The following is a 232231-nucleotide window of genomic DNA, read 5'->3' as shown; positions in this document are numbered from 1 at the left end:
CTTCCTGTAAGACTGGATGTGTTTTGCAGTTGGGAATGCTAGGGTATGGAGAAGCCGAATGATTTGCCCCAGATGAAAGAGCATGTCTTTGACAACTGTAAGCCTAGAATTTGGGTCTCCTAGCAGTTACCACTGGAGTGTTTGCCATTAGTAAGTTTCTATTAGATTGTATTTTTAATCTAGAAGGCAAACATATGAATTCTAAGAGTCCTAAATTTGTCTAACCACATTCAGGCATAGATACAATTTCAGTTATTTTATTCCAAAGGGAGAACAGTATTCACAAGAAAAGATCATGTTCAGTAACTAGTTTGAACATACACACAATATTTGCATTTATTGGATACCCACTAATGATTCCTTCTAATGTTAAGAAGAAACAAAGAACAATGACCATGTTTATTTTGAAATACTAATAAATCTAAGTGACTTCTGAATGTGTGAACAATGCTTATAAATGTTTGATAGCAGCTACTGTGCACAAAAAGATGACAGGAACTGGGTTTTTATTTATGTCAAATACTGTATATCATATGTGCACATGAAAATATTTAGAAGGAAAAGGTACTTTTGAAATAAGTTGTTCAGTGAAGTAGTGTGGCGTGAGACCTCCCAAACAACTCACAGCTGCAGAAGTTCTGCAGTGGACTATCATTATATCATCAATTCAATGGTTTTAAGAGGAAAAGAAACATTACATAAAATACCATCCTGAGTAGAGGTGAAACAGAAACTAATTGTTGTCAATTAACTAATGTTAATTAATCTCTCAGCTGTACTGGCATGAAAAGTATCTTTCCTCCTCCTCCTCCTTTCTCACCCTTAACATTGCCTGGTAATTATCAGGTCAATTTACCATCTGTGCTTAGAATGATACTTGGACTGCCCTTCCTCAAATTTGGATGCCTCGATTGCTTGAAAGTGTATATAATTAGGTACCACATACTTCAGAGCTTTACGCAACTTGGGTACTGAAAAACATTGAAAAGACTGAAAAATATGAATAGTGAAAGGTACTGGTATTGCAGGATCCTGTCATTCTAGTTCTGAAGTGTTAAAGAGGCAGGGAATAAAGTCTAGATTGGGCAAAATATGTCAGAACTGGGAACAGAAGTAAAGCAAGAGGACTGCCTGGCTTACATTTAATGCACACAGCCTGAGACTGAGAGATGATTTTATTAATGTTTATAAATATCTTAAGTGTGGGAGTCAAAGGGACATGGCCAACCTCTTTTCAGCAGTCTGTGGGGATGGGACAAGGGGACACGGCCATAAACTGGAGCATAGGAAGTTCTGCACCAACATGCAAAGGAACTTCTTCACAGTAAGGGTGACAGAGCACTGGAGCAGGCTGCCCAGGGAGGCTGTGGATTCTCCTTCTCTGGAGACATTCAAGACCCACCTGGATGCCTACCTGTACAGCCTACAAAGAAGGAAGCCTTCTTTGCAGGAGGGTTGGACATGATGATCTCTAGAGGTCCCTTCCAGCCCCTACAATTCTGTGATTCTGTATCCCAGGGCTGGGGCTGCTCTCATGTTCCCTAGCTGCCCAGCTCCTGGCTGGGGTGGTGGGGTGGGACAGACTGCTAGGCCCTAGTCTGAGGCCCTGGTGGATCCCATCGCATCCAGCTGGGTTTGCAGGGAGCCCTTGCTGCTCCCCGGTGTGAATTTGATATTTATCTTCTCCATCTTGGTAGGTGAAGCAGTGAACATGCTCATAGTCTCACAGTTGAAAACACCTGAAAAACCACCATTTAAAACACTTCCAGCTGTTATGTTACTGTCCACGGACACAACGAAATGAAAACAGTGAGCAATAATAGTTCAGCAGAGTAGAAGATGCCTTCACCCTCTTTCACTTTTCTGAGTTGTGTCAGTAGTTGGCAGCTTGATGATTCTGTAAGACATGCCTTTCTCTGCTGTTTCACAACAAGCGTTTTTTTCACATACCATCCTTCATTCTCTGTGTAATTGTGCAAGTTGGATAATGTCTTATAATAACAATTCAACACGGCATATATGGAGCTTAGTAAAGAAGTTGAAAAAACTCCATTCAGAATCAATTATGAGTTCAATTACTCAAATATGAGTTCAGCTACCTTGCTAAACTTTAAAAGGCAATTGTGTTTCTCCAGCACAGTGGTGTCTTGCTTTCCTGCGCACAACAGGACCATACAAACCATGAACATTTTTGAAACCAGGCTCCCTGGAGTGAAAGCTCTCCTTACTGTAAAACACCAAGGCTATGGAATCTTTTCCCAAGAATGAGATACTGTTTGCTGCCCTCTCTCAGTGCAAAGCTGTGAAGATCCATGTGGATATGGGTCATTTGTCCAAGTAATGTCTTGGTTGTTATATAAGTGTTCTGGCAGAATTTCATTTTTCTTCCTCTGATACAGTTTATTGCCAGGGACAAAAAAAAAAAAAGCGAATGCAATCAGAATACTGCTGTTTCCGGGAAAATGGAAAATATACCTGCATGTTCTTTGGTTAAATTTTGTCAAATTCGCTGATATATCTGATAGCCAGAATTAGACTTTCTGTGCACCATGGAAACAGTTTCCATAGTGAAAATCTCTCAGCTCAGAGACAGTTCTCCCTGGATTAAACCCAAGGATTCAGACTATCTAGAGCATCCTCTAACAGCTGTGACGGTCAACACTTAAGAGAAAGCTGCCATCCAGCTATCCTAAGTTGTACCATTCTGCTGTTGGAATATTTTCTTATCCTCTAGAGCATGAGAAGTGCCATGATGTTTCCTCCCATTCCATGTGTCTTTGGTATTCAAAATGACATTGGGTGATTTGGAGGCAGTTACACATTCTGTAAGTATTGTCAGTAACCTTCCAGAAATACAGAAATACAGTGACATCTCTGTGTAATAATCCTCCTCTGTAACACCTTAAAAAGGCCAGTTACTCCATAGTAGAGGAACTGCTTTTAATTGATGTATGAAGGACAGAGAGACTGAAAAGCATACAAGGGTAAGGTCTTTCACATTAAATGCAATGTTGCTTGTCTGAAAGTTGATTAAGGTAGAACTGTGAGATCTTGAATGCTTATGGATCGACATCTTAACAAAGCCCAGGAAGAGTGCTAGTTGGGGGTTGCAATAGACTGTGTCAAAAAGACAAGTTAATTCCTAAACACCGCTCTAATAAATGGAAATAAGAACTGTATTAAATTAAATGTTCTTTGAGAAGAGGTTATCTAGTGGACTGAAGGCACGGTGCAACAGTTTCTATTTCCCAGGAGGTAAGATAGCTCTGGCTTAAAGCCCATTCTGGTTCAGCAGTGAGATAGATAGCGGCTATTAAACAACAAAAAGGTAATATATAATAATAAAAAAGCATAAATATATAACATTTTCTACACTTCATAAATTATGAATTATGATGGGACATTGAGGCATCAGAGAGAAATTCATGGCTAGCAGACGTAGGAACAAAAGAGATTTAAATACACTGGGTATGGTGTAAATCCTAGCAGTGGCAAAAAGCCACTGCTTGACAAAGAAATCATTAGTAACAATGCAGGAATAGCAGAAGTGTTCACTAGGAGAATCTGTTATGTGCCTGGAAAGAAGCAACATTATATCCTCATATCACAAGAAAAACTGTGTCTTGGTTCCTTGTAAGTATAAGAAAAGACTGGATTTCTGAGAAGTTTCTGGAATAATCAAATACAGTTCCATATTATGAATTATAAAGTGGAGATGGCTGCTGCAGGTAAGCAAAAAGTTTTTGGCCCGAGGCAAGTTCTAGGGAATCAGAGAAAGTGTTTATTCAAGGTGCAATTAGAAATAAAGTCTGAGGATTGAAGTGGAAGCAGTGCTAGGTGGTGTGGTTTGTACAAAAAGCTACATCAGAAAATCGAAATTGAGTATGCTTGACATTGGTTTACAAAGTATAAGCTATTCCTCTTTGAGCTGGCTTGTTAAAGATAGCCATGCAGGTGAAATGTATTCACATTCTCAGGAAGTGTAGGACGTGATTTCATATACCATGATGTTCTGTTGAGCACAAACCAGAAATAACTCTATACAATATTAATAAAGTGTGAATGCACAACTGAAGAACTATCTGAGAAATAAACATAGAAAGTAGTGATTACTGGGTATAGCAGGAAATGCTACAAGTCATGGCTTGAAGCACTAATTGCGCACCTGGTGGAAGGCAGGGTCAACCCAGGGGAGCTTAGGTGCACACGATGTACCTGAGTGACTGAAAGGGGTGGAGCCAGGATCCACCCCTTCTCAGTGCTCATTTAAGGGTTGGCAGTGGAGACAAATGTATCTTGCTGGGGATCTTTGAATAGCTGAAGCATTCTGAAGGTAAGCAGCTTCTTTTCTTCTTTTCTGTGCCTTTGGCTGCTGTGTGTGAGCAAATCCTCACTTGCTGAAGTCTAGGACTTTGCTGCTGTTTCCATTGCATTACAGACAGCATATGTAGCAATGTTATTATATAGTAATGGAAGTATTAAGTTTTAGTACTTTCATCTGTGATTTAGAAGTAAATATAAAATCACTACTGGAAAACACATACTTACAAAACAAATTCCTCCATTGCAGTAAGTGAAAGAGTAATGATTATTGCAATAAATTACAAAGGGTCCTTTGGCTTAAGTTCAGTATGACCTGATTTTTTTTGTCTGTAGGTAAATATTTTAGAACACCTTAGAAAAGTATCCTGTATCTTACAGGATTAATGCTAAATGTGGAATGGACCATCAGATGAGGTGGTTTAGTGGAAAACATCAAACAGACTAGTTGCCGTTATCACTGGGAAGGTGAACTGATCACCCACTATGTGTCAAATATCAACATGAAAGCAAAAGATGGTAAAGGCAAAAAAAAAAAAACCCCACGAACTTACTATACTGTTGGGAGAGAGTAGAGGTCTTTTTGGCTGGACCTGGTTGCTTGTGCCAGCCAGTTCTAGTGGGTCTGTATTGTCTTAACAACTGCCCCATGTGGTGGATGTAGCTAGTAACTCTTCTAAGAAGTGTTTCTTACAATGAAACAGTTGGACAAATCACTTAGTGAATGGAAAGTAAGGGTATCTTTTGGAGTCCTGAAATACTTCCATAATTCAGTGACAAAATTTTAAAAACCAAGCAACTGGAAGGACAATATATCTAGAACTTACTGTGCTGTTTCTGTAGTGGAGCCCCAAGTAGCTGCAAAGACATATCCTGTTTTTCTAGCTGGTGCAAATTATTTGTGGAATGAAGTAGGTAATTGCAGATCAAACTTCCATGCCTCCTTTTGGCACTTGATCAAGAGCTAATTACTTTGAACACTGAAATGGTGTTCTGAATCAAATGATTCTCAGTTAAAAAAAAAAAAAAAAAAAAAAAAAAAAAAGTTCCCTCTTTATTTTCTCCTTCACACTAAACCAGTGAATAAGCAACTCTCCTGCTTCTCCTAAGACTTGATTGCTAGTGACAGTGACACCATTGGAAGATCTGAAAATAAAGGCAATCCTACCAAGATAAACATGTATTTGTGAATAAAACCATAATTTAAGGTTCTGCATTCTTTATTACCTGATACTTCAGTTTTTCTGCAGGACTTTAGTCTCACGGGCTTGTAGAGCTGGAGGAGACACTGCCTAATTTGCAAGTCCAGTGCTAAAACCAAAAGCCGCTCTACGGGAAAAGCAGACCTGCCTCCAGACCAGAGAACCTGTCAATTCTGTGGGAAGTCTGCTGTAGTAATTCTAGCTCTCTCGCTAAGCATGATATTGTATGAGAAATAATGAAGGTTTTTGCAACAGATGTGTTAAGAAGCCCCTTTGCACTAGTAACATTGAAGGAAAGTGCTTACATGGTTTCAGTCCAAAACTAATGTAGGTTTAAGCCACAGTTTATGACTATAATGATTTAGAACGCAGGGGGAAGGGGGTGATATGAACCTGTTTAAAGTGCTAAGCAGGATCTTGGTCCCTCTGGTCCTTTAGCTGTGCCTAGAAGCACTTCAGCAGAAGAAAGGAGCATCCTTGGTGTAGAGTACTCTTAGATTTCATCTTGACTTCTCATTCTAACAAACACTGAGGTTTGATATTTCACAACTTCCTTCTGAGTAATTAGTTCCTAAATACACTGGGGTCTTCTAATGAAAGCTGGAAAAACTTTTCTGGGGTTTGAAATGCATAAAATCTGTTCCACCAAGTTGATCTCTACATAATTACTAAAAATATACTGATCTATTCAAACACAGCGATTCTCCAAGGAAAATCTTCATTTTAAAAACATTAAAATCTATTCTACTTTATTTCAGAGTCTTTGCTGTATCTTTCACTTTGATTTTACTATCCAGTTTATGAAACTGCTGGCATTTTTTTTTTTTTTAAATTCATTCATTAAGAAGGCTACCATGACATAGAAGAATTTACTTCTGTCTTCTGCCATCTAGTGACAGAAATAAAGTACCTCATCCTATACTTGATGCAGCAATGAATGTGGTCTCTGAGGACAAGGAGAGGGCTGAGGTCCTCAATGCCTTCTTTACATCTGCCTTTAATAGCCAGGCTTTTTATGCCCCGATCTGGAAGTTTGGGACGCTGCACAGAAAATGCCCCTAGCGATTCTGGTGGAGACGGTCAGAGAGCTTCTCCTCCTCCTGGACTACCACAAGTCCATGAGACCGGATGGGCTGCAACCTCAGGTCCTGAGGGAGTTGGCGGAGATGATTGCCAAGCCCCTTTTGGCCATCTATCAGCACTCCTGGTTAACTGGTGAGGTCCCAGAGGATTGGAGGCTTGCTGATGTGACTCCCATCTTCAAGAAAGTCTGTAAGGAGGATCTGGGGAACTATAGGCCTGTCAGCCTGACCTCAGTACCAGGGAAGGTTATGGAGCAAATGATATTGGATGAGACTGCACGGCATGTGCGTGGTGTCCAGGGGATCAGGCCCAGCCAGCACGGGTTCATGAAAGGCAGGTTGTGTTTGACCAACCTCATCTCCTCCTATGCTGGGTGACCAGTCTGATAGATGAGAGAAGGGCTGTTGATGTAATCTTCCTAGACTTCAGCAAAGCCTTTGACACGGTCCCTCACAGGCTATTTCTGGGGAAACTGGCTGTTCGTGGTCTGAACAGATATACACTTCTTTGGGTAAGGAACTGGCTACAGGGCTGTGCCCAGCGGGTCGTGGTGAATGGAGTGAAGTCCAGCTGGTGACCTGTTTCAAGTGGTGTCCCCCAGGGGTCAGTACTGGAGCCCATCTTGTTTAATATCTTTATTGATGACCTAGATGAGGGGATTGAGTGCATCCTCAGTAAGTTTGCAGATGACAGCAAGCTGGGAGGTGGTGTGGATCTGCCTGAGGCCCTTCAGAGGGATTTAGACAGGCTGGACTGCTGGGCTGAGGTGAATGGGATGAGGTTCAACAAGGCCAAGTGCCGGGTCCTGCACTTTGGGCACAACAACCCCATGCAGCGTTACAGGCTTGGGGATGAGCGGCTGGATGAGTATGAAGAAGAGAAGGACCTGGGGGTGTTGGTTGATGCTTGGCTGAATGTGAGCCGACAGTGTGCCCAGGTGGCCAAGAGGGCCAACAGCATCCTGGCATGCATTAGAAACAGTATGGCCAGCAGGAGCAGGGAGGCGATCATCCCCCTCTACTCAAGGTGAGGCCACACCTTGAGTACTGTGTTCAGTTTTGGGTTCCTCACTACAGGAAAGATGATGAGGTCCTGGAGTGTGTCCAGAGAAGGGCAACAAAACTGGTGAGGGGTCTGGAGCACAAGTCTTAGGAGGAGCGGCTGAGGGAGCTGGGATTGTTCAGTCTGGAGAAGAGGAGGCTCAGGGGAGACTTCATTGCACTGTACAATCTCCTGAAGGGAGGTTGTGGTGAAGAGGGGTTTGGCCTCTTCTCCCAGGCAATGAGCAGGACACGGGGCAATGGCCAGAAGTTGTATCAGAGGAGGTTTAGATTAGACATAAGGAAGAACATTTTCTGTCAGAGAGTAGTCAGGCACTGGAATGGCTGCCCAGGGAGGTGGTGGAATCACTGTCCCTGGCGGTGTTCAAGAGGCGTCTGGACAATGTGCTGCGTGATATGGTTTAGTGCTGGTGGTGGCAATGGTGATGAGGAGACGGTTGGACTAGATGATCTTATAGGTCGTTTCCAACCTTGTGAATCTATGATTCTACCTCTGGTAGCTTACTTGCTTGTGCAGCTTTAAACTGTGCATGACAGTGGGATTGTTTCAGTTGGTGTTTAGCGCAATAAAATATAGGTTAAAAATAAGGAAGAAGTACTTCCATCTTACTTTATGACTCCTATATAAGCACTAAAACCTTACTTACAGCCTTTAAAATGTATTTGGCCTTGAAACAAGGTGTAAAGGAACTTAGCATGACTTAGTAAAACCCTATATGATCAGTCAAGTAAGCACGTGTATTTTTACATATAGCTTTGGGGGTAATATGAAATACAGTAACCAGCAGTGAGTATAGTATACTATTATCCTCTTTGTGGTTTGGGAGATGTCATGAGGTGCTGTTTCAGCAACCCAGGTGAAGCTTATGGAAGCTTTCTGCACCAGTTGCCAACAATCCAGCTCTCTCAGTGAGAGCTATAAAGAAGGTGAGACAGGTGGGACTTTCCCAAGGCAAGATGGTATGACCAGCACTTTGTGGAGATGAATTCAAGCTTACTTTGTTGTGAGGTGAATGCTGTTATGTTTTTCCATCCTTTGTCAATCTATTCCTTCACTCTACCTGTCTGTTAGTTTCCAGGTCTCATAGTAAGAGATAACTGCATCTTCCTCTTTTCCTTCTTCCTTCCTCTTTGCAGCAATTCCTCTGCAGGCTCTTTTTAACTTGCTTACTTCTTAGCCTAGCTGCCTTTTTCAGTTTGCTCTAGAACTTTCACTCTCCTGTGATTATTTTTCTCTTCAATACAATCACTACTGCTTTCCTCCCATTGAATCCTCTCCCACTCTTAGTCATGCTTTTTCTCACCTGTTCCTCATCCTTCTAGATCTGGATTGTAGTCCCAAGCAGTCTGGTCTGATCTCATAGCTATGTCTCTTTCAAGAAGAGGGTTGAGTTAGAAACCTCTTGAAATCCCTTTCAGTCTGAATTTTCCTGTGATTCTACACAAAACTCTGAAGAGAAGGCAGATTCATAGAATCATAAGCTTTTTAGTGGGGAGAGACCTCTAAGAGTCATTTCACAGAATCATAGAATCACCAAGGTTGGAAAAGACCTAAAAGATCATCCAGTCCAACCGTTCACCTATTCCCAATAGCTCCCACTAAACCATGTCCCTCAACACAACATCCAGCCTTTCCTTGAACACCCCCAGGCTCGGTGACTCCACCACCTCCCTGGGCAGTCCATTCCAGTGCCTGACCACCCTTTCTGAAAAGTAATACTTCCTAATGTCCAACCTGAATCTCCCCTGCCGTAGCTTGAAAATTTATTTATTCCACTCCCCTGCAATGAACAGGGACACCTACAGCTAGATCAGTATGCTCAGAGCCCTGTCTGGCCTAACCTTGAATGTCTCCAAGGAGGGGTATTCACTTACATCTATGGGCAACCTGTTCTAGTGTTTCACTACCCTTATTGTTTTTTTTTTTTTTTTTTTTTCTTTTTCAAAAAAAAACAACTCTTATATCCAATCTCAATCTCCCCTCTTTTAGTTTGAAACCATATCCTCTTGTCTTATCGCAACAGACTCCACTAAAGAATCTTTCCATTTCTTTCTTGTAGCTTCCTTTTAAATAGTGAGGTCTTCTCAGGGCCTAGTTTATCTAGTTGACTGTTCTCTGCATACACTTATTAACTTGACTTATTAACTTTTTGCTGTTAAATTCAATGTCAATTCAATAACATCAATAACAAAATACTGCTGTTTTGTTATTGAGCAGTACAAACTTATTATCAGGTGCAACTACAGTGATAACACTTGATAATTCAGTGTTGCACAGATACACCATCAATACCATAGATCAACTGATTTGGGTAGCAATCACATTCTGGCTAAAATCTGTAAGATGACAGTAGGAAGGGAGTTTTGAAGGAGTAAAGTGGAAAACAAAACAGTGAGTCTAGCTGCAGTTATACTGGGAATAGTTCTGACTCTGGACAACTTGTTTTTTTCAGCAAGTTTCTTAATGCAACTTTCAAATCCTTGTGGAATTTGTTATTGTTACATCTTACCTTCTTCTCTGTACTTGCAGTATTATTTGAATTGTAGATCCTGAAGAGGATCAATACTCATTGTACTAGCAACTGTATCAACAAATTTTAAAATAAAGGAGTTTTGTGGAAGATAAGAGTAAGGAACATAATTCATGTTTTCTTGATGTTGTTTCCCATTCAGAAGAACACTTTGAATCCCATTTCCTCCCTCCAGCTAATTAATTTCTTGTGCAGACTTTTTTTTTTTTTTAATGGAGCTTTCAAATGAAGAGAAATCCTCTCCAATGATAAAGGAGCAAGGCAGTTGGACTGCTGGTAATAACTGATACAGAGGCAGTTAGGACATTTTAAAAGCAGCAAGCTTAACATTTATTTGTGTTTACAAAACGTAAGCTGAGAAACTGTACTCATTTCTAAGGTGCGCTGACAATTTTTGTTTTGTTAACTTATCTGCTCACCTGTTCCATTTGTAATGGGAAGCAAGGTGTGTGCATACCTACAAAAGCATCTGCATGAACAATGTGTATAAATGTTATTGTATAAGTAAATGTTAACAACATATCACATTATTATATTAAATGCTAATGCAAAATGCAGCCTGCTAATTGTTTAAGAGAAGTGGCCTTTATGTCTGTTATTGAAGGATCCTGCCTCAGATATTGATAAAGATATCTAATACCAGCATCGTGCTCAGCTGTTCTTCAGGAAGATCCAGAAATTCACTGGTGGAACAACTTAGCATAAGAGATGAGTGAGGTAGAAGAATCAGGCTCTATGCTTGATTAGAGGTCCTCTGATATCCTGAGCTAGTGTCTGACTATGATATAAATGTCATTCTAAAGTGAGTGAAATTCACAAGAAAAAATTGATCTTTCCAGACCACTGGACAATGACATCCCTCCCGCACACTTATCACTTCTGTCTGAGTAGTAGCTTAGCCTGTCCTTGTGCGCTGTCTAGGCTTTGGATTGACATTCCTATTACACTTCCACTGTTTTATTTGAACTCAAATGGTCCAGAGTTTATGATATTGACCTGAAGAATATGGTTCAGTTTTGGTTCAAGATGTTTTGTTGTGGTAATGAGGCAAAGTTTTACAGACTCACATAAACAGGGTATTAATACACAGATAGTATCTACTAAACCTGGCTATTTGGCATATACTGTATCATTTACTTCCCTTTTAAATTATCTTCCCTCTAACTTTGCAGATTTATGAGCATAAACTCAGATATATGTAGATTAAGACTATGTGGTAGCACTTACGCCAGTTAGTAAAGCTCTTGTGATTAGTAGGCAGATGTCAGTATACTTTTGTGTCAAGAAAGCTATGTGGGAAGGAAGTGAGAGAATGAATAGAGCTATGAATCTTCCTAGCACTTGTCACAGAAGTGCTCTATAATGGGCAAAGTTCACTCACAAATTATTCCTTCACCTTTAGTGAGAGAAAATTAGAAGTTTTGTGGGTAGACCAAGCCACAATGTGTGTTTCAGGCTGCTATTGGATGATGTAGTATGTGTTAATCTCTTTTCTCAAGACTATATCAATAGTCTAACTATACAGGCAGCCAGGGAGCAGCAGTGCAGGAAAAACAAGATCACAACTGAATATGATATTCCTGATCTGTGACTCCGCTGTGCTTTAAACCCACAGGCAGCTTAGCAAAAACTGTCCACCAGGGGGATCGATTAAACCACTATAAAAGTAAAAGTAATGTGCAGAGATAAAAACAGTTTAAACAGAAAAGGAAGTGAAAACAACAACTATATATAATATACGCAAGGCCTTTGATTTGGTTGCTCACACCATCCTTATCCCTAAATTGGAGGCATATTGGTTTGAAGTGTGGAATACTTAGTAAATAAGCAATTCACAGAATAATAGAATGGTTTGGGTTGGAAGGGACTTTTATGATGATCTAGTTCCAACCCCCTGCTATAGGCAGGGACACCTCCCACTATATCAGGCTGCTCAAAGCCCCAGCCAGCCTTGCCTTGATTGCTTCCAGGGAGGGAACAATCACAACCTTACTGGGCAACCTGTTCCAGTGTCTCACACCCTCAAAGTAAGGAATTTCTTCCTAGTGTATAGTCTAGGTCTATATCTGCATATAAATCAAAGCAAAACTTACTGGCATTCTGTGCTGGGACCCCCAGCATGAGAAAGATAGGGAACTGTTGGGGTGAGTCTGGAGGGCTACAGCACCTCTCTTATGAAGACAGGTTGAGAGAGTGAAGCTTGTTCCTTCTGGAGAAGGATCTAGGGAGACATCACTGCAGCCTTCCAGTACTTAAAGGGAGTTTATAAATAAGAGACTGGCTTTTTACACTGTCTTAATAGTGATAGGATAAGGGAATGGTTTTAAATTAAAAGGGGAGATTTAGACTAGATAATTAGGTGAAATTTTTTTACAGACAGGATAGTGAGGCACTGGCACAGACTGCCTAAAGAAGATGTGATGCTCCATTCCTGGAGGAGTCTAAGACCAGGCTGGATGGAGCCCTGGGCAGCATAATCTGGTGGGTAGCAACCAGACAAAGCAGGGGGATGGGACTGGCTGGGTTTAAAGGTCCCTTCCAATGCAGACCATTCTGTAATTCCATGGTTAATTTTAAGCAGAGATCTAGTTTCTATTCTTTATATTTCTATATGTGATTGCTTTGCCTCATAATTTTAGCATGTGAGAAAAAAATTGGGGAAAAAAAACCAAGTTTTTCTGAGATTGCAATAATCATCTCTAGTGCTGGCAATCATTCATTTCTTAAGCAGTTTTTCATTGTCAGTCTTATGACATAGAAAAGAAAATCTCCAAAACCAAGGGAAAAATGTGTTGGAACAACACTGAGGACTGTTGTAGGAACTTGACATGAAACACTGAGGACAGAACACCAGCATACTGCTCTTATACCACTCAGATATCTGGGAAATTAACATCTTACAGCTTTTTCTGAAGCTTTGTCAAATAATGGTTGCATTGTTTCCTATGCATTTGTTTTATCCTTTTACAGTGAAGATCGTAGGACTGGTCCTGGTTTCAACAGAAATGGTGTTTGGCACTGAGAGCACCCTGCTGTTTGGATGTTGCTGGGTGATGGTGCACACCTGGAGCTGGGCTGCTTGATTGAGACCGGGGGTGACTTTGTACTACATGACATAATGCAGAGGCATTGCAGTGCCTGACAGTAGTAGGATGTTGGTTGGTGGCTGGAGGGTGGTTATGCTGTGAATATGTACATATCAGTGCATTTTTGATCCTATTTCCCTTTTCTGTCTTAGTTTTTATTTTGGCCCATGAGTTCTGTTTTGTTTCCATTTCTCTCCCTTGTCTTCTCACTTGAGGGAGGAGTAAGGGGAACGGTGCCATGGTGCTGAGCTGCTGTGTGGTGTTCAGCACAGGGGCAGGATCACCTCTCCAACCCTGCTGACCGTTCCCCTTTTGATGCAGCCCAGCATATGGTAGGCATTTCAATGTTAATTTAATCATTTAATATAATTATGCAGTCTCTGAACAGGGTTTTTGGGTTTCTTTAGTTGGATTTTTACATGATCTATGGACCTTGACATTGTGAATTAAGGAATATTGGTGATACTGGAGTGGTATCCAGTTCATGCCATGGGTTGAAAACAACTGTTTTTTTGCAGTCTAACACTATAGCATTTCTTAGTACAGGTTTAGACTGTATAATTATTTGCATGTAGGCTTTTAGCAAAATAAATGGTACTATAACTGAAGTTCAAGAATGTGCAGAAATGTTGAGTAGCAGAAAAAGGTAAGGGAAGAAATGTTCAGAGGTCACTGATGTGCTGGTACTTCTGTAATCGTATCATCTTTGATAGAACATGATGAAGTAGGTTTCGGCTTTAAATGTGGTAAAGAATTCATCTGCTAAGCTGTTCCATCAGTTCAGAGCATCTAGAAAAGAGAACAAGCTCCCAGATAGCTAGATATTATCACAGACTGAGTGCTTGTCAGAAGAACTGCATTGCTGTATGTGAGAGTTCTTAGGAAACCCTTTGTTGCCTGCAGTGAATGATAGGAACCCAAATGAGGAAGAGTTGTCCAAGGTGTGCTATTTGCTTTGAGTTTGGGTGAGGCTGTGGAGAACACTGTGGGATGATACTACAAATCTCCATTCCACTGTAGCTAGCCAGGTGTCTAGAAAGCTGAAATGGAAGGCATGGAATGTTACCTGGCGAGACTGTTCTTTTGATTTGGAAAAGGACTTTTAACCAATATTTAGCCACTGTATTTTACATGTTTCCATCCAATTCTGACAGTTATGTATTAGATGTATCTGTGTTTCAAAATCAGTATGTCCATTTGGTTTTCTATAAGCTACTTAATTATCTATAAATGCTTGCACATGGAAATGCAGTTTTATAATATTAACAAATTAGTGTAAGGCTTGGGAATGTATTTCTGGTATTTACCATAGCTATGACATCATTAATGATGTTCATATCTAAATATGCAAAGACTGTCGAGAAGTTTAATTATCACATTCACTTCACTAGCGTAATGCATTTTCTTAATGAACTTTTCATAGATCACACCGTTGCTTTAATGCAAATTTAAACTGGTAATTTCCAAACTTCTCTTCCAAAATTAGTAGGAGTTTGTATATAAGTGATGTTGGCGGAATTTTATTGTTAGAAAATAATACAAACTGGCTGGATGTTGTCTGCAGTAGGGAAACCCAACAATGTCTGCAGCATAGTTATGGAAGAAGTTGTCATGGCAGATGAATGCAGGTAGGCTTAATGCTCTTCCTTTCTCATTTCTTTTGTTGCATACCCAAAACTTCAGCTTACCAAGTTATGTACCTCAAATGCCCATTCCCAGACATCAGATCTCATACATTTATTTTCATAGTAGTTGTGTCAAAATAGGTGTTTTCATCTGTAACCTTTGTTGTTGCTTCTCCCTGTGTATGTGTTGGGCTGTCAAATTGAAATGACAGCTGCTTTCAGGTAGGCCTAGAGAAATGACATAATGACAGAGAAAGTCACAGGGGCATCATACCCTGGCATATATTCAATAGAAATTAAAATATCTCCTTACAGATTTCTCCTATAAGTTGACAGTTAGTCATTGGGAATTAAAATTGCATGGATGTGCAGAATAAGGCACTATTTTTGAGCAGATAGTTTGTTTTTTACTTTGCTTCTAAAAGAAAAACTCAGCGTCCCTAGTTGAAGTACAAAGTTCCTCTTAATCAATCTTTTACATCCTTTTAACTGAAGCCATGTAAAACAAATATCCTTAAGCTTCTACGGGAACTCTTCTAAGGGAAATGCAGGGTGACTAACAGCAGTCCCAAGGAAACTTCTCTGTGACTGGTGAATGAGAAGGGATCTTGGATTCAGTAGTCTTCATAGGATAGTTTTAGTGCTTTAGGCAATCCTGCTGGATTTCTTCCTGTTATTTGCAGTGTTGTAATTGATTTTTGGAATTATTTATCTACTTATATAAATACTTGAACATCTCGTTGGGAATAGCTTCATGAGTTGTTCTAAAAAGCATGCTGTACTAGATGACCAGAACAGTGTTTAGGGTCAGAAAAGTCAGTTAATTCAAGGTTGGATACATAATGACCAGCAGCTTCAATCTATCTACTGATGAGACAACTATATGGTAAGGGTGTCTGATCTTGAACCAGCAAGCCATGTAGCAGAGCTGCTTGCTTTGCAAGCCTTTGCCACTATAGAAACTGTTGCTTAAATTGGGTTTAAAAAGAGCTCTCTGCTGGAGGAGGTCACCGTAGGCCAGAGCTGATGGGTTTGATGAGACAGTGTGGGGAGGTTGGTGCCAGTTCTGCTTAAGCTGAACCTTTTTGTGAATTCACAATGGAATACAGTCACCATAGCTGTCATTCTCACACTGTTCTGTGCTAACTTGACTAAACATTGAGAGAAAGGAAAAAACCCAGCAGATTCCTGACAGTGTCAATGATCTCGTTTCATAACCATCTGGGAACAAGGTGACTTGTCACAAGGGAGATTTTTGACAGTGTAGCTGAATCATTGACCTTATAGACTTAAATGCCTGGAGCATACAATATATAAGCTGTGGTATGTGCTGAATTGCAGTTTTCTTCATGAGGAATAAAAATATTTACGTATTTTGGGCAAACTCCTTGTAATTCACACTATGCTGAATTACTGATACCTTTGGTTGCACAGAATATGTACAAATGTGCATCATGCTCTTTTTTAATTTGAGTTTCTCTCTTACTGGCTTATCGTAGTACTGCTTGTGCATGCTGCTCCAAATAAATTCAAAAAAGCACGCATATCTAATATTACATTTTTTTTCTAATTCTCAAATGAAGCTGAGCTACAAAGCTGTAATTTTACACTGTTTCCTTGCTTGTTGCTTTTTTATTTCCTTGTACTGCTGAGATTTATAGGTGAAACCACTAGTAGGGACAACACATGGTCAGCTGTCTTGCTGTACTCAGCAACCTCAATCACTCTGCTTCTGTGAACCTGTAATATGGTATAAGAGGGTAGCTGTCATTCCCTCAGTCCTGGGATGTGAAGCACTATGACTGAGTCAGGGTTGGGGTAATAATGTAAAATGGGTCTGAGTGGAGTTAAAGGCTGCTCCACTGCAAAATTATTAGCAGCAATCTGAGACATGTAAGGCTCTCCTGCACCAAGAAATAGAGGTATTCACCTAGGGCTGGTGTCAGGTCTCAAAGAAGATACTGCTACCACACCATCTTTTTCTATCCTTGTCCTTGGGGGGGGGGGGGGGGGGGAGGGGAAAGACAGAAAGGCAATGGAGAGAGCAGGGCAGAATCTGCAGGGCAACCTTGAGTCAGATTCATGGCAATGGGCACAAACTGAGCAGAGGAGGTTCTGCCTGAACATTGGGAAACACTGTTTCGCAATGAGGGTGACTGAGCACTGGTACAGGTTGCCCAGAGAGGTTATCTGCAGCAACTGCCTAGATCTAGTCTTGGGCACCCTGCTCTGAGTGTCTGCTTGAGCAGGGGTTGGACCAGATGGACTCATCAACCAACCTCATTTCCAACCTCAACCCTCCTATGATTCTGTGAATCCATCAGCAGTACTTTTAGATTGTTTACATGACTTTCAAAGCCATTGGTATGAACTGTTTGCTGATCTTTGTAAAGATCTTTCTAGTTAGCTATTTGGAGCTGAGCTCTTGGTGTCAACACAGCATGGAATCTCAGTAAATTGGTAGAACTCATTTTTTCTGATGTGCTTGTTTGTTTCATCTTCAGAGAAAATAGCTTAGTCACTGTTTTTCATATTTTGGTTGTTGCTTTCCAAATTGCTTAGAGCTCTTATCTGAGTAAAGTTCTCTCAAGATTTTTGTTTCAGCCCACTTTTCTGGAAAATCCTGGGAACATTACATGTAATTTTTATCACTGTTCCATCATGTGTGTGAAATATCCCCTCTGAATACATTTCACTTTTCAGGTTATCATTTATAGGTGCTGATTTACCGGCACTTGTGTAGTTATTTTTACCATGCTGTATTTTCATCTCAGTGGGACTTTTTACTTCCTTGCAAGGCTGCAAATCTCACTGCTCTGCCTAGTATTGCTAGATGAATGTGTAAGCTTGATCATCTTTACAATAAAAGAGCAGCAGCTCTTTAAAAAGGAGAGATTAATTTTTATATGTTGGTAACATATAATACAACATAAATTTTTAATGGAATTAATGGAATCTTGTGTTAGATGTACACAACTATAATCTTCTCCACTGAAGATGTTCCTAGTTTTCCAAGTCATAAATAATATACTAGGAAATGTCCCCTCTAAAATGGAGACATATTTCCTGTATTTCCTCATATATCCCAGTCATATGTGAGAAGGCATGCATGTGTAATAGGATTCTTCTTGATACGTAAAATGTTAGGTCAGTGAATGTACACTGAATGAACAGCTTCCTTCTGTTCTGAAAGAAGTGCAAATGGCAGGGTTGGCTGCTTTACTGTTGTCCTTTCAGTGCAAGTTAGTAATGCCAAGGAAGAGCAAGGGAAGAACTGGAGGCATTTATACTGATTGTGGCGTTTGAAAAGCTGCTGCCGAGCATTGGAGCTTTCTTAAAATTAGTGTGAGCAGTATTGCTGAGTAACATAAACTCATATATATCAAAGGGACTCAGATTTTTTCAGCTGTCTGACTGATTAAAAAAATTAAGAGCTGATTCCAACCATGGCACATTACCTTGACATCATGTTAGACTTAACAGAAGTTACTTATTTGTCCTATGTAGCTCCCAAATAGAATGGCAGATGCTGTTCTTCATCTTGATCATGCTGTACTTTGATCTTTGCTTATGGACATGCTGGGAACAAGTTCCCTGACCCTCCTTTCCTGTTCACAGTCAGGGAACCTTTCCTGTGAAAGAAAGTGATGATGAAACTAGACTTACCTGCCCTTAAAGACGCTGCTTAACAGGCAGCTATAAACACCAGTGTGTTATCAACATTGTTTTTCTCCTGGAATCAAAACATAGCATCATCCCACACACTTCTATCCCAGCTGAAACTAAAATGGTGAACTTTGAGTTGGCAATCTCATCCTGTTTCTATTAGTCTCTCTTGGCCATATTCTTACCTCACACTTCATGCTGGTCTTTTGTTTCAGGTCTGATTTGATTTCTCAACCAGATGAACATACATACATTTTTTTCCTGGGAGTACAGTATCTTGAATATACAAATTCTAGTTTAACAGTCTACAGTCATGGGCTCATCTCTTCTGACCTCAGTATACTCCTAGTTTATTCTAGCCTCTCCTCACAGTAACAACGAAACAAATAAAAAAAAACATAGTTTTTCTTCTCTATGTCCACCACCTGATACCAGTATGTTAAAGGCTGTTAGGCTGTTGATGTGGTTTATCTAAACCTCAGCAAAGCCCACTGTTTTCCATAGTATCCTACTGGAGAAGCTGGCAACCATGGCTTGGATAGGTACACTCTTTGCTAGATGAAGAACTGTCTAGAGGGACTAGCCCAGAGAGCAATAGTGAATGGAGTTAAAATCCATCTGGTCACCAGTCATAAGTAGTGTTCCCAGGGGTCAGTACTGGGGCTCATCCTGTTTAATCTCTTCATTGATGACCTGTATCAGGGGATTGAACACGCCTTCAGTAAGTTTGCAGCTAACACCAGGCTTGTTGGAAGTGTCAATCTGCCTGGGGGTAGGATGACCCTGCAGGGACCTGGGCGCTCTGTACTGAGGCCAACAGGATGAAGTTTAACAAGACCAAGTGTCAGGTCCTGTGCTTTGGCCACAACTCCAGGCAATGCTATAGGCTTGGGCAGAGTGGTTGGAAGATTGTGTGGAAGAAGTGGACCTGGGGGTGTCAGTCAACATTTGGCTGAACATGTGCCAACAGTGTGCTCAGGTGGTCAAGAAGGCCAATGGTATTCTGGCTTGTATCAGAAATAGTGCTGCCAGCAGGAGCAAGGATGTGATTGTCTCCCTGTACTCAGCTCTGGTGAGGTCACATCTTGAGTACGGTGTTGAGTTTTGGGGCTATTACTACAAGAAAGTTATCAGGCCCTGGGGCATGTTCAGAGAAGGGCAACAAAGCTGGTAAGGGGTCTGGAGTACAAGTCTTATGAAGTGAAGCTGAGAGAATGTTTAGTCTGGAAAAGAAGATGCTCAGTGGAGAACTTGTCACTCTCTAAAACTACCTGGAAGGAGGTTGTGGTGATGTGAGAGTCAGCCTCTTCTGCATAACTAGCAATAGGATGAGAGGGAATGGCCTCAATTCATGCCAGGGGTGATTCAGGTTGGATATTAGGAAAAACTTCTGCAAAAGAGTGGTCAGGTGCTGGAACGGGCTGCCCAGAGAAGTGATGGTTTCACCATCCCTGAAAGTGTTCAATAAATGTTTACATGTTGTACTGTGGGACATGGTTTAGTTGGGAAATATTAGTATAGGTGGCTGGACTGGATGCCCTTGGTGATTCTATGATTTCTCCCTCAGACTACTTACTCAGTCATCAATGCACTTCCAGCCCTGTTTTGTTTCTCCTTAACTAGTTTGTTCAACTAGTCCCTTTCTCCTTGCCTCTGTACCCAGCCTCCAAATATGATCCATTTTTGTTGCCAATGTCTGTTTCTCTCTCTGTCTTTCTGAGTCTTGCTCTTCATCTGTTCTTAGTCCCATGCACTCTCTGGATGCATTTTGGCTATTTGCTCTATCTCAGTTTTCTCTGTCTGTTGGTTCCTGTTGTCCCTTCTGCCACCTGGTGTTGGTCTCTTTCTCAGTTGTGGTCTCTTTCTCAGTCGTGGTCTCTATCTACATTTTTGCCTTTTCCCTCACAAACTCAAGGCTGTATTCAAAAAAAGACTTGGTCAGTTTAACGTGGTGTGGAAACAGCCCCTTTCCTGGCTGGCTGCCATGTGATTAAGTTCTCTGTTTTGCATTATGTACTGAAGCTTCTTATTCACTGCACAGGAAAGTCAAGTACCTCAAAATGGGGTCCATAAGAAAATGCTTGCTGGGTGCAAAGCTTTTGAGTCTTAGCTAGTCAGTAACAGCTTGCAGCTGAAGAAAAGATGTTCTTGTTTGTATATCAAAATAGGGTTTAAAAGCTTTATTTATTCAGTGATATGCCCACGGTAAGCAGCAAACATTTTGACTTTACAATTGTTTTTGTTGCACTAATGCTGAGTGACAGCTGTTTGAATGTCCTGAAATTTGCATATGTACCACTCTATTTAGCACTTACTTGTTTAAATCCAGGCTTCACACCTCTCAGGGTATGTAATTTCAAGTTTTTCACCTTGCCCACAGTAGATCATCCCATAATCTCATATTCCTTTTGCACTTCTGACTCAAGGTATTTCCCAATCCTCAAGCAGCTCCCCTCCTCCCTACCTGATACTGAAGTCCTTGCTTCAGAGAACAAATTGCTAGAACTGTAACGACTACAACAGATTAGTTGGTTGTCATTGTTTTTCTCTTTTTTTTTTTTTTTTTTTAAACCCAGGCAAACTTGCATTTCCCCCTCAATCAATTCTGACTACCCAGCTAAACTGTTATTGAAATCTGTTCCTTGCCCTTCTTTTGTCCCTCCTTCCCAGATTTTGAGCTGGCACGATACTTGGCCTGAAAACAAAATATTAGGGCAAACTCGACAAAGCCATAAACAACTTAACTCAGCGTTTTACCCGGGATGGGTTCTGTATGGTTGATAATAGGTTCTGCTAGTGCCATCTACCGGAGGAATGAAGCAATGCAAACAACATAGAAGGGAATTGAATTTCAAGTCCATCTTGCTCTTCTACTGCCATGGAAATCTTTGGAATCCAGAAGTCTATAAAGCTATTCGTGGACCCTTCCTTCCACTGAATCCTGTTCATTTGTTTTGTTTTGTTTTTCTTCCTCTCTAATTTTACTTTTGTGACATTGAACAAAAAAAAAAAACAGTTTTTCTCAAGCCTGGGTCCTCTTGTATTAGAAAATGGATGTAAGACTAGAATATCGCATCAGTATATGAATTTCAGAGGGAAACAGAAGAACACTTTCTTTTCTAAAGTTGACCTACTTATTCTGATTGGGTTACTGGGGAGGGAAAACTTTCATGCACTCATTCTGTAGTGTTCCTGGTTGGCTCTACAAGGTGCTTGGAGAAAAGAACTGAAAACTCAGATACGCTTCTATTGAATTTGGAGCTCTCTGAAGTGCATTCGTTTTCTATTCTTTCTAAACTCTGTAGTTAGTTACTTCTAGCTGCTTCTGAAAATTAGATTTGAGCATCAATGTCTGATGCTGATAAAAGGTACAAAGCCATTCTTGTAAAATAAAAACACTACAATCTGGCAGCTTGCTCCATAAGGAATTGTATTACACTGATACACAAAACTGTCATCCTATCGAACTGTTCCCTTATGTGTGTTTAAAAATTGGTGGCAATGTCACAAAAGCTAAATCCTGAATAAACAACACTGCATATTCCTGGGAGTCAGAAAAAATGAGCACAGGCTCAGAGGGAAGGGCTCTACTGGAACCTTCTGCAGTACTGAAGTTATCACTTCTTGTGAAGAAGGATATGCTGCTGGCATAAGGTGATTGATACTCTTGATCTGCCCTTAGATATTGGCAGTCTAGAGTCTAGACTGTGGGCTGAATCTTCATTTTCAGTACAGTGCTATTATTCCTCATCACTTCTGGAGATAGCTATGTGATGTAATGGTTCATCTCTAATACAGACTTGATTTTATTCCCATCAAAGTTGCTTGCCAAGATTTCTTAATTTCAGTGGTGTCAGAGTTGACTGCAAATATTAAAATCTTAGATCATGGAGGATTTGATTGTGGGAGATCATGGTAGGTTTTTTTTTTTTTTTTTTTTTTTTTTTTTTTTTTAATGGGGAGAAATGAGAAATAGTTTACCCTATTCTGAAGTCATAATTTAAAAGATGGTGGTGAACAATGTATATACTCTATTAAATGATCAGTGACGGGTCTTGTTTTCTTGTACTGTTGGAAACCACAGTAATTAAGAGCTTGTGACCTTTTTCTTACGACTGTGAGTTAGTTGCAAATTAATTAAACAGTGAAGGAGATGGAAGGGTTCTTTTGGACTGCACTGGATGTGGCTATTGACAGATCTTATTAGTCATACATTTTAGATACTGAAGTAACCTTCCTGGGGCAACCATTTGGGAACATCCTACTTTACCTTGAAGTTTAACCAAGTTCAAATTCACACAAACTACTTATCTATCTCCAGTGATGAAAATAAATATATATAAAAAAAACTAAACAAACAAAAAACCACCAAAAACACAAGAGTGTGATTTTTGGGATTAGTTCAAACTGTGGAGAAACTCATATTTTGAGATGGAGCAAACAATGGTATTGGTCATAGAACTGTTTGAGTTGAAAGGGACCTTCGAAGGTTATCTAAACCAACTCCCCTGTAATTGGAAGAGCCATCTACAGCCACATCAGATTGCTCAGAGCCCCATCCAGCCTGAGGATTTTAACCCCCACCTTGGATTTTTTTTTTCTTCCAAGTATATTTGCGGATCTACCTCATCCCAAGCATCAGTTGTATTGAAAGCGCTATCCTGAATCCCAGTAGTCAAAATTTTTTTGTTTGTTTGTTTATTAAATCTTGGCCTAAAAAATATGTTAATAAATTTATGTGAGTTATAAACTATCTACATTACTCATGAATGCCTCTTAAAATCTCTGTTGATTTTGGTTCCATTTTAAAATACTTTGCTTGTTTCTGAAGTAGCTTTGGGCCTTCATTGTTATTTTTTTTCCAAATATAATGGATATAGAAGAGAAAGTTTTGTAGTTGAAATTGTCAAGTTCCAATCTATGAGATATTTTAATGTAAAAAGTATGACAAAGAATCACTGATATGAAAGGCTATCATCTGAATGTACAGCGTACACAAGAGTGTTGTTAAAATGTGTATCCCTTCTTTGTTAGAGATCAGTTCTGTAAATGCTTATCTGTATGCCGAAGCATGAATTCTGACGGACCCACTGTTGATATTGAATTCAAGCTAGCATTTACGTGGCCTCGAAAAAACATCTATTTGGGTGTATATTATATTTTTCCACACGGACCCCACGAGAGGGCAGTAGACAGCAAGAGTTCGGGCAGTGCCTCACTGTAGGCAGCTCAGGCAGCACCCAGCAAACGGGGGGAACGAGGCCCGTCATTGCTTACAGAGCATTAAAACCATCTCGAGCCGGGGTCTGGAAAAAAATGTGACAGATACTATAATTTTAGATGAACTTCGTCTCTGATATTGGAATCTGCCACTCTTCTTGGCTCCTGTTTTTAGAACTGCAAGGGTCATGTATTTATAGAAAGGAGGATGGAAGCAAGCTGGGTTTAAAAACAATTATCATGATAGTAAAGGTGCTGTGGATATAATGAAAAAGTATAGTGAAATAAGAATTGTGAAAATTAATGATAATGAATTGTAACAACGCACTTGACAGCTATTTCAAGGCTTGAAATAGCACAGATAATTAGACAACTGAGAAGTTGCTACAGCACATATGGTTTTGTTCATAGTCAGATCGTCTTATCTTATTAAAAAACATGAATTCAGAGGCTTGCAATCACTGGAATAACTGAACTATTTAAATGTGATTGGAATTTCTCACTTAGGCCCAATAGTTTGGCATGCTGTTTCGGAATGTAGTATTTCATTAATTAGAAATTAAATCACCCACGCTTGTGACAGTAACACATTGGCTTTGTAATGTAGTGATAATGAAAAGGGTGCATCTGATGTACAAAAAATTCAGCGTGCCTGTGTGGTTGAATTGTTTTAATTCTGAGTGTTAATAGGTAGATTTTTTTCTGTGAGTTAAGAACTAAATATTTAATGTTCTTCTCTCAAAGAAGGTGACTTTCTGAATATTAATTTGTGAGAGCTATTGAAACTAAACAAAGATTTAAACCCAAATGGGAAGGGGTCTTTTAACCATTTCACAGATATAACATGCATTTTTTGTATGCCCCTCTTGCTTAGCAGATGCCAAACCTCACTTGTGATGCATTAGGTTTACCTTCAGTGACAGTGTAGTGGAAACCCTAAGTCATGGCCTGAAACAATGATTGAGCACCTGGTGGGAAGGCAGGGCCAACCCAGGGTGGCTCAGGTGCAAGCAATGCAGCTGAGTGACCAGAAGGGATGGAGCGAGGATCCACTTCCTCCCAGCCCTCATTTAAGGTTTGGCAGTGAAGACAAAGGTATCTTTCTGAAGATCTCTGCAGAGCTGTGGCCTTGTGGAGGTAAGCAGCTTCTTTCCTTTATTTCTGTGTCCATGGTTGCTGAATTTGAGCAAATCCTCCCTTTCTGCAGCCTAGGACCTCGCTGCTGTGCTGTCATTGCTGTGCTTTCCTTTTCATTACAGGCAGCACATACAGAAACACTGCTGTAGATCTCAGAGGTTTGTAATTTAGTCTTTTGGACAACTTCTAGTTATGGTCTGATCAAGACATGTCTGCCTTCTGTGTGCAAGTGCCACAACAGATGCTATGACTGTCTTAAGTGTAGTTGCGGTTGTTTATATGTGCTCTGAACAGAGTCAAGCAGTGTTTATGCTCTGTGGCTGCTTCTGGAGCACTCTGATTTTGCTATTAGTACAAGACGGTGACTTGTATAGAGAGTGCATCAGATAAAAATCTCCCTGGAGCCAGGTATAGGGAGTTTGGATGCAGGCCTTCACCTGTCCTTGCTCCCAGTCTTTGCTTGTGCTGTTAGGTTTAACTTATCCTTGCACTTGACACTTGTATCCTCTACTCAGCTCTCTGTACAGCAGTGATGAAGACTCATAGAATCATAATGTGGTTTAACTTGAAAGGGACCTCAAAGATCATCTAGTCCCAACCCTGCTACCATGGGCAAGGCTGCCACCCCTGGCTCAGTCTGCCATGGGCCCCATCCAACCCAGCCTTTAACACCTCTATGGATGGGGCACCAGTGCTTCTCTGGGCAGCCTATGCCGGGGCCTCACTACACTTTGAGTAAATAATTTCTTCCTATCATCTAACCTAAATCTCCCCTCATTTAGTTTAAAGCCATTCCCTATCACTATCAGTCTATGTGAAAAGTTGGTCCCTCTCCTGCTTATAAGCTCCCTTCAAGAACTGGAAAGCTGAAATGAGGTCTCCTTGTAATTCTCTGTGTCTCAATTTAAGGATGGAGAAGCAGCACTACTTCTTCCACTCCCTGCTGTTTTTGTGTGCTTTTGTACTTGTCTGCACACTCTTCCACTGCAAGATCCAGCCAAAAGTGGTTTTGTGTGTGTGTGCTTGTGGATAAATACACACAAAACCACATGCAGGCAGACACACTCATACAGTGCAGTATGTCCTCTGTGGATGGAGGAAAGATGGGCGGTCAGATGGAGGGGCTGTGAGTCTGAGGTATGCATGCAGGCAGAATCATATTTGTGCATAGCTAGGATGTATAGAGATAATACACCTGGGAGCGACTAGTAGAAATGAAGTGTGTGTCATATTTGAGAAAGGATTAGACAAGCTAAAAATGACTAAAAATCCACAGAAAGTGCTGAATGCAACTGAAAAAGGAGGTAGGGAGAAGAGTAGCTGTGTTCATGCAAATAAATTTACACACTGATAATTTATGCACGTTATATACTATAAAGTTACAGGAAAGGAGAAAGAGTAGTGGAAGCAAAATTTTAGTTATTCATATGTAAACTCCATGAGCAGACCTCAGCTCTTTGCAGTTGTGGGAGAGGCAGACTTGAGGTGAGGTATTTTATTCTTGTGGGCAGAAACATAAATCACTTGGAAGTAAGCTATCCCTCTGTAGAAGTACTCCTCTGAGCATCCTTTCTTTCAGAGAGTAAAAATGATTAATAGAGTTGTAAGAAAATCCTTTAACAGCTCAAATAAGCAAAATGGAACAAGTTCTATGGATGAGGTCTGAGACGTGCTGGGTCTGTCTAATTCTACACCACTCAGAGTTCCCAGCATCTAAAGGGATCGAAGATTATTGTTACTTTTTTTTCTCCTGATAGCAAAAGCTCCAACAAATGGCATTTTGTTATAGCTTACGGAATCTGAGTGCCTTTCTTACTGGGATCACCAGGGACCTGATGCAAAACAATCTGTCAGATAAGAGGTTGGCTGTGTATCATCAGGTTTTGCTGAATGAAATTCTCACCTCTACTGAAATGAGTGTGAGAACTTAGTGCCGAGTTGAAAAAGGCAAGGCTTGACTTTTTGGAGAATACTTTAAACCTCTTATTAGAGAATATTACTCCACAATGCTGGGTTCATTTTTTAAAATTATTATTGTTTTTTCCTTAATTGATGACAGAACTGAATGTAGATGTTACAGATCTTAGAGCTCAGGAGGAAACGTTTAGATTCACATTGCCTTTTTTTTAGCCGTGAAAGACCTGCTGAGCACTTGAGGTCAGCCTGAAACTCTGAAATGATCCTGACAACTATTTTTGCAGTTCTCCCCCAGAAATAGTCTAATTTAATGAGAGCAAGATTTTCTGAAATCCTTTGCAGAATTGAATGGAACTGAAAGAATGGTCATGTAAACAAAAGTTAAAAGTTGCTTTTCTTTGATTTTTAGGCTTGTAGCTGGGAATTTGTCTTTCATAATTCTTAGAAGGATTTTGTATTATAAATTCTTGGTTGTTTTATATTTTCCTGATGTTTGAAGTTTTGCAGTTTTAATTCAGTTTAATCTGTGTATGAATAACTGATCAGCAGCTCTACTGTGGCGTCAATTCATTAGAACTACCCAATGTACTCAAGTTTTTTTACATGAAATATGAGCAGTTCTGCCAACAGAAGAATGATTAATCAAAAGAAATCATAAATTACGTAAGACACTGACTTCTTCCTTTTCCTCAGTAACTATGCAAGTGACATTAAATAATGGACATTTTTATCATTAAATGAGAAATACATTTATATGAGAAGTCCTAATGAAAATTATATACAATTTGAAGTGGGGAAAAAAAAAATTAGTTTTGTTAGGTGTAGTTTAAGCTACAGACTACTCGTAAATATCATTCTTCTAATCAGTGTTGTTACCAGTAGAACAGATGGAAAATGCTCCTGAATAAGTAGTGTTTTTCCAAGTCATTCCTATCTGAACTAAGTAGAGACATTAGTATGTGGGGATGAACACACTGAGATGGCACTGTTGTTTTTGTAATGGTTTCTGTATGTGGAAGAACCATATTGTGCAAGACAGAAGTGTAGAATAATAGAGGAAATAAAGTGCAGAGTAATAGAGTAAACCAAAGCAGATACTGCTTTTGTAGAGATGGAGAAGGCCAGTGTCATGATCCCGCTTTCCCACTTTTAGTTTGGAACCATTTTCCCTTGTCCTATCACGTCAGGCCCTGCTAAAGAGTGTTCCTTTCTTTCTTAAAACCTCCCTTTTGATACCGAAAGGACTTCATTTCAGAATACTAAGAGAAGTGGTTCATAGGAAAAAATAGTTAAAATCTTATGATCAAACAGACAGTAGAATGTCATCCTTGTTGAAGAAATCCTAATTATATTATTATTTTTTTTTTAACAATCGTGAGAGTGAGGAATTTAACTTCGACATACATAAAACTGAACTCTCCTATCATATTCTTTCTCTCCTTGGTTCCTATGAAATAATGTTTAGGTAAATGTTGAAAAGGATTACATTAAAATGTATTAAACTTAGTGAACGCCCACAATTACTGAAAGTGACATTTGATGTGTTTGGCTTTTCCTGCTTTCACTGATTTGTTTTCCCTTCGTGGAATTATGTTTCTTTTCTTGATGAGATATTTTATCAAAAGAATGCCCTCAGAAAGCATGTATTTATAGAACTTACAACGCTATTTTCTCTTATTTGAAATGTTTAGCAAAAGAACAACAACAACAACAACAACAAAAAACCACCAAAAAAACCCAACCCAACAACAAACCAAACTAATCAAATACTTAGAAAATAGAAGGAAATCAGAACCACTGGAGAAAGGCATAATTCTGCCCTTAATTAGTGATGCAGAATCACATTTTTGTCAACGTTTCACTTATAATTTTGTTAGATTTCTCACAAGAGAGAGATTATCTTGATTGCTTTTTTTTTTTTTTTTTTTTTTCCTGGAGATGCTGTATTAGAAAACATATCTAAAAATATTTTTGTATGTTTTTTAGAATTAATGGTGTGGTTTTGCTTTGTCTGAGAGCACAATTTAATGTTTGAGCTTATATAATCAGAGAAATTTACTGAAAATTATTTGTCTTGAACACATTTCCTTTTCAGTTATTTTTTTTATGTACCTACTTAACTTTATAAATGTGAATGGTACTCTTTGTAATTAGTGGTGTTACTGTTGAGGTAGAGTTAAAACTCTGTATAGATGCCTAAAGGTAGAATATCAATCTCTAGTGTTCTCTGAATCCATGACAACGCAGCATACTTTAAAACCATAGAAAAAGAATTTCTTTACTCCAGCTCAGATTGAAAGCACATTTCAAATAAAGTGTTGCATGATACAATAATATCTGAACTGTCAAGAGCTGGAAAGATGGACAAACTTAATGTCTGATGAAATTTCTGGGATTTTAAAATTTAAGAATGCCCTTTTACCAAGTAAGTATAATGTGATATTTTTCCACCGGTCGTTATCTTGGGCAATAAAAAAACAAAATGAGATATTGTATAAACCTGTGGTGGACTGACCTTAGCTGGCAGTTAAACTTCCAATCACTCTCTTGCTTTCCCCAGCAGCAAGATACGGAAGAGAATCAAAATAGAATAGGATAGGAAAAAAAACCTCCTGGCTCGAGATAAAAGCCAGTTTATAAGTGAAGGAGGAAAAAAAAATGTAGAAACGTGATGCAAAAGCAATCATTCAACACTTGCAGATTGCCCAGTCAGACTCAAGCATAGCTTTTTTTTTAATGTCACTCTGAAATTTATTGCTGCACATGACACTGTGATATGGAGAACTGATGGACTGTCCTTGGAGGAGGTCCTGCAGGCCTTTTACAACCTTGGTGATTCTATCACTGAGTTTTAGTCAGCTGTCCTGGCTGTGCCCCCCTCCCTGCCTCTGCCCATTCCCAGCCTGCTCATTGAAGGCCAGAGTGAGAAACTGAGAAAGTCTTGATGCTCTGCAAACGTTGCTCAGCAGTAAATGAACCATCAGTTTTTAGAAGTACAATCTGGTCACGAATCTAAAATACAAAAGTGTCTGGGTTGCTGTGAACTCCATCCCAGCTAGACCAGTTACTTGTGAAAGTTGGCAGATCTAAGCAGTCTGCCTTGTGTATTTTCCAAGCTTAATAAGGACTATATAACTAATCTATTTAAAAAGAAAATAAGCGAATGTGAGTTCATACTTTAATTTTGAATTTATGTTGAAAACATGATTGCTATTTGCAATGGAGAGCATGAACTTAGAGACTCAATTTGAGATTACAAACAACAATTGATGTTCCACAGTGAATACAGCCAATGATATGTGGGCAGCTTTAATTTCTTATCTGCATGGCTATTTTTACTTCTTCAGCTTTAGCTGCTAACAATTTATGTTCTTACACATGTTGGAGAGGATTTTTCTGTGAGAAAGTGGGAAAAGAGAAGCCTATTTTTTGTTTAGGTATTTAAAATGATTTAGTCATAAGTTTGGAAATACAACCAACAAAAATACACTTTTTAAAAGATGGTTCTTTTTACAAACCAGACAGCTGTGAAGGATATATAAATACACTGAATGTGCCTGTTCTTCTACTGGGAAATCAAATAATGCTAAAATACATTTTGATAAGCTTTGATTGATATCTAAAATGTTGTGGGTCAAATTCCTGCATAGTGTAAATCATTCTGGAAGTTATGAGAAGTGTGATTGAACAGCATCTGATACACAGCTGATGCTGATCAGAGAGAGGCACCATTGCCACTTCAATACTTCATATATTCTTAAATGTTATTCTCTCCTAATTGCAGTTGCTACAACAAGATTACAATATTGGCAGTGGATCCTCTACATTTGAGACATATTTTCCAGTGGCTTATCAATGAGCTCTTGTTCTTTCAGTTGTGTTCCACAAAATGACTCAACTTCTGTAATTTACTCAAATTTTCCTCATGAATGTTTTTCATAGCTCTTGCATATTTTTAGTTTTGTGAACTGCGGTGGTGATCATGACAACTGTTTCAGGGCTACTCTTTTCTCACTGTGGTTCCACGTGAGGATCTTGGAGCTCCTGCTTTCTTCTAGACATTTTTCTGCACATAATCTTTCAGTAAGCATTAAAATAATTGTATTATCAGAAGTCCTATTTCTTGGTTAGCTGGTAAATAGAAAAAAAGTTAAGTCATATAATGATTGAATGGTATTCAGAAAAAATAATTCTCATACTATTCACCATATGTGTATTTATTCGCTATGAGGGTGATGGAGCACTAGCACAGGCTGCCCAGAGTGGTTGTGGAGTCTCCATCTCTAGAGATATTTGGAAGCCATCTGGGTATTTTCCTGGGTGAAGTCCTTTCAGTGGCTCTGCTTGAGCAGGGGATTGGACCTTGTGACTCTAGAGGTCTCCTTCGACCCAGCCAATAATTCCGTGATTCTCTGATTTGGTGAAAGAAAAATATTATTGCCCACCACAAAAGCTTCAAGTCCAAACCAAAGTTCAATTGAAAGTGAGTTTATTCAGCATAACTCTTTGATAATACAGACTGCAGTTGTATAATATTACAATATAGACAAATATAAATAGCTTTTAAATACATAACGCTGTCCAGTGTTTGAGTTGTATTTTGCTTTTCTACTAGAAACATTCTCAGGATACACAAGTGCAAATTACACGGGTAGACTACTTAGTGAAATCTCTGGTGCCTTAAGGTGACTGCAAGAAAAATTATCTTGATGAAGTCTTAAAAGAAATCAGTTATTGATCTTAGTACTCTACAGTCATGCTACAATGACAGTGATACTGTAATATCTTCTATCCTTAAGGCTATGACTCTAAACACTGAGAAATGCTTAACATTTTACTCCAGTGATGCGAACTGAATAGTTGAGGATATATTTAATACATAATTTATTTCTGAAAGTACTTGCACCTGGTGATTAGATGAATTATATAAATCTAACATAAGGCACTTTTGTTGAATTTACTGTGTTCGGAGAAAGGGTTGTGTGTCTGGGTCCATGCTGACTTCAAGGAATCTTAGTTGGGTATTTGGTACACAGATTAATTCAGAGGTTTGTTGCTTCTTTAGTATGATTTGAGTTAGTTCTATCTTTTGTGATTTAGTATTTGAAATGAAAATGAAGATAATTAAGTGAAATTCCAATTTTCTCTTATTTTCTGTTGATAAGAACAAGAAAGTACAATGCATAATTGTAGTTATGCAGAGCATGTAGTGTGTAGGAGAAAAACTTAGTTTGACAAGTTACATATTTACCTTTATGTTTATAAATACAAGGTATAATTCCTTTTTTTAGAATGGGAAACTGTTTAATTTTGCCATTGTTAGCAGATGTATGAGTAGCAGGTGAAACAGTGATTATGAAGTAAAAACATCTGTGTTTTGGAAGCTAGTAGATGGTTATCAGCAGAGTTGAGTCTTGAAGTTAAATTAGACTGGGAGAAAGGTGATCAAGAAAAAAACATTCCCACGTGTAAAGCGGAAAAGCTCTGAAGAGACTTTTCAACTTGATCAGTCTTTCCCACTTAAAGCTTCTAAACTGTTTCTATTTTCATTCTGTGATTGGGACTAATGCTGTTAAACAGACAGGTTACTTAGAGGATAAAAAGACAGAAATGATTGCTTTTTCAAAAAATGTGGAACTGCACACATTGTAGTGACAGCATTGGTTATGTTTTAATGGTACAACATCAAGAATACAGTATATGATGGAGAATCAGCCTGTTAGGAGATGGATGTGTATTGAGGCACTGAGACCTATGTGTGAGACACAGCTCTCGCTGCCCAAGTCCAAATTTTCCTTTGGTCTTCCAGCTCATGAGGTGTGGCAGGGAGCAGTGTGGTCGTTCTCCAGGGGTGCCACTGAGGACATGACATGGCTGGTAGAGCAGGAGCATCACCAGCTGAGGACCATCCCATAGTACCTACATGAGGGAGAAGAAGCACTGGAGACTGTGGCTAGATTCAGCCGAGGCTCCAAGTGAGTCATCTGCAGGTCAATATCAAATCTGTTAATGGGCAGGCAGGGTGGTGACAGGGACAAGCTGAAGCTAGAATAGCGTATCATTCTGCTGGTGGTGGTCAGGCATAGCCCAGAATGGCCAGATGAGGCTGTGGGGATGGGTCAAGATTGGACTGGGATGTGGACTTGAGGATGGGCCTGGCTGATGGCTCTTGGGGGCTGAAATGGGATCCTGGACCCCGGAAAGGATGGGGAACCTCAAGGAGGCAGGGTAAGGCTGGTAAAAGTGACCTCATGAGCCTGAGAGAGTGAATTATATATGGTTCTGTATTCAAAATGTATCTGTTTTAAAAATTTTAGCCTGAAAACACTGTCTGTGAAGATGTAAGTGCCGAAGTAGGGCGGTCACTTTTTTTTTTTTTTTTTACAAGGTTGTCACATGCATGATGAAATTGGGGCTTTCAGAGAATGTTTGGTTGAGATTCCACTCAACATGGCCCACTGAGGCTACCTGTCCAAGGGAAGAATCCAGAGAATTCTACACCTCTTTCCTATCTCCACAGAAGAAGGAAAATTGGACTGGGTTTCAGATATTTCACTATTTTAGTCATACAACTAATTATTAGTGTCTCTTAACAGTATACAGATTATCAGTTTCCTGCTATATGCATGTAAATTTGTTGTGATTCTGTGAAATAGAATCACAGTTATATAATCATAGAACGGTTTGAGTTTTAAATGTCATCTGCTCCAAATCCCCTCCAGTGAACAGGGACACCTACAGCTAGATCAGTTTTCTCTGAGCCCTGCCCAGCCTGACCCTGAGCGTCTCCAAGGATGGAGACTTCTACCACATCTCTGGGCATCCTGTGCCAGTGCCTCACCTTATCGTAGAAAAAAAAACAAAACAAAACTTCTTTGTTATATCCAGTTTAAATAAGGAGTAGGTCAAACTCCACTTTTTTTTTTTGTTGTTCTTTAAATCCTCAGTACACCTATTCATCCTATGCATGTCTAATTTTACTGGGGAAGGTGCCAGGCATTGTACTTCATTCTAATGCCTGACGACTGCTTTCACAGTTAAGTTGCGTCAGAGGAAGTTTATTCACTAGTGGTTTTATGTAAGGGAATCGTTCTATTGGGTGGCATACTGATAAATCACCCAGTTTTTGTGTTGACTTTATTTTTTTGAGGCGCTGCAGATTAAGTGCCTTAAGACTGAGGAAGGTGCTGCGAGTGTGTGTGGAGGAGCATCAGGGGAATGTTGAGGGTGCAGTAGGAAATGGCTGTGTGAGAGCTAAGAGTTTGGTGATAGAGATGAAAGGAAGTGAATGGGTGTATGTGATAGCTCATAGGTGAAGGTGTGCTTTTGTGTTTGTGTTGGAGGTGCCCTGGGAGAGCTGTGGTTTCAGGGGCCGAGAAGGAGAAGCATTAGGGTCCCCTAGTGGTGAGGGCAGGAGAAACTTTTGGTGGAAGGGGGACATGCGACCCGTGATGTTAAGGTCAGGGCTTCAGCATCTGAGAGGGTGGTGTTTGGGTTTTGGGAGTGCCCCATGCCTTTGTGATTAGAGTTGGATGGGAGTCGGGGTCTTTTGGCATGGGGTTGTGCTGGCAGAATGCAGCAGCCATGATATGGATAATGAGTTGAGTGGCTGAGGAGTGAGGTGCCCCATCCTTGCTATTCAAACTCATGAAGAGCTTTGCGTCTGTTGGGTAGGGAGCTGTCACAGGCAAGATTCCAGTCAGGTTAATTAGCTATATATTCCCAAAACATTTAATTACTGATTTGGGTATTGAGAAAGAAGACAAACAGTGAAAGACTTGAGGAAAGCACTCATAGGTTCTTCTGATACCGTTGTGTTTTTTTTTTTTTATTTTGAAACTTGCATTTTCCCAGGAATGTTAAAATAATTACATTAGCAGACATAACGTTAACTGTAGTACTGAGGCTGATGAAATTTTGTGTTAGGTCTGTATGTGCTGTTTGATGGGAAGGAACACAGATTTCCTAACTTACTTCCTACCACATGTATATTCATCTAAATTAATCCCTGTGTGGGAGCCCTGCCTTGATGTGCTGCTGTTCCTGCTGTGGAGTAGTGGAGAAGCAGGAGTTCCTGTGCAAATAGCTCTCTTGCTTACAGGTCAATCACAACAAAAACACTATCCCTCACTGTGCATCTGTCTGTCTAATTCTTAAGATGGAAATTACTTTTGATGTCTTACAATTACATCAGATTATACTGGAATTATTAAGCAAATAATCTTGCTACAATGCAAGATGACTTTCTGGGACATGGGCAGCAATCACTCAAGCCCTCCATAATTTTTCTTATGGGCTACCCTGAGATTTTTTCATACTGACAGCTGCGGGAAATCATGCTGAAAACTGTTGAAGAAAGACTGTAACTTACCTGTAGCTGCAGTGAGTACTGATTCCTTATGGGTGTATTAGTTCACTTCCTATATCTTAGAACAGGTACCTTGAAAATAGGGTAGCTGTATGAATCCGTAGTGATAATACAAAGATTTGGATATATTTCCATGTGTTTATCTTCTGTCAACCAGTTATTTTTTGTGAGCTTTGGAGGTACTGTTCTCCATCTGTATTTGGTGTACTATGATACACTGCATAGTACATTCTAAGTGTAGGGTCTACTGCATAGACTACATAAGTTATACAGGGTGGAAAGCCTTTTCTCTTAGTCCCTGCATCCTCAGTCTTGCTTGCATTTGGGCACTTCCAGCTTTAGAGGTAGATTCAGTCATTGGATTCCATTATGAGATGGGATAATAAGCAGTCTTCAAGATGATCACATAGGAATATCTATGGATTTAATTTTTATTGTGATCGATTATTGAAAGCTTTAAAATACATGTACGTAGCAGTGAAAAAGCATGTCATTGCATGCATTAATGCGAACACTGACATTTGAGCTCCAGTGCATTTCATACCTGTGGCCTGTGATATTTTTTTATTAGCTGTTTCTCTGTCAAGAAGTTACCCATAGGAAAGCTGTGAAGAGGTAACTTATGTTCAAATTTGCTTTAGAAAAGGGGATGAGGGACTGGGCTTCTAATAGACTGGAGAAGCAGTTTCTGAACCTCTTTGAACATATGCCTTTCAGTAAAAAGATTTTGACTGTAAAACCAGTATATACATAATTATTTATAAAACACATTAATGTACTGTTGAATTAATATTACATACATTATGAAATGAATACAGAACGCATTTCAGAAGAGTGAGATGAAAATGAAATAAATATTTTAACAATGTATATTTATAATAACATTATAAATGGTGCAGAATTTCATTCCTGCCGTTCAACAGAGTGTCTTGTGCTCTCAGTTTGGACAACAATAGAATTGATGATGAATTTTAGTGAAGGAAAGGTGAACCTACTTTTCTTTCCACCAGCTGTGCTGTAAAAATTGATGATCTTCAATACTACAGAGAGTAAAATCATCAGGGTAAGCTGCTGTTGATATATAAATACTTTACACAGTGTCACAAGAGAGAAACATGCCTTGACCTGAAAGAGTCTTTGACAAGACAGTCTGCTAATTCACTTCAAATCTGGATATGCTCATGGAATAACAGAACTACTGATCTTGCAAAGCAATTCCAGATACCTGCTGGCTCAGTTCCCCTGCTCGGGCACTTAGAGCTGATTGCCCAGAACCTTGTCCAGGTGGCTCTTGAAGACCTCCAGGGATGGAGATTCCACTACCTCTCAGGTCAACCTCTGTCAGTTGCTCTTGGATTTGCACAGCAGAGAAGTGCTTCCTGGTGTTCAGATAGAACCCCCTGTGCACCAATTTGTGCCTACAGCCTCTTGTGCTGTCAGTAGGCATTGGACAGAACTTGCTTCTGTCTTCCTTGCTCCTTCCCTTCAGATATTTATACACATTGATAACATCCCTCCTGAGCTTTCTCTTCTCTAGGCTAAACAGTTCCAGTCTAGGCTAAACAGTCTCATATATTTATCTGTTGTAACGATAACAGATAAAGTTCCTGTATTAACAAATGACACAACAAAAAGTGTTTTCTACCGTTAAGGAGTGCAAGCAGTGCTTTTTGAAGCTGCGTGTTGAAAGTGGGACAGCAGACCTTACAGCTGTGCTACAACTGTGTATAAACCTCTTTAAAAAAAAGTAATATCTTATGTATTACAATATTTTGAAAAATAGAAGAGAGAATAAATATTGACGAAAAATTATTACTCTGCTAGAATAAATTTCTGTTGTCTGAGATGGAGAAAGGCTAACAGATAGAACTTCCACTAATTTCAATGGATGCATTTAGCTTCCTGTGGTGAAATTCCTGTTAGTGAAGTGGTCCTTCAGCAGCAAATGTCTCTTTTTGGTGGCAGATAATTTGTGGAAATACTCCCTAGGTATTTTTGACAGTATGAGAGCAAAGTGTGAGTTATGAAGACCTGTGAAAGCACAATAGCTGCTGAACAAAAACCAATATGAGTTTGAGAGTTAGTGGTAGTTGAAGTCTGTAAATGGAGGTATTACCTTGTAGCAACCTGGGGTGAGTATTGTGGAATGATTTAGTGGTATTTACAACACAAATTAGCGGTAAACTCCAGATTCAGTTCTTAATTTATTGTTTCCTGGTCAGTGATTCAAGCTCCTGCATCGGTGTGCTGAAATATTTCCTTTTTCAGTTGTTATTTCATGTTGTTGATAGAATGTGTTTGTGTGCTGTTTAGACACAAACATTTCTGCAGTTCCTTCCAGCATTCAAGGAGCACCTGTACAGGAAAGTTTCTTGATTCCAAACAATGTTAGGGTGGCTGAGTGAGAATTCTTGTAGGGGAAAATAAAATAGAAAAAAGCTACTTCCCCAGGAAATTCCCAATCCTTCATTCCCAAGGCTGTCTTGCCACACTTATTGCTATGTGCTCCTTGAGCATGCCAATGAACAATTTCTGTTTTTGACATAATTTTTATTCAAATTACAGATCTTTCAGCAGTCATAAGTCAGTGTGCTGTCACTTGTGGTCACTTTTACACTGTGCAGCTAGTGACCTTGGTCTCAAATCGTACACAGCATTATACTGCTGCTGACTTGTAACACTTTGTTAGCCACAGAATGATGTTAGCCTTTACTAATAACCCAGAAGAGATCAATGCTGAGGCACCACTTGGCTCCGTTTCAGGTTGCATTTCTTCTTGGCAGAACTGCAGTGTTTTTAAAACAGCATAGCCTGCAAGTCCTACATTTTTTTGTCTAGAAGGAGGACTAACTCAGTGACAAATAGATTGGATTGAGTAAAAGAATAAGAGTGCAGCCAGCAAGGAAGTGATTCTTTCTCTGTGTCTGGCACTTCAGGGACTGTTGCCTGAGCACTGTTCTCAGTTTTGGGCTTCCTGGTACTAGAGAGACACTGTTGGATTGGAATGATCCCACCAGAGGGCCAGTGGGAAAGCTTATAGGGCTGGAGAACATGATGCCAGAGGAAAGGCTGAAAGAATCAGCTTGGTTTCTTCAGCCTTTAGAGCAGAAGGCAAAGGAGCAGCTGGTGCTCCTTTCTGCAGCTCCCTAAGTGGGAAGGTGTCTGTGGAACCAGAATGTTTTCAGAGATGTGCAGTGCAAGACCTAGATGTTTTGGTTAAACTGAGGTAGAAATTAAGTATTATATACACTAGGAAGTTAAATGATTTAGTATAAAACTTTTTTATTTCCAGCTGAAATATTCATTTTCTCTAAGCAAATAGTCATTTTAAAAGGTGATATACAAAAGCAAAAGAAGTAAAATCCTGGAAGATTTTTTTTTTAAAATTGCTGAATTAAGTTCGCTCTTATTTTTACATTTAAAAAAAAACCAAAAAACAAAAAAAACAAAACAAAACAAAAAAACCCAAATGCAGTTTGCATTTTGCAGTTTGTCCTTGTCTGGTCAATCTTGCCTGAAATAAATTGTTTTATTGCATTTGTATTGGTGAAGTTGAAATGTGGTGGCCTGTCTGAGGACACACATTATATGAACAGATTTTTAAATTCCTATAAGTAGAAGGGGAAGTTAATGAGAAATTCAGAGCAGATTGTTATGTTTTATTTAAGGAATTTTTCAGACTTTTATTGTGTAATCCTTTTGCAGCTGACAAACTAAGTAGATCTATGGAGGGCTGTTGTTGTTTAATGTATAAAACTTATGGTAGTGATTTTTCTTTTTTGTTTTTAATGCTTTTCATCCTTTTCCTATCTTCCCCAAGAAGAAAAGTGTTGTAGGAATGCACTGTAAAATAGCAACTTTTCTGCCAAGTAACTACTGCAAATCCCTGGTAATGATTGTTCTTTTTGTACTTACATAGTTAAAATAAATGGGTAATAGTTCAAGTATGATTAGATTGCTAGTCCATATTTCATTTGAATCTTTAATGGTAAGCAAAATTAATGGAGTTATAATGATTTGTGTTGGCCACTGATCAAACTTTGTGCTGTTTTGTTTCATGATTAAAGCACGTGGCTTTGGCTGCAGAATCTTTGATTATCAACAAATGGAGAGAGAATATCAGAACATACAAACCACAGTCTGTAAGATAATTTGCTTTAAAGAAAGTTGCTGCTTTGGTAAACTTACTATTCAAACTTCATGAAAATCCTGCTTTCATAAATGGAACGGCTTCATTTCTTCACAGAAAAATTTTATATAGAACTTAGTAGTTATCAGCTGTACTCAGTGTGTCCAGTTCTACCATTTTTCTGCTAATTAATTTTGATGAAAAGAAGATTTTTTTTTTTTTAAGGATTAATTTTTCAGACTCTTAATCTAACAGTAACAATCCTACTAAAGGAACAGTATGTTTACTTAGGTTTCTTCGTGGTAGTTATCATTCTTTCAGCTCCTTGATAAAGAAATTGGGCCCATCAAAATAAAACAAGAGTTTTTCAGTGTAATGTAAAGTTCATCTTTTCTTGATTTATTGGTTTTGCTAGAACCTCTAACTTGGAATGCTTTCAAACTACTCCTTGCTCCATGCTTGTACTCTTCAGAGGCTTGGAAATAGAAAATATCTGCTTTGGGTATCATCAGCATTAAATCTCTGGTGTATACTGACAGTTTGTTCTGTACTTTAACTAGTGAACTTAGCATCTCAGCTGTTCTTTATTATCTGTAGAAGTTGTTGCATGACAAAAGAAAGTAGGAGGAAAAAGAAGCTTTGCTGCCACGTACCTTGTAGCACATCATAACTTGAACAGTCTGTATTGACTCTTGGCTTTGGCAGAAGCAAACAGATACAATGCAAGTATCAGTTAGTTAAAGCAAAATGGAAATCATGCAACTTGTCAAATGCTGTTTGTTTGTGCTGATGTTACCAATGTGACCTGCATTTTGCTTACGTGTATGTATAGCTTGTTTCTCAACATCTGCTTTATGTTACCTCTCCTTGTCTTCCCACCCCCACCTGAAACATGCAAGTGCCTGCACAAAATAATTTCTGACAAAGTGGGAATTGAGGGGTTTTTGTCCTGGTCTTTCAATTGTTAATATTTGAGTATTATGACAAAGAATTTAATTTCACCTGGAAACCAAAGCAAGATATACACATTTTATACTGAATTGGCAGCCTTTCTTGTTCTAGTATGAAGATTTTCAGCAAATATTGACAGTGCCTTACACTGTGCTTGCTATGATGAGAAATTAGTAACCTTTTTTACACATTAGGAAAAAGCTGAAAAAATAATCTAAGTCATTGTATGAGAGTAAGTGTTAAAACAATGAGAAAACCCAGTTTTCTAGACAGCAAAACAAAGATTTGTTGAATACACTTAGTGTATTAACTTCGGAACAACAGTAGCAAGTCTTTTGCACTTTGTGGGACAGAAGTTTCTCACTCAGATTAATAAAATTACAGGGAAACTGTCTTGATAATGTTTTGTATCAAGAACATTTTAAGCTGAGTTTATATTTATATGGCTAATGGTTCAACTCCTAGTGCTGGAACTTACTTAATTCTGTCTTCTACTTGACTATAAACAGGATATTGTCTTTGGAGAGCTTGCTAGAACATAATTCTCACTTAAAGATTTCTGGTTGGAAGTTTTTAAAGACTATTTCTATAACCAATAGTTCAAGTTTATATTCCTAGTGTAAGCTGTCCAAGGAGTTTAAAACATCTATTGTGATGCTTTGCTCTTAGGTAGCTTTTTACTACTAGATTTTTTAAAATTATTTATACCTTGAAGTAAATTAAATGGAAACTCACTATGTTTTCTTTATATTCATTTTTGCTTTACTGTCCTTTTTCAAAAAGCTCAAAAAGTGATTGAGCTATTTTTGTCAGGTTCCATGTAACGCCTTGTTCCTCAGCCTCTTTGATTGTTCTGCAGTGCTTCCAAGTCACAGCAGATCAAAAAAGGTGCTTTAATCAATCAGTTGTGGTTTTTTTTCCCATGAAGAGTCCAGAGTGATATAAATCTGACTCGCAACATGAAAGACCTTGCATACTCCTAGGCTTATTTGTTTTACTTCTCACCAAGATGTAAGGTTCTATAAAATTACTTGGATAAACTGTATACGGCTTATTTCAACTGGCATGGTTTGTAACTAATTTTCTTTCAATTTCATATCAGTTTTAAAAGAGGCTGTTAAATATTTAGTGTGAAGAGTCTGTAATCAATCCGATGTCCTCTTGAAATGGAGGTGGAGTTAATTGTCCCCAGCTGTCCGTTCTATCCTTCTGTGCAGATATGAAATAGATTTTTGTTTAAATGACTTTCATCAAGGTACACGAAGCTGGTGTTGAACTTAGTGGACAGCATTTTTACTAGCTTCACGTGAGGTCTTTTTTCCTGAACTAACAATTTCCTGAGATGATCTGGCCATGTTACTTCATGTTTTTTGTTTTTTGTTTTTTTAATACCACTCTAGGTTCAAAGGTGTGTGAGCTAACATCACTACTGTCATGAGGTTCTGGAGGCATGCTGGCTGACATTAGATGTTCTAAAAAAAAAAAAAAAAAAAAAAAAAAATACAACCATCTGTACTGATTGTTTGCCATTTTGACACTTGTATGGCTTCTTGCTGCAGTGTTTCTTAAAGGTACAATTGATTCTAATAGCAAAAACCACTCCTTCAATTACATGAAGTTATAATCTAAATTTTTGAATAAATTGTGCAGCAGTTCTTTACTTGCACAGGAAAGCTGAATGTCAGGTTTGTTTGCTGCATCTCCTGTGCTGGATGGAATAAAACAATTAAAAGCCTTTTATACAGATATGTACCATTACTAGCAGTTTGTGGAAAATGTGTGTGGTGAAGTCCAGCATATTCAAGCTTGGACAGTAATAGCAGTCTAGGATTTTTTCTTTTTTTTTTTTTGTGGGGAGTTGGTTGGCAGTCAGAATACTTGAAGAAATCTTTTGATTACACGAGCTCACTGTAAGCAATCTTATGGAGGTTGGGGCCATTTAAATGTCTTTGTGGTTAGAGTATTTTCTTCTTCCTTAAGAAATGCCATGAAGGAAGATTACAAAAGTGAGTACTTTGCTCCAATATGTACAAATAATGACTTGTTTTTTAAATTTGTGGCCACAAAGATTTGTTCAATGTAAACTTTGTGGTGAATGATACACTGCAGTGTGTCAAGCTTAGCCCATAACAGTTTACAGTTAGTCTCTTACATAGTAACCTTTTCATTGTTTAATACAGTACTAGCCACCTGTAAACAGTAGTTTTATTCAGATGGACTTTGGAATGTTGCTTCTTAATAACATTTCTTGGATGGTTCTCTTAAACATTTGTGTGTGTTTTTAATTCTGGTAGTACACTGGTAAAACACCTAGTTCTGACAGCTTTGATAGCAATTTCTGCATTGCATGGATAGTTTAGGGAGCTTAGACTGGGAGAAACTGCTACATTTTCAAGATTACACAGAGAAAAGGAACCCCCCTATAGAGTCTTCTACAAGGACAGCAGAAATGGCTTGCTTCTGCTAGACTGGTTTTTCTGCCCTTCTGGAAAACTAAGCTTGGAGAGAGAAGGTTTTGGTGTTAGTAAAAAGCTTATGAAGTAAGCAGTCCCATCTATTGATACAGCTTCAGAAATTTATTTTGGCTTTCTCCGAAGGCAATTTAAAGTTACCAGCTAGACTGAAGACTCCTCTACAATGGTGTGACATGACAGGATACCCGGCAGAATGCTTGATTGCTTTTACCTGGGATTCTGGAAATCTCCTGCACTGGCAGCCATTGTTCAGTAGCAGTACATAAAGAAATCCATGTAACTTTCCCATAGAGTACACAGATCTTGTGGCAGATCTCTGACCTTTAAATACAACAGTCTCTTATGCATTAGGAGCTTAATATCTGGAAAGGAAGCTAGTTCCAGGTTATCTGATAGGACCACAAAGATAAGTAAGGGACTGGAGCATCTTACATATGAGGAAAGTGAGAGAGATGATAATAACATTCAGCTTGGAGAATAGCTTATGAGCAGTTTTATCAATGTTTTGAAATATGGGAGAGTACAGGAGCCAGATCATTCTCATAAGTGCTTACTGAAAGAAAAACAGGGAACGAGCACATTAAATTCTCATTGAACATGAGAGGAAATGCAGTGCAACACTTGTCACACGATGACACAAGTTGTCCAGAGGGAGGAGTCCCCATCTGTGGAGATGATCAAAACTAGATTAGGACAATCTGTCCTGCTGTCCTGGGCAGCCTGCTGTAGGTGATGCTGCCTGAGCATATGGGGGTGAACTAGAAGGTCTTGAGAGGTCCTGTCCATACCTAATGATTATGTGATTTCATAAGCAGGCCAAAAGCTGTGTGGTGCTATATTTTTTTCACTGGGACTCTTTAATTCAGACTTGGCCCTCGAGTACCTTTGGACCAGAATAACTCTTGATGCATTCTGAAGAGATGTTGGTATAGCACTGATCAATGGGAAGAATCTGTTTTTTGTGATTTCACCAAACTTATGTCTTTATACAGGTGGTGCTATCTATTATTCAGGTTCCCTGGTAAAATACAGGACAAAACCTGGTTTTCCATTGCTTACGCCTTATTTGAGCTGAATTTTTATCATGTGTGCATGTCCTACCTTTCATTTTATTCTTTCTTTCCAGTTTTATTGGCATGAAAACAACAGTTGGAGCAATTTAGCTTTTCCTTGAGACTAGGGGGGAAAAGAGCAATTTGTCTTTGTTTTTAGTACTTCAGGCAAGTTATCAGGAAAATTGATGAAGCTTGTATGATTGTATGTTTTTTCATAGATTGTGTCTGGTATTTAGAACCTTTCCCTGTCACTGTGTATCTCCTATGGTCTTTGTGTTCAGTGGCTTGAAGCAGTCATAAAACTCTCTTCTGCATTGTCAGTAATGCTTTTGCTGGCCCAAATAGATGGAGCATACTTGAATTAAGGAGCAAGAGTGTGTGAGGATCGCAGAAATGTAGACACAGACAGGATCACTTAAACTTAAGAGATCCTGCAAACAAGACGATAAATATTTGAAGGAAAGGAATTCTTATTGCTCTAGATGATGAGAAAACAACCCTAGGCTGCTGCTCCTGACTCCTCTAGCCTTCATCTAGATCTGTGAGAATGCATGCGGGCTGTGAAAAGTAATGGGACAACTGTCTAAGGCAAGAGTAAAAGGGAATGTCCAAATCCAGAACCTGTACTGCCAGGGGGAAGAGATGGTGCTTTCTGACACGAAATGTAACTATTTTGAGGTATCTGGCTGAGATAAGGCACCTGCATGTTTTTAGGAATGAGGAAAGCAGTGGCTTTGTGTTCTTCTCCAGTGGTTTTGGATCTCTTTGGTAGTTAGGTAGTTATCACTTAAGAAAACTGGTTCCATCATGGACTTTTTTTTTTTTTCTTACTACCACAGCATCAGCCCTCTTGGTGCTAGTGCAAGCAAGTGTGAAGCATTTAATCTCCTCCTCAGGTCCAAGGCATACACCACAGACTTTTGGAACTTTGGGTCTGTGCCACTGCGGTGGATCCCACCTGAGAGGGTGAGGAAAGTCTCCAGTCAACCACCAGTTTATTTCAGGCAGGTTTCCTAAGGAAAAAAGCTTCAATGATTGGACTATATTAGCTTCTGTTCCAGTCTGTTTTGAACCCATCAGTCCACGTGAACAGATTTGGCAGGGGAATAAGCTTCTCAAAAACATGAAGTTCTGATTTTCATGAAAATCAGAACGTCTGTTTTTGGAATGTGAGTCCTAAACTTCACTGAAGGGTAAGCTCAGTAAGCAAGCATGCAAGCTAGTGTGCAAGCTTGCCTAGTGGGAGGGTGCTGTGTTGTGTTTAGAAAAGGGTGTGAATGCCTGTTTCTTTCAGTGTGTACAGATTCCCTGCATTTTCATTTCAGCTTGCAGAGAAATGTCTTGTGAGAACTGTATTTGCTGTTTCCCAATGGAAGTCTGAGGCTGACAGCTACATGATTTTTCATTATCAAAATGCAAATGACTTTCCCTACACTGTCCCGCTAGGGATTCTTCTTGCTGTGTCAGTTTGCACTTTGGCTGTAGAAATTTTACGCTTGTTTCTCTTTTCTTCCTTCCTTTTAGGATGTTGCAGGTTTAGGCACTTGGATATGGAACATGAATATGTGAGTTTTCTTTCCAGTTTCGACTGAAGAGAAACCTTCAGCTTTTCACCAATGAGCTCAAAATTCACACTGTAGCATCCTGACATTTCAAGAAATGAAAGATCACAGGATCATTAAGGTTGGAAATGACCAATTAAGATCAACTAGTCCAACCATCAATCCATCACTGCTGTGTCCACAAAACCACATCCCTCAGTGCCCCATACATTTCCTCTTGTATGGGGTAGTTATATAGTTGTTACTGACTGAAAAAGTTATTGCATCTTTTTTCCTCTTATAATGTATTATGAAAATCTGGACTTCCAGAGTGGACAAGACAACTGTAACCTGGGGATTTTATAGAACTGTGTTTCAACAAAGAACAAGTATGTCAGAACTTTCCTGTAGAATATACTATTTGCACCTACTTAGCACATAGATGTTCTCACCTCTGTATTTGTTCAGTAGCAGAGTGCAACACGCAGTCACACGTGAGTATATTTGTACTATTTGCGTCGTGGGAAGGTGTGAAAGGGGAAGCAGAAATGGCTTTTTTGCTGAGGATTGGAACAAACCACAAACAACTGCCGGTTCCCTGGCCAGCCAGCTCGCTGGGACATTTTTATAATTCTTGTGCTGTGTTGCTGGAGATCTGCAATTAGCCTCAAACCGGAGCTCGCAGCTTGTGTGCGGAACAGGCAGCTGCTGGCACGCAATCTTCCCCGAAGTTGTTTCCTTTCCTTTTTCCTGAGATTTAGCGCAGGGGGGGAAGGGGTTGGAGTCACATGGATACAGAGCTTTTGATTAATGTCCAAGTCTGGGCTGCGGCGGAGGCTTTCCAGCCTCTCAGCGAACGGGGCGAGCTGGGAACCAGTGACCGCTCGTTTCCTCCGGGCTGCGTCCCCTTCCTGACGGGAAAGGAGCGCGCACCGGGCAGGCTACTCGCCTGCGGAGCTCGGGCGGCTCCAGAAGCCGGAGCTGGGGCTGCTCCGTGCCAGGGCACCCGCGGGGGCCGGGCCCGGCCGCGCAGCTCCGCGGGCTCTTTTGTTGTTCTCGCCGGCAGCCCGGCTGCGAGCCCCGCTATTCCGCGCCGCACCATGACGGAGGAAAGCAAAGGGGAAGGCAAGGGAGAGAGCGGGAAGGACTTGGAGAAGCAGCTTCGCCTGCGCGTATGCGTCCTCAGCGAGCTGCTCAAGACGGAGCGGGACTACGTGGGCACGCTGGAGTTCCTGGTGTCGGTGAGCAGCGCGGGGGGCTCGGCTCGCCTCAGCCCGCAGGGAGGTGGCGGGGCCCTTCCCCGCCGGGAAAGGCGTTCGCTGCCGCCGAGCTGCGCTGAGGAGGGAGCGGGGCTGAGGCGCTTCGAGACGGCTGCGGAGCGGGTACTCAACGGCTGCCCCCCTCTGGAGCCCGCCCGGATGACCTCACTTCTCCGGGCACGGGGCTGGGGGGCAGCGTGCTGCGTTCGGGTCTGTCCCGGCTGCGGGGCTCGCGTCCGTTCTGCTCTTTGCAATAGTCCCCGAAAGGCATCGGGGCGGGGTCAGGCGGGGACGGAGGGGTGCTGGTGTGGAGCAGCTGCTTGGCATTAAAGCCACATGTGGCCTCGTTCCTGTCTTGTGATGCGGGGTCAGCTGGAAGGTAGCGCGCTGTGGGCAAGCCTGGCTGCAGCAGCCCTTGCTTCCCCTGCAGCTGTCTGTCGCTGTGGGTGAGTGTTGTGCTAGGTAGCTCCCAGCTGGGAAGCCAGTTTTCACCCTCTGAGGAAAAACAGAGGAATGACGATGACTGAACAGATGCGTGTGGTGTTTCTTTCGTGCAAAGTGCCAGAGCGTCACCTCAGGACCTCCTGAGATGAGTATGTCCAACTCATGGGATCATTAAGATTGGAAAAGACCGCTAAGATCACCAAGTCCAACCATCAACCCCTCACTGCCGTTGTGCCACTAAACTGCATCCTTCAGTACTCATCTTGTTAACTTTGCGGATCTTTCACAGTAGCCCCATGTACTTTTCTCTTCTCCCCTGTCCTATTGAAGAGGGGAAATCCTTCATACTGCAAATTTCCTGCTTTGCTGCTCTGAGATCTGTGAACTTTCAGCTTATTATCATGAAAGAGGAAACTTCTCAACTTGGCTGTGACGGGGAGAATAAAAGCACAGACACAGGAGTGAAATAAGATCTACAGAGTAGCTTATTTTCCCCATATGTTTATCCTCAGCAGAACCATGAAAAATGGTAAATGGTCCAATATGTTTTCTATTTTATTTCTTAACATTTAACATGCGTATTTGAGAAGGTGGCTGTGCAATTGTGTTTTATTTTGTTTCCTTTTAACTATCGGATTTTACCTACTGTAAAAAAGAAATAAAAATCACATGGAGGAAAGGAGGAACATTGGAGGTATGCATAGTTATGTCATTTTATTTTATTTTTTAATATTCATTAATTTTTGTGAACAGAACTCAAGTGATAGTTCAGAGATCTAAATTCTTCACAGGGAGATGTCCTGCTCTTTAATTGTACCTTAGCCTTGGTTTGAGGAAATATTTTCTGAGCTTTCCCTTAGCATGTCAACTGCAACTGCTGTTAAGCATGGTGGTAGATTTCGGGAGGGGAACAACTCTGCAGTAATCTCCAGAATGAAGACCAATCCCATCCAATACATGTCATCACTGTGCTTGTTACTTAGCTGTTTCTTGGTCCAGAGGCTAGATCTTCTCATCATGAAGTTATCTAGGGCATACAGGCTGGGTTCCTTATGGATGAAGATGAAAGATTTTCTCTTCGAGCGTGTTGGGTATTGATGAGTGTGGACTGGAACCAGACTGAAGTGATTCCCCCACATAATAGTGTGGGATCTCAGTGATGACTGTTTTTCTGTCCAAATCCTACCCTATTTTGCAGGCTCCTTACTAAGCTAGAGACAGCTCAAGATGTTGAAGTTCCACTGAAAGTTAATAGCTTGGCTTCCAGGTCTCAACAATGTCAGTGGATCTCATTGTTCTAGAAGCTTGGTTTCCTTGTTGATAGGAACCAGAATAGTCACTTAAAACAAGTGTGGTGTCAGGGCTTATTTCTTCTGCAGAGCTACAGAACTTAGTGTTTTATGATGTGTATGGTTCCTGTGGAGTTGTAGCAGTGGACAGGAGAGCTAACTTTTCTCCCATTTGGACTGAAATTGTCATTTTGTTCGCATACCTAGTTGAGAAAGCAGTTATATTAAGAGACAGAAAAATTCAATTTTCTTCCATCCATTGTTCAGGGACAACACATGTATGGGATTTGTGAGGAAGTACGATGTATGTCATGCCATACCTAGCTCTTGTTCTTGAATACTTTGTGTGTCTTTTGAAGAGAATTGATAACATGCACTGCCCTTTGGCTGAGGGCAAAAATTCGCAGTTGCAATGGGCAGTATGTAATGTAAGCAGATGTGGAAGGAAGAGGGTAAACCTGATTTAACTGCACAGTGGGAAGAGGAAACCCGTGTTGTTGATAATCATGGTGGGGAATGATGTTTATCTGCTACAACTGGTGGCTGGCTGGAGAATGAAGAGATTTTAAGGAGGGATTTTAGCTTTTCTGGTGTATGTTTACATGGGAAATGCTTTGATCATTTTCCTGGGGGATGTCTATTATTTGTTAAAATTATTTAGGTTCTTCAGTTTATACTGAGATTAAAAAGTCTCACCAAAGACAAATTTCTTAATGGTTAATTAAAATGCTCTTGTTATCCTGTTCTGTTGTGATGGTTCATTCTCCAGTTGGTTTGTGTACTCTTGTCAGAAGTCTACGAGTCTATGAAGTGCAAAGCAGATTTAATAGGTTCATTATTTGGCTAGATAGATAGAGCTGAATCGTTCCCATGTGAGGTCATTACCCTCTTCTTGTTTTTATGCTTTGTAAATACAGTATTGTTTTTAATCTGCTTTCATCACAGATCACATCAGTGTGAAAAGATTTGTTTGTTTTCAGCTCGCCTGAATCTTCCTGGAATAAAATATGGTAGCATGTTGATATATCAATAATACTGAGCAGTAACAATTTTAGGTCCACTTGAATGAGGTCTGCAGATGTACATGAGGTGGATAAACTGAAGTCCCCCAATAGTCACAGCAGCATAAGAGGGAGTAGATACACTCAGGAAATCAGGAAAAGGAGCTTAAACTCCTCTTTCAAACATTTCACTAGAATACTTGGACTGTCATTTCATTACCTGAGTTTTTGTTCTTGTTAACATTCAGCATTTCTTGAAATAGCTGTATCTACTGATGGAGAACTTAGCTGAGGCACTAAAGCATTTTTGAAAATTGTATCTACAGGTGGAGTTTATTATGGCCTATAGTATGAGGCTTCAACTGCAAGATATTAATGTTTCGCTGGCTAAAATAACAATTGGGATTTTTCTAATGCTGGGTCATACTTCTCCGGTAGTCATGTCATCTTCCAAGAGAGAAAACTCTGTTTTCCAATGAAGTAGAAGCTGTATCTGAATAGAGAAGAAGAGAGGAGAACTGTTTGTTTATTTATTTATTTATTTCCCCACCAAGTTCTCTCTGGAGGGGATATATACCTCATCTATTTCATTCTTTTCAGAAAATGAAGAAGTACTTATTTAGCTCTCTCTGTGTAACATAGTGAAATTTTCATGTTTTCCTTCAGAAATAGCATGATTAGTTAAGTAGAGTAAAGCCAAATAAGCTTTTCCAAGATTATTGTTGATCCAGTATTTTATGCTGAGGAATATACTTGACGTTTTAATGAATTATTAAAAAGTTTTATAAGTAATTAGCTTTATGCTTTCTTAGGAAGTTTCATTTTCTACGTAAAATTGGGTACTCATCTGAAATCTCAACATACCAGTAGTAAAGAAACCAGTAAAACTAGAGTTAGAAGTTGCTGAGAATTTAAATATTGTTTGATAATAGAGAGGTACTGAATAGTGGCTGGCTTAATTTGTTACTTTGTAACTTGGTTTGAGGCTTAATTATAGCTTTATTTCTTGCTGATATTGAATCAATAAAGGCAAACCGAGGTATGTTGCAGGGATATAGGCAAAATACAATTTGTTAAAATATGCTTAAGGAAGAAGATTCAACTTAAGTATAGAAATTGGATGTGCATTAGATCTAGTACATTTGGTACTTTTGGGGGAAGCTGTGGAAGTAGAGTTTATTTATACATGATAAGGATTGTTTTTCTGATGCAGTTCTGTGTTCTGACAAATTTGACATTGATAGGAATAGCAGCAGCTGTTAGCAGTTGTGTGAATGTTCCAAAACCCCATGGTGTAGGTCTGGGCAACTTGTTAGATCCTGAGGCAGCTGGAAGAAAAAGACAGCCAGTTATATAGAATATAGCATGGTTTACAGAATCTCTTCATGTACTTCTCTGCCAGTTAATTCTCAAATTTGTGGTTAATTCCATTAGATTCTACTGTACTATCTTGTCTCCCTTCTGCTTACACTAAAGTGAAAAAAGGTTTGTTTTCTGTGAATGTGCTCTGCTAAAGGAAGCAGAATCCTTTCTTTTCAGTGGGCATAAGAAGATCTTGTTTATAAGGTTTACTGCCCAGCCTTCACAATGTCTGTGTGATGCCTTGGGATCTGTATTTCCCTGCCATGCTGTGCCTTTCCTTTCTCCTGTCTCAGTAGGTATTTCTCTGATTGTTTAGCAGACTAATTAGCTGGACAGGTATTAATAGTAACTGAGACTCCACATAAGCTTTAGTCAAATTCAGCACTACCACTTCAGATTGGCAGTGGATGTTTTGTCCTGGTTATGTCCTGTCCCCAGTGGTTATGCCAGATGATGCAATTCAGGGTTGGACCTTTGACAGAAGAGCCATTTTAAGATGATCTTTTATGGCTTTGCGTTGTTTTTTGTATGCGTGAGTATCTTTGTTAAGCAGGTTACGTTTTATATATATATATATATATATATATATCAATTACAGTAATGATTAGTAACTTCATAATGGTTTGCATAATTACGTTTAATAAAAGGGACATTTAAATGAATGGAAGGGGAAGGGTTTTAGCTGGCTGCATTTTTTGATAAGCTTATGTGATTTCCTTTCTCTTCAGGAAAAGAAAAGCAACATTCTATGGCTACTTCATCACAAAAAGTCAAAAGGAAGTGCAAGTACAATTACCATAGAAAGTCAATATCTTTTCCATTCACTTCCAATTTCTGCTGTTTTTTAACACGTCTAGGCATTACAAAATACTGAATATAGTATTCTATTCTTGTTTGGCTTGGTTGGCTGTATCAATTACACCACCTGTGGTCTTTGTCAGAGTAGGGGTAACTGCTTAAAAGCTGTTTAATTCTGTGTAACCCCCATCCTCAACATTGAAAGCTTGCTTTGTAGAGTGAATTAGCAAGAAGAGACTACTCAAATCTCTGCTAGCTGAGCACAGAACCTTGTACAGTTTGCAGAAGGTACAACAGTGGCAAAAACTATTTTTTTAAAAGTATTTTCAAGCATGTATCTATCATCTTGTTTGAAAGCACAATTTTACAGAACTACTGATAAATATTTGATACATTTCAATGGATTTTCCTTTACTGCTCTCAGATGTACTTACGCTATTTTGAAAAGCTGCTTTTTAAGAAAAATGTTTTTTTACACGCTCAGGGAAGCATTTAAAATACTGAAAAGAGAAATCTTTTTTTTCATAGCATCTAATAAACTTTTTGTAAGACTTACTATAGGCTGAGATGCAGCATACTGAAGAGGATGCTATGCTTAGGATCTTATACAGTTTAACTTCTTGATTTATCTGTATTCATAAATATCATTGTGCTTGTAGTTTTTCAGTTATTCCTTTGGTCTGCCTTATAGTTCAGTCTGAGCTCTGCTGGCCCATATATTTCACAAGATTTTGATGTAAGCTGCTATTTAAGAAAAGACAATTTGGAAGAACCATCCATTCATAAATCCAAACTCAGTTACCCTGTGCAGTCTAACACAGTTGAATGGTATCCCATTTGAAATGATTTCAAATGTGAAATGTGAAAAAGATTTGTGGAGACATATTTTTCAAATCTTTTCAGGAACAATTTTTGTCACCATTTTAAAACAGCAAGTGGTCTGGAACTATGCGTTCTGAGGTTAGTAGGTTTTTGGTAGGGTTAGTATGAAGAATAAGTTTGTCAAAACAAGGGAATTCCAAGTTAGTGACATTATTACTGTATAGGGGGAATTGAGAAGTTCTTCACATTGGAAACAAAAAGGAAATGTATTTTGGCCAAAATAAACAAATCCTAACTGGCTATAATTGACCTAAGATACAGGTGGGGGCAACTTGCCAGTCAGTAGAGGGCTATTAGCCACATGTCTGTATGATAAGTGTATGTCTCTGTTTGGGAAGGGATTGGTCTGCTCATGAATGAAGTATAGAGCTGAGCAGGGTAATTTAAATTATTAATTCAGGCTTTATCTTATAAAAGTATATTGAACAAGTTTGCATTCATCTGTACTCATGGATATTATTTTTCAGGATTTTTAATTATTTTCCTGTTCTTGCTTTAAATCTAGACTATACACATTTATCCAGTTTTCTGTAAATGACTGTTTATGAAGGTGGATTGTGATAGGACAAGGGGAAATGGGTTTAAACTGAGACGGGAGGTTTAGGTTAGGTGTTAGGAGGAAGTTTTTCACACAGAGAGTGGTGATGCACTGGAACAGGTTGGCCAAGGAGGTTGTGGATGCCCCATCCCTGGAGGCATTCAAGGCCAGGCTGGATGTGGCTGTGGGCAGCCTGGTGTGGTGATTGGTGACCCTGTATGTAGTAATTGTCTAGATCACTACATGATCATTATGGTCCTTTTCAACCCAGGCCGTTCTATGATTCTATTTTCAACTGAACAGAATTGTCCCTTTCTTTGGTGAATAGATTGTGTGCATTGGTGTGGGACCCAAGTGTGTGCTTAGGGACAGGCTACTGAGGAGGAATATAAAGTCTTGTAAAAATAGAGATAGCAAAGTCCAAATTCAGCTGGCACTGAAATGATAGTTGTGAAGGCCAGCGAAAGGGGCTTTCAAAAATACGTTGGTAAGGAAAATGTGTGCCTGATCCTCATCAAAGCAGGCCTTGTGAAGGGGGTAACAGAAAATTCTCAGGTACTCCATACTTTTTCTTCTGGAGTTCTCAGAGAAGAGTTCCCTGTAGTCCTGTTGAAGCCCACTCACTGGTTTTGTGGGAAGGTGTTACTGCCTTCAGCAAAAGGAAGCACAGTTACAAAACACGTAAAGCAAGCGGATTTATAGAAGTCTGAGTCTTAATGGGATATATCTGAGAGAGCTGGCCAGTGTCATTGTGAAGTCTTTCTTTCATCTTTGAATGGTCATGGAGATTGTGGGGAGTTCCAAAAGACGGTGAAAATACAAGTCTCCAGCACAGCTTCAGGAAGGTCAAGGAAGAGGATGTGGAGAAGTGTAAGTTCATCAGCCTCACCTCAGTCCTTAGGGAGATTATACGGTCAGTCATCTTCAAAACAGCCTTCATGCTTTTGAATGAAGAAGTTGTGATTGAAAACCAGCTATTGGAATGTCAACAGGCTGTAGCAATGTACTGAGAGGAGCTTCATGAAGTTCAGTGAAAGCAGTAGAGCTCCTACCCCAGGACTGGAATGACCCTGTGCCACTAGTGTAGTCTGGGAAGGCTAAGAAGCAGCTTGAAAGAAAGGCCTTTCTGAGTGCTTGTGCACAAGAACAGGAATGCAGCTCTGCATTGCTGAAGGCAGTCAGCATTCTGGGCTGTTTTAGCCAGGCTGTTAGCAGACTAGGAAGTGAAGGAAGTGATTCTTCCGCCTGTCTTCTGCATGTTATAAGAATTTAGCGAGCCAAGTTTTGCTCTCCTTTAAAGAAGAAATTTGCTTACTGGAGAATGTCAAGAGGAGGTCCAGGAAGATGATGAGGGACCTAAAGCATGCTATCTGTGAAGAGAGGCTGAAAGAATGAGGCTTCTTCTACCTTAAGAAGCAAAGTTGCAGGAAATTTTTATTGCTGTCTGTAACTGCTCCCTGATGGAGATGCAGAGATGGAGCCACTTTCCTCTCAGGGTATGCGCTGTAGACAAAGGAGATGCAATGGATAAGTAGGAAATTCCAGCTCATAATGAGGAGCAAAATACTCCTTGCTAAGAAGGTGATCTAGCACTGGACCAGACTGATCATAGGCTGTAGAATATCTATGGTTTGTTCAAATCTCAGCTGGGCAAGACTGAGCAGCCTGTCCTAGTTGATGTTGTTTTGATGAAGTGATTGGGCCAGATGAACTCTAAAGGTCCATTTCTGCCTACATGACTCGTCATTTTAGCAGCTTATTGATACGATAAGGAAAAACACTGTCTTCCTTCAAAGTTTGAGCTCTTCGGGGGAACAAAACTTTGCAGAGTTGTACCACTTTTTTGTTTCCTCTGTCCTCTGAAATTGCAGTGCAGTTGGACAGGCTACACCATTCAGCAAATGAATGTTCAAAATAGTAGAAGAAACAGATAATTTTCCTACTGTATTACCTTTGTTCAGGGAACAGATAATCTGGCAGTTCTGAAATATATTTATTTATGTGTTCAGAGATCTTTCCGTGCATTTCTGTCATTAATAAATCAAATCTGAGTAGTTCTACAAATGGTAAACTTAGAGGTGGAACTTGATTTTTTTGTGTCCCAGAGGAAGCATGCAGCTGAGCCAGAAATATAATCTGATGTCTTGATTCCCAGTTCAGTACTCCAACAGTAAAATTGTCATTTCCCTTTATATATAACTGATGCTAGAGGAATGGATATCTGCTTGAAACATCTGAGGAACTTTAAGGATAGCTCCTGAAAGTCAGTTTCATTTTGCACAAGCTTTACTGCTACTGTAGTACTTTCATAGTCTGTTCACAGCTCAAGTTATCACATTCTAGGGCCAGAACTGAGATATTAGGGGCTAACACTTGTTTTTCTCATGAGCTGGACCATAGAAAATTCTCAGTATTTGAAGCCTCTTGAGAGATGCTAAAGATGCTTTTATTTGTGTCAAAAACAAAACAACAAAACAAAAACAAAAAACAAAGGAAAAAAAAAACACCAAAAAACAATCAGGAAGATATAATTGGATAGCAGCTACTCAGAGCTTAAAGGCTGGTCATGAGTTTCTGGCCAAAGGACAATAGCTGGTGACATATACAATGCAGTCTGAGAAACAGCTCAGAAAGGGATGCTTGGAATGTATGTGTGGCTATGACCTCTGAGTCCCCAGATGAAATGGCTGGGGTGTGTTTCAGAAACTGTAACTCAAAAAGGTTAACCTGTTGGAGAGTAGTTTCAGTCGGGCTAGACTTGTGCTCGTAGTTGCTGTACTTATTGTAAATGTCCAGCTCTTTGAAAAGCCTAATTCTTTGACTTACTGTCTTGGAGTTGCTCATAGAAAGCATGCAGCAATTTGTATCTTGGGGCTTGGTTAGAAACAGTTTGCTGGCAAGCACCAAAAGGTGAGTTTGGAAGAAGCCAAGTGTCTGCTTTAGAACACCTTGTCATGGGCGCAAATTCGTGAATTAGATGAGATACCTGTGTTTGTGTCCTCACTGCTCTTTGCTCCCCAAATCACAGCAATTTAAAACAAGCCAATTTTATATTGTTACCCAGCTAAAAATTCCAAATTGGGAATTAAGTGAGATGCTGATTACTAGATAGCAGTATGAAAGTGGAGTATCCCCTGAAACTGACCGTATAGTTTGTGTGTTCTTCAGAAAAGGTGTCACAGGAATTGGTGACCTTCTGTTCTGTATTAATGAAAAAAGATGGAAGGTACTAGGTGCAAAGCCGAAGAATGGAAAGTAAGATCTCTTCCCTATCCTTTCATACGCTTTCAGGATGTTCTCAGGTTCTTCTGTGAATTTAATTGGCTGTGTTTTTACTTCTTAATCCCAAATGTAACATTTTGGAAAAAATTGGGCACTAAAAGCACTAAACTATAAAGTTGAAATGATATACTGTGTAACTGAGTGATTGATCTCTGGGATGCTATAAATTTGTGTAACAAGACTGGAAAATCACTTCATTTTATTGCTTAGCATGTGCTGTTACCTTACCCAAGGAATTTAAGCATATGGTGTATCCAGATGCCTAGCTGAAATGCAGGCTGTATGAGATGTCCTTGGATTTTGTAGTATGAGTGTGGTAAAGGGACTTGACTTTAAAAGTTGAAGGTGTTTGTGGCTGAGAGCTCTATATTGTATAATCAGTGCTTTCATTAAAAACATGTCAAACCTTTACATGATAGGGGGAAGTAGTGGCACATACCTGCAGAGTTGATGTTTTGTGAAATGTTCATTACTGATTAGTGCCCATTTATTCTTTTGTGGTCTGGGCAATGATGCATTTTGCAGAAGCCATATAAAGCAAGAAGATTGTAAATAACATCCTGTTTCATAAAATGTCTTTAAAAACAGGCAACCTAAATTTTTGTTCTTGAAACCTTATAAAAGCCACTTAAAAATGAAGTTGCATTGTAAGTTACAGACCTAAAATGAATTGTTGGAAGGAACCTGTGAATTGCTGTGATACATTTAATGGTAGGTCTGTGTCACTGTAGTTCTTTTTTTTTTAACAGTGTTGATGAGTAGCATTATCTTATGAAATCACATTCTTCCCATCTTCGGACATGAACATTTTCAGGGCTGTTTGTACTGGAATTTGGATGGAAGGCCTGGATGTGAACTAAGTAATCTCTGAGTTTGGCTACTTTTTTGTGTGCAGTCTGTAGTTTTTTGAGGTCAGTACCTTCTGAATGTGATTCCTACAACATAGTCTTCTTGGGGTAAAAATAAAATTGCTCACAAATGTGTGTAGTTAGCACCTTAAGCCTTGCTTTTCTCTTTATTAAAGTATCAAAAGCAGTATTTTTTGAGGTTGGGGAAGATGCTTGAGGTATGAGTTGTAATGACTGTTTACTCCCTTTCGGCATTCTGTTTTGCAGTGTAAAAGTGTGTGTGGGGGGGGAAAGGTGTTGTAAACAGGCTCAGCGATGGACAGAAGCAGTCAATGACAGTAACAAATGAGGGACAAAAAATCTTAAAGAAAAAAACAGCACCTTTGAAACTAGTTGATTATATGTTGAGATTACCTCATAATGCAGTATTTATGTTAGTTAACACTGGCTTTTGCAGTGTTAAATGAAATGCCACTCATGGTTCCGTAAATGGTGTAGTTGGATTGTTCAAGTGAGTATGGCTAGTAATAACGTACAAATGCAGGTTTGCACGTCTTTATGCACAGTCAACTTGAGGTGTGAAAATATCTTTGCTCTTCGTTTTGGTATGCTTATTTGCATTCTTTTTAATGGTGAGGCTTCAATAATTATTAAGGGCACATTGAGGATTTTGTAATTAAAGGAGGCAAAATATGAGCTGTCTTTAGATTATCTCAAGTTTAGAAATGAAGAATGTTTTCAGGATGATGTGACTGATTTAACAGTTTGGTGACAGTTTGTATATTCCTTTATAATGCTGCAATATTTTTGGCAGAGTAGAGGTACTTAGAAGTATCCAGGGAAAGATTATATCTGTTTTCTTAAAGTAGAAAGACTTTTTTTTTTTTCTAACAAGTTGTTGATTTCAATTGCACAATGCAACAGTTAACTACCACCAACAGTAATATTGGAATTAATGAATGGAAATTGTGGAATGAATTGGATGTGATTACTGTATTTAAATATATTGTCATATACTTGTAACATGCCAGCCCCTTTTTGTAGCCCCGGTTAGGAGAGTGAGGTCCTGATAGTAATAACTTGAAGTTTTGTTTACTTTAAGGTTCCTCCTCATCCATTTATCTATTTCTCACTGTGTGAGATCCTGTTTATTAAGAATAATGCCTGGAAGTTGGCAGTTATATTCTGTATGAGTGTGTTAATTTCTTCCCATATGCTGTGAGGTTGTCCTCACAGGAAACAAAGGGACTTTTTCCCATGTTTAGTTATGCTGAACTGTTTCAGTAGTCAGAGTGGACAGAAACAATGGGAAGGAAAGTTTCCTGTTTTGTGGCTGTGCAGATTTTGAAGAGTTCTTCAGTTGCAAAGAACATAAATCTTTCTTTGTTCCAACTACGAGTACAGAAAGAACTGATTTTCGATAACGTATGAAGTTACTGTAGTTTAATGAAAAGCAGTGGTTCATTTTCTTAAATGTTTCACAGGCTATTTACTGTCCATTCTACCTGCCTTATTTATATTTCAGTAGTTGCAATTAGGTATTTTTAATTAAGTTTCAGAATTTGCTGACACCAAGCTGAGTGGTGCAGCTCACATGCCCAGAGGGATGGGATGCCATCCAGCAGGATCTGAACAGGCTTGAGAGGTGGGCCCATGCCAAGCTCATGAAGTGCACATGGCAAAGTGCAAGGTCCTGCACCTGGGTCACGGCTGTCCCAACACAGGTACAGGTTGGGCAGGGAATAGCTTGAGAGCAGACTTGAGAAGGATTTGTGGATGTCAGTTGACAAAAGACTCAGCATGAGCCAGCAATGTGTGCTTGCAACACAGAAGGCCAACCATATCCTAGGTTGCATCAAGATGTGTGACCAGCAGGTTGAGGGAGATGATTCTGCCCCTCTGCTCTGCTCCCATGAGACCCCACCTGGAGTACTGTATCCACTTCCATGGCCCCCAACACGAGAAGGACATGGAACTGTTGGAATGAATCATGAGGAGGACCATGAGGATGATCAGAGAGCTGGAGCTCCTCCCCTGTGAGGACAAACTGAGAGAGTTGGAACTTTTCAGTGTGGAGAAGAAAAGGGACCTTATAGTGGCCTTCCAGTACCCAAAGAGGACCTACAGGAAAGCTGTGGAGGATTTTTTTTATAAGGGCATGCAGCATGAGGATGAGGGGAAATGGCTTTAAACTGAAGAAGGTAGATGTTATGAAGAAAGTCTCCACTGTGAGGGTGGGTGAGACACTGCAACAGGTTGTTCAGTGATGTTGTGGATGCCTCCTTCCCTGGCAGCATTCAAGGCCAAGCTGAGTGGGGCTCTGAGCAGTCTGGTCTAGAGGGGGGTGTTCCTGCCCAAAGCAGGGAGTTGGCACTAGATCATCTTAATGGTCACTTTCAACCCAAATCATTCTCTGATTCTATGAATTTGTAGTTGTAAACTTCAGAAGGGGAAGTTGGAAGTTCCATCTTCATAAATGCTCAAATTTATTGTGCTGTAGTTAGAATGCTTTTGAGTGGTTGATGAAACTATTATATTAAATAATACTCATGTTTTTGTGACTGCTGTGGGTATCACTGACTCCCTCAAAAGGGAAGCAGAGGGATGTAGGCACAAAATCTTTTCAGGGTAAAAGGGTTTGAACCACGCACATTTATTTATTTTTTTGATCTACTGTGCCATGACAAAAGCTAGTGAGTAGGTGACACAGCAGATACAAAGATGAAATTTTTTCGTGAAGCCAAGGACAAAATATGCTGATACTGCTACATTACATGGTGTGTTTCTAAAAGAAAAGCTTTAAAGGAACTGTAGTAACTCTACAATTCATCATTTCCTTCAATAGACCAAGTGAAGAAACCTCATATTAAGTTGAAAAAGTTTTAAAGTGAACTTCTAGTCTATAGTTATAGTAATTTATAATCCGCTGCAATGTAAGTTTTTAAATCAGTAATTTCTCTTGTTTATACACAATCTCTGCAAGTAGTTAACTTAGATCTTGTAGTGCAGTTGTCAGATGAGGATACGTATAGTCCAGGGTAACGTAGGTTGTCCAAATTTCTTTGTAGCACACTTCTTCACTGATAAATGGTTTTGGTAGTAGAATTCTTTCAGACATTTTCTTGGGCCTAAATCAAAGATTTCAGCTGAATCAATAACTACAAATTCTTTGCTATCTTCTGAAGCATCTCCTATTTCTCTGTCAAATCTATTTTATATACAAAAGCAACTTTTTTACTACAGATATCCATGTCAGTGTTAGATAAAATGCTCAATTTTCTTGCTGCTGACATTTAAGCTGGTTTTATGTAGGTTACTGTATGGGATGTGTAAGCTAGTGCTGTTTGTTTCTGCTGGCAACTGCTGTGTCATGAAAAATGAGGTTAATTTAGGCATCTTATGAAAAAATGAGTGAGCTGGAAATATACTGGGTTAATTATTTTTCTGTTCTTTGTGTACTGTATTGCACATTTTTCTTTCTATGCAATAAAGGCCATAATGTCTGTTCCATTCTCTTTCCTGTTCCTTTGCAGCCACCAAATAGCTCTGGGCTAATGCAGTGCATCAGCCTTTGACTAACCCATTGAATTCAAAACCTTTTAATTTTAAGAGTAAACATTTCTCGTGTGCTGGCTACTAGTAATGGAAGGAAGCATTCGCTGTAGTTATCCCCCAGATGTTCAAAAGGAATTTATCAGTGTATTACAGCACTTCCGGTTATTGACTCTTCTTTCCCCCATTTGTCCAAATTGTGATATTTTTCTTTTGAAGGAGATGCTCGTGTTCTTAATAGACAACTGGAATTTAGAGATGGGGGCATTAAGTTTTATTTACTCACCTTTCAGTTGGAGGAGATGATACTATTCTGGGTAGATAAGTGGATTTAAGAGAGGTGCATTGTTCAGTGGCTGTAGGACAGCAGTATGGATGGGGAACAAGTATTTGTGCACTGAATATTCTTGCTTGAACAGAAAGTCTTGCAGAGTGAAAACTTTTGAATTTTTTTTTTTGTGTTTAATTAATAATGTAAGCATGCCACAGGCAACCACATTTTAAACTTAATTCATTCCTAGGATTTTGAGAGAAAAGGTAACAAATGTTGCAGAGAGTATCTAAGAACAATATTTTTGATCTCTACAGAGTCTCTGCTAGTACAATAAGAAGCCAAGATTTCAGGGGATTTTAAATTCATGTCACTGTGAATTTTCACAGGAATGTCTAACATCAGTTGATCCAAACTTAAGGTACTAAATCCTAAGCATGGTGTTTCTCAAGTGCAAATTTTAATTTGAACTAAGGCCTTCACAGGTGTAGAAAACATTCAGATTTTCCCCACCTAGGGGAGGAAACACGAAGCTTTTGACAAATGGGAATCAGTAAGCAAACAAGCATGGAGGTAATGAGACAGTGCCAGAAATACATTTCCTCCTGTGGTGGAATCCTCCAGTTTATCTCAGTGTTTTTTTTTTTTTTTTTTTCCCCCATGCATCTTGTACTGCTTTCCCAAAAATCAGAATATTTCAGTTTCTTACCAAAGTGTGGATCCTGGTTTTCCCTTACAATATTAAGGATTTGTAATTATGTTGACCTCAAATAAGACTATCTTGTTTACAGAGTAGGAGAATAAAAAATATAGAATGTATATAGAAGAAGTCTCAGTAATTTTGGTTTTTAGGTATTACAGAAATGTCTGCATTGTTGCATATATCTATCTTGCACAGGAAAATAAATTTAATTTCAACACTCACAATTTCTAGTCATGTCACATAAAATTGGATTATGCCATTCATTTGGGTTCTCTGTGTTGCAGAAAAATAAATACTATAAGAATGAGACTATATCTGAAGGTAGTATTTGTAGACATCTGCTTGGTTCTCTCTTTCTTCCTGGAATATTTTTTGTTAGTGACGCTCCAGTTGTGAATCGTAGAATCACAGTCATAGGATTGCTTGGGTTGGAAGGGACTCCAAGGATGATCAAGTTCCAGCCCTCTGCTACAGGCAGGTAATGTGATTGCCATGGGTCTATCAGATCTAAGCCTTCTCTGTAAAGACTTTTCATACAATTTAACAAATTGACTTCTATTTCTGTCATATACAAGCCTATGCTACCCAGTGTTCCTAGTATGTCTCTAGTTCTTGTTTGTATGTATACCAAAGTATTACATGGATTGTAAAGCTGTGGTGAATCATGATCAGAACTTGCATATAACTGTTTATCACATTTAATAGTTATCGAAACATACCAGTAACTAACCAAATTTTAAATCTTTAATTGTACCCCTTTAATTTATATGGAGACACCAAGGGCAGATCATGCCTGACCTGTCTGCTGGTCTTCTATGATGGAGTGACAGTATCAGCGGACAAAGGAAGGAAAACTGATGTCTTCTATCCAGATTTGTGCATGGCCTTTTACATGGTTCCTCACCATATCATTATCTCTAAGATGGAGAGAGATGGCTTTGAAGGATTGGACTGCTCTCAAAGGAGAGGTGGCCAGCAGGGTGTGGGAGGTGACTGTCCCCCTGTACTCTATCCTTGTAAGATCTAATCTGCAGTACTGAGTCCAGACCTGGGACCATACAGCACAATAAGGGTGTGTAGCTGTTGGAGCAGGCCCAGAGAACGGCAATGAGGATGATCAGAGGGCTGGAGCACCTTTCCTAAGACAGACTGAGAAATTTGGGTTTGTTCATTCTGGAGAAGAGAAGGCTCTGGGGATACCCTCATTGCAACCTTCTAGTACTTGAAGGGAGCCTCAGGGCCTCAAAGTCTTTCTTGTAGTGAGGAGCCCAAAACTGACCACTGTGCTCAAGATGTGACCTCACCAGAACTGAATACAGGGGGATGATCACTCCCTTTCTGATATAAGCCAGGATGCCATTGGCCTTCTTGGCCACCTGGGCACATTGCTGGCTCATGTTCAGCCAAAAGTCAACTAACATTCCCAGGTCCATTTCTTCCACACAGTCTTCCAGCCACTCTGCCCCAAGTCTGTAGTGTTGCTGAGGTTGTTGTGGCTACAGTGCAGGACCTGGCACTGTCTTGTTGAACTTCATCCCATTGGCCTCAACCCAGCTATCCAGCCTGTCTAGATCTCTGTAGGATTATCCTGCTCCAGCCAGATTGATACTTCCTCCTAGCTTGGTGTCATCTGCAAACTTAATGAGGGTGCATTCAATCCCTGGGTCCAGGTCATCATTAAAGATCTTAAACACGATGCGCCTCTGTACCAACTTCTAGGAACGCCTCTCGTGACTGGTCATCATCTGGATTTAACTCCAGTTACCACCTCTCTATGCCAGTCCCTCTAGCCAGTTCTTTACCCAATAGAGAGTGTACCTGTCCAAGCCATGGGCTGCCAGCTTCTCCAGGAGAACTCTGTGGGAGATGGTGTCAGAGGCTTTGCTGAAGTCTAGGTAGACTATGTCAACAGCCTTACCCTCAGCCACCAAGTGGGACACTTGACCATGGAAGGAGATCAGGTTGGTCAAGCAGGACCTGCCTTTCATGAACCCATATGGCTGGGCCCAATCCCCAAGCTCTCCTGCACATGCTGTATGGTCTCACCTAGGGTCCATAACCTTCCCAGGCACTGAGGTTAGACTGGCAAGCCTGTAGTTCCCTGGATGTTATGAAATTGTGAAATCCTGAACATGTAGCTCCTGGTGAGTGGAAAAGTTCCCAGCTAAGCATCAGCCTGGGGCTGCTGGTTCATGTAGCAATGGCCTGCTGTGACTGAGTGTTGGGACTTGCACAGACTTTTTCTAGGGTACTAAAAAGGGATATTTATCTGCTGTTTCTAGGTAGTGGTGAACATGGTGAGAATCATAGAATGGTTTGAGTTGGAAAAGACTGTTAAAGATCAGCTAATCCAACTCCCCTGCTATGAACAGGAGTGCCTATAGCTAGATCAGATAGATCAGAGCTCTTTCCAGCCTAATTTTGAATGTCTCCAAGGGCAGGGTATCCACCACCTCTCCGGGCAACCTGTTCCAGTGCCTTATCATCCTTATTGTAAAAAAAACCAACCAAACAAAAAACTTATTTCTTATATCCAACTAAATCTACCCACCTTTAGTTTGAAATAATTTTCCCTCTTTCTGTCACCAGAGACCCTGCTAAAGAGCTTGTTCCCTTCTTTTTTTATAGCTTCCCTTTTAGATACTGTAAGGTTGCTATTAAGTCTCCCTGGAGTCTTCTCCAGGCTGAACAGCTCCAGCTCTCTCAGCCTGTCCTTGTAGGATAGATGTTCCATCCCTTGGATCATTTTTGTGACCCTCCTCTGGATGTGCTCCAACAGGTCTGTGTCTTTCCTGTACTGAGGACTCCACAACTGGATGCAGTACTTCAGGGAGCTTTGACCAGCTCCAAGTAGAGGGGCAGAATCCCCTCCCTTGACCTGCTGGCCATGCTTCATTTGATGCAGCTGAGGGTATGGTTGACTTTTTGGGCTGTGAGGGCCCATTGCTGGCTCATGTCCAACTTGCCATCCACCAATATCCTCAGGTCCTTTCCAGCAGGGCTGTGCTTTGTCCTTTCACTCTCAGCTTGTATTGGTAGTGGGGGTTGCCATGACCCAGGTGCAAGACCTTGCTCTTGGGTTTGTTGAACATCATGGGGTTTGCCTGAGCCCACTGTTCAAGCCTGTCAAGGTATCTCTGGATCGCCTCCTGTCCCTCAGGTGTGTCAAGTGCAAATGGGCATTTAACATCAATTATTGCCTAGCCTGAGGCTTTGCCCAGACTGAGACAAAGACCCATCTTGCTCATTAATTCTCAGGTTCTCTTAAGATTCTCTGTGTAACTGGAGGAAAGTAGTTCATTTGCCAGCAGTTGTGCTGCTCCCAGCTACTTGCATGGGGACAGGATTTTTGTAGCACGTTTCTGGAGCTCGGTGTGTAATTACATTTGATAATTAAATTTTTTTTAATGTTCTTTTGATCGCTACTGTTCAGGAGTATGTCATCTGGCCTCGGGGAGATAGATACTGCTGCTTCTGTCTTAAAAGGCTCAGATTTTTCATTAAAAATAAAAAAAAAAAAAATCTATGTCCAGTTTTTCCCTTAATGAGAAGTAATGGCTTCAGCGATTAGTACTTTAATTCTGCAATTATGAAAATAAGTTTAGATTGCTCTTAATTTTCTGTAAACAAACTTTTTGCACATATAAATGTAAATTTATGTTCATACTTATGAATGTCTTGTTAATTTGAATTTACAGGAAAATGGTTACCTTTGGCTTTGGGAGGTTAGAGAAACAGGCTGCTGATCCCAGCCTATGTACTGTTAGTTTTATTTCCTGGACCTGTTAGATAAAGTCTGGCAAGGCAATGTCAAATCAGAATAGTAAAATAATTATGGTTGTATATTTGTTCAGATTAACATCTGTCTAATTGTATATATTCAAATGCATATGCCTGTCCTAACTCAAGACATCTACGAGAGAGCCCTGTTTTAAGAGCTGTTCATCTAGGTAGCTAATAGGTGAAGAGGAAATGCCTCAAATTCCAAGCACCTTGGTCGAGAGACTTCTATCAGTTATCGTTCTAAGTTAAATACTTTTCCTAATGCTGACCAGTAGGTTTTTCCTTTGTGCGATTCATTTTTTTTTTTATTGGTCATTTCAGCACCCAAGATTTCCATTGGATTTGTGGGTAATGTTTCATTTCCCTAGAAAACTTCTTATTCTTAAGACCTCTTTTACTACGTTGTTTTTTCCTTTAAATCTTCTCTTTCAGATCCTACTATGGATTAGAGATGACAGTTTCTATTGCTTCTCTTTGGTAACCAAAAAATGAATTAAGTGACCATGAATAACATATTCAAGATTCCAGAAGAATATTTAATGTCTATTCAAACATTGCTGTACTTCCAGTACAAAAAAGCACTAGAATGTTCATAGTATCTTGTAAGTTTGGTATCATAGTGGAAGTGCTTTGTCTTAGATGAAAGAAATTGAATTAATAAAGTAAATACTTTGAAAGTCCAAATTTACATTAGCAAAAAAGATTGTTAACGTGTATTGTAGATTGTGTATTCTGATAATAGTAATGCATAAGATAGTGGATGTGTTCTAAGAACGCCACTTATTCTGAGATCTGCGTCTTACTCCTGTCACATTCCAGCTCTGATTATTTGGAACAACAGGAGCTCAAACCTTGCCCTTCCTATTCATGGTGCCATTCTTTGCTCTAGGTAGCTATTCTGACGTAGCCGGAACGTGAAGTGGTTGCCATATGAAACACAGGAAGAAACAAAGAGAAACTGCTAAAAACTGGCAACTGCTGGCCCTGCCAGTAACAACTCTCTTGCAACTTTAATGTCCAGAATTTTATTTTCTTCAAGCATTTTAATAATTATAGGTATCTTTTGAAGGTGTACCTCTTGACTCTGGAAATTTTCTCCAATTTCTTGAATTTGGTTAGGGAAAGAGCGTGAATGGTGAATTTAACTGCCTCCTGCTGATATGAGTACAGTACTCCATCTGTGTTACCTCTGTCTGAGATAGATTAATCTACCGTAGTGCAAGAAAACATTGACAGGACAGCAGATCAGCTTTTCCCTTTGAGCAGGATCACTGGCATGAGAGAGCCTAAATGGAGAACAAGCAGTAGGCATTGGAAACCTGGCTGAGATTCTGTCAGCAACAGGAGAAGAAGAGGGTGGGTTAATTTGAAGGCACTGTAGAGAAAACATAGCTATAGGATAATAGAAAACACAGTGGTGTTGATAGTTTAAATACAAACTGGTGCCTTTCAGTGCTGTGTGCTGTGTGCTCCACATTAGCAAAAGGTAGCTGGATAGTGCTTTGTTAATTTGATTAAAAAAAAAACACAACCCTCTCATTTAATCTCATGACATAGTATTTAAAATTATTTAGGTGAAAAATGACATTGAAATATTTGATATTTTAATACATAAGGTACACATATATATTAATACGTATACTGTATGTAATATATATATTTAACATTTTAATGTATTCTGTATGTTTTTAAGCATTCAGCATAAATGAAAAAGGTTGTCTGCATTGTTTTATGGTCAACTTGCTGAAGAACATATATAATCAACAGCTTTGAAGCAAGTATAGATTTTTATGTGTTCATCTGGAAACTGGCACCTTCATATGTCATAGAACTTTATTAAATGTGAGGGAGAGGGTTCCAAGGGAAAGGATTTGTTGGGGCTGTTTTGCTCATGTCACAGAATTTGGCTTCAGTGATTGAGGGCAAACACAGTCAGCTTCACTGAATGAAAAGCTCAGAAGCACTGGGTGGAGGCTCAATGGAAGCCTGTACCATAGGTTCCCATTGACTCAGTTTGTACTCGGTGTTCTTGGCACCCTGCACACCCCTGCACTTATGCCACTGTTCATCTGCCTTCTCTGTACAGTAGCTGAGCCTATACCAGCCCAAAGCCACTGGCCTGAGTGGGGCTTTCCCAGCAGTTACATCTCTGATAGCCTGGATCCTCCTGGTACCAAACTATAAACTAGATTGAGAAAGATCTGTCCTCTTCTTTCAGTGCCTCTTCTCCTTCATGTCAGAATGTGGGATAGAGGAAAAGGAAGCATTGTGCTGGTCCAGAGGGTGATTAACTGCTTGGATGAAGTGATGTCAGGAGGAATAAACAGCATAAAGCAGATGTGTGATTTGCAACAGACTGACTGGAGTGTGTGGTGATAAATGCTGGGTCAGGAAGAAGAAGTGTAAGAGGAGAAATGAACAGAACTGTGAGCCACGGATGCATGGCAGCAGTGGTGAATTGTGGGCAGGAGGAAAAACGTAGGAAAAACCCATAAATTGCAAGCAGAAATCATACATAAGAACACCTGAGTGCACTTTGCTTAAAGAAAACTTGGACTGAAATTCTAGGTTTCCAAGTCTTACTTTACTGCTTGCTCCTTGGCTATGTGGAAATAGTTGTGAAATACCAGGCAAGAGCAACTTCTTGCTCTGTTAAACTCTGAGAACTGCTTCATCTCTGGTAGTTACCTGCCAGTCTATTGACATGGTCTGTGCTGAACGTGAATGCTAATGACTTACGCAGAAGTGCGTGTTATTTTTTGTGTCAGAATATATGTTTCTGAGTTCTAAAAAAGATACTAGTATTAGATTTTAGCACAATTACTGGAGGACAGGATACATCACTGCTCATATAAATTGAGTTGGGCAGAGGAAGCAGGGCATGACAGCTCCTTGTTGCGGTGGCATTGGCTGATTCTTGCTGGAGTTCTGCTAATCTTGTTACTCCTCCTCTTAGTTCTTTTTAGGAGCAAGCTTTTTTTCAGTGTAGGATCTACTTGGTATTGCAGATGGAGACAGAACCTGTGTTGTGATACTGGGACGGTATACGCAGTCCAGTCCCCAGTCTTCCCTTTCAGTTATCTGAGATGCTAATCCTCACTCTGCTCCTTGTGATGGTCATCTCTTTGCTTGACAAATCCCAGTTTTTTCAACAACTGGAGAATATCTGTTTTATGGAGGACCTGCCTTGTGACAAGGAATGGGAGAGATCACAATAAAAGTCCATTGCATTTACAGTGCAACTTCTGATGTGGAATGTTTCTCTAAAGACAGCTTTGAGTCCTGTTTTTCAACTTTTGACAAAGCACCTCACACTGCTCTGCAGTTTTGCTGTCTCATCTTTGTCTATGAGATGAAGAGATAATATGGACTGGATGGAGAGATGCAGCTAGGGGAGCTGCCTCTGAAGTTGTCTTGGTCCTGTGGTTGGAAAAGGTTTCTGGCACTAGAAGTCAGAACTTTTCCAGTATGTTCATTCTGATCTACTGTGGTGTTCTTATATTACTGTTAAGTTGATGTATGTTACTTGAGTTCCACAAGAGTGAAGTTCTGTAGGGAGCTAGGATGTTTTTGAGTAGTTTAGCAAAGTACAAGCATTATTAAGTGAAAAAAGACAAAATCCTGGGTGCTAGCGTTGCTAGATTAAAATATATCTGCATTTAGGTAGATGTAGAGAACCCATTTTCTCTTGGAACAGGAAAACATGGATGTTACACCAAGCAGTTTCTGAAATCGAAGTGAGAAACTTGAATTGCATGCTAGGAAGGTTAGTAAATTCACATTTTAAATGAGACAAATGAGACAAAGTAATATGGTATTTTGTGGAACATGAAGGTATTTCTTGGTTGTCCTAAGTAGATTGTTTAAAATTGTTTTGATGAGTCCAGTATTGGAGTTGTTCTGAGAAGGAGTATTTGAGCATAGCTAAAGACAACAGAAGAGCTAAACCAGTACGTATCCGAAATGGACGTTGGTTGTTCTCTGAGATTTTTAACAGCCTCTTGCTCTAAAGTTAATGAAAAGAATTGCTTGGCAGCAACTGGTTCTTGATAGATCCAGCAGATCTAAAATTTAGCTTTAAAGGACTTATTTGATTAGGTAGGACAGCTATCACTAATTTGGAAACAAATGCAAATTCCATTAGCCTAAATAGATTTAGTATTATCTGGTATCATCTGCAAATGCAGATTAGTGTTTTAGTTAGAAACATGTGGTAGTTGATGCAGGTGAGCAGAAAGATAATGGCTTTGCTGTTAAAGTAATTGTATGGTGGTAAAGTTTTTTTTTTTTTGCTTTGTTTGTTTTTTTCTTCTTGATCAGTACGGCCTCATACAAAACAAAACAGAACCTGTACAAGGCTGGGGGTACAGAGTCTCCGGGGTCAACAGTAACTTAGGAAAAGTATGTGGCAAGGTCAGAGATCAGTTTGGGGCCCATTTATCAAGTGAACGAGCCACAAGGGCTGCCTCGCCGATGGTTCACAAGTTGATTTGGAAAACAGGAGGAAAAGCAGCGGGATGGAAAGCACAGCTGAGATTTCTCAAGCAAGCGCATTGATCGTGCTGAATGCCTTTCTGGGTCACGGTCCTTCCACAAGTGAGCGGCTGATTTCCCCCATCTCTGGTGCAGAGGGAGCACTGAGGGCCCAGTGGGGTGGATGGAGGGGCCTGTTGAGCAGGGCATGCGGCTCATGCCGCTTCATTCACAAGCACAAGGGTGGCACAGGGCCCAGACTCTTCATAGAAGTCCTGCGCAGCAGCTTTCAGTCTAAATTCATGCCACTGATGAGATGCAAAAGTTTCTTTTCATTCATAGCAGCCAATTCGTTCCAGTGAGCAGCGAAACGTAACATAAAGTATAGAAAACACATCGAGCAATTGCCAATTTCTAGGCAGATTAAACTCTTTTTTTTTCTGTAGCTGAAGTATGCTTACCATGTAGATTTCCCTAATCATGACTTGTTTTCAAAGTTAGCACGATGGCAGAGTGAGCTCTAGTAAGCATTTGGTATGTATGCTTTGAAACTTTGCTGCTGGGCTAATTAATGGGATTTCAGCTTGGAGGATGGGCAGCGATGCTTGTGGTGGTGTTTTTGTAAAGAAAAACTCCATGGAGAATTTAGAATAAAGCTGTAATGATTGGTTTGATTGTAATCAGCTCTTGTCGTTTTAACCTTGAAAACTATCCATACCTGTTTTCACATGTAATAGTTTTGTGTACCTCTAATTAGAGTTGTATAATTTTTAGTTTGTGGTGTTCTTCTTTTTTCACGTTATGCTAATGAATGAAAACTGTTAATTGGAACACCAAACTGCTTCCTATAAGGACAAAGAATGCTGTGGGTAGCTAAAAAAATTGCAAAAAGTATTACCTCTTATTAGCTTCTAGGGCTCTGAAGATGAAAGTAGTCTATAGGACTTAGAAAATGAATCTGCTTACCAGATCTTGAAATATGTGGAGCAAATCATCTTCTACGGCACTTTTAATAGTTTGGAAAGTTGAATAGGTCTGCAATGCTATAAATGTAAGCAGAATTTTTCCCTATTGTTTCTCAAATGCCTGAGTAACAGACATTCTTTATAGACATTGTCTTTTTCTAGTTTTGTGGCTTGCTTGGCATGGTCAGTGTGATGAATACAGTCAGGCTTTGGGTCAGTTTAGGTCTTAGTCATTATGTAAAGTGAAAGAAACTAGGTTTTTTATTTTTATTTTTTTGTGTGTGTATGAAATAATTCTGAACCAAATTTTGCAGACAACTTCTGTGCTCTTGGCTGGATCCTGGACATTCTTCCCCAAAACACGGTCAGAAACATTCAAGTAGCGATACGGTTATGGGTTCAGTGTGTGAGGGGAAAAAGAAATAGTTCAAGGAATTAAAGACGATGAATCAGAATAAAAGATCTTAGTGATCTAAATTCATAGGATGAGTTAAGTACTGTGGTGCCCAATCGTTACTAGTCTGGCCAGAATAAAAGGACGTTTGTTTATTATTGCCATCTGAGGACATTCTTCTTCCCCTCTACTGCACTAAGCTGTCTGCATTTTCTTATGATGGTTAAAAATGGAAGTCTTCATAATTGAAATATTTGTGTAACTGTGTTGTTACACAGTACACAGGCAACTGTGCTGAAGCATAATTGAGAAGATGGTATTTAAATTATTTGCTTCCAGTTGGAAAGTTATTTGGGAAAAAAGGACAACAAAATCTGTGTGAAAAAAACCTGTCTGTAACAGTGCCCTGGATGATGATTAGACTGATACTTCTGCTTTATTTTTTCAGTGGCAAGAAGTGTTCTCATTGTTAGTGGAACCCAATTAAAAATAATTATGCTCTGTCATTTTCCATTCTGAGAGACAGTTTGGGCTGCAGTGATTCTCCATTCATTCCCTTGAAGCTTAGGATACAAGTTGGACAGGAATTTTATTTTTTTAAATGTAATGCGTTAAGGTGTTTTCATTAATAAATTTGAAGTGCAACACATTATACCTCATATTCCATGAATCTTGAGCTGAAGGTCAGAGACTTCAGCAATGATATACCTTGTCTTATGAAGCTCAGTATGTTAGTAAAACTGTTTGAATTCTTTATCTGGAGCACTGTGTCCAGATCACAAGCCCCAGCAGAAGAAAGACAAAGTTTTTGGAGTGGGTACAGAGGAGTGCCACAAAGATGACCAGAGGGCTGGAGCACCTCTCCTGTGAAGAACGGTTGAGGGAGTTGGGCTTGTCCATCCTGGAGAGGGCACTGGGGATATCTCACTATTTTCCAGTTCTTGAAGGGAGCTTATATGCAGGAGGGATCTGGACATTTTACAGTCTGATAGTGGTAGGATGAGGGAAATGGTTTTAATCTAAAAGTCAGGAGATTTAGATTAGATGTTCAGAGGAAGTGTTTTTCTCAGAGAGTGGCAGTGGTATCCAGTATTTACAATTGAAATATTTGTGTAACTGGGCACAGGCTCCCCAGAGGTTGTGGGTGCCTTATCCCTGGAAGTATTCAAAGGCTGGGCAACCTGACTTGTGAGTGGCAACTCTGCCTGTGCCAGGGATGTTGGAAATAGTTGTTTTTAAGATCTCTTCTAAACCAAGCTATTCCATGATTTATCTCTCTGAAATTCAGCAGGCAATTGCAGAATGTCATCATTATTTGTACTTTCAAAAATCTGTACTCCATAAAACCAGAGTTATTTGTGGATTATTTTTTCTAGCGATGCTCCATTAAGATAAAAACTCATTCTTACAGTTCTGCACAAAATGCCTAGCCTTTTATGTATATATTAGCAACAAACTAATCTGTTGTTAGTATTTGTAAATATTTTCAACCTCTAAAATATTTATTCGGTAGAGCACCTAAGAATTTGAGGGACAGAATATATTGTTTATTCTTGGTAATGATTCTGTATTTTTATTTTTTGAAATGAATACTGTAGTTCACAAAACATCATTTCAGTGCTTCTGTGTGAAGCCTGAAGTTTTTTCAAAGACAGTCATGAGTCTGAGGACAGTGTCCCATTGAAACTTAATGTGAATTAGAGATGAGATCCAATTAGGTGTCTGACATTCCTAAAAGGAAGTCTTTCAAGCATTTGTCTAAACAAAATTGTTAACAGATGACTGCAGTGCAGACATCCCATACTCTTAAGAGTTGATGCAATTAGGAAGGCAGACTGCTCCTGATCTTCACCTTCTTTACTACCTCCAAACTCAGTGGTTTGAAATACAGGTTTCATTGTAATGTTGCTTCCAGGCAAGCCGAAACGCCGAAAGGCAACCACTGTTTCTATGTAAACCTACTCCACAACACCATAAATACCCATGAATATGGAGGAGCTAAGAATACTATGATAGTTCAACACTGAAAATTTATTTTGCTTCTGTAGTGAGTTTTAAAAAAGCATCACATAAGCATTGTACTTCAAATGTTATGTCTAGGTTATACTAATATGTCATTTACTGCTAGAAATTTGTATTAAGATGTAGTCATGATATCCAGATGAGCTTACATTTAGCCTTTAAGTGGCTCTAAAACAACAACAACAAAAAAGTTTGAAACTTGTAATAATACTGATGGCATAGATTTTTATTAATAGGAGTTAAATTAATAGAAATTAAAATGTCATTTATGATGTTGCATCAGTGTTCTCTGAGTTAAACAAGTGTTCTCTGAGTTAAAGTTCTTTGAGTTCTTTAACTCAGAGAGGTGAAAGGTTTTACCTCTTTAGTCAGCAGTAAAAACTGGGAGAAGTTTTGAGTTTTTAAATTCTCATCATTTAAAGAAATGCACCCAGGAAAAAGTATTTCCAAAATAAAATATTCCAATCAATTCAGTTAACTGAAGAAGACCTCAGAGAAAAGAACTTATACTTTTATTCTACTTAGGAGCTCACAGTATGGTAAGGAAGCCCAAATTTATGGTTAAACTTAATCATCTTTGGAATTTGTTCCGTAGGCAGGATACTAACATTCACAACTATTTATTTCCTGTCTTAATCTTTCTGTAACTTTTCTTACAGCTTTTTTTTTTTTTTCCTTGGCTAAATTACTTTTAAATACATGGCTCAGTGGGTCAATTCCACCACATACCTCCTTCAGAGATTCATTACTGTTCTAGGCTAGTGCAGTGTATTTTCAGCTTTGAAATTTCTTGGTTTATGTGTGCTTACTAACAGTCTGACATTCATAAACAATTAACTGTAGATAGTGCAAATGTTGATGATACTAGGAGTCAGAATGTTTAACTAGTAGATATTTTTGAAGTAACGTTTTTATCAATATGCTCTTGCAAATTCCCTCGGCTCTGAGGTGATAACTATTTATGATGTTCCTTTAGCTTGCAAGGCAGCATGCAAACGATAGGATTCAATAAGAAGCAATGAAAACTTCTTATTGCAGAGAAGGAAGCAACTGTAATCTGTTTTCAGCTTCTGTTTTTATTATAGCAATCTCCCTGCTTGCCCTCGCAGCCCAGAAAGCCACCATATGTGGGGCTGCATCAAAAGAAGTGTGGCCAGCAGGTTGAGGGAGGTGATCCGCCCCCTACTCTGTGCTGGTGAGGCCTCACCTGGAGTACTGCATCCAGATGTGGAATCCTCAGTACAGGAGAGATATGGACCTGCTGGAGCATATCCAGAGGAGGGTCACAAAAATGATCCAAGCGATGGAACACCTCTCCTATGAGGACAGGCTGAGAGAGCTGGGGCTGTTCAGCCTGGAGAAGAGAAGGCTGCGAGGTGAAATGATAGCAGCTTTTCAGTATCTACAGGAAATCTGCAGGAAAGAAGGGGACAGACTCTTTAGCGGAGTATGTTATGACAGTACTAAAGATAAATGGTTTCAAGCTTATTAGAGGGTAGATTTAGGTTAGATATAGGAAAAAAATCTTTCACAGCAAGAGTGGTGAGGCACTGGAACTGGTTGCCCAGAGATGTGGATGCCCTGTCCCTGGACACTTCCAAGGTAAGGATGGATTAGGCCATTGGCAACCTGATCCAGCTGTGGTTATGTTTGTTCATTGCACGGAAGTTGGACTAGGTGGCCATTAAAGGTCCCTTTCAACTCCAAGGGTTCTATGATTCTATTGAAAGATTTGGCAGGCAGAGTTAATGGTCCCTTCACAGTGGAGTTGACAGTTTTGACTCTGCTGTCAGCCAGTAGGATGTATGAGGACTATATAGAGGACTGTATGTGAGATTGCTTCATTTAGCAAAAGGTAGCATTATTTTTCGAAGAAATCTGGGACTGTTTGTACTTGATAATGCTGTCTGTACTGATTTTGGAAAAACCCAGAGCAACTGAAGTTAGCCTTGGAGCATCTCCTGTAAATTGACCACTGCTTTAGCCAGGTCTTTAATCCCTGCTGATTGGTTTACGAGGGCTAGAAATCCTACTTTTGAGAGGCACATAGAGATGAAATTCTCAAATGTTGACCCTTTATAATTCAGATGATCATCATTTGTCATCAGTTTTGGAAGTACAGCTTTGTACAGGTGAAGAAGGCCATTGAAAGCATGTCCTTAACTTTGAAGAAATCCAGTTTCATGCGTAATGATGTTTTGGTAGAGAAACAAGAGATTGCACTTCAGAGTTCCCATGACCATCACATAGAGTGAGGCTGGCTTCCATACTCTGATCACCCGGTGCTGTGAGGGAGCTGTGCCAGATACGCTTGCACCTACCTGCTTGCGCTTACCACTCCATGCAGTGAATTGCTGCAGCGTATGGAGCAAGCATATGGAAACTTCCTGCTGCTAAGGCAACTATTCCCACACATTCGTACCTGTTATTTGTTTGGTTGGGTGTGCTTAATTTTTATTAAAAATTTAACTCACGTTTAAAATGTTTGGCTTCCTTAATAAGGAAGAACGGGCACCTCTTCACACTTAAGTTTTATATGCTATTGAAGTAGATTATGTTTTCCTGGATATTTAGAAAGCAGACGGGTCTCAAATGCTGTTTAGAGTTACTGTTTATAATAGGTGTGTTACACAAACCTAAAGTATTGGGAAAAAAGAGAAAAAATAAGGAAATGTATTTGTTCACAGCAAAGATGTTATGTGTGGGAGAGAAGATGATTATCCTTGTTATTTTCAGTTAGTGGTTATTTCCTTATATCCATATGTTACACATCATTCACAGTGGACTATGACCTGTAGGTACGTGAAGGGCACACCATAGCTCCCACAGTTTGATAACAACAGGTAACTGCTAGAATATTTAAGGTTCATAACTGTGTCATCTTTTTATGATTGTGGTTTTATATTGCAACATCTCAGTATTTATTAGAGTGAAAAAAACCTGTCCAAGTCAATGACATAAGAAATGCCATGACTCAGAAGTTCTCCACTTCTGAAACAAAAATTTTCATGTAAGAATTTATTCCAAAACTTTGCAGGAATATGTCTGAAATCTAGGATATTATTTTTTATCTCTTATGCAGTTCAGCATAAAACATCAGCGATTGATTAGAAGCGGCCTGGCAAATTTTGCATTTCAGATGTGATGTGAATTTTGTAATAGAAAAAGGTACAAACAATTCTGATGGAAGAACTAAGAGGTTTCCAAAACAAGCTTCTTCCAGCTCTTAATGTTTGTACATTTAAACACAAGTTTTTTAAAAAAGCTTCAAAGCTGTATGGACAACAGTAGAAGTTCAGTGTGTGCATTTGTAGTACAATGCATTTTCTAAAAATATCTGTCAAGGATACTAAGAGTGCTCTCAAGTATTTTGTCCTATATAAATTCTTATATTGTTCACACTGTGATGAGTGTTTTTCATTTCTGTGCTGAGTGATATGACTAGCATCTGTCATATGGTCTTTGCTCTTTCATCTTTTCTGCAGGAGAAAAAGCATGTGTGGCATTTTGTTTCAGGAGAATGGTTATGATTTTCTCGTTTCAGTGTTTTAGTTGCTTTGTTTTTAAGGGAAGACAAAATCAGAGGAATGTGTTGCACACTTGAAGCGGAGGGTGACCAAGACAGTGATGTGCCTTATTTCCTGTAGGAACATCAGGAAACGCTTCTTGTACAGCCATTGCCTATGCTGTCAGATTCTTTTTTTTTTTTTTTCATGTAAATTAATTAGACTCTTATTTACAGAGAACAAGATAATACAGAAGGAACATAAGTGGCCATTGTAGCCATTATACCAGAGTTTGTTGATCTGTTATACAGTCAGGTTCTGATCTGTACTTCCTTGAAGCCGTATTAATATTATATGGAGAGCATGGATAGGTGTGATGTTTCTGGTTTATTTTACAGAATTGTGCCTGTGTTCTGCACCAGCTGCAGTTATTAGGCACTGAAGACTTCCTGTCGAGGTCCGTTCACAGTTACGTAGATCTGTTGTGGGAATACCAGCCTTAATAACTATTCCAGTTGAACATAAGTAGATTTAATAAATTACATGGCTTTATTTCCCTCAACTTCAATTATCCTTTATGTAAACTAAAGCTTTTTAATTGTACCTTTTTAGAACTAATTTTTCTTGGCAAAGATTGCAAGCTGATCGTGTATATTCAAGTTGTGCTTTGCTGCAGACGTGTGTTAGCATCCTTTTTCTCTTTTAGTTTCTACAGCTATGATGTACAGAAGAAATGACTTAATGCTGCAAATGTGTTGTAGAAGCTTGGTGTACTGTTTGTGAAGTGCTTTCGTACCCCAAGATGACATTCATGTCTCAGAACAGAAGCAAAATTATTGTTCTCCAAATATCGAGTAGCTGTGTTTTTTTTTTTTTTTTTTTTTTTTTTTTTTTTTTTTTGTCAATAATCTTTAGTTAATTATTTTTAAAAAGGATGTGGAAGGGAGAAGGAAGAAGGGGAAAAAAGCATTCGGTGAACACTAGATAAGTATGACGTGTGAATATGTAAGGGATATTCCAAAAGTAATGCCTCCTGCTTTATTATGTTGGCTCATGACGCTAGAAGCAGATAGTGGTGATACAGCAGTAGGATTGAATCTTCCCACCAGTGTTCTGTTACATATTGTTGCAGCAGAGTGTGTCTGATTAAATAATGTCTGACATGGACGTGTGGATGAAGGAAAGGTGTGTCACTGAATTCCTCCGTGTGAAAAAAATTATACCTGGAGATTAAACAGTGGATCATGAGCACAGTGAGTTTTTCCTTTCTGCAAGGAAAGACTTAGGCTTAGTTTTCTGAGGCTATCAGCGTGTCCCTGAAAGCACTGCTTGCAAGTGCTATGTGATTTAAGGATTGTTTGTTTGTTTGTTTGTTTTTTCACAGTTGCTGTTTTCCTTTTAAGATGTAACACACATTTTGTAATACTTAGTCCATAATTCTACATTCCTGCAAACTGCAATTGACTAATCCATGAAAGTGGATAGGAGCACTAGTGCCCTGAGTGTCCTGATGTTGTATCACTGGCATTGGCTGTGCTCTAGTGTGGCAAGGAGACATTGCCCTTGGTTTACCTTTGAGTTTTCTGACTTCGTGCCTCTTTTTGAGGGTACTCCTCTAAAGTGCAAGGAAAAATTAGAGCTCCTGTTTGCATCAGCACATCCTTACACATTGCCTGACTTCTCTTGCTTTTTAATTGTTTTTTTTTTTTTTTTTTTTTTCCTCTGAAGGAAGAAAGGCTTTTTGGGTCTTTGTTTTTATAAAGTAATGGGCTCTATGGATGGAGCTTTCAAGAAAGTAATAGTTGTAATTTCCTACAACTTATGTTGTGCTTTGAAATAAACTGTCAGGAACTTGTTGGTTATTGAAAGTTAAATATGTGTTTTTTCTTTGTTGCTGTTGTTTCTTTGTTTTGTTTGTTTTAAAGAAATGCCTTTTTCTAAACAGCACTCTTCAAACTTTTGACACTTGAATCTCGTGGATTCAGCCTACAATACCATAAGCAAAAAATGATTTTGCTTTGCATAGGCTATGACTGAAAGTTGATGGTTAAAGAATGTCTATTGTTCTGAAAAATATTATTCCCCAGTTAGCAAAATCGCTCGATCCTGAAATTCGAACCCAGCATGTGCCTCGCCAAGTACTTGGAATCTTGAGAGAAGATTTTCAAATATATTGTAAAATTTCTGTAGCCATCTAAATCACGTTATAAAAATAAACATTGCCATTCTGTACATGCATGATGGAGTACTGCAAGGAACAATATCCTGACAAAGTGCAGTATTGACTTCATTTATTTTGCCTGGAATAACCTAGTTTAGCATCATAAAGACAGCATACTTTATGTGGGTAATGTGACATGTTTATGGAAAACACATGCCTGAATTCTGCTCTTTTCCCCAAGGTTAATCCTGTAGCATGAGAACTATAGAACTACACAGGTAGAATATGTCATTCATTAGTAAGGCCATATAGAGGAAAAAGCTTGTATCTGCAGTATCAAAAACAACAAAAGCAAAAACAAACAAAAACCAGCAATCAAATCTGAAACAGGCTATCATCTCAATTACAAGTTGCTTTAAGTTCTGTTTGGTTGAGTCTGCTCGTGTCAGGCAGTGCATTATAGATCTGCATGATGTTTTAATGTAGCCTCTGTGTAAGGTGGCTTTGCTAGTGAAAAGTTACAGAATCAGAGAATGTCAGGGATTGGAAGGGACCTTTCAAGATCCACTAGACCATTCCCCCTATCGGAGTGGGAACACCTAGATTAAGTCACATAAGAATGTGTCCAGTTGGGTTTTGAATGTCTCCAGAGAAGGAGACCGTGCTACCTCTCTGGGCAGCCTTTTCCAGTGTTTTGTTACCCCTTACTGTGAAGAAGTTTTTTCTCATATTTATGTGGATCCCTCTATGTTCCAGTTTGCACCCACAGCGCTTTCTCCTATCATTGGATGTCACTAACAGGAGCCTGGCTCCATGGTCATGCCACTCACTCTTTACATATTTATAGAAGTTAATGAGGTCACCTCTCAGTCTCCTCCAAACTACAGAGACCCAGCTCCCTCAGCCTCTCCTCATAAGGGAGATATTCCACTCCCTTAATCATCTTTGTGGATCTGTGTTGAACTCTCTCATGTAGTTCCTTGTCCTTCTTGAACTGAGGGGCCCAGAATTGGACACAGTGTTCCAGATACAGTCTCACCAGGGCAGAGTAGAGAGGGAGGAGAACCTACTAAAACCACAAACCTTCTAATACACTTCAGGATACCATTGGCTGCCTTGGCCACAAGGGCACAGTGCTCGCTTGTGGTCATCCTGCTGTTCACCAGGACCCCCAGGTCCCTTTCCCCTGTGCTGCTCTCCAACAGTCCCCAACCTATACTGGTACCTGGGGTTGTTCTTGCCCACATGCAAGACTCTACGCTTACCCTTGTTGTATTTCATTAAATTTCGCCTAGCTCTTCAGCCTGTCTGGGTTTTGCTGGATGGCAGTACAGCCTTCTGGTGTGTTAGCCATTCCACTCAGTTTTGTGTCACCAGCAGACTTGCTGACAGTATGCTCTATTCCCTCATCTAAGTTGTTAAAAATATGTTGAATAGTATTGGCCCCAGTACCAACCCTTGGGAGACTCCACTAGGTACAGGCCTCCAACTATACTCTGTCTTAATGACCACAGCTGTCTGTCTCCTTTCCTTCAGTCCACAGTCCACCTCACTACCTGATTGTCCAGACCACGTTTCCTGAGTTTAGCTGTGAGGAAGGTGTGGGGGATGGTGTCAAATGCTTTACTAAAATCAAGATAGACCACATCCACTGCTTTGCCATCATTTATCCACCTGTTTATGTTACCGTAGAAGGCTATCCAAAGCGTCTCAAAAAGTTCTCTTTCAGCAAAATCTGATCCTAGTTATTCATATAGTGGGCAATCAAAAAAATATATCCAATTATTAACTCAGGAGAAATACTGAAAATGGGTGACAAGATGTTAATCTTTTCAAAGTCTTTTTTTTTTTTTTCTGAAATTAGTGACTTAGGCATATAGTACTTTTTGAAAAGCAAGTCTTGATTCGTGGAAGGGAGGCAAAAACGGATGAAGTTTCTCCTTCCTATCGAAGTTATTTCAGCCTCACACTCGATCCAGTCAGAGACAAGCAGTAAACCTAGAGAATACTTCCCATGGTTGAAAATCAATCAGTTCTGACCATGCTATTATGATAATCTTGCTCATTTGATGAATGGGAGCATGTTGCAAGGACTTTTCACAGCAATGTCCTGCTTTGGAAGAGAAAGTAAAAATGTAGAATATTGGTATTTACAGCATGACTTAACACTGTGTTGTTGCCCATACATGGTCATAGAGGTAGATTTTTTGTGAAGCAGAGCTAGTCACTAATGCCTATGTCCATCCCAGCTATGTGGCAGTTTGCTCTGTGCCTTTCCTTGGCTTCCCACTCAAATCTAGCTGTTGATCTCTTCATTTCCCTAACAGATCCTTAGAAAAGGCTAGTGGTTACAGTTCCTTCCTGTCTAAAATGCACAGTCCAATCTGATGGCTAACATCGTATGACCAGGCAAACTGCACTGACTATTAAATATCTGCCTTTGCCTTGGAAGATCTGTTTATGTAATTTAGTTGCCTGAGCTCAACCAAGAGCAACTCTGCCTTCACTGGGGCTTTGACTTTAGTTTGGCCTACCTTTTTTGCATGTGAAAGCATTTTTTTTTCTCTCTTTCTTTCTTTCTGTCTTTCTTACTGTTTTTCTGTCTTTCTTTCAATTGAATTTGTCAGATAAGCTTGCTTAATGACTGTGATCGGTTGCTCAGCCTGGTAAGACTGTTGCCTACTTCCAAGCACTTACTCCGGTTCTGAAAGATTCTGTGGTGGTGAGGCCTCCACCCTCCTTTGTTCCTTACGTGAACTCTGATTTTCAAAATAGGCAGGAAATTATGCTCTTTTCCTCTGGTCCATTTCTTTGGATGACAAGGAAAAAGAAGTGTGCTTGCTGTCTAAAAGGACAGTTGAGAAAACAATATCTGGATGTCACCCATCCCTTTGGAAAATGAGACAAGCCTTCTGGTGCTTCCAGAAGGAATTCTGTTTCAAATGAACTCCCCACACTCACTGCTGCTGGAAATTTCCATCCTCATGTGTGACAGTTCTGTGCACTAAACCTTGCCGCATTGTCCTTAGTACTAAATGGAGGTATATCTAATAGTGCTGTTTGTTATAACGGATGTTCTATTTCTCTAATTTTTTTTTTAATTATGTATGACCAGTATCTGTCCAGCCAGAAGGAAAGCTTGCAGATGTTTGCTGTGTTTCTGAGTTTCCTTGAAATTTTATTTCTGTTGTTTTAGTCCTAGATGCCAAGTTTCTCTAGAATAAACTGTGATGTGCGCTTCTTGTGCTTTGTAGATAGAGACTAAAGCTATGAGGGGGATACAGAAATGTTCCATAATACAGATTACTTTTTGTTTCATACTAGTTGTGAACAGCTGATTTATCACTTCCATAAGAGAACTCAGGTTTTCTATGACTATTGCATATTAAAAGTTTCCGCTTTTCAGTTATTAATTGAGGGAGAGCTTACAGAGTCACTGATAAGGATTTAAATTTTTCTTTTGCTTGTGTGGTAAAGACCATTATTCCAGAATTAGCACAGAATTTGCAGAAAACCATTTAAAAGATAGGAAAATGCAAGTTATGAAGTTCTATCTCATCAAAGAGTTATTTTGTGGCATAGTAAGTTAAATGATAAATACTATAAATAATATATAATCATAATATATAATAAATAATAAATTAAAGTGATAACACCAATATTAGAGCTGAGTCCACATGGTGGATTTGTGATTTTCATCTGCTGATGATTTGCTGATGGCAGTTGTGGAAACGTGCTGCATTATTGCAAAGGACATTCCAAAGAAGTGTTAAAGTAGGATTTAAATATGACATTCATCTAATAGAACCCTAATTGTAACCTTTAAATCTTTTTATCTCTGAGACCTGCAGTTGTTTGCTCAAAGGAATAGTGGAACATCCTGTTGCCTTGATGTTTGCATTCTACTTTGTCAGAAAATGTGAGGAAATTTAGGGTGCTTATTTTGTTACACCCTCCGTAGCCAAAGTGCCACATGTGTGCTCTTTCAATCAAATCTGGGAGAAAACATGAAGATATTTCTGCCCTAAAGCACTTTGCTTTCTTAGGTGTGAGAAAGTACAGGGGTTTGGGAAGTTTTGGTGTATGGGCAGCAAAACACCAGTGCCAGCCCTGTCTGTAGGACATGAGTAGAAGTAACAGGAACATGGTATCAACATGGTATCAAAACACAAGAGACTGTAGTCAGCAAACAGGATGATAAACTTCCTGGAAGCTCATAGTTTACTTTCAAGTTGATCTAACAATGATAAGACAGTCTGTTCACTTTTGAGCTCTGTTTTTTAACAAGAACAGCAAATTCAACTGTAAATAGTACTGAATTACCATTTATTTGCTGGAATTTCTTTTCTAACAAACGCTGTTTGTTTTAGTGGTATATTTGCCTAGTTAAAGTCTCTAACAAGCTCAAGAGTCTGGACTAGCATGTAGTGCCATTAATTCAGTCAAAAAATATTTTAAGGACGTGGGCTGCCGTTGCTATGTAATTGGCCATACTATTTTAGGATAGAAGGTGAAGGTCAAATCTTTTGGGAGTGATGGTTTTGTTTGTCTGTAGTGATAGCATCCATTCTGTAAGTCATGGCACTGCAGTCTTTGCAGCAAAAAAAGGCCAGAAAAATACCTTAAAATGAATCTTCAGCTCTTCAAAAAAAGCAAAAACAAAAAACCAACCAATTTCCCCAAACTGTGAAAAGCTTCTAATTCTGAGAATTTGGCAACTTTTCCTCGGTACTTCTCCCAGTATTTTTCACATGCCCCTGGAAAATTCACTCTTGCAATTAGTAATTCTTAATGGGCAGCTTTGGGAAAGCAAGATTAAGGCTGAAAGACCAAGCAGTCTACTTTTATTTCTGCTTCCTTCTGACAGGATCTCAGCTTGTTAGTGTAGTGTCCACTTCATTTATGTGTGCAGTATTAATTCTTCCTCTGTGCTTGTGCTTTCTGATTGAGAGTGAACCTGTCTTCTGAGATGTTTTGTTTCTTTTTCCCTTCACTGTTGGTAAGCTGGCAACACTGCACACCCAATGAGTAGAGAACATCCAGCCCTGGCCTCACTGCCTCACTTGCCTGCCAGCCACTGGTCTGTCCTTCCAGCAAGATCTGAGGGAAGATGGAAAACAAATTGTTTTCTAAGAGGGTGATGTGTAGTCCTGGAGGTGGTCAGACTTGATCTTGGGGTCAGGTCTCCTCCTAAAGCTTCTCCCTAGGTAAGCTTCCCTAGCCAAGCTCACAAGGGTATCTTGCCTGTACTTTCAAATCTGCCCCTGCCAGTTCATTCTGAGGCAGCCTTACTGTGATGGGAACAATCAGAAGAGTAGGAGTACTACTTTGCACAAGTCAAGAAATGTGTATACAGAAGGTTGCGGAACCTTTCTTGCTCAGGACAGGCTTCTGTGGCTTACTGGCTGGAGTTTCAAGGCCTTCAGACTGGAGTAAAGCAAACTGTAGTGTTCTATTGTGGATATGAGGAAGACTCCAAGTGGCGTCATTTCCTCCCCTCAGCGGAAGGAATGCAGGATTCAAAACTATTGAAGATGCTGGAAAACAATACTTCATTTACAGTTTTCTGATTTCCTGGTCCAACATTATTGTTCCTTTCTGTTGTTCCTAAAAGTCTTGTGTCTGCGGTTTTGAATGTTTTACATCCTTATTTTTTTTCTTTTGGAGACTGGGTATTAAAAGTATCTTCCTCTATGCAAACTCATGAATGAAATTAAAAAATAATAGTAAAAAATATATATATATATATATATATCCTAAAATAGCATTCCATATCCTTGTGTAACCTTAAGCGGAAAGACTCTGTGAGGCCTCAGCCTGTTTGTGTAATCAATGTGGGTGTTTTGGTAAGCAGCAGTATTTCCTGGTACAAGCAGTATGCAGTGCTGTCAAATGCTGGGTGAGTATTAACAGATGGCAGCTGCCACCAGTGTGCTCAGCCTCCCCTTGTCTGCAGCTACAGTGCAGGTACTTTGGTGATGTGGTGAAGTTGATGTTTTTCTTAAGTAGAAGTCTTGCAAACTGTCCTCGTGCACTGATTGGGTGTGACAGTTTTATTTATACTGCTTTTTATAGACTTAATATCTTAAAAAAAAAAATCTCTAAATCCTCCTTGATTTGAATGGAAGATGCTTGAAAGCATCTTATAGCCTAAAAGAAAGAGCTGTATATCAGGAAAGGGTTATAGTAAGGTCTCTTGTCTTAAGCTCCCAGCATTCAAACAAAAAATTGCATTAAGGTGATGAGTAAAATTATCCTGGAATCAGGCTTCTGTCTTTTTTTCTTTCATTAAAAAACGAAAAGGAAAGAAAAGGAAAGAACCAAAGCAACAAAGCCATGCATTCTTTGTGTTCCTGAAGAGCACATGCTCCACAAAGTGAAATTGTGCAGTCATGCTGGGAACTTGTCAAAACTATTGACTGGCCATAGGCCTACATCAACCTGCAAAAAAGGGTCTATACTTGAATAGGGCAAGAAAGAAAAAAAAGAAAAAAAGGACCAGTGAGAGAAGAAAACCTGGAACTAGTGATGGTTTATTTCTCCACTCTGTTTTGTTTATGTGAAATTATTAATTTATTTGACTGTATGGAAATCTAGCCATTCAAATGGAATGGCTTTATTCCTGCAGCTCTATTCTGGATGTCATTATGCTTCTTTCGTTGTAAGATTGTGGTGATCATTGTAGCCTTCAATAAATGAAATCTTTTTCGGTGGATGTAAATGAGATTACCATGTAAATATCCTCTGATATAATTAATATTTAGCAGGTGATTAGATAGTAGCATAAAGAGAAATGGTCAGGGAGCTAATAATACTCTTTCTGATAGTTATCAAGGCAATAAAAAAATAAAGGATGACATATTGTTTGCATTTGCACAGTTGAAGCAAATCATGAATCAAATAAAAGCCAGGAAAATATTAATGATTGCATTTCCATGGAAATTGGCTCATAACCATGTAAGCAGATGAAAATTCATGAGGCCAATTCATGACAGGCAACAGGGGCATGTAACAGTGTTTTGTTTGTTTGAAGCTGTATGTAAAATAAAAGTAGTTTAAATTTTGGTATGGCTGTAGTTGTGTTGGAATGGACTTAGGACAAGTAACTTGGACATATAACCTTCAGAAGTTTCCTCATTTACTAATTTTATTCCCTAAGTTCTAGTCTGAAGTAAAAAATATGTTTTCTAAGCCAGGTTGGAAGACTTGCATAGCTATAATTGTTGTTTTTTTTTTCCTTGGATGACACAAGAGTTAGTTTCTTTAAACACTTGAAAATATTTGTTCAGAAATGGGAGTTTAAAGTCACAAATCACGTAAGTATATGTGTACCACTGTTGTGTTTATTAAATATAATTGTTTTCAGTAAATGTACTGTAATTAAAATGCTTCTAGTTTTTCAAAAGGTGAATTGGAAGACTATTTCTTGTCATCATGATATATTTGATGGAGAGTCAATACTGGTTTTAATTTAATCTTTTAACAACCTAGTCAGATTCAGTTGAAGAGAGTTGAGTCCTGTCATCGATCCCGGAGGGACCCTGGATCAAAAGTGCTGGGGATCTGGCAGTGCTGCAAATTAGAGCTGGATCTCTGTTGATATACAGAAATAAGAAGAAACTTGGTTTACTGTTGCAAACAGTTTACATTTTTCAGAGTAGTCTAGTTGTTTGGTTTGTTCCATCTGTCCACTCACAATGGAGAAAAAGAACTTGAAAGTGAGGGAAATAGTCAAAGAAGAGCAGCAGAGTTTTTCAGCTTGTTACAGAAAAAATGTACTGTTTCAGCCTTTTCAACTATTTTTTTCAAGCTTTCATGCCTTAAGTAATTACCATAAGGAAATAATTGCTTTGGTCAACCTAGCTGGAAATAATCGTTCTGCCTTGTTTACAAGATAACGCGAATTCACTGCTGTGTGCTGCCATGGAAAGAGTTCATGTACTAATAGACAAGAAGATTCCACCACTGTTGCTGGAAATTGAAAGGGTTTCTCATCTCACAAAGACTGTAAAGGTGCAGGTGCTGTATAAGCTGCTGCTGGAAGCAGGAAATTCAGCTTGGTTTTTGTAGAACGGGCAATTCTTGAGTTGGGATAGAGGGGCGTTCTTATCACAGTATTCTATCTTATTTAAAATTCTGAAGTGTTAAAAGTAGGAGCAACAAAAGGAGGTTTTAATTTAAACAAATATTGAAAATGTGGATTTTGTTATATTGTATACAATAGGACTGTATTGGTCTGATGATGACATTTCCTACTATGTGATTATCAATGGTTTGCAGGCTGACTTGGCCTGCTTCCATGACTAGTGGGTGGAGGGACCGATGGATTCGCACCCTGGAAAAGGGATAAGGGAAGAGGATGGAGAGATGGGCCTAAAACAAAACAGCACCAACGATCTGACAATCAAACTAATTTACTAAACGAGATATCACAACACTAGATAACACACTATAATACAATATAATTAGAATCGGAGCTAATAAATCAAATGAGACAGTGTCCAAAAACTGAAGGCTTTACTCTAATGCTGAGGCGAGATGTTTGGTTGGGAATAGCAGAAGGGAGGAGAACCAGGTCCCATGACTTTGCCAGGGATTTTATCTTGTCTATGAATGCAAAGTTCTCTGGAGTATGTAGTTGTTCTCTTCTGCGACCTGGAACTGGAGCGTTAACTGTTTAACTGCTAGCACACTACATGATGTTATGGTGTGGGATACCAATAACGAAAAATCGTGACAGTGGAGATACCACAAAAATAGATGTAATTCTCTCTATATATGCTTTTCTTTTATGCATCAGTAAGCATACTAATTTCTGTGGGTTTTTTTGTGTGTGTGTTTTGTTTTTTTTTTAAAGATTCCACACTGTCACTACTAGTGTCTTTGAAAGTAGTCTGTCACTAAATTTATTGCAGGATTGAGGAACTCTGCAGCTGAAACTGCTTTCTGACTTATTTGCAAAGAGAGCATGCTGTCTGTTTAAATTCTCTTGTGAAAAATATCCAGTTTTCCACTGAAATTTTAAGAACTTCATCTTACAAAAGGAAGGCGAAAAGAATTTTAAAAGTGAGAACTCTGTAATTTTACCTGAGTGCATGTATAGGATTTCTACATTTTTTTATTTACCTAAATTAAATTATGGCCTATCACAAATTACCTGCTCTATCTGTCTGTATAAAAGAAGGATTGCTGCTTAGGCAGAATCGTTCTTCTCCCAGGAGGTATATAATTGTAAGTAGAGTAGAGTACAAAATCTTGGATTTCAAAACGAGGATCCCATTCACGGAGGTGCTTCAGCAACTTTGCTCATAGGAGCTATCTTGAAGTCCACTGTACTGACTGTTCTGGCTGCTTTGGCTGTTCTGATGTATTTCTTCTTCAAAAGTGAAATTTGAACAGTCTATATAGTTCATGCCATACCTCTTAAGTCAGTGAAGAGTTTGCAAGTTAATGTTTTCTTGGAGTTGTTTATTGTACATGTAACTGTAAGGCTTTTTTCTTTTCCACGATTTTCAGAAGATTATAGCACAAGTGAAGTCAGTAGACTTAAATATCTCTAATGAAATCATTTTGAATAAATCCAGAAATGCAAATATTGGTATTTTTAAATAGCAACATTATTACTTGCATATATTGACATTACTGAGCAGAGTTAGTAGAAGTGTGGATTGACTTGAATTTTCTTTGTATTTCTTGGGAGCTCACTCTCAACGATGCTTTCTTGTTTTCTCTATCTTTCGCTGAAACTAGTGAAGCCTTGCTTTTGGTTTTGAATTATTCGTAATATTTTCAAAGATCTTTTGTGATTTATATTTTCAACTGTTTTATAAATCTGCCTTCCTGTGTATATTGCTGTACTATTGGCTGAAATGAGATCAAAAGGCAAAGCATCTAAATTATCTGTATGATAAGTAGTTTAAATACTTCTTAAAACTTTATTTTGCCTCAAAAATAGAAGTGGTTTCACAATACGTTTAATTAGCAGCCTCATTATAGTTAGTGCAGACCTGGATGTCTTTTGATGATGTGCGTTCTAGGTGTGCTATATTTTAAGGAGAGGCCAGAGTGTATACAGAATCACAGAATCACAGAATTGTAGGGGTTGGAAGGGACCTCCAGAGATCATCGAGTCCAACCCCCCTGCCAAAGCAGGTTCCCTACACCGGATCGCACAGGTCGGCATCCAGGCAGGTCTTGAACATCTCCAGAGAAGGAGACTCCACCACCTCCCTGGGCAGCCTGTTCCAGTGCTCCGTCACCTCACTGTAAAGAAGTTCTTGTGCATGTTTGTGCGGAACTTCCTATGCTGCAGTTTCCAGCCGTTTCCCCTTGTCCTGTCTCCACTCACCACTGAAAACAGTCTGGCCTCGCCATTCTGCCCCCCACACCTTAGATATTTATAGACCTGGATCAGGTCCCCTCTCAGTCTTCTCTTCTCAAGGCTGAACAGACCCAGTTCACTCAGCCTTTCCTCATAGGAGAGATGCTCCAGGCCCTTCACCATCTTCGTGGCCCTCCGCTGGACTCTTTCCAAGAGATCCTTGTCTTTTTTGTACTGGGGAGCCCAGAACTGGACACAGTACTCCAGATGAGGCCTCACCAGGGCAGAATAGAGGGGGAGGATCACCTCCCTCGACCTGCTGGACACGCTCTTTTTAATGCACCCCAGTAAGCCATTGGCCTTTTTGGCTACAAGGGCACACTGCTGGCTCATGGCCAACCTGTCATCCACCAGGACACCCAGGTCCCTTTCCGCAGAGCTCCCCTCCAGCAGGTCATCCCCCAGCCTGTACTGGTGCATGCAATTATTCCTCCCCAGATGCAAGACTCTACACTTGCTTTTGTTAAACCTCATCCGGTTTTTTTCTGCCCAGCTCTCCAGCCTATCCAGGTCTTGCTGAATGGCAGCACAGCCTTCAGGCGTGTCAGCCAATCCTCCCAACTTCGTATCATCAGCAAACTTGCTGAGGGTGGCCACTATCCCCTCATCAAGGTCATTGATGAAGATGTTGAACAAGACCGGACCCAGCACAGACCCCTGAGGAACACCGCTAGTTACAGGCCTCCAACAGGACTCTGCACCACGAACAACGACCCTCTGTGCTCTGCCAGTCAGCCAGTTTTCAACCCACCTCACTGTCCACTCATCTATCCCACACTTCCTCAGCTTTGTTATAAGGATATTGTGGGGGACAGTATCAAAAGCCTTGCTGAAATCAAGGTAGACTACATCCACTGCTCTCCCCCTGTCCACCCAGCCAGAGACTACATCATAGAAGGCCACCAGGTTGGTCAAGCACGACCTCCCCCTTGTGAACCCGTGCTGACTATTCCTGATAACCTCCTCTTCTTCCAGTTGTCTGGAGATGACATCCAGTACAAGCTGTTCCATCAATACCATTGATGTTCCATCATACCATTGTTAGGAGTTTTTCGAAAGTAAGGCTGTAGTCTTCCTAAGGCTTGGAAATGCCACAGTTCCTGCATTGCAATTCATGAAGTGGTGGTTGCATGATATGAGGCACTGTTACATGTGATCCTTTGAACTTTGTACTATTTGATCATGCCAGCATATATCAGAATGACAAACGATAGAAATTAGCCAGATGTAAGACAGGCTTCATTGTGCCTGGAAGTGTTCTGATTTCCACTGGTTAGGTAAAAAAAAAAACAAAAAAAAAAAACAAACTTTATTGGGTCATAGCTGCTTTTTTTTCCCAGTAGCCAGGAATGTACTTTTTCTAAGTGTTATGCTACAGCCTTGCTATAGGATTCATGAAGAATTCAAATTAAGGTAGAAAACTGCTTTCTGTACTCTTCATGCTACATGGTTTTCTTAGCCTAAGTGTGCCAATATAGATTTGCAGCTGGACACTAAACTGAATATTGAGAAGTACACTTTATTTATACAGTGCTGCCAGTCAAAGTTGTAAAATTCTCCCACAGTCTAATTCCTAATTAGAATCTAACTACATTAAGCAGAAGTAATCTCAGAGTTAAGGACTCAGCAATCTTGTATTAGAAAAAGTGTTATGCGCTGAAAGCAAAGCATGTAATAATGTTTTGGTGGGCTTCCATAATGATGCCTGTCAGTAGTTTCAAGTTCTCTCAGTTTATGGATAAAACAGTTGCTTTTTTAATTAGTTGTTTGCCTTATTCATTAAAGATGTAAAGGCTCGTTTTTGTTATTGTCAAGTCAGTTCTTCTTCTTTCTGAAGATTCAGAGTGAAGCTTTAAATTGTGATTCTGAAAGGTAAAATGTTTTTAATCTGATTTCTTTCTCATAATTTGTGATAAAGATTATGTCTGTCAATCCAGATGGTTATGTTTGTGTCAGAATGCTCAAACTTGTTTTCAAAGTTCTTTATGAACTTTGGAAAGATAGAGAAGAGAGAAGATAAGCAGAAAATGGCTTTCCTGTCTTGTAGCACTTTAAAGATTTCTAATGATTGAATCAGAAAATATTGAAAATTGTTTAAAATGGGTCATTTGTGACAAATGCATTTCTCATCTTGACAGTTTTACAAAATATTTTTTGAAATGTTAAATTATTTTGAACAGATGTTCTCCTAAAAAAAAAAAAGGTACTAATTTTGGGATTAAAACTTAAATGAAAATGTTGATTTTTATTGAATAGAACAAGTAGCATAAAAGGAGTAGAAAACAGATGTATGAAGTGTAAAGGTTTCAAATGTATTGCTGCTTTTCTAATTATGATGGCAATGTAATGGGAACATACTGTTACTTTGAGAACAACGATTGCTCTGAAGTTTTCTAGCTTTTTTTGACTTGCTGATAATGAACACCTGAAGTCATGGAGATCTGCCAGTGAAGACTTCATTTTCTGTAAATTCAGGAAACTGTTAACATTTATGAGAGGTAAACTTTGTCGACGTCTTCTCTCTTCCATTCTCACTTGAGTAACACAAGTTCAGCTGTATGATTAGCAGCATATGATTCCTTTTGTAAAATGTACCAGCAGAACTATGTGATGTATTATCAGAGGGAGTTCCCCTCATGGGAACGTTTTTCAATGTAGAGTTTCTTTTTCTTCATCAAGAGATCTTCAAAATACCATAGATTAATCTTGTACTTCAACAATATTCTGGAAACATTTTTTTCTTTTCCTGTTGTCTCATTATTGCTTCATAAAGGTCTGTTTGAATGACAGGGCCAAATTGTGAAGTCTTTATCCATATGGACCCCTCTTGTTTATCTATCTGTTGCAACAGAGCAGCAGTCTGTTGCTTATGCTGAGACTGGAATCTAAGCTGTTTGCTTTTTTTCTGGGATAAAGGCTCAGTTACCAAATGCATGTGTTGTATACAACATTTGCAAAAAAGATTACACTCTTATCTTATGCTCAGCTTGCAGATCAACATTTATCCTGTATGCCAGTGTGGCTTTTCTCTAAAGTTCTAGTTAAGCAGCTTTCTTTATGTGGCTTCCATCTGTAGCAGTATGTATGAACTAGCCTGGCATCCAGCCTCTGATCTGCAGTTCAGGCATGTTCTGAACTTCGAGTGTGCAAGTACTGAGACTGCAACCATAGAACCAGCTTTCAAAAATGGAAATATAGATATGGGAGACAGGATTCTTGACATCTGCAAGGAAAAGGGAGTGAATATCTTCTGATTTGGTCCAGTAAAATGTTGCACTAAATCTTCCTGCTTCAGTACAAGGAAGAAAGTGGAGATGTGTGATGTCTGGGTTGGCTGAGGAGAACTGGGCCTGGACTGTAGATATTGTCCTTTCATCTGCTTTAATGCTGAAGGATCAGAGAATCAAAATTAAAAGAACAGTCATGGCTTAGGGAGGTGATTTTAAAGGTATAAGAGGTCAGTTAAATGGGCATTTCCTTATTGAAAGAGGGAGATGAGTTAGGAGTCTCTGTGTGCAGGAAAGGATGAAAAAGATGTGCAATGAAGAGGACTTGAAAAATGTTGACAGTTACTAGGGAAAGGTGGGGAAGGTGATAAAGGTTCCGGAACAAGGTGGGGAAAGTTTTCTTGCTCTTGGAAAAATTTTCTGATATTAGAGAACTTGAGCAGAAAATTAAAAATTATATGAGAGATAGATTACCCCAATGTGTGGCAGCATGTCCATCTATGAACAGACTATGAAAATCCATCTTTCCTCAACGTGATCGCGTTTGCATTGGTATATATTTATATTTCTAAGAATCATGCTTGGTGAAATAAAAAAGACTTGGCAGCTCTGTCAGGCAGATTGATGCCCATTTGGGGCATCTCCGTATGAATGGAGAAAGGAATAGTTTGGTTGGTTGTGGAAAGGAAATGAGCACTGGGGTGGGAAATATTGCAGATGCGGCCCATTTATTCCCACATCTTTACAGACAGCAGCATCTGAAGTCAGCGTTGAAAGTAGCTGTAGGTGCTGGATGGAGAAACAGTTTCTCCAACCCTGGCTGGTGCTCCCTGTGCTGCTTGCAATTCATCCAGTCTTGCAGGCAAGTTGGGAGAAACAGGTGGTGCCTCAGCTGGTGAATTACTGAGAGAGAAGAGTCTTTTGTTCGGCAGCAGAAGCCAGCCTGATTAGCTGTTACCACTGCTGCTGGCACAGGTTGATGAGAAGAGGAGGGGAAATGCATTTACCACAGCTGCTACTGCTGCTGGAGTCTTCTCTATTGATTTATTTTATTTTATTTTTATTTATTTCTTTCTTTGTTTGTGGTAAAATTGCACGAAAATACTTCAACAAAAACAGTATGGTGAGCTTATGGGACCAGCAATGGGACATAAATTAATTATCATGTGCAAAACCTTGAACTAGTGGGGAAGATACTACCTTAATGTTTGTGAACTAAATTAGCCATGATAACAAAATGCAATTGGCTAGTCAGCTATAATCCTGAGCACTTCTCTTCACAAATGTTGAGCTCCATCCTTTGCCTAGGATCATTCTGAATATTGTGAAAAGAGCAAAATATTGTCTACCGTCATGCATGTCTGCAGCTACATTAAGAATGTGGAAGCCAACTAGCCTTGTCTGTGATAAATTATAACATATGAGCACTTTCCTTTTTGTGGGTTTCTTTTAGAGTTTCTTTGACATTATAGAAAATAAAATTTTATTCATCTTCAGTGTACAAAAGATCTTGCAAGCTTTATTCAGCAGGCTTCAAGATGGTAGATTGGGTGCTTCCATTGTCCTGAAGGCAAAGTATACAGGAAATGACCTTATTAGAAAAATACTTTTTGTAGTCTGTTTTGCTTTTTATGGCAGTGTAAATTTAAGAGTTGTAACAATATTAAAAGCAATTTGAAGGGGAAAAGAATAAGTGACTTGTTCTTTAATTTTTCTTCCAAGTGAAAAAGAATATTTCTTTCCAGTCTGACAAAAAGATGATTGCTCTTAGAAAAATGGGTATATATTATGTGATCCAGGTGCTGTGACATAATTGCAGGACTTAATTTCTTATCTGTCAAAAAAGACAAAAACTCTTCATGCCCTGGGAATCTTCTGCAGGCAGACGCCTTTGTCTTCCCTGATTTCATTCCAGATGTCAGGGAAGTCATCTGTGCTGTTGGCAGATTCTTGCACAAACTGTAGCAGTGGTGTTTTTTGTTTTTTCAACAGCACACAAAGCAACTATGGAAGGGAAGAGAAAACAAAAAATGCCCAACAACCCTACTCTTATTTTGATAGGATGAGAAGTAAGAACCCCATAACAGGAACTCATTGTGCGTTCTGTGTGAGACACGCTGCTTCACAAAGGGGCAGCAGATCAACAGACAAGCGAACCAATTAGTGCTTCTTTGGCATAATTAACAGATTCTTTTTTAATTTTTTGGATTTGAATTTTCAGTCTCTGTAGGAATTTTCAGTCATGGTATTTCCTTTAGTGTCTTACAGCAGTGTTGTGTGAATGGTACAAGTACAGTAACTAATCCAGAAATACATCAAAATAATTTTCAAGATAATAGTTTTCCATAGACAGCTCTAAAATTTGGAATACTTGTGAGATCACAGGGATCTTTTTTTTTTTCCATCTCTAAATTCAGAAAATCAGCAAGAGTCTGGCTGGTGAAGAGAGCATGGGTCAGCAGTCTCAATTTGCAGTGCTGCAAGGGTGAATCCAGATACTATAGCAGATATCAGCAAGCTGTTATGTGGCATGCTGGTAGCAAAAGATGAAACTTTGGAAAATGGTGTTATGTCAACTATACTGCTTTACTGCTCCTTGAGAAAGCTAGAAATTGAAGGTAAATTAAGGGAAACTCTGGAATCCACTTGGAAAGTTTTAGGAAAGGTGAGTTAACAAAGGCCTGGAACCCACGGGGATTTATTTTCTATGCTTGCTGTTGGGCCTAGACCTACACAGATGTGTTGATGTGTTGTGAATTGACCTCAGCAAGATGTATAATATGTTTCAGGAAACCAAGATGAGTCATGACTTACTGACATGTGTGCATGGTAAATGAAATTACATTGTTTGAGCTGATTTTTTGCTGTTTTTATTTTATTATTTGATGAGCATGTTCCAGTTGCTCCAGCTTCAGTCAGTTAAGTTGCAGTCAGTTAAGTCAACTTAACTGTGTCCATGTGACTCATGTTATTTTCTACTCCTTCATGTAATGCGGTGTTCAATACTGAGTCTGGATGTTGAGAAGCAGACTTGGAGTTATGGCAGAATGTTTTGTGCTATTTCATTGGAGTTTCTGACTTTAATTGGTTCTTTAGCAAGTCATAAATTGGGTATTTCCACTTTATACTTTTTTTTTCCTAGGTGTGCTCTTTTCAGTGGTTGTTAATGCATAAAAATCTTCAAAACTTTCTCTAAACTTTTTTTCTGCCAGCTCAGCAGCTGTCAACTCCTTAGTAGTTTATGGGCATCATTGTATATTTTCCTTTTCATGTCTGTTGTTTACTGTTTTTTGAAGAGTTCTTCTTGGCTGTTCTCACTTGATGTTCAAATAATGCCAGTCTTTTGAATAGTCATCCCTCTCTCAGGCCCACTGCATGTTCATATGTGTTCGGAGACATTTATTTTTCCACAGTCACTGTGAGGGCTTAAGGTTATTTAACACTGTAACAAAAGCAGTAACTTCTCCATCCTCCAGCCTGATGACAGCTGTCTGTTCTCCTAGAAAAGGCCCTGGACGGAGATGATGTGTGCATGGAACCAGTGATGTTTCCACATGCAGTAGGGGTGTTGATAAGGGCATTGGGCATCAGGGAAATGTGGTGAAAACCCAGAGATTTCAGCATTGCTTGGCGCTGTGGGTGAAGACCAATGGAGGTCTCCCTACCCACTGTGCCCCGAATTCTTTCTCACCATAGTTCTAGAAGAAGTGCAGTTGTTCAAATTGTTTTGCAACATGTGTGGTTTTGCAGTACTTCGTGGGTGGAAGGATTCAGTGCTTTGTGGGACATAGTATTAAACATTTTTTAGGAAGTAGATCTGCATTGATGGGAACAAGCGCTGGCGAATCTTTAGGAAAAACTAGCCTTGTGGCTGCACTGCTCCTGCTGTATGAGAAAAGCGACGTAACATGAATTTGTGCCATGTTGCTGGAAAAGGCAAAAGTCACCTCAGGCTTCCCTTCCTCAGTGACCTCCGACTGGGCTCCTGAGAGCTGGGATTTTCCTGGATGCCATTTTCTGATAACCTCAGCAGATGAGAGGTCTGGGACAGTTTTGCTTGGATAAGTGGGGAATCTGTTTATTGCAGTTGATATATACTCTTGTTGACCTCATGACTCTTAACTGGTATCTTGAATCACTCAGGAAAAACTAATGCCCCAGCTCCCAGATCAGTTTCTCAGTTTCACCCTTATCCAGCTGAATACTCACCTTCCTTCATAGTCATGGGAAATGAAGATCTTCTGGGATAAAATAAATGCTGATAAGCAGTATGCTTGGTCTATAGGGAAATGTTGTGAACAGAGAAAGATTTCAGTTTTAGAAGTAGTTCTCATGATTATGATTTTTTTTCCTTTCAATTTGAAAGCATACTTAATACTGTTGACTGGTTTTGTGAAAGCTTTTATAAGTGAATTTCAAGTCATACAGCTTAGCGGGCTTTCAGTACGCGTGGGAATGGTTCTGCACTGTACAGTCAATACACACAAATGTGCCGTAACCCCTGCAGATATTCATAGCATGGAAGGATATAAAGGGCTGTTGTCCACCAACAGTGTTGCAAATGAATTAATGGCTTTTCAAAATATCAGTGAAACACTAGGAAGAAAGCGCTAATAGTTAGGAAAAAGATTTTTAAAAGCTGAAAATCTACATTGGTGTAGAAAGTGGTATGAAACATAATATACTGGCAATAGTCCAAACTTAATTTTGTTTATGTTCTGGATAACTAGTTTTGTCTCATCAGTAATAAAAATGTTCAGAGTTGCACAGTCCTCACCAGAGAAAGGATCACTGCACATGAAAATGTTTAAGTTTCAGCAGATAGGGATGCTGTGACTCCTACCCCTCCACACAGGGGTTATTTATTGCTTCTTTTATGGAATTTGCACCACGCCAGAATTTAGATGAGTTCTCATACAGTGTACAATGCACAGTGGCTCGGAGCTAAACGGTTATGAAAGACATGACATTTGTGCTTTTGTGGTGCCAGTTTTTAATGGGCAAAGAATATGCATGTCTCTGAAGGATTATCAGTGTTAAGACCTCATCCACAGTGTGTAGATACTTTCAGAATGTACTGAACTCTTTGCAATAGAATGAGTTTGTAAAAAATGATAGCCTTTGTATCTGAAATACGATTTATTTATTTTGGAATGACTGTACATCTCTTCTTGTTTCCAGTTCCTGAATGTGAAATAGAAAACACTCTTGTTATTTTGTTAGTGATATTATTTACTACTTACTTGATCCCCAAAGATGATATTCTTGGGAAGGAGGAAGTGTATGCTTACAGTCAGCTGCACCTGGTTTTGCTTAATGAATTGTTAAAACCAATCGACTTTACAATAGGTTTGATTATTAATACAGCAGAAATCTTACTTGTGGTTACTATGGTAAATGCTGCACTTCACAATAGTATCTCCAGATTAATTTTAATTTAGAAACTAAAGGCTTATTTTGGCTTTTCCTGTGGTAAATCTGTGAAGTGCTAGAACTAGATTTTGAAAATGACTCATTTTGCTCTTGCTTGATTGTTACATGAATGCAGGGTGGAAATTGTACTTCAGAGAACATGTACTTCATGTTCTGTTTCTCAGCTTCATTAGTATTTCACTGTTTAACTCTTTTTATACTCTACTGAGCTAGTCTTTTACATCATGTTTAGAATAACAGAGTTCCTAAATGTTTTAGAAACAAAATACTTATTTCAGATTCAGAATAATACTCTAATGTAACTCTATATCCAAAATGTAAGAAATTTAGGAAATAATTTGTAAGCATAAAATGCTAACCGATATTTGAATGTTCTTGAAATAACTGCTTCCTTCTTTGTCTTACTTCATGCAGGCATTCCTTCACCGAATGATCCAGTGTGCTGCAGCCAAAGTGGATAAAAATGTCACGGAAGAGACAGTTAAGGTTAGTCTCCTAATTGCATGTGTGTTTTATTTTGTGTCGGTTGTTTTATTTATCTGTGTTTTATTCTTTTGCAGATGTTGTTTTCAAATATTGAAGATATTCTTGCAGTTCACAAGAACTTCCTGTCCCTCGTAGAGGAGTGTTTGCAGCCAGAACCCAGCGCACACCATGAAGTTGGAACTTGCTTTCTTCATTACGTATGCTGTCTTCTATTATAACTTTCTTTCACTTTTTTTCCTTTTCTGACCATCTTTATTAATTAATGTAATGATGAGGAAAAAATATGACCTGGTTGCATAATGTTGAGTACTTTGAGGTCATCTCTTGGTTACTGTCATCCCTCAGAAAAGGAGGGGGGTGGAGAAATGAAAGAGGAAAATAAAATGGGCAGTTTGTTGTTCATTTTTTATATTCAGCAAAGTAGCAGTGATGTCTTTTGCAGCTATGAATTTTTTATTTTTGTAAAATACTTTTTTTTTTTTTTTTAATGAAGAGGAAAAATCAGTTGAGAGAGGTAAATGTTAAACCTGTACCAAGCAAATGTCTACGTTTGTATCTGCTGTCAGAGTTTTCACATGAACTCATCTTCAGGACCCTCATCTTAAGTTTGAAGAGTCCAAAGTGTAGTTGAAAACAGAGCAGGGCTTTAAGTTTTTTGCCTAACAGAAACCTACATCTGCTTTTTAGTAGTAAACGTAACGTCAGAGGTCTAGTACTTGCCTGTGGCCTGCTGGATGAGAGACTACCCAAGAGCAGAGTGGTGGCTGGGGCACTGGCACGTGAGGCTGTGGGAGAAGACAGAGCACTGTGCTGCAGCAGTGGTGCCTTATGGTGGGCTGCCTTATGGTGGGCTGTCCCATGGCACTGTAACTGGTTATAGAGTGAGGAGCCAATGGCACCTGTGGATCCCAAGGGCTGTCTCTTTCACCAGAGCTCTGTTTGGTATAAATTCACATGGGGTGATGGGTTTTTTTGGAAGGGATCTCAGCCCAAACTGACATACCAAGCCCTGTGGTGTGGGGGTAGCTTGCTGCTGCCAGCAAGTGCAATGGAGGTACCAGGAAAAGGGGAATATGAAAAAGGTAAAGTGTGATAGACTTTACTTACTTTGCCCTTAGATTCTAGGGAAAAAAATGTGAATAATTAGTGAAGAATTGCTTCTGCTGGGTAGATATTTCCATAGTTCTTAGCTGTGAAGATATTTTATTTCTTATAACTCTGGTACCTCTACAAGCATGTCTGTAAGTTCTTCAGTAGTAGTTTTCTTTGCATATTATTTTTCTTGTTGGTTTAAAACAAGGATGTCAATGTTGCAAAGCTATGTAAAATTAAAGCAAGTTAGTTTACTTTCAGTCCCAGACCAAATGAGAAGTGTAGATGTCATTGTTATCTTTGCTTAGAGTCCCATTTATTTGCTAAATCTTTGTTTATTCACTGTGAGAGGAGAAAATTATTACTGGGTAGTGGAAATTGAGTAGCATCAGTTTTTGACTCGATGGCAGCATGGCTGACATTTGCAAATAGATGTTTGCAATCAAAATAGGTAACAATGCCAACAATTAAGATACTAATTGTGCATTTTCTTTGGTGCTTCTTCGTTGGTGGTTGTGGTGTGTTGTTTCTTTTTTATCCTGTGTTTTGTAGATTATCCAAATTCTGAAATTTTTCAGGGAATTCCCAAGAGATGCTTCCAAATTGTTCACTATTCTAATTAAAAGCAGAAATTAAAAGGACAAGAAAAGCTGGAGCTCGAATAGTAAATGTAGGAGAAATTGATAACCTTCCAAAACAAAGATTGCGTTAGTTAACCAGCTTTCAAAACTGTGATTTCCATGTTTTATTTATTAATAAAATGATCAAAACGGTAACTGAAGAAAAATTTCTTTGTTTCTGTAGAAAGAGAAATTTCGTATCTATGATGAATACTGCAGTAACCATGAGAAGGCACAGAAAGTTCTGCTTGACCTCAACAAAATAAGAACAGTACGGACATTTCTTCTGGTAAATAAACTTTCAGTTGATGTTCTAACAGGTTTTTGTTGTTTTTTTTTTTTAATTTGGCAGTGAAATTCTAGTTTTATTGTCTCCACCATGTAAAAACTATGTAGTACCTTCAAGTGGTCAGCGGGTAGTTTCAACTGGGGGTGATGTTTTCAGAAAAGGGGACTGTGTACATCAGCTGCTCTTGGATCCATGCATAACACAGCATTAGGCTTTATGCCTTGATTTTGCTGGCCAAGAAAGAACAGGGTGTAAATCCAGCTGTAAAAAGGAAAAAGAATAGATCAAGTTGTGTGAGGAAGGGTAGAGAGGATAAAGAAATGAAATTAGAGAAAGAAGCTGAACCTCTATGCAGAACTTTTGATGTCCACGTTCTGGTACTATAACCAAGGCTATGCTGAACAGCAGAATGTTTTCTTATGGTTCATAGAATAGTCATCCTGATTGTAGACACAGGCTTAATCAAATGTTAAAAGACAAACAAACAAACAAAACCAGAAACCTGCTACACATTTAGTCTTCGACTTTACAAGACAATGAAAGATGAATTTTAAAATATTGAATATGACAGACCTCATTATTTTTCCACAGCAAAAACAGTTTCCATATAAATACTGAATTTCCTAGTTGTTGACATTATTTGTTAAAATAAGATTTCAGTGTGGAATGACTTTGCATTATCCTTTGTTGCATCCTGTGATAACAAGGTCAGCTTTGAAGTGCATGGCCTTCTGTGTTGGAACTTACGCACTTGGAGAGGTGCCTGCGGATAAGATACTGAAATTCAGAGTGATCAAATCCAATTACTGTGTTTTGGGACTATGAGTGAACTTGAGCAAATGTCACTGTCAACAAAGCTTCACAGATGTGGTTTAAAACATCACAATATTTATTTATTAATTTTTAGTACACTGTAGGCTTTCAATGCTGCTGTTTCTTGTCAGAGTTCTTGGTGAAATTGTCCTAGAGCAACTTAGTAAATTTGGGAAAGGTACTGGGTCTGACTCCTCTCCTATCTGCATTAACTTACAGCCAGGGAATTTTGTTATTGTAAGAATGCACAGGGTATCTTGAAGCACCAGCTGCCTTTTTTGCTGTCTCTTATTCTATAGTGTTCCATTCAGAGTAAAAACCAGCAACAACAAACAAACAGCTTCAGAGTTATTATATTTCCTCAGAGAATGACACAGTATACCTCAACTTGAGGAGCTGCACACATATAATTCTTTTTTTTGGCAGCAGCATGACTGAACTTAAGAAGGTATGAATGCTCACTAAAGAGACAAAAACCAAAATGACTTGGAGAAAGATTGCCAAGAGCTTGTTTTGAAATAAAGAAAGCCAAGTGTGCAGTTGTGGCAGTTCATGTGTTAGTGTAATGTATTCCTGGGGGCATGCATAAGGCTTTTACAGGAGTTTATCATTCCTCCTAGATTTGGGATGCACCTGTAGAATAGGCAACAACAATCTAACCCAAAGAACAGGATCTCTGACTGTTCAGTTTGAAAGTAAAATTGAGTCCTTCTAGCCAGACAGAACAGTACAGGTTTTAGAGGTGTGATTATCTACAAATAACTTGGAGTTAAAACCAGGCTTCTGTGCCATTAAATATTAAAGACAGACATTATATAAACCTGTAGTTCACATTATTTTGAACAGGTTGGTCAGTCTTTTTTGATTGGTAGATTAAATCAGGTACCTTAGGATAAAGCAACCTTTAGGATAAGGCAGAAAATGGTTGACCAGGGATACAAAGCAGAGCCTTAGGCATGGATGTACAGATCCCCATAGCAGTACTGGTTGTTGGGCAATCGCATTGTGAGTTAGACACTGAGTGGAGCAGTCACCCAGTTGTGTAACCTCTGTTCCAACAATGGATCTGCATCCAGATTTGTGGCTTGTATCAAAATATCATCTGTGTTTTAAGCGTATTTGTTTAGTGTTTTCATGTTAGACATTTTGCTCTTTGAAGCCATAGTTGATCTCTTGTCAATTCCTTCTGGTATCTTGATAAAATAATTTTCATTTTTACTGTAGATCTTTATGCTTGCAGTTTGATTACAGCAATTTCAAATATTTGTTGTGATGTAGATTTGGTTGTCTCAGATTGCCCTAATTCTTTTTTCTCTCTCTCAGCTGTGTTTTCATGGGTGCTTCCATGCAGTATTTCAAGTATTCTTTGCTCCTGTGTTGGAAGTTGTCAAAAGTCACAGATTTCTTAGCCCATGACTACGGATATTTTATTCAGTGCCCATCATGTTTAAGTAAAAAAAACCATCGAAACAGTAGACCTTTATTGTATCAGGATACCATATTGAAATCCATCAAACCATTTTTCATACTGCTTTCTATCTCAAACAGCATCTATAATGATCACTTTGAATTCTATGTTGTTGTTATTGACATGTGAAAGGATATTAGCATTTTATTTATTGCCTCTTATTGTGTTTACATAAATTGCCACTCTTAATTGGATTAGATGAAGATAATGAGGGTTCCCTGCATAATGATTACTGCATGACACCACTGCAGCTTCCTTGCCATGGAAGTCTATGTACCTGTCTGTACATGTGTTCAATTCTGTTCTTGTGATAGTCTTGCAAATCTCTTTCATCACATACTTGATTTATATGTAGGTTAGCTATTCCTGTGTGCACATGCTCTTATCTTCGTTTTTGTAAATTTTAACAGCAACTGCCTATGTTATAGAAACTTGATGTTTAATGGAGATTAAAACCTATTGCAGATTCATCTCTTGAACTTTAGTGTAACTGATCCTTTGAGAAACTGTAATGTTATCAGGATTTTTTAATTTGTGAAACTGTTTGCACTCTAGAATTGCATGCTCCTTGGAGGACGTAAGAACACAGATGTACCATTGGAGGGATATCTTGTAACTCCAATACAGAGAATATGCAAGTATCCTCTTCTTTTGAAGGTATTTCTGAGTTTTTTTTTATCCTCGATTTCATACTCTCCATTTGAAGCTGGTTGCCAAGCGTATTTCAGTGAAACAGTGGAAACTATCTCCCTTCAGAGTGAATAATCTCCATTAGATATTGTACCCAGACTTGTGTTAATTAAAGCTAATGCCAAGACTTCTGATACCAGTATTAAAAGGATGGAGTTTGGCTCAATGAAGATTATTAGCTTTCCTGTATATGTAGCAGTGAAGTTGGCTCTTCATTGTTGAATGGAAGTGAGGCATTCAAGTGAGTTTAATGAGACTGATTTCAGCTGGGTTTGACCAAATCTTTGCTAGAAATGCTTGGGGTAGTAGAGTTTGTTACCAACATACTTTGCTAAATCTAATTTACCATCATAAAATCGTAAATTAAAAATATATATGAAAATGATATTAAAGAAACACTTCAGAATAACAGTAAGATGTTGTGTGATACATTTTTAATGTGTTTGCATGCTTACCTTACTGTTGTGGCTTAAAACGTAAAGAAAACTGTTAAATGTGCTGATAGGCATTAAATATTCAAGTCTCTGAGCTACTGCAGTTTTCTAATGCTAGGAAATAAGATAGTATGATCTTTAGGAAAGTAAGTATTTAAACACATTTATGCTTAACAAATTTGAGATTAACGTTGTTTATTATTTCAAACTATGAGAGAAACAAGAGTGGATTCTGTGTTAGTTGTGATTATTAGGCTATATTTTTTCAGTCCATATGAGTTTAGATCTCAAACATTGCCACATAGAAGGCATATGCATTTCATTGCTCTAACATAAAAGATGAAAAGTAAATACGGTAAAATAAAGATTTTTTTTTTAAAACAAGTTAATACAATTACAGGGAAGTTTAAGTCATCTCAGATAGTTTGATAGTTAACTCAGATAACTGTAAAACTGTGGTTTTACAGTTCCCTTGGCTTATTTTAAAATTATATATATATTTTTTTCAGTGGACGTTCTACAGACAAAACAGGGAAATTGACTAATGAATCACACTAGAGGCACACTGAAATGAATATATTTATGTAAAATAAATTTAGAGTGTGCTGGTGGCACTGTTAAACTACTTGCTAAAGCTTCTGAAAGAACGTACCCAACCCTCTGTCAGAATGTGCACTGAAGGCAGCCCTTCGCTGAGCTGTAAAAGGGGAGTTGGTAGTTTGAGATAGGAAATCTTCAATGAATACAGGCAACTCCACTTTTGTTTTTCAGAATGGCTGCTATTGCCAGTAGCCATACAAAATTGGTGAGTCACCTAAACTATTGTTCACTGCTCCCTTGTGTTACGGTAGATTAAACAATGGAGTGGAGATAAAGAAGCTGTTTGGTTTTTTTGTCCTGAGTTGCAGGAAAAGCAGGTGTTAATTTCAACTCGGTAAACTAGCATTTTAATGCAGAATTGTTATCTTTGTTGTTGAACAAAGCCATCCCACGCTATTTAAAAACAACAACAAATGTCCACATGCAGAAACTTTGAGGTGAGAAAAGTAGCAGAAATAGAAGCTTTTTCCTAAGTAGTGATTTAGTTTTATTACTAGTAATTTATTTCTCTGTGTTTTAGTTTCCTACCAGGACAAAATGCAGGAGGGCTTATTACTTTTGCAAATAGTGAAAGAAGTCTGTCTATGATTTGATTTTGTATCCTGGTCAGTTTAAGCCTCCTGTAATGTTCACTTAGAGATCAAAGACAAGTTCTTTTTTTCTTCTAATGTAATAATAGGAGTTACTGAAGCGGACTCCAAGGAAGCACAGTGACTATGCAGCATTAATGGAAGCCCTCCAGGCCATGAAAGCTGTCTGTTCCAACATAAATGAAGCCAAGAGACAAATGGAGAAATTAGAGTTTTTGGAAGAATGGCAGTCTCATGTTGAAGGATGGGAGGTAATGTCACAAAATGTGTTGCTTTGCATTGAGGGAGACATATCAGTTTTCAACAGGCATGTATTGCACAAGTTTTATCATCCTGAGGATATGGTGAGTTCCTCACTTCTATTAAATGACAGCTTTTATTTATGCTCTACACTGCAAATCGTGTCCGTGATTGAGCATTGCTGTGTAGAACCTCACTGATTGGCATCTACATTTAGTCCAGTGAGTTAACTTCTCATCTTAATACCTCTGTACCTCTATCCAGGCTGATAATAGACTGTGATTCAGTTAATCACCCACGTTGGCTACCTGCCAAGATTCAACATCTTAACTGCTGGCAAGATTGGTGACCAGTTTGAAAGCTGACAATCCTTAATAGTGAGAGGTTCATGTGCTTCTCACTGTAGAAATGGACATGAGTGCTATCTCAAAAGCTGTACCCTCAAATCTTGTGCTAATCTTGATACATATAGGCAATGATTCTTTGCTCTCTGTAATATTTAGTGTCTGGAAAAGATAGAAAGAAAAATGTATTTTTTGAATGCTAGACTGGTAGACTGAAATCTAATCTTTTAGCTATGAAGTGGGAAATGGCCTTCATACAGTACAGAGAAAAGAAAGGCTTAGAGGCTCACATGGGACCTTGAATCAGAGAAAGCTTTGAGATGGATCTGCTTGAACTTTAACTGACAGAGTTCCACAGGAAGTGTGACAACAAAAATGTTGACAATAGGCAGCTTTCAAGTAAACATTCATACTAATAAGTAAAATGGAAGAGAGGAAAAACAGTCTATACATAGCATTGTTATCTCCCTGCTGTTGGCTGTGGCTAAGACTGGGTCTATGATGCGTTACAGTGTTTTTGCAGTGGCAGCAAAGTTTGTATAGTACCTTCGAGCTCATCTCTGCTTTGAAATTTCCTATTTATCTAAAAATTTCCTATTTATTATTATTTATATATTTATATATGGATTCAGCAACAGATTTTACTTCGGTCAAAATTCTCCCTGTATCTTCAGTACACTGTAGGATATGAAACATATAACTTATTTTTCCTTTTCATGTGTGGCAATGTTTTCAAAGGTAGCTCTTCCATTGCTGTAATTAGGGTAGGTATAATTTGGGGGAGAAAAATCTTCTCATCCCAGACCTTAGAGTATGATAGTCTTACTTGAGACTGGCACTGTAACACATTCCATGAAAATTCACTGTGCTATGAGAAGAGGGATCCTAGCAAGTACAACAGCTCTGTAATTGTTGGTCTCTATTCAGTCAAGCCTTTCTGTGTAACTGCATTTAGTTATAGCACTCAGTCTCAGAACAAAACAATCCATTAAAGATGAACAATAAATGACATGGAATATGCACTCATGCCAGGATATTGTTCACAGGATTTTTAAGACGGATGTAAATAAAATAAAGCTTTAAGTGTTATTATGATTGAGAGAGACATCTTATGTGAAAGTAGTAAATATCTTAACAGCTGCTTGTTTAGACATCGTAAAAATAAGTTTCTCCTTTGCAATTAGCTTGACCATGCTGCCATCAGCTATATCTTAAAAAGATTACATGTAAACATTAAAATGCATGTCACTTTTATGATAACATCATGGAGGAGGCAACAGCAAGCTAACTGGCAGGTTAAGTGCTTATGTTACTAATATTCTAAGATGAGGTAAGCTTGTTAAGTCCGTATTGCCTATCACTGATTTTCTTCTTTCTGTTGTCAGATTTTCAGTTAGGTCTTCTACTGCAACGATTAAGTTCTACTTGCTTTTGGTGCCTTGAGTGTTATGTTTATGTCAAATACATCCTAATAAGCACGCCCATTGTAAAGTTTTATATTATAAATATGATCAATTCAGTGCATTATTAGTTATGTAAATTAAGAACTATTCTCAAACCTCTAACCCTGAAAAGCAAATTCATTTTCCTGCATTAAGCATTTTCTCGCTCGTTAAGAAGACTTACAGTAGTAAATATGTTTTCTGTTGGATATACATTAATGAGCAAAGGTAGCGATATGGACAGAAGCATGCGGAACACAGACTTATTCTTTCTCTTCTCAGAATGTGTTCTGTGAACTGTAACATAGTAATTTCCTTCCAGCATTGATTTTCTTCCCTAGATTTAATTTTAGAATTTCACTTGTGTTTGAACTCTGAAAGAATGCCATTGTCTTAAGATCTGTTTTCAGGACAGTTAGGTGATATTTACTGTAGCTGAGCTGATCAGGTTTGATGTTATCATATGGCAGCCACAGGGTGCCCAATCTGGCAAAACTGCCTTGGTCTTAATAGGCACATCCTTTGCAAGCATGAAATATGTTTAATCCTTGAAATGGTCAGAATTCCAGAGCATACATAAAAACTAGCAATGTTTTGAATGAATCCAAACAACAACTACAAAAAACTCTATGAATGCGATGTATGAGAGTGGATTTAATTAAATAAACATCTGGTTTTCTGCATAGCCTAAAAATAAAGAGGAAACTTGTTGGAGATTTCCTTCCAGAAGGAAATGCTTAGCACATTGCCTGGCCCCAACTAGAAGGGAAAGGGGGGGAGAAAAAGACTATTTTAAGAATCTGATCAAAGCATGGCTTGAATTCCTATACATAAGTGTCACAAAATGAAGCTTGTGTTTGTTATAACAAAAATACAGATTCATGGAAAAATGGAACATCTGCTTCAAGAAAGGAAATTAAATGAGAAAGTCATTATACTCAAAATTTTCTAAGTGGTTAAATTTATTTGCCTGAATCCAGAACTTGTGTAGGTGGCTGTCTCAGCTGGAGAATGGCTCAGCAGCTGAAGGAGCCCGCCAGTAAAATTTGCGTGGATGTTTCAGTGACGGAAGAAGAAATAAAATTGTTGTTTGTTCTAAGCTGGAACCCGAACAACCCAGTGTGACTCACAGGCTGACTTATTAACAATAGCATGGGATATTCTGTCTCAAATAGCATTTTAATAGAGATCTCTGTTTTAAACTCCAGAAGTTTTAGCCCGTTTTCCTGGTTTATTTCTATTTCCTATGCATACGTGCAAGTACTGAAATGTAAAGTAGTAAGTACAGTTTTTCTCCTTTATCAGTGATAGAGTGATGGATACTGATTCAGTACAGCCAGATCTTCATATTTGAATGAAATTTGCTCAGAGTATGTGGATAAGTAACACCTGAAAAAACTGAAACCAACAAATACTGCTTTTGATTTCATAGTAGTAAAGGACGTTTTTTACTATCAAAGATATGTATTTAATGACTTAAGGATAAAAGGGGAATATTTTAAATTTCTTTCATATAGACTTTCTCCTTCCAATGTATTTTAGTGTTTTTATTTTGTATTAAGTACTATTCTAAAGAAAGATATTTGGGTCTTCAATGACTCTGTAAGAAAGATGAAGGACAAACTATGTTGTAAGAATTCTGGTTTCACTAAAAATACTTCATCAGCTTTAATTGCTGGTACTTCATATCAATACATGAGTTGTAGCATAGGAGCAGTGCTACAGTGAGCAACTGTATGATCTTCACTTGCAAGCAGTGAGTATATATGATAAATGTTTTCATGAAAATTTTATTAAAGCAAATTACTTTTTATGTTCTAATTGCTCACATTTAAGATTTCCTTGGTAGTTTGAGTTCAAATATTTAATGAAAGCGTGTTTGTCTCAGAAAAACTTGGTAATATTTGTTCCAAAGGTTTGTTCAGTTTTAGCTGTGGAGTCAGTAGCCTCTCCTGCTTATAGGACAAGGGTGTCCTCTCACTTGTAGCCTTGAACTTGCTCCACAAGAAGGACTGCTCAGAGCTGGATAAATGAGTTATCCTAATGGCCTAGGAATAAACTAGTTTGAGTATTCCTGCTGTAAACCCTTGTTTAAAGTGCAGATGCATCCTTCATGAGAAGGTTTCTATAGTTTTCATTCCTCCTTTGAATTATGTGATATGCTTGTCCTTTGTGCAGCCCATCATGTCCTTCTTTGGGATGTTTTTTGGGATGCTCTGGAGAGGAGTGCTTACGTCAGATGTAGAATTGGCATTACTTTCACATAATATATCCTTCCTTTTCTGTCCCTTTCAGCTCCTTTCCCAACCAAATTCTAGGAGCAGGCTGACCCTCACAGTGTTGAACGCATATGGTGTGGTGGAGGGAGCAGAAGGAGGGATATTTCTGCACTGACAGTGTTATGTAGGACAGCCAGACGTGACTTCTGATCCTGTTATCTTATTCCCTTGGACTTCAGAAAATGCAACAGTAATAACAAAATTCATTGACCTACAGCCACACCAGCATGGGTTATGATCTTGTCAAAAGGTATAGGATAAGTGAAGTTAACATTGTTCAGTATTTGGAAGGGAGGTCTCTAAGGGAAAAAAGTACCATTATAATGTTTTCATCATCTAGTAATTTGTATTAGAAGAAGAGGAAAATGAAGAGGAAAATAATAGCAAAGTATAGTAACGTGGTACAGATAAAATGTCATGCTGCAGCGTTAAACTTGAATCGTAAATGAGGTAAATCTTGGGAATTGAGGTAACCTGAAACATATAGATTTAGCATATGTAAAAAATGTGGTATTTGAAGTCATGATTCTGACGTAGTGACAGAACTTGCTTGGGCTGTTGGGAGAAGGTTAAATTTTCCTGCAGTGAAAATGAGTATTTCAATATAAAGAGATTAAATGATTTCATTAAATGTCTTCTCTGCAAAAAATACACCCTTTTGTAGAAAACTGAAACTGCTGATACAGTTTTAAAACCTTAAAATTAATTTTTTTGGTTCCCAGGTAGAAATGATAATTTTCCAGCAAAGATGGAATTTTCTGTAAAAACAAGGCAACACAAAACCCAGACTTTTAAAATTAAATTGCAACAAAGTTTAAAAGTAGCATAAGGTATTAGTTACTCTTATTAATGTACAAATGAAGTGAAATAGAATGGAAGGTAATAACCTACTTTTCTGTTGTTGTTAGCAAGAATTAAATACAGTCCTAATTTATTCTTAATTTATATTATTGAATGTGCTTTTAAAATGCTTTGATGTTTGGTTTCTAATAAGACTGTAAGATTAATTTGTTAGCTTCTGGTGCTTATTCTCTCTTAGGAAAGGAAGTATGGCCTAGCAGCTACAAACGACATTCATTTTGCCTCATTTTATCCCAGTTAGAATCAAAAGTAGTTAGCATTGATATTGAAGTTTCTTGATCTGTAGAGCTGAATTGTGGTTATAGTTGTGCAATCTCTCTTATCTCTGTAAACAGCCTGTTTGCCCCTTAGAGCAGAGTCTGAGCTATTGCTCAACATTCAGAGCTGTGATGTACAAAGGATAAATGGTAAGATGAGGAGCTGAGAGTGAACCCGTGATTGCTTCTTGGTTCTTAATTGAGTGGGTTTTGTTGTTTTTTTTTTTTTTTTTTTTTTTTGGTGGGCTGCTGTGATTAGATCAAGAGGAAGTAATGCAGTTATTGCAAGTAGAAATCATTCAGAACATGTGCAGACAAAAGGAAAATCCTGGCTATGGCAGATTTTCCAAGTTGAATGTTGACTGCTTAAAATTAGGAAACTCCTTGGGCCAGGGCTGTATGTTTAGGTGCAGTCAGATGTGTAATTGTTGATAGGATGCTACGAATTACTATAGCACAGGGATGGGAGATCTGTCTCTCAGAAGCATGGATTTGTATGGCAGTCAATCAGACAGTATGCTGTGTCCTGCACTTGAGCCGCACCACCACCGTGAAGCAGGATAGATACGAGGAAGAGTGGCTGGAAAATTTCTCAACAGAGAAAAACCTAGGGATGCTTGTTGACAGCCGGCTGAACATCAGGCAGTGGTGTGGAACATGAGCCAGCGGTGTGGCCAAGGAGGCCAATGACATCCTAGTTTGTGTCAGAAACAGTGTGGCCAGCAGAACTAAGGAAGTGGCTGTCCTGCTGAACTTGGCACGGGAAATACCACACTTCAAATACTCTGTTCAGTTTTGGGCCCCTCACTACAAGAAAAATATTGAGTTGCTGGCATATGCTCAGAGAAGAGCAGTGGAGCTGGTGGAGGGAATAGAGAAGAAGACATACTGAAGACTGACTGAAGGAACTGGGCTTATTTAGTCTGAAGGACAGGAGGCTGAGTGGAGACACCTTTGCTCTCTACAGGAACTTGAAAGGAGTTTTGTATCTTTTCTCTGCTGACAAGTGTTAGAACCTGAGAAAATGGCCTCAAGTTTTTATAAACAGGATGAGGGTCAACTCTTTGAAAGGGTAGATAACAGGAAGACAAGAGGAAATGGTTTTAAGTTGAAGGAGGGAAGATTTAGATTGGATGTCAGGGGGATGTTCTTTACAGCGAGAATGGTGAGGTGCTGGAACAGGCTGCCCAGAGAGGCTGTGGATGCCCTGTCCCTGGAGGTGTTCAAGGATGGGTTGGATGGGGCTCTGGGCAGCCTGGTCTAGTACTAAATGGGGAGGTTGGTGGCCCTGCCTGTGGCAGGGGGGCTGGAGCTTCATGATCCTTGAGGTCCCTTCCAACCCTGGCCATTCTGTGATTCTGTGATTTGCCAGGGGGGTTGTTAGAACTTCATGGAAAAGGTGAAAAAACCCTTGGAACAGTGATTGGAACTGACTGCCCAGGGAAGTGGTGGAGTCTCTGTTTCTGGAGATATTTTGAGATGTGTGGATGTGGCACTTTAGAGATGTGGTGAACTCGTTAGTGCCCAGTCGATCTTTGGATTTGGTGACTTTTAATGGTCTTTTCCAACCTAAATGTTTGTGTGAGTCTATGATATTCAGAACAACAGAGAACAACTTGAATTCAAGGCAGGCTTTCTCAGGAGGTTAGTTTGCCTTTGTAAGGCATTGAAATGGTAGGAATTTTTCATAGAAATATTTGTGGAAAAATGTTATTCCTTGTTAAAGTTGCTTCTTTTTCATTAACCTTTTTGAAAATGCCCACCTTCTTTTCAAATAGGAGAATGATCTGCCTGAAGAAAAATGAGGCATGGGAAATTTTATCCCAAGTGTACAAAGATTAGCAAAATTCTGATGTCTTCAGAGTATGTTAAGTAGTATGCTAGGCAGTCTTAATTGTATATGCTGTTGTTAACTTTGCATGAATTTTAAACGTTACTGATTTTTGTTTTGAATCTATCTGTAGCTCAATTTAGTGTGGAATTATATGTATAATTTTAATGATGTTTGAGTTCTATGATACCTTAGATTTCCAGTTCATCTTGGCATACATTATGTGTTTCAAAGCCCCACTTTCACGCATTTCCTAATAAATATTAAAATTACTGAGACGTTTGCCTGATTTCAAATGTAAGCGTTCAAAAAAGGAACAAACCATTACTCCAGTTACTACATGAACACAAAGCTAATGTTAAACATCATTAAGTAAATTTTTAAAAATATTACAAAGTTACAAAGTAATATATTACCATGTGTATTAATCTTGATGTTTTGGAGAATTGTTACCACTGTCTGTGTGAGAGACGCTGTCCTTTCTTGCTGTAGAATTCACACAAAAAAATGATCTCTTTACTATTGTCTGTAGGGGTCTAACATCACTGATACATGCACAGAAATGCTGCGAAGCGGATTACTTCTGAAGATTTCAGCGGGAAATATCCAAGAGCGGATATTCTTTCTCTTTGATAACCTTTTGGTGTACTGCAAAAAAAAGCACAGGTAAAGAATTCACTTACACTTGGAAAAATCATTTGTGTTTTTCTCACGGTAGAGCTGGTTCTTTGTATGCTTTTTCTGAATATTTGAACAACTCCAAAATACTTACTGTGATTAATTGCATTGACATTGAGGCCCTGGAATGTGTCCAGAGAAGGGCAACGAAACTGGTGAGGGGTCTGGAGCACAAGTCTTATGAGGAGGGGCTGAGGGAGCTGGGATTGTTCAGTCTGGAGAAGAGGAGGCTCAGGGGAGACCTCAGTGCACTTTACAACTTCCTAAAGGGAGGTTGTGATGAAAAAGGGTCTGGCCTCTTCTCCCAGGCAAATAGTAGGACCTGAGGAAACGGACAGAAGTTGTACCAGAGGAGGTTTAGGTTGAACATTAGGACTAACTTTTTCTCTCAAGAGGGTGGTCAGGCATTGGGATGGCTGCCCAGGGAGGTGGTGGAGTCGCCGTCCCTGGTAGTGTTCAAGAGGCGCCTGGATGAAGAGCTACGAGATATAGTTTAGTAGCTTGTGGTGCTAGGAATGGGAGGGTGGTTGGACTGGATGATCTTGCAGGTCGTTTCCAACCTTGCGATTCTATGATTCTATGATTCAGTATATACTTCAGCATTTTCGGAGAAGACCTATCATCCAGGGAGAGATGTATTTAATTCAAACACTGAAAATGTTGTGCAGTAGTGCGGAAACCAAATGGTGATGTACAGAGAGAAGGAATCTACTTCATCAGACTTCCACAATGAGTTCTATGTGATAGTCCCACTCTCTTGTAGGAAGGGTAAACAATTTGAATTTATAGTTGAAACACATAGTATTGTAGCTTATGCTATGAAATTTGTCTCTATGGATTCAAGTATTTCAAGCCTTTGTACGTCTAATCAGGGAAGAGAACCAGGACACTATTTCTTGGTATATCACAAGGAACAATTCTGTAATTCAGCAGCAATGTTCTACAGTTAGTGTTCACTAAGTATTCTTACACTTCTGCAAAATAGGAGTTCTGAGTACAGGTATTCCTGTTTGAGTTTGTCTGTTGATGCAAAACAGCTTTGAGTAGCCAGTAAGTACACATACTTCTAAATAGATCCTTTGTGGGTCCTTAGATACAAAATAGACCTTGGAAATTCTCTCTAATACCGCAGCCAAATACAATTCTTTGCCACTGATAATGGAGACCAGAACTCCAGTGTGGGGCACCACAATCTTCATGTATTGTGTAGTACAGCAATGACCTGAGAATGCTTCAAAACACAATATGATGTATATATATACTTTTCTGAAAGAGTGGTCAGACAGTGGAATGGGCTGCCCAGGGAAGTGGTGAAGTCACCGACCCTGGAGGTGTTCAAGGAATGTTTGGATGTTGTGTTGAGGAATCTGGTTTAGTGAGCACTATTGGTGATCAGTAGGTGGTTGGACTGGATGATCTTGTAGGTCTTTTCCTCCCTTGGTGATTCTGTGATTGGCAAGTAGGCAAAGAGGGTGTTCTTCACAGGAAGCTTGTATTTTGACAATTTTTAAGTCCTTTCTTTTTTTTTTTTTAGTAGAGCAAGATATTTTATATAGTTTTTGATCATTCTTTTCAGCACAGTTGTGTAAACATGGATAAATAAGCTTTAGTTTCACAGATACAAATGTCTCTTGGGTTACTGGGTTTAGTTTACTTTGGAGAAAAAATATACTGAACCTTTTATGCTTACTACTTCTGGTTTATCTTACATAAGAGAAGCTGCATGGGACTAGGAGTCTCAAAAAACTTTCAGTAGGTTTGCAGTTATACCAATGCCTACACAAAATTTCAGCAATTCTTAATTATAATTTCTGATTAACTCTTATGTAAGAAAAAATGTCTTTATTGTTCTTCCAGGCATAAACACCACAGATGAGGTTAATGTTTATAGGACACAGTTTATATCTAAAGGTGTTATTTCATTTTCTCAGTCATACTATCCTTGTTTTGAATTTCTTGACAAGTGTAAGGAGGTTAAGCCAGGAGGAAACATTCTCCCATGCTGTATTTTGTCTTTAATGACAGAGTGACATGTAAGTATCAAGGTACTGGAACAGGACATTTAGTATGAGACTTTGTTTACAAAATCTCTTGTCATCTAGCAGTTCGTATCTAAGTCTTGTCAGAGGTAGCATTTTGCTTTAATGTCAGGAGTGTCCTATTCAGGAATGACTTCCACAGTTCAATTGCACAGGTATAAGTGGGCTATGACACTTTTAGTTGTCATTAAATGCTACTTGTACAAGTAGCATTGTAGAAACAAATCACAAGATTGTGCGTGACTGCTTATCTGCTCCTCTTTGATCAGGCGATTGAAGAACAGCAAAGCATCTACAGATGGCCATCGTTACCTCTTTCGGGGCAGAATAAACACAGAAGTGATGGAGGTAGAGAATGTAGATGATGGAACAGGTGAGTATATTTGTGCTGCGGATTTACAGAGTAAATGGTGCTGAAATCAAATGCAGCTTCATAATTTCTTTGAAAATAAAGAGAATAAGAAGCCACTTCAAAAGAGCGATCTGCTCTTATCAAAACTCTACTTCTGTGACACATCATTGCTTTCATACTTTATTAGCTCAACAGTCATAGATGACTTTTACACTAGCCTGAACAGAGTAATAAAGCAGAGTAACATTTATTGCTCAACTGGAGTCATATGTTTAACTTTATAACATTACAGCTCTACTAAATAGTATCCCTAGGCAGGTGATGTATTTGTAGAAGCAAATGCTGAATTTGTAAGGTGTTTGAGGAAAAGAAAAAAGTTTTTCATAATACTTTTAGGACATAATAAAATAGGAGGCATTACTTTATATTTCCAATGAATCTATGACTCATACTGGATTTCTAGTTTTCTACTTTTCTTTGCAGTTTTCTGTACTTTGAAAGTTCTTTTCCAGAGAAAACTAATGAACTCTCCCTCTATTAGTTGACATCACTTTAATTATAACTCTTGACATTGCTGGGACCACAGAAGATTATATCCACCATGAATATTCTAAGAACTTTGTAATACAACATTTCATTGTTTCCAATTCCATGCATTACCGTGCTTTAAGCAAATATTTCTTCTGTTGTCTTTAGTGAAGATTTCTTTCTTTCACCGCATTCATCATCTGTATTTCTCAAGGCTGTCATTACTTTCTTCATTAGCTTGTTCTTGCTATTCTGTACTTGATCTTGTTTACACTGTCCTTTTATTTCCTGTGCATTCATTTTTAGACATAAGGAAAAGCTTTTTCTGTCAGAGAGTGGTCAGGCACTGGAATGGCTGCCCAGGGTGGTGGTGGAGTCGCCGTCCCTGGCAGTGTTCAAGAGGCGTCTGGACGATGTGCTGCGTGATATGGTTTAGTGCTTGTGGTGGCAATGGTGATGAGGAGACGGTTGGACTAGATGGTTTCCAACCTTGTGATTCTATGATTTTCTTAGTGAATTTTCAAGCGCAGGTTATCCCCCTCTCTGCTCCAGACACCAGTAGTCTAATTTCCTCCATCAATAGGAAGTCTTGCTACCTTACCCATTTCCTATAGCCTTGCATACAATAGTGAAGGCCATCTTCCTTCCTTCCCACTTCCTCTCCTGAGCCATTTCAAATCTTGTTGCTTTGTTATATGGAACATTTCTAAAACCTGGAGAGGTTCCTTTCCTCACTTCAGAAACATGAGTTAATGGTTTGATTATTTTATTTTGTGTGTAATTCTCACCTTTTTTCCTCCACATCCCCAAGTTTCCTGCCTTCTCCATTTCTATTAGTCCAGTATCCTAGAACAGTTTTCTTGTAATTATTCTTTTTTGATGTTGTATGGTTCTCTTTGAAATATCAAAATATTTGCCATTTCCCTGGCCTGTGGAAGCTTTCCTTCGTTTTTTTTTTTTATTTCTGTCACTTTTTTTTTTTTTTTTTTTTTTTTTTTTTAAATAAACTTGTTTTCTTCCTTGTGGTCAGAAGTCCCTCTCCTTGTGCATCTGTAAGTCTTACACGATGCTCTTCTTTAACCTTCCACTGTCTTATTTTTTGTACTGTTCTCATTTGTTGCACTCAGATGTCTTGTTTCTCATCCCCTGTAGTCATCAGCCTTTGAACTTTAACCCTGTAATATTTTATTGCATTCTTTTTGCCTTATGTAATTCTCAAGCATAGCAATTTGTTCTTTGAGCCTCGTTCATATAAGCTTTGCAAGTGAATGTTTGTTATATTATTTTCTTCTCCTTAATAATCTATTATCCATCATTCTCCATAATTCTAATTTCAGAGTACAAGCTCTTAGGGGCATTGTGATTTTATTTCCATAGCTGTATCTGACTTTCTCATGTATTCTTCATGGGGCTTTTGTAAGCATTAAAGACTTGAATCTAGGTGATACTTCCACAGATCTTTATTGCAGATTTTGGGATCATCTGTTCTCTTGGTATAAAGAACCATAGTGCTCTAGGGAACTGGATAACTGTGTTTGCTTTCAGCACTGATAAATGTAGGAGTGTAGTCTTTACTGTTGATAAACAGATGAATAGAAATAGGAAAACAGTGTCCTGGTGTGGTTTATTGTCATGCTAATGAACAATATACCTACAGAAATTAACAAAGGTTTTTCTTGACTGAGCAGTACAGTTGAGAAGCTTTCTCTCCTTTCCTTCTTTCTTCCTCTTTTTCCTTCCTTTTCAACATCACGAAGCACTCTGTTTTGTTTATTCAGTTCTTAGAATTTAGAGGAAAGTACATTTTTAAAGGCTTTCACCCGTCATTAAATGAATGCTATTTAGTTTACGAAGACAGGCACTTGATGCTTAGGAAATTCCAGATTTATGGTTTATTATGCTAGTTCTGTCTTGAAATAAAGCATGAAACAGAAAAATCATTGTGTGATAATAGTAACCAGAGATTGCTGGAAAAATGTATAAGGAAGAGGCAGGGAACCAAGGCTCTGCAGCAATTATGTGATTGGTGTTTTTGAGCACTGGTGCTCTTGAGAGTCTGAACACTGTGACACATAGAAGTCCTTCAACATATTTATTTATTTATTTATTTGCTTGGAAAAGAAGTCTATTGCATATGGCACTAACAAATTGCTTGATATGCATCTCTTAAAGGGTTGAGTGTTGAATTTTGTAAAAAATTTGTCGCAATTTTTCAAATTGCAAGCTTTTAATGTATTGCTGTGTATCATTAGACAATGTCATCTTTCATTTCCTTCTCTTGTGAAGATAGAAACTTAATAAATTGTTCAGCGTGCTTCTTTAGACTTTGGGAAGATCACCTTCAAGTCTTATGAAATTCTCTCTGCTCTAACCAGGATGTCAGATTTGCAAATCCTTTGCTTAGCCTGAGTGGCAGATGTGATTACTTTGCTGTGAAGCGTGCATGTTTCCTGTGCAGCTGGCCCATCAGAACATGCACACCTCTTGTCTGTCCATCCAGGCAGCAGGTGTGAAGCTCTCCATCGGATTTCGTTCAACAGGCTGTCCAAAATTGGCAGGAGTTTGTATGGAATAGTAGCAGAATGCTGAAATGCCATTAAGATGACTTTGATAGGTGTACTGGGGAGGCCATACAGCTTGAGGGCTTAAAGTCATGGGTAGCACATGGATCAAAAAAGTAAAGGGGTGTCATAGTTAAAGGTAGAGATCAAAGTCGAGCTGGACATTATAGTAGTGGGTTATTATTGCCGAATTTGGTGACAGCTACATGTGTTCATCCACCTGAACTGACTGCCAGCTAGCATTAGGCAATCTTAGCACCCAAGTAGGTGTTTGGGCTTTTCAGAGAGTTCTGTGATTTTGAAGGGCATGAGATAAATATGTTACCAAATTGCCAGCACTCAGGGTCCTGTAGTTACAGAAATTCAGAGGCAGTGAAAACTGCAAATTTAAAATGCCACTCTGTACGCTGAGATATTCAAGCAGCTGGATGAGCCGAATTTTCTGAATTAAACTCTTAAGTTAACATCAAAATTTGGTTCGCAGTGAAATGTAGGTACCTAAATCTGTGTTTTTGACTGCTTTTTTTACACACAATTTTAATTGCTGTGTTAGAGATCATATTTCCCTGCCAAATGAGGGTGTTGGGATCACAGATGCATGATGAAAAAAGACCACAGGAAAAATATTACCCTGTAGTTTTATACATGTTAACCTGCAACTTAAAAGCAAATAAACAAAAAGGTGCAACTAGTGCTTAATTGCTAGATTTTTAAGCCCATACAAAAATAATACAGGCGGATGTAAAGTTTCCTTCCTCTAGTAGCCCTTCAACCTCTCATCTCCAGAAGACTGCAGCCTCTCAACTGATAGCTTCTGTCTGAGACATTATTTTCTCTGGCTTTAGACTGTAGTTTTCTGGAGTTGCACAAGTGATATGATGGTTAGTTTTAAAGAATCAGTGTTTATAAAGAGGCAAAGGATTTTAAGCATAGGTTGTGTGCATAAAAATGTGGTACATAGGTAAGCAGTATGAAATGTGGTATAGTAAAAATAAATTCAGTTTCTTTTCCATCATACACTTGCTTGCACTTTCTTCCATTCTTTTGATTAATAGAAAATTTTGTTGAGTTAGAAAGCAGCCATCAGTCTCATAATTTTCTAGTAGTTCCTGACATTTCCCAGCCCACTGTAGACAGCTTGGCTGCTTTCCATCTAATTAAAATGCAGAGTTACTGAAAGGATACTAGCATGTCTGCTGAGATTTATGAGAAATTGTAGCAAGCATTTCAGCAGGAGTTTCAGTTTTAGAAAATCCCATCTCATTATATAAAACAGGGCTGAATTATGAAAAAGTATTTACAAAGTAAAGAGGTCTGTATTTGTTAGAATAGTTCAGGGCTGGCCCCAGGGCTTTCTTGTTTATTAATGAAAGTTTATGGTGAGAAAATGCTGACCTTTGATTTTTGTAATAATTTGTACAATAGTTATTTACTTATTCAAGTTTTAATCTATATTTTATTCAAAAAGATGTGTTTGCTCTCAGAGGCTGTTTATGCCTCACAAACTTTGCTTTAAGAGATGTACCTAATCCTATTCAAGGATATTCAGACTGTACAAAGGTGCTAGTTTCAGAGAAGATCTGTGTAGCAAATTTCTGAATAAGATTTATGGACTAGCATGTTAACATGAAATGTCATGTAAATAAAGAAAGGGCAATGAGGTAAATTATCTATTTTTTGTAGCAGAGCATTTTACATGTTAACAGGCAAAACTCAGGATATTTACAAACGTTAGCAGCAGTTGTTACTTCTCTCCCATTATGTGCATGCTGAAAATAGGCTGGTTAGGAACATATTTCAAAAACAGTGCATTTGCTTATAATGGACTTTTGTTATATTTTGTTATATTGTAGTTTGTGTAAACAAATTGTTTTTTACTTATGTATTTTACATCAAATATCAGTAAAAATATATCTGATATGATTTGCTTGTTCTTTAGAACAAAATTGTATTTTCCTCCCCGTGTCCTTAGTCCTTTCATAAACTTAATAGTAAATCATTCAACTGGCAGAACAGCTCTGAGACATTTAATGGCTGAAACCACAATGCTGCTTTTTATGGAACTATTTATGACAGTTTAACACAAACAAAAGTATTCTAAGTACAGCGATCAGTTCTTTTAAGAGGACTCTGCTTGTTTTAGCACCGAGTCTGTCTTCTTCCATATGCCAGGCAATTGTGTCACATGATAAAAAACATGTTGAGTTGACTAAAAGTTAAAAGTACCACTCACTAAGGTGTAGTAGTTCACAAATGGCACAAATAACTTTCATTTTTTTTTTAAATTTGTTCTACTTTACTTTGTTTTGTTTTCCATATTTTATAATTTTTGCGTGTCATGCTAGGAGTTCTTAAGAATTATGAGTATTTATTTTGCAAGAGTTCTTGGTCTTCAAGCCATTTTATCTGTTCTCAGCTGACTACCACAGTAGTGGCCACACTGTCATTAATGGCTGGAAGATCCACAACACAGCTAAGAACAAATGGTTTGTATGCATGGCAAAAACTCCTGAAGAGAAGCAAGAATGGTTGGAAGCTATTTTGAAAGAGCGAGAGAGACGAAAAGGTAGGTTAATAAACTTCTTTGTGTTGATTTGCCAGAAAGCCATACTATATTTATATATTGAGATATAAAACAAAACCAGCTGCTAAGCAAATTTCCGGTGTCAGGTTCCGCTGATGGTTTATGAATACCAGCTTGGAAAAAAATAAAATTGTACTGAGAAGGACGTAATGACTTGTGTCATATATTTTGGTAGTGAATGTTATTTTGGAAATGGGGAGATGACTTTGTGTGATTTTGCAGCTTATCCTTAACCACAGTATGTTGTCATAATTTCACTAAGGCCTGAGAATGGTCTGTGATATAGGAGGGTCTATTCTGAATGCCTTTTGGGATCTGTACGCATTTTGTGAATGGAAATTTGAATCACTGAAACGAGCGGGTTTCCTAAGTTTCTTCATGCAGATGATCCAACATGAGATGGTACAGAATATACCCACTACCCCATATTTCATGCATTCTCCTTAATCAAAGATGGTAAAAAATCACCATTACCAAACAGCTATCTTTTTTGAATTTCTGAACCAAGGTGGAAGAATACTTGGCTTAAAATTGATCCTGTTTTTTTTTAAAGTGACTATAAATAACATTGTGTATTAAAGGTGAAACCGCACAAAATAGAAACAAGGAAAAATGATGCATCATCATCTTCTGAAGCTAATTTCATTTGTAAGCTGAAATTCCTAATTAGTAAGGAAGTATGGAGTCTTGGTACTGAAAGAAAGTATGACCTTGTGGTGAGATCTGTGTTTCTGTTTCTGGTCTGTCTAGATTTCCTGTGGACTGTTGTAGTAGCCAGTGTTTTGTGACTTCACTCTGAAGAGAGTATAACAGTGTTTCTTTGGTCTTTTAAGTCTGACTACTGAATGTTTTTTGTATAACATCTGCCATCGGATTAGAGTTTCCACTAGAGTGTCTGAGAATTGACAAATCAATGGTGCTCATGAGAACTAATATTGAAAAAGCTAAAAAGGTGCTGTAGAGTTCCCAAGCTTCAACATTTTAGAATATTGAATGAAAAGCAGTGTGGAAAAGATGACGTCAAATGCAACAGATAATGGAGGACCTTGTCTGAATTGGCTAAAAAAGATTTCTAACAAATCCCACTTCACTTTTGCTAAGTTTTTTTGGTTTCTCTAGATGATTGGCACCTTTAGGTAAGGAATACAAAGAGTAAGTAGGAGTATTTTGTGTTGTTGTATTCTTGTTATTTCACTTTATACTGCTAGCAGAGGTGAGTCTGACCTAAACCTTCCCAGTCCTGAGGTCGAAAGTAGCTTTCTAAAGTCAGGAAAAGATTTTAGCATCTTCTAATTTGAAGAATTACTCAGCTCTTGGAGGTCATAAAGCTTTTGCCACTGAGGAGGCATCCGGGGAAGAAATAAGAAGAGGCTAGAGTATGAGAGGATTTGGTACATGCTTGGTTTGTAACACAGAATCTTCACAAGTATTTCTTGAATATCTCAATTACTTCATCCTCTTATAAATGTATCCATCCCCTCCAGCACAATTTTTTCAAAACATCTGTATATATACCTATTAAAAAGCAGGATACATCAACTTCATTGCTAAAAGGTTCTCAGATCACTCAGAAACAAAAATGGGCCTGTTTTTAGAATTCAGATATTGTCTGAACACTGCTGTAAACACTTTTTCAGGAATTCATTTTGAACGTAAATGTGCTTTAATTGTGTATTTGCTTAATAATAATAGAAACTGTTCATGCATTATATATTTATGTTTATTTACCCTGAGGTGTAAATGACTAGCACATATGAAGACAGTGTTTTTGTCTCCTTTGTGAGTCAGGCACCAACTAAATTAAATAAACACACTTGGCAAATCTCCTGAGCTGTGAGCAAGGCTCACATGATTAACTGCCCCCTTTACTACGCTGTGTGGTAGAGCTTGCCTATGCATTCCTTCTTAGTGATGCTGTGTCCCCCTCATCTCATGTAGATCCTTAGATTGCAGTGATCTCTAGACTAGGTGAATACAGAATGTGGAACATGGTAATGCAGCTTAGTATGCCATGTCTTGGGGCTTTCTGGACCATTGAGTTTGGGAGACTTGGAGATTCAGTGTACTGAGAGAAGCTCAGCCTACATTATTTGCAGTCTGTATGGTGAGGCTGAACAAAAAGGGAGAGAATGTCCCAAGTGAAATAGTTCAGCAGACTTTTCAGTGGTTATTGAATTCACTCTCAGCTAGGGCTACATTTTTAGATGTATTTTCTTTCTATGAGAAATAAAGCTGAATTGGAAACTTTTGTTAGGAAATCTTTCTGTGAGTACTTAGAATTCTATGTAAACATCTGAGACATTCTGAAAGATAGGAATCTATTTAAATGGTCATCAATTTTAAGGCTGATGGTGCTGTGGTTACCTGTTTCAAATAATCAATACAGAGAAAAACATCAGAATCCCTTAAGCTCCATAAGCAGTATACTGGTTAGATGTTCTTTTTCTGGGAGTATGTCACGTTTTATGGTTGTGTGGCACCACTGCTAACTGGTTTGTGTGTAAGAGACACTTCTGTATCTGTGACCAATACCTTTGTTGGCTTTTTGTTATAATTTTTGTCTGGCTATTTTTCAGAATTAATGAAGAGGCAGAGTACTACTCGAATATACACAGTTTTAATTTCTAAAAACGTGCAAATTCGGAAAGAAAAACTGAAAACAAATAAGACATTCCAGAAATGTGTGTTTTATCCTGAATTAAGAACTGTTGTAGAGAAAATACAAGGTTTATGAAGATCTGTGGTACTCCTTGGGAGAGCAAACTTCTGTCAGTGGCCAATGTGATGCATAATTCAGCAAGAACTGGTTGTTATTGTACTCATCTGTAATTCTGAAAATGTAGTGACTTTCTCAAGAGGTGAAATAGATGAAAATAATAAATGTTGAATTAATCTCCTTGATAGCTTTTGGGAAAATTCTGAAACAAATAAAAATCTAGTTATGAAAGTGCTTTTGTGGAAAAGGGGTAGGTTAATCTTTCATGAAATTAACAGGTTTATAACAAATAATTAGGGACAGTTCCTTGGAAATCTGAAAAAAAAAAAAAAAAGTGTATAAATACTTTTCTTGTAACAAGGTAAGAGTATGAACAAAGTTGTTTTTAAATCTCCCTTGTAAATGTTCATATACTGAAGTCTGTGAAAATTACAGGATTAGTATCACTGCAGTATCAATGGTATTGTTGGTAAAGGTGTTATGTTTGCAATAACGATTAGACTTCACTGTAATTTGTAACTCTCATTTGATTATGCTTTATGAAGATTAGATGTTCATAAATAAGTCTTGATTCGGAGTAAAATAATAAAAACCAATTCCTTTTGCTTGTTGATATGTAAAATATTGATAGCGCTTCTCAATTTTGATGAAGATTTTGAAATGTAATGGCAATGTCATTTCATAAAATTTTATTGTAATTTTAACAGGTTTGAAATTGGGCATGGAACAAGACACTTGGGTGATGATCTCTGAGCAAGGAGAAAGACTGTACAAAATGATGTGCAAGCAAGGGAGTCTCATCAAGGACAGGAAGAGGAAATTAACCACGTTCCCCAAATGCTTTCTTGGAAGGTATTACATGCATTCAAGACCAGGAATTCTAACTCTCTGAAAACACATTTTAAATCTTCTTTGGGATTTTATGAAAACCACACATTGTCTGTTAGAACTATCCGTCTCAGAATTTAGTCGAAGTGCAAAACGGTCTGCCTGAAACTGGATGTGTAGCTTTTAAAGGATCAAGGCTGCAAAGGCTGAAACTATGAAAATGCATCCAATAAAATAATTTCTTTAGAGAAATAATTTTCTATGTGTTCAATGCATTTTTGTTTCTGTAATGCCTAATTTAGAGTGTCAAATTTGCTTTAACCCCCTAGAACAAATCTGTCTCTAAAACTGTTTCCCTTTTCCTCTTGCCTGAATGTCAGGTATGGAATTACTTAATGCAGCATACATACTTAAAAAATTTACCCCTATTGTGTGGAAGATCTTTAGAATGCCATGTTCCTCGTGCATGCAAGAGGAAGAGAAAGTAATAGGTACTGTAATGTTAGATGTTATGTATATTACCAAAAAAAACCCCACTTTTGGAGGCAGATTTTTTTTTGGAGGCTTATTTCATCTGACCATAAGATGAGTATGGAAATGTTTTGATAAAAGTACAGTCAATATTTTACACAACTGTGTGTTTTGGTGAAGATTCTTACCACCGTGTTCAAAAGAGGAAATGAAACAGGAGATTTTCATGTACTATCCAATATCTTGTAGCCAGTGAGAGTTGAAACCAGGATTAAGATTAATTATTAAGCTGTGACTGAATCATTTTCTCAGAGGGACTGTTGGAAGAAGGTGAAGAATACAGTCATCATATGGAATTTTGTAAAACTCTCGAACCTTTAAATGAAAGGTGGTTTTTTGTGTCTTTGAAATGGACCCTTTTGAAGTATGCTGTTCTCTGGGTCACCAGTTAGAAGCTATGAATATTGCACTGCCCTTCTATGCAGTATTTTGATTTGTAACAGATGTACAAATATCTAATGTGCCATAAGATTGATATCTCTGGACTGCATCAGATCTATAGTGACATAAACACAGTATTTCCTCATTGTGCACCACATACTTTATTTCTGTGCTCAGAATGTCTCAGAAATAACAGGCCTACTATTCTATCATACTGCCATACTTTTGGAATGACCTGCGTATTATGTCTAAATAATAAAAAGCAGAAATTTTTTTTTTTAAAGTTGATGTAGCATTCTAATGGTTACTCAATTTAAGAAGCACTTACGAAGTTAATAAGGCATCTTTCTAGACTTGTAACTGTGAAGAAAATGTAGTAGATATGGTGGCATGACATTTCAAGTTTTTTTTTTATTTTTTTAATATGTTTTCCTTCAGTGAATTTGTGTCCTGGTTGTTAGAAATTGGAGAGATACACAGATCTGAAGAAGGTGTTCATCTTGGCCAAGCTTTATTAGAAAATGGCATTATCCACCATGGTAAATATAATTAGTTTGAACTTGCTTGTTTTCAAGGTACTTATTGTAATTGTAGTGGATTTAATTTTGTCTGACAAAAAAATGGTCATATGTTGAATCTTCATTATGTCTTTTTAGGGATCTATGAGGCCATTGCCCATACCTAAAAAATTTACTAGAGATCTGCTAATTTAATCAGATTTAGACTTGTGCAGTCACAGCATTGCAAACAGGACCTATAGAAATATTGCTGTTACGTTCTAAGCAAAAGTAACTCTTGGAATAAGACTGAAGTAGATTCTGCATTTAAGGATTTAAACCTTTTATGTAGGTGAGGTGAGGCCTTTTAGGAACATATGTAGGACTAAGAGTTGTTAGGAAAGAGCAAAAACTCACAGCTGGCTGCTGGTAAATGTACCTTATCCTCTCTTGAGGATTACAAGTTTAATCACTAAATCTGGCCTAGAAACCAAAAGTTTTAACTTTTGTATTTTAAGGCCCTGTTCACTAGGTTGTAGACTCAATAAAATTCATATTTTTATATTGAAGTTTTCAGTCTACTAGTCAACTGTCTGTATTAAGTTCATTCTGGAGGGATGTATCACTGAAATGGTACCATTTTGAGCTGATAAGGTTTGATTTCTTCAGGGTAATTTCCATTGGTAACATTTTATCTATTGGACATTCTTGTCAGAGCTGGTCCTTGTCTCTGTTGCTTCTAGCAGGTATGATCCAGCAGGATCTTATAAACAAACTCGAGAAACTTCTGCTTTTGAAGGCATGTTTGGTTTACAGTAAGTTCAGTCACTTGAAAAAAAATAAAAAGCAGTTAGTGAAAGAGTTGTGAAGTTAGCTACTGTTCTAGCATGGTTTCAAGGCATAAATTTAGATGGAATTATTGATAGTTTTCATTGTAATGCTTGAATACTTTAGCCAGTAATGAATTTAATACTTTGCCACCATGTTTTCACATCCTCGGCTGTAAAGTGGGAGCAACAGAGTGCCACTTAACTGTATGCATGTTAGACATACACAGAGTAGGAGGAAAAACACTGAAGTTATTCATCAGCAATGATGTAGTCTTAAATGCCTTAATGTCAGTCTATGTGATTTTCTTCCGTTGTCATTCAAGTGGCAGATGCTATTGTGTTTCCTACACACGCATGACTGTTTCCAACTGAATGGTTCTTTTGCCAGAGATTCTTCTCTTAGAATCGTGGAATAGTTTGAGTTGGAAGGACAATTAAAATTCATCTAGTCTGACTCCCCTACAATGAACAGGGACACCTACAGCTAGATCAGGTTGCTCAGAGCTCTATTCAGCCTGACCTTGAATGTCACCAGAAATGGGGCATCCATCACCTCTCTGGGCAGCCTATTTCAGTTCCTCACCACATTTATTGTAAGACAAGTTTTTCCTTACATCTAATCTAAATTTCCCCTCTTTTAGTTTGGAACCTTTTCCCCATGTCCAATTACAACAGACTCTGCTAAAGAGTCTATTCCTTTCTTTCTTACAGCTCTCCTTTAGATACTGATACTTGATCTTGTAATTTATATCCCAGATATGCTGATGGACTTTCTCAGTACAGATTTAAATGAATATTGTGTAATTTCATACGATAAATGGGTAATTATATTAGACTACTGAAATTTGAGCCAGACATGTTACTTTGAATAGTTGATCCAGCTGTGGTTCAGTGAAAATAGAACTCTTAAAATAAAGTTGAATGAACCATCTGTTTTCACAGAGGGAGCAAGGCAGAAAGAAAGTTTGGCTGTTATTCACATTGTGAATGTTGTAGGGGGCTTTGTTAGACCTAACATATTCTAGCACATGGCTCATTCCAGCTGTGCCAGACTCGTGTTGTGATGGGCATTGTTTTGCTTCCTTGTCTGTGAACTCTTAGAAGCTAAGCTTTTTTTCCTTGTTTTCTTTTTCCAGTTTTGCAAAAGATAAAATCTGTTTATTCATTGTCATAGTGAGATATTTTGTCCAGTCACTTACTACTGATGAATAGAGGTGGAATCTTCCTCTCAAGACAATAAGGGATTGTTATACTGATCTGAGTCAAAATTACCCTGGGAGAAAAGTAAAAATAACATGTTCATGATGTGTGCCATATAAAAATCTGTCCCAAAAGAGAGTATGGGTATAGGGTTGGTAGTGAAATACAAAACAACTTGGCATTCCTTATTTTAGTGGTAGTGAAGCAGTTTATCATCTTTAAGCATTTGAAACTATGCTCTTGCAAATGTACAACCTGAAACTGGTAGATATCAGTGGTTGATACATCTATTCTTCCACTTGAGTACAACAAACCAAATCACATCTATATAATAGAAAAAAAGAATAAAAAAAAAGCAAACCCACCTTAAAATGAATAGCAATTCAGAGCTTCACTCACAGCGTTTCCTGGATATATTTAGTATTTTGCACAATACATTTGAGTTGGAAACACCTTTGTCTGGTTTCCTTGCCTTCTGGAGTTCAGGAAGTGGCAACTTTGTGGGCCTACTACCATAGTTTTTGGTGTGCTGTGTGTTAGTAGGGGCTGTGAAGACAAAACAGCATTCTTCAGAGCAAGGAGACTTCTCTGTTCATGAGCAAGCAAGAATGGAAAGGTGCTTTGCAGGCATTTTTTTTTTTCCTCTGTGGTACGATCCTGGTGGTGGTGTTTTCTACCTCCTGTAGTTTCCAATTTTAAAAAACTCCTAATGTGTGTTGATGTACTGGAATATGTATTTTCTGCAAGGGTAGGATATTAGTTTTTAAAATATATCTATTCCTCCTTGAAATGATCGTACTACAGTAAAATTCATTTAAACATTTGTGCCAGGCACTACATGTGTGAACTTTGTGTCTGATGTACTTTGAATTTATGGTATGTAAAAGAGGGTTTATTTTGGATAATCACCTCAGCACAAGCCATCAGTTCAAGACAATTGGAATAATGTCTTGGGCTTTACTATCTGTAGATATATCAAATGCAAGTAGAGAAGTTATTTTTCTTTGCATACGACACTGGTGAAACCACTGTATATATCGTGTCCAAATTCTGTATCCACAAATCAGAGGATGTGTGGAGATACCGAGGAGCTTGAAGACTGTGAAAATGTTTTGACAAAACATATGAAGTTGTGAGGTTTTGTTCTCAAAATTTTGTGAAATTCTGTTGAATGGAAATCCACCTGATAAGGTCCTTCTTTATGGATCTTTGGCAAAATGACTGCTTTATATTTACTTCCACAGTGTAAGGAAGGGATGCCATTTAGAGGGATCTCAACAGACTTGAAAGGTGGGCCTGGGTGAATCTCATGAGGTTCAACACAGCAAAGTGCGAGGTTTTGCACTTGGGCCAGAGGAATCCCAGGTGTCCATAAAGACTGGGAGACACAGTCCTTGAGAGCAGCCCTGCAGAGAAGCACCTGGGGGTCCCGATGGATGGAAAACTTAACATGAGCCAGCAGTGTGCTTTTGCAGCTTGGAAAGCAAATGGTATCCTGAGCTCCATCAGGAGAGGGCCAGCAGGGACAGGGAGGTGATTGTCCCCCTCTACTCTACTCTTGTGAAGTCCCGTCTGGAATAATGCGTCCAGGTTTGGAGCCCCCAGTACAAGAAAAACAGAGAGCTGTTGGAGAGGGTCCAGAGGAGAGCAACAAAGACGATCAAAGGGCTGGAGCACCTCCTCTATGTAGGCAGTCTGAGGGAGCTGGGCTTGTTCAGTCTAGAGAAAAGAAGGCTGCGGGGTGACCTCACTGCAGCCTTTCAGTACCTAAAGGGAGCCTACAAACAGGAGGGGAATCAACTCTTTGAAAGGGTTGATAACTGCAGGACAAGGGGAAATGGTTTGAAGTTGAGGGAGGGAAGATTTAGGTTGGATGTCAGAGGGAAGTTCTTTACAGAGAGAGTGGTGAGGTGCTGGAACAGGCTGCACAGAAAGGCTGTAGATGCCCTGTCCCTGGAGGTGTTCAAGGATGGGTTGGATGGGGCTCTGGGCAGCCTGATCTAGTACTAAATGGGGAGGCTAGTGGCCCTGCATGTGGCAGGGGGGTTAGAGCTTCATGATCCTTGAGGTCCCTTTCAACCCAGGCTGTTCAAGAGCCTTGTAAGAATTGCGAGTCTCTTGCACCAAGAACTTCAGCTGGCTCTCTACAGTGGAAGACGTGCCCTCTACCCTCCCCCATGCAGGACTGATCAGGTATCTGGAGGATTCTTTATTGACTCATCTGAGGTTGGTTTCAGCAAGAATTAGAGTAGAGTACTGTGGAAAAATAGATTGATAATTGTAAAAGAAGCTTTCTTCTTGGCTATTTGATTGATAAGCTTTGCAAAAGTGCTGACGACTACAACACATGCAAGTGCCTGGTTTTCTAGACTGTTCCCAGTCTGTTTGTTTATCTTATTCTGTTACTTAAAATTCATTAGTTTCCTATGGACTACCTGAATGTTTGGAAAAATATCACCACTGACATAGAGCAACTTGTGGCAGATGATTTACTCATTTCCCTTTGTCAGAAATCTATTTTGTAATGAACTGTTATTAGAATCATTGACTTTGTCCTTCCTTACTCTCCTGTAGGAAGAATAAGCTGACAATGTACTTTTTTTTTTTTTTAATTTAGTTACTGATAAGCACCAGTTCAAACCTGAACACATGCTGTACAGATTCCGATATGATGACGGAACATACTATCCAAGGAGTGAGATGCAGGAAGTGATTTCTAAGGTAAAAAGTGAAGCAATTGCTATTATAAAGAAAAATGCATTCAAAATGGAGATTCTGGTTGAGAAATGAAATAAATATTATGCAAGAATATACAGCATCCCCTCACACTTGCCTGTCTCTGTATTCATGTGAATTGGATTTTGTTTTCCATTTCTGCTTTTTTTCATTATAGCTTTACTGCTGGTATTTGTTAATGCAAGGTGTATCTAGAGTAATATTCAATACTGAGCTACGAGACACAACAGTGTGGGATGAAATCTACTTCAGAACAATTTTTTTATAATCATATTTTATAATCTACTAAGGATTACTTATGTGATTTTTTTTTTTCCAGTGCTATTTTTTGTTGGTAGTATTTTAGTTCCTCCAAATGTTTTATTTGTTTATTTATTTATTTATTTAAGTTGAGAGCATTTCATATATCTGAGATGATTCATTTTTTTAAGTTTCCTAGTTAATTTGTGATTTCAATATAAAAAGAAATAAATATATGTGTGTATATATATGTATGTATATTTAACTTTGCTTTGTGTGTAGAAGAGTGAACAGTGATAGGGGAAACCTTAGTACACAGAAAAATTGCTTTGTAATTCAGATTTTGTGTATTTTTTTCCAAATACTATGCCTTAAAAAAACGTTATTGCTACCTTAAAGATAATCCTCTTTTGCATGTATGTCAGTGAAGCTTGGTTTGAAATGTTTTATTTCTCATCATTTAATCACCAATATTGTTGTCTGGAATTTTTAACTTTTGGCACAAATAGGCATCTGAATAGTTTTGTTGTGTTAGCTACATGAAGTGCATTGGAACTTTTTATGTCCATTCCCCTTATGCTCTCTGGGGTGTGAATGCATAACTAACCTCATCTTTCATTTTAACAGGGTGTACGACTGTACTGTCGTCTTCACAGTCTCTTTACCCCAGTAATTAGGTGAGTCCAACTGCAAAATCCTTAGAGATGTATTCAAAAGAAGCATGTATATTCTGAAGATGAAAATTTCGTGTTTGAACACAGGAAACCTAACCCATACCTTAAGATTGCTCTTTTGTGAGAAGAAAAAAAGGTGGAAGAACTATGAAGACAAAAAAGTGTAACTGCGTAAAATGACTACAAACAAAGTTCAGGATGACTTTTTTTTCCTCCAGATTTTAAGCGCTTTATAGGTCCTAATGTATATGCTTAGGTACTTACTGTATTGATTAATATACTCTCTTCTTTACTAACTGTCCGTTACTTCATTTGTAGAGTCCCAGCTATAACAAGGCACCTGTCTTTGTACTTCAGTGATGTAATTGGCAATGATATGTATAAGATATGTTCAGGTTCCTTCTTGCTGTCTATAATGAAAGGTTTGACTTGATTTACTTCAGAGGCAACTTTAGAAGCTTTATTTCTGAATTACTACAAAATGCTCAGTTCATGCTTGTATTACCTTATATAGAAAAATAAGGGTTGGGTTTTTTTTTGTTTGCGTTTTTTTGTTTGTCTTTAATTTTAGACTCTTTTGATGTTTTGGTTGATGTATATATTTATTTATTTTATTTTGGACAGGGATAAAGATTATCATCTGCGAACCTACAAATCTGTTGTCATGGCTAACAAACTCATAGACTGGTTGATTGCACAGGCAAGTTTGTACCTTTGGATTTATGTACTTGTCTAAAAATTGTATTTCATTTCTGATTTGAAAGGTTGTGATGGAATAAGTGAAATAACATGCAAATACTGTGAGGGTTATTAGAACAATGTATGTTTAAGTGTAATCCTCTTAAACTAGCAAAGTAACAGAAATCAGCTGCCGGTAGCTCTCCTATTAATTCCTTTTGTACTTATCATCCTTATTTGCAGTTGAACTTTAATGAGACTTAGCTTTGTGATTCAGCATGTAACCTTATTTGAGGCTTAAAATGAAATGGATAGGCTATGGAAACTAACTTACTAACTAGAGGGATGAAAGTGAGCATCAATTTGCTGTCATGATTCCATTTTATCTTATGCAAACCAGCAACAGGATAACCTGTTCGCTCAGTCAACATGTACCAGCTTCATAAATAGACGTTAAAAATGTCAATATTTTCAGATTTCATTATGCCAATTTTAATTGAGAATGCGCTCTAATTAAAATATTTCCATTTTATAACTATATATGTTATAGTATAATATCGATGTTATATAATATTTTATATGCTCACTGTTAAAATCCAAAGGTGATGATGGTAAATGTAATCTACAACTATTGCTGGCGCTGTGAGATTATGCCATTGCAAATAGAAAACATTTTGCTGATATTTTAAAGTATATAAAAATACATCTTATGGTTTAACAGGGAGATTGCCGGACCAGGGAAGAAGCTATGATCTTTGGTGTAGCTCTTTGTGATAATGGTTTTATGCACCATGGTAAGTAAATGCATTCTCTACAAGCTATGTTTGTTCTAATGCTGCCCACACAGTAGAAAGGAAATGTTGGGGCTCTTAAATATTTCAACAAGGAATTGCAAGATGGTTCATTATACCACTGTTATAATCTTAAAGAAGGAAAAACAAGCCTTTTTATACCCTAAAAATTATTTTCGGTCAAAGCGCATACTGAGGGTTTCTTTGAAAGAATATTCTTAAGCAAGTAATACATGTTTACTCAGATGAGATTGAAGATGCTAATGGAGGTAAATTGTAGGAACAAAAGGAAGCATTTTTAGAGGAATGATATTGAGTGCAGGATCATGACTTCAAAAAGTGTGAAATGACAGCTGTAGAAAGAGGACTGCAGGGATAAAAAAAGAAAAAAGAAAATGCTAATGATAGCAGAGAACAAAGAAGAGTGTGCCAAAAATGAAGTGAACAAGGTTGCATTTAATAGCAACGGAAAACTTAAGTAAAACAATTGAAGCAATGGGTAATTTACTGAAATAAAATGAGGAAAAAATGATTTTCTCATCAGCTGGTTTAGATAAGGATGGAAGATTAATGTCCTTTTGGACACTGTTCATTCTTTTGCCCCTTAGTCTTTGAATATGCAGACTGTATCTGTCCACTGTTCCAGTTGCTTCCATAGTCCCAGCAAACCCATTTGTAATACTGAACCTGGCATTCTTCACCATTTGGAGAGTGCCAGGTCTTGGCTGTGAATGTTTCCAGTGGCTGTCCAGCAGAACTTTTGAAAACTGTATATTTAAATCTGTTTTAAGAAGAAATCTTGTGCTTTGTATTTTCAATAAAACCTTTTCAAGCTAATGTTTATTCCTAAGCTTGGTGAAATCCAAATTCTGTAGCTGAAAAGGATTTTAGTGTTACCTATATATAATGGATCCGGAAAAAAATTTGGGTTTTTTTGTTTTAGATTAAAAATTAAGATTTCACTAGGTTCACGCACAAGATAATCAGCTAGTGCTTAGCCTTTGTATTGATGTTCAGTAATACAAGTACTCATGTCTGTGTTTCTGTTTCTTACAGTGTTAGAGAAAAGTGAATTTAAAGATGAGCCACTGCTGTTCCGTTTTTATGCAGATGAAGAAATGGAAGGGTCAAATATGAAACACAGACTGATGAAACATGATTTGAAAGTAGTGGAAAATGTTATAGCTAAGTCAGTGTTGGTGAGTTAAACCAAATGATTATATGCTTGGATGAGAACAAAAAATTGATTGTACTGACAATAAATTAGCACTGTGTGTTCATTTATCAGTTGAACTATACTTTCCTAAAGGACTTTCTGAATAATATTTTGAACAATTCTATTTTTCAGATTAAATCTAATGAAGGCACCTATGGTTTTGGTTTAGAAGATAAAAATAAGGTGCCAATTATTAAGGTGGTGGAGAAAGCATCGAATGCTGAGGTATTAAATATTATAAACTAACTTCCCTGTTTTATTCTAGTTAAGAAAATGCGTATTAGATGATAATATCAGAAGGTTCTGAGAAATCTGTGGTTATCAATCTTTGTTTAGTTTGAAACAAAATAGAACTGTGAGCATTACCAACGCTTGTTTTCTACATAGGAAATTTGTGATACAAATTTTTTTTTATACAAAAATAATGAATTTATTTTTATGCTTATTAAAATATTCCAGTTATGACATTGCTCATGAGTGGAGTAAGCATCTTTCAATAGCATATTAAATGAACATAGAAAAGTATGCTAGCCTGTAGATTGCATTTGATGTATTTCATAACAAAGGATATATTAAGCAAAATCTAGAATTTAGCAATCTGAATGAATAAATTGCAGCCTTTCAATCTGTTAGTATTGCTTTAGTTGCTCTTGGAGTAATTTGATATTATCTGGTGAACAGCATGGGAGTCTTATGTACAAATGTACAGACCAATACTTCACTGGGATGAAACATTTAGACCTGGATTTCAAGCCCTTCTACATCTTATTGTGGGGCTGAATTTTTAATAAAAATAGATGTAGTAGATCACTAATATAATATAGCCATAGAGATATGTCCAGGGCTATGTTTCTCTTTTTTTTTCCCCTCTGTTAGCTTTGTGTGTTTCCTTGTGGCCTTTTACAGCAGTCAGGTGCTGGCATCATCTAAGGCTTAGTGTGTGCCTTAAGCAACTCTGTGTATGCCTACCATGCTGGCTGGAAATGGTTTCTTTCCTTGTAGGCCATAATTTAAAGCTTGTACATAAATTTGTTACTCAAAGGTATGGCCATAGAAGTTTTAAGGATACATTTTGTTTTGAATTTTAGTATATGTATCTTTACAAAGAAGCTTTTAATTCCTTTCTAATTCCTGTTTTGTTAATTTTCCAACATTAACTAATATGGTAATGCTTTCATAGCATCTTGAATGAAACTAGGGCTTGTATTTAGATCTCTTCATAGGTCTCTGTAACCAGTTCCAGAACACTTTTGGTGTCTTTTGATGTCTTGTGTACTTATTGAGGGGGCATAAATAATTTTCTTTAAATGTGTGGTCATTATTCGTATTGGCATTGCATGTATTGGCAAGCATAAGAAAGTACAGTGTTGTTGGTTATAAAAGAGAAATGTATACACGACTGTTATTGTTTTCTAGATGGCAGGCTTGGAAGTTGGGAAAAAAATCTTTGCCGTTAATGGTGACCTGGTTTTTCTGCGACCCTTCAGTGAAGTGGATTGCTTCCTGAAAATGTGTTTAAACAGCAGAAAGCCCCTGCGGGTTCTTGTGAGCACTAAACCACGGGAGTAAGTTGTCATTCCTTTGGGGAAATTTTTAGAAATTGTAAATGAAGCAAATTTTCAAAGTCAAGTGGAACTTCAAAAAGCACCACTCTAAAGTTATTAGTAGTCTTTAACTTCATAAAGCCAAGCAATTTGATCTGCTTTGACTTTGTTTTATTATATTTGTCATCAGCAAAGAAAAGATGAATGAACTTAGGTCATCAGGTCTGGCACTCTACGTGTATGCAGAAACCACAAGTGTATAAAGAAATACTGGAATACATGGGCAGTTTCAATCCCCTATCTCTTACTATATTTATTAAACAAGTTCCTCTGTGTGACGATTAGTTCCTAGTTTACCAGAAGCTGGACTTTGTGATCTGATGGGCCTCTTTGGTATGTGTGCTGGATGTGTAAGTAACCCTGCAAGTAAACAAATTGCAGTCTTTCTGCAACAGATGAGGTTTTATACAAAGTTTTGAACCCTCCTACCTGAGTGGAATTTGTTACATAGAAGAAATTCTAAGTGAGGCCTAATGCCTGGGTTCATTTGGTATGTAAACAAGTGTAGATCTGTTAGTAAGGTTAATGTAGTTGTTAATGGTTTCTACATAATAGTGAAATAGGAGGGTAAGAAACAGCAGCTGGAGGAAGTTCTCATCAGGTTTTGCAGAGTAAGTAGGAAGTTGTGCTCTATTGTCAGAAAACATGTAGAGAGCCTTGGAAATAGCTCCATTTGAGCAGCAGAATGGAGATGTTTCTTCTGTTAATAAGGAAGATGTCTTGAGAAGTACAGTGGTAACCATAATGGGAAAAAGAGCAAAGAAATAAGAGTGGCATGAAGTCAATAACCTGGACTGATAATAAGAAAACAACAGCAATCAAGCAGCAAAAACAACAAAAGCACTGTAGATGAACGTTCTGTAGCAAACATAAAAAGCTTGTATTAGCGTTTCTTTAATGCTGATCTTGGATCAATTTCTCACACAGTGAAAATGTGAGTGAATTTCAGGGTTGACACAGATGATCTTGTGAATGAGGAGTTTGAATGAGTTTAAGAATTTATTTCCTTTACTGTCTGCATTTGTCAGAGGCTGCTTCTTCGTGTTTGACCAACCTCATCTCCTTCTATGACTGGGTGACCAAACTGGTAGATGAGGGAAAGGCAGTTGATGTAGTCTACCTAGACTTCAGCAAAGCCTTTGACGTGGTCTCACACAGTATCCTTCTGCGGAAACTGGCTGCCCATGGCTTGGACAGTTTTACCCTCCGTTGGATAAGGAACTGGCTGGAGGGCCGTGCTCAACGGGTGGTGGTCAATGGAGTGAAGTCCAGCTGGAGACCTGTTACAAGTGGTGTCCCCCAGGGGTCGGTACTGGGGCCCATCCTGTTTAATGTCTTCTTTGACGACATAGATGAAGGGATTGAGTGTACCCTGAGTAAGTTTGCATATGACACCAAGTTGGGAGGTTGTGTCGATCTGCCTGAGGGCAGGCAGGCCCTGCAGAGGGATCTAGATAAGCTGGATTGCTGGGCTGAGATGAATGGGATGAGGTTTAACAAGGCCAAGTGTCGGGTTCTGCACTTCGGCCACAACAACCCCAGGCAGCGTTACAGGCTTGGGGATGAGTGGTTGGATGATTGTGAAGAGGAAAGGGACCTGGGGGTGTTGGTTGATGCTCGGCTGAACATGAGCCGACAGTGTGCTCAGGTGGCCAAGAGGGCCAACGGCATCCTGGCCTGCATTAGAAATAGTGTGGCCAGCAGGAGCAGGGAGGTGATCATCCCCCTGTACTCAGCACTGGTGAGGCCGCACCTCGAGTACTGTGTTCAGTTTTGGGCCCCTCACTACAAGAAAGACATTGAGGCCCTGGAACGTGTCCAGAGAAGGGCAACGAAACTGGTGAGGGGTCTGGAGCACAAGTCTTACGAGGAGCGGCTGAGGGAGCTGGGATTGTTCAGTCTGGAGAAGAGGAGGCTCAGGGGTGACCTCATTGCACTCTACAACTTCCTGAAGGGAGGTTGTGGTGCAAAAGGGTCTGGCCTCTTCTCCCAGGCAAATAGTAGGACCCGAGGAAATGGCAAGAAGTTATACCAGAGGAGGTTTAGGTTGGATATTAGGAGAAACTTTTTCTCTCAAAGGGTGGTCAGGCACTGGAATGGCCTGCCCAGGGAGGTGGTGGAGTCGCCGTCCCTGGTAGTGTTCAAGAGGCGCCTGGATGAGGAGCTACGAGAGATGGTTTAGTAACTTGTGGCACTGATAGGAATGGGAGGGTGGTTGGACTGGATGATCTTGCAGGTTGTTTTCAACCTTGTGATTCTGTGATTCTATCACAACTGTGTTGGCAGGAGAGATGATTCTCTCACAAATTCTTGCTAAAACCTCCAGTGGCATTCTTTCCTAGTTTATTCATTAACAAGTTCTCAAGGTATATTTTTGTACAAATATTTTGTACAAATTTATGGGCTCCAATGGGATTTGGATCTCATGTCTGCTTGTAATTGGCTCAAAATGCTAAATGTTGTATTAACCAGAAAAAAAAAAAACCAACCACACACACACACACAAAAAAAAGCCTGGAAAGAACAAGATATAATGCAATTATATTATTCAAATATATCTGAATGTCAGAATTCTTATAGTTCAAATGCATTTTGCATTCACTTATCAGTTTTCTTTTGCACTGGCAAATGGAGTCCAGGGCAAAGACCCGTTAAATATTAACAGAGCTGGCTCTGGAAGTAAAGACTGTAGAGTTAGATCAGTGCAGTGTTATGTGTGACCTAACGAGCTCAGATAAGGGCTAATGCAGCTGTGTTGCTTTTTCTGGAATCTGAGCTAATACCACATTAGCTTTTTTTGGGTGAACTCGGGGTTTCATTTTAAGGAGTAGATATGAATTTTGATTCTCAGAACAGTGTTTTGTTGGTGATGATTCTAAGGATTTTTTTTATTACCTTTGCGCATAGACTAAGCAGGAGTGTAACGCAACATGTGTACCCATTACATGAACAGTAACAGGCAACTCATTTCAAAAAACTCAGCGCTTTACCTAGTTGCTCAGAAAGGCTCTGGAAAATATTATTTTTAACAATAAAAGTTAACAAATTCTAACACAAACACAGTCTCCACAGCCCTCTGCAGCTCATCTGATGAGACCTGCTGTGATCTGAGGTCCCCAGGCTCTGTGCTGCAAGCTGATAGACTGCCTGCATTCCCAGGGCTTGCTGTTGTATGACAACATACTCAAATCATGGTCCTTTGAGAGGAATTTTAAATCTGCAGGCTGCTTTGGCATACTGAATTTTTTTCTTAATTGGCATACTGAAATTTTGTGTGAAATAATATTGCCTTCCTCTGGTTGATATCAGTATCTCTTAATTCTGATGCTAGTGGTGCATATGATCAAGAAAATGAATGATGGTGAATCTGAAACTGTGAATTGACTAAAAGCGTGGATTTTACACCCTGTGTAAAAAACGTCCTACTTATTGCTGTCCACTTTTATGTTAACAAAACGCTATCTTTTGCTATATTCATGTTGGATTTTTGCATGTATCAGGACAGTGAAGATTCCTGACTCTGCAGATGGACTTGGGTTCCAAATCCGAGGCTTTGGCCCTTCAGTTGTCCATGCTGTTGGGAGAGGTAAGTTGTAAGAGCTGTCAATGCATGATGTAATTATACATTTTCCATGTAACTGTCTTGGCTGAGATGAATCAAAATAAGATCCACTGAGTAATTAAGGTGAGGTATAGTAAGGCTGTGATTTGAGGAATAGCTGACAAATCCAAAAGCTCATTATCCTGTGAATGGAAGTTGGGAACTGTTTCCTGAAAGTTCCTTTGTTATGTGACCATGTGGTTTCCCAATGTTCTGTAAACATTTTACAGAAAATCCACTTTTTATAAATCTTTTCAATAGTGCTAGTTAAAATACTGCTTTTTCTATTTTGTGATATGATGGTCAAATGCTTGCCGGCCCTAACTTGATAAATTTTGGATTGATGCCTTGTTAATAAAAGAAGGAAAGCATTTTTGTTGTTGTTGCTGTTGAATGCTGTTAATGGTAAAGCCAGCTACCTCTGTATTTTCAGCTATTGAGGGTCAGTTATGTCTTTTCATCTCCTCCTACCTTTGTAATTGACGAATTTAAAATGAATTGATCTGCCAAGCAGCCAGATTTGAACAGAGCTCTATGATTTTTTTTTCTTAAGCTGTGGTGCCAGAAATTAGATTTTTGAGAGAAAGTAATAAACTGCAGACTATTAAGCTGATGTGGTAATTATTTCTGCACCTGGTTCTCAATTCAGCTGCCTGTCCTTATTCGTTAAGCACATACATTATTCCAATTAGCCTCAGTGGTACCTAAATCTTGCTTATGTGGTTTGTTAACCTGAAAGACTTTGAGCATATGTTTAAATACTTTGCTGAATTGGAATCGTAGGTTTTTGTTGTTGTTGTTTTCTGCTTTGAAGAACAAAATTTCTGCTTTTTGAGAGATGTTTAATAATTTGTTTAAATCCAGACTCTTATAGATTCCATTAGCTAGTAATAATATTATTTCCAAAGACTTTAATTGATATTAGATTTAAAATGCAACTGTTGTCTATTCCCGTGCCTTTATTTTTCTAAATAGTACCAAGACCTAAAAATAATAGAAATATATATGTATTGTTTCTATTATTTTACGTCAGATATACTAAACTGACAAGTTGTGACGTAGTTTTCTACTTGTCAGCCCTGCAAATTCAGTTCAGCCTTTTATAACAGTTGGCTTCTTCACTTCGATGTTTCATTCTCTAGCCAATAGGTTTTGACTTTACTTGCACTTTTCTCACAATAGCCAGAGAAACGTAAGGAACTGAATGGGTAGGTGGTCATAATCCAGCAGGCTTTCAGGACTAGGTTTGAGTCATACTGAAAAGACCTGGAGACACCTGCTTTTTTTTGTAATACTCTTTCAGTGGATATAGAGAATTTTCCCAGAGATGGCTGTTCCACTGTGGAAATAAATTGCTGAACTATGTATTTTGCATTGCTCAAACAAATAGACTTTGTTGGAAATTACTGAAGTTTCTTAGAACTTCTACTCTGCTTTGTGTATTTTGCTTAAAATTGTTAAGACTTTTGTCTTTATTCACTACAATACGCTATTGTAAGTGAATTGGTAAAAAAAGACAAAAACACGGACAGGATCCTTGGGAATGTCAATGGAACTCTGTTTCCTTTAAGTCCAGCTGACTTCAGAAGCACTCTGAAGTCAGGGGCTTTTGAAATGTAAGCTTTAAAGGAAATGTTTAGGAAGTCTGTCAACTACATGTTTTTGTGTTATTTCTTTTTTAATAGGAACAGTGGCAGCTGCAGCAGGTCTCCACCCAGGCCAGTGCATAATCAAAGTGAATGGAATTAATGTCAGCAAGGAGACTCATGCAAGTGTTATTGCTCACGTCACAGCATGCAGGAAGTATAGGCGTCCGATGCAGGTACACTGCACTTGTTAATCACTGGAACAGGCTGCCCAGGGAGGTTGTGGAGTCTCCTTCTCTGGAGATGTTCAAGACCTGCCTGGATGCCTACTTGTGCAACCTGCTATAGGGAACCTGCTTTGGCAGGGGGGTTGGACTCGATGATCTCTGGAGGTCCCTTCCAACCCCTACAATTCTGTGATTCTCTGATATTGCAAATTTTCTTTTTTTCTTTTTTCCTGAAATAATCCCTGCAACCAAACAGTGTGGGTCTGTTTCTCTGTCCATGCACCTATTGAGTTTGAGTGTGTTCAAGTGGGAAAGGAATGGTGAATAAAAATGGAAGGAAGCCTGATGAATTATGAAGGCTGAAGACTGCTCAGTATATTACAGATATTCAAGATCTGATTAATCTCTGCATTGAAAAATACAAGCTTTATAGCTAACTTTTAATACTGTATTTTTAAAGCTTAATTCAGGTTTTTCTTGAAAGCAGTAAGAGGTATACTTTTGTCATTATGAAGAGAGATTTATGCAGTTAGGTGCCTGTTCATCAGCCTGAGTATGTAATGCAAAAAGCTGATCTTTTAAAATTTTGAAACACTTCAGCAAATAGAGAGCAGTGTGCACAAATTTTGTCTATGAAAGTCCATTTGTGGTCCCACTGCATTCCAATACTGGAAGTTCAGGGCTCAAAATTTCCCTTTTTTAAATATAGACATTAAGTTTTGTTATCTTTTTCACGTAAGTTTAGGAGAAAATCTAATGTTTTCCAAGATACAAATTGTAGAGAAGAAAATCAAACCACTCTGATTGTATAATGTAATCTTTCCAAGTTCCTGCAAATTTTTCATAAATTGTGAGCTGGTATCATTAATTAACTTCACAAACTCTTCCAGAGCATGTTAATTGGGAAGAAAAATCCAATTAAAATCAGTGAAATCCTTCTCTCAAACCTAATGCATAGAAATGAGATAAGAATTCTAAGCAAGAATTGGAACTGTGTCGTGCATATACTGTCTTCATGAAGATGTCTGAATGTTTGTGCTTTTTTAACTGCAGTATAAAATTGAAGTTGTTACATACATAGCAAGGCAGAGCTCACCTATTTTTCAAGGGAATATGGGCTCCGGAAAAGAGCCCATGTGCACAAATAGTAATGCTGGCTAGGGAGAAAGATTTATTTTTTTTTTACCAGATGCATTTTCTCTCTTGTCTAAGTGTGGAGTTCCTCCAGAAGTTAATGACATTGGAATAGAAGTAATTACTGTTGTCTGGAATAAATTTATATGCAACGTTACTGTTGTTTTATTTTTTCATCCACTTGTGTAACATGTTGTGATACATACCTATTTTTCCTATGCAGAGTATTCATTTCAATCTAAAAAGTGTATCTTTAGCAAATCACTGGCAACTGACATCCCCCAGATTCATGAGAATCTATAAGAAAATCATTGTTTAGAATTTAGTGTTATCAAGTGCTATAAGATAACTGTATAGATGGCCATCTTCCTACTGGTACCAAGACAGCTAAACTATAATTTATTAATCAGAAATGTGGATTTTTAATTATTTGGAAGATGACTATGGATTTATCCTATTTTGTAAGTAATTACTCTGTCATTTAATTAACATGAATATTGCAGTCTCTCCTGTGGTTGTCAATTTCATAATTGAAAATTAATCTTATTCTGTGTTCTGAGTATTCCACTTCTCAATGTAAGGAGTCTTCCAAGCTGCCTGAATTATGAAGTTTCATTTCAGACTGTTGCAGTGTGAATAACTGTGTAACTTCTGTTGAACAGTGTTTATACTCTTGGTCTTGCCTTGAAAAAGAATACTGACTTTGCTTTTTGAAATTCCAAACAATTATTTGCAGTGATGCTAATCATGTTGTGACAGATTTATGCCTAATTTATTACCCCTGCTGCATTTAGAGAACATGGTTCCAAATTGAATAGCGTTGTATCTTGTAGCTTTTGAAGGGTTGACATCCAGTTGGAGTAGGTAGTTCTTCAATTTCATGATTAGATCAAATTCTGAAATAAAGGAAATCTTTGGCATAACGTACATCACTTGTTACATATTGGCATGGCAGTCCTATGCCCATGTGTTCGAGTCAAGGAAACCTTTAAGACTCCACAAATAAGCATCAGGCTTTCAGGTGTGCATACAAAGATGAGCGGGTTTCAAAACCATTTTTGTTGTTCAGCTTTTGCAAAGATATCTTCCAGCAACTAACAGAGGGCTCTGAAAGTCAAGGGCCCTTATTAAAATATTTCAGTGCCTTTCAGTGAGAAGTAAGGCATGGATGAATCTACAGAAACTATACAGAAAGGGTACCTTTATTGTGTGGAACTGTAGTTATCTGGGACTAATGGGTTAAAGACAGTGGTGGAATATTGTATATTATTAAAGCATAATCTGATGTATTTGGCATTTTGCCTGAACATTTCAACATTTAACTTAAACTTCTGCAATTCTTGCTTAACGTTGAATTCTCAACTCAGACTTCTTTTTAAATTCTGTGAATTCAGATTAGTCATAATTGTGGCACTTATTCTGCCGTAGCTGTTATAGAGTGAATGATTAACTGACAGTCAAACTTCTTTTTTGAAGTGTAAAGGGAAGAGAAGAGCATTCTGAAGATGCCATGTTTGATATGCCCATCCATATGGATGTGATGAGCATGTGTCTAAACAAGTGAGGGGAAAATACAAGATACAAGGCTTACAGATGGCTTCCATAGGCTATGTGACCAAGCCACTGTTCTTGTATTCACATGCACTTCGAACATGTAAGATGAAGAGCTTGTGGGGCCTGAGATTCTGTCCTTTTACTGTGTTTTGATAAGTGGGTGGTAAAATAAAACATCTAATAGAGTAGCTGTCAAAAAAGAGGAAAAAAAAACCCAAAAACAAAATGAAGGCTGTAGTGTGTAATCTTGTTGCCAGCGATAAATGGGTAATAGATTAGGTGGACATGCTATATGGTTGGTTGGCATTCTATAATCTTTGTCAGTGTTGTGGATGAACTGCAGATTTTGCAAAGCAAAAATTATTTCTCTTTTCAAAATTTCTTATCTCAAGTATTTCTCAGTCTGCAGTTGGATTTGAAATGCCTTAGATTATTTTTGGCAGAGACGTGAAACTGATGGATGTCATACTGTCACAGATTTGCTACTGCTTCGTGACAATATATTTTGAAATAAATTAGTAAATTGAAATGCTTTAGCCAAAGCCAAAATTCTCTGTATTTTCAAAATACTATTTTTGACTGAGTCCAGAAAGTAATAGGGATTATAATAATCAGGGCATTAAATCAACTATTCCATCTTTGAGAGCAGATAGATAATTTGCTACCAATTGCACTTGTAAAAATTTTCTTTTTTTTTTTTTTTTTTTTTTTGTTTGATTTGTTTTTCTTTTTTTCTTTCTTCTTTTTTTAGCAAGACTCTATACAGTGGATTTACAACAGCATTGAAAGTGCACAGGAAGATCTTCAGAAAACAAATGCCAAGCCCCCAGGAGATGATGGAGGAGATGCCTTTGACTGCAAAGTGGAAGGTATATAGTGCAGGTTTGATTTTGTTTTTGCTCAGGAAGTTGGTGTAAGTAGCAAGGAAAGTAGGCAGTGGTGTTTTTTTAGTAGATGAAGCTGCAGTCAGACAGTAGGATGTGCTTTACATAAGGGTTTGCGTTTTTCTGTGTTCTAAAAAGGTAAATATAACATGCTGTTCTTTGAAAATCATTACATCTCGTTTAAAAAAAAAAAAAGTTTCTGTGAACACTTTAGGAAAAAAACTATTCAGTTCTTATTTCTAATGCTGGGAATTATCTGAATTGTCACCACTAGTAATCACTGAAGGTTAAATTAGATGAGTTAGTGACTCCTGCACGAGAAATAACAAATCAGCTATCCTTCAGATTATTTTCAGGCAACTAAGATTTAGATAAGTCTGGATTCATATGCATGTATAAGGATTATAATTAAAGAGGTAGTTAATAAGAATTTTGTATTATCTGAATAAATGCTGACATAGTGGTTTCATTTCTGGGCATTTTCTTCTAGCTTATTTAGAATTATTCAGATTTCCAATTTATTTTTGTTGCATTGTATAGCTCTAAATTTTAAATGAGATTGAATTAGTTCCCTTAAACAATGACTTTTTCTAAAAAGAGTCTGTAGTAAAGTGTCTGTTCATGCAGGAGTAGTATTTTAACATTTATAAACCTCCTGGCATTCTGATTTTTAAATCACTCACCTCCTAGTTGGGATATTAATACATTTTCAAGTATAATAAACAGACTACACCTATTTCTAGAATGTTTGCCTGTGTCCTTTTTATTATTCATTTTTTAATGGCCAATGCTCCTCTACTGATTTGTGTTTCTTTATTCTAGAGGTAATTGACAAGTTTAACACTATGGCAATAATTGATGGGAAGAAAGATCATGTAAGCCTGACTGTTGATAATGTTCATTTGGAGTATGGAGTGGTTTACGAGTATGACAGCACAGCTGGAATCAAGTGCCATGTGTTAGAAAAAATGATTGAACCAAAGGGATTTTTCAGCTTGACTGCAAAGGTATGAAGCAATTTTTTTGTATGTGTTTATTATTGCTAAGCTTAATATCAGTGCAGCAACATCATTTTTTTTTTTTTTTTTTCTGATTAGGGTTGTGTACGTTTCATTTTGTATCTTGTGACCTTTGTTCCTGTTACATTTAGAAGAATGATTTTGTACTCAGGACATAAAATAAGTTATGGTGCCAATATAAATTGAGCCTCTAAACTGAACAAACATTAAAGAGCTTCAGTCTTCCATTCTTCCTGTATCTTTTCCTATCTTCTTAATTATCAAATAAAACTTCAAATAAAGTTGAAGGCTCAGTGAAACATCAAAACTTGGTGAAGATAGGCAGTAGTTTCCAAATGTGGTTTTGATGAAGCAAAATGACATACAACTTAAATTTGTTTCTGCAAGATTAATAGAAGTAGCATAGCATCTTTCTTTTTATGTTGTAGAATGAAATAAAGCTGTGTATATCTTGGTGACTAACAATGGCAAAATCAGAGATGAAGTAAAAAACAAGTGCAACTTAGGAGTTTTTGGTGAATATTTCCGAATATTAAAACATGCAATAGACGTGAAAGGGATTGTGAAGGTTTTTTGTTGATAGTTCATAGAATGGCTGGAGTTGAAAGGGACCTTTAAAGACTATCTAGTTCCAGCCCTCCTACTGTAGTCAGGGTTGTCACCCACTAGCTTAGGTTTGACAATCACAGTGATCAGTTCCTTCAAGATCACGGGATGCTTGTTTAGCCTGGCTAATTATTAAAAGATTGCACTTCCATATTTTTTTTAATAATATGACTGTGTTAGAAAAATGATAGTGATCAAAAAGGTGTCCAGTGGCTTAAAAACAACAACAAAATGAGCAGACCCCTTTGCTCAAAGGCAATAATAAAAACTGTAGTGGCATTTTATCAATCATAGCTGTCTGCAAGTGGTTCTTGGTGCTCTGTATGTAAACTCTGCACTTGCAGTTAGGTAATATGTTTCTCTCTATTTTCTTCTCTCTCATCTTGCCATGTATTGTTGCCCTGCATTTTTAAACATCTCTGTGCTGCATCATATATAGTACAGTGAAGTATTGCTTCTGATATTACTTCAGATAGTGAAGGATTGCTTTCTGATACTGAACAAATCTTTACTGTGTTTTGATGGCAAGTAACCAAAGTTGTATTGCGAAAGTTACTTAATTTTAATGCATTTAACATATTTTTCCATCTGTCCATTAAATTGTTGAAATATTATTATTAATTAAACCGAAAAATTGCAAGTGTAACCAGAATAATTGGAATATTTTAATGCAGTAAGTACTCACTGTTGCAAAAGAGTTAGTCTTTCCTCTGTCCTCCTGAGGACATGAGAAAAATCTCAGGATCTTCTCATGCATAATCTGCAACTTCTTAAAGTTAAGATTTTGTACTCCAAAATCTCTGTCTAGTGTCTTTTTTTTTTCCCTAAAATTTTCTAAACTACTCAGGCTTGTAACTTGTATTTTATAGCCGCAATGATGGATAGAGTGGTAATGAACAGTAGCAGAAGAGAGTTGTAGCCATAGTTCTCATGATGTATTAATGTTGTGTGTGTTGTTTGTTCAGAATTCTTTGCAAGTTGGTGTAATATTAATACTATGGGATTGCCTTATAAAATTGTTATGTAGACTGACTGGCTGATGTGGTCAGTCTGGTATCAACAAGATTTCTTTGTATTAGGCCCCTGAACTTCTTAATTTCGTTTAAATTTAAACTTCTGCAGTGTAGTTGTGAAAAATCTTCCAGTTTTTACGATAAATTGCTTGGAGGTAGTTGATTATCTCTAAAATTCAAGCCACTTGTGTTTACATGTGTTAATGTGGATTTGGGATGCCTTTGTTAGGCCTTTCTAAGGCTTTAAATGTGTACTTTTCAAACACATTTTCAGAGGTTGGACACAACTGCAATAGGGATCTCCCATGCTCCATCATACATGAATTTCAGTACCTGAAATACATCTTTTACTCAAATAAGGGCTATATACTGCCCTGTTTAATGCCCCTTTCTTTTAGTGTTCTACAGTCACTTGCTGGGATTTTCATCACAGCAAGACTTCAGTCTTTTCTGGCTAGCATAGCTTATTCTGTTCACTATTTCATGTTTTCTATGCAAACAATGAAAAAAAGGAAAGCACTCAGATTTATTATATGCTTTTTCTTTTTTTTTTTCAAATATTCATCTGCCCATATAATGAATGTTTGCTACAACTAATGAATTGGTTCAGAGGCTTTTTGTAATATGTGCTGCTAAAGTAATTACAGCAGATATTGAATTTCAGGTGAGCCATGTTGGTTGCATTAGTAGGAAATTAGTAGTAAATCCATTATGAGAGAGTGTCATGAGAAGCCAAGTGAAACTGCTTGCTACAGGTATAATTTATGCCAGTGACAGGGACAAATTTAGAGAAATGTTTTTTGCTTCCCAGATTTCCATTGTTTTTTTTTTTTTTTTTTTTTTTTTTGTGATTTAGTTCCATGAAGTTAGTACCTATAATGTTAAAAGGCAACCGATTATCTGGCTTTTTCAGCCTAAATTATAGGGGATAATAAGTAAAGGGTTCTTTTAGTCATCTTATTTCATAATGTGATGATCTTGTTTTTATTCTCTTAGATTCTGGAAGCACTGGCAAAAAGTGATGAGCAGTTTGTGCAGAACTGCAACAGTCTCAGTTCCTTAAGTGAAGTAATTTCTACTGAGCTTCAAAGTAAATTCAGTGTTATTTGCAGTGAGAAAATTGAACATATCTACCGAAGAATTTCTAGTTACAAAAAGGTATGGCCTGCATGTCTTAAGCTTTGTGATAATTGTCTTTTAAGGGAAAATAAACAAGCAAAATTGTACGATTTGAATAATTCTTCTGAATGTTTGTTACTGTGAAAAAAATATGGCTGAAAGATTAATTATATTGGGCATTGAATGCCTTAAATGAGTTATTACATAAATAGTTTTTGAACAGTGCTCTTTATCATTTCTTTTTTAGACACTGGGTAGTTCATATTCTTTCTTGTTCTCTGTGTTCAGCTGCAGATAGAATCAACTACATATTTCCTACAAGAGGGCTGTCATACTTGATCAATATTGTGAACTTGCAGATTTTAACCAAATATGAAGCGATAACAGCAGAATTGTTTTTCCTTCTAGTACGTCTTAATTTTAAATACTGAATTGTTATTCTTTTATTCATCTCATATGCCCTTCAAATTAGTATGACTTTTACTAGCCTGCCTATTAAGAGCAATAGCTCTTTAAATTGTTAGATTAACTTATGTTAATAAAACTTTATAGCACAAAATGAGTAGAACACTTCTGACTTTCATACATCTGAGATCTAGATTAAATAGATAGAAATGAACAAATAACCCAGATTGTGATCTATAGCTACTGTATTATTTTTCTGTATTTGTTTAGTTAAGCAAGACCTAGCCTAAACAACTATTTGTTAATGATGCATACTTAGTTTTTCATACTGCCTTCTTTTTTTCTTTTTTTTTTTTTTTTTTCCCCCCACATAACATCCTGATTAGTAGGGATTAGGGACTAGTTTTAAGAAATCTGAGTGGTGACACCTAAAAATATGTCTGTCCTGATACTTTATATGCTGAAAGAGAGAGGTTTAGTGCAGAAGCTTTGTACTATTCTATAAGTTGCATGTTTTCTGAAGGGAGAGGTGGGAAATCTGTGAGGATAGTTCTGTACGGGATAAAGACAAAAAAAAAAAAAAAGAAAAGAAAAGGTTTCCAAAGACTCAGATAGGGTAGTCTCCACCAAAAAATGGAGTGAACTCAGGAGCTGAATCCCTGGAGGAGAGATTAAAGTGGTACTGATACTGCATTATTTAACATCCAGGCTCTCAGCTGTTTGCCTGAACTACAGATTCCCACGTTTCTAAAAGCAGTTTAAAATCAACATATTGTTTTGAAAGCAAATTTTAGAGCTTGAGTAGCATGAGGTATTTTATACCTTTCCTCTGGCAAAAAAAAGTTGACAATGATACACTTTCTTTACAGGAGGCCAAGACAATAAGTGAAATTTTATTGTATTATGCTGGCTATGAATAAGCCGTGGGGAGGTTTTCATCATGCTTGTGCTGTCTAGAAAAATATATTTGATACTAACTGCACTTTTAAGCTCATACATTCAAAAATCAATAGTTTCATGGTTAGAGCTTTTAATAACAATTAATAATGCAGTGAATTGCAGGAACAGATAGGTCATTTTCTTGGCAAGGTAAAGGTAACCATAGTTACAGAAGACTTTCAGAATGCCTGAGCTTGGCTTGGCTCCTGGTTTCACTGTGAAAGTTCGAATTCTATAAATAGAAACCCCATAGATTTCTGCAGTTCCTACTATTATTATTTTTATCAGAACATTTTGCTCATTATAAACTTGGAATCTAGTACCCTGAGTCCCAGATGTTTCTCAACACATACATGAAAATAATTTTGGGCCTGACTTATGACCTGATTAAATCTTAGCCAGGCATTTGGTCTCTCTGGAGAATGATGTGTGGGAGATTGAGATGAGAAATATGTACTGCTTGCAGAAACATTTTCATCATTGAATGTCCTTAGTGCCCTTCTTAACTATTCGTACATTCTTCAGCCTTTGAACAATTCCATAATTGGATTTCTTCTAACCTTCTAGATCATGTTCTAATATGAAGGTTTAGATATAATTTATCAATCAGGAGTTTACCAAGCCGAAGTAATGTGACACCAAAATAAACAGAAATTTAAATCCCAGCACAAAAAGCTGTTACTTCTCAGAGGGCATGTATCTTGGTTACCTAGTTGATTGAATTGGTACTGACATATTGTATGAAATAAGCTGTACAAGTTAACTTCAAAATATTCTTTCGTGTGAGTTATGCTCCATAACTGAGTTAGTATCAAAGGTCTTTGCAGTATTTTCTTTCTTTGCACCTTGCTCTTCACTGGATACAATCGAAAAGAGCCTGGATCCACAGTCCTTGCATCTTCCCTTTGAGTATTTGCATATGTTGATAAGATTCCCTCATCCTTCTGTAGGCAGTCTCAACTGACTCAGCCTGTCCTCACAGGTTCTACCTTCATCATCTTTGTGGCCCTTTGCTAGACTCTTTCCAGTATGTTCAGGTCTCATACTGGATACAGTAACTGGGCACAGCAGCCTCACCAGTTCTAAGCAGAAGGGAACAGTCACATTTAGCAGCCTGCTGTCAGTACTACTAGTGCAGCTGTGGTTACCATTAGGGAGAGCCATTTCTCTGTATGGAATTCATAGCATACAGTTGCAAACTTTCTTTTCTATATTCTTTACCAAGCTAAAATTTTTTTTTAAAATTTTTTTTTTTTTTAAATTTTGTCTGTATCAGAAAGTGTTCATATATGTCATGTGAAATACAGCACTGAATTGTGAAGTACTTCTAGGCTTCCTCTTCTGGAACACGTTAGTATTTTATGTATTCCAAGGAAAATAAATTTTACATTCATAAAACGTGTCATTTACTTGAAAAAATAAAATATATTAGAACAAAAAAAAGCCATTAAAATTATCTTTATTTTTTTTTGAGAAAAATGGGATTTAAGAATTGAAGTATAGCCAGTATTATAACTTTTGTTTTCTAGTCATGTAGTTAAGGTTTGTCAGATGAGTGCTGACATACCAAAAGCTACTAATCAAAATTTTGTTTTCTTCCCCACTTCTAGTTTTCAAGAGTATTAAAAAACAGAGCTTGGCCTACCTTCAAGCAAGCTAAATCAAAGATTTCACCACTTCACAGCAGTGATTTCTGTCCAACCAATTGCCATATCAATGTAATGGAAGTTTCTTACCCTAAAACCTCAACTTCTGTTGGAAGTGCTTTTGGTGTACAGTTAGACAGCAGAAAACATTCTTCACATGAAAAAGGAAATAAAAACAATGACCAAGGTAGGCCAGTAGAATGTGAAGGAACTATGTCCAGTAGTTTTGTTACAGAATCATAAAATATTAGCATTAGGACAAACATTTATAAGATCCTCCTTTTTCAATATTTGTTTGCTTTAAAACATAATAAAAGCTAATTGTAATTTCATTGCCAACTTTTTACTTAAGTAGTTAGACTTGCATGTGGAAAATAACATGCAAAATCAAATAATTACATGAAACTTCAAGTGGGTAAGTATTTCAAATTTATTACTTATTTTACTTACTTAAAAATTTATATTAGCACATATAAATCCAACTGCTTTGTATTTTTCCTAGGTAAACTGAATCCTATGATTTATGTTCAACATAGCATTACTACTATGGCTGCCCCTTCAGGGCAGTCTCTCAGCCAGCAAGAAGGTCATGGTCTGAGGTATCTCTTAAAAGAAGAAGATTTAGAAACACAAGATGTCTACCAGAAATTGCTGTTCAAATTACAAACTGCACTGAAAGAGATGGAAACCTGTGTCTGTCAGATAGATGAGTAAGTGAATGTTACTATCTAGACTTTCTTTTAATTTTTCCATTGACGGTATTAATGAATATAGGTGTCCCTTCTATGTGTAATGGAATGAATAGATCAGTATTGACTGCAGAAGAATTGTAAGAATTGCAGAATTTTCCTTTTCTTTTTTCCCATGTACCTATTTTTTTACCCATTTGTTTGTAGCTTTTGTGAGGAATGGAATAATAATTTTGAGGTGAGAGAAATATAAAATGCGTATGTCATCAAGGCTTTCACTAGGAATGGAAGCAAGAGGCAGAGCTACAAAATTATCTTATTTATAACTCATCAGTGATTGCCGAATAGTCCTGAAGAGGAATTTGTTGGCAAGGTATTTTTTACTGATAGGAAGATTATTAGCTTATTAGACATTTTTAAAAAACAAATCAGTCTTAATGAAGGACTCTAGGTCTAGAGCTGCACTTGAGTGATTAGGACACTTGATTTGAATGTGGGAGGTTCAGAGTCGCATCAGTTTGTCCTAGCTGAGGACAGAGATTTAAAATGTACTTTTCCAGTCATGAGATAAGTGAGGTGACTGCTTGGATTGAGGATGAAGAATGATAGATGTTTCTGTTTTGAAAGATTGCATATGTGATATAAATTATTCCTTTTGAAAATACAAATTATATATTTTTTTTAATTTAAAAGTTCTTTTGTTATGTCCTTCAGTTGAGAAAGATGGTCTAACCTGTTATTTTGTAGACCATAAGAGGGTTTATCCTCTCATAGTTGTTTCTGAGTAGGAATCTTTTTGTACAATTGAGATGGTAAAGTAATAGTTACACAGCAAAAAAGTAATTGTAATGTATCGCAATGCATAGGAATGAAAGTAAGTATAGACTGATTTATCATTTTTTAAAGAAAGAATTGTTTTTTTTTGTCCTTAAGTAGTTCTACTAATTATCATTTTGAAGGTAGTTAGTATGATTTCAGTGCTCGGATGTGCTAAAAAATGACTATCTGTGGTGCTTGTATTGTAACTGATGATCAAGAAAGTCAGGAGATCATATGTGGAAGTTCAGTCAGTAAATATTTCAGGAAGCTCCATTTACTAGACTATCACACTTTGCTTTCCACCCTCTTGATGGCTCTATGATTCTGTGACATAAGAGCACAGCAACTTCTCAGCCTTTTGCTCATCCAAGCGCATATTTACAGACACAGGTGTATTTACAGACACACATTGTTTGTATGTGTATATCATATGTCTGCCTATATTGATTTTGAGTCCAGTTGTGGAAGTAAGAGCAAGGGTTCACTCTTTCCTCTTTCATGAAGTTCCTATACACTGACATTGTAATAAACCTTGCATAAGGTGCACAAAGTTACTTAGCAAATATTACCTTTTACTATTTGTAAAACTCAGCTTTTTCCTTCTTTATTCCTAACAGACTTTGAGTGGACTGTCAGTGTATATTAATTATTATAGAGCAAAGGAGTTCCATGCAGGAAATGAAATATGCAAGAGACCTACTTAAAACTGCTGAATAGGAAAAAGGGAAGACAGCTGAGCAAGAACAGTTGAGGAGTACATAGCGTATTGTATCAGAACACAGTTACAGCTACCTCATGAGAGAAGTGTTAGGATTACTAAGAAAGAGAATAACAAGATAGAATAATCAGCTATGTTGTAATTGGAAATATTCATAGTCCAACAACTAAGAGTGTCTACTTAAACATGTTGATCCTTGAGCTTTACAGTGGCTGTACAGCATGCATTTTCATTTTGACTTCAGCAACAATAAGATTCATGTCTTTACTGAATTACCTTTTTCTATATAAGAAGAACCTAACCCTCATTACCATGATTCTATCAGAAAAGAAAATAGAACCACAGTTGCATGATTTTAAATCTGAGTGGTACAGATTGGGCTACTAAACGACTGTCGGTACCCTTGTAATAGTAGCATTTGAGAAACTGTTGCTTGTCATGTTACAGATGTCTCTGCTTTGTGCTAAGGTCTTTGTCCCTACCCTCAAAATACAGGGGCGGTGAATCTGCCCAACCCCTTCTATCTGTTAGTGAATGAAAGAGAACTGAAAAAGATGAGTGTTTCACCTCAAAGAGGTTGTGAATGATGGGTAGGGGATAAGTAAGAGAAGATGGTGTATTCCTAGCATTATCTCTATAATAATTTCCATTGTGGCTCCTAAATAAGAAGTATGAATGGGAAAAGAAAGGTACAAACAAAAAGGCATTTATTCCCTTCTCACAGCCTCTCAAAGCTCCATTGACTCCTTGTTCAAGTAGTTTAGCAGTATCACAGTATTTCTTTAGTACTGTTGCCAGTTGCCCAGCATTAACACGAGAAAATAAGTGCCTCCAGTTCTGTAAGAGCTTCTTACAGGGTGACTTTATATTCTTGTTTCACATGCAGTCAGCATTCTCCCATGATCCCAGGTGTTTTTTGAAAGATACTTGTTGGAAGCTTGAACACTTCCCAGTTTTTTGCATGAGGAAAAGTCAGAGCAACTTACAAGTTGCATTGGTGTGTTTTTTTGGTCTTTTTTTCTTTCTTCTTTCTTGGGTGCTAGGGAAAAGGGGCTGGCTATCCATTCTTAATGCTCAGACTGACCATAACATCTTTCGTTTCTGACATACCTATAGAATTGTGTTTATTTGGTTCCCATATCAGATTAATTCCATCCATGAGGGTTTTTTTGGTCGAGTTTTAAATTTCTGTGTTTATTGGAATTTTATTTTTTTCCTTTTCTGTAGTTACAGGGACTTTCTGGCTATTAGTTACTACTCATACACATATTTTTCCTCTGACAGATGGATGTCTAAGACAATTTTGTTTGTGGTAGACCATCTCCAAAGAAAATACATACATACAGTGTGTATGTACTACATTTAAAAAGAAGAAACACAAGAAAATAAGTCTCTTTAAAGATGGTTGATGTGTTTTTCTGAGACCAGGTCTGGTTTTGTGTGTTTTAGACTCCCTGAATTGGGTTTCTGAAAGCACTTCAGTGACCTCAGGAACTCCAACTCCAGAGCTCTGTTATGCAGAGTTCCAGCTTTCGTTCACAGTAGTTCAGCAAAAAAATTTCCTTAGAAAAAGAGCCTGCATGCTGGGAGAAAGTGAAAAGCTCCCTTAGGAAAAGCTCCAGCTACCTTCATCAGTCTTTTTCCAAGATCTTGGCAGCAGTGACTAAACAGCCGCATAAAAGAACAGGATATAATAGACTGTCTGTTTCTTGACAAATAATTACTTAGGGGAAGATATTTTCAGGAGCTGAAATAGCAATTCATTATGCTTGTTTGTTTCTTACTCTCAATTACTTTCTTGCAACTACAAAATCCACAAGAAGTTACTAGAATGTATCTGTCCAGTGGTCTTTTCTTTTTTTATCCTAAAAGGAGGTCAAAATGGGAACACGAGAAAATAAGAGGAGTATGTATTAGTTATTCTTTACCTCATCTTCCAGTAGACAGTGCTGTTGGGTCTTCTTGAAATTGACCTTTCTGGAAAAGTTAGAATCACCTGCCACGTGTTTGTCTAGTTCCTTTTTTGTATTTTGGTATTCAGACCAATTCTTACTAATTGGTCTTACAGAGATGAAGAACTGATTTAAGATTTATGTTTTCATAACACATAATGAGAAGATAGATCAAACTGAACACCGCTGTAAAGTGCACACTCCATCTTCCTTCCCATCTTTGTGAAATCCTGCTAAGAGATTGTTTAAAGTGATAGGGAAGAACTGAGTGGTGATTTCACACTGAAGCATTAAGGCATCATGTAGCCCAAATATGTCTTTCTAGTGGATGGATGACTTTAAGGCCCAGTAGAATTATTTTTATTTTATACTTAATTTATCTACATATCAGTTACAGTTAGGATCAGTATGTTTCCCTTCATGCAGGATACACGTACCTGACACATATATTTGTCAGTCTGTCTCATTAGTTTTTAGTAGGAAAAAGCTATGCAGAAATGGTGAAAGAAATTGCTAAAAAGCTTTGTTTACCATCCTTGTTTTCTTCAAGTTAATGTCAAGCTCTATGTTAACATCAATCAGGTCCTAATTTCAATCAGCCAGAGCCATTGTTTGAGCTATGTGTTCATTGCTTTACAGTAAACAAACAGCATTATGGGGATAGTTTACCCTATCTCATTTCTGAAGTGTACGTTTCCTTAATTTCTTAAGAACTCAATGTCATCTGATTTAGTGAAAAAATTTAGAAAGAAGTTTTTGCAAGAAAAATGCTGCCTTCCAAATCCAAACACTAGTTTGAAAAGATCTTTGCAGTGGAGTGTTCTGTTAAAACAGAATACTCTGTATTATCTGTTCTGATTTTGAAAGTAAATGAGAACATCTCATTCTCAATATGAATTAATCACTCAGGAACATGAGTCTTTCTGCTTCCAATATCTGCATTTTCCAAATACAGCAGTTTGTACTGTTCTCTGCTCTTGACTGGATGTCATTTTGTGCTCTTCACAGAAGCTTGTAGATTAATCATCAGTTTTACTAGTGATAGTGACTTAGACGCTTGGAATGTGAGGAACACAGACGTATTAATAACAATTCTTAAAATGTTTTAAAAGAGTTTGTGATGCAAGCTGCTGTATCTACTATAGTAATAATTAAGAAAATATATATTTTTCACAGAGAAATAGTTTATTTGTTGTCTTGCTTCGTGCTGAGAAGCACCTGATTCATTCCTAAAAGTAGTTCCATTAATAGAAAATGTCTCCAAGAATAGACTGTATTTCATCCTCAAATGGAACCTTGCTTTCATAGAAGTTCGAATAGTCGGTTAGTTTCATTGATTAAAGCACGATCAAGTCAACTGTAACACTTTTTAATAGGAGAATATACCACCTTTGTCCCTTGTTTCAAATAGTGTTTCAAAAAGATATGGGCTGAACTAATCTCATGTGATAGGATAATATTTGGAAGATGTTGATGAGAAATAGTTTGTTGGTGGTTCACTTTTGAAAAACATTAAAAATCTTGTGGGTTTTTTTTTCTTTGTCTCTCAGCCTTCTTTCTTCAATAACGTACTCTCCAAAATCAGAACGTAAAACACCTGAGCCTTTAGTACCAGCAGACAGTGACAATGAAAAGGGGGAAAGGAATGGAAAGAAAGTCTGCTTCAGTGTGACAGGTGATGAACAAGAAGATTCTGGTCATGATACTATCAGCAATAGAGATTCTTACAGGTACTTTTACTAATAATATTTTTATTTGTCTGTCTAACAAATCAAGCCTGTGTGTTTGTATAAAATCAAGAAGAATATAAAAACAAGAGGTTCTGACATTTCTAGAATGACTGGTGTCAAGATATGTTATAAGACATATAAAATAAACTTGTTTGCTTATAGATTAGCTATTATATCTTAAGTGTCCTTAAACTTAATAGGATATCACAGCCAGAGCTGTTTTCTTTAGATTACTTGTAAGAAATAGAAAGTTTTTGTTATGATGCTTCCCAACAAAATCTGAATGTCTGCCATGGAAAGCAAGAGGCCAGGGCCACCATTCTTGCTGATTTCAAGGAAAAAAAAAATCTGATTCTCAACACATACTCTTTTTCTTCTTCTGGTCAATATTGTAGCAGCATCCCACATCTAGAACTCATAGTGCATCACCCTTACTGTGAATTAAAATGCAAAGAAATTTGAAAAGGAAGAAGTAATTATATCAAACACAGGTCTTTATAAAGACAACCTCCTGATGCTTAGCGAGAATTGGTTAATTACACTTGATGTAAAATCTAAATTAAATTTTAACTGCAAGTAAAATAGGGCTCTATTATACAATGGCTTCCCCAAAAGTAATGCTTTCTAATTTATTATGTTTACCCACGACAAGGTGGATGTTGGTGATATGGCAGACTAAAGGTTGAACCTTTTCACCAATATTCCATTGCATTTTGTTGCCGTGTGACAGATGGCTGCAGGGAGCAAGTCTGACAAAATGGCGCCTGACATGGAAGTGCGTATGGAGCAAAAGTCTGTCACTGAATTCCTCCTTATGGGAAAAAATGGTGTTGACCATTTTCAGTCTTTCAGTCACGTTCAATCAGTGTGAATGTGAACTCAGTGAGGTAGCGGGTGGTGCACTTCTGCAGTGGTAACAGCAACGTTGGGTCACCTCTGCTGGTGCAGATTTTTGAGAGTGCAGTATGCAAGCTTTTCTTCATTTCTGGTGATTATGCATGGCTAATGGTGGTGACTATGTTGCAGAATAGTGTTTTGTAGCTGAGAATTTACTTTATCAACTAGTGTTATTGTATTCTTCGTATCAGTTGTCGTTTCCATGGAAATAAACAGGAGGCATTACTTCCGGAGCAGTGAACCATGATAATGAACACACATAGATTGATCTAAAACTAATGCCTCATGTTTATGTCAATGGCTACGTATGTTCATTATCATGGTTCATTATTATGACTAGAAGGTAGAATCACCTTTTTTTTGCCTTTTTTTTTAGTTTCTTTAAATAATTATATTAGACAAAACTTGAAATTTTCAGATCCCATTGTGACAATATTATAATTAGTATGCTAATTTCAACTATTAGAGTACCCTAATTTTATGTTCTAGGGCCTCACTGTAAACCTTACAACACATACACACACACAAAAGCAGAATGATATGGCATATAGTTGTAATCTAATCTGTTTTTCATTTTCCCGTGTTTCATTTTCTCATACTTAGCACAATCCTGTTTTAAATAACCTTCATCTTCCCTCTGGGGAATTTTGTATGTGAACAGAATTAGTTAGAAAACATTTCTTAATATCCAGCCAGAAATTCTTAATAATCCTTGGACTGTTCATCCACTGTAAGAACATGTTACTGATGTCTTTTCATCTATGTAATGGATTTGATTGTAATTATGCTACAATGGTTCAATGTAACATTTTCCCCACTCACTTGTAGCTAACTAGATAAGTTACTAAGCCAAAAATAGTAGGGGTAGCTTCTATTTTTACAAAAATAAACAAAGCAAATAGGGAGCTTATGAATGAATGAATAATTGTAGCAATATGTAAAAAATATACTTATTTATGTCTTGATTTATGGTACACCCAATTCATGGAACCAGAGCCAATTCCTTGCATTTAAATGTGCTTTAGGTACATTTGTACATGATCTTATATTCACTCGGGTTTTTAAGACTCCCTCTACTGGATAATTACTTGATCATTTCCTGAATCTAGACAGTCTTCTTGAAGTGAATAAATCATTCACTGTTGAAGACTTAGAATTCAATTTTTTCTTCACAGTTTTTCAGTACAAAAGGTTAAGTTTTACTCTGTGCTGCAGAAGTAGATATGTTCTCTGTCTATTTTCAGTATGGAACAATTTCTTATTGAGAGAGAGGACGAGGTGAATGAGTGTAGTATCTACAGCAGAGAAAACATCAGGAAAAAACCTCAAATTTTAATCCCCAAATCTCCTTACTAGACTAATAAGGGTCAATTTTTTTATGCATAAAAATTTGCACTGAAGTTATGTGTGTAAACATCTACATCTCTCACAGAACGAACAATTGGAAAAGCTGGACTAATAAAATATATTTTGGCTGTGTTGTGGTTTAACCCAGCAGCTGGCTCAATACCACGCAGCCCTTAGCTTACTCCCCCGCTTCACAGTGGGGTGAGGAGAAAATAAAAGAAGTGGATCTTGTGGGCTGAGACAAAACTATCTACTAAAAGAAAAAGAAAAGGATAATATATATGTGAATGAATATAAAAAGTGATAAGCAAGCAATTGCTCACCACCCCTGAGCAATGCCGAGCTAGCTCCTTTCTTAGTGAGTGGAATAGATGAGATGAACTTCTATCTCCTTCAAAAACTCCTTCTGCATAATATCCCTTTGAGCAGTTTAAGTCAGCTTTCTTGATTCTGTCCCCTCCCAGCTCGTTGGCCCTTCCCTATAAATGGCCTCAGCTCTGTACAGCACTGCTTAGCAGCAACTATAAACACTGGTGTGTTATCAGCACTGTTCTTTTAGAACCAAAATGTAGCATCATACCAGACACTCTGAAGAAAGCAGTTCTGTTGCAGCTTGAAACTAAGCCTGGTAGAGATAAGTAGTTCATAATTTGAGTTTCTCTGCTAGTGAAATTGATAAAATCTGTTCTAAGCCCAATATGAGTTCTAGTTTTCAAGTCATAAAACCAGAGTACTTGGTAATACTGTATTAGTTATGGACTGAATACAGAATTTAAATGTAGAGTTACAAAACTGTTTGAGGCGATAGATTCAAAAACTGTCACTCGTGTAAGAAAATTTAGTTGTTTCACATTGAAAGTATATATTTTCAGTCTGCAAATACTTGCTTGCAGTGCAAACTTAACAATGAAAAGGGTATCAAGTTAGAGAATCTAGCTGTCTGAGCCTTACCATGACTGTAAATTATGACAGCCTGAGTACAGGGATCTTTAATGTTAATAAAAAAAATTTAAGGACCGTCTCATCACTAAAGTCAAAAGCAGAAAAGGGGAAAAAATATATATAATTTTGATATAATGCATGTGTAAAAGGACATGGCTTTATTTAATTCTGCTTTGTTTTGTTTTCCAAGCGATTGCAACAGCAACAGGAACTCCATTGCGTCGTTCACCAGCATTTGCAGCAGTCAGTGCAGTTCTTACTTTCACAGTGATGAAATGGATTCAGGTATGTTTAGAGAAGTCAGCTATGAATCTGTCATTGGTTCCTTTTACCCAGGTTCATTCTTTTCATTTACCTGGGACTTTTGTTGCTGTTTTCATTATAAAAATTGCTTCCTCCTTGGTAATAGAATTGTGTTGTTTTGCTTCTACCTAGCTAGAGCTGCACTTAGAGCTCTTCTGTGAAAGAGACAGCATTCCAGCACCTCTGTAGATAGACTGAATTAGTTAGAGCTCTTAGCATGACTACTTTTAGCCACTTTCATGCCCTGACCTTGTCAGAGTTATGTTGAGATGTTGTACAGAGTAAGGATCATTTTAGGTGAGCACAGAATGCTTGCCCAGCCTGCGTCAGCATCCAGAATGCAGGATATGGCTGTGTATGTTTGTGAGACCACATAGGAGCACATATTTGTTTATGCCATGACAAATTGAATTTAAATAAATGCAGCTGCTAATAGGAATGAGATGGGATTTAACTGCATGGAGTACAAGGTCATATACTCAGGGACTAATAATAAAAATATTTGCTCTAAGCTGTTAGTTTATCATTTGGGAATGATTTAGAAACAGAAAGAACTGGGCATATTAGTTGAATATGAGCCAATGCTGAGACTTAGTCATAAAGAAAGAAAACTTTAGTGCTGTTCATATCAGGAGGTTTTTTTTTTTAAGAAAGTATTATGACATTATGCAAGGTATCTGAGATACTTTATGAATAATGCAGTTCTGGTCAGCTACTTTCAGGAAATTTGAAGAGTGGGGAGCAGATACAGAGAAAAGGGTGGAAGAAAACACAGGGTCTTTATCTTCAACCTGGTGTATTGACAAACAGATATGACCTAGTGAAGCAACACTCTGAGGTACTGCTTTTAGGTACCTGAAAGTATAGGTGTCAAGTGCAGATATACGATGTTAATGTTGATAGGTATTCCCACTCAGTGAACTCCCACTCTCTGAATGACTTAATTTTCTTCTACTTCCAAAGCTAGCGTGGCTGACATCAGATTGGAGTTCTTTGGCACTATGCTCCATTTGTTACTAGTAAAATCTTGTGAAAGGTTATAACTGCTGCCTGTAAGGGCATCTAAAAGAGCTGAAAGGAAAATCAAGGAGACAAAATTGCTATTTAAGTGTTTCACTGACATAAGAAAAATGAGTCTAGATTGACCATGAATAAATTTTATAACCCAAATTTATTAAGTGTCTTAATAAATTTGCCCAAATTATCAAGTGGCTACTTGTTATCTGTCATTGTAACAGCAAGGGGGAAAACCAGTTGTAAGCTCAATTTTTCAGTTTTTGAGAGTTCAGCTTGCGTCACCTGTTGTCTGAGAGTGCAAGTGACTGACGGTCGTGACGTAGGAGAATCCTCCTTTGCGTTGTGTTAGTGGTACACAGAAAATTGTTTTCTAAAACCTTTGTATCAAATGCAGGGTTTGGTTACTGTATTGTTGTTTAAGTACCAAACTATCAGAACCATTTCAATAGTAAGAGCATTAAGATTGTGAAGAGTCAGTCCCTATAAAAATGTCTTGATTTTTGGTGATTTTGTGGTCTGCACTATTCCTGCTAATTTGCTGTTTAGTCTGGGGCTGTGTTGTCCAGCACAGAAGATTCTTGTGTTCTGATCATAGGATCACTGGGGTTGGAAGGGACCTCTTAAGATCATCCAGTCTAATCCACTGTTCAAGCTAGACCACATTGCCTAAATTCATATCCACTCGGATTTTAAATACGATCCCTTCTCTAAGTGCTATTTCTGCATTATTCTGTGTGCCTAATGCAAATTACGTGGGGCAAACAATTGCATACTGGGGGATTGTGTTGAAGAAACATTTAGATGTTGTACTGAGGAAATGGTTCAGTGGGGAAATGTTAGTGATGGGTGGATGGTTGGACTGGATGATCTTGGAGGTCTTTTCCAACCTTGGTGATTCAATAATCTCATTCTGTGATTCTGAATAATGTACTGTGTTTACCAGAACTATGGCGAGTATAATCCTGAAGGCCTAAGTATCAATATATGTGCAAAGATTACTAGATTACCCAGGCTATAAATATTTTGGAAAATGTGCTGAACCTTCTAAACAATTTTTAATTTTAAAATATTTTTCAGGCGATGAGCTTCCCATAAGTGTTCGAATCTCTCATGATAAACAAGACAAGCTCCATAGCTGTTTGGAACATCTTTTTGGTCAAGTATGAGATTTTATTTTATTTTTTTTTTTTTTTCCTTTAATAGTAACATAGATATTTGAGCTAACATGTCTTTAGCAATTTTTTTTTTATATATATATATTTTTATATTATTTATATATTTTTTTTACTTTTGCTTTCCACTGTTTATTGGGATGGTATGTATTTACTCCTTCTCCTTCTGTTTTTCTGTAAATAGTTCAAAACCACCGATTAAACAGGCCCTTGTATTTAGTAACATTCTCTAGTCCTGAGCTTTAACTACAGCAATTAGGTAAGAAAGCATCCAAAGGTGTTTTCTTCTAGTCTGTGTTTCTCAAAGAAAGAATTTCAGATCTCTGCTATAGAAAACACCTGTCTGACAGAATTTTGATCCGAACAGGTTGACTCAATTGTCAGTCTTCTGAAAGGACCAGCTGTGATGAGGGCCTTTGAACAGACAAAACACTTCACACCGGGCCGAGGCCTACAAGGTAACAATTCTATCTATCTGAATCAAAAGGCAGCTTGAAAAGTATATGGATGAGGCCATGTGCTCCTTGAGCTGAGCGTTAAAAAACTGATTTTTGCTTATTTTTGCCATACTATGTGATAATTGATCTTGGAAAATTTTAAGTAGATTTTAGATTAGTGGAAAAGCTGTTTCTGACACTTCTATTGCACAACGTATTTCATATTTCTTAAAAATCAACTTTAAATTTTAGATTCTTAACTGGCTATAGAATTACTGAGTTTTTTGAAGTAAGAAGCTGATTTTGTGTGTTGCAGGTGTCTTTATTACCTATTTGTCTCAATTTCTGATCTGTTTTAATCTATTTAGTAGTCATTTTGTACATATTTTTTTATGAAGTTGGTTTACAATTTGCAAATGTAAATTTATAGTCACAATAATATTTATACCATTTATGTACTTACATAAATATTACTGATTTAAAAAAAAAAAAGTGTAATTTGAGAATACTTTGCTACTACTTACGTAGTTGCTAATTCTGAACATAGAAATAGGCAAGTGGTGATAGCCATAAGATTATGATGAAAAACACTATGGACTTCTTTTAGCAAAGAGTTAAAAATAATTAGAAAGGTCAGTGGGAGGCAGAATGTTGTATTGTGTATAGCTGTGCAGTAGGTTTGCTTATGGATTATTTGACCCTGTCAAATGTCTTTTTGCAAAGAAAGCTAATTGTAAATGGCAGAGAGCAGATCTGTCTTCTGCAGATCACCAGAATCCCACTGAAGTCAACAGAATGTAATTGTACACCAGTTACCTGGTCTTTTGAAGCCTTAAGTACTCAGTGAGTTTGTTTGGAAGTCAGCATAAACTCTTCCTCTTACTTACTTTCTCTTTTTCCATTTCCAATTCTGGGACCAAGACTATGAGAATGAACCTAGAGCATTTGTGCTCACTTAAGTTTCTCAGCGTTTCAGGCTAAGCATGTGACAGACTAACAAAGCATTGACCTTTCAGAGATATAATAAATGTCCAATTAATCACAAGGTATGGATGAGCTGGATGTTTTATTCTTGCTATTCATGAACTTCTGAAGAAGTACAAGGGGCACTTGAATGATTTAAGAGACTAGGTCAAAGAATAAGTAATTTTGTCTTAATTACAATTTGATTTTCTAATTGGATTAGTTTTGCATACACTTGCCTCTAAAAGTTCCAGGCTCTCTTGCTCCATGAGGTCACCTTCTGTCTTGAATACCTGGTTCAGAAGGAGCTATTTTTTGTATTGCTGCTTTCTTTCTCCTTTGACTAAGTGGAGAGCTTTTGTTAGGCTTGTCACTCTGACTGTAACAAGAGTTAAATAAGATCATCTCTTCATATGGTGTGAAAGCATTTAGAAAGAAATAATGCCTTCCTGTGATTTTTCTCAAGGGATTTATACAGAAGAAATATTGGTTTTATTTTTGCATAGAGTTTCAGCAGGAAATGGAACCGAAGCTTAGCTGTCCAAAGAGGTTACGACTTCACATCAAGCAAGACCCTTGGAACCTTCCCAGCAGTGTCCGGAGTCTTGCCCAGAGTATCAGAAAATTTGTTGAAGGTCAGTAGGAAGAGCATGGCCATAAACAAACACTCAGTTTATGGTGTAGATCCTGGAAAAGGGAAGGGGAAAGATACAGTTGCTTGTTTAAACACCTGAATGTGAGGATTTTTTTTAATGCTTGTAGTAACAAGATTAGTAGAATACGTCTCAGCTGCCTGATGCTTACCCTACTGATATTAGATATTGAAGGGAAGGGAGTTTTCAGATAAGTACAGGAAGTTTGACTGATTTGTCATCTTCATGGGACACATAGGGCTTTCCTTGAAATTAAAATCCTTTTTTTGTACCATCTTAAGTGGAAAGATGAAGACTCTGCAGAATAACCTTTGGCCTGTTTCTTCCTCTTATCCGTCATTGTTCTGGAATCATTATCACTTCCTCAGTCTATCACACCTGGTGCCATTATTGTTCTTTCTTTACCTCCCTCCCACCATTGTCTAATAGTTACTTAGTGCTTTGCTCTTCCTTGCCACTAATTGACAGTGTGATCTGTGGTTTCCTAGTCTCCTGGCTTCATAAGAAACATGGATTTCCTCACCAAAAAATTTTACCTGTAGCTTCTGCTTTATTTCGTGTACTGTTTGACAGTGAAACAGAAATAATGAGCCAAATGATCTTTATAGAACTATTTGCACTAGGAGTCTATGTGGGAACAAAGAATTGTATCAGATCTAACTTTGAATGGTTTGTGTGTATGTTTATCTTTCATTTTCTTGGCTAATTTCCATGGTGCTCCATTAAGAAACAACAAAAAGGTGGATCACTAAAAAAAAACTTTCTGCTAAGTTTTACTAAGATAAACCTCCAGAAATCAATCCATCAAAACAAACTCCTCCTCATCTGAATTTTTATTCTCAGATCAGAAACAATCATATTTTCAGACTGTGATAGAAAATTATAAGAACAACTACAAGAATGGCTCCTGCTTATAGGGTCAATCACAGCGGGCTAATTGTTTAATACTAAGAATACTTATTTTAATTTAATTATGGTTGCCACGGAGTGAAAAAGTATTTTTGGTACTTTTTTTCTGAAGAGCTGTTTCTAGTTTCTATCAAAGAATATTCAAATATTAATTTGTTTCAGAGTTTGGGAGGAATGGAAATATCTTTAACAGTCTTTCACTGCCCCTCTTCTAAAGATTTTTCTGAAGCCTGACAGACAATCTTTTGTATACATTATTTGCCTGTAAATAGCATTAATGACCAGTTTCAATATTGATCTTATACCCTTAATACTGGACTGAGATTATTCAAATGAATTTGTTTTTAAGCCTAGTACAGAATTTCATGGAGGACTTCAGCAAGGTCCAAATGAATCACCGCCTTTCCATTATACAAGATTTCACTTTTTCAAATGCTACTATAATGTAATAGAGATATTTATCAGAAAGAGTCTAGAAATTTACTGAACATTTTCTCTGTGTTTCAGAAACTAGGATGAAAAATAGATTTTCTCTGTTAATAATTTATAGTAGCTAACTTTATTGCAATTGTTGTGCTTGTAAATGCTGCATGGCTCAGAGATCAGAACATGAAAAGGCATTATTCTTGTGTTCAAGGACATCATGCAATCTGCCTCATCTTTACTCATCACTGTGTCTTGGAAGTTATCTGCCAATTTTAAATATTCTTGGCTCTCTTGTTCCATCCGTGTCACCTAAGCATTTGTCAGAGATTTGTAACACTGGTTCTGTGCCATCTTTTTAACCAAATAATTTGTTTTATGGTTAAGTTATCATCTGAAGCTGTTTATTCAACGTTAATAGTCTTTAAAGGTTTCTGCTGTATTGTGTTTTTTTTTCTTAGTTAATTCTTATTCTGCCTTCTGCTTATACCACTCATACTTGGTCCTGAGAATCTAGAGGAATGTTACCCAAATCTTCATCATCATTTTGACCTGTCTGTAGGACCAAGGCCTTCAAGTGATGGGAAGGATACCTGAAAGCAAAAGATTGTTGTGGCTTCCCTGGCACAAATGGTGTGAAGGAGAAATAGGAGAGTGGAAGTGAATAATTGCTTAGTTTACAAGGCATGACTGGACAGGTATATTTAATTCAGTGCTGAAAAGATTCAGAGCAGAAACGTGTCCCTCAGGCAGTTTTGGAGGCTGCTGTCATTCAGTCAGGCTTAGGCTTGTATAAATTAAATGTGAGACAAAACCAGCGGCTGCATCTAACTAAAATCAGATGAGCAGAAAGCAAGGTTAAAAATGCTATAGCAGCTAAATTTTCCCCTCATATCTGCATTTTTCTTCTTTCTACTTTTGCCATTATGTGTTCTGCTCACATATGGTCAGAATACACAGAAGAGTTTTGTTCTGAGCTGTTTCTGGCTGGAAGGTTAACACATAGTACAACAATTAACTTTCTTTTTTCCTCTCTTATTTGCATTTTTTTTTCCCTTTTCCCTCTTTCAGAAGAAACAAAGTGCCATATTTGACTGCTTGATTGGGCTTAAGCCTCTTTTGAGCAAGTTGAACAAAGTCTTGGGATATTCAAAGCTGTCCGAAGTATCTTCATGTTTGTTCCTAAGTAAAGTGATATTTCAGTAATCAGAAAGATGTATTTGTCTCTTATATCAAGTTCTAGAGAAAGTAAGCAGAGGAAATCACAGAAAACCATGGGGAAAAATAGTTGTAAATAACATGCTTAACCACTACTGATGAGTGCTAAAGTAAAGCAGAGATGGATGCTTTCAATAAATACATTGTCTGTACTGGAAACCAACTCATTTTTATTTTCAGAAATATGTCACAGACTATTGTGATATATATATATTTACTTACTCTTCTGTTGCCTTGTGGAACATGTTGTGTTATATTAGACTGATTAGTAAATTAATGCAGAAGGAAACATGAGATCCTCATGAAAATGAATTGTTTAATACCTAGATCTTGTTACTTTTTATTTAATTTGTTTAGTATGTATGAAGAAATGGGGAAAAATAAGAATGCCTTGAGGATGAGACAGTGATTGTTTTGACCAGTTAGTTTTCTTTTTATTAATACTAGATCTACAACAACAACAACAAAAAGTAAATCTTCCTTCAGAATAACTTTAAAACACATGGGGATTGCCTTCTCTCTTGTCAGTTGTAATATCGTGTAATTAGAGAATGAGAGTTTACTATGGTTGCAGTAGAAGTGAGCCTGGGAAGGCTAATCAAGGTGATGGACTTGAAGAGTCCTGTGATTAAATGGCATACATATTCTAGGAGGATTTATCTGGAGGTAAGTAACTTAAGGAAAAATGAAAGTTCTCATTTAGAGTGACTGGGCCTGCTAAATTGTTATACCAAAGAAGGTGAAGACAAATTCTTGGCTGAGGCAGATCTTGGAAGATGGAGTACTTTTTTTTTTTTTTTTTGTGCAGGAGTGAGCAGTAGTCACAGGAATTCAGTGGTTGAAGAACAGAGAGAAAATTATGTAGGTACAAGATTTTGAAAGTATATGAGATATGTGACATGGAAATCAGAATGCAGGAAAAACAATATGAGGGATGACTTGAGTAGGAAGCAGGAAAATCAGCTTGATGGATGGGAAGAAAGGGAACTTTTGGATACGTAACAAAGAAAGGTGTAAGGAGAGCAAAGTTAAGCTTCTGTAAATGCTTCCCTTCACTCTCCCTCTCTCCACCCTGCTAGATAAAAGTAGCATATTTAAAAATGATGTTCCAGAGGACGTCAAAGCTAGTCACACAAACTGATGAGGAAGCGCAAGTTTTTTGCTAACAAATTAATTTTAAGTTTAATCAGGGAACATTGTTCTTTTGAGAAGGGTCACATTTATTTTAGCATGGAGTGTAGGAGCTTTTTAGTCAATGAAGGCATAAAAATATATTTCAAATGAAATAATAAAACATGAAGTACAAATCTTTGTGTTACTACAAAAATATCTTCATATGTGAGAAACAAAACTAAAATCTAGCCTTCAAGATAAAAGTTTTTCTAGCAAAGACCAAAATAGTGTTAGAGGGGGGAAAAATGTTGAAAGGTTCTTGTACTGTGTAACACATGATCTAAAGAGAAATTGCTGGAAAGTTATTCCTTTGCCATGTGCCATGTAGCAAGAAGGGCTGAAAACTTCTGTAGCATTTGGATTTTATTGAAAAACAGGAGATTGAGAGACATCCAAGGTTCTCTTGTAACCCCAGGTTAAACAAATAATCTAAAAATATTCTCTTGTATGAGGGTATATTTTGAGACTTCTAGCAATGATAAAGGCAAGTTGATGCGTCCTGTATTTTTCCCGTAAGCATGAAATCATTATTTGCAGATATCTCAAGTGCTTTTGAATTTGGAGATCCAACAAATCTCGTATAAAACAAGCTGCAAATAATAGTCTCACTGTGTCTAAATTCTTCAGATAGAAAATACTTTTTCCTTTATTATATTTTCAGTTACTAAGCTAAATGTTAAGTGGAGTACACCTCACTGCCTGAGATCAGAAGTTATTAGTCTCTTTATTTCTCAAGTAACAGAAAGCAAATGCAAAGATTTTTCGCCAGGCAATTTTCAAGAGTAATCATTAATGTTGATTCTTGTATTTGAGATTCTGTGGGCAGGCATTTTGGAAGCACAGGCACTGTTAGTTCCTTTCTTAATGTGTGCACAGTATGGCTGAAGATCAGGCTTGAAATGTTTTTTAAGCATAGTCACCAAATATTAAGTACCACCTTTAGGGAAGATTCCAGCTTTGAATAGGTATGGTCAGGCACAGAATCCAGACTGTGCTGTTGATACTGTCAATTTCATCACCTGAGATGAATGCATACCATATAACAACTGTTGGTATTCCTATTCTTGAAACAGAACTGCATAGAAAATTGGGTGTGTGAAAGAAAGACTGGCAAGATGCGAAAGCATGTGAAATAGTGACATGTTCCTCAGGCACTTACTGTAGAAAAACTGATGTGCTGGAAATTTCACAATCTAAGGCTGTAGTAACTATGGTATCAGATAGATGGGAGGAATCACTTCCTTCAACATGAAAACTTTGACAAATCAAAAATAAAATGTGAAAGAAAAGGGTTATTTTGTTTTTTATAGACTGGATTTTTTTCCTTTTATTAAACAGTATAAGTAGATGTATAAAAAGTTTTTGTCAGCATGATATTTGTTAAGTTTGTACCTTTCATTTTATAAATTGTTAAGCAAAACCAAATATTACAAGGAAAACAATATCCTGAAGACTGAAAATTAAGTGAAGATGTGATTTCTAATTTTTACTGGATACTTCGATATAGACGAAAATGTCACATTATCCTCATGTTGAAGTATGTAACTGGAGAGAAAGGGGAAAACTGGAGTAGTCTGGGAATTGATGAAAACAGGTCTTGTCTTTCAACCTATTAAGACAGAAATTCTTCATATTTGCATTTGCATTGACCAGCTGGTACATGTGTACTCTGAGATAGGAGTTTCTTCTTCATGTGTTTTTTTTCTCAACGTTGGTGCTTTTGATGCTTATTGGTTTTATCAAGTCAAATATAAAACTGAGTGAAATTGAAACTTAAAACTGTTTTGTAGGTATAGGATAGGATGGCATACGCAAGAACTTGGAAGCTACTTATATATAGAAGAACTGCCATGTTTATAATATAAGTGCATAATTATCTCGGTGAAAATCCTTTTAACTGTGACTTCAATATAATTTCTTTTTTCTTTAAGAGGTGAAGGCACGGATACTCTTGGCACTTCTGGAGTATACAGGTAATTTTGCTTATTTTGGGAGGTGACATTGACAATTTTTATTTGTTTGTTTTGTCAGAATAGAGAAAGGGGTAGAATACCAAATATAATCTGATAGTAACCAGCGTTACTCCCGTGTTTACAGCGAAGATTCCTGAAGGATACAATTCCAAAGATCATTCTATCAAACACTGCACATTCAGTGTTTAAGCAGAATGCATTCTCTGGCTATACAGTTTGAATATTGGCAGGTGAAATAGCTGCCAAATTACTAAGCTTGTGCAAAGTACTTCTGCTGTCTTTCTTCTTTTGTGCTCTTCCCTTTTGACCATCTTTTTTTTTTTTCCACTTCATTCCCAACTCTTTCCAGACTTGCTTTGCTATTATAACTTGTGCCTTTCCTTTTATTGTTCTCATACTGTGTACCTGAGACAACATAATGGAGTGCAGAATAGTTGTTCAGTTGTGTTTTTTTTAATATCCTTGCTTTCTCGAAGGGATCTCAGAGTTCTGTGATTTACTTTCAGCTCATACAGCTTTAAATGCACACTGTCTTTATTTGTCTGCAAAAATACATGGATAAAAATAATACAAAAATACATGAACACTAATTAGTGTTTAGAAAATAATACTTACGACAGAAGGTTCTGTGTGTGATTTGTAGGTGCATAAGCGAGTAAGAAGCAGTCATAGCTCACTGTAGAAGCTGATTGTTGTAACATCAATATCATGTGAATGTGTTGTTATTGCATGATTTCATGACATTAGATTTTATAAAGGAGAGTATAATATTTCTTTTTCATATTTATTCCACATTTTATAAGAATTTAAAATAATTTTTTAGATCATTTAAAATAAGAAGTGACCTGAAAAATACCCCAGACTTGATTTTTTTTTTTCCCCTATAAGCTGTGTTTTCTATTTACATGATTACTTAAGGTTACAAATTCTGTAATTTATTTTGTATCTTTTTTTTTGTGAAAAAAATCCTGAAGTCCTCTTGTATGCAGAATCTGATATTCAAGTAGTATTAGATAAGATTTCAAAATGAGGTGTCAGAGAAACAAGAGAGCTGCTTCAGAAGCTGATCGTGTGGAGGAAGGCCCTGAAAATCAGCTGCTGTTAGACAAATAGCGATAACACTGAGCAAGGCAAGGTTAGAGAAGGTTTTTTGGCCCCAAATCCCTAAGCACTGCAATGACATTGGAAAGTTTTAGATCATGTAGAAGCCAGTGGGATTTCTGAAGCTGGAGGAGAGTGGTGTTTTTAAAGGTGAAAAGTCTGTTTGCACTGGCTTCTGCACAACTTGAGAGACTGATAATGGAGTTATATTATAATAATCAAAATTGAAAGGTAGGAAAAGGGACAGAATAACTTTCAAAAGTACATGGAGTCCAAGAAAAGTGTACTTACAAGGTCAAAATTAATTTTGTGACATATGCAATTAAATTGCCAGCCCCAGAGAAATGTGGAAGAAGAGATAAATCTCTCAGAGGCAGAGCAACCTAAATTGTGGAGAAAGATTTTAGGCTTTGGAAAGACCTCTGTCATCCAATCTTCCTCTCTATTATGAGAAACAGTAAATCTACCTGTACCTTCTGTGATTGACGTTTGCCTAACAGCTTATAATGGTAAAAATATTTAAAGATTTTAAGGAATTGGAATAAGGAGGAAGTACTGAATATTTAACAACAGGATTTTGTGCTTTATTTGAGAACGTTTCCTCTTCTAGCTGCTTTCAGCCCTAGCTAACCTGATGTCTGTGCCCTCCAGAATAAATTGATAGATTAGCTAGACCCGATTTTAAATCTGCTGCTAAGGATTCCATAGAATGCTACCTGGGGACCTGCCTTGGACTTTCCTCACTGCATAAATCTCTACTGCTTCCTGGATATGTGATGCTGCTCTGTGCTTCCTTTATAGATTTCACATTCATATGATTGTGTCCTGCTAGCAACACTTCTATACCCCTTGTCTGCAAATTATAGCAGTCAGTCTTCATCTGCTCTACACAGCTGAACACTGTAAAGTTGATGAGATGACAGAGTCATGTTAAGAACTTCTATCTGTTTTTACTTTCCTGTATCAAGTAAATGTTTTTGTGTCCTCCTGGTTTTCCCACAGCAGCAAAGAGAGGTGACTCACATCCATCACCTTCTAACACTTAAAGTGCATGAAATTGATGGAAATACATGGAAATTTGAAGTGGAAAATGACAGTTCTGGTCATGAAGTACTACTTACTTGAATAACATTAGGCTGTAAAGTTGTCGTTATCTTGGGCTAAAAACCAAATTATTTTAAATAAAAAGATCAGTTCCAGTTACTTTACTGTTAATCTTCTGCTCCATCTCTGCTTTGCTTTTCCTATTTTGGCTTTTATCCATCACAGACAGCGAGATACAACTGAGGCGAGACATGGTCTTCTGTCAGAGTCTAGTGGCCACGGTCTGTGCTTTTTCCGAGCAACTTATGGTGGCCTTAAATCAGATGTTTGACAACAACAAAGAATATGAAATGGAGACGCTGGAGGCCAGCAGAAGGTGGTTGGAACAGATAGCCAGTGCGGGTGTTCTCCTTCATTTCCAGTCACTGCTGTCACCTAACCTGGTAAGAACTCTCACAGAAAGTACTTGCAAACAGCTGATGTTTGTTCCCCAAGCCAGGAGCATGATTAAACACTCTTTGTTATAAATGTGTTTTCCTTGTCCTTTGTGCTTAGCTTGTCACTTAATTAGGTGCTATTTGGGAAGCTTGTGATTTGGATAATTGCAGATATGGGAAATGTTTGTGATATGGGAAATATGTTATTCATAAAGATAGTATTACGTTGGTTTTAGTTCAGAAGATAATGAATGTACCCACGATTCCCCACCGCTGTCATCATGTTCCTTAGCACTGAATGCAATATTAGGTGATAACCAGAATTCGAGTCTGCAATAAGTAGCAATGCAACAGAAATGAAATACCTGTTTTGGATACCTTTGAATGACTAGGTATGCTAGTCTGTGTTGCCCCTGGCACAGGGCAGATTCTCATAGCCTCTTGGGATAACAGAAAGTCTGCTATTTCTTCACAGGCTTGGCAAAGAGTCATGGCTGACAACACAATTTTAAAAAGGACATAGCTTTACAGTCCTGTAATCCTCAGCTAAACAAAGTGCTTCTTCAGCTGTTTAAGCTACCTCTCACACTAGACTTGTTTCTGCTAACCTGAAGAACTCTAAAGTAGTTTGCAGAATCTGGTCTCTGTCAGTCTTCTCAAACTCTTGTTCAGCTCCATAAAATCAACTGCTTTTTTTATAGTTGTCATGTGGTTTTCTTGTGCTAGTGTTTAGTCTTACTGATAAGCTTTAAGATCTGTTAACAATGTGACTATCAGTATTTCATTTAATTGCCCAACATTGGATGTGGGATCAAACTTCACAAACCAGTGTCAGATTTGTACATCTTACTGCATGGGAAGTCCACAAAAATGACAATGTTCCTAATATCAAAAGTTATTTTTCCTTCTCTGTCTCATCATCAAATTGCTAATGAGATGTCCTTTCAAAACAGAGGAGTTTTACTTAGGTTGCTCCAAAAGTAGAGCCTCCTATCTATTTCAGTGAACATTGTAACAGATACAAAAGCACAATAACACTATTTAATAGAGCAAATTGTCAGCTACAGAGCACTCTTTTTCATCCCAGTCCCCATTAGCTATGCATTTTTACTAGCAATGAAGAAGAGCCTGCATGCCACACTTCCAGAGGCCTCAGCAGAGGTGATCAGCTGTTGCCAGTATGAAACGCACCACCCCCCCTCGCTGTTCTCACGTACCCCATTGCCAGAGTGTAACATAAGTGTTCAGATAAAGTAAAAGGATATCAGTGGGTGCCTTTTTCTCTGTATGGAGGAATTCAGTTCCACCTCTTTGCTTCCTACGCACTTTCATGTCAGATGCCATTTTATCAGACTGCCCCTCACATGGCAACAACATGTAATGGAATATTAGTGGGAAGGTTCAGCCTCTACTGCCATACCACCAATGACGTCCACCTGTGATGCTGTAGGACAAAGTAATAAAATACAGTCAGAACAGCCCTTGTATAAAAATAAAGATATTTCTAAATTACAATCATGAAGTCTATGGTATTGTTGAAGAGCACTGATCTTAGCTAGTGTAAGTGCCAGTCTCACAGGCAGTCAAGCAGCATGCATGTTCTTATATGGGACAGGGTGTTAGGATGAGTTGTTCTGGCTTAAAAACAGCTAGATAACTGCCTATTAGAAACAGAGGGCTGTTCTCTACATGAGAAGTATGTGAAGAAAGCATGATCTGGGGATCTCCTGCTTCTGTATTCTCTTGGGTGCTTTTTAGCACCATTCAGCACCAGACTGTCCTGGTGCTTGTGTCCTCAGTGTAGAAGAGTAAATTCATCTGATACTTATGACTTAATATGTGCTTAGTTGTGTCATCAGTAAATAGCTTTTTCTTTGTATCCCTGAATACTTCTGTTTTTCCTTTCAAGATTGTAGAGACTTATTTTGTAATGAAGTCATGCTACTTAGCTATTTAAATGTAGTCTGATACCAGCAATATCCATTGTTGATTTAAGAACAAAACCCAAACCTACATTTAATCTCTTGTGTATATGTGTTTGCATAGAAATTCTGAATTTCAGTTATGACTCTTCTTAACTAAGGAAAAACGACAGGCAACATTTTCAATACTTTCTCAGGACCGTTTTGCTTACAAATGATCCATGTTGTTTTAAACAATGGTATTTGAAGGAAATTACACTCGTTATGGCCAGAGTTCAGGAAGGCATTAAGTTGTGCAGAGATTTCCCAAGTCACTGAGTGGTTTTTGGACTATTATGCTGATAAAACATTGTTTTCTCCACAGAGACTTTATAAATTGAACCAAGAAACAAAATATTTCAAGCAGTGATGCTTTTTCATAAATACAAGGGGAAATAATTTTTTTTCCTTTCTACAATTCAGCAAGCTATAGTTTGTTGCTTTTTCAGGCAGCTAGTTGAATATTCCTTGTCTTCCTACTGTTTCTGTTCTTTTAGGCATCTAATTTAACTCCTCTGATTTATATTTAGCTCTAGGTAGCTTAATGTGCTAGGAGAGGGTTACTTTAAGTGATTATTGATTTCTGCTATAATTGTTCTGCATATTTAGCTCAAGATAGCCATCCTTGTAGGTGACTATTTCTATTTTTGAAGATGCAATAAGCTGCTGTGAGAACTTAGTAATTTATTTCCTAAAACTTTTTGGTAAATGAGGCTGGATATTTCAGTGTTGTGCAAATCACAACACTGATGTACCTGGTTACTTGATCTTCATCTAGGTTTTTGTAGGCAAATCACTGAGCTGTACTTATTCTCAGCTATTGGTTCAATTACTGGTGGCTAGAGTGGAGACAACGAACTGTTGTCTAGTTTTCATAAATGAAATACTGAAGTAATGGCATTTTTAAAAGCAGATTGCTAAAAAAGTGGAATTTGCTTTTCAGATTTGCTCTACATTGGGTTACAAGATAGGCTTTGTATCAAGGACAAGATGTTGAAGTCTTACATGAAGAATGTTTATTATATTGCTTGATTAAATGCCCTGAGGAATAATGGTAGCTGTAAATTGCCTATTAATTTACAATTGTGAAATGATAATGTTATTTTATTAATTATGGACAAGTAATGGAAGGGAAAGTGCTGATAGAAGCAGCTATGTTTACATTATCTAGGAGTTAATTACTTTATGCACTGCATCAGTAAAATGTTGTGCAACATTCTGTAGCTTTTCTTACATTCTTATCTGTTGCTCTCATGCTATTTCTAGTAGAGAAAGCATCTGTCCAAAATGACCATTTCATTCTTTATTTTGCCTTTTTAGGCTGATGAACAAGCCATGCTGGAGGATACACTGGTTGCACTGTTTGACTTGGAAAAAGTTACATTTTACTTCAGACAATCAGAGGCAGAACCACTAGTTGCAAGTGAGTAATTATAATTAATATCTGGGTATTGCTGTTCAGAAATATTATCTGTATTTCTAGTATTTTTATCTCCTAGAACATTCCCTCCCACAGAAACTGTTGTGTAACTTGGGGTTATAGACAATTAGCTCTCCTAATAGTCCAAGAATTCCTGGAATGCAGCTAACATCAGTCCTGGTGGAGAATCATTAAATGGTGATATCAGTAGTAACCTGGAGGGAGGAAGTATCTGTTTAATTGAAGTTTCCATTGGGAGTATGTGACAACATAAGGAAAGTCCCTGGAAAATAAAAAAAAATGTTTTTCAGGAGTTGTGTTTAAAAGAAGCTTGAAGGCCTTAGTAAACAAATATAACTAAGATAAGATGGAGAAACATTAAAAGCATTTCATTTTAATATTATTCAGCTTCTCTGATAGACAAAGTAGATCTCAAAAGAGTTCCTTAAGAGACAGCAAATGCTGTCAGAGTAGCTTTAAATCTTACAAGAAACTTCCTCTGAGACTTGGTGATGGAGACAGTCAGAGACATGAACTCTTCCTTCCAGTACTCCCCCAACTAGTAAGAAGGAACTGCAGACTGCTTCACAGACTGCTGGTTTTATTATACCCTTCACTCATTTTCAGCCACTCCTTCATTCTTTTCACTAAGCTGAGATTTTTCTGTAGTGAGTTAAAAAAAAAAAAAAAAAAAAAAAAAAACCACAACAAAACAACAAACTCCCCTGGGAAGGGAGGAAAGCATGTCTGCCTAACTTCAAACTTTTCTGAAACAATTCTGTTGCTGGATTGAGACCACACATAAGAGAACTTCTGCAGTAAACAAAACCAGAAGAAAAAAAGTCCTCCACAAAGCTAATGAGAGGTTTCTGTGCTCTGAAAATTTCTGAAACACACCCATTCCCACAAGTTGCAACTCTGGTATCCAGGTAAAAACTGGCTAATATAACACCATTTTTTACTTCTCTAAGTCAAGTAAGGGTCCTGCTCAGAGATTTTTTTGGTGGTGTTTTTTTTTTTTTTTTTTTTTTTTTTAACAAAGCCTTGCCAAGCTGGATGACGAGTTTTAAGAGGGCTTTCTGATGGAGAGTTAACTGTTCACAGAGTCCTACTGAATTGTAGGGGTTGGAAGGTACCACAAAAGATCTAGTCCAACCCTCTGCTGAAGCAGGTTCCCCACAATAGATCACGCAGGAAAGTATCCAGGTGGGTTTTCCATATCTCCAGAGAAGACTCTGCAACCACTGTGGGCATCCTATTGCAGTGTCTCTGTCACCCTGAAAGTAAAGAAGTTCTTCTTCTAGTTCAGATGGAATTTCCTGTGTTCCAGTTTGTGCCCATTGCTCCTTGTTGCTGCATTCCACTGAAGATAACATGACCCCATCCACTTGACACCCACCCATTAGATAGTAATAAGTGTTGATAAGATGCTATCCCAGTTGTCTCTTCTCCAGGCAAAACAGTCCCAGGTCTCTCAGTCTTTCCTCAGAAGGGACATGTTCCAGTCCCCTCATCAATTCTGTGGCCCTCCACTGGTCTCTTGGTAGAAGTTCCCTGTCCTTTGCAAATTGAGGAGCAAAGAACTGGACACAGTACTCCAGATGTGGCCTCACCAGGGCAAAGTAGAGGGGTGGGATCACCTCCCTCAACCTGCTGGCTGTGCTCTTTTTAATGTACCCCAGGATTCCATTGGCCTTCTTGGCCACAAGAGCATGCTGCTGGGTTATAGCCAAGCTGTTGTCCAGCAGGACGCCCAGGTCCTTCTCTACAGAGTTCCTTTCCAGCAGATCAGCCTCTGACATGTACTGATGCATGCAGCTATTCCTTCCTGGGTGTAGGACTCTACACTTGGCACTGCTGAACCTCATAAGCTTCCTTTCCACCCATTGCTTACAGTTTTGTATCATCAGCAAACTTGCTGAGGCGCGCTCTATCCCTTCATCCAGGTCTTTGATGTATGTGTTAAACAGGACAAGACATACAGGCCCCCAGTTAGACTCTAAGCTGCTGATCGCAACCCTCTGAGCTCTTCCAGTCAGCCAATTCTCAATTCACTTCACTGACTGCTCATCTATCCTACACTTCATAAGCTTACCTATGAGGATATTATTGGAGACAGTTTAAAAACCTTGCTGAAGTCAAGGGAGATAACATCCACTGCTCTCCCTTTATCTACCCAGCCAGTCATAACATCATAGAGGGCTTCTAGATTGATCAAGCATGATTTTCCCCTTGGTGAATTGATGCTGAGTACTCCTGATAACCTTCTTTTTCTATGTCTTTTGACTGAAGTGTCTGTGCTAAAATAGAGAGGAACACAAAGTACATGTGCTCTAGGAGTGTAACAAACTCTATTTCCTTTTAGCTTTAGTGTTGCCACTACAATCATCTTTACTGTGGTTTCAGAAAAAAAGGAACTTTCAATGACAATTTTTTTTTTCAACTATGATTCTGTGTGATCAATAGAAGTGCATTTCATTACCAAAAATAGTGAAAAATATTCACTGTATGAAATATGGCTCAAGCTACTCAAACCATCCTCATAGTGGTACACATGAAGAAATGTACACATTTCTTCAGATTTTCAGAGAATTCAACATAGACTCATGCCATCTGTATTTGCTTAGTATTTTTGCTGCCATTGGCAGCAGGGCAAAGATGGATTTATGCTGTTTTTCTACTTTTGAAAATGGATGGGCCAAAAGTGACCGGAGCAGCATTAAATACGATGTAAAATACTGCACGTACTCATTTTGTTTGTAGTGATTTTGATCTAACCATGTGAACTTGGGGTGCAGAAGTTTCTGGAAAAGGATGTGTGATTGTTTAATGAAGCACTAACACTGGCTATATTTTCAGATGTCCCAATCACATACCAAGCGGAAGGAAGCCGGCAAACTCTGAAGGTTTACTTCTACCTTGATACTTACCATTTCGAACAGCTTCCTCAAAGACTGAAGAATGGAGGGGGATTTAAAATCCACCCAGTACTTTTTTCACAAGGTAACTTGTTTTATTTTTTTCTGATTCTTACAAATAATACTTAAGTCTCTTTAAACCCTACTTACTGTTACTTAAATCTGTAATTGTAAGGGCATAGTTCTTTTAATGTTTAAATGTGTTGTTTAATTTGTGCATTTATTGAAAGCTTAGAATTAAAATGTGAATTTAAGAACTGCTGGATTTGTGATGAAAAATAAATGTATGGATATGCATTTCTGATTTTATAACTGTAATATTATTCCAACACCAAAAATGAATGCTCTTTCATCAGTGTTGTTTTGTTCTTTGTGCAACTTGCTCTTAAGTGTTTTGCATTCCAAATATTATAGTAGGCTTTTCATATTACTTCATATATGAAGACTAAATTGTTATCCTCTGAGAATTCTCTCTCTTTAAAATGTTATGAAGACTTAAATAACCTTTTCAGGCTTTTGTATTTATGACACTGCAGACATTACTGAAATGATGAATGGAGGCACTGATGTTCATGCTGTTCATAAATTGCAGGCAGCCTGCATTAGCTGCAGTGTCATTACAGTCATCAGGAGCACGGAATTTGATTCAGTGAAATGGTAAATGCAAGGTGCTGATTGCTTTGAGCTGACAGTGCACTGTACCTTGAGAAAGGCTTCCAGGGTCTGTGTGAACAGGCAGAAGTCAGATACACAAATGAGGATTTCATGGAGGGCTTGGTTTCTGATGAGAAGAATGTAAAAGGAAATAGTGAACAATAAGATACGTAAAGAGATAGCAGAATTTACTGTACATATAAAACATGATTTTTCTTAAATAAGATCCCTGAAGTCTGATTTTTAAATAAACTAAAAAGGATAGACTTCAGTGGATTTCTTTGAATAGATTGAGTTCAGTCATATGGGGAAAGGAGAACAATGAGCTTCAGACACATTTCAGTAGAGCAGACAAAAAACCACATGAAAGAGAATGGAAATTGTCTTCGTTCAGATGAAATCTTGGAAATACCTATTCATTTAGATTCAGCGAAGGGGGGCAAAGATTCAGTGTGCTGCAGAATTTATTTTGCAGAAATTTTTCCCTTTCCGTTTCAGAGGCCCCAAATATTTTTAATCTTAATAATAGTGTCTTTGTAATGAGCTGAAATGAAAGGGCAAAGATTCATTGAAATATTGCATCTCATTATTAATTTTCAGTAAAAGTTTTCTCCTATCTTTATCATACCTAATTTCTTTAATTTCCAAGAGTTCTCCTTCAAAATAGTCTATTAGACTCCAAGAATAAGAAGTCCTGGATAAGAAGTTACATAACAGTTTTTAAGTAACTCTTTTTTTCCTCTCATTAATGAGTGTACTGAGATTCTTTTTTTTACCTTTCTCCTGTGAGATTTGAATGAGCTGCCATCAAACTAACTCAGTAGATCCCTGTCTTTAATTGAAATTTATTAGATAGGAATGTAGGAATCTTCTGTGAGTTCCCTTGTGAAGTTACTTCTTGCTTTCCAACCTTAAAACAGCTAAGCTATTTCCTGTCTGAAAATAGAGTGGTTTATAATGCTGAAAAACTGAACATTCGGAAAATCATGCTTATGCAATAGCTTTTCAAAGGAACAAGTCAGGACATATCAGTATTGTTTTATCTGTGTTGCATAGCTCCATTTCTAAATTTAGACATGTCTCTATATTTGCAGGATTAGGATTGTCAACTTTTTAAAATAGTTTTAGAACATTTATTGAGTCTTGATTATGTATCCTTCCTCTTGTTGTCCTCTTTATTGAGTTGATCAACAGCTTTCTTGTACAACGGGGACAAAAAATGGACACAGCTTCAAGATGCAATCTAATGAATGCTAAAGAAAGTAAGGATAAACATTTCTGTCAGTCTAGCAGTTATGCTTCTGTTAGCACCAAGGATGTAGTTGGCTTTCTTTTTTTTGCCAGGGCTTATGTGGAGTTTGCAAACTAATGTGACACACAGATTCTTTTCAGCAGAGTTGTTCCCCAGGCTCCATCTTCCCAGGTGCAGGACTTGACATTTGACTTTTCAGCTTCACATTGTTCCTGCTGCCCAGTTCCTCCCGCCTGTCTAGGTCCCCCACTTGGTGGCCCTGTACATAAATGTATACGTTGATTTCTGCTGTTTGGTTGCAGCTGCAAAATTGGCAGGAAGCGTCACCTCCTCTGGGTCGGATTTTGAACAATGTAGATCTCTGTAGTAATCTTGTAATGAGCCTCTAGATGTAGACCATGTTCCAATAATACTCTTTAAGCTCCCCCTCATCCTCCCACTCCGTTTATTTCCCATTAAGTTGTCTATACGTCCAGGTCATAATATCCTAATATCAACAGAAGAGTACCATGTAAGATATGTTTCAGTTTGTAAGGAAATCTGGCCTTACAAAAGAGCTTTTCAATATACTAGGTAAAAATATATTAAATTCTGCAAATGAAGGAGAGAGCCAAAGCACACAGTATTGGATTCCCTGCTAGCAACCATGAGAATGACCCACACAGTGCCTGTAGAAACAGAACTGTGTGTGCCCCAGTCAGTCCTCACAGGTGACTGAGTTTCCTGGTGAGTGATATAACCAGGATAAAACCAACTTTATGCCAGTGAAACAAGAAGTACAGATAATCAGCTCTATGTTTGTAGTAACCTCATGTTAGAAATGGAGTTCAGTGGATATTTCCGTATGGTCTTTCTGGTGTGATCTAACACCAAATAAGAGACAAACCTAAATGTTGAAATTTAATATTTTTTGCACAGAAACAGAACTGGAAACTTTGAAAGCACCGAAGGGGAGTGCAATTTGCATGTTCTTTCACACTGAATGAATTATTCATTAACTGGTCATATTAAGCAGTACAGTTACTGCTTAATACAGATTTAATATTCTGTGTACAGCTGAAGCTGTAAAGACTGCAGCATGTTTCCATCAGAACTCTGCTTTGCATGCATTTTCTGATAGGGTGATGAATTCCATTACTGTGTATGGATTACTAAAGTAGCAGTGTTCTTAATTGTGAAATCTTTAATGCTCCTCCCTAAAAAGCCTGTTTTGCCAAGAGCTTATGTTTTATGTTATAAATAGGTTAATCTCTTAATAAGTTTTCATTAAGTAATGATCTTGATTTTTCTGGACCATATTTGCTTGAGATGTTTCAAACACTTGAACATTTAATGTAGCTTAGTCAAAGAAAAGGGTGAGCATTCTTGAGTATTTAAATTTAAGGATTGGTAGGTTGTTTTTTTTTTTTTTTTTCATTCATTTCCTTTTTTTTTTGGGGGGGGGGGGTTGCTTTTGGAAGTTATTGCTTTTAGAAGAATGTGCCAAAATGGGAAGGTTGTACTTCTTTTTTCTTCTGATTTTTTTTTTTTTTTTTTTTTTTTTTTTTTTTTAAATTATCATATGAGGACAGTGTCTTTTACTGGAAGCCTTTATTTAGGTCCTGAATTCTTGTAGCAATGTTTCACCTTGCTTTTGTAAAGTGAATACGGCAGAGATGAGTGAAGCGTTTGAACATTGAGACATACCCAATACCTAAAAAGGAGCTTATATAGCTTATATGACATTTTCAGAGATCCAAAGAAATTTGTTTTACTTGTTGCAGTAGAAGGCTTTCAGATTATCAGTGTAAATATCTACAGGTTCAAGAATTCCACATCTCCCCATATGAGGCTTCACACAAAGTTAGGTCTCCCTCTGTGAAAGTAGCTGGTACTTTTATCCGTTTCTTCTACCCCAGTTCATTTTACTGCTTTTCCAGTATATATCAGAAATTAAAAGTATGGTTTTGCATTCAGGCTTAGTAGTACTTCAATTAGAGCAACAAAAGTGTATTTTCTACAGGGACAGCAATATAATTTTTCTTGTAAATGAAATCTTAAAGAGAATTTGATGACATAAGAAACAGCTCAGCAATCCACAGGAGTCACAACTTCAAGGTTAGAAACTAATTCACTAGTCTGTGAACAAAGCTACAAAGGTGAATATTAAATATTTAATACTGATTTTTCTCTTCTTCATTCTACTTTCTCTTTTTAAAGCATTAGAGAGCATGGAAGGATATTATTACAGAGACAGCGTTTCAGTAGAAGAATTTCAAGCTCAGATTAATGCAGCATCGCTAGAGAAAGTCAAGCAGTATAACCAGAAACTACGGTGGGTAATGATACCATGCAAGTTTTTACTTTTTGACCCAGTTTCTATGACATATCTTTAAATTAAAGTGCATTGTGTGATAGTTGTTTTTGTTGCTTGATTGAAGAAGATCTAAGTCTCATGATTCTGACTTTTCTTACTTCTGCACTGTTAAGATTACATTGAAATAGAAATAGAATAATATTTTTTTCCTAAATTGTTTTTCCATGAAAATTACAGCTGTAGTTGCCTCAGGATTGTTTTACTAATGTATATACAAAAGGAAATGTCTGCTTGATCACAGATGCTGATCTGCTGTATCAGTTGTTGAACTTTGTGGTCTGATTTTGCAGATCATATTTTTGTAGAGTATGACTTAAAAATAATGCTGTTTTCATCAAAGCAGAATGTATTTGTGTTTTTGTCCATTACTAATGGGCCCAAACTAATGGGAATAAAAACGTTTCTGGGTATTTGCATCAGCTTCAGGTATGGATAACAGAGCACATATGCATTGTAATATGATACAGATTATGTATTTTGGTAAATAGGAAGCTGCATGTGAAGACAGAATTTTTGGTGTACTAATCTATTAGTGCTGAATAGAATAATGAAGGTATGTACCAAGACCACTCTTGCAGCACAGTGTATCTGTGGAAAACACCTTTTAAATATACTGTTTACATGAGTTGAAGAGGAGAAAGTGCAAAGGACTGCTGAAAAATCACATCTTTTCACTTTTTAAATCCTTTACTTGGATGGAAACTACCATGTTAGGCAGCTTTCAAACAATAGAAAATAGGAGGTAGAAGAGAGATTAAGGACAGCTGAGAAAAGCAAAGAGGAAGGTTGTTCAATCATCCCATGGGTATCTATATGGGGAGAAGCAGATAAGTGAAGGTCTCAATATTTTTCCAGCTATTTAACCTGTTGACCCACTCCTGTGGTTGGGACATTTTTTTCTTGTATCTTGAAATGAAAATGTATTTCTGAAATATTTTATCAAAGCAGCGCATTTTCTAAATTTGCTTTAATTTAAGTGGTATTACAGCAAAAGCAATTATAAATCCACTTGTACTCTAGGAATACTGTAGATCTCATTTCTTTGTTCCATCTGTGTCAGTACAAATATGTCCTAATGGCAAGCGTAGTATTTATTTACTTATTCTGTTTTCCACATTGTTTTTTATTTTTCCAAAGTCACTATTTGGAGGGAGAAAAAAAAATTTAATCCTTTATATTTATTTAAGAAGTTGTATGTGACCATTCAGTTTTATAGGAAGCTTTGGTCATAGTGATATTTAATGCAAATTCTGCATTAAAGTATTTTCTATCAGTTGGTCAAGGCAATTTTTTTGTCATGTTCTTTTCTATGAATACATCTGATTTAGCCCTATAATAATCCTTAAAATAAGTTCTTACCAACTTTACATTCTAATGTTGCTTGGCCTTGCTTATCTCATGCATTCTAGTTAGGATCTTTATTCATGCTTTGGATCTAATGAGACATAGCACTCTTACGGTGTTTCGATTCATGGATCTGATCAGTTGCTAATGATTAATGCCTGGTTTTGCAAGAAGCTACTGTGAAAAAGTTAACATTCAACAAAAATTACTAATGGTAGCTCTGTCCAATTTGAAGAATAGGAAAATTACATTTTTCTTTTTTTTTTTTTTTTTCTCCCAGCCATTTAATGTCTGATGAGGACATTCAGTAATTGATCTCTGCATTTATTTTCTGTTGAACTTAAGCCATTTCTTAAATGAGGCACAAAGAGCTTCAGGAATTCACTAACATAATGTGAAGAGAAGAGGAAAAAGAGAAAAGCAGATGCTTTGTTCTTGTTCTGCTCTTTGCTAGGCAATGTAGGTGTTTGGACAGGAGAATCTAATAAACTAAGTACAGCAGCAAAAGCTATTAACATTTGGATAATTGCTCCAAAGGAAAACATAAAAGTGAAATTGAATAGTCCCTGGAAACATACACAAAAGCAATTACATTGTCTTAAACTCTTCATGTGGAAGAAATCCTCTGTGTAGCACCACGTAATCAGTAATAAAATGTCATTCAAGACACAACCAGTAAGCCATCATTTCTCTGTACAAAAAGGAATACAATGCTACTCCTGGAATTACTATCTGATGATCACTTTGCAGTCTTTCCATTGCTACAGCAGCAGAAAGCAAAGCAGAGCAACAGAACTTTTGAAGCAAGTTCAGCTTCTCTTATTCCTGACACATTTGACTAATAGTGTTCTAATCTGAACCCAATGGAGCCATTTAAATTGTAGATAATCCCACTTACAAAGGAACTGTGATGAAATTGAGCAGGAAAATAAAATTTAAAAATGTTTGGTACCTCAGCTACTACTTAATTTTCTGTAGTAAAGTTCTGTTAGAGAATGAACATATAGAATACTTTTGAGGAATGCAGTGTCTTTTGGGTGAAAAGACAGATACTGGCACGTGCCGTACCGAATTCACTTGCAGTTTGTTTATTTGACTGAATCAAGAGATATATTAGTAAATTTGTAGTGGTTTGTCAATCAAGTAAAATAAAAAATGGAATCCTTACTTATATTGCAGAATTCATTCATTTATTGCTAATGAACAATGATCAACTTCATCACAGTATCAGAAGTGATATAATTGATCCAGATCTTCCTCAACACCAATTTGAGCAGTCATGAAAACTTGTCTCTTTCATGGTCCTTGCTTTGCAGCCTTTGGAAATGCAACCTCAACTGCAGAGCGCTAATCATAAGGTTATCATTGGTAGGATATCATATGAAAGACAGTTGAAAACCAGTTACTTAATTTGATACTTATGTGGAATGGAGGGAATGTCCCTCCATCTTCCGTAATTGACTTTAACCCTACCTATCAGAATCTGATTGGTTATACAAGAGAACTTTCATTCTAAGACCAGCTAAGCATTTCTAGCTTTGCTATAATTCCTGAGCCAAAATCCTTTGCCTCTGTGATGTGTAGGAAGTCCTTTATCTGAATAAATGTTATTTTAAAAACAGACTAGTTTATGAGATTTCTGGAGCTGCTGGAAAATCTTCCGCATCTGGCCCACAATTGTTCTTAATGATGCTGGATTTTTTTTTTCACCGTCAGCCATCGTGCTTTTATTTCTGTAGTTCAATGTTTCTCTGACATGCATAAGGGAAAAAGCTGTACTGAAATTGTATTTGCAAGTTGTGCTGGTGCACTGTAATTTTAATCAAATGGTTTGCTAGTAGGAAACATGTAATGTAACCAAGTGAAAGCAATTAGGTCAGTAAAGATTTTTGAATATATTTATTACTATGTCTTTGATATCCCTACTGTTGTCATACAGGAGGACCAGTGCATCTTACCTTTACAGATACTAATGTTAAATAATAATATTCTACATTCTCCTACCTCCTTTCAGTTTTCTTCATCTTTCTCCTTCACTACTTCATGCTGTTCAAATAGCCTTGTTCCATCTTGAATCAGTTGTTTTGCTTTTATAGATATGAGTCAGTTTTTCTTCAGCAAGGCACGGTGGTATTTGAATTCATATCTGCAAGGAACAGTGATACAAATAGTGATAATTCATGAATGCAATATAATTACTTAAGCTGTTGGATTGAGTTAAATCTTTTCTGGCACATCTTGAATCATACGTGATTGTAAAAGAATGAGGGAAAACTTGATTTATCATTTTTGAAATGTTAATGTTTTAAGAGTTATTTAGTTAAAACACACTCTGTCTTATGAATATGATTTTTATATTTGCTAAAGGTTTATTTCCTGCATGATGTGATTAATTATAGTATTTATTAGCATACTGCGTAGAAATATATCATACGGTCATTACAAAAGCTTGGTTATGTTTGCAGGCCACTTAAAAGCTGGGAGAAACCCTGATCTACATGTCAGCTGAATGGCCATAACTCAAGCAATCCTTAGACTGAATGGTGACTTTTAAGATAAAACCTTTAGCTGAATATAAACACATTTTCCCTCAAAAGAATTAAGTTTTGGATTAGCTTCCTGCAGTAAGTGAGATTGTTTTAGAATGACCTCGATGACTGTAGGAATGCTTGTGTTGATTTGTCAGAGGTTTAGGCTTGATGACGTAGAATGGGCCTTCCAGTCCCTTCCAGTCTACGATAATAAGGAAGCTTGCTCTTCCGGTCTTTATTTCTCCATGAATATTTGACATTTTGACATATATCAGGCAATTCTGATCATACTTTTTCCATCTATGAATTATATTTTTGGGAAGGAAATGGGCCCCTCCTTCAACATTCTGTTAAAATCTACTTTTTCACAGGTGCTCTTGGTTATCATCTTAATCAAAAAAGTCCAGGAACATCTGTTTTTAAGAGCTTTTCTCTGGAGCACATGAATAATATGTCTCAAAAGTGGAAAAGATGTTGGGATACAGGGCATTCAGTGGGGTGCGGGGCTACAGCTATGTGAGATGTCTGCATGTTCCACTGCGTTCTCTTGACACCAAGAATAAGCTCTCAATGAATTTAGGTGCCTATACTTGAATTCTGAAATTGTCTACACAGCTAATTCTTAGCTGATGAGAAATTAGTGCAATCATTGGCAGTTAGATTAATGAACATCTTTAATGCCTCTTTAGCGCCTGTCCTTGCATTTAGATATCTAAACACCTTTAAAATTTGGTTCCCAATAATATGGTGGTTTGAACTGGGAAGATTAAGAGGGGAACAAGGAAAGGAATAGATGAAGGTGAACTTAGGAGATCTCTACTTCCAAGAGCGCTACTTCTTATATTTATTCCTGATATGTCTCTTTCTGCTGACATCCCTGACAACATGATGACCTAGTTATTTAGGCCAAAGATCACACTGTGGGAAAGGTAGATGAGGATTGCTGTCCATTCTCACCAGTGGTGTGAGTGCTAATTATTACTGTGTAGTAATTAACTTGCCTATGCATCAACATAGAAGGCCTGAAGAAAATGTTCTTTGTGCCTGCTGTTCTGTGCGATTTGGAACTATTCTTTGAAGTGAGCTGGCACTAAAGGGAAAAGGCCTTTTTAAAATTATTTTTTTCTTTTCATTTCTCCTATGTTGCTGCTTTCTTTGATATCATTTTATGAGGTAAATTCAAGTCTGCTAGGCTAAGGAAGCAATTATAATCAGTGAATCTAATGATAAATGATTTAGCTAACTATCCTCATTACACTGAACATCTGATTACGTTGAATGCAATATTTGTCATTTTAAAGTGTTTAATTTACAGCGTAACTTCAAACTGTTTCTCTTTCTAAAGCCTCCTGCATCTATCTGATGACATAAGAAGCCTTTATCAGAATATTGGCAAATTTAATTTAATCTTGCTGTAATTCGTGAGAATTTAATATAATTATTTTTTATTTTAGAAAAGAATTATGAAGAGAGAATTTCTGCCCCTAGAATTTATATGAGCGTGGAACAAAAATATGTCTATGTAATATAACATCTTTTTATTTACACAAACATGCATACATACTCAGCAGCTTCTCAAGCTGCAGGCTCCTTGGCAGGCTGAGATTTTCCATACTATGTATAACTTACTGAAGGCAGAAAGTAGATGTGATAGCATTCATGACTTCAGGTTGAGCTAAAATTCTCTAATGGTTACTTTGGTAAAAATGACACAACGACATAAAAGATATATCTATTTAGAGAGAGTTAATTACTATGAAAGAAAGAATTTGTCTCTGGAACAAGAGTATGAGTCCTCAAGACCATGCCTGCATTATCATATAATACAAAATCATACAAAATCATACAAAATCATATATCAAGTCCCATAATTAATGCATTAAAAGCCATCTTAAAACTGACAGACTTCTTTCGCCACAGTTTCCAGTGGGAAAAAAGCCTTTCCAAATGAAATTGCTCATGAGATTAAGAAGCTTGTGCTGTTTGTTCTTGTCCCCCTCTTGTCCTGTGAATTTAGTCTTATTTTCCTTTCCTTCATGTCTAACTAGTCTTTGTTATTGCCATCAAATTCAGAACATAATAATCTGGGGAGACTTACAGGTTTTAGGTTGTAATTCTATGAAAACATTTTCTTTCCACTGAAGTGGAATATTTATGAACTAGGCAAAAGCTGTTTTCCTATTTTTAATGCCAGGTATTTGATGTATTGCATTGTGTTTAAAAATACAGCAACAAAACTGAACTGCAATGCTATACATACCAATTTATCAAGTAGTTTATATGCCTATAAAAAATGGAAATCTGATGCCTTTTGGAATTTTAAGATATGATTCCAAATGAAGTAGATACTTCTAGCTGAACTCTATATAATGCAAAATTGTTATGAAGGAGAGATTGAGAATTAAGCATTCACTCTGAAGGACATAACAAGGAAATAATTGACAGATTTGTCTCCTGACAAACTTAATGAGAAACATTTTAGGTAGAACAGAAATTGGGATTCATTGCATCTAAAGTGAAGCAGGACCAGAGTGAATAGAGAGATACTGGACAAAGTAAATTAAATTGTCTAGCTGGTCTAAAAGATATCTCCAGCTGGCTCAGATTTAGACTTTTTTTGTTTTTGTTTTTTTCTTCTTCTCTCTTCCAGTTACATACCCTGTGTGTGAGTATAAATTTCTTACACTCTTTAGACTTTTGGCAAAGTATGATCAAAATTTATTACAGAGAATGTTCAGAAATTGAAGATTATTCTTCTTGATACTAAAGAATAAAAACACCTCGAAATGACACCTGGATCATTCTGTTTTCTTAGTGCTTGGCAAATGCAGAGAAAGTGTGTCTGCAATGATTAGAGATGAAGCTTTTTCTTTCACTTTTGGTCACTCGATATGAATTCAGTTCAAGCCTGTAGCTTGTACAGCTTGTAGGTGTAGTAGAAATGCTTGCTACCCTATGACTGTTTGGCATGTTATCACCTTAACACAATATTCCATGTCTAGAATATCATAAATCAAGAAGCGAAATATACTTTGTGATAAAGAAGTGCGGAAGCTGTTAGTACCAATGGGTTCAGTGTGGATTTGGCTGTTGGTATAACAGGTGAAGCAGTAAGGCACCTAGAAGTGGTGGTGGCTCAAGATCTTTCCTTTCAATTAATAGAACAGGATGATTTCAAGTGATCTGGGAAGTAAACAGAGATGACTGGAGGCTTAGCATACTGGGAACTAAGATCTCTTCTGGATCACTAGAAAAATAGAGGGTAAAATGCAACATCTGAAAAACAATCAGAGTTACATAGAGAAAAAGCCTTTTCTTATTTTATTTTTTCTATTTTCTGCCATCCAGAACTTTTTGTGCTCACACTTCCACAGTTCCGTTTGGTTACAGTTAGAATAAACACTGGCAAAGCTTGTGTGTCACTGTCCTTAGAGTTAGCCAGGAGGGACTTACACATGAAATGTAAATTACCCAAGGTAAGTTCAGTGCCACAGAGTGTTCAAATTTTCTTTTCTGTGCTTTGAGTTGCACAGTAGTGCTTGTAAATGATCAGAATATTACAGTCTAAACTGTTTAAGAATTTAAAACTGTGAAATTGTCATGAAGGTGATTTCTTGTTATAATTAAACTTTTCTCTAATAATAATATTGTACACAGGACTGTATCACTGTCATGGATGTTAGGGTTGAAATCTCCTTGATGTCCATAATCTTGTTTTATGATGAAACTACAGAGCTTCTGCACATTGTCCTTATTGCTGAAATACGTATTTTTTGAGGCATGTAAATGATGGAAGGTAGGAAGTCCTTGTGTGTTCTGACATCTGATTGCTCATATGTGCAGACTTCTTTCAACTACTCAGTATGCTGAGGCTTCAGTGGGTAGTATTCTGTATGTATTCTGTCTATATAAAGACTATTCCTTTCTTGTGAACTTAATTAGAAATAGAATGTTACAGTTTCTTTCTTCTGGACTTGGAGCATGAATAGCAATATAGAAATACTGCTAGTAAAATGTACAGGAGTTGTGCTGTGTTGCAATAACTGTCAATTCAAATCGTGTCCAGTGTTGGACCTTTCTAGAGCAGAACCCCCAATTAACCTTTATTTAATGCGATTTAATCCAATTATCTTGCCACCGTGTCCAGTCAGAGAATGGATGGTCAACATCCAGTGTAAGCATATAGACTTCCTAGAACAGCAATTTGAAAGCCTAGGAACTTGATTATGCATGTACATGCATGTATGGAGTGTCTCAGACAGACAAATGCCTGTCTCCTTTAAGCTTCAGTTTTCAGTGTTTCATTTTTTCAGGTTTTTACATGTCTAAATCATTTTTTTAGGGTGTCCTACAGAATCCTATCAGTTTTTCTGCATCTAATGCACAAGTTATGGGAAAACTTATTTTATGATAGGTTTTTCTTTTTGAGCCCTAACCTATTTGTTACTTTAATCCATAGTAAGTTTTCCTTGAGGTATCTGTCCCGGTATTTGACATTTTGACACAGGGAGTGTCTTTAAAAGGTGGAACATAGCAATCATCTCCTGTAGTTTTAATATCTATTGTTTTTTCTACCTTTTTTTTCGTCTTTAAAGGAAGGCTTTTCTACAAGAATTTATAGAAATTGTAAGGCTTTTAGTAGCACAAAACAGCATCACAATTGCAGACAAAGAACTATGATTTCATTCTTGTTCATTTCAAGTTGATTAGAAAATACTGTCTGAACTGGGCACTGCGCCAAGATTGCCATTAACTTTTCCCATAAAATATGATGAAGGACCTTAACAAGCATTTAGTAATTAAGCGAAGTGCTTTGGAAATTTATTTGCTGTCCACAGTTTGTCATGTTCTGTAAAATACTGAAGCATGTTTTTATGAAAAGCAATAAAAATAAAGCATTGGAGAAACATCTGGGAGTGTTATCTGATTGTAGTGGAGGGGAATTGTTTCAGTGGTAGCAGGATATTTTGATATTCAAAATTAATGTTGTGTATAGTTGATTTCTTTTGTTCTTTAACTTAATGAATAACGGACTGAATTAATATAGTAATTCTTATAATTGTATATCCTATTCTAGCATTCGTGTTGCTTCATTTTGTACCCTGAGTTGATTATTTTCCATGTACTCCATTAATGTGTGTACTGTTCTATATTTGGTTTCTGGTCTCATTTAATGCAGTTGAATTTACTGAAATAATAGCACAAAGAAAATGGAAGTGCTGAACACACTGAAAATGGAGCAGATTTTCCTGTGGCATAGCAGGAAAAAACAGTGAAGGCTTTTAGTCTAATAATGTTTGGTGGGTGGCAGGGTGGTGCTTTGGTCTTTAGCTTTGCTAACAAAGAGAAAGGCTGGCCTGTTGCTACTGAGGTAGCTTTTATGTGCTGTGGCCACTCACAGTGATTTATGAGTAATTTTCTCTGCAAACCTCTTTTCCTTTCAATAGTCTCCAGCTTCCTTTAACAAGGAGTAAATTCTTGATTGCACGAGGGCTTAATGGAATAACAGAATGAGATCAGATTTCACTGCTGTGCTTTGTGTAAGGTTCAGACCTCAAATCTGGGAGAAGATGCTTCTCAAAACTACAAAACTATGGGCAGAAAAATCTACTAGCTTTCAGATTTGATTCTGATATCGTTGCAGTTATTTGCAACTGATATTTAAACAAACATGCAAACAAAACTTGCAGTACATAAGATGCAGGTGCTGTTTACATACCGTGATGCCAGGTTTCCTAAAGTTACTGTTAAAATCTGACAGCTGCCACAAACCTTTCACTGATGCAAATGTATGTTTTGGTGAAAATCATTTTCAAAACATGTTTTTCTTCTGAGTAGAGGTTAAAATTTTGCAGTGAATTGTCGAAGGGCAGAAGGGAAATCTCCAAAACAAGAAAAGCATTTCTCATTATTTAAAAAAAAGAGCGTTAGTACCTGTTTACCTTTGTAAATTCTTGACCCTCTCTTGTTATGATAGTAGTAGTAATAGTAAGATAATAATCCAACCTTAGGACAATTTCTCAGAATAGTCTCTTTCATCCATTTTGTTCAGGAGTTCAAATAATTAACAGTCTTTGCTGTATTATGTTTGTTTTCTCAGGGCATTCTACCTGGACAAGTCAAACCTGCCTCCAAATTCAACATCTAAAGCAGCTTACATAGATAAGGTAAATAAAAGTGATAAGTACCTAATTAAACTTTTTATGTTACACACCGTGTCCTTTCCATTGAGAAATGGAAGTGTTCAAAGCTACATGGGCAAGGAAAGGAGAAACTATTGCAACTTTTTGTTGTACCTTCTTCTAAGGGCTCTCTGTTGCAATTGATTCTGCATCAGAAGATGAGGCTGGAGGGCATCAATGTATCTGAGAAAGAGAACTACAACTTTTCTTTTTCACTGCATTGTCAGAGTAATACAGTCACACCAGCAGCATTGATAGGCTTAGGCAATGAGGGAGTAGATGCAGGCAGATATTTTTAGTTCTGAAAATTGGAATTGCTGTTGAAAATTAAGTACTGTTTCAGAATCTTATACTTCCTCCTAAACCTGCTTTTAGGCTTTCTTCAAATGCTTTAATCTGTCTTCAAACCTTTGTGACTGAGAGATCCCAGAGGCTAGGAAAATTCATTTAATGCTCCCCTATTGTCAGAGAGTTAATGGCTGTATTGCAGCTCAATAAAATTCTAGGATCTTGTCTGTACTGAATTAAAAGCGAAAGTGATTGAGTTACTGTGTCTTGAGAAATGCAATGATTGTCACTGAGCTCTGTGACAGACTGAAATTTATGACTGCATCACACAGTATGTCCATTAGAAAACAGAATCACAGAATTGCTATGGTTGGAAAAGACCTTAAAGATCATCTAGTCCAACCATAACTTAACCATACTACCCTAACAACCCTCTGCTAAATCACGTTCCTGAGCACCACATCCAAATGGTTTTTAAACACATCCAGGGATGGTGACTCAACCACCTCTCCGGGAGCCTATTCCAGTGCTTAACCACCCTTTCTGTAAAGAAGTGTTTCCTGATATCCAACCTAACCTTACCCTGGTGCAACTTGAGGCCATTTCCCCTTGTCCTGCCACCTGTCACCCTGAGAAGAGACCAACCCTGCTCTGTTTCTTGTTCCCGTTTCTTGTCTCTGTACTGGACTACATGGAAGGGGAGGAGGAGGTGAGCCTGTGCTTCTCCTTCTATGGTGTCAAGAACATATATATTTTAAATGTCACAGCCGCAGCAGGACGAATTTAACTACATGTGGAGTGCTTGTTACCCCCAAACCTGCTATTTCAGTAAAAAGGTCAAGGGCAAGATAAAAGCAGCTCATAATACAGACCTAACCGAGGGATGCTAAGTTAAGCTAATGCATTTATTTTGCAATTGGAGCAAGCTAAGAGCGAATGCATGATCTCAGTTTGTAGCTGTAGCTGTGACTTTTGTTCTCTTCTCCATAGCTCTGCATTCGTAAATGGCACAGTTAAAATCAATTTAAATGGATGCAAGTTAGATCAATAGGAGTTAAACCAAGTTAAATCTGTTTGTGCCCAGATTTAAATATACTTTTTTTTCTAATTTATTTACCTGAACTGTATGCTTTTTAGTGAGGTTACCTCCAAAATGAGCAAGTGAGGCTGACATTTCTCTAATTAGTTAAGGATGTCTTTGGGGTATTAATCTGTCCTTCAAAATATCCTTCCTTTGGGTAGTAGGATTTTGTTAGAATCTTTAAGTATTTCTGGTAGGAAGAGAAATGGAATTTGAATTATGGAATCTACAAAACTGTGCTGTGAATCTTTTCTTTACACAAAGAACCATGGATGCTGCTTTTCATTGCTAAACTTCTTTTGAGGGTTCCTCTTCTGAGGGCAACCTTCCACTTGAAGGATTCACCTAATAAAGAAAGGTGAATCATTCATTTTCCATACTCTAGTGTTGAGTTTTGCAGTATATTTTGTTACTCTTGATCGTTTTTCTCTTTCCATACTGTTAGTCGAGATTAGAAAACAGCTGTTTGCATAAATGGGGGGATAGTGTTTCTTAATTATAATCTAATTTTATCAGTGAGTCAATTAACCAGCCTTGGCATCCCTCCTCTGCATGCATTATGGTTGTTTCTTTGTGGTTTCCCTTTTCTGAAAATACCAATGATAGAAATGGCACTTTTGGATCTGTTCAGTTTATTGAACTGAAGATCAGCTCACTAAGCTGCTATGGGAATGAAAAAAATGTTGTTCTAAGTCACATAGCAAAAGACTACATGTTCTTTATGTAAGTTACAGAATCTCACTTTGGCTGTCCCAGCTTACCCCGTTATTCCAACACACATCTGGGAAGACTTACTCAAAAACAGCGTTTCACATTGTCTTGGTAGCAAATACTAAAATTTCTTTTTCTCTCTTTCAGCTGATGAGGCCACTTAATTGCTTGGATGAACTTTACCGACTCATAGGGTCCTTCATCCGATCTAAGCGCACTGCTGCCTGCGCATACACTGCTTGCAGTGCTTCTGGAGTTGGATTGCTATCAGTTTCTTCTGAACTCTGTAACAGGCTTGGAGCTTGTCACATCATTATGTGCAACAGTGGAGTTCACCGGTATGGCAATTTATTTTCCTCCCTTTGTTTCAGTCAGTCATTCAGACATTGCAGTTTGGAGAATTTTCTTTTTAAATGGAATTCTTACACTGTTTTTTCACGTATGTGACTAAGTATCTCATATACTTTAAAGTTTTGTGGTGTAATTGTATAACTGTGCTTTCAGTGATTGACAGAAATGAGCAGTATGATTTTGTTCTGTGTAGTTGTTATGGATTGTTCCTTATTCAAGTCAGGAAAAGACAGTAACCTTAATTGCTAAAGCAGAAGAAGAAACGTTTCCTAGGTGAATAAAACACACTGTATTAAACTCTTAATGCAGGCAGGAAATGCTGATATCCATATCTGCTTTATATGCTGGTGAAATAGTAGTTAAGCTTTTTTTCCAAGGGAAAAAAATAAGCAAGATGCATTTCTTTACGTGTACCATATCATAACTAGAAGTTCTGTCTGTATTAATACAATACCGGAAAATGAACCATAGCCAACTGAACTTTGTTGTCATCAAGTCTGAAGATTTAATACACACACATTTATTTACATATATTAATAAATGCAATAGTGTCATTATTCTCTCTAGTATTTACTGACATTAGTTAAAGGCAGTAATATGTTTGTATTCCAGACTAGCAGACTACAATTTTGTCTGTATTGTACCAAAAAAGCTGAGACTGCCATTGGAAGAGAGGGAAAGGGAACAACAACAGAAGTCAAAGATATAGCCAAGATCATGATGCTAAATACCTACTCCCTTTCTAAAAATTCCTAACTGGTTTACAGGTAGTGATGTTAAAAATACTCTCATTAGGATTTGGACTTGATGATCCTTGTGGGTCCCTGTGGGATATTCTGTGATTTTATGACCTATTCAAATCCTTATTTTAAGCAGGCTTGATTACCAGTATACTGTACTAAAATGAGCATTACTTCATCCTAATTTTAAGTATTGTCATTTCTTAAAAAGAGATTTAGGGGGAAAAAATGCAAGATAACTGCAATGCAGGTTACTAGGTATGCAAAATATAAAAAGCTCTGTATATAACCAACACAGTTAAGTTATATAAAAACAGTGCTAGCCATTTCTCTTAGCAGAGTTTGCAACAAATGTGTTGCTTTTCATTGCTGGTACAAGAAAATGTCACTTTGTATACAGTACTTGGTTTTAGACAATTGCTAAGTAACACTACTATTTAAGATCAGTCACTACATAAGAAGATGAGAATACTATATAGCATGGATTGGCATGAAGTTGTCATTTCAGAAGACTGAAGATGAGCCAGAGAAAAGCTGTCTCTTGCCTTCATTTAAAATACTTTAACAAGAAGTTTTTCTTGTAGAGATGTTGTGTGTCAGAACTCTTGTTTCTTAATATGATTTTTGCTTATAAACATTGCTCTGAGAAAGAGCGAACAAGATTGGGGATAGGGAGTAGGAAATCAGCCTTATTAAGGCCTGCAGAACGAAGCAATATTGACTGAAGAACAGTGGAAAAAGTAATAATACTCAGATTGACCTCATGTTGATTAGCTGCTATTATTATTTCTTCAAAGCCCTGAGCTTTTATGAACAAATTCTTTATTGCGGAGTCCTCTTCTGAAGACATTTCTGTGTTGAATAAGACAAATTTCACTTCCTACATGATCAGAAGAGACTTCGGGCTTGATTCTGCTGTTTTATATAAAAACATCTTTGAGTTTCTTTATGATTTCATGGCTCAAGTTCTGAACTTGCAAATATGGTCGTGCCAAAAATTCTAGTTGTTTAAGAATAAAGTCAGAGCAACTTCAAAAGCCCAAATAAATGATTACTCTTAAATGAAGATGAATTATTAATCAGATCCCTGCTCAAAACTAAGACTAATTCAAAGGTCTACAACTAATAAATATCTGGTTAAGTATATTTAAAAAACAAAATGTTACAAAGCCAGCACAAATTGGATTTCAAAATATTATTACAAGTAATGGGAATCGAGTATAACTGCTTACCATGTGGGTTTCCATCTAGATGTTAAAGGATTCAAGATGTCCCTTTTATATAAAATCACAAAACACTTTTCTGTAAAGCATGACTAGTTCTGCTTTACAGAAGAGTCCATTTCAGTTTTTCCATCAGATAGCATGACTTCAGTTGTGTGATAATACTGCCTTTGTGGCCACCATCTGTTCAGAGAAAAAAAAAAATAAAATCAACTCTTGGCATTCTCACAGACATTTTAAGATAGACCCTCCAGGAGAGAGGAATGCATTACTTGAGATTTTATAGGTACTCAGAGTTTTTGCCCTGAATTTCTGAAAGTTCAGACTAAAACTCATATATTTAGAAATTGGAAGGAATTCCCGTGCTATTATTTGAAGTGACAGAAGTTAAAGAAGCTTTTTTATTCCTTCCAAGAAGCAAGAGTCACCTGAAGATACTGTTATGCATACAAATTGGATGGATGAAGAGGTCTTTCCTTAGAATATGAAGTCACATAACATCACATACTATTTTCCTTCTGGCCTTTGTGGGCCAAATCTCTCCCGTCCAGCACTAAATAAGCACTGCTTTTTGACATTCTGAAATTGCCTTTGTCCAGACAGAAAGTTTGTTTCATCTCCAGCCAGTAGGCTCGCTGGGTGTTCCTGAAATTACTGCTGCTAAATTCTGCTGTGTTTTTTGTGAACCTGCTCGTCTTGACACTTTGTAGAGTGAAACTCTTACAGCATCATTAAATCCCGTGAGAAGGACAGAAAGATGAATAAGAGGCTGGATGTGATCCTGTCCCATAAACAAAGAAGATTTTGCCTCTTCCCTATAGCCTTGGGGGTTGTACTCTTTTAGTTGTTTGGTGGAATATTATTTAATCAGTGCAGATAATCATAAAAAATAATGTTATTCAAATTGTGAGTTAGTTACTGATTTTTCAGATAGAAATTTTCATTTCTGATTGTATTTGACAATTTGTCTGGCCTTCTGTGTTCTTAGATACTAAATACTGTGAAGTTGTTGAATGCAACCAGTTGCAGAAATCCACATTTTTAGGCCCAGACCAAAAGCTCTTGACTGAAAGTTTTTTGCACTATGATACAGGTACTAAGTGAGTTGAAAAGTGGCATTATCTACTGATTCCACTATGTAAGCAGATAGCAGAAAGATGGGAATTGTTATTGCAGGAAGTATGTTCTTCATTTCTCAATCTTCTTACCAGCTTAAAAATGAAGAATAATGAACACAGAGCAAGTTTCTTACATGCTTTCTTAAAAAACAAACAAACAAAAAACCCTCATTTTGGCCCAATTTCAATGTTTGGTCTCTAATGGAAGAGAATCTTTGAGACTGTGGAAGAGCTCAGGGTGCTCTTGGTTGGTCAGCACCTTTCTTTTTTTCCTGGGGAGTGGGATCTTAGCAAAGCATGAATCTGTCTATACTTTAAACCTCAACCTTCCCCCACTCAATTTATGTCTTACCAAAATGAATGGAGAGCCTTTACTGTGTTGTCTTGACTGAGGTGTCATGCATGACACTGCAGGTTTCTGTCACCTAATGGGAAGCAAATCCCAGATAGCTTTGGAGGAGGTGCTGGGATGGCAGTCTCAATGCAGAAGAGCCAAGAACAGCTTGGTCTCCTTTGACAGTGATTGCTGATCTGTGGATCAGCAGTGTCTTGGTTTCTGACTTCTCTCTGATCCATATTAAATTGCTTTTTGCACTGCACTAGACTAAAACAGCTTGACAGAGTTTGTGGTTTTATCCCTATATCCGAGATAATACTCGGGATTTTGAATTGCTGGTGATTGCTTTGCTTTGATTTTTATTATGACAATACGTTTACCAATTTACATTAGAGCCTGAAATCCTATATCTACTTCAAGCAGCAATTCTTTCCAAATATATTATAGTCGCAAGTAAAACAAGGATGGGAAAAAATAAGTCCCTTTAACCTTCACTGTCCTCAGTGACATATGAATACTGCAGACTGCCCTTGGATTATCCTAAGTGAACATGCCTTGTTGATCAACATCAGGAACAAAACTCTAAATTAGCCCGAGAAATCGATCGTTTGTATTTCTATTTTGCCCTTTTCTATCATCCATAATTATATTTCTGCCTGCCAATCAACTGTCACCCTGTAAACAATACTCTGCTTTCTTTACTTGTATTCGATCCATTTGAAGTTGTAATCACTCTGCACAAATGTAGGTGGTGAAAGGCACTTTTAAATTTTATTGAATCATGATGCTTGCTCCTGCTTCAGGGGGAAGTGCAGACTTGGCTGCACAGACATGCCCTCGCCTCTTTCCATGCCAAAATGAAATTAGGTGCAGCAGCTGCAGAAGCCTTTTCAGGGACCATCAGACTTACAAGCTCAAAGGAATCATTTAAAGCATCCAAATGAAACAAATCCCAACTTTATTTAAAATTCTGCATTTCCTGGAGGATTGAGAGAAGTCTTTGATAATCTTGAACCCCAGAAAAAAAATCACTGTCTTATTTTCTTTTCTGACTTTTAATTTCCCCTCCAGAAAGTCTCTCCTTAGCATTACCATCCTTCAACCAGTGGGGTTCTGGCTGGCAGCACTCAGCTGAATGATGAAGCAGGTTTTGCCAAGGGTTGATTATGCTGTCTCCTGCAGCTGGCACAGCTCCTGGAATCCAGCTAAACCGACTGCATCTTCCACACAGTGAAGCAGAGGAATGCCATAAGCTGTCCACCGTGGCCAGCTGCCTTTTAGTGAATCAGATAAAAGAAGCTGAAAAACAGGAGCCCTGATTTTTTATTTCAGATGCTGTATCATATGAATACTTCCTTTTAGATTCTTAAAATTGTTTTTTGGTAGGAATTTAGTTCTGAGCTCAATGAGTCTGTGCTACAAACAAATAAATTCTCCTTGAAGTTTTGCAGATGTAACTCATGAACTCCGCAGTAAGATGACTTTCTGGGGTTGATGGGACTAATTTTTGGGAGCAGGTCAGCATGAGCTGAGGAACTATCCTGGCTACTCCCCACCTTTCAGTGAAGATTCTCTATTTTAATTGCTGTTTTATTATGTCTGTCTGCAGTCAGTGTATGTGCAATCTCCCAACTGAAACATAAACAAAACTTATGTTTTCCTTAAATTATTTTGGATAGTAGAGTATTTTATTTTGTGCTAGCTAATATTGGAAATAGTTACATTATCAATAGGCAGGAATTTGTCTTAATATAAACAAGGCTTTGCACACAAACCAGTTATCTCTACAGTAGCAGTAATTACAGTAGTGGAAAGATTTGCCTTTCCCTGGCAGCCTGACACATTTTTGTTTTGTTAATTTCTACTGTGTGTATGTGTGAAGGACTGTGGTCATTGAGTTTGCTTACACATTTTAAAGTCTGAGATACTCTTCTGTTTAAATTACAATCTGAAAATGCGGAGAAATGCAATGAGATGGATGGATGGATCTAACTTCCTGCTAATATGAGTGTGCTAATATCAGTGCACTCTTCCTTTGTGGATGCGTTGTAACGTTATGCACTAGGATAGACACTTGGCAGCAGAGTTGATAGATGACTCAATTGCTTTGCTCTATAGAAACATCTTCTTACTCTTCAGTTGCTGCAGTATTGTCTTACTTACCTATATTTACAGTTTGGGTTAGGACAGCTCGATACTGTTCTCAGTTCCCCTGAGGTGACCCTACATCAGATGGAAGCTACAGTTAAGAGCACGATGTGCTTCCCAACTCTTCTTTTGGTTTCCCAATCTTATTACTTCCATGTCAGCAAAATGTTTGTAGCTTAGGAGAAGATGCTGCTCTTTTCCAAACCAAAGCTCATGCATTCCAAAACCTTCTCCCACTCTGCAGCAAGCAGCCCAGCCTTGTTAGCAGGCTGCTATCAGCATGAGATGCTATCAAACTGACTGGTAATGACAGGCATGCTGTTAGAGGAGACAGTGAGGCAGAGAGACAATTATTACTCCTTGTAAGAATTCCTTTACAGCACTGAATCTGAGAATCTGAGTTTTCCTCACAAACATTGCTGTGTTGTACCAAATATACAGCAAATACTCTGGAACAACCTAACATGAAAAACTTTTCCAAATCTTTAAATTCTGAGGTGGAGAGTAACCTGAGATCTTAGAAGACAAGAAGTAAATTGCAGTTTTCCAGCAGACAGATTTACTTTCTAGCGTAGTAGCAGAGAAGCCTTCAATGTAAAAGATGTTCTGTACAGAACAGGAGAGGTAATGACTGACATTGGCTTTTTCTGCCTTTAGATGTTTCTTGTTTGTTTTTCCAAGTATGACTGAGCAAGCAACCAAAAGGCAAATCTTGAATCTTTCAGAAATGTTGTTCTTTCATAAAACAGAAAGTAATAATGAATGGTTTAATTGACTCCTTGCAGCACTTTCTGCTGATTAAAGGTGCCAAAATCGCAAGGATGTTTCTGAGAAGGTGTCCTGTGCAGCTTTTGAAAACTAGCAGATGTATGTTGAAAAATAAGTGTTTTTTTCTTTATTCTCCAGAAAGCTCTTTGTCTTATAAAGGATAGAACAGACCCATGTTATGTCTGAAATATATTGGAAGATAATAAGCTACAGAAAAAAAGTCATCATTACTTACTGCATATTCAGGATTAAAAATGACTAACTTTGAGTTTAATAAACCTGTTTAAAATTCTGAACTACAAAAGCCATTAACTAAGGTTAGCACTGAAATATGGCTGATGTATACTTACGACTCATTCCCTGGCTTGATTAAATCCATGTCTTCTTCTTCAGCAAATTAGATCTTTAGGACAAAATGACCTTAGATTTTGGCAGATGAAATTGGGTTGGATATTAGGAAAAATTTTTTCTCAGAAAGAGTGGTGAGGCACTGGAACAGGCTGCCCAGGGAGGTGTTGGAGTTGCCATCCCTGGAGATGTTCTAGAAACATAGAGATGTGGCACTGAGGGACGCGGGTTGGTGGGCACGATGGGGATGGGTTTGATGGTTTTAGATGATCTTAGCAATATTTTCCAACTTTAATGATTCTGTGATTCTATGACTATGTTGATAGCTTGTGTTGGAAAATACTGGGTAGAGCTGCTTTGGAATAACTTGTCATGGAATGGGGATTCATGTCCACAAAGAGAGATGGGATATATTTATTTTGAGGTTTGCACAATTTCATGTTTGCAGTGATGCATCTTGTGAAGGAATCCTTTGCTTGCTGATGCTTAGTAGAGGCAGAAATCCCCTTACTTATGAGCTGTCCATTTCCTTGTGATGTAGTAATATTCTCCTCAGTCACTTTTTGAAGCACTGTTTATGATTATTGAGTTGCCGGAATTAAGTATATTTCACATGCAGAGTATGGTTTGGTATACGTTTGCACATTAATGTAAGTACTGGACAAATGGCCGAGCTCGGATAGAGTTAATTTCCTTCCTAATAGCTGGTGTGGTGCTGTGTTTTGGATTTAGGATGAGAATAATGTTGATGGCACACCAGTGTTTTTGTTGTTGCTGAGCAGTGCTTACACTGAGTCAAAGACTTTTCAGCTTCTCACACCGACCTGCCACTGAGGCACTGGGAGTGCACTTTTCAGAGATTTTCAGTCTTTTCCTCTGTTACAAATCTGGTTTTCAGTGTGTATATATATCTTTCTATCCACTAGATTTGCAAATGGTTAATAAAAATCACATTCAGTCACAAAAGAAAACCGAAAAGCAAAAAAACAATGACCAAAATATCGCAAATGAATTCTGCTGGGGACACTGGTGACAGAAAATGATTTAGCTTCTTTTGTTCAGGATGGTCCCAAGCAGCAGATAATTGAAAGTTTGTATGCAATCTTCTTATCAATATTGCCATGACTGATGGGAGACGGGAGAGAGCAGGCAGGGGATGGGAGCAGCTGCAGCCCCTTCTGTTCCCCCTTGGAAACCAAATGGATGGATGAGGAATTCTCAGCCCAGTCATGCTGGGAAAGCCAAATGCCTGTGCTGACTGCTGCTGTAATCTGTCAAGGGGAGAAATCTGTGATTCTAACTGACTGACACGAATTCTGAGAGGATGAGCTTGGGTCTTTGGTTTTTCTGCCATATAAGAGGAGATAAGAAGAAAAGAGAGGGAGTGAAAACAGATTTAGATTTGTTTACAGAGTAAAATTAAAATACATAGTTTTGGAATTTATGCTTCCCATAGCATAATCTTATGATAGCATTAGAAGGTGTTGCTTCTTTTTCCTCTGGTATTTTCCTTGTTTGGGTTGTCTGGACTGATTGCATCCCAGTGACCAGAAACTTCCAGTGGTTAGAACTGCTTCTAAATCGCTTTGTACATTTTAATACCGTCTGCTGTTTTGTGAGTAGATTAGTTTCTTCTACAGCTGGTTTCCAGAACATTTTGATTTGTGATAATGAATATGTAGTGATTCAAGAATTATACTTGAAAATCTGGGAGAAAGCACCAGCATGTAAATACAGATCTACTCGTGACTCAGTTCAGTGTAACCCCAAGGAAAGATTTACGATCAGTTTTAAAACAGGACACCATCTAACTGATTTGTTAACTGATTCAACTAAAATGAAGTTCTTTCATTGTTGTTTGCTGTGTTTCAAAAGTAGTACTTTCTGTCATAATCACACAACAAAAGCCACAAGCAATCATTTTTATTTTAATTCTGGTTTTAGCACTGCCATTCATCAGACCTCTTGCGTGACTTGTGAGAAACAAAATCTAGCAATATTGTATTGTACCATTAAAGAAATATGAAATGAAATTATGCCATGGTCCTATTGTAACATTTTTAACATACCTTAAAAATTAAGAACATGTTTTAAAAGAAACAGTGGATGTATCTAACCAGTATTCCTCAATCTTGAATATGAAGTTTGTACTGATAGTCAGCATCATCATGGCTGTTATCTTGAGTGTCTTCACTATTGATTTTCAAGGACATTTTAATAATATTATCAGAATGAATATAGTTATTTTTTACCTTGAGGTGATCTCTTCAACTTTTGGCAACTGCTACAGTATAATCAGGAAACATACTAACAGTCTATCTCTGTAGTAGCTCATTAAAGAAATCTTCATTGTGCTATTTTACTCCGTGTTTTTTCCCACTTTGATTATGTCTGCACCCTTGGTAACCTTATTTCTGAATTGTTCTTGGCATTGTAAAAATGTAAATGGCTCATAATGTCCATCACCTGTGCTCACTTCATCAGGTTTTGAATAGGGAGAAGTTTGGCAGTCTTTTCCAATTACAGGATTAGTATTTGAATCTTCAAGCTGACTTTCATTTACAGTATTCTTTTGTTAGTTTTGATTCACTCATGGAGAATGTGATTTCTCTGTTCTTTCAGTCTTTTGGGTTCTAAGAAGATGGGATTTACTCGAAAGCTGGCTCAACAGCTGGTTGGTTGAAAGCTGCACTTTGAACCCATTAGCATCCATTACACCTACAGATAACCTTTCTACCCCTTTTCCGTGGCTTAGATTACATCTATCAAATTGGGATATCTACTTTAGCTTTTTCAGTTTTGAATAGGACAAAGCTTTTTTTGGCTGTTCTTGAGGGTCAGATATTTGGATTTTGGTGCTGGCAAATATTATGAGCTTTTTTTTTTTTTTTTTTTTTTTTCTTTTTTGAATGATAGTTAACCGTTCAAAGACGAGATAAAACATAGTATTGAGAATTTCTAGTCTAATGTTTAACTGTTTTTCACTTGAATCAAACATATAACACGAAAGATCAGTGTACTTTCGGTTCAAGTTATGTGAGGTCCGTGTATGCTAGAAATGGGGGAATAAAAATGATTTCATTACCGAAGAAACTCACTTAGCTTATACATTTTTAACAAAGGGCCATTAGTAAAGATATGGATCAAATTTAATATCCTCTAAACTAACTACTGTGAAAATTTTTACAGTCCATAAATTTACTTGGCGGTACTTCAAACACGTCAGAGCGTATTAGTTGTGGTTTTTTTTTTCTTTTTTTTTTTTTCTTTTTGTTTTCAGTAAGAAAATAAGTGCAGATACATTTTTCCTCCTACAGATCTTCTGCTCAGCAAGATGAGTGTTTGACTGAAACACATTGTCTGTTCTGTGTGCATAATGTAAGCTATGCAGAATCTTCTGGTCAGGATTTTGCCAAAAGCATACTCATAAGTACATTTTAACCACGGTCTGAGCTTTATTATTTGAACTTGTAATACAGAGTTTTTGTCAGGTTCTGCTGAGATAGGATCATTCAATGCACGTCATATTTCTGCTTGAAGAGATTTGGTTATTGCAGTTTTTTATTTTTTATTGCTTTGTTAGTGGTACAGAATGCAGATACTGTCACCTCTGGGATGATAGCAGCCCTCACACTTGTGTTGTCTAAAATGCACACACCCATTCGAACACAGTTTTGTTGCCTTTATCTAGAAGTCTTCTATAGCTTTGGTCATAATTGTATGAGAAGCTGCTTATCCATCCTTACCCTCACCATGAGCCAGTTGGCATGTCCAGAATGACTTTCCCTGGTCCTTCTTGTTATGATTACAGGTTTTCCTGTAGCCAAGTTCTTTGGCTCCAAAGATTTCCTGGTTGCTCTGACAAAGCTGCTACAGCCTTTTTACTGGGATGTGGTATTGGAGCAGTTTTTGTGCTCACACATTTACTTGAAAAAGATGGCGAAGTAGGAGAGGATAGTTTATTTGAAGGAACACCTTCTTTTCTTTTCCTCTTTAAATTAAAAAGGAGTGATATCCCTTTATTTGGTTTGCAAACTGTAGAAGTGGCCATGAGAATACCCAAGCTAAGCTGAGGTCTGCATTAGTGGTGAAGGGCAAGATATAACTTGTGTGGAAGTCACTTGGAAAGAGATTTCTGCAATTAGAAGAAATTCTGCTCTTTGTGTTGTCACTTTCTCATGCACTAGCCAAGCCATAGTCAACACTGTGGATTACTGTTTGTTGTTTATTTTTAACAGACAGAAAAAGCAAATACATGTGCTTGTAACTTTGGTTACAGAATCACAGAATCACAAAGTTAGAAACGACCTGCAAGATCATCTAGTCCAACCACCCTCCCATTCCTATCAGTACCACAAGCTACTAAACCATATCTCACAGCTCCTCATCCAGGCGCCTCTTGAACACTGCCAGGGATGCTCCACCACCTCCCTGAGCAGCCATTCCAGTGCCTGACCACCCTTTGAGAGAAAAAGTTTCTCCTAATATCCAACCTAAACCTCCTCTGGTATAATTTCTGTCCGTTTCCTCAGGTCCTACTATTTGCCTGGGAGAAGAGGCCAGACCCTTTTGCACCACAGCCTCCCTTCAGGAAGTTGTAGAGTGCAATGAGAACACTCAGAACCTTTCCATTTCAGAAGTGTTTTGTGTCCAAACTAATACCTGCAAAGTCTGGGCTATCAGAAGGTGTTAGGAGGCAGATCTCCTATGCTGTCATTCTACGTGTACCTTTTTTAAAAGAAAATTAGAGATGTGTTAGTATATAGGAATTACTTAAAGCAAACCGTTGCTAGCAGATTGATGACCTCAGCCTTCTGTTGCAGCTGTACCCTGAGTGTTACCTTGGAGCAGGCAATCATTTTGGCTCGGAGCCACGGGCTGCCACCTCGCTATATCATGCAAGCTACAGATGTCATGCGCAAGCAGGTAAGGTGCTCTCTTTGGGTAAGAGCTTGCTGTTCCTTGGCAACACTTGGCCAAACATTTTAACCCCCATCTGACTGTTATGTTAATGTCTTTGCAAGTTTTCTTAGTTTGATGTTTGGTTTCGTTGTGTTTTTGTTGTTTTTAAAATTATCTTTAAAATGATCTTCATGTAAAAGGTTCATCATTTTTTACAGGGTTGTGATTGCGCTTATTGGTTTTTGTAAAGAAACTGCTGTGGCATCATCGTACTTTAGTATAGTCTAATGAATATGAAAACAAATATTCCAATTATTATCATTCATAAGAATAATTTAAGATCATTAACAATAGTTAATAAGTAGTGACTCGCTGAATGAAGAAGGGGAAGCCCAGTATTGTGATTCTTAACTTTGCAGGCAAGATTCCTGAGGACACTGTGCTTATTTCACACTGTGTATTTTGATCTTGTCATAGTAAAATATTAGAATTTCAATGCTGCTGTGGATAGATAATCACCGCAACATGAACTCTTAATGCAGATCTATGACAAAAAATTGCTGTATTAAAAGGGAGTATAGACTGAAAATGGGAAATACAGTCTACCCTGTAATGGCACAACTTCTAGAATATCCTGTTATCAGATATGTGGTTTCAAAAAGATGTGGTGACTTGGAAGGACTTCAAAGGAGGAGCATGAATATCCAGAGGTTGTTAGACAAGCTTTATGAAGTGAAGATTAAAGAGCTCAACCTATTCATTTGATCAAAGAGAGGCTGTGTGGAGGCTTAATCAGTATTGTGCATATGGAACATATATCCCAGCCTGTTCCAACTTTCAACCTCGTGACAAAAGCATAAACAAGAAGCAGGGTGCAAAATTCCAAGATGGACAAAATTCAGCCTTGAAGTGAATTAAAAAAAAAAAAAAAAAAAAGGTACTTATCTGTGATTCATTAATCACAGATAAGACAAGATTCATTATTTCTGACTTTTAATTTACATCTACCTTATTATTTTCCTAACTTCCACTTCTTATTCTGTGCAGAAATCACAGTTTAATTACAAAAATGACGAAATGACTGTACTATACTTCTAGGTCAGTAAATGGAGAAGTACATGTATTCTAGATCAAACTTTTGGCAATTAAAGCAGTTATATAAGTATTCTCAAGCCATAGATTTTGATCAGTGATATGTAAGATATGCAGACAAAAAAAGGATGCATCTGAATAATTAGGATCATTCCTTTTCATATCTGATTTTCACCTTATTCGGTGCATAAATTACATTTCTGTAGTGAATAAATATCCTCAAGGTTCTTGAATCACGTTGTGATGAACTGCTTAAAATTACAGCTTTAACTTTATATTAAAAGCAGTCTACTTCCATAAAAGGATAAACTTACATTTTGTACATTGATGTGTTTGCCCTCAAAGTTTGAGACAAAAAGCAGATTTGGGTATTTATTTAACAATAAAAAAGCCTGGGCATCGCGTTCTGCCTATATGCCAGCTTTCATTCTGTCAAACAACATATTTTCATGCTCAGTTCCAGGGAGTTTTCGAAAACGCTGATTCATTTCTATGTCTTCTGCAATTCATTAAATGAAAATGGAAGACAAAGTGTAAGTAACTTGCTAACGAACGTGAGCAGCTATAATTGCACTGAGACTTGCTCAGAAAGATGTAGGAAAAAGACTGCTGTGGGCCTACTCCTCTGCAGTAAAACAGTAGGTGATCAATAGCTATTAAAGATACCAGTATCTCAATACCACCCACAGATACTGTAAATCCTAGTATATCAAGCCAGACTTTGTTCACACATTCTTCCTCTTGTGAGAAACCACTATGGCATTTAATAGAGTAGTAATCTTTTGTTCTAATTTTAAATCAGTCCTGGATTCCTGTTGTAGATATATAATCCTCCATTAAATTCTGGATTAATTCCAGCAACATTCTACAGTGATTTCTAGAAACATTTTCTGGATTTAATGCTTCAAGCATAAGTAGGATTTGACTATCAGGAGCATAATGCAGATCATAAAACTGAAGGGGAATAAAAAAGCGTGTTGGGATTTGTTACAGAACACTTAGGCAAGGACAATACATGTATCTTTTCCCTCCCTTGATATTTATGTATGCATTAAAGGTCTTTATTTGAGAAAAACAAAAGTCTTCCATACATACACCATCAGTGTTGGGTTGAATAAGGAGAGATTAACCAGAAGGAATGGTAAGTGAAAGAACATTTATTCTGACTGCTATTCTGGAGGAACTGGGAATGTTAGCTCCTGGCAGCATCAGCTTTTCACAGAGGCATATTATTTCTTGTAGAAAGTGATGTTTTTTACAGTTTGGGGCAGCAGTACTGGATAACTGAAGACACTCAGTTGAATGGATGACCTCAGGATATTTTTCTTCAATATTAGATGAAGTCATTATCAAGACTCATAAACAGCAAAAAATGTTGGAACAATTTTCAAAGTAATTGCTCTTGTCAGTTGTAATTAGGTACTCACAAGCACCTGTTCTGCAAGACATAAAGAAATAGACTTATGAAAGTTGGTATGGACTTGGGTCTGTGGGATGGTTTTTGTTAAGTGGCACCTGTTTTTCATTTGCTAATACAGTCTAGATTGATGTTAGAAATATGAATTTTGACAAAACATCACAAATGCTTTTAATAACTATTTACTCATAAACGTGTATTCACATAAACACATGTACCCACAAAATATGACCTAAAGCTTGCTGACAGAAGCGCATCTTCAGAATGCACCAAAAAGGGGTGAAAATGCAGTAGGGCACAGGGCTACAAGAAGAAAGATAACTAAGAAGCTGATGAACAGAAAAGATTAAGAGAGAATTTCTATTGTCTTTGTAGTGATAAATCATTTTCTCAAGCCTTTCCAGAATGGTAATAATAGTACCACATTTTGAATATTCTCCTAAGAATGATGCTGATTTAGAGCTCTTTGAGTGGGCCATAAGGAGAATCTATTTTCTTTATGTGACTAGATTTTGCCATCCTTAAATTAATGTGTAGCTTGAAACTAAACCTGTCGTCATTCCTCATGGCAGTATGAATGCTAGTTCTTACAAAAGAGTCCAGATTGATGGTGAAATTTCTTCAGCTAACAGGATCTTTCATGCGTGCACAGGCAGTCCTGGTACACAGAGGAAAGTATTCTGGAACTGCAAAATCAAGCTGTCTCTTACACATGCATGAGACAAATATGTCAATATTTACATTATTATAGGATTATATTATTATATTATTATAGGAACAATACTGGAAGAGTATAAATAAGTATATCATTTTTTGAAAATAAAAATGACATAATGGTGCTCAGTAGATACTAAGAGATGGTAGCAATTTGATAGTAATTCTTGTGGGATTTTCTTCAAAAGAATTATGAATCTGCTGGTTGTAAGGTCTAATTTGTCCTCCTGACAAACTATAAATTATACTTTGTTTAAAGCCAGCCTTCTTTTTAAATCAACAGATTTTATGTGAGCGAGATACTAAAATTAGTCTAGTGTCTGATGCAAGTAAAAATAGTCTCATTTTGTTCTCAGAGGTAGTCAGTGAACCAAAGTTTAGGATTTACTTGTAATTAATTTTGATATTTTTCCTATGTACATACATATTATGTCTCTCAGTTACATTAACAATATACCAATCTCAGCCACTGATAGTCTGTCATGGAATTTTTTTTATAGTGACAAAATTTTACAGATTTTACTGAGAAAATGTGATGAGGATCTGAACTCAACATACCTGACCTTTTAGCCAAAACAGATCAGTTATTCTTAGATAATTCAGGACAGACACTTGTCTTATCTGTTCTTAAAACTCCCATAATGGAGATTCCCAAGGAGTCTGTTCCAGAGTTTTCTTATTCTTTCCATAAAAATATTAGTGCTTTGTTTGCTTCTTCTTGACAATTGTAAATCAGTATATATAACTACTCAATGATGCAGTGAGGAAAAAATCTAAACCCTAAATTAAATTCAAACTCAAAATAACTGACTGTGAGCTGGCCTTTATGTCTCCTGATTAAGACCTCAGGATAAAAACCATCAGCTCTGTTCTCAGTAGCTATCAGTAAAGCTAGGCAGAAGTTAAATTGGTTTAGGAAAGGATAGCAAATAAAGAAAGCAGAAATTTAGAATCGTGTTGTAATGACTCTTCATTTTGAACTGTATGATCACAGAATCAAATCCTTTGCATAAGGATATACGATGATGGGAAAGGGTCAGACGGAGACAGAAAAAAAATGATCAAAGGTAGGGAATAGTTTGTAGATAGGACAGAAAGGCAGATAATGTAGGATTGTTCACCTTCATGAGAGAAAGAGGTTATGACAAAGGTCTAAAAAAGCATGTGGCATCTATGAGATGGATAGGGGCTGACTGTTGTCTCCTTCAGTAGAGGACTAAAGGTGTCACATGAAACCAGCAGGTTCAAAACAAGTGAACATAATAATCTAGCCTTCTACATAAGATGTGGATTTACTTCCACAAGGATGTTATAGATGCAAAATTATTCATGGATGCAAGATGAGATAGGAAAGAAAATCTGAGAATCACTGAAAATGATTAAATACATGCTTTCTGCTGAACAGACAAAGTTTCAAGTGACTGGTGATTGAATTCTGGGGGAGTTTCTGGGGAAAGGCTTACCTTGTTCTGTAGTCATGTGCTCTTTAAGTTGAGAATTAATGCTATGAATTAACTTATTTCTCACTTCCAAGGAGGAGAGTTGCTCTGGGACATTGACCGTATGTGTTGATTGTTTATAATCAATTGTTATGTTCATCTAGAAAGCCCAGAAATGTTTCCATGTGAGCTACAATTAATTAAGCAGATTTTTTTCTTTTTTCTTTAACAGGGTGCAAGAGTGCAAAATACAGCCAAGAACTTGGGAGTGAGGGATCGAACGCCACAGTCTGTTCCAAGGTAACTGATTGTTTGTATCCTAGGTCACAGTTTATTTAGTTTGTGCCAAATTCTGTCCTAGAAGCTCAAGAGTTAACAATAAACATTGACTGCACTGTGTACTAAATTGTAAGACTGAATGTGCACAGAGTCAATTACATTCTTAGTTGTACCATTTTAATTAAAGTAATTAGTTGCAGAAGTTCAGGCTGTGTGGCATTTTGAAACCTGCTTGAACATTCAGCGTTCTTGAAAAATGAAATACAGTTCTTGTTAGTTATGAAAGCACTGGGGTAAGTCCTTTGTCGCTTGTGAAGTTTAGTGGTTTTGGGGAAATATTCAAACTAAATCCATTAACCTATTTTAATGAAATATTGTACTACAGTAGCTTAGAAAAACTGTGTTCTTGTTGCTCTTAGAGATGATGTAGTCTCTCTTTGTCTCTTTCTGAAACATCCATTAGCAAGAAAAATGTGAGTGTTCTATATTTATTGAGCACTCTAATGCTGTGATGGATTGCAGGTACCTGAAATGTTTCTTAACAAGCACGATATTTTGAAATGAGAATAACAAAACATTTTTTAATTCTCTCTTGGTGGTTTTATTAATTAAAGTCCAATTAAAACTTTTTCTTTCTACCAATTCAAAACTTTTTTGTTACTGTTAACTACTCAGAACACAGTGAGTGAACTAAGCAGATATATATAACATATATATATGTTTTATATATATATATATATAAGCAGATATCTAGAATATGTAACAGGCTCCCTGTAGTGTTAAAATTAAGTATGGAAAGAATGAATTAATAATATCCGTTAGAGATAACCGGGTGAATGAACATATACTATCCAAAGCCTCAAAGAAAGACTTCTGACAGGATTTTGGTAGTACTCAGGAACTTGTTCTCCCTATGCAATTTGTTCCCTTTTCTCAGATTTTCCCATTTCTTTCAGTAGGGAATCAGACTACTGCACGTAATTTGTTTATAACAAATATCTGCACATTGTCCCTTGTTTGTGCAGAATCTGATTATAGAAAGGGAGCGCATCTGAAACATACAAGGTATGAGTGAATCTGCATAGCAGCATTTGTTGGAGATATACAGGCATCTTGCCTGCTCTGTGAAGGATAGAGTAGATGGATTCCTTCAACTTCCTCTACCACTTAAGGCAGTGAGACAGAACTGGCAACTGAGTGGCTCAGTAGTCATCTAGAAAATATTTATTTGCATTTTAGCTGCTTTCTGAGAAGTTTGAGCTTCACATTTTTGTTTCTTAGGTAGAACATTGAACAAACATTGACAGAAGTCTAATATAAACCCTGAGAATTCAAGATCTACCTATTTGTTTACGAACTTCTTCTAAATAGGCCCAATTTATATTCAACCCTCAAAGAGGATAAATGATCCATGTTGAGAAAATGAAAACATGTAATGGGAGCACAGGTTATCTTGGGCTTGGGTGATTAATTAGCTAGGACTAGAAAAATACCCCCGAAATATTACAATGGCTTATTCAAACAGAAGCAATAATCTGCTACCACACAAACTAAAGAAAGTAGACCAAGCCAAACAGTCACACTGGCATCCCAAATTTTGGTGGTGACCATCAGTATCAATAAGTACGAAGAACGCTGCTAATGTTTGGCTGAGCCAGCAAATAGGTTTAGCAGCAATATCACCACTTTTTGTCCATTTATGCCATTAAAAAATTTCAGAAATAGTTTCATGCATGCATCAAGCATAATGCTGAAAAAGAGCATTTGTAACAGCGAATCTTCCAAAGACGAAGTTCTCTATCAAAATCTACAGGCATGTAGATTAAATAAGATATAACAAAATCACTGCTTCAAAAGCAAACCCATCAGCTGACTACCAGAGCATGAAGGCATCACTTCTCATAGTAGTGATTAACTTAGAGGCAATCTAGGATCAGACCTGCCTGAACAACTGTCTCGTATTAGCAGAACCTAAGTCATAAAATAATATTTCAAGCTGCTTGAAGTCTTTTGAGCAGTATGAATTTGGCCAGAACAGGACAGGTACATCCAACACACTTGCAAGTATGCAGCAACAGTGATGCTACAGGAATATCTCAGTGGTCTTGTGATTTTGTGTGTTTGGTATATTATTAGAAAGAACTAGTGTAGTGTTAGAGAGAAGTCACATATATCAGATAAGTCATCAGCATAAGCGATACTCTCGATGTGGTTTTCTGTTCTTTGACACTCTGGCAAAAGACTGGCCATTAAAGTCGGCTCCATTTAAGGGCTCTTGACAATGTTCTCAGTTTTCTGCTGTTGCCACTGTTTCATCATTTCTCAGCTGATCTGTTTGTACCAACTAGGACAGTTCCTCTGTATTTACTGACTCAGAACAGCCTGTTTCTCATCTATACCATCTTAGGGATTTATGCAGCCTCACTGCCAGTTTGTCTCAGAATTTCTCTACGTCACCTGCTCTGAAGATAAATAACCTTAAGAAGGACCATTTTAACCTGAAGAATACATAAAACTTTTGTGCTGAGCTTTTCTGCATGTTGTTCCATAGAAATAGGATTTTGCTAAGGCTTAACCCTAAACTTATCCTGCTGCAATTACTGACTTAGATGAGATTCTGGCAGGCATTCCACCTGTCTTTCGTTAGCTTTGAGTTTTACTACTTTATTACATCAGTAGAATCAAGTAACTCAAATAAGTCTTGTTTCATCTATCTCCACATACTTGTCTGTATAAAGATCAGATCATCTCATTCTCTCACTGGTATACAAATAAGAGGTATATGCGTTTTGGCTTATATACAGCTTGTCTCAAATTTACTGGCATCTGTGGAAATGCTTACGTGACCTTAAATAACCACATTTCTGAGTATACCAGATGAAAGTGTGGAACAGCACAAAGATTTTTTAAAACACACCAGTGTGAAGATTTGAAAGCAGGTTTGCGTTTGCTCTTTGGTTTGAAGAACTGGTGCTTCTCGTTCTCACCATCCAGAAGCAGTGCTGCCTGCTGAGTATTTCCAATTAGACTTCAGTGAAAAATTATTTGGCCCACCACAACTATATGTTGTCAGTGTCGCATGGGTCTTAATTTGTATGGAAAGAGAAGTCATGAAACAGCAGCTATCCTGCCCTGCTTTTGCAGGATGCTTTATCTGACAGGATGTGCCCAGATACTTGCAGTACTTACAGGAGCAGCCACGCAGACAGTGCCTCAAATAACATTAGTGGCAAAGCATCATGTCAAGAAAGCAGCAGCCCATAGATCTGGAATTGCTTCTGGAGTCACAGAACTGTGGGGGTTGAAAGTGATCTCTAGAAGTCATCTAGCCCAACACCCTGCTAAAGCAGGTTCCCTACAGCAGGCTGCACGGGTAGGTATCCAGACAGGTTCTGAGCATCTCCTGAGAAGGAGACTCCACAACCTCCCTGGGCCACCAGTTCCAGTGTTGTCACTGAAAATAAAGTTCTTCCTTGTGTTTGGATGGAACTTCCCATGTTCCAGTTTGTGCCTGTTGCCCCTTGTTCTATTGTTGCTGTTGCTCACCACTGAAGAGTCCATTCCCATTGACTTGCCTCCTGCAGTTAAGGTATTTATAAACATGGATGAGATCCCCTCTCAGCCTTGTTTTCTTCAGAATGAAGAGTCCCAGCTACATGTTCAGACTTCTGTTTTCTTTCTTGATTTGTAGTATGATTTTGAAATTCCTGATTAGTTAAAACATGGTCACATAAATGAACGTGATGTTTAAGCAAATTTGTAAAACATTCTTGGAAAACTCATATACTGTGAGCTTTGTAAATATCTATAATAGCAAAAACAGTGTATCATTTATTATCTTCTTTCATCCTGACCTAACAAGTCAGTTGTTATTTACTCTGTTTTAGTACTCCAACCTCATATATCCTTTGTGTTAAGTATTAATGCACGTGCTGTGTCTCTTCGTTTTGGTTTCTAATAGCTTTTCCCCTTGCCACACCACACTTGATCTCGTCTCTTTGTTATTCCTTTCCCCAAGGAAAATATGTAATCTGCACATGAGATAATGTCTACTGCTGTTTTTATTTGCTGTTGTTTTAGTGGAGATACTGTATGCTGGTATTGCTTACAGAAAAAAATATCTCCCTTAATGAGCCTGAGGTCAGAATGACTGCCATTTATTTTCAATATTCCTAACATAAGTTCCAACTTTTCTAACACTCGTTAACACTTGCTAATACATGTTAGCAGGTGCTTCTAAGTCCATGCAAAAGGCATTAATGGAAATCCAGAATCCTTTTAAAATGTAGAAGTGGTGAAGAGTTTGTGCTCACATATTGTGGGTCTGATCTGTTTGGGTTCTTGGATGTCAAGACCAAGTGGCTTCAGTTTTATAAGGGAACTGTTACAGTGAGGTCAGATTCTATGCTAGCACACCAAAACTGAGGCAATTGGATTCACCGAGCAACCAAAAGTATTTAGAGATTCAGAGCAACAGCTGGTAACTGGATTAGTGAAATTTGCTTTGTCCTGACGGGTTTTTGATGCAGATTTGACTAAACAGAGATGTCTTTATTAAAATGCTTAGAGATATGCGGGTTTTAATAACAGTATGGACGGTCAGTTTAAGCATCGTGCTCACGAATAAGGTTTTACTGGATTTATATCAATGTTATTAAACTGAATTCAGTACCTGCTGTTTTGCAGTGCAAGATTTAGATTTAGCTTGCTTCTAAACTTACCTATTTTAATAATGACTGAACGCTCAGAGTAACAATTGCTTTGTTGTTTTTTTTTGTTGTTGTTGTCAGATTATACAAGCTGTGCCAGCCACCACCACCAGTTGGAGAAGAATGAAGGAAACAATCAAATAACGGCTTTTAGGACACTGGAACTGTATGACAAAAGCTAACTGCACTATAGCAGTACGTGCCTGGGCCTTTGATAAATAAGTAAAAAACAACCAACCTTTACTCAGGATAAAGAAAGAAATATATTCTCTATTGGCAAAAATGACTTTCTAAAAGCATTTCTGGAACTTGTGCCCTCCAGCTGTATGCCAGTAGAATGGGAGTCTTCCCTAGGAATTTTACACTGGAATCAGGTTCATTTTGATGTGTTTTGTTCAGCCACACAGTAGGCATAGCCAGCAGATTGAAAACAAATGTCTTGTTCAGAGAGAATGGTTTCACTTGTACACTCCCGGGGATGTGTTCTTGTGGAAGGAATAAAAGCCTAAATAAACTAGGCCTGGTAATGAGCATACACCTCACATTTGGCCCTTTGCACTGATAGTCCCTTTTTATTTTTCCTGTCAGCACCATAACCTCTGAAAACAGTGACATCAGTGTTTCAAGGACATAATGTAAATGAAAGTGAAAGATTAAAAACTCACCTCAGAACTTGTGCCTAATGGCTACAGACTGACTATTTCTATAAACGTCCCCATGTAAGCACAGTAAACTCAGCCATTGCTGTACCCTTTTAGAAGGAGTACCTACATGGCATATGAAGTTGATGTTTTCCCCTGTTTTCACTGCCATTATAATTAGCCTGAATCTCAGACTCTGTCTAGTGGATGTTTTACATTATTTGACTCAGATTTCAGAGTTTTTCAGAGCTGTGTATATTCTTGTACAGCATTAGGTTGGTGAATCAACACTGAGGTATCAACAGTGAGATGCTATTGTTATGTTAAACTGGAACGATGCGTTTTAAGTGGAAGCATGATTTGGTGTTTCGTGCACCATTTCCCTTATTTTGTCAGTATTGTTTTATATAGCATAGAATATAGAATAGAATATAGAATTCTTGTTCACTGTTCATAATTGTGACAGATTTATTTTGAAAATTGTGCTGAATACTTAGAGGGCCCAGGGAAAATAGCTTTGGATTTGGCCATTCTTTTAGCCAAAGTATTTTCAGAGAAAATGCCCCTAAATGAAGTTTTTGATTGTGAATATATTAAGGCAAAAAAGTATATTCTGCAATAGTTCTCCTTTTAGCAGTAGCTACACATTCTATTGGAGCTGGACCTATACTGATATAGTGCTTGAATAAAATTTATTTTTTGTACAGCAGCTGATTATAGTTATGCTCTAGTAATCACTTCTAGACCAAATTTTGTCTAATTATTTATGAAATCTTCAAAAATACATGAATCCATAATGAAGTGAGAATTCAAAAGATGTACTCTTGCAAAGAGTGTTCTTTACATAGGATTTCTGGGAGACTTGTTACTTTTCTCCAAAGGAGGAATTAGGGCTCCTACCCTTTTCTTAATGTTTTTACACAGACTTTAACTTTGCTAAGAAAATAAATATTTTTATATATCCACAGGTAAATATGTCTGCACATATATTTTAGTTTCTGTATAAGTAGTCATATCCATTACTGGTCCATCCTTCAATGTAGGATTTTTTTTCTTTAAACTTGCAGTAACAAACTTCAGTAACAATTTGTCCTTTGTGTTTTGAAGCCTTCACTACTTAGTACTGGTTGGAAGCAGTGGGACTTTAATTTTCCTGATTAAAAAGAAAGTATTGCTTTTAGTAACTCGCTTTTTTTTGTCCAATGTGACTTAATGCTTGCACATGAGTCATGATCTATAGAATTGCTATTCCAGTCAGAATCTCATAGTTTTGGATGTGTTTTATTCAGTGAGGCAGTGTTGGCTGGAGTAAACCCTGCTCCAGGCAAAAGTGCCCCAAATGCTTCAGTTTCTGCTTGCTCAGACACCAGAAGTACAGAGAAGCCATAAAGTGCTCCTGCCTGGGATGGTGCCACAGAGCGTGCGATGGCGATATGCTGCAAATGGGGCTGTCAGGCCATGCTCAGATCTTGCAGTGAGATGTGCCCACATGCGTATTTTATGTTTTTTATTATATTTTTTTGCTGTAAGACAAGCTCTTAGCTGAATAGAGCTACTGGTTCTTGTAACAGGACAAATTACACAACCTAAAAGACAGTATCTGCTGCACACTGTAATTGGTTGCATCCTTTTTTTTTTTTTTTAATCTCATTGACACTGATAGGAATGCAAATATGCCCAGACAGTCTCTTGTACAATATGGTAATTATCTGCTTTGTTTTGCACTTGAAAGCAGAGGGTAACAGACATTGGCAAATGCTGAGGGACAAACAGTTATGAGCCAGTCCCTGGACCAAATTCTGCAGCTATTGTTTCAGGAGTGTGCATCTGAAATCTTGGCCTCTCCTTTGTTTATCTAATTTTGGTTCCTTATTCCATGTTTTTTTTTTATTCAGAGGGAGTTTTCAAAAACTTATTTGGCACTGTGAACTTCATTGGTGACCTGTACTGCAAATCATGTGCCTGTTCAGCAGAGATGCTGGCTGACTTAAGCCCTTGTTTCTTGGGTGGTAAGGTAACATGTAGAGAGGGGACTTTCAGAGGTGGTGAGGCACGTGTCCCATTGACTGTCTATCAAATGGGAGCCTAATTTCTCAAATTTTCTTCCAAAAGTTGATATTTTTCATTATTTCTAACTCTTATTTTGGCCCTCTGATCTCAGAACACACAGGTGGCACATCTAATGTTGATGGACATACAGGGAGCTCATTCTTTAATTATAAATGTACGTGTGTTCATGACTAAAGCTAATTCTCTTGTTTGGAAAGCATAGAATGTGTCTTTAATCCTTACACAATGTGCAGAATAAGAAAATTCAGTTCTCCACACAGAATGTTTATGCTTTGTAAATTTTTAGACATCCAGATGACAAGAAGAGATGACCAAGAATGATAATTTACAAGAACTGTAACACCCAGAGCTTGTGAAATCTTTCCTTCTACTGCAGCAGATTATGCAGCCTATTTTTATGATAATGTGTTGTACTGACTTAGGGGAAGCATTCTGTATGGAGTTTTTACTTGTTCATCCAAGGCAAGTGTAATTCTTCTGGGAATAAATTCAAGAATCTGCAGAGATAGTTACCAAATACTGCTGTAATTCATTGGTTGTCTCTAAGAGATTTAACAACTGGGAAAGGATTGTTAAGGGCCATGTAACAGTTATTTTGCTATGGGTTCATGCTTGGAGAAAATCTCCGTTTTAAGATAGACCTGAAGATCTCTGGCTTTTTTGTAAGCACCGCTGCTAAATAATAGGATGCTAAACAATCTTGATTCTGAGAAATGAGTATTGATTCAGGCTTGTTTCCCAAATTACTTATTTCATAATGCTTCTTGTCCTCGCAGTTTGTAAAAGTAAATGAATACAAAAAATTACTTTTTTTTTTTGTTAGGAGTCCATTTTAAAATAAATTCCCTTGCTTTCAGCTGAAGCAACCATCTAACAGAGTGACCACTGAGAAAGCTGCCGCCTTCAGTGCCTCTTTAGACAGCTTTCATGGGTTTAAGCAGATGCATTGAGTTTTGAGGTTGTTTCATTGTTTGTTTTCAAGGCAGTCGGTCGTATCAGAACTGCCTTCCTGCTCCTTTGGAGGAAAAACAATTAAGTTTATGAGGATTTATAGTAATCATATTTCATTTATTAAAATACTCTAATGGAAAAAGGAAGCAGTTTTTATTGATCTGCTTTTAGGAAGAGATCCATAAGCAAACTGATTATTTTTTTTTTAATTAATTGATTGTCGGATGTAGCATGAACGTATTTAAGACAGTTGCTTGAATGTGAGTATATACATCATGACTAACCATGATGCTCAAGAAAGGAAAGTATCTTTCATTTATTTTCATTTAAATGGTGAAATTGGTAACTTTAGTGTATATACATATTGCTCCATGCTTCTTACTTTACTTCATGGTTATGTCAGCCAGCATTGTCTGCATACTTTGCACTGTTCTTGTTTAATGTTATGAAGACAGGAGAGTTTCCAAAGCTAATGCGTTGCTTTGTGTATTTTATCTCTGTAATTGTTGATAAATGCAGGTAATTCCTAATTGTACTCTAGCAGTACACTGGCATTGGTAAGTTAGATGCACAGTACGTACCTGTCTCAGGATACACGGATTTTTCATCATTAGGTTTGAGTTATAAGAAGATACTGAACTCATATTTTTGTATGCTGACAATTGTGTTTTGTTGTTGTTTATATATATATATATATATATATACTGTATATATCATTAAGTTTTCCTGAAGAAAATGCATTATTAGGAACATTTCCTTTTTTTTTTTTTTTTTTCTGAAATAATTGGGTTTGCTTTCTTACGTTTGTGTAAATGAATATGCAGTGTGCAAAGTCACACAGATGTTAACACTGGTGGGAAATTCAGATTGCCTGGGGGGCCATCGAGTGCTTGTTTCTTCTCCAGAAACCTCAGCTCTGTGCTAGAGTGGAACTGCTTTAGACGTAACTTCTGCTTCAGCTTAAATGTCTTATGGAGTAGCTGGGACATTTTTTGCAAAGTGCTTAGCTTGGAACTTTCATGGAAATATCTACAACATTCTTTATCGTGTGTCTGTCCTGTTTGTACAATGAGTCAGATTTTAAAAACTAAGCAGCCTTATTAACACCCTGTAAATAGTGTATGTATTTGGTTATAGTTGTGTTACACTTAAACAAAAAAAGACCAATTAAGTTTTGCATTGAGTATTGCACAGTTTTTCAAATAAATACTTTGTGACATCTCAGTGAGCACAAGAGAGTATTACTGCTTTGATATACGTAAGTGCATCCGGACACAGAATCTCTCAGTGAGCAGGTAGCAGCTCTTGTGGGTAGTTGAGTCTATTGGAAGTAACTTTCAGAATTTAGTGTTAAATATCCTTGAAATGTGGATTTAAATGACTCTCTTCCATTGTTATAAAGTGCCTATGTAGCAGACTTTGAGTCAACTTCTGTATTGAGTATGGGTTAAACTAATACTGTGTACTTTTAGATCTATGGTTTATTTTTTTAGTCTACATATTAAGGACTGGAATGGTAACAATGTATTACAAAATGTCAGATGGCAATAAAACCATTCATACTATGGCCACTGCTAATCTCTTTATTTTTAAGCAATTAAGAAATGTTATTGGGGTTGGTGGTCTTCAACACCTTTGGTGTGACTGCTCTCAGAATTCTGTTGCAGGAGAGCAGAAATCCAACTGCTAGAAATGAGAATTCAGAATCAGTCTAGGTTCACTGCTGACCACTGGAGTATATCTTTATAACTAAACAAAGTGAGGCCTTCATGAGCATAGTCCCTGGATTTTGGCACTGTATTTTCTGAAGGCTAGAAGGGAGACAGGCATGAAAAATGCTTTTCTGTGCCAGTGGCTCTATTACTGCCCAAAAAGATCCAGTGCAGCCGGTTTCTAGGACGCATGTGTGGTGGGCTTAACTTCTACTTTCTCAGATACTGATTGATCTTTTTCCCCATTCACTTCTGTATACATGTTAGTAAATGGTTTTTGAAACCTGTGTTATGGGTAGCTTTGTCTGAAGTCCTATATGCTGTTTTTGTCTGGACTTTCTGGACTTTCTCAGACCTGATTCCTTGTTTTGCTTTGATGGGCCTGGGCCATTGGCAGAGCCCACCATCCCTCCAGCCCTGCAATCAGGCTGCAGTCAGCCCCAACTCCTGGCTACTCCTGCCCTGGGGAGCAGCTCCACTCCTGGTGCTTCCTGAGAAGAACATCTACTGCTGGATCAGGCTCTGCCTTATTTAAATACCACTGTGGATTTGGGGATTAGATTGTTTTTGGAGGAGGAAAAAAAAAAAGGCCATTTCCAGTTACAAGACAGGTGGGAGCCCTCTTCCACTGATTTCAGTCTTAGGATGAAGAGTAGCATCCAGAAATGCTCTACAACCCTAATTTGGTGAAAATACTTGAAAATGATCTCTACAATCTGACAGGAAAAGAAAGAAAAGAGGAGGAATGCAAGATAGCATGCTTGCTGAGCAGTGCCAACATAGGGACGAACTGTCCTAAACATTTTACTTCAGATGTTTTCAAAGTGTTAGAAAATTCAATTTACCATAGTGACTTAGAGCCACAACTTTTTGTGAAGATCTACATTTTAGCTAGTCATGTTTTGTTCTTGTTATTTAGATTTCTTTAGGGATTTTCTTTACGTTTCATACTTCTTGATATTCCAGATAAATAATTGGTGTCTTTTCTTGTGAAGCATAACTGCCTCTAAATGTAGGTGGAATTTGTGCTGTATATATTCTGGGACCATAATCAAATATAAGGAACACCAAGCGGATTTGATTCAGCTTTCATTTAAACGAATTACCGAATTTTCATTGACTATGGAGAATGAATCTATAATACCTGGAGTATTATGCCAGAACCTGACTATCTTGAATGCTTGTCAACGTGCTTGGATCACCTAATTAATGAAACTATTCATGTCTCAAGGCAGAAAGCTTGACTGGAAATGAGAAGCAGACCATGTGTAATCAATGGGGTTTTGTCATCAACCAGACATTCGGTAGGTCTAATCAAACTAATACAGGGCATGATTACAGGCAAATGAACATCAGTATTGCATTAACTGAAGTCAGTGCATCATCGCAATAGTTAATGACAGTATCAGCCAGACTGAGAGAGAAATTATGTCTGATCTTGATCAGTGCTGCTTCTTTGTATTGGATGTAATACATTTCAGAATATTCTGAGGAGAGTTGAATTCAATTTCAAAACAGAGTGAAGACTGAATGAATGTTTAGCAATGTATGAGATGCTGTTCTCAAATATGTAAAGGTTTTATATGTTAAGAAATAGTGTAGGTGTTTGGAGTTTTGTCAGCACACCCTGGCAAACTGGTAGCTTGGGAAACACAGTATAAATGTGCCAGTTTTAAAAGACGTTTGTGGGTCTGATGCAGATAGAACAGACAGTGGGTTTTCATTTCTGGACTACCTCCCATGACTTTGAGGAAAACGTTAATATTTGAAACTGCAGTGTGGGACCAAACTACGTTGTGTGGATGCTCATCACACAACAGCTGTGGGGAGAAAGAAAAAAATGTTTTAGCTTTGAGCCTTATCTTTAAAGCTCGTATTTTCATTTCTAATGGGGAATAATCAGTGTCTGTATTGTCAGTAACAAAATGTGTTGAAGAGGAATCCAAGACTTTTTCCTTTCTTTGTATTTTCTTTCGTCTGAGGCTTCATGTGGGGGCCTGACCTGATAAGCGGTCAGGCAGAGGACCCTGAAGATCTGGAGGAAGGGCCACGTGCTTTTCACAAAATATGCGCTCTGTTTCTTTTGGAATTTAGCTATGATTAAAATGAGCTTATACCAAAAAAGAGTTAGTTATAATGGAGGTAGAATATCATCCTTACCAATAGCCATTATATATCTATTCCCTAGAAAAATATGGAAACAGACCTCAAGTACTAGTTAGAATAAAAGTGGAGCAACTGCTTATATCACACACTAGGATGGTAATAAAGCTTTTAATGAGAAGAGCAGAAAAAAGCAGAAATTCCAAGTTTTTCCTAAGGAATCCTTAATATTTAAATTTGCTTTAGGCCACATTAGATCAAAAGAATGAGATTTATCCCTAGTTATAATCAAAGTTTCCATAAAGTTCAGAACAGTTCCAACAAAGAAGTACAAAATTTGATCTAAGTGGGGAACTCATTCTGCTGTCCTTTCACTCTCCATTTCCCTCCCTCCAAATGCCCCTAATCCCTGTGAATTTACCTCACAGCAGACTCAGTGGGGAGGCCAAAGAATAAAACAACATGGAAAATGGATTGTGATTGTTTTCAAAGGGAAGAAAATCACAGTTGTCAAAGACCTTTCAAATGTGCCAAGCCACAGCCATGTTGTGTTTCGTGCTGCATTGGCCTGATGTATTTGGTGCAGGAAGATAAGTTCTGCCAGATCAGTTCAAAGCTGTGATACAGGGAGGCAGGTCTGCTCTGAATGAGACAGGATGAAATGGAAGAAATGTTCTTTCCCTTTTGGTGAAATTTGGTGTTGGGATCACATATAGAGCTATTCAAGTATGCTACACTGAGAAATAAGACTTTCTATCAAGCTGGATCTAAACTGACAGTCTACTGAAAAATATTCTACTATTTGCAGCCTTAAGCAATAGTGTGTAACATTTTGGTTACTGGTAGTAGTGGGATGACGTGGGAGGAGAGATCAGAGATGATGACAGTGTTCCTCTGGTTGCACCTCTTAGCCCAGTGTCTTGTGCGTGGCTTCATCAGGAGGCACAGGGAAGTGCTCTCCTAGAGCATGCCAGGCCTTGGGGTGGCAGTGGTACAACTGCCTTCAACTGCTTTCAGGCAGATGTTTGGACTGATGTTTGGACTAAAAACTTTGGCTTTCCAGCCAAAAACTCTGAGAAGAGTTCCAGCAGGTGGCCCGGCCTTGCAGGTGTTAGATGTTAAAAATGTATGCACCTGGGATCAGGCATGCTTTGCGTTCAGATCCTAGAGGCATTTAGATGAGAGTGAGGGACAAAGGTATCTGGCTGTCTCTTCTAGCACACCTGCAACTCTGCTACAGTCACTTCAAAGCACACTCACGAGCCATTTGGAGTATATAACTGGGAGATTAAGATCAGAGGAATTAATCCAACTTAAATTCCAATCTGCAAATGGGCTTCTGTTTGTTTAGTCACTGCTGGCAACAAGTGCAGAGTGTCCAGGTATCTCAATCACTTCTGAGCATAGAATTGATGCTCCTATTCCCTTTGCCAGCTCTCATAACTTTACAACATCCAACTACTTCTGACATAGAAAGAAAGGCTGAAATTCCTTTTGTGAGACAATTGTGAAAATGCACCTTACTAATCACTGTCACCTAAGGATGAGAGACATCTGGAGACCTAGTCATGAAGACAACTACTTGTCTAGCTTTCTAAAGCCTAGTCCAAATTATTCCCGGGGCAGTTAGGCATCAAAATGCTTTTAGTAGCCTCATCAGGCTACCTGTGCCATTTTTAATGAAGTAGCTTTAAGAATCTCCTCTAGATGCACATAAAGTATAAAATGAAGATGTAAGAGACTGAGAAGGAAAAGGGCTCATGTCCCCCAACACTTGGTAGAAGACTCCTCTTAATGGGATATGGAGCCTTGTAAAGGCGAGGTATTCCTCCTAACTGATTTCCTTATCTTGTGAAGTCTATGCAGATCAGCTGAATTACAACGGGCAAATTTAGTGGAGGAGGGAGATAAACTGTGCCTGTGCACCAAGGAGAGTCATCTAAGTCAACATTTTGGTAGGGACAGAATGAAATCCCCCTGAAGTCCCTCTGAGCCAATGCTTGTGCAGGCGTAAGACCAGACCTCAATCACAGTGTTTACAGGGGCCTGAGGACTGCTCAAGGCCCAGACTCATTTCTGGGATGTTCTAAAGAAAGAGTGAGCTTCCCCTTTCAGGGAAGCTGTGAGTTGAAGACTGCCAGTTAGGGTGCATGTCCACCACCAGAGGAACAACCCTGATCTGTCTCGACATCACTGGATCCAAAGGTGGTGACTCACTTTTCTATTTCTATCTTTCTCTCTCTCTTTTGAAGGTGCGTTAGAACATAACACAAGGCATATCATCATAGCTTATCACTAACAGGGCTTTTCTTATTATATGGCACCAATGATCAAGTTCCTCGGGTAAATTTGAAGCTATTCCTTATTTGAATAAAAGTGTTAACTGATCGTTTGGTGTTGTTTCACCTTGATTTACCCCAGATGGAATCTCAGACCTTTTGACTAGTTTGATAGTTTGGAGTAGGGTTGCAACAGAAGATGATAAATTTCAGTGCAATAAACTGTAAACCAAAGTGAAATATAAATTCCTATAAACAAATCTGATCTTTTCATTTCTGATTTTCCAGTTATACTCACTTCCAGTATTTATTATTACCAAAGCAACAGCCTTTCACTTGCAGTTCAATTCACCACTTGTCTAATTTGTCTCAAGTCACTGCTGTAGTGACCTTTCCCATTAACTGCTTGTTCCAGTATGTGACAAGTTATATTTACATTCTTGCTGGTAAAATAATCAGTTATTCCAAAATCCTGGCTTTTATTCAGAACTTCTTCTTTAACCTTCTTTACAAATGTCCTTGAACATATAAATGTGTCAGCTCACCATCTCATGGCAGGCTCTCAGGTGGCTCCCACCTACTGCTAACCTTATGACTCAGGATGTCTTTGTCCCACCATTGGCTACCAGGTATCTCAACTATCCAAAGATTAAAAAAAAAACAATGTGCACAATCTGGAAGATGAGAACGTGAGTAAATCAGTGTTTCTGCTGCAATTGCACAGAATAATCCCTAGCAAGTATCCCCTAACAATACTGTCAGGCACCATAATATCTTCAAGAATTACTATATAGTCATCTTATCTGTGCCATTGTTAAGTCCTCCATGTATTACGTTATTCTGAGACTCATGTGGAAATGCTGTATATAGCTGTCCTGTCCTGCTGTGGGATTGTAACTACGTTAGGGAAGAAGGACAGTTTGTGACCATGGCAAGAAACTAAGAAGTCTGGAGTGTTTGCAATCACTTCCAAGCAGTCAAGTATTTACTCAAGGTAATGAATGGAATCATTTATGGCGATGTGGCATAGCCAGCCAGTGTGAGCAGCCTGTCCATCACTGCTGCACTGACTGATGTGAGCAGCAGTAAAGCACTGCATACAGTTACCTGGAAGATCCTCAACCTCTGGACTTTCTGGAGAATGGGCTACCTTTTCAGAAGCATCGACTGAGTAAGTTGGGTGCACTGAATTAATTAATTCTTCTAACAAAGACTTCAATGAAGAGCTGAGCCCTATTTCAACATATTATCATAAATTATTCCTAAAATAAAGAGTTTAAATGGACCAGACAAGCCAAGACTGGTCTTTGTCAATACTTTTCAGGCTATTAGGATGGTATTTATTCTAAAGCTATCAAAAGAGGAGCTATGCAATTTGCTGAGTCTATAATTCTGCTGCACGTTATCAGCTCTGCTTTGCCCTAAACGTTTTAACAAATAGGTTATCTGCAACAAAACATATTCAGTGATATTTCTGTATTCTGCCTACACAGTGAAAACAAGTGAAATTTTACATTAGAGTATTCATTATTTAGTGCATCCTCATTCTCTGGGCATAGTAGAGTGCCTTGAATTTGCCTAAATTGACGAGGGAGAAAAGAGCAGCAGAGGAGGATAGGGAAGTAAATAAGCTGATAAGGTGAGTAAGCTGTATACACAGAAGCAATGCTTATAACCCAGTAACATTAATAGTAAAATCTCTTTTTGGCATCAGATGGATTTGGAGGAGCCTTCATTTGCCTTAGAAGATGCAGAGAAAGCTCTCACACTTCTAAAGGTGAAACTAAAAGAACAGAGTGGCAGCATAAAATTCTCCAAAGTTGTGTTTTCACAGCAAATGGGTCTGGATGGCATAAAAGAAGAGAGAACATTGTATGTTTAGGAAAAACAGAGACTGTGTTATATGACATAGGATTTTGTTACATGGAGAAAAAACAATTCTAAAACAATTTTATAATTCTGAGCAACTGATTTGACCTTCACATACCCTTAGATTTTTATACAGTTGCTTTTCTCTTTGTGAAATTTGGTCAAATGATGATATAATTTTTATTATGATTTGGGCTGAGTAAGTAGTGTAAGTTGCAATTTCGCAATTCTGCAAAGAAAGATGCTGAGATTATGGCTATTTATATTGTTTAGGAGGTATATTAAATAGACATAATTGCCAAAGTGTTGCTTATACTGTTGGTTATACTGAAGAGCTTTCTGGGAGCAAGCTTTCCCATAAAAAAATAGGAAAAGAAAGTGTGTTTCAGAATATCTACCTTTTTTTGTTGTTGTTGTTGCTGGAGAACATTATTAAGAGCCCCTGAGGATGCTCAGTGTGCAGAAGCATTCTGCAGGCTCAGCAGCCAAGCTGATGGTAGATCGCATTTAGATTTGACTAAGCCCTAATGTGCATGATTGCTTTAATTTGCTTGGAGAAATAGGTCTCTCCTGTGTGTACCTGCAACAACAAAAAAAATCTTTCTACTTTTCAGTCATTCAGAGTGCTCTAGATGTTACTGTGTGCATATAGAAGTTGTGAATTTGGAAAAATTTTGCATCTCAAAGAGAGGTCATTCAGGATAGGGATCAGTAAGAGGACAATATTGCCAACTAGCATTTGCTTCTGTAACATAACAGAATACAAACTGAGTAAGCTTAGTGGAAAACTTGTTAATGCACTACTTATCTTAGTTACATGCAGAATTTCTAAAATTAATTAAAAAAAAAAAAAATCCAGAGAATCTAAATTAGGTGTTCTTAGGGCCATTTACTTTCATTCCTCCTGAATTTCCTTGACGTGACTGTCTGGTATTCAAAAACTTTCCATTAAATTTAAATCATTCTTCATAATTTGCTATGAGAAAAGTATGGTAGAAGAACATAGAAACAACATATTATAAAACTTCAACAAAATATAACATAACAAAAGAACATAACCATATGGAAAAATCCATGTGGTTCAACTACAATAAGCAGAAGTAAACTAAGCACCATAGAAGTGCTGTGTACAGAGTGAAACTTTAATTCCAGGAACAAGGGGACTGCTTTACTGAAACAATTTCTTTCATTTTTTTCCTACTGGAACTGATGCAACACCAAATGGATTTATCTCCAGTGGAAAAATTAAATCATGATTTATTTAAGATAAATGATACATCAAGAATATTCTTATTATAGAGGGTCTATGAACTACTAAAAGACTTGATTTACAAAGTAACAGATTCTCAGACACGCTGGCTCCGATAGATTCTATTTTCTGAAAAAAGCGTCAGAACTCAAACCTCAAGCTTAAATTAAAACGAATAAATAAGTAGAGAACATCTACTTCTTATCTTTTTTTTTTTTTTTTCTTTTTTTTCTTTTTTTTTTTTTTCCCCCCATCATTTCAGTGGTTGCAAAAGGAAGTAATTTCATCTCTTCTGTGGAGCAGTTTGGAAGGAACCATGTTCAAGGGGCACCAGCTCAAGTTTCTTGCTACCCTATCTCAGAAACAACGCAGGTCTGACATTTTATAAGCTGTGAAAAGATGGAAAAATCTTGTTGACTTGTCAGTTGAGAAGACCTGCTAAGCAGATGCATCAAGCTGCGAGTTGGAAACTACTTCAGTTGTTCCAGTTTTAAGACTCCATTTGGGAGCATCTTCCAGAGCTGAACACTGGTTAATGAAAATTAGAGCTCTGCTTATCGCAGCTGAGAAAGGCGTGTGCATGTGACTAAGACTGGTCTTACTGTGTTTGGAAAGAAAAAAGAAAACAGCTCATTTGGAGCTTCAATAGATGAGAAATTTTCTGTTCTAGTGGTTCCAAGATATAAATGCCATCCTTCTGCTGGTCTTCCTCTTGGGCTGTTTGCAGAGTAAATGTTAGCAAAGATATCTGGCTGTAATGAAACAGTGCAGAAAGGGTAGGCAGTTTCAGACAAGGCTACGTGTGTTTGGTTTTGTCACAAATGCTACAATTAAAGGCTTTTTTTTTTTTTTTTTTTTTTTGGCCAGACCAGAGGTAGAACTTCCTTTGATACTCTTCCAGGAGCTTATCAGGTTTTCTCTTGCAGCTGAACACCACGACAACATAGTGGCCTCCCTTGATGAGCTGGAGGAATGGGTTCATGGCAATCTCACAGAGTCCAGTGACGGCAAATGCAAAGTCCTTTGCCTAGAGCAGCAGTGAAGGCTGGCACAATTAATTGGCTAGGTGATAGCTCTGCAGCAAAGGGCCTGCAAAGAAAGCTAACCACGTACAGGGCTGTCTTAGGGCATAACCAGAAAATCAAGTGAAGTGAGTAATCCCACTACTTAGCATTCAGAAGACCAGACTTGGAGTACTCTGTCCAGTTTCAAACCCTCACACCACCCAAGAGAAATGTCTAAAAAGTATGAAGAGCTCAGCTCAGAGAATGCAAGGGGCCACAGCCCTGCACACATGATCTGACTTTGTTTAGCCAGGAAAAAAAAGAATTTCGGAAACAAACCAAGATTCTTCTCAGAAGTGTAGGGTTGAAGCACAAAATGTGATGGTCACAAGTTAAAATAAGGGAAATGCATCATGACCAGCACTGAGGGAAAGAATATTTTTTACCTCAGCTCTAAGCACTGGGACAGATTGCCCAGGC

At 37.7% G+C, this 232231-nt stretch overlaps 1 protein-coding gene across 2 annotated transcripts; it reads left to right on the top strand.

Moving 5' to 3' along the window:
- Positions 1-46466: 46466 nt before the first annotated feature.
- Positions 46467-218000, top strand: PREX2 (phosphatidylinositol-3,4,5-trisphosphate dependent Rac exchange factor 2; the record flags this gene model as incomplete). Of its 2 annotated transcripts, none has more annotated exons than XM_079533287.1 (40): positions 46467-46607; positions 98355-98426; positions 98501-98623; positions 100323-100427; positions 103264-103365; positions 105112-105273; positions 112809-112942; positions 115263-115366; positions 120851-121000; positions 124442-124586; positions 125913-126013; positions 130619-130722; positions 131605-131654; positions 132276-132351; positions 133051-133123; positions 134177-134319; positions 134469-134561; positions 135753-135901; positions 139441-139526; positions 141227-141363; positions 144794-144911; positions 145749-145933; positions 148561-148722; positions 151638-151860; positions 152176-152383; positions 157402-157581; positions 160958-161052; positions 163165-163247; positions 163627-163717; positions 165166-165294; positions 170967-171008; positions 173379-173596; positions 176872-176974; positions 179831-179974; positions 183995-184109; positions 194127-194193; positions 196436-196626; positions 208145-208247; positions 213118-213185; positions 217955-218000. In XM_079533287.1, the coding sequence occupies 40 exons, from the start codon at positions 46467-46469 to the stop codon at positions 217998-218000; spliced, it is 4821 nt and encodes a 1606-aa protein (XP_079389413.1). The 2 variants fall into 2 exon arrangements, with proteins under 2 accessions (XP_079389413.1, XP_079389412.1); XM_079533286.1 differs by having other exon boundaries at positions 173304-173596.
- Positions 218001-232231: the final 14231 nt, after the last annotated feature.

Source organism: Tetrao urogallus (assembly GCF_951394365.1).
Source record: "Tetrao urogallus genome assembly, chromosome: 3".
Lineage (NCBI taxonomy): Eukaryota > Metazoa > Chordata > Aves > Galliformes > Phasianidae > Tetrao > Tetrao urogallus.
The sequence above is the reverse complement of the archived record's forward strand: the minus strand, read 5'-3'. Positions and strand labels throughout refer to the sequence as shown.